The 207,027-nt window shown below is 36.8% G+C and overlaps 2 protein-coding genes across 8 annotated transcripts; both read left to right on the forward strand.

The window, feature by feature from the left end:
- The first annotated feature begins 47,295 nt into the window (after window positions 1–47,295).
- Window positions 47,296–138,912, forward strand: TUT7 (terminal uridylyl transferase 7). Of its 7 annotated transcripts, none has more exons than XM_056803884.1 (30): window positions 47,296–47,429; window positions 50,454–50,990; window positions 57,296–57,474; window positions 57,814–57,930; window positions 65,931–66,108; window positions 71,842–71,930; window positions 73,972–74,023; window positions 76,840–76,909; window positions 77,993–78,119; window positions 79,285–79,404; window positions 82,573–82,707; window positions 87,127–87,307; window positions 88,623–89,713; window positions 90,071–90,221; window positions 91,548–91,634; window positions 92,650–92,750; window positions 94,461–94,518; window positions 98,664–98,767; window positions 99,234–99,323; window positions 99,963–100,076; window positions 101,287–101,364; window positions 101,975–102,152; window positions 102,826–102,873; window positions 102,969–103,060; window positions 105,934–106,049; window positions 107,737–108,056; window positions 115,984–116,057; window positions 116,923–116,986; window positions 124,408–124,457; window positions 138,596–138,912. In XM_056803884.1, the coding sequence occupies exons 2-29, from the start codon at window positions 50,483–50,485 to the stop codon at window positions 124,413–124,415; spliced, it is 4,530 nt and encodes a 1,509-aa protein (XP_056659862.1). In that variant the 5' UTR covers window positions 47,296–47,429; window positions 50,454–50,482; the 3' UTR covers window positions 124,416–124,457; window positions 138,596–138,912. The 7 variants fall into 7 exon arrangements, with proteins under 7 accessions (XP_056659862.1, XP_007497972.1, XP_007497970.1 ...); XM_007497910.3 differs by lacking the exon at window positions 138,596–138,912 and adding an exon at window positions 137,882–138,019; XM_007497908.3 differs by lacking the exon at window positions 124,408–124,457 and having other exon boundaries at window positions 137,882–138,912.
- Window positions 138,913–157,795: 18,883 nt separating this feature from the next.
- ISCA1 (iron-sulfur cluster assembly 1) lies at window positions 157,796–168,931 on the forward strand. The gene is made up of 4 exons (XM_001362420.5): window positions 157,796–158,148; window positions 163,296–163,349; window positions 165,741–165,846; window positions 167,198–168,931. Exons 1-4 carry the CDS (start codon window positions 158,068–158,070, stop codon window positions 167,344–167,346), a joined length of 390 nt encoding a protein of 129 aa, XP_001362457.1. The 5' UTR covers window positions 157,796–158,067; the 3' UTR covers window positions 167,347–168,931.
- The last annotated feature ends 38,096 nt before the right edge of the window (window positions 168,932–207,027 follow it).

The raw sequence follows: 207,027 nt of genomic DNA on the forward strand, positions 1-207,027 counted from the left end.
AACCCAATCTCAATGGAAGAGAATTCAGGCAAAGCAAAACAGAGGGAAAAGTTTATTTCTAAGCCCCATTTGGAGGCAAATTTCCAAGGAATGCCTGTGATTCAACTCCATCCCTGGGGCTGTCCTTTGAAGCCTGGTTTTCTTAAAAATTCCTTCAGAAATGAGCTTGGGACTTTTAGTTATGCAACAGGAAGGGTCATAAAGAAGACCAATTCTCTCACACAATCCTCAGCAAATATTTGAAGACAACCCCAGAAATACCCATGATAAAGAAACAAACTCTTCTATCCAGTCAAAGAGCACAAAAAGCCTGCCAGAAGTCTACAAAGATATCCAGATATCACAATTGAAGACAGAATGAGTACATGGAAATGTAAAAGCTGGAAGAAGGGAGAGGCATCACTTGAAAGATGTCACCTGGAACTCAGTTAAAGCAGCCCCAAACCTACAGATCCAGGAAGAGAAGTCACATGTGAGAAGACAAATAAAGAAATCAAAGGGAGATAGAGATGGGACAGAGAACTACACAAGAGAAGACAGCCAACCAGTACTCTGAGCAGAGTGGGTTTAAAATCATCATGAAGTCTAGAAACGGGGAACTTGAAGCTAGATCTTGACCCTAATCTTTCAGAAAAGAAGCAAGGATAGAACTAGCCTCTATAAGTCATTGTGCAAGGAGACATGGCTATGTATTCCTCTGATCACTAGAAGCCCTGGAAATAGTCAGGGTCACTTTAAAGTCTGGCTGTCAGCAAATAAGGGGTTCTGAATAGTACATTCTACTTAATATTACCTACAACATTTCACAGAAGTTCATTAATACCACAACATAGGATGAAGCCAAATGATGACACGAAGCAAAGTGGGGAGCTAGGAGGTTCAACAGATAGAATACCAGGCCTAGGATCAGGAAGACTAATCTTCCTGAGTAAAAATCTGACCTCAGACACTTACTAGCTGTGTGACCCTAAGCAAGTCAGTTAACCTTGTTTGCCTCAGTTTCCTCATCTGTAAAATGAGCTAGAGGAAGAAAAAAATATCTTTACCAAGAATACCCCAAATGAGATCATAAAAAGTTGGACATGACTATAAACAACTGAACAACAGCAAACAAATAGAAGACAAAATTGACTCAAGAAAAGAAATAGAATTGATGACCTAGATAGAAATGGAGGACTGAGACAGAGAATGAGGACTAATACTAACCACATCATAGTGATGAGCAACAGTAGCATCATCCAGACTATATAAAGACAAAAGGAAATAAGTTTTACTCAAGCTATTCAAGGGGACCAGATGGAAATGGTCCAAGCACAAAATCCCAAATCAGTAACTAAGGCTGAAAATTTGAAGTAACTAAAGAAAACACTAAACACAATGAGAAAGTACAAGGGAACCCCATAAAAAGCAAAAAATTCCACAATTTCAAACAGAGCTTTAGACCATGAACAAAACAAAACAAAAAATTGGTCTGGCTGTATACAAAGACTACAAGAGAAGCTATAAGAAGCAAAGCAAGACATTAAATCAAATTATAAATAAAATGGAAGTTCAAGAAGAGAATTTTTTAAAAGAATAAATAGGGGGCAGATGGGTGGCTCAGTGGATTGAGAGTCAGGCCCAGAGATGGGAGGTTCTGAGTTCAAATCTGGCCCCAGACACTTCCTAGCTGTGTGACCCTGGGCAAGTCACTTAACCCCCATTGGCTAGCCCTTACCACTCTTCTGCCTTAGAACCAATACCGAGTATTGATTCTAAGACAGAAGGTAAGGGTTTAAAAAAAGAGAGAGAATAAATAGCTTAGAACAAAAGTTTTAAAATCTTACATAAGTAGTAGACCCTTTCAAAAATAGAATAGAGGAAATGGCAGAATAAGGCAGGATATTATCTGACTCTCTCACTCCTCCCTCCCAAATGACTTAAAATAATGCTTCACAGTGAACTTTAGAGTGGCAAAAATAATTAAAAGTCAAGTAAAGCAGTCATCCAACTTAAGTAAAATTGGAAGGATGTTAAGAAAGACCTACCACAACACTTCCAAGTAATCATGGCTGCAATCTAGATGCTACACGCTTCCTCTTCCTGGCACCGAATGAAATAGACTACATCAAAGGAGCATAAAAATCACCTTTGGAGGAACAGAAGGACTCCCCAGTACTCCCCAGTACCCCACAGAGGCAAAGGTACGTGGGGTTTGAACATTTCCACACTATAATAAGAAGGAGGAAAAGCTTGCACAGAAACGTGAACTGAGCCTCCCTTCCCCCTCCCCACCTCCCCAACCAAACCAGAGTGAGCTACCGGAACGCTCACTGGGACAGCGAATGAGTGGGGAACTTCTCTGTCTGGGGGGGTGGGGGGGGACACTCCAGGGTCCTTGGGATCTGGGGAATGCCAGGAAAAAACATCTCAGGGCGGTTTCACGAGAGAATCCTGCGCTGAGCACAGGGGGCCCAGGGAGCCATACTCAGGATGGTTGCGCAGAGCATCTGGGCAGAGCTAAACACCAGGGGTGGACCACGCGCTGATTATCTGGGCGGAGCTAAACACCTGGGCAGTTTGGCTGTGATCAGGGGCCCAGCGCTCTAAGAAACCTCGGAGGCTGGGAAGAACTAGTCTGAGGCAACCTAAATTCACAGAAAACCTGCCCATATCACCCAGACCCCAGACCAAAAAGGAAAGGGGAATAAAACCACCAAAGGGATGGCTCACATGGCCCAAAATCAAGCCTCCAGGAAGAAAGGGAAAAAGGTGACTATTGAAAACTTTTATGGTGGACGTACCCAAGGAAAAGAAGAGAATGAGGATGAAATCCAAAAAATATCAGAACATGCCTTCCAAAATGGAAACTATCAACAAGCTCTGGAAGATCTCAAACTGGAACTTACCCAAAAGATGAAAACCTGGAAAGAAAAATGGGAGAAAGAGATCAGCAGTCTGACAGATAAGACTGCTCAATTGGAAAAAGAGCTGGAAGCATCCAGTAGAAGAGCAGACAAAGCTGAAAAGCAAAACCAGTCCCTAACGACCAGAATTAAGCAACTCGAAGAAAGTGAGATCATAAAACAGCAAGAATCAATAAAGCAAAGCCAAAAAATTAATGAATTAGAAGAAAACATAAAATATCTCACTGAAAAGGTCACAGACTTGGAAAACAGAGGAAGAAGAGACAACCTCCGAATTATTGGTCTCCCAGAAAAACCAGAGATAAACAATAAACTCGATGTTATTCTACAGGAGATTATAAAAGAAAATTGCCCACACATTCTGGAGCAAGGGGGCAAAATAGAAATAGAAAGGGTTCATAGAACACCCTCTATACTAAATCCCCAAAAGACAACCCCTAGGAATGTAATTGCCAAATTCAAGAGCTTCCAAGAAAAGGAGAAAATACTACAAGAAGCCAAGAAGAGGAGCTTCAGATATAGGAGGGCTCCCATAAGGATCACACATGACTTAGCGGCTAACACACTAAGAGACCACAAAGCATGGAACACGATATTTAGAAAGGCAAGAGAGCTGGGTCTCCAACTAAGAATCAACTACCCAACAAAACTGACTATATACTTCCAGGGGAAAGTATGGGCATTCAACAAAATAGAAGATTTCCAAACATTTGCTAAGAAAAGACCAGAACTTAGCGGAAATTTTGATATCCAAGCACAGAAAGCAAGAGAAACATGAAAAGGTAAATATGAAAGAAAGGGAAAAGGAGATAAATCTTATCTTTTTCTTTAAGTCAAACTCTCTTCTATAAGGACTACATTTATATCAAATTATATATATATATATATATATTAATATGTGGGGGAAATGTTTTGTGTAACTCTCAAAAATTGTATGTATCATAAGAGTAGTTAGAAGAAACATGCATAGGGAAAGATTGGGGCATTAAGAAGATTTGGGGAAAGTGGGGGCAAAGAAAGGAAAAGGGAGGGGGGGAACCATTGATAACACTAAGATTTACTTCAAGAAATAGGGGGGACTTAATAGAATAATCTTTCCCATATAAAGATACACATGGGAAAGGAAGGGGAAGAACTCTCATATGAGAAGGAGAGGAAGAGAGAGTGAAGTGGAATTACTTAAACCTTACTCTCAGTGAAATCAAATCTGAGAGGGAAGAACATCTAGATACAGTGGGATCCTGAATTCTATCTTATCCAACAGGGCAAGAAAGAAAGGAAAATTAAGGAGGGGGAGTAGGGAGGGAGTATAAAAAGGGAGGAAAGAAGAGAGGGGAGGGGAAGGGAACATAAAAAGGAAGGGGCTAAAAAGGGAAGCATCTCAAGGGAGGGGACTAGGGGGACTGACCTAAAGTAAATCACTGGTTCAAAAGGAGATAGCCAAAGAAGAAAGGTCAGAACTAGGGGAAGATATCAAAATGCCAGCGAATCCACAAATGACAATCATAACTTTGAACATGAATGGGATGAACTCACCCATAAAACGTAGACAAATAGCAGATTGGATTAGAACCCAAAACCCTACCATTTGTTGTCTTCAAGAAACACATATGAGGCGAGTGGACACTCACAAGGTTAGAATTAAAGGTTGGAGTAAGACCTTTTGGGCCTCAACTGATAGAAAGAAGGCAGGAGTTGCAATCATGATATCTGACAAAGCCAAAGCAAAAATAGACCTGATCAAAAGGGATAGGGAAGGTAAATATATTCTGTTAAAAGGGAGTATAGACAATGAGGAAATATCGCTAATCAACATGTATGCATCAAATGGTATAGTATCCAAATTTTTAATAGAGACACTAGGAGAATGGAAGGAGGAAATAGACAGTAAAACCATATTAGTGGGAGACTTGAACCAACCACTATCAAATTTAGATAAATCAAACCAAAAAATAAACAAGAAAGAGGTAAAAGAGGTGAATGAAATCTTAGAAAAATTAAGAGTTAATATACATATGGAGAAAAATAAATAGGGATAAAAAGGAATACACCTTCTTTTCAGCACCACACATTCACAAAAATAGATCATACACTAGGTCACAGAAACATGGAGCTCAAATGCAGAAAAGCAGAAATAATAAATGCAGCCTTTTCAGATCACAAGGCAATAAAAATATTGATCTGTAAGGGTACATGGAGAGCCAAATCAAAAATTAATTGGAAATTAAATAATATGATACTCCAAAATCTGTTAGTTATAGAAGAAATCATAGAAACAATTAATAATTTCATTGAGGAAAATGACAACAGCAAGACATCCTTTCAAACCTTATGGGATGCACCCAAGGCAGTACTTAGAGGAAAATTCATATCCATGAGTGCATATATTAACAAATTAGGGAGGACAGAGATCAAGGAATTGGAAATGCAAATAAAAAAACTCGAAAGCGATCAAATTAAAACCCCCCAGCAGAAAACCAAACTAGAAATCCTAAAAATTAAGGGAGAAATTAATAAAATAGAAAGTGATAGAACTATTGATTTAATAAATAAGACTAGAAGCTGGTACTTTGAAAAAACAAACAAAATAGACAAAGTACTGGTCAATCTAATTTAAAAAAGGAAAGAAGAAAGGCAAATTAACAGCATCAAGGATGAAAAGGGGGATCTCACCTCCAATGAAGAGGAAATTAAGGCAATCATTAAAAACTACTTTGCCCAACTATATGGCAATAAATATACCAACCTAGGTGATATGGATGAATATATACAAAAATGCAAAGTGCCTAGACTAACAGAAGAAGAAATAGATTTCTTAAATAATCCCATATCAGAAAAAGAAATCCAACAGGCCATCAAAGAACTTCCTAAGAAAAAATCCCCAGGGCCTGATGGATTCACCAGTGAATTATATCAAACATTCAAAGAACAGCTAACTCCAATACTATACAAACTATTTGACATAATAAGCAAAGAGGGAGTTCTACCAAACTCCTTTTATGACACAAAAATGGTACTAATTCCAAAGCCAGGCAGGCCAAAAACAGAGAAAGAAAATTATAGACCAATCTCCCTAATGAATATAGATGCAAAAATCTTAAATAGGATACTAGCAAAAAGACTCCAGCAAGTGATCAGAAGGGTCATCCACCATGATCAAGTAGGATTTATACCAGGGATGCAGGGCTGGTTCAATATTAGGAAAACTATTCACATAATTGACCACATCAACAAGCAAACCAACAAGAACCACATGATTATCTCAATAGATGCAGAAAAAGCCTTTGATAAAATACAACACCCATTCCTACTAAAAACACTAGAAAGCATAGGAATAGAAGGGCCGTTCCTAAAAATAATAAACAGTATATATCTAAAACCATCAACTAATATCATCTGCAAAGGGGGTAAACTAAATCCATTCCCATTAAGATCAGGAGTGAAACAAGGATGCCCATTATCACCTCTATTATTTGACATTGTACTAGAAACACTAGCAGTAGCAATTAGAGAAGAAAAAGAAATTGAAGGCATTAAAATAGGCAAGGAGGAGACCAAATTATCGCTCTTTGCAGATGACATGATGGTCTACTTAAAGAATCCTAGAGATTCAACCAAAAAGCTAATTGAAAAAATCAACAACTTTAGCAAAGTTGCAGGATACAAAATAAACCCACATAAGTCATCAGCATTTCTATATAATTCCGACACAGCTCAGCAGCAAGAAATACAAAGAGAAATCCCATTCAAAATTACCTTAGACAAAATAAAATACTTAGGAATCTATCTCCTGAAACAAACACAGGAACTCTATGAACACAACTACAAAACACTTTCCACACAACTAAACCTAGACTTGAACAATTGGAAGAATATTAACTGCTGATGGGTAGGATGAGCCAATATAATAAAAATGACCATACTACCCAAACTCATCTATCTATTTAGTGCCATACCCATGGAACTTCCAAAAAAAATTTTTACTGATTTAGAAAAAACCATAACAAAGTTCATTTGGAAGAACAAAAGATCAAGGATATCCAGGGAAATAATGAAAAAAAAAAATACAAAGGAAGGGGGCCTTGCAGTCCCAGATCTCAGACTATATTATAAAGCAGCAGTCACCAAAACAATCTGGTATTGGCTAAGAGACAGAAAGGAGGATCAATGGAATAGACTGGGGGCAAGCAACCTCAGCAAGACAATATATGACAAACGCAAAGAACCCAGCTTTTGGGACAAAAATCCACTATTTCATAAAAACTGCTGGGAAAATTGGAGGACAGTGTGGGAAAGATTAGGTTTAGATCAACACCTCACACCCTACACCAAGATAAATTCAGAATGGGTGAATGACTTGAACATAAAGAAGGAAACTATAAGAAAATTAGGCGAACACAGAATAGCATACATGTCAGACCTTTGGGAAGGGAAAGACTTCAAAACCAAGCAAGACTTAGAAAGAGTTACAAAATGCAAAATAAATAATCTGGAATACATCAAATTAAAAAGTTTTTGTACAAACAAAACCAATGTAACCAAAATCAGAAGGGTAGCAACAAATTGGGAAACAATCTTCATAAAAACCTCTGACAAAGGTTTAATTACTCAAATTTACAAAGAGCTAAATCAATTGTACAAAAAATCAAGCCATTCTCCAATTGATAAATGGGCAAGGGACATGAACAGGCAGTTCTCAGCCAAAGAAATCAAAACTATTAATAAGCACATGAAAAAGTGCTCTACATCCCTTGTAATCAGAGAGATGCCAATCAAAACACCTCTGAGGTATCACCTCACACCTAGCAGACTGGCTAACATGACAGCTATGGAAAGTAATGAATGTTGGAGGGGATGTGGCAAAGTGGGGACACTAATTCATTGCTGGTGGAGTTGTGAATTGATCCAGCCATTCTGGCGGGCAATTTGGAACTATGCCCAAAGGGTGATAAAAGACTGTCTGCCCTTTGATCCAGCCATATAGCACTGCTGGGCTTGTACCCCAAAGAGATAATAAGGAAAAAGACTTGTATAAGAGTATTCATAGCTGCACTTTTTGTGGTGGCCAAAAATTGGAAAACGAGGGGATGCCCATCAATTGGGGAATGGCTGAACAAATTGTGGTATATGTTGGTGATGGAATACTATTGTGCTAAAAGGAATAATAAAGTAGAGGAATTCCATGGAGACTGGAACAACCTCCAAGAAGTGATGCAGAGCGAAAGGAGCAGAACCAGGAGAACATTGTACACAGAGACTGATACACTGTGGTACAATCGAAGGTAATGGACTTCTCCATTAGTGTCAATGCAATGTCCCTGAACAATCTGCAGGGATCTAAAAAATACTATCTACAAGCAGAGGATAAACTGTGGAAGTAAAAACACCGATGAAAAGCAACTGCTTGACTACAGGGGTTGAGGGGATATGACTGAGGAGAGACTCTAAATGAACACTCTAATGCAAATACCAACAACAGGAAAATGGGTTTGAGTCAAGAACACATGTGATAACCAGTGGAATCGTGCGTCGGCTATGGGAGAGGGAAAGGTGGTGGGAGGGGGAGCGGGGAGGAAAAGAAAATGATCTTTGTTTCAAATGAATAATGTTTGGAAATGACCAAATAAAATAATGTTTAAAATTAAAAAAAAAAAAAGACCTACCAAAGTGGTGGTCTGGCCTGAGCCTAAACAAAGTACAAATATCTCCTAGCAGAGAGGAAAGTACCTGGTTTTTGTTTCAAGGCAAAGGGATGGGATGACACTTTCAGCCAATGGAGGGGACCACAGGGAGCAAGAGTTTGTGGTGGCATGGATGCTGGGGTACATAAAGTCATTCATAGGCCAAGATATGAGTTCAAGGATCAATAACCACACCTTACCTTGGATTATAGAACATGGGAAGAACCAAAAAATAAAAGAAGCCTAAATAGAGGTCAGAAAGCAAAAGCACAAAAAACCTAAAACATGAGGCATTATCCCTCACACCCTGGCAGTAAAGCCCAGCCCCCCAATACAAAGTTAAATGTCAATAAAAAGGCCATTAAAATGAATAAACAACAAAGAACTTGTCCATGGATGGCTACTATGATGATAGAAAAGATCAGGGTTCAAACTCTAAATAATGAAGTCAAAACATCAATTTGTAAAGCTTCACAGACAAATGTAGAATGCTTACAAGCCTCAAAAAATATCTTGGAAGAGTTTAAAAAGAACTTTAAAAATCAATTAAGAGATATTGAGAAAAAATTAGAAGAAATAAAAGTAGTGCAAGAAAAGTAAGAAAATTATGAAAAAAAAAAGTCAACCAGTTGGAAAGAAAGAGTCAAAAACTTACTGAAGAAAATAACCTCTCCAAAATTAGAATTGATTATGGGGAAGCTAAAGACTTCATAATATATCAAGAAATAACAAAACATAATCAAAAACAAGAAAATGTGAAACATCTTATTAGAAAAGCAACTGACCTGGGAAATAGGTTGAGGAGAGATAATATAAAAATTGTTTAAGTAGCTGAAAATTATTATTTTTAAAAGGATACCTAAACATCATAATGTTCAAGAAATTAAGGGAAACTGCCCTGAAATCACAGAATGAAAGGGTAAAACAGAAATTGAAAAAAATCTGCTGATCACTACCTAAAAGAGGTCCCAAAATGAAAATTCACAGGAACACTATACCTACATTTTAAAGCTCACAGATCAAAGAGAAAATATTAAAAGCAACTGGAAAGAAAGAAAATAATATATTGTGGAGCTTTGGCCAAGTTAACACAAGATTTATCAGTTTCTACATTAAAAAACTGAAGGAAATGGAATATGAAATTCCAAAGTATAGCAAAATTTTCTTAATAGTCAGTTTAGATAAATAAGATCAAATTCTCCAAGCCAGGTAATTATTTAGGTTTATTGGAAGAGGGCCAAATTCTCCATTAAAGCTGGAATCCTGATTAATATCAGAAAACTCAGCACACTGGAAGAGACTATCTTTTATAACCTTATAGTAACAGTCAAGTTTTCCATACAAGTACAAAGAAAAATATAAGAATAATCATACCCTTCAAGGGATGAAGACATTTAGCAATGTTGTTGATTGGTTAGTTCAACTAGGAAGCAACCCTTATTTGTCCATAGGTTAGGTCATTTAGGAAGTACCCCTTATTTGATGAGAGAGATCTTCTGACCATGACCTAAGAGTCACTTGATGGTTATCAAAGGGAGAAGGATGTTCTCTGACCCTACTCCAGATTAGGATGGGTGGTGATGGATAATAACCTATCTGGTTATGAAACTAAGGTCAAAGCCAATGATGCATATCCAGTCACAAGTTAGGTGCATGATACATCAACTTGGAAAAATGGGGCTGACTCTAAGGCCTAAGTTAAAGCAGTTTTAAAACTTTACTAAAATATAAATGAAAAAGCCTTCTAAAATCATGACTTAATACTAATTATCTTAGAACTATAATTATGATTATCTGAAAACTATTGCTAACATTAAAATACAATCATGTATAAGGGGGTAGGATTATTTTCTCACTCACAAAAGAGCAAAAGAACTTTGTTTGCAACAAAGAATAACCTACTCAGAAAAGCTAAGTGTAATCCTTCAAGGGGCAAAAAGGATGTTTAATGAACTAAAGGGCTTTCCAGTATTTTTGAGGAAAAGACCAGAACTGAACAGAAATTTTGGCTGTCAAAAATCAGGAGAAGCATAAGAAGGTAAACAAAAAAGATGAATCATAAAATATTTAATAAGATTAAATAGTTTACTTTTTATATGGGAAAATTCTATTCATAATTCTTTTTTTTTAACCCTTACCTTCCATCTTGGAGTCAATACTGTGTATTGGCTCCAAGGCAGAAGAGTGGTAAGGGCTTGGCAATGGGGCTCAAGTGACTTGCCCAGGGTCACACAGCTGGGAACTATTCATAATTCTAAAGAGGGGTGTATGGGGTGCTCAGGGAGGAGTAATATCTTTGGTATGGAGGGCTTGTCATGCCCTCCTAGGGCAGCTCTCCAGCCTCTGACCCTCACCTGACATCCAGCTCTCACTTGTGGCTCCTAGTAGCTGCTAGCATGCGACAGCAGCCACACCCCGGGCAACGGCTTCGACAGGCCGGCTAAACCTTGTGAGGGTAGCCATCGGGTTGTCGTGGACCCCTGGTGAACTAGGGCTTTGCTCACCCAGCATGTGAAGACTGTTTCGGCGGAACAGGCGGAAGAAACCAACAAGAAGGATCAACAGCTGAGATGGCGATGCAGCAAGGCACTGTGGAGTGCTTAGGGCGTGTTGGAGCACAAAGGACAACAAGGCCATCCAATGCAGCTGAGGAAGTCTCCAGATGTAATGACTTTTCGTGCCACTGGACCCAGGCTTCCAATGCCGAGAGAGTGGGACTGTCTCTGTGCATGGACTTTTCCACTTAAATCTTCATGCACAAGTGTCTTTGTGCACAAAAACACACAAAGACAATCGTCATCCTCAGTTACCGAGAGACTACCACCAATTCTAAAGAAATGTAATTATGATTTCAGGATCAAACTGATTATGATGAGATGATCCTAAAAAAACAAAACTGGGTATGAAGAGGTAAAATGGAACATATTATCTCATACAAAATTGGTATGAATGAAAGAACTGTTATAATAGATGGCTCATCATGTGGGAACCTTATCTTCATTGGAGCTGGGTTAAAGAGAGAATCATATATATCTGGCAAAGTATAAAAGTCTTCTTAACTTACAAAGAAATAAAAGTAGACTGGTAAAAATTAAAAGCTTTGAGGTAAATTAAATAAGGAATTGAAATAATATATAAAACCAAGAGTCATTTCCTAGTGGTCAAAGAGTATGCACAGGTAATAGTTGAAAGGGGAAAAAAAAGAAGCTATACACAAGCATATAGAAAAATTCCAATCAATTATTTTTTAAATAATACACAAAAGAGGGACATCTAAGTGCTGTCATTGAAAGCCAGGCCTGGATATGGGATATCCTGGGTTCAAATGTGACCTCAGATACATCCCAGCTGTATGGCGCTGGGCAAGTCTTTTAATTCTAATTGCTTCACCTTATCACTCTTCTGCCTTCAAACTGATACTTGGTATCAATTTTAAGACAGAAACTAAGGGGGTTTTTTTTTTAATAAATAAGTAGAAGAAAGTTTGGGAGAAAAAGACAAAGAAGGCATTGTTGGATCTACAACATTAAATTTTCATTACAGTCCCAAAATTCCAAAATGTACAAAATATACAAGTGTAAAAAAATAAACTACATAAAAGAAATTCAATTTTATATAGATCCCTTTCTTGTTTTTCTTTCTATATTGAAATGTTCAGGTTCAGTGGTATTTAAGTTTGCAAAAATATACAGATGTAGAAATATAAAGGGAGAAAGAAAGAACCCCAGATGGGTGCATGAGCATGTGGCTAGGGTGTACTTGGAAGGCCCTCTGTGCATTTTGTGATACTTTCCTCTGGTATAGAAATTCTAGTTGGAAAAGAGACTTAATTGTCACCTCTACAGAGACGCAGACACAACTACATAGAGACATAGAGACACACTCAAATACCAGATACATAAATGCCCCAACAATATTGAATTGTAACAATTTTTATCTGAAACTCTTCTTAAACCTCAAGTTTGGAAGGTCAGTCAGCTTCTAATTTAAAATAATTTATCCTAGATCAGTGATGGTGAACCTTTTAGAGAAGGAGAGTGCTGAGCCCTGCTCCCACTCCATCCCCAAGACCAAATGCCATGCCCACTCCCCAAGAGATTACAGGCTGTGCCCTTCCCCCACACTGAGTGCCAGGCATTCCCTGCCCCTACCTTACTCCACAAAGGGGAGAGAGAAAGTGCTCTAATTGGGCTACTAAGGGGAGGGACAGGTAAAGTGAGGAATATCCTCAGCAAGTATAGAGGAGACAAGGGAGCAGCCCTGCCCAAATTCCTCTGCCTTTCTAGTAATGAATGGGGTGGGGGGGGAGCCCAGATAGATTCACCATCACTGTCCTAGATATTAGGGTATTTCACTGGACTGACTTTTGTTACAGGCAGGGTAGAGACCTGCTCCTTACTAATCTGTAAACAAAAACTCTGTTGGGTCATGAGGTCAGCAAGCTCTAGCCACCATTCTGGACTGCAACAACCCAGCCATGTGACAGGGGGGAAGAGGCTTCTTGGTGTCCTTAAGACCCAATTCTTCCTGTGATGTCCCTCTTCCAACCAGGATGAGGGAAAAGTTGGTGTCTCTAGGTCCACTTTCTCTCTATCAATCAGAACTGTCTTGGAGAGGGACTGAATGGTGCCATCACAAGGAGTATGTATTTGGCTGCAACCACAGGAACTTGCTCACTCTTGCCCTGCTGCTCTCATTGGTCCATCTCTTTTGCCCTACTGACAGTTCCATTTGGATTATAGAGAGAGTCTATTGGCTAATTTAGATTTGATTGAGCTGTCAATTAATAAACTAACTTAAAAATTAAGAAATATTGTCACAAGGGGACAGATGGCTAGTTCAGTGGATTGTGAGCCAGGATCAAATCTGGCCTCAGACACTTCCCAGCTGTGTGACCCTGGACAATTCACTTAACTCCTAATTGCTTAGCCCTTACCACTTTTCTGCCTTGGAACCAATACACAGTGTTGATTCGAAGATGGAAGGTAAGAGTTTCAGAAAAATACTGCCACAAAAGAATGTTAATCTATAAAAGACACAAGCATCTCAAAACAGAAACAAGGGAGCATAAACTCAGAAAGGTATACAGAAACCAATGTCTACATAGACATCAGATACCTATAGAGACATATGCATGAGCACAAAATCAGAATACACAGCGAAAGTTACATACACACCAAGACCAAAAGAAATATTCTCAAGGAGACAAAGAGACAGAGACAGAGATGGACAGAAAGAGAGACAGAAAGAGAAAGAAAGGCACTCATTAACATATCTTCACATATCCTGGCAAACCTACAAAAAGATACTAATACACACATTCAAAGACATACATATGCAAAAAATAGACCCTCACTTTCTCCATCTCTCCCTCTCTCTCTCTCTCTCTCTCTCTCTCTCTCTCTCTCTCTCTCTCTCTCTCTCTCTCTCTCTCTCTCTCTCTTTCTCTCTCTCCCCCCCCCCCCTCTCTCTCTCTCTCTCTCTCTCTCTCTTTCTCTCTCTCTCTCTCTTTCTCTCTCTCTCCCTCTCTCGCTCTCTCTCTCCCTCTCTCTCTTTTTCTCTCTCTCTCTCTTTCTCTGTCTCTCTCTGTCTCTCTGCTTGTCTGTCTCTCTCTCCCTCTCTCTCTCTCTCCCTCCCTCTCTCTGTCTCTGTCTCTCTCTGTCTGTCTCTCTCTCTGTCTCTGTCTCTCTCTCCCTCTCTCTCTCCCTCCCTCTCTCTCTCTCCTTCTCTCTTCCTCTTATCTCTCTCTCTCTTTCTCTCTCTCTACCTGTTTCTCTCTCTGTCTCTCTCTGTCTCTGTCTCTCTGTCTCTGTCTCTGTCTCTCTGTCTCTCTGTCGCTCTCTCTCCCCCCATCTCATACACACCCAGGTACTTACATTTTTCCTCAGCAAGACAGACATTCACACATACAAATCTCGACCCTCAAACCCACTGGCACTCATAGCAGGTAGAACATAATGACTGAGATTTTTAAAAATGAACTCATCACACACCCCAGAAACTTACATACACGGGCATTCAGACACAGAGATATATACAGAGATCCAAACATCAATTCATATAGGCTCTCCAACTCTTCATGACCCCATTTGACATTTTCATGGAACGGCTTGCCATTTCCTTATCCAGCTCATTTTATAGAAACTGAGGTAAACAGGAGGATGTGACTTGCCGCGGGTCACACAGCTAAGTGTCTGAGACCAGATTTGAACTCAGGTAGATGAGTCTTCCTGACTCCAACCCAGTAATCTATCCACTGAGACACCTTCCTGCCTACTACAAACCCAGAGAAACTTGTACACACAGACTTTTGGCTACAAGTAGAAAAACACATATAAACACACACTTGAAAAATAGGCACACAAGCATTCACACAAACTAAGACATGTCTACAGATGACACATGTTCATATGTAGCATGGTAACAAACACATATGTATAGCAAGACATAAGCATTAACATACATTAACATGGTAAATATACAAACACTTAATCACAGACACACAGAGACAGTTGCGTACACAGGCAGACCTCTATGCACATAGATAGAGGCACAGATGCACAAGGAGGTGGACGTATAGAGATATACAAAGACATGCACACACAAAGGCACCCACACAAGGCCATTCAAGGATCCTGACGCACACACACAGAAAAGAAGCTAACTGATAGGCAGACAGATATTGAAAACACATGGACACACCCAGAGATAAATGTTCAAATGCTCAGACACAGACACTCTTACCTTCATTCACACACACACACACACACAAATTCACAAAGAAACACACGCATTCAATGGAGACGAATATGTACACATGGACACACACATGTCTATGACTGTGGTTGAAGCAGACATAACATTATGGCTCAGACAAAATGAAAGATGAGCTTACACAAAGCCACAATTTCCAGACTACTGGAACACAGATCTCTCCTTCATGACATGAGTCTCCTTTAACCATACTCCTAACTGATGGGAGTGGGGAGAATTAAAAAACCAGAATTAGCCCCAAATCTTCCACAACTACACGAGGAGATTCCAACATATGACTCACATCCCACAGAAAATGAAATGTTTACAAAAAGATTCCCGGGGGGGTGGGGGGGGAGGTATGCTCTTTTCCAAAATCTACTCAGTCAAAACTTTAAAGCCTCAACCATCCCTTTCAAATATGGTTTTCCATAACCACCTTGTTTTAAAATCTAAAATAATATTATCCCTATACCGCCACATTCTGTGGGTTTTCATTTCTGTGACAGATTTGTGTGGTCCTGCCCAGATAGTGATGGATTAAATGAACTCTCCTGACTCCTGCCAGACTTACAATTGTGTGTGTTGTTTGGTTGTTGGTTTGGTTTTAAATACAGAGAAAATAATACAAGCTTACACTATCCAACTCTATGTGGGATATACAAAGTAAAGACTTCTAGATTCTAACTTACTTTTACAGAACGCTAAGGATAGGCTGTCCAAAGTATCAGGTTTCAACCTGAAATATACTGAGCTAAACTTACTGTAGAAGTTTTCATAAATTTCTCATGCACCACCTGTAACCAGGTTAGAGGGAGTTAGTTTTTATCTAAGGGCCCTAAAATGTAAAGGGTTCAGAAAGCGTTTACATTCCTTCACGAATGTTAAGAAAAACTGAAGTGAAAGGAGCAGAAGCAGGAGAACATTACACACAGAGACGGATACATTATGGCACGATCGAATGTAATGGACTTCTCTACTAGCAGCAATGCAATGATCCAGGACAATTCTGAGGGACTTAGGAGAAAGAAGCTATCCACATCTAGAGGAAGAACGGTGGGAGTAGAAATGCAGAAGAAAAATAACTGCCTGAACAGATGGGTTGATGGGAATACGATTGGGGATAAAGACTAAACGATCACCTTGGTGCAATTATCAACAATAGGGAAATAGATCTTGATCAATGATACTTGTAAAACCCAGTGGAATTGTGGGCCACCTATGGGAGGGGGGTGGGGGAGAGAAGGGAAAGAACATGAATCTTGTAACCATGGAAAAATATTCCAAATTAATTAATTAAATTAAAATTTCCAAATTAAAAAAAAAACTGATTTCAGCACACAAGAAGAATGCCTGGTTGAAATCAAAAGCTACTTGATGGGACATTTCATCCTCTGTAAGCTCTACCTACTCTCATCCCACTCTCCTCCAGGTTGGAATAATCAAGCCCTTCTCCAGCCAAATATTTTTATAAAGTTTATTTCAAGGTGTACTTCATTCTACAGGCCCCAGCTATTAAAAAAATATCACTATGGATATAGGGTTTTATTTACAGGTTTTTTACCTGTTTTTACAGGTCAGTAGTTTCTCCACAGTTTATGGTCTTGAATGGCTAAAGTATTAGAATGTTAAATGACTTGTCTAGGGTCATATAGTAAATATGTCAGAGGCAGGATGTGAACTCAAGATGTATAAGGCTCTGAAGGTGGCTTTATACCCACTATGCTACAATTAAGAGTACAGAGAAAATGGAAACCCTTGAACATACCACAGGAAATGGAATAATGGAAAGGAGATTAACCTGTGGTTATGAGGGAAGCAACTGCAGCTCTTTATGGAGCTCCTTTCACTACACAGTCTTAGCTCTGAAAACCATGACTATCAGAATTTACGTGACATAATATTTTGTCTGTTTTATGAGAATTATTGGTAAAAAAAAATCTTTCAATTCATTTTGAGACCCCAACAGAGGAAATATCCTGGTTACTTAGAAAGAGAGCCACCTTTTTGTTCTCTGTGTAGCTCGCCAAAACTTCCCTTCAATTGTCCTTAAGCAAGTGAAATATATATACACATACATATATATATATATATATATGTATATATAAATAATGACTTAGGTTAGCCACAATCTTATTTTAGTTCCAGTTTATAGAGATTAAATGAATAGAAATCTAAAATATAAATGTAGTATTCCATCTGGGCTCACTCTCCAAACTCCCAGGACTATTACGTTAGGTTTGCAGAGTAATGACTACTTTTCTTTTCCAGGCTCCAGAGGTAACCCTGAGGGGTTCCTGGTTCTATGACTGGTTCTCTTCCAAAAAAACTTCCATATGGTACGTTCCCTGTACCAATGAACCAGCTGAACTCAATTAACTTCTCCAAAGGAATATTTACTAATAACAGAAGTTACAAAATAATCTAACATATTCTCCCCTTACACACCCAGGAAAATGGGCTCTAAGTTAAAATATAATGGGAATGAGGTAAGCATATGGATAACTCACATATCCAAAGGCTGTTTCCCAATTACTGGCCCTGCAAGTCCTTTTCATAATCTTTTATCTTTCCATTTTTCACTTTGCCTCAATCCTTCTAAATCTACTCTTTGTTCTCACTGTGCCCTTCAATCCCTCCACCACAATAATATCCTAGGGACCTAGGCCATCACCCTTGTGTTGGCTATACTCTTCTGCCTTCTTAATTGAGAAGATTTATTTTTAATGTATTAAATTATTTCTATTTCTGAGTTTTGAATTGAAGTTCAGGTTTGTTCTTAATCTCTTCATTCATTCTTTTATTCTTGGCAAATACAAGTAATATTCCTACCCTAGAGTATCTTCTACTATAGGGTGATAGAAGAGTGAGATTATGGGTTCTACCTTGCCTGGTAAATAAAAATCAGCATAGGCCAAGTGTATTTGCAAGTAGCAGAACAGAATTCTTGACTCTTGGGGGCAGCTGGGTAGCACAGTGGATTGAGAACCAGTCCTAGAGACGGGAGGTCCTAGGTTCAAATCTGGCTTCAGCCACTTCCCAGCTATGTGACCCTGGGCAAGTCACTTGACCCCCATTGCCTAGCCCTTACCACTCTTCTGCCTTGGAGCCAATACACAGTATTGACTCCAAGACGGAAGGTAAGGGTTTAAAAAAAAAAAAAGAATTCTTGACTCTCCACTGTAGTGAGTAGAGAATATCACACGGAACAGGATGAGACGTGATCATCAGGAGAGGACATGTGATTTTGCCATCATCCACCAAGGTATCAAGGAGAGACTGAAAGGACGATTGACCATCTCTTCATTGACTCTTTATTAATTAGGGATGTCTTGGGAATAATAAGCTTCCAAAACTATATTTAGATACAAAAGACTTTCTTTTGGGGTCTTTGATCACTGATAGAGCATAAAACATTTACTTTATTGATTATTACTAGCCTAATCAATAAATTGCTTTTCTTACCAAAAAGCTAGACTTTTAAAATTTTTAACCATCACAACTGGTGAACCATGAAGGGATTCTACCCCCAGATTTTTCCTAGATAATATCAGAAATCTCACTCCAAAATTTTCAGCCCAAGTGAAAGATTTTATCCACCAGGGGGGATTTTTCTGATGTATAATCTGTGAATTTTGTGGGGCTCTCTGATCCTAACAATCAGATCTTCTCTGGGTAAGATCTTATGGGGGAAGGAGGTTTCTTTGTGTGTTTTACATCTTTTAAAGACTGGTTAGTGTCAGTTAGATAGCAGAGTTTTATGCCCCAAAAAGCAGTAAGGCATGTGTGGGCAAGAAGGTATTCCCTGCCCAGCTACTTGTCAGGCTAGTTTTGATTAACTTAATCAAGGCAGAATCCTAAAAGACATCCCACCAATTACTAAAAAAAAATTTTCCCCTCAGGCCAAAACCCCAAACAAGCCATACTAATTAGGATTTTGTCAAAAAGAGAAGACTCTTAAAAATTACTATTGCAAATTTTGGTGGTTCATCTTTTGGGACACCCCCCCCCCTTAAAATTATTTTTTAAGGGAAAATTTTTCTCAGCAGGATTGGGGAGAAAATCCTTCTGATGAAACTTAACCTCCAGATAAGGTGTCACAAGAAAATTTCAGGGTATGAACAAAGAACATGACATAGTGTGTATTTTTTTTCTGGAGTGACTGAAGAATTGAGAGGGATCCTGCCCTTCCACCTAGGGAAGAGTTCTGCTGAGATATCTGTCCCTTTCAAGGATTTCAAGGGACTTAAATACTTCTGAAAAGGACATTGACTTCAAGAAAGACCCCAAAAGAAAAATATTTGGGGGTAATACTATACCTCTAAGTTTTTCTTAGAGAAGAATCTTCCCAGAGTGGGAAGACTTACTTCCAAAAGCACGTTGGATTTAGACCTCACAAAAATTAAAGGCTGTACAAAGTATTGTTTCTAAGACTTAAGAGAGGTAAGGGCTAGACAATTAGGATTAGATGACTTGCCCCCATGTCACACAGCTTGGAAGTGTTTGAGGCTAGATTTGACTCAGGATCTCTCCAGGCCTGGCTCTGAACTATCCATGAAGTTACCTAACAACCCAATATTTTTAAGGGAAATATCACACAGTCTTAATTTGCGTTAATATATGGTCTCCCATTCAGCTGAACTTCCTGGCCTTATCAGTATCAGGGAGGAAGGTGAGTGAGGACTATAAAGCTCAGAGATTTTTTTCCCTTTTTCTCCAACTTCTCTCCAAGTCCTTCCCTTACACACATTCCCTTTTAGTTGAGGGTGAGGGGGAGAGTAAATATTTTTTGTTTTAATTAGAGAAAACAAGGGCTTTCCTTCCTACTTTTAAGGCTAGAACTTTAATTTAAAATTTATTTTATATTCTAAAAGTTTGTAAATTAAGGTTTAGTTGGTTTACAGATTAAGCTAGCATTCTTTTCTCCTTATACCTAACTCGTGGCTCTGATCAATAGGGGATAACATTTCTTGGGCAGATTGGGCACAGTCTGATGGTATCTGATATCAGGGCCACTAGCTCTGTTCTTGAAAGTCTCTAAATGTATTCAATTTAGATAATTAGCTCACTCCAGAATCTGAAAGGTGAACAGAAAAAAATGTTTCTTCTGTTATATATAAAAATTGGAAATTGAGCAGCTGAAAGGAAGCAAAATTTTCTCTGTCCTTCCTATCACTCACCATTAGAGCAAGCATGAAAGTGGGGCTGTGGTCACATTCTTTGGATGAATAATAATAATAATAATTTATAAGCAGGTAAATTAGTGGAAAAGAGTTCCCTGAGTGGATATTTGACTATATAACTGGGGAAGAAAGGGGCATTCTGGGTAGCTCAGTGGATTGAGAGCCAGGCCTAGAGATGGGAAGTCCTAGGTTCAAATCTGGCCTCAGACACTTCCCAGCTGTGTGACCCTGGGCAAGTCACTTGACCCCCATTGCCTAGCCCTTACCACTCTTCTGCCTTGGAGCCAATACACAGTAATGACTCCAAGATGGAAGGTAAGGGTTTAAAAAAAAATAACTGGGGAAGAAAGAGATTGAGTTACCTGAGTGGATATTTGATTATATAACTGGGGAAGAAAGAGATTTTGGCAAATAATCAAAATTTATTTATCATTTATATGCTAAAACTATAAAAGCAATTTTCAGTAAAATTCATGAAACAGGCTCACTTGAATGATTCCAAGGTAAATAGAGGAAGATATAGGATATTATCAGTTATAACACTCAGATTTGATTTGTTTTAAATATGACCTGAATTTTTTAAATTCCCCTTTATTAGGAAAATTATAGTAAAGAACAAACCATTAACTAGCCATTAACAATTTTTGCTTTAGATTAGCTGAAATTTATGGGCTGTGTTGTAAGGATGATGTTAGAAAATAAGTATTCTTTTACTAGTTTAGAGATAAAAAGTAAAGTGGCTGACTTGAGGAAAAAACTGGAGTTTGAAGCAAAGCTGAAAGAGCATGTTGATTTCAGATGTTGATGGTTATAACCATTTTTCTGTGTCAATTACTCTCTCTGGCAGTTGGCAGAGATACACACTTGGAGACTCTCTCTCAGAGCTGGAGGAAGTAACACCTTTGCCTCTCTCTCTGTCTGAGGGAAAGACATGAAAGAGTTTAGTGTTTTCCTTTCCCAACTTGGGAAACACTATTGAATATCTATTGTGGTTTTTATAGATTGGTTTAACTCTGAGAAGACCAAAGAAAAACCTGGTCTTTAGTTTTGACTCTGAGTCTCAGAGTCCTAACTTGATTCTTGTTGAGACTCAACCAGTTAGCCTTTGCTATATTATAATTTGAAGGTAAAGTTAAGAATTATAAGGATAATAGTGATAGTTTTTATTTAGATAGTATAAATTTGGGTTAGTCAGATCAGGGAGGAGTAATGTAGCCTGTGAAACACAGGAGAAGCAGTTCCTTCCAGAACCAGGAGTTTATTTGGGTGGATTTAGAATCCCTTAGAATTAGAAATCCTTCTTTATCCTGATATATTTCAATAAATATTTTATTTTTATAATAAGAGTCTCTTTAGTGTCCTTGTGCCTAGCCCTGAAGGGAAGTTCACATTTGAGCTTCACTTCATCACTGAGGTTACTTTTGATTACATCCAAACAGTTTTGAACCTATATTGAACACTTTCCCATCTAAATATTTATGTAGCTTTCCATTATAATCTATTTTTATAGTATAGAGGGCTTGAAATGATTAGGGCCTTGTAAAACAATAATTATAAATTCTTGAAATTATTACTTACTCATACTTCTTTCTCCTTTTTTGTGTGTGGTTTTTGTTTTTTGCGTTTTTTTTTTATATTGAGTGTTCTGTATAATATCATTTGGGAATATAGATCCAGGTATAATTGGAGGGATTTTAGTGAGGCAATTATAATAAGTCAAATCTGCTATTTAGAATTAAAATAAGATGTTAGGTCAAATTACCTCAGTTAACAACTTGTTAACATAAATGTGATCATTTATGGTATTAGGCAATGTTGTTAGAGATTGGGTTAAATCCAGTTTTGATCCCCAACTAATGCACTATACCTGAGTGTAGTTGAGTTCAGGTGAAGTCAGATAAGCATCTGGTTGTCAGCATGTCCTATAAAGTCATTTATAGGGAATTTTTGCTTAACTTCAGGCATTGGATGTCAGTCACTAATGAGTATTTGTTATTGTGATCTTACTCCTCTATGTCTTCCTCTGTTCCTTACTTGTTATTACTGTTGAGGACATCAGCATTCACATGGGCTCACAACCTAGGTGTCATTCTCAACTCCTCACTGTTACTCTTCTATATCTAATCAGTTGTGAAGTCCTATTGGTTCTATCTCTTACCCATACTCCTTTCTCTCCTCTGACTCTATCATCTCCCTGGTGTAGACGCTCATCACTTCATCTCTGAATTGTTGCATTAGCCTTACAATTGATCTTTCTGCCCCTCCAGCTCATTCCCCATATAGTTATCAAACTGATCTCCCTATTAACTTCAGGGATCAAATATAACATTCTCTTTTTGATGTTTAAAGTCCTAACTTTCCATTTCCTATCTTTCCAATCTTCTTCCACTTTACTCCCTTCTATGTACTCTATGATCCAGTGATACTGGCTTCATGCAAGATACTGCATCTCCTGACTCACTTCATTTTCACTGGCTGTCCTCCATGCTTTGAACTCTCTCCCTGCTCTTCTTTTCCTCCTGGCTTTTCTGACTTCTTTCAAGTCATATCTAAAATCCCATCTTGCAAAAGAAGCATTTCTCAATCCTCCTTTCTGCTAGAGCCTTCACTCCAAAGAATCCCAGCAGTTTTCTCCAATTTACTCTGTATTTATCTTGTTTATACATAGTTTTCATATTGTTTGTCTCATTAGAATATGCTCTTCTTGAAGAAAGGGACTATTTTTCTTCTTTTTTATTTTTCTATTCTTAGTGCTTAGAAGGGCCTGGCACAAAGTAAGTACTTTTAAAAAGATGATGGGTTGACTAAATGACTGACTGCTTGACTATGTGTGGTGCCTGATAGCATCTGCCTCTGATAAAGAGCTATTAGTCTTTATTAGAGAAAGTAACTTAACCCTTTTTGCCTCAGTTTCTTCATCTGAGCTAGGGAAGAAAATGGCAAATCCACTAAACTTTGCCCAAAAAACAAAAAAAAATATGTCACAAAGAGTTGGACATACCTGAAAATGACTGAACAACATTAAAGAGAGTTTTTCCAGCTACTGTACCTAACAGCTGGGAACTTGAATGACTCTCAAATAGTCATGTAGAGACAAAGCCCAGATGCTGGTATCAAGAAGAAGTTCTGCAACCACAAGCCCAGAAGCAATTAGTAAAGTCATTTCAAATAAAGACAACACACCCTAAAAAAGATGGCAAGCCAACAAACAATCACAAAGCTAGAGAACAGGCACAACCAGCAACAAGTAGCAGAAAGCAATATGATGACATCAGCAGAAGATAGGAACAACTCTGCAATATCAAAGAGTCAAGAGTTGCCACTCTATACATAAGCTCCAGCCACACCTATAACCCATCTGTCTTTGGCTCCCTGTCTACACTTTGGCAATATATCTTCCCTATGTGTTCCTCTTGCATAATTCCTATATGCATCCCTTCTTCCTACTGATAGTGTGTGATGGCCACTATGTTTCAGGTTTGTGGGAGTAATTCTATTTTTGCTATTCTATTTCATTAAATTCCTTTCTTTTGAATGAATAATGACCTCTAGCTGAGTGACATGAGAAGGTTGGTGGCTCAGTGGATTGACATCCAGCCCCAGAGAGAGGATATTCTGGGTTCACATCTAGCCTCACACACTTCCTAGCTGTGTGACTCTGGACAAGTCATTTAACCCCAATTGCCTAACCTTTACCACTCTTCTGACTTGGAATCAATATTTAGCATCAATTCTAAGACAGAAGGTAAGGTTGTTTTGTTTTTTTTAAGTAAACATACTGGTATGGGAGTTATAATAAGCTAAAGTTTGAATGAATGTGATCTCATAGAATATGTTGGGTGTGGAAAGGAAAACTGAATCAAGCTTTGGGCCTTTCTGCCACTCAAGTGGAACAGACAGCAGTTGGAATGTTAGAGAGAAGATATTGACAATGATGACAGTTGGTGGGGGGAGGGGCAACTTGGAAAGTGACAGTTGCTCTTGAAGACTCTCTTTCCTGGCCCTCAGACTGGAAGGAGCACTCTCTCCCTGTCTCTGGATAGAAGTACTCTGGATAGAGTGTCCATGTTGACACTCTCTTCCTGGATTTTTCCCAACTGTGTACTCTACCTGGATTCCTGTGATCATGTCATTGAACAAAGGGATTGTTGACTTAGAAAAACACAAAACTCTTAAATAGTCAAAAAAACAACTTTTTAATCAAGGGAAAAGGGTTCAATGAGAGTAGGTCTCTACACAGAGCTGCGCACCACACACCAACACAGAGTCCAAGTATTGAACTCTGGTGGCTCTGGACACTGACCCCCCTGGGAAAGCCAACCAGGCTAGATTGGACAATTCCAAGGAGCCATTAAAGTTGGGGAGCTTAAATACCTTTCTAGGTGAAATGTGGAGGCTGAGGATGAGAGGGACAGTTGATTAACTTTACAATGGTAATAACGGAAAATGAGGAGTTCCAGACAGGAATAACAGTGAAGGGCTGAAGCTTTACAATGGACACAAAAGGGAAGGACCCAGCCAAGGGCTGGGCCATCTTGGTAAAGTACTTTGGCCTAAGGGGAGAAACCATTGGGACAAAAGAGATACTTAATGTTATGGGGTTCAGATGTGTACCCCTGGGGTTTGGGAAGGATACCTTTTGCAAGAATGCAAGACTCCAAAACTTAGCTTAAAAACAAAAAAGAGAAATTTATTAATTTAGGAAGTAAGGTTGAGAATGGTCAGGAGAATAGCAAGGTGGAACAGCAAGATGGGGAGGAGTTCCTGGGAGGACAGCATGAATGGAAAGGCTGTTCCCCATGAGGACAGCATGGATGGAAAAACTGTCCTCCAGAAGACATCAGTTCTGGGGATTTTATACTCTTTACAAACAGATGGTATGTCCTGGTGTGGACATGACTTAGAGTGGTAAGCCCTCAGGCATTTGGTGGGCTGGGGTGGTCTTCTGACTGGGATCTGCCTGGAGGCATAAAGATTCATCTCTTTGTTCATCTTAAATCTAGAGGACAATCAAAGAGGATAGTCATCTCAGGGCCCTAGGGGGGTCATTGGATGTTTCTAGGTTCAGAGTCACAAGGATGCAAGGGAGCAAGGAAGTTTCCCTGATAATAGTTTGCCTGAGTTTCTGGGGGTACAGTGCCCATGTCACTTAACATCTGATGGGATTAGCTATTGCCACTCAAACTACCTTAAGGTCTATTGTTAGTCTGAGATTGATGAAGTAGGACTTTCCCCTCAGGGAGGAACTCTCATGCAACAAGGTGAAAGCCTCAGGTTTAAATCTTTCTAGGCTACAAATTTGGGGGCTTCTTTCCACATTGACAGGATTTAAGGGGAGGGGTTTGAACTGTAAGGCACATCTTTAGGGTCCTAGCCGTAAGAGACAGGCCCAACCAGCTCTGCAAGTCAGAACCTTTTCTTCCTCTTGCTGTCTACTGCTAAAGATTTTGAATTTAAGAAAGCTAGTATAGATTAGCATAGACAGGTATAAAAGAAACCCTCCACCAGCCTGGGAGGCCTCAGCTCAAAAGCTGAGAGAGACTCAAAAACAATCTAGGGAAATCTCGATTCCCTCTTCCCTGATATCTTCCTAATCCAAACTTGTTACTAAATTCATCTTGAGTTAAAAAACCTGCAGTCAGATAAGAGGCCTGTCATTTTAGGGGGACATAGAGGGAGCAGAACCTAAGGACATGGGTTTCTCTTGAAGAATAGCCCTTCACACTGTCAACATGGAATCTAGGAATCCCAAACTTGTGACCTAGTGGGATATGATGAACCCCAAGTTTCAGGACTAGCTTATAGATTGGAGACCACAAATTTTGTACTTATTCCTTGTTCTCATGGGAATCTACCCTGAAGAGAATCCCAGGCTGGCAGTTTCAGACTGAATGGGGGACCCTCTGGGGAATGACAATCCTAGTTGAGCGGGACTAAGCATATGCTAAGGATCCTTTAGTATCCATTGTAAGTAGCCCCTTCTCTTAAACCCTAGCCTCTAGCTATGATTCCTTTCCCAAGCTTGATTGTATCCTGTCAGTGTAGTTTGAACACTCCCATTTTCTTTGTAGCTATAGCAATGCCAATCCTCTTTCCCTGCCCCTGAACTCCCCAAATGGTATATAGGTTCCCCAAATTCTTTTATTCCTTGGAGTTGTCATCTAGCATTGTGGCACTCCCAGGGATAACATCCCCAGAGTCCAGGGTTTATTTATACCCTGAAAAGTTGTGGTGCCTGACTCTGAGTAAAGAATTAAATCCTGGACTTATCCCTATCCTGATTAAAGACTTGATTTTTCTGACTAGGATTTAGGAAGGGCTGCAGCAAAGGATCAAGATTTAATTATTTGAGAATATGACCTTCAACAGACATGTGCAAAGCCACAGACCTCTGGGCAGTCCTGGGTTAAGCTAGAGCCACCATTGGCACAGGGAAGACATAAACAGTGATTGGTAGATGTGAGAACTGAGGGGAGGGAACTTGGATGGTTTCCTTAAAGATAGCAGGGTCTGAGGACTGAGAGGTGGTTGGAGAGATTTTGCTCTGAGAGGTTGTGCTCTGAGAAGCTTGCTCTGAATGAAGCTGGAGGTGGAGGCCCCTGAGACTGTTTCTCCATTTTGGTCACATGAGTGATAGGGACTGATCTCTTTTCTTTGCCTCAGCTATCTAAGGGCTTGGGCCTTTTGGCCCAGCCTAAACAGAGGGGGTATTTAAGCCCTATTCCCTTCTCTCTCTCTCTCTGTCTCTCTCTGTCTCTGTCTATCTCTCTCTCTGTCTCTGTCTCTCTGTCTCTCTCTCTCTCTCTCTCTCTCTCTCTCTCTCTCTCTCTCTCTCTAATACCTTTCTTCCTCCTGTTTGTAATTAAACTCCATAAAAGGTTGACTGCTGACTTGAGTTTTCATTTAGGAATTACATAGCTGAATTCCTTGGCGACCTTAAATTAATATATATCAGTCTTTTAAAGTGATTTCCTTGCCACACTCCTCTTTTGCTCCTTCTCATCCTTCTCCTCCTCCTTGTCTTCTCTACTCAGTCTCCACCCAGACTTTAGACTCAATAATGGAAAATGACATCTCCCCTAAGTCTGTGGTGTTGAACTTATGGCATGTGTGCCAGAGGGGGCACAGGGAGCCCTCTCTGTGGGTATGCCCATCATTGCCTGCCAGAGTTCATCACTATAAAGGTAGAGGAACTTGGGCTGAGCTGCTCCCTTCTCCCTCTCCACCTCACCTAAGGAAATTCCTCAGGTGGAGGGCTCACAATCAACAGAGCCAGAGGAAGTAGAGGTTCATTCCCTTCCCATTCTCCACATATGCCTGAGGACATTCCTCACTTCACTTGCCCCTCTGCCTAGCATCCCAGTGGGAGCATTTAATACCTCCCATGTCTGGAGTGGTAAGAGGGGGAGGGAATGAGGGGAACACTGCACATGGTCTCTAAAAAGTTCACCATCACTGCCCTAAGGACATATTTCCTCTAAGGGAAGTTACCAGACAAGATCATAGAGGAAACTTGGTAACATAAAGAATAATATCCCATTTACTGCAATTGATTTAAATATGTGGATGAAAGAGGCCCCAAGGTTTAAAATGAACCCCTGCTTATAATCAAGAGGTTCAAGAGCATTTTTCAGAGTTTTAATCCAAACTGGGTTGATGTAATTTACTTCATGCATACCTTACTCACTGAGCAACAAAGACAGGTCATTTGTTAAGTCACTAATAATTCTCAAAATGAAGAAGTGAAACATTGGCCATTATAGGACCCACAATGGGACCCCAATAAACCTGAGGATTATGTGAGTTACATGAGGCCAGGGAAGGTACTGTTGAAAGGTACCTGCTCTATACACCAAAAAAAAAGGCAAAAAATTTGAATATGTTAATCAAGAAGAGAATAAGCATCCAAATCAATTTTATGATGGGGTCATAGATACAGGAATGAGATACATAGTGTAAAAAATGGAGACTTGAATCCAGGACTTCAATTCCCAGAAGTCCTTGCTCCACTTCCCCAGAATGCTTTGTAATCTCACTGAATTCTCACCTGGGCTGAGAGAAAATTATGATTAAAAGGGTCTTCACCGTAGGCGGAGTCTCTTCTTTTCCTGTCTCCTCTGGCAAGCAGATGTCTCTCATGATGTGAGTGAAGCTGAATTGGGCCTTTTGGCCCACCTAGCACATGCCTTTCTTACTTGTATTTTCTTTAAATTCTCAACCTTTAATAAACCTCTAAAAATATAATACTCCTTGCAGAGAGAAACTAATTTCTACCTGCCTTAGTTTCCCTAAATTTTAATCATTACAGTTGGCGACCACGAAGGGACAAAATACTCTCAATCTTCTGATTCTTTTCTTTACTGATCTTTAGTTCAGCCTTTAATAGCTACTGCCTAGAAATTTTTTAAGCCACGTTTCTCCAAGATGCTTTTTTAGAAAACCATATTGATCAGCTCCTGCCGGCAGCCATCAGCTTCGGACCTTCTTGATTTGATATCATTCACCTGGTCCCGGTCCTGCCCACCCCAGCTGCCTGCTCCTGGCCTCTCTGTTCTCATCTGGTGCCCACTCTCCCAGCCCTGCTTGTCTGTGTTCCTGTCCCGGCCCTGCTACCCTGGTGTTCTCTCTTGATCACCCAGTCCCTGTTTAACCCAGATCTCGACCACCTGGTGACCTGCCTGCCCAACAAACTCTAGCCTTGGAGCAGATCACTCACCACTCAGGACTCATTTCTACTAGCTGGTAACAAACGGGGGTATTGGCCATGTGGGCGGATCAGGCTCCATGTGGGCAGATCGGAACATAGAAGAGGAAGAGACTAGAGGGAAAAAAGAAAGTCTTTTCCAAGCAGGAACTTAAAAGCATGGCTATTTTACAAGAATATCTTTTAATTGCATTGATCCGTTTATGGACTTCACTTGCGTGTTCAGGGAAAAAATTTGGCTCCCTACAACTTCTTAGCTAACTTTAGGGAGGCAGCTGGGTGTCTCAGTGGACTGAGAGCCAGGCCTAGAGATGGAGTTGAAATCTGGCCTGACACACTTCATGGCAGTGTGGCCCTGAGCAGATTGCTTGGACCCCATTGCTTAGCCCTTACCACTCTGCCTTCTGATAATAGATATCTAAATGGATAATAACCCAAGGAACTTTAAAAAGACTAGAGGTTATAATTTTAAGGCATTTCAGACTCCAATGGTTTATAAAAATCTCTGTATTCTATTGCATTTTGCTGATTGCTTTGGTTTAAGGTTTAACTTTGTGATTTTAAATTCATATATTATTGCATTCAATATTATTCTGTTACCCTGAATCATTTTAATGTACTGAGTTTTAAATACTGTTAAATTCTGTTGCTTTTCCCCTATAACCATATTGAACAAATATCATTATAATTAAGCCCATATATGAAAAAACAGCTTTACTATTTTTGACTTTGTAGATGGACTTCATCAGACCTGGTTACAATTGCTATAACAACCTTTGGAAATTTACTGTGCTAAATATCTCAAATGATTTTAAGGGTTTTTTTAAACATGATTTTTGGAATTTTTTTTTAACAATCTCTGGTTATTTTGCCTGCCCCTACCATGAGGTGAAAAGGCCCATTCTAGTAGCTGAAATAAAATACATTTTATAACCCCCAACCTTCCCACATTTCTAAATATGTGAATGGAAGTTGAGGCAGTTAATCTCAGGGCATTTGTACCCCTAAAAAACCTCCAAAAAGGGAGCACCTCTCATTTATACTCTTCAGCTTACTACTTTACTTCCACCAGAATGATATTTCTTGATGATGTTCTAAACCCAAAATGAGTTTTACTTTGTTTAAAAATATGTTTATTCACCAAGGTTGAAAGATTGCAACGTTTATAAAAATTGTGACAAATATCCATCAATTCATAGGTCTTTTAAAATGCCATACAGCAATTTATGTGAAATATGATAGTGTGTTTGTATGCTGTTGTAATTAATTGGGCTATTGAGAATTTTGGGGATTTTGCTAACTACATATTTGTACTACTGTTCTTTAAAAATGAAAAATGTTACCTTGCTCAATTCATTTGCTCATACTTACAGTGGATCATGGCCAGATATGAAGAGGAAATGGATCTCATTTTTGGTGAGAAAGCCTTGTATTCTATATTTTCTTAGCTGGCACAGTGTGTCAATGATTATAAGCTACATTTTTGAATTCTTTAAAACTCTTTTATTATATTTTTCTTGCATGTGCAATATACTTTTTCAGTTTTTTTATTTTTCTCTCCTTTTTATATTTGTAGCACATGTCACCAGCATTACGATTTTCTTTAACTTTTTGATTTTGCAGTAATATAAGTTTAAGATACATTTGCTAATGCATGCCCCAAAAGCTTGTGACTATTAAAATGATGCCACTAATTGTTTAAAGAAATTATGGGACTTTACTTAATGATTCTGTCTAATTCCAGAACAAGGTACACACAAAAGAGCCATTGCACAGTGCCAAAGAAGCACAAAGCTAAACTGCATAGTGCCAATCGAGTACAAGGTCAAAGAGACCAACCAATCCTGGTGGGATTGATGTAATTTTGAGCCTAGACAAAGAGGACTTGAACGTGTTTGGGGTTCGAGGTTGTGGCTGTTTAACATGTGTTAAAGGCAGGTCTTCCTTGTTCCACACTCTACCAAGTATCTCAAATTTGTCTCCTACTTGGCTCCTATAATCTAGTCCCTTTTTTCTGCCTTTCATAGTGTGGTACCTTTTTGTAGTCCTGGCTATTGACTTGGTAAATGCATCATTGCTTAGATCATTTTAATTGGGCCCTGATTCAAGGACCTGTTATAGACTTATTTTTCTTTTACTTAGAAATTTTACACATAAGACTTTGATAGTCTATATTTTCATCCAGTATTTTCTTTTTTATTTGGATTTTTCTGATGTCTTTTTAATTTCTCTTACCAATTGATTCATATACCTCATACCTCAGCCATGCATCCATAAGTGATCCTGTATTTTTCATCACCCTCTTAATGGGGAAATGTAAAAAATAGTATTATTTAAATTGCAAAGTTTAAATTCCTTTTTAGAAGAATTTTAGGTAAAGAAAGATGATACTTCCCTGAATCCAGAAACTGAACTGTTGGAGAAGATACCATGAAGAAGCCTCTAGACCACAAGCTGCACAAAAATGAACTTTGGGTGTAGTTGATTGAACATTTATTTGTATGTATACTTTCATGCCAAAGGGGACTGCCCCCTAACTGGCTTTTTGTCAATGCATCCAGCAGTTATTGGTTTTGTTCTTTTTTTCTCTTATCCTCAAATTATTGTAATCTTTAAATTGATTATGTTTTTACGATCCTTTGGGGAAGTCCTTCTTCCCAGAGGATCAAACAGGGGTATGTAAAAAATGGAGACTTGAATCCAGGACTTCAATTCCCAGAAGTCCTTGCTCCACTTCCCCAGAATGCTTTGTAATCTCACTGAATTCTCACCTGGGCCAAGAGAAAATTATGATTAAAAGGGTCTTCGCCATAGGCGGGGTCTCTTCTTTTCCTATCTCCTCTGGCAAGCAGATGTCTCTCATGATGTGAGTGAAATTGAATTGGGCCTTTTGGCCCACCTAGCACATGCCTTTCTTACTTGTATTTTCTTTAAATTCTCAACCTTTAATAAACCTCTAAAAATATAATACTCCTTGCAGAGAGAAACTAATTTCTACCTGCCTCAGTTTCCCTAAATTTTAATCTTTACAATAGGACTCAACTCTATTAAACCCACTGATGCCTATATCATAAGATACCATTTTGTGAACCACTCCTCCTCAAAAATAAAAGAATTTTCCTAAGCATTGTCCAAACTGACCTGGTATGAACATAGAACAGATGAAGAAGATAGCTGTGTAAGTTTTTGAAGTGTGTGAAAGAGAGGAAAAGAAAAAAGCTGAAAAGAAGAAATTGGACAGAATTAAACATGGCAGGGAAAGAGTGTTATTTTGGCTCCATTTTAACAACTACAATTGAAGAAATCACAGCTCCTTTGAAGGAAGTTGCAAAGACTCTAACAGATAGAGGTTTGATATACTCTTATTTCTATAGCAAGCAGTTCATATAGCACTAAATTATAGAATTAAAAATCAGGAATTCATAAGCAAAAGTTGGATAAAGAATAGAATCTTCAAAATTGCTTGTAATTCTCATGAAGCAAATCATAATGCCCCTTAAAGGAACAGTAGTCAGTGTAGGAGACATCAGAGAAGTAGCCAGATAAATCATGATTTGTGATGGTGTGAGGGAGGGATCAGGACCTGAGAAGCTGGAAGTGAAGTCTACTCCTTTCTAGACCCTTATGTTTTGATGCCAATTGTTCCAGTCTACTTCCCTCCCCCTAGTAAAAAGTCTTATGTAACCCTTAAGGTTGGAAGCATTTATTATTATTGTCTCTCAGACACCAGGGCTTCCAGATTGGTCTTAGAGAGCAAATCTGATACTGATAATTCTATCAGTTTTTTAAATATGGTAAGAATGTCAAGGAAGTCTCAAAATGTTAGTAAGCTTTCTCCTCACATGGTGTTCATGGGGTCTCTATCAATAGAACATTCATTTCTCTTACTGCCTGATTCCCCTAAAAATTTGTTTAGGGAGAGATCCTTTATGTAAAATAAGAAGGCTCATTATATCATGCTCTGCAGATAACTTTTTGCCTTTACAATTGCCTGAGAACTCTCTAACTTCATTCCAAGACTTTATTGCTGATAAACAGGAGAAAATAGCCCCTTCCTTTGAAATCCCAGTAGATATACCTGAATCTCTGTGACTGTCATACTCTTCTGATGCAGGACTACTTAAGACAGCTGTTCCGGTTCACACTGAGACAAAAGGTGCCCCACCCACCTTCCATTCCTCAATATCCTTTGTCCAAGGAAGCTGTTGAAGGGATTTCCCCAAAACCGATTCATTAGTTGAGCAATGGGTAATAATTTCATGCAAATATGAATATAATTCCCGAATTCTCCTAGTAAAAAAAGCCTAAACCAGGCCCAGATGGGAAACCTGTTTATTAGTTTATACAAGATCTGCATGTAGTTAATTCATATGTTATTCCTAAGCATCCAGTAGTTCCAAATCCTGCAACCATCATCTCTTCAATGCCTAGTGAAGTTACATATTTTACAGATGTGGATCTCTGTTCTTCATTTTTCTCCATTCCTAACCATAAAAATTCTAGAACAAAATTTGCTTTCACCTGAAAAATTTCCAATGGACAAGGACAAGATTACCTCAGGCATTTGTAGAGTCCAACTTTGTTTTTGCACATTTTACATGATTTAGCTAGTATCATGTTTTGGAGTAGTTTTCTGATACAATTTGTGAATGATTTACTTTCAGCAGCACCAGATGTACAGACATGCCAGGATAACAGTAGGCATTTCCTCTCAGAGCTTCACAAGAGAGGTCACAAAGCATCTAAATCAAAAGTTCAGTGGTGCCTTCCAAAGGTGGAATATTTAGGCTTTATTTAAGTGTAAAGGGTGAATCCCAAATAATAAAATACCCAAGTCAGCTGCCAAATTTTATGGTGATTTAATTGATAGAGTAGAGAAGATTTTAAGAAGGAGGAGGAAAGAAGGGGCTAATACTGGGCAGGAAGATAGGAGATCTAGAAAGTAAGGGTTTGATTGTGAAGGAGGAAAGAATCAGCTTGACCTCCAAAGAGGCTTAGCTAAAATGCCCAAACCTGAAATCAGCTCCAGGGAAAACTCACCATCCAATACTCCAAGATGTCGGAACGCTTAGCATGCTGCCACTCAGAGTCATCTCTCCAGGGAAAGAGAAAGAGGCAGAAACTGACGTGCCTTATATGGATGTTTTTACATCACTTTTCTGCATCTCATCTGTACCAATGAGGACTTAGCTTGACTTAAGACAGCCCAGAGGTCTGTCCTTTTTTTTTGCACATGTCTATTGAAGGCCATCTCCTCAGATAATTAAATCTTGAGTTTGATGCAGACCTTTCAAAATCTTATTAAACTGAGTAGGGTGGAGAATGTGGGTTTTCCAAGACCTGATTCTGTTATTCCAAGTATCTCCATTGTTATTGATCAGGAAATAACTAAATCAGATCTTCTAAAGATCTGATTAGGGTGGAATAGTTTTAAGATTCACACAAGCTCAAGCTCATTGAAGCTATTCAGCAACTTGCTGCCCCTATACTAAGAGAACAGCTGAAGGCAGTCTTAGAAGTAACAGGATTCTGTAGACAATGGATTCCTTAATATGGAGAAATCACTAAACCCCTTGTAGCTCTGACTAAAAATTCAGTCCCTGAACCACATTAATTAGACTCACAATAGCTTTTAGCTCTCAGGCAATAAAAACAAACTATTCTGTCTGACCATGCACTAGGAATTCTAGACTATATAAAGCCATCTACTTTGTATGTACATGAACAGAAGGGGCTAGCTTCTAGTGTCAGCTTGCTGCCAAACCACTAGTGGTGAACAAATCAGCAGACATCATCCATGGTTCCCCTTTGACTGTTCTTTGCTCCCATAAGGTCTAAGCATAAATTACTGCTCCAACATAGAATACAGAGATTTCTGGATCAAAGTCTTACTAGAGATAACTTTGTTATGGAATGAAAATGTCACCCTTAAATGCTGTATAGTCCTTAATCCTGCAACATTGCCTCTTGGCTTGCCATTCTCTGGGGAACCATAATATAATCATAAATGGGTAGTGGATATGGCTGAAAAACTCTGTAATTACATCTCCAACAGGGTTTAGAAAACCTTGATTTAAATCTATTTCAATTACTCTGACTGCCATCAAAATTGAAGAAAAAGACTCTTAGAATTCATTGCTCTCATGTAAAACAGGCTCCATCAACTAACACTGATTAACTGTAACCTGTCACTTTTATCCGTACATCATTGCTTACTTGTTTTGGGATTTGGTTTTGCTTTCATTTTTATTCTTATCTTTTTGTAATTAGGGAATTCTAGGTCAATCTGTTTTAGTTTACTCTGTTAAAAAAATGCTACCCTCATTGATACTGTTTTGTTTTTAGCATTAAGCCATGTTACATTTTCATCTTTTGTTCCCTCTTCTTATATCCTTATGGACTAAGGATAATGTTATTATTAACTTCCATCACCAAATAGGACATACCCTACACCAAAGCAAGGTCATTAGACCTTATGGATTCTGGATCTGTCGCCATCTCCATCAGAGCTCTGTTTTGTCATGGGCAACAATTTCAATCTATAAGAATGAAACTTTGCTACAGCTTGCACTTCACAAGTGGAGTCCATCTACCTGGTCACAACCTCAATTATTGGTCTTTGAGACATTCATGGATTTGCATATCTTGGTAGATTTTAATATGTCTTCTAAGGTAATTTTTAGATATTTGGGCCCCCATTACCACTGACTGATCATATGCCCACCTTTGGCTTGTGTGTTAAAAGGAGGTAAGGGACCATTGAATAACAGTTATGGGTGACAACGTGAAATACAACCTCACTCTTCCATTCCCTACCACAACATTTATTTGTGCTAAGACAAAGCTCAATAGCATAAAGAATGGATCATGCAAATACATATCTTTTGCAACTGTTACTGCCTCATCTCAGCTGAAGATAGATCTCGCGTGGGATTTGGTGACTCCTGGGCAATTTTTTGTTTGAACCTCCAGCTTACTCTTCCCTTCCCCAAGGGTAATATGTGACCTGCGGTTTCACCTATGTTATCCCACTAGTGTCTGTGCATAATCATTTTATTGACCAGGCAGACAAGTCCTCAGCTAGGAATCTAAGCACTTTGTGGCATACAGGGAGCAAGATCTAGGCCTAATTCAGTAGCTACTTCGTCTACAGCACAGAGGTTTTTCTGACCTGCTATGCCGACTTTCAGATAATGGCAATAAAAGATTCTATCAGGAATATCTTTGTTGAGATTTGAGAAATTGGCTCAGGATACAGTTCAAGCCATCTCCCAAACTTCTAAGGCTATCTCCTTCCTCCACAAGGAGATTGATTCCTTGGCAGTCATACAAAACTAGGTAGCCCTTGATATGCTTACAACCACCTCAGGGGGTGTCTGTGCTTTTATTAATCAATCTTGTTCTTACATAAAGAGATCTGATAAAAGTGTTACAAAAGTCCACCAGCTTCAAAGAATTTTGATTGACACTATGATGTTGGTAGGACAGGCATTATTAAACTACATTGTAAATTAAAGGTTGAGTGAATTGCCCAAGATCACAGAGTAAGTAAGTGGTAGGCAGATCCAGAAGGTACTTATTTATAAGCTATTTATGTGACAATGAGCAAGTCATATAAGCCCTCTGAGCTTCAGTCTCTTCATCTATAAAATTAAAAGAATTGAGCCATATTATCTCTAAGGTTGTTTATAACTCTAAATCCAGTGATTCTAAAGTCTCCACCATCTCCACCCTCCATTCCAATACTTTTTCTTTGTTTTCCCTTTTAAACATTATTTTATTTGGTCATTTCCAAACATTAGTCATTGGAAACAAAGATCATTGTCTCCCCCACCTCCCAAAACCCCTCCCATAGCCAACGCACAATTCCACTGGATATCACATGTGTCCTTGATTCGAACCCATTTCCATGTTGCAATCCAATACTTTTTAAAGTATACCATACTTCCCTTCTAGGAGTACTTGGGAAGCATCCAACAAATCTGACCAATAGAAAAAACACTGGATCTGACAGTGATTGCTGACTGCACAACTCTAGAGAAAAGAGGTCATTGTGTTGTTTCATGTTTTACCTGTTTTAGATTTATCATTACAGCTGAAGTATATGCAATAGTTGTGTATCTGCCTCTAGATGTTGGAGCTAACCTGGTATTTTAAAAAAACCTACATTAAATGTTCATTCATTTATTAAATTGCCATTTACTGCATTCCTATGTTACTCTTAAAATATGCCCAGGAAATTCAGCTAAACCCATGAATTCTCCTCTTAGGTCACAGATGCAAATAAAATCAAGATAGAATCCTATGACCTCTTGGAATTCATAATCAAAAAGGGAGGCTGAGAAGCAAGACATCCATAAACACTATAACTATGTAATAATTATAATAATTATTATATATTCATAATGTCAAACTGAAAATAAAATGCCTAAATAAAGGGGGGAAGTACATACGGTCCATACAAGAAAATATTTGATCGAAGATTTTTAAAAAATCTTTCCTTCTACAATATATACAAAGAAAACAAATATAACATTGTGGCTAAACTTTAAAGTATCCTATGACCACATTAACTTCTTTGTTAAATGTTTTATTGATAGCTTTTGTATTTTCTATCAGCAACATTTTTCCCCAGTATCTCTTCTCTTAACACTTCCCAAAGATCTAATCCATATAACAAATAATATTTTGGAAGAAAAAAACTGATCAATACCACAAAAAACATTTGAAATATGTGCAATGTATCATATCGGTAGACCTCCATTGCAGATAATAGTTGCTGATGGTTTTAGATATATACTGTTTATTACTTTTAGGAAAGTCCCATCTATTCCTATACTTTTTAGTGTTTTCAATTGGAATGGGTGTTGTATTTTGTCAAAGGTTTTTTCTGCGTCTATTGAGATAATCATGTGATTTTTGTCAGTTTGCTTGTTAATATGGTCAAATATGTGGATGGTTTTCCTAATATTGAACTATCCTTGTATTCCTGGTATGAATCCTGCCTGGTCATAGTGAATTACCCTCATGATCACTTGCTGGAGTCTTTTTGCTAGTATCCTATTTAAGATTTTTGCATCTATGTTCATTAAGGAGATCAGTCTGTAGTTTTCTTTCTCTGTTTTTGACCTGCCTGGCTTTGGGATCAGTACCATTTTTGTGTCATAAAAGGAGTTTGGTAGAACTCCCTCTCTGCTTATTATGTCAAATAGTTTGTATAGTATTGGGATTAGCTGTTCTTTGAATGTCTGATAGAATTCACTTGTGAATCAATTTGGTCCTGGGGATTTTTTCTTAGGGAGTTCTTTGATGGCTTGTTCAATTTCTTCTTCTGATATTGGGTTGTTTAGGTAGTCTATTTCTTCTTCTGTTAGTCTAGGCAATTTATATTTTGTAAATATTCATCCATATCAACTAGATTGCCATATGTATTGCCATATAATTGGGAATAATACTTTTTAATGAGTGTCTTAATTTCCTCTTCATTAGAGGTGAGGTCTCCCTGTTCATCTTGGATACTGTTAATTTAGTTTTCTTCTCTCCTTTTTTTAATTAAATTGACCAGTACTTTGTCTATTTTATTTGTTTATTCAAAGTACCAGATTCTAGTCTTATTTATTAAATCAATAGTTCTTTGACTTTCAATTTTATTAATTTTCCCTTTGATTTTTAGGACCTCTATTTTAGTCTTCATCTGAAGATTTTTAATTTGCTCACTTTCTAGTTTTTTTAATTTGCATGCCCAATTCATTGACTTCTGCCCTCCCTAATTTGTTACTATATGAACTCAAGGATATAAATTTCCCCCTGAGTACTGCTTTGGCTACATCCCATAGATTTTGAAAGGATGTCTCATCATTGTCATTTTCTTCAATGAAATTATTAATTGTTTCTATGATTTGTTCCTTAGTCAATTTTGGAGAATTGTATTATTTAATTTCCAATTAATTTTTTATTTGCCTCTCCATGTACCCTTACTAATTATTATTTTCATTTCATTGTGATCTGAGAAGGTTGCATTTATTCTTTTGCACTTGTTTGCAATGTTTCTATGCCCTAATACATGGTCAATCTTTGTGAATGTACCATGTGCTGATGAAAAGAAGGTGTATTCCTTTTTGTCCCTATTTATTTTTCTCCACATATCTACTAACTAATTTTTTCTAAGATTTCATTCACTTCTCTTACCTCTTTTTTATTTTTTTTTGTTTGATTTATCTAGTTCTGATAGAGGAAGGTTCAGATCTCCCACTAGTATAGTTTTGCTATCTATTTCATTCTTGAGCTCCACTAGTTTCTCCTTTAGAAATCTGGATGCAATGCCATTTGGTGCACACATGCTGAGTACTGATATTTCCTCATTGTCTATACTGACTTTTATCAGGATGTAATTACCTTCCTTATCTGTTTTGACTAGATCTATTTTTACTTTGGCTTTGTCAGATATTACTGCAACTCTTGCTTTCTTTTAATCACTTGATGCCCAATAGATTTGGCTCCATCTGCTTACTTTTACCCTATGTGTGTCTACCTTCCTCGTGTGTTTCTTGTAGACAGCATATGGTAGGATTTTGGTTTCTAATCCACTCTGCTATTTGCTTGTGTCTTGTGGGTGAGTTCATTCCTTTCACATTCAGGGTTATGATTACCAGTTGTGTATTTCCCAGCATTTTGATTTCCACTCCTTGTCCTGCCCTTTCTTCTTTCTCTATTTCCTTCTACATCAGGGTTTTATTTTTAATCAGTCCCCCTAATTCCCACCCTTATTTTATTTCCCTTTCTATCCCCCCTTCTTATTCCCATCTTGGTTTTTTTATAGTCTTTTTAAACTATCCCCCATCCTCTCCCTCCCTTGTATTGCTTCCCTCTGCACCAGTCCTTTTGTTTCCCCTCTTCTCTATAGGGTGCAAATCAGTTCTCTGCTCCAATGAATTTGATTGTTTTTCCCTCTTTCAGTCAATTTCAATGCACATAAGAATTGAGTATTTCCTGTCTCAAACCTCTTTACCCTTCCAGTGTATTGGTGTTCTCCCCCCCACTCCTGCCATGAGCTTCTTTATGACATATAAATTTACCCCCATTTGTTTCTTTTCCCATTTCTTTTAGTATTAACCTCTTTTTTAGCTCTAGTTATATATATATATAAATATATGTGTGTATCTATATCTATATATATATATAGTATCTATATATCTATATCTATATCTAGATATAGCTAGATATAGATATAAGTTGATTCTTGGTTGTAGACCTAGTTCCCTTGCTTTCCAGAATATCATATTCCATGCCTTTCAGTCCTTCAGTGTAGATCCAGCCAGATCCTGTGTTATCCTAACTATAGTTCCATGGTATCTGAATGACATCTTCTTAGCAGCTTATAATATTTTTTCCTCAGTCTGGTAGTTCTTGAATTTGGCTATAAAATTACTGGGTGTTGTCAGTTGGGGATGAAGTACAGGAGATGATCTGTGGATTCTTTCAATCTCTACTTTTCCTGCTTGCTCTAGAATGTTGGGGCAGTTTTCTTGGATAATTTCCTGTAGAGTGATGTCCAGGCTTTTTCTTTTGTGATGGTCTTCTGGTAGACCAATGATTCTTAAGTTGTCCTTCCTGAACATGTTTTCTAAATCTTCTGTTTTTTGGATGAGGTGTTTCATATTTTCCTCAATTTTTTCATTCTTTTGATTTTGTTTTATAGTTTCCTGCTGCCTTGTGAAGTCATTTGCTTCTAATTGTTGTATTCTAATTTTTAAAGACTGAATTTCATCCCTGGCTTTTTGGTCATCCTCCTTCTGGTCTGATTTTCTTTGGAGTTCATCTTTCATTTTCTTTGCTTCACCTTTCATCTCCTTTGCCTCATTTTCAACCTGATTAATTTTGGTCCTCAAGACACTATTTTCTCATATTAGTTCAAGTGCCTCTGTTTCCAGATGACTTATCTTGCTTTTTAAGTTATTTTCCCACTTGTCTTCAGCCTCTCTTAATTGTGTTTTGAAGTGTATTTTGAGTTCTTCCAGAGCCTGTGTCCATTTCGCTGGAGTTTCTGTGTTTTTGCTTGGTGTTCTTTGATCCTCCTCTGTTTTATTTGCTCTTTGTTCATTGCCTGGATAGAAGCTGTCAATTGTAATTTCTTTTTTCTTTTTCTGTTGTTTGCTCATATTTGCCCCTTCCTTCTGCCCTGTAGTTGTCTGTATTCTTGCTCCTCTAATTATGTGCTAGATCTGTGGGTTTGGGCTTTTCTGTCCTGAAGGGACTTCTTCTCTGCTCTACTGATTGGTCAGGTTGAGTCCTGATGTCAGATCTTCCCCAGCTGTCAGTAGAAACTGAAAAGGAGCTGGGCTTCCCACATTATTATTAAGATGTTCTGTAGCAGTTGCAACCTTCACTCTTGGAGTTTGATCAGCAAGACTCTCAGAGCAGTCTGTGGGAGAGGGATATTGGAGCTTCAGCTTCCAGGCCCTCAGAAGGCTTGATAAGATTAAGCCAGGGTGGAGTTGTTCTTACAGAGCTGGATGTGCCCTGAGGCCAAAACTTCAGGAAGTGGGGAGCAGCATGGAGTGTCTTGGCTGCAATTGGACTGCCTTCTCTGAGCTTTGTCTCCAGATTCCTCCCTGCCACCTATGTTCAAAGCCCTAAGCCTGGCATAGCTTTGCCCGAAAGGTATTCCCTCCAGACTAGCTCTCTTGCCTGCCCAGAGACTCCAGCCACTGCTGGAGGCTCAGTACTGTATGTTGGGGAGAGATCCTGGGACCTTCCTTTTTCTTTCCCCTTAAACCTGAGTATTCTCAAGTTCAGGCTTTTGAGGAGCATACCTTTTAAGTTGAGTCCAGCAGGAGGGTTCCTTAGCTCTGTCCTGTTGTTAGATTTGTTTTTCAGTCCCCTAGAAGCATTTTGTTTTTAATTGGTGAGGAAGAGTTTTCAGAGGCCTGAACTTTCACTGCCTCTATGCTGCCATTTTGACTCTGCCTCTCTGTGCCCAGGACTTTTAAAGATTATAGTCACACTGATCAGCTACTGAACCAGCAAGATGTCCAAACAGGAAAACTGGGTAAGAAGTGAACAGGAAATAAGAGGGCATAATATCCAGGCAGTAGAAGGAATTAAAGACTCTGTCTACATATCGGCACTAAATGTTCCGGGGAAGACGTACTTAGGTTCTTTCATTAGAATATCTGGTTGAGTTTTGCCTGACTAATTTCATCAAGACTGACTTGAGTTCTGAATTGAAATTCACAGTGATCTCTTTAGCTGAACTTAACAGGGATTTCTGACAATTATATTGTACATTATTATGATTTTAAATGTCATAGTTATTCCATATATTTTAAATAACTGGACAGAAGGAACAAAAGGAAAATAAGTAAAGGATTCTTTTAAAATATGCAGATCAATAATATGGAAATAGGTCTTGATCAATGATACATAGAAAACAGTGGAATTGTGAGTTGGATATGGGAGGGGGCTGAGAGGAAGAGAGGGAAAGAACATGAATCATGGAACCATGGAAAAATTCTCTTAATTAAATAAACTTTTAAAGTATATATAATGTATATATACATGTAATATATATATATATATAGGAGGACAGAAGCAAATAAAATGGCTTTGAAAATTACATTATAAATATATCATATATTTTTAAACAACTGTACATAATAGTTTTGAACTTTCATATACAGTTCTCATCTGCTTTACTTTATATAATGATAGTTTTATTTACTTAAGTGTAGAATATTTTACAAATTTCCACCAAATGCAAAAAGGCTCCTATAAAACCTTTTTCTTTTTAAAAATTTGTGATATTGCAAAACTTTTCTTTAACATTATTGCATTTTTTTTTAACCCTTACCTTCTGTCTTAGAATCAATACTAGATTGGTTCCAAGGCAGTAGTAGTAGTAGTCTTTCGGTAACCGAGGATGATAATTGTCTTTGTGCGTTTTCATCTATGATAGATGAGTGTGCACAAAGACACTTGTGCGTGAAGGAGATTTAAGTGGAAAAGTCGATGCACAGAGACAGTCCCACTCTCTCCGCGTTGGAAGCCTGGGTCCAGTGGCACGAAGTCGTTACACCTGGATTGGATGGCTGTGTTGTCCTTTGTGCTCCAACACGCCCTGAGCACTCCACAGTGCTTTGTTGCATCGCCATCTCAGCCGTTGAACCTTCCAAGGCAGAAGGGTGGTAAAGGCTAGGCAATGGGGGTTGTCATCTGGGTTTTGGGGAACCCCCAAGTTTGTCCATATCCCTTGAAAACTTGTCTTGGGGGGAAGTCCCAGACCACCTTGTCTCAGAATTAACAATAAACCTTAAAGTACTTAATGATCCAAGTTTACTTGGGATTAGTGGATAATTAAATCTTAAGTATCCTTTTTGTTTTAAAAGTCCTCTCCCAGGTAGCCCAGCCCCTACCTGGGATCTTCCTTTTTGCATCCATTTTTAAAGTATCATCCTCTCCCTTGTAATCCAGTCCTGGACTCCTCATTTCCCTGTAACCATTGTAAAGCTAATAAATCATACTTCCCCTTCCTTAATTCCCCACAAGATATAAAAGACCCCAATGTTCTAGTATTCTTTGGAAAATCCCAGAATCCCAGAGCTTTAGCTCTTGATGTTATAAGTGCTGGACTTTGTCCAAATATTGAGGACTGTTTCTTGTCTTGATTAAAGATTTGGTTTTGCAGACTACTTTAGTGGTTCTGTGTTTTTCTAAGTTGACAGAATTAAGTGACTTGCCCAACATCACATAGCTAGGAAGTACCTGAGGTCACATTTGAACCCAGAACTTCTGTCTCTAGTTTTGACTTTCCATCTACTAAGCCACCTAGCTGCCATGCTATTGCATTTTTTTTAAACCCTTACCTTCCATCTTGGAATCAATACTTAGTATTGGTTCCAAGGCAGAAGAGTGGTAAGGGCTAGGCAATGGGGGTTAAGTGACTTGCCCAAGGTCACACAGCTGGGAAGTGTCTGAGTTCAGATTTGAACCCAGGACCTCCCATCTCTGGGCCTGACTCTCAATCCACTGAGCTACCCAGCTGCCCCCGATATTGCAATTTTAAATGGGATCTCATTTATCTTGAACCAGACTTTTAAAAAATAGTCTTTTGCCTATTAGAAATAAGATTTTGGGGGTGGGGGCATCTGGGTAGGTCAGTGGATTGAGAACCAGGCTTAGAGACAGGAGGTCCTAGGTTCAAATATGGCCTCAGACACTTCCTAGCTCTGTGACTCTGGGCAATTCACAACCCCCATTAGCCTTGTCCTTACCACCCTTCTGCCTTAGAACAAATACATAGTATTGATTCTAAGGTGGAAGATAAGGGTTTAAAAAATTATAAACTAGGTTTTAAGAAAATATTAAATACAATTTATTTAGAAAGTGCAAAAGATCAAAATTTTTAATCCTAAAGTTGATTTCTACACCCCCCCCCCAAATTCTGAGCTTTCTAACCAGATTTAATATAAGCCAGTCTTTTTATTATAACATTACTAAGTTGGGTGTGGTAACTACTGCAACAATAATTTTAGTGATGGAACGTAACCAAAGTATATTCTACCACACCCTGATGAATCTTTTTTTAAAAGGCATTGTCAGTGTCAGTTAAAACATTATTAGCTTGATTATTTTTTTAAGACCTTATGAATTTAAACTCCTAGGAAAATTTGAGGGCAAAAGCATAACCTAGTTTCTTACCCTTTGTCCCAGCCCCCCACCCCTACCCCGCCCCCACCTCTTCCCCTCTAGGGAAAACAACACATACAGTGACAAACACACACACACAATATATGTACAAAAAATACAAAGTAATTGAAGGCTGCAACACTAACAATGATAAAGAAAGTCTTCTAGAAGACTTAGGCACTTGAGCTGAGCCTTAAAAATAGCCTGGAAAAAAGGAAGTATTCCAGGCAGTGGATAGTTTTTATACTAGTGAAGGAAAAAGATGCACTTGAAATATTATTTATGGGAAATAGTAGATAGGCCACCTTGTGTCCCAACCTACCTTTAACACAGTGCCTGACACTAGTAAAAACATGCTTGACTTTTTAATCCATTTCTGCTCAACTCTCCAGTCAAACTTGTTTTCTTTCTTTTCTTCACACACTATACTATTTCCCCACTCTCAGCTTTTTCAAATGTTATCTCTCACTACCTACAATGCAGGCACTCACTCCTCACATCTAACTCCTAGAGTCTGTAGCTTCATTTAAGATTCTATCATCTCCCACTTAAAGATCACCTGGTAATAAAACCTCTCTCATGCTCCCTAAAGTAAATTGGCTTACTTTGTATATATTTTTGAATTTGCTCATCTATGTAAGTGTCAACTTTTTTTTTTTGGTCAATTTCAAACATTATTCCTTGGTTACAAAAATCATATTCTATTCCTCCTTCCCCTCCCTCCCTTCCCATAGCAGAGGCCCAATTACTCTGGGTATTATATGTGACCTTGATCAGAACCTATTTCCATGCTCTTGATGATGGCACTAAGATGTTCATTTAGTGTCTAATGTCTATATCCCAAATCGTATCCCCCTCGACCCATGTAATCAAGCAGTTGTTTTCCTTTGGAGTTTGTACTCCCACAGTTTTTCCTCTGAATGTGGATAGTGTTCTTTCTCATAGATCCCTCCAGATTGTTCAGGATTACTGCATTGACACTAATGGAGAAGTCCATTACATTCAATTTTACCACAGTGTATCAGTCTCTGTGTACAATGTTCTCCTGGTTCTGTTCCTCTCACTCTGCATCACTTCCTGGAGGTTGTTCCAGTTCCCATGCAATTTCTCCACTTTATTATTCCTTTGAGCACAATAGTATTCCATCACCAACATTTACCACAATTTGTTCAGCCATTCCCCAATTTAAGAGCATCCCCTCATTTTCCAATATTTTGCCACCACAAAGAGCACAGCTATGAATATTCTTGTACATGTATTTTTCCTTATTATCTCTGTGGGGGTACAAACATAGCAGTGCTATGGCTTGATCAAAGGGCAGACAGTCTTTTATTGCCCTTTGGGCATAGTTCCAAATTGCTCTCCAGAATGGTTGGATTAATTCACAACTCCACCAGCAATGCATTAATGTTCCCACTTTGCCACATGCCCTCCAACTCTCTTCTAGAACCATAAATTAGATATTATGGCCAGTAACAAACTATGCAATTAATGTGCAGTCAACAAACATTTATTAAGCACCTACTATGAGCCAGGGACCATACAAAGTGCTGGAAAAGGAAAGAAGGAAGGAAGGAAGGAAGAAAGGAAAGAAGGAAGGAAAAAAGGAAGGATCCTTCCCCCATTTAGAGTAATACTTTGGGAGAGAGATTTTCCACTAGAAAGAGTTCTTTATATGGTTAAAATAACAAGAAAAATGGGAAAAACAAGGACAGGCACAGAGAGGAAGAGAAGGGAAAGGAAGGAAAAAAGGAAGAGAGAGTGAGAGGTGCAAGGCACTGTGGTAGGCACAAGAAAAAGTATAAATTATTTCTGTATCTAATATGTTTAAAGACAAAAGAATGTAAAATTAAATTAGTGGATGCGACTGAAATTTTGAGGGTGTTGCTGAGATTATTTCTAATGGAAATTACCCATCCACTCCACTTTTCAAAAGTGCAAGACCTTCAAGAAGGGGTTGTAGAGGGGTAAGTCTAGCATTCCAGGAAGCCCTACTATCAGTCGGGGATTACACTGAATTGAGTCGGAGATCCAGAGACTAAAGCAAGAGAATGGGTAGATTATGACGATGGCTTTTAATGCTTCAACCACGCAGCTCCGCGCCCCAGGATGAAGTAATAGAAGACCAGACCTAGCCTCAGGGTCAGACCCTACTTTGGGAAGGGGGGGAGGAGTTGGGTCTCAAACACCTTTCCACTTAGCCCGAGGCCGGAAGAAAACATCTGCCACGCAAGTAGCCCGGGCGAACCCCAGCGGGGGGCGGGTTGGTGGGGTGGGGAGACGAAGGGAAAGGGGACCAAGATTCCGAAGGAGCCCGACCAAAGCTTAGGAAAGCCACTGGGGCCTCTGTTTGTGGAGTACGTGTTTCCCGCGAGTGCGGCGGACGTCTGGAGCTGTTACACCCGTAACTTCCAATCGCGCACAATGAAACGGGGCTGAGCGCCGGAAGTGGGGCCGAAGGAAAACAAGACCGAGCTGGGCCGGAGGCCGGAAGAGGTGGGGGTTCGCGACGGAGGCGGTGAGTGTGTACCTGAGGGGGTGGGGGTGGCGGGGCAAGGGGTCAGTGTTGGTTCTCTTCTTCCTCATCTGCTCTGCCCTCCTGCCCTGTGTTTTTGGCTTTGCCTCATGAGATCTGTCCACGCTGCTGCAGCTTCCGCGGAGTCGGAGGCCGCTGGCGGGGCAGGGTAGGGCCGAATCGAGTGCTCCGGGCCGGACCAGGTGTACGGTTGGCCCCTGTTCTTCCACCCCCCACCCCCCACCCCACCCGGGGAAGTGTCCCGGGCCAGAGGCGCTCCCCCAGGGCGGCCCCGGGCTGCGCTTGGGTGACTGAGGCGGAATCTGTTTTGTTTCGCTTTGTTCGTGGAGGACTGGACAGGACAGGGCGGAGAATCCTGGGCCAGCCCCTGGCCTGACCTTTTCCCAGTATTTGGGGGGACAGTGTCCCGGGTCATTCCACGGCCCACCTTGTGGCGTGGAGTAAGGAGTGAAGGCAGCACAGGCATCAGATTTATTCCTCTCCCACGCTCTCTTCTTCCAGCTGATGTGGAGATGAAGTTAGACTAGGAATTAAGGGAGGTTATTGGTGTTTTTAGTGCAAGGGACTCAGCATTTCAAATCAAGGAGACTTGGGTTCGAATATAGACTCTGATACCTAGGACGAGTTCTTTAAACTTTCCTGAGCTTTGTCTTCCTCCTCTGTAAAATGAGAGGTTTGTTAAAAAGTTAGCAAACTAGCTAAGACAGCTACGCTCCAAAAGGATCCAAAACTGCGAAAGGATCTGTATGTTTGGAAATCAAATAGCACTTTTTGTTGTTGCAAAAGAATTGGACACTAAGTGAGGATACCCATCAGGAAATGGATGAGCTATTATATGTGAATGTAAAGCATATTATTGTGCCATAAGAAATGGTGAAGGGGACTAATTCAGAGAATCCTGGAAAGACTTCTGTGAACTCTGGGTGATGTGAGTAGAGCCAAATCTACATATACAATGGCTACAATATTGTAAATGAAAACAGCTTTGAAAAACTTAACCCTGGGGGCAGCTGGGTGGTTCAGTGGATTGAGAGCCAGGCCTAGAGATGGGAGGTCCTGGGTTCAAATTTCACCTCAGACACTTCCCAGCTGTGTGACCTTGGGCAAGTCACTTAACCCCCATTGCCTAACCCTTACCACTCTTCTGCCTTGGAACCAATACTAAGTATTGATTCCAAGATGGAAGGTAAGGGTTAAAAAAAAAAAAGAACTTAACTCTGAAAAATGAAATGATCAATCTTGACTCCAGAAGACTGTAGGTCTTACCATGAGGGAGGTGGGGGCATTTTAGGAAAACCTAATTAACCCATTCTGAGAAATGTTTTTAAATGCATAATATACAGTAGGATAACAAAGGAAACTGTGCTGAACTACAGTCACACAAATAATTTTGGAAAACCAATTTTTAGACCCCAGAATATAAGACACTGCTATAGATGAGATATGCTTCCTTCTTATTGAGGTGCTGTTCAGTAGATGCAGGATGATACTTATTTTTTCAGACATGGCCAGTACAACACAAGTTAGTTTTGCTTCATTACAAAGGAAGATTTTTATTTGGTGATGATTCAAAAAAAAAAAAAGAAAAGAAAGGGCATCAATGAAGCCTTTAAAAATATATTCAAGAAGGGGCATGCCGCCAGGTGACTGAAGTGGATAGAGAACCAGGTCCTGGAAACACTTCTTACCTGTGCTACTCTGGGGGAGTCCTTGGTTGCCTAGCCCTGAATCTCTTCTACCTGAAAACCTGTGGAGTCTAAAACAGAAGCAAAGGGTTTAAATATATATATATATATATGTGTATATATATATATATGTGTGTGTGTGTGTGTGTGTGTAAGGGGAAGTTCAGAAGGGGTCAGAAATAAGCAGTGCAATGTATCACCAGGTTAAATTTTAATAAATATTTTAAAGAGCTATAAGTAATAGATTGTAAGTAATAGATTGTGTCTTATATACAGTCCAGTTTTCTGGCCTTTTATATATGATAATGTTCTTATTTGTTGACTATTTTTATAATCTTACAAAGTGCAGAATTTGAATTAAATCACATCTTAAGTCCCTTCCACATCCAAATCCTGGGGAATAGTGGAATATCTGAATGGAGTCCCTCCTCTCACTACCCCAGTTTAACCATCAGCTGAGTTAGGAATTAAACATTTATAATCATTGAAATATACACAACACTTTTTAAATTGCTAAGAATTAAGTGAAGGGAGGGAAGGAACTTAGATCATCCAAATACTAAGTCTAGCTCTACCTATACTACTTTGCCTCTTACTAAACTAACTTCAGAGGAGAGAGGGAACAGATTAACCTGGAAGGATGTATCCCAAACAGTCTGCACAACCCTTAAGAAAATAGGAAAAATGAATACAAATCATTGTCATGATTTTTTTTCTACTGTATTAAAAGGAATGTGGGGAGGAAGAGGCAGGAAAGTCCTTCACTATTTATATATTAATATGGAATGACAGTAATTTAAACTTAATTTCAAACAGACTTTAAAAGAGAATATTTAAGTTTTTTAAATGTGATTGATACCACCTTGTAATGAATTTCTCAGCAGGTATAGTGCAGGATTATGGTAAGAATAATATTCTCTGGTGAAAGTTGTATATTTACAACATAATTCAAATACTGGTTAAAAATACAGGTTGCTCTGAACCAAATTTTATAAAGTAGCAGCTTATTTTACTAAAAGCTTTATTTCCTCACAATCTTGAAAAACCATTATCCTTCAGACATTTATTTAGAAAGATTCATTTCTGAAGCACTAAAATCTCATGATTCTAAATATTCTATCCATTTTCACAAACAGTATAATAAAAGTGGTAAATAGCACCCAAACCTTAATTTCATTAATAGCTAATTAATGAAATGTTTCTGATTTTATTAAAAAAGGAATTTATTGGTAAAGCTTTCTGAAACTTGTGTAATAAATTTGTCCATTTTTATATAAGTAGTATAATATTTGTTGAAATAAAGTATAAAAAAATTTTTCAGGTGTCTGCAAAGAAAGAAGAACACAGACAATGGGAGATGCGGCAAAACCTTGTTTTTTCAAGCGAAATAAAGAACGTGGAATTATAGATGATGATTTCAGGAGGGCTTCTGCACAACCAGACTATTTAATAATGGATGATTCTGGTAATGGACATAGCAGTAAAACAGAAAAAGGCCTTCCCTCTAAAAAGGGGACACCAGGGAATTATGGGAACAGCCCCAGAAGAGGACCAATTTCAAGCAGTCCAAATGTATCTAAAAACATGGGTCACAGTCAAGGAGCAAGAATAAATGACAGCCACAAAGATACTCCTAAGAGATGGCTATCTGATGAATTGAATGAAACAGACAATTGGTTAGATTTCAAAACTGGCTCTAGGATTCCTGTTATAAACCGACCACGAAAAGACGCATTTCAGGAAGGTGAAGATGGCCATAAGTGGCAAGATGGAAGAGGATGCAGAAGTGTAAGACGGCAACTTCAGAAGGACCTAACAAACATAGAAATTTCAGAAATGCAAACAGCAGGAGGCTCTGGTAATATACCCCAACTTCTGCAGTTAAAACCCCAAATACAAGAATGTCTTTTCACTAGCATTTTCCCATCTAAATGAATTTATATTGCTCTCAGCAATGCAGTTTAATTTTTTTTTTCCATTTCAGTTCTGCTTTCCAAAAAGTAGTCATTTGTTTAAAGTGTTATTTTAAAAAATATAATCATGACATTTGGACAGCTAAAGAATAGTTCATATTTTGGTCCTATAAAAATGCAATATGTCATGATCATTTTGTTTCTGTAATTTAATCCATTTAAAAAATCAAAAGTACAGTTAAAAGTTTTGATGTTTAGTTTCTGGAAATACTGAAACATTTTAAAGACTCCTCATGTGATTGATATGTTATTCAGAAAGAATCATTAATCATAAATTTTTCCGAAGAGTAAAATGCAGGTAATTTCTTTGCGTGATTTTTACCAGATGTATGGTAGTTATAGATGTCTTTATCAATGAATCAATAATATATGAAAAATTCTAAAATAGATTAAAAAGTTTAATCATATAGTGCTTATTTTATTTTTTTAAAAGACTACTAATTACTTAAATTAGTTGAGGAATTGTCAGAAAATATTAATGGAATATAAAATAAATACATAAGATAAAAGCCATGATTATTTTATCAGAATGTCTTTTGAGTCAGGAAATTGTATTAAGTTGCTGAGGAAATGTTTTTTTATTTTTTTAAACAGGAACATCCAAAAAATACCTAGTATGCTACAACATTGTTGAATAAGCTATTAACAGAAAAAATAGAGTAAATAATATAGTTGATTAAAAACAAATCATTGGAGTAAATCATATTAAACAAGTGTAAAAGAATAATAAAAAACATATATCCGAAAGTTTCAAGGAATCTTCACCTGATTAGGGGACTAAACCTTTACCTTGAGGCACATAAAACATATCTATGTAACTAAAACATGCTATTTACATAGTAACTACGTAAGTGTTTGTGTGAATACTTATTTTACAGATGAAGAGACCAGGTCAGAGTTAGTAATTGGTAGAACTGGAATGTCAGTCAAAGTTCAGTAATTTAGCATATACATAACAAAGGCCTGTTAAGAAAAAGCAGAAATTTGTGCTGTTGTTTTTTAAAGTTGGGAACTTTTCATTTTGTATATTAAAAAAGTTTCTTTTAATATTTCCATTACTTCCATCTTGTGGCAAGAGGTATAGATGACATTTTCTGCAGAAAAGGGAGGACTATCAAAGTTTGTTAGAATTCTGTACTTGGGGCTCTTAAGAAAGAAACAAGATAACAAAGAATAATTCTTAACAGTTATAGTTGAGTAGCACATATTACCATTCATATTTGCAGAATCTCTGACCTTAACTTAAAAATTCAAGACAATAATGATATTTAAAGACATTGCTAGAGAACAGTATTCAGACTAGCTTCTCTATTATAGTCTTTATCTGTTCTTGAAAGAAGTTTCTTATTTTGGAACAGAATTTGCTCTGGACCTCTGAATTCATCCACGTTGGAATGGGAGCTCCCCTGCAAAAAATTTGCTTCTACCAATGCAGAAAGACTTCTGCCTTAGAAAGTTACTTAAGACATCATGCAGAAATACACAGCCACTATAGTATACCTCAGAGGTGATACCTAAGACTCTTGTGTCTACTACTTAGTGCTAGCTTCACAAATATCCTGGGGCTGAGGAATGTAATATATTGTATATTTGTATATAGTAATACAGAAACTAAAGGAAGGATTGATTGCCATAATAGCTTGAAAGACTGGACAAAACTTCATTGTACTATTGATTACAGGAAGCACTGAATATAAGTTAATTACTGAACTACCAAAATATTGTCAAAAGGTAGGAAAAGGTCTATGAGATGGTTCTGTATCATAGACTTTCGAGCAGTTTTATAGCTAGGCTGAAATTGCATAGTAATCATGTATTCAAATAAATATCAATCTATGAAAATGTAGAATTTGCTATATTTCTCCTAATTTTCCATTTTTTCAATCTTTTCTCCCAAAAAGTCTGCCATATATTCAGTTTTGTGTAAGATTTTAAAGGCAACTCTATCTGGAATTAACTTAAAACAAATTCAGTGAAATGTATTCTCTCAAGCCAAGAGGACTGGTGTTTGAGTCCCACCTCTGATGTCCTGGCTACATAATTCTGGGCAACTCACCAAACTTCTCAGTGCTCAGTAATTTTTGAAAGAAATGCTGTCCTGCCTTAGCAGTTAACAGTAGGAACTTTGTACACCAGTAAAATCACAGGGCCAATCTCTGTGCCAAATTGATTCGTGTTTTAGGGATAAAATAATGTACTTGTAAAAAAAAGAAAGAATGCTTACTGTTTAAGGTGGGGAAAGATTTTTGCATATAGAAAGCATATTCTTGGATGAAATCTGTCATTCAGTTGAGCAAACTACATGTGCAGAAAAAAGCACACATAGTAAAAATTCTCTAACGTGTCTATTACCAGTAGCTTTTCCTATCTTGTGCCCTTGGTTCTTGCACACTCTAGCATTGGGCAAGGCAATTTATACTTTGATTATAAGACTATCAGTAGGAATAATGTGACTTCCCATCTGGAAATTTGTGACACCTACATGCTGGGTACATCCATTCTAGGCCTGTCCTATTTGAGTTCTGATCCAGGCAAAGATTTTCTGATTAGTTTTTATCATTGTGCTTCAATGTCCCCCATAGTAACCAAATTCTGGCCAAATATCAATAGTCAGCAAGTCTATTGCAATGTAGAATATGTGGTACTGATGTCAATTCAGTGTCTGTAGAAAAAAACTATTACTGTCCAGTCATAAGGATAATTATTTGGATGTGTTAGATAAGCCACAGAACATGATAGTTATAATATGCTGCTAATCCAAGTGACCCTGAAGAAGATAAGGACAAAATAGTTTATAAAAAAACTAGGTTCTACATAGAAATTAAATGGCTCTCAGATATTTCCTACCACTCCACAAAAGCTCTAAGAATAGAGCCCAAAGCCACTAAGCTAGTGGATAAACCTCATTATTATACTGTTATGTCTTTCCTTCCCAACCAGTTCTCCTGTATTGGGTTTTACGGGTAATAGAAACTGCATTAATGTATTTCTTTATTAGTACCTAGATTCAAGTTAGAAAAATCTCTCTGTAATGAAATATAATCTAGATATAGTCATTGAGAGATGATTACATTATTGAAGGATAGGGCAGATTACTGTGGAGCCACACCTGAATTAAAATCATTCTTGATGAAGTTTTTGAGAGAATTTTGTCAGTATTTTAGGTGCAATATGATCTTGCATTGCCACTTTCAGAAAAATAAACTTTGATATAATTTTAAAACATTTGACCATGCTCTAATATGAGTACCTTTGGGATATTTGCAAGAAAATTTCAGTATTTTCTTATGCCCTGACCGTATCATTCTTTAATTTTTAGGGGAAATGAAAAGTATAATTCAATTCACTGTAGAGTTAATAATTATTGGATTGTATTAGATTAATACTGTTAAAGTAGCGTATCTACTTGTTACTCAAAAATATAAAAAGATTACTTTTTAAAAACTACTTAATAATGCTCTTTATAGCTTCAACTTAGTTTGCCTCTTTGCATTCTGTTGATATAATTTAGGTTGATTTTATGAAGTTGGAAACCAGTTGAAATTGCACAGCATGGGGGCAGCTGGGTCACTCGGTGGATTGAGAGCTAGGCCTAGAGACAGGATGTCCTAGGTTCAAATCTGGCCTTAGATACTTCCCAGCTGTGTGACCCTGGGCAAGTCACTTAATTCCCATTGCCTAGACCTTACTTACCACTCTTCTGCCTTGGAACCAATACACTATTGATTCTAAGGTAAGGGTTTAAAGAAAGAAAGAAAAAAATGCACAACAGCAACTTCTTATCTAGAAATATATCCTTGCTAATCTCATTAAAGGAGGCTTCTTATGATAACTTCTACTTAAAAAAAAAAGGGAAGGAGCACTTACTAAACACCTACTATGTGTCATGCACCTTGCTAACTGCTTTAATGTTATTATCTCTTATAATCCTCACAGCAGTCACCCTGGGACTTAGGTACTATTAGTATCTCCATTTTACAGTTGAGGAAATACTTTTATTTCTAAAATATATGCTTTTCTTCTGAATTCTCTCCCTAAAACTATTCTTTTTCTCTATAACATCCTTTAGCTATTTTTTGAGATTCTCACCACTTCTCAATTGTACTTTTTCCAGCTGTTACTTTTTGACTTCTCTTCCAACAGCCAGAGAGTGTTTTTAGAAGCTTCTCAGAAAACATAATTTATGTTTGTCATATAATGACATGAACAGTGTTTAGTACTTACTGCTCTTGTCAACAATTTCCTATTTAGTTTGAAATGAAGATAGATGACTTCCCCCGCCACATAATTTTGTTTTTAAATGACTGTTCCATTGCTGGTCCTACATATATGCTAGGACTCTGTGTATTGAGTTATGCCTCAAACTTGACGTAGAAATATTGTATGTCTTTCTATTGGTAATAGTTTCATAGAATAATTTTTAAAACTATTCTTTGAACCATTAGAATCAGAACTTGAACTTGAGATTCTAATACCTTTCAAGGAACTTCATTTTCAGAACTATGCAGGGATCCATCCAAAGATGCATACAGCCAATAGTTTTTAAAACTCAATCCCATAATCTTTACTTCAATCCCATTAACAGATGCTTACATTTAGTAAGAGGACCAGATTTGTTTGACCTGAGGGAAATGAGAGCTTAGCAGAGTTTATGGAGAAATAAATTTATTATTGGAATGACATTTTATTTAAGTAATGTTAACTCTACCCCTTCATATTACTTAAAATATATAAACTAACTAGGTAATGATGGATGGATGGAAAGGAAGAGTTTAAAGAAAATAAGGATTAGTTTAATACTGGTAACCATTAGTAAGAATTCATATAGTCCAATTATTTTTTTTTTGCTTTCAGGACTTTGTGGTGTTTTGTTTTTTTTTTTATCCATATCTGTCTTAAAATGTATACAAGTATCCATTGCAAGGCAGGAGAGTGGGTATGGGCTAGGCAGTTGGAGGGAAGTGGATTGCCCTAGGTCACATAGCTAAAAAGTGTCTGTGGTCAAATTTGAATGCAGGACCTCCCATCTCTAGGCCTGGCTATCCAGTTCATAACCTACTTGCCCACTGGGATATTTTTAAAATTGTTCTTTGCTGAAAGATTCAATAGTTAAATATTGGATTTCCTTTATAGTATGTTTTATTCATATGTCTCTGGTGGGGAGCTTTTTTGTTTGATTCTTGTTGTTTTTCACTCGAGCTAAAAATGAAAGCTTGTCTGAATTTAACAAGATTTACTAAGTTATGTGAAGGACACTGAGGTGCTAATGATATAAATATTTTAAATTATATAGTTCCTGTCCTCCAGAAGTGCTTATAATCAAGTAGAAGTTGGTTTTTAATCTTATTTGAATAGTGGGGGCTAGGGGTGAGGCAGCTGGGTAACTCAGTGGATTGAGAGGCAGGCCTAGAGATGGGAAGTCTTAGGTTCAGATCTGGCCTCAGACACTTCCTAGCTGTGTGATCCTGAGTCTCTTAACCCTCAATGCCTAGCCCTTACTGCTCTTCTTCCTTGGAATCAGTACACCATATCGATTCTAAGGTGGAAGGTAAGGGCTTAAAACAAACAAACAAACAAACAAACAAAACAACCCTTACAGGGGTTTTCCCATTAAATCACAAAGAAAGAATAAAAATGACTAAAATAGATTTTTTTTACTTAGGACTTTCCATTTTCCAAGCATGCCATAAAAAATTCATGATGAACAAGAAACTAAAACATTCGATTGGTGTGATTATAATAATCAAGAAACTTGGCCCTGCAGATACGTTCAGAAAATGCGTCTCCTTATCTTTTCAGATTTGAAAGACTCTGGATGTGTGAAGTATTGAATATACCCTCAGATTTAATTGTGTTCATTAGTGTGGCTGAACTTTTTTTTCCCTCTAATTATTCTTGTTATAAGAAATGGCTTCCTCAGAAAGGGATGGATAAGTTTAAAGATTAATGTGATGTAAGAATAAAAGATATTAAATTAAAATTTCAAGAAAGAATCCTTTATACACCTTATGAAGGATTGAAATATCCCACATGAAGTATTTAAATGTTCAAATAAAGTAACTACAGGAAAGCCACAGTCATTTCTGTTGTTCAGTCTAACAGTCAAGTCAGTTCAGTCTTTTCAGCTAAAATGGATAATTAGTCACAACTAAGTATGGAATACTGCTAATGAAATTTATCTTAACTTAAGAAAACAAGAAGCCGAAGAAACCCAAAAAATCAAGAAAAGCTAGAAAAGAAGAGCATGATCAAGAAGAAGACTTGGATGGCCCTGTTATAGATGAGTCAGTGCTATCAGTGAAAGAACTACTGGGTTTACGACAGGCTGAGGAACGATTAAAGAGAGATTGCATTGACAGGCTAAGAAAGGTAATGTTTTTTCACTTTCATTAGCAATAGCAGCATTTTTGACACTGGAACTATTAAAAAAATGTTTTTATTATTAAGGATCAAACACTACATGTTAGACCCATTCAGAAGATTTAAATGACATATAATACCAATATTCCACTTAAATGTAACTTTTTACAAAAGTTCAGGGATTATGTTTGATGACTTAAAGTTAATGATGTATAAAGGTATTGATAGAGAGATACAATTTACTATGCTGTGTACTTCAGGAAATAGACAGGAACCAACTTTTGGACTAACGTGAGTTTTTTATATTTATATGTATATTTCTTATATTTGTATGTTTCTAAATTTCAGCGCTCACGAAACTACCCCACAGCAAAATATATATGCAAACTCTGTGATGTTTTAGTTGAATCCATTGCATCTGCTCATAAGCACATCAAAGAGAAGAGGCACAAGAAAAATATAAAGGTAAGTTAATATGTACATAGTTTAATGTGCATAGAGAGTTTGTTGTCATGTGTCATTTTGATATTCATATCTTTTCTCTGCATTAGTACCCCAATTTTGAAACCTTTGCTAGAGTCATGGTAGGAGACTATGCCTGCTACCTAATAACCAGCCTAGCAAAGCATGAAGAAGTTTATCACCAGAACACTGGCCACTTGTTGATGAACTATTCACCTATGGTAATTACTCATACTCATAAGCTAGTGACAGAGAAGGAACCTGTGATTTCAGTGATGTAGGGAACTGTCCCAGATGATGAAACTCCCTTTAACAATGCAGATGGGTACCTTCTCTGCGACTTGGAGTCTTAGAGAGCTGCTTGCAGTACTAAAAGGGTAAGGGACTTGCCCAGAGGCACACAGCCAGTATGTGTCAAAGGCAGGACTTGAATCCAGGTCTTATTGGCTTCAAGGCCAGTTCTCTATCCACTATTCCATGCCTGACATGAAATAGGTAAAAATTGGCCCACAGACCTGTGCAACTCCCTTCTGCTTATATTTAGTGGTAGAAAAGTAGCAGGAAAGGAAGCATCCATATAGGCTATTGATAGACTCTAACTATTGCTACTCATAAGTCTAAGATCTTTATCCAATAACCCAGGTAGTTGATATAGTTTTGGAGAAACTGAACCACATCCATACTGAAACCAGAAGACAGAACCAGGTTCTCTTTGTAGAGGTGAATAAAAAGAGTTGGCAGGGCTGGTTTCATTCAGAGGGCAACAAAAATGTCATTTCATGAAATACCTGATCATCACATCTTGGCCAAATCTCCTGATAAACATAGACAAAGGGGACTGCCATGACAATAATTGTAGCATATGTGCTAACATTTCTTGCAGAGGAGAAAGTACGAAGAACTTGACAAGTTCCTCAAAACCAAGTGAACATATACCTTGATACTCAGTGACTTCAGTGTGAAGGTGGGCACAGGGGAAAACAACCAAAAAAATGTGTTGGAAAATATGGTTCAGGATTAAGAAATTAAAGAGACCAGAGGCATATAAATTACTCAGAAGCCTCACGTATGTATCATCAATACTTATTTCAGAAAGAGTCAGAAGGCTTTGGGCAGGGCAAGCACTGAACAATATCCAATTTTTAAAATGAAATTTACTATATTTTAATAGAAAAATGTCTGGTTACTAAAGTGGAACTCGTTTCATCATTATCTGTCAGTGTAAAGTTCAATCATTGACTTCATGAAGGTAGTGTGGTATAGAGTGTTGGACTTGAATGAGGAAACCTGCATTCAAATCCTGCCTCAGGTACTTGCTAGCTGTGTTCATGGGCAAGTAACTCATTCTCTCAGATTTTTAGTATCCATAACTACAAAATGAGGATAACTATCACCCTCACTCACAGGGTTGTTGTGAGAAAAGTGTTTTATTAACTTCAAAGTGCTTTATAAATGCAGTTATTGTTATTAGAGAGATGGTAAAAATGAATAAATAAATTAGGTGAAAAAAGACAAAGATACTACTACATGAAATTATAGTAGCTCCTACCCTAGCATTTGAACAAGCCATGGGAAATGGGTATTAACTCTGATTATCTAATAAAAGAAGAGTTTAACTAGTATTTAGATCACCACAACTAGGAAGCCAAAAGAGTATATATAAGCATCTCAAGCCAGGAAACACTTAAAATCTTTGTTCAGTGGAGAGATATGATAGCCAAAGCACATTATCAGTTTAGAATATATGCTCATTTCTAAATATTGTGGAGATGAATATTGAAAGATTATGAGTTTTGCCTCACAAAACAGCAAAAAGTCATTGAAGAAACAGTTCAGTAGAAAATTAGTGTGACTCAACTAAATGGGATTATCCTAAGAGCATTTATAGACAAGAACAACAAATCGATGTGAGAGAAAAATCTGCCAACACATTTTACCTCTTAATAGCTGATGAAAAAAGTAGAAATGACACCCAAAACATTGAAGTCAAGAAGAATTGTTGAATAGACCAAATAAATACAAATAGAACAGTTTTAAAATCACTTAGATCCATTTCCAAGGAATCTCCAAAAATGTTATTCTAAAAAGTTAGAGCTATTACCAATAAAAGGCAACCAAGAAGTCAACCTACATACTTATCCTCATCTCTAAATCTTGATAAGAAAAGGCTATACACATATAGAGATTACTGTATTATATAGATTATGAAAAAAGAATAAGCATAATTTCACAGAGTAGACTCTAGAACAAAACACATTCTCACAATCACAATATAGAGACAGAAAAGATTCTGCTCTTTATTGATTACAAAAAAGTTTGAATCCATACATATGGCAAACAGTATAGTTTATGACTGCCTTCTAACAAACTGGCTCCCAGGCATAAGTGTTGCACAGAGTTCTTTGATATTTACCATAGAGATGACTCTGCTAAATGTTCCTCTGATGGGCCATTTCACAAGCATGTGCTTATCAAAAGTAGTCACCATTATAAGACTGCTTTGTATAAAGTTCAAATAGGAATTCTGTATAGAATCTTGTGAGTTGGAAAGGACTTCAGAGCCTCTAATCCAGCACAAACTTGAAATCAAGGGATCAAAAGAAGATCCCTGGTTAAAGACGCCCCTCTGTCCCAAGGAAGCTCATTCACTTTCAGATAGCTCCAGTTGTTTCCTTTACATCAAGCCTAAATTTGTATCTTAGCAGCTTACATTCATTGCTCCTAAATCTGACCTTTGGAGCCAAATGGGCATTATGTATAATCCTCCTTTCATATGACAGCTTTTCAGAAATATGAAGGCTGCCAGGTCACTCCTGAGTCTTCTAAATATCCCCATGTCCTTCAGTCAATCTTCATATAGCATGATCTTAAGGTTCCCCAGCTGGTGTGGTCAGCAGGGTGCTGGATTTAGAGCCAGAGGACCTTGATTTGAATCTTACCATGTCCTTGCTTAAGTCATTTCCCCTTTCTAGTCCTGTTTCCTCTTGTGTAAAATGTTGAATTAAATAATCACCAAAGTGCCTTCTAATTGCAAAGTAATGATCGATTGCTTGATCTCTGAAAGGGCTCTGGTTTGTCAGTTACTACAATTTATAATCTGACCAAGGCAAAGTATAGTGGTTCTATTCTATTACCTCCCAATCGTGTGCCTTTTGTCTCACTTGATGTAGTTATGATTCTCTTAGCTAAAATCCACAAATCTTTTTCAGGTGAATTCTTTTCTAAATACAGACAGTTCTTGCTTTATATGAGTGGAAAGTTCTATAATCCTCTGCTTCAAGTGATTTTTAGTAATGCTCATTTCTCTGTAGATGTGGGGAAGGGAGGCAGGAGGCCAGTGGAGAGAGGGGGCCAGCACAGAATTTTGAAGATACATGGTGAGCAAGGATAGAGAAGCAAGAGCAAGAGGAGAAATATGCAAGGGAGAAGGGAGGCTAGGTGACAAAAAGCCTCCATCCAGCAGTCTCCAAGTGTCTATTCTGCTTTCTCTTGAAGGTGATTTTTTTTAGGGTTGTTTTGTTTTGTTTTGTTTTGTTTTGGTGGGATGGAAACTGGACATCCAGGCCAGGAGGCAGGAGCAGAGAGAGAGAACACAGTACTCTATGGTAAAGTAAACAGATTTTTTGGAATTGAAAATTAAAAATTGAAAATCTAAAGATTTCTTTCAATTCTTTAAGTAGAATTTGCATAAGAGTTTATATAAAGCAAGAATTATCTCTATACCTCATCTAGCTTTTAGTTGTGAACATAAATAGATATACATATAGACATACAAATATTAACTCTAGTATATGTCCTCATTGAATTTTGTCTTATTAGATTTGACACTACATTCTAGCCTGTCAAGAGACTTCAAGTTTGACTAATCCATCAGGTTAGCAGTCCCTTTATAAGTCCCTCAGACACTCCAAAAAGCTTTTCCATGTTTATATCAAATTATGATTACACTTTGAGTCTTACTATTCAAGCATCTTTGAATCCACCTAATTTTACTATCTAGCCCACATCTTTTCCTCTAGAATAGCAAGAGAAATATTCTTTTTGTTTTTATTTCCAGCAATTGAAGTGAAAATCACTAATTCCATTGCAAATTCTATTCTTTTTCATTTTCAGAAATCAGAATATTTGCCCTTCACTTTTGCAGTGACTCTCCTGTTGGCTATAATCTTGTACAAATTACAGTCTGTAGCTTAGTCATCATGGGCCTGGTAACTTGAATTCATTAAGGGGTGCCTCGGTATTTTTTCTCCCTACTATATTACTATTTATCTGGGTATCAATTCCTGCACCATTTTTTTTCTACCCTTCCTAGTCTAAAGGCCATTCTCCGGGGCAAAGAAAACAGAAGTAAAATAGTTGAGCAGTTCTGCCTTTTCTGGGTTCCATTATTATCTTTCCCTCAGTATAGCTAAAAATCCCTTTTATTATCTTCAGTCTCAGCTTCTTCTAAGTTTTAGCACTGCTGATACTATTCATATGATTGTCCCATACATTTTATTCATCTTCTATTAACTGCTCTCACTTCTACTTTTTAATACTTTAAAAACTACTGAGTTGTTTCTTACCTGTGCATCTACACTTATCTTTCTCAATAGTCTTCATTTTTATCTGTCCTTTGAAATCTCTTCAGTAATCTAGAATGCATATCAGACAATGCTCAACTTTCCTTCCACCTCTATCACAGGTTCTAATGTGGAATAGTCACTTCATAAATTTTCCATCATTTCCACCCTCAGCAACCAGTTATTTGTTTGTGAGAAAGTTATACTGTATTCAGGGGATAAAATTCTCGTTAAAATTATTTGAAAAATTAATAGCTGCTCTACTTCTGGCAGAGATATGCATGTTATTGAAGTCGTCCATCATATTATGCTGCCAAGCTAGGCTTATGGTCTTTATTCCTACATTCACTTATTTCCTTCTTCTGCCTAATGAGAATGTGGTATTTCCTGATATTATTGCTTCTTTTTTTTATCTTAATTGATTTTCATCCAGATATTCTTTACCATACTTCCATATTCTGGTTCAATATCATATCTTCATAATACACAATTCTAATATGTCTCTTCATCCAAGCCAGATTCCAGTTCCAGGTCTCTACCAAGTCCCAGTGATACCTGTGGAGTCTAACATGCTTTCTTGCATTTGGATCTCTCTTACACCAAGACACAGACACAGACACTATGCATCTGTGCATAGACCAGTGGGACTGTGGGTCATATTGAGGTCTCTCTTCTTGGATTTCGTCTTGTGAATTTCTGAATACCTTTACTACTATCCTTATAATGTTGTAGCTATAATATATAGTTTCTAAGTTGGTGGATGTATATAAGCAGATTTCTCCCCTTTTATTCCACTTAAAGCCTTTTCAAATAGATTTGTAAAATTCCAGGAATATAAATTTGCCTCTCTCAAGGAGGATGTCATTTTGTATTTTAATCTGTTACAGAAGTTCTTGCCTGCAGTCCCTAGAGGTGATGAAAACACCATCTTGGCCCATAAGAAGTTTAGTTTCTTGCTCAAGGCTGAATAATTTTTAGCATTGCTTTCTAGATTCATTTTGGCAGTATCATTTGTTACTATGTAATTTCCTAGAAGTTGTTAATAGTCAACTAGTTTGACAAGTCTTCAGAGTCTCTTATTTTCTAGATACATGCCTTAGGAAGACAGCTAACATCTCCGTTGTTGTTAGGTTGACAGATAATTGTCTCAATACCTCTCACAGGTGATTACCCAACCCTCTCCTCATCTCTTTTTCTTTGGATCTCTATTGGATAACCTCTCAACTGACCTGTAATTATACCTGTACCTGTAGTTATACTATACATCGTCATCATCATCTTTCCTAGAACTATTAAATAGCTGTTTCCTCATTATCCAGTTCAGCTTAGCTCTAAGTGTTCAAGTGGCCTTCGTTCCAGGTGCTTTTTAGATCACATTTTTTCTTTTCAGTTTTCCTGATTAATGTCAAGATTTTCCTCTGCATCTTCCTCTTTTTCTTTGTTTTTACATTGAAACTATTCAACTTGGGAGAGAGGAGTTAAGAGCAGCTAAATTTTCTTAATAGCTGAGCCTGGAAAAGTGTTCCTTATTTTCCTAGGACAGAGCCTAGCTTATATTTTAAATGTAGATAGTAGTCATTTGGTCATAGCAGTACTAGAAATGTCACAGAATATTCAGGTGACTGAAAAACTTACTCTACTTTTCTTGTCTTGTTAGAACTATATCACCTAGATTATCTCTTGTCATTTACACCTAACTTTTTTTCTGTCTTATCAGTTTGTTACTCTTGCTAATTATCTTAACTACTTTGCCTTTTTTACCAACTTCCTGGTCATTCTTACTTGTCATCATTCTATTTGGTCATAGCAGTACTAGAAATGTCACAGAATATTCAGGTGACTGAAAAACTTACTCTACTTTTCTTGTCTTGTTAGAACTATATCACCTAGATTATCTCTTGTCATTTACACCTAACTTTTTTTCTGTCTTATCAGTTTGTTACTCTTGCTAATTATCTTAACTACTTTGCCTTTTTTACCAACTTCCTGGTCATTCTTACTTGTCATCATTCTACCCCTTGGGTCTTCTTTGTATTCCTCTCTGTAGGTCTTTCTAATCCTTCAACTCATTTCTTCCTTCTTGGATAAAAGATCTTCCCAAAATTTCTCTCCCCCAATTAAAATTCACAATATTAAAATTTTCCATTGCTTTCTTAATTCCTTTTCATTCTTTAGCTGAAGTTTGCCTTCTGCTCATTTTCCTACTGAAGTTAGCAGTAAAGTAAGATACGGTTCTCTAAACATTCCTATTTGGGGATTGCTAGTGTTAGCGAGTAAATTCTGCAAGCCCTAAAACAATATAGGAACTCACTCCTCAATAAAATTAGAGCATGATAGGCAATTAGATGGGCAGTCTACTGAGCTAGTCTGTCAGTCCATATGCTTTGGGTATATATCATAGATAGGCAGTGAGCAAAGTTTAGAATCAGATAGAAAAACTGATCGAATTTCATTTGGAAAATTATAAAGTACTTTTGTATATGTAAATACATATATTTTTATTGCTATATCTTGTTTTCATATCACTTATCTTTGCTGTTGAATCCTAATTTCCCTTCCCTGTTAGATATCCCTTATAATAAAGAATTTTAAAAGGAGAAAAGAAAGGAAAAAAAGATGCAAAACTTACCAACAATACAATACTTTCAGTGATTTCAGACTTCTCTCTGACACAAAAGTCTTATCTTTGCACCATAATCTCTGGACTTCCATAATCTCAGAAGAACCATAATTGCAGGTGACTCAAATGTAGTGAAAATACATATAATGTGGCTAAGTAAGGAGCAACATATTACCACTGATGATTGATTTATGTGCAAAATCTAGTGTAAAAAGTATAAACTAGAAAATCAGGTTGACTAACCAGTCTTATAGCTAAAGCTAGAGTAAAGATCACCAGCAATAATATTGTAATGCTGCAGAATACTAGATGAACTAGAAAAAAACCTCCATCTTGCATATTAGATAGATTTTCTATGGAAGATTTTATGCACAGATATGTATAAGAATCTCAGAATGGGCGGGCATATATACCTTGATATTCTCATCAATTGAGAGATGAACCCGTGTCACACCATTAACCTACTGGACTCATCAGAGTAAGTATGATATCTTGATGTTTGAAATGGTCAGGTATTAAGTATAGATACCTAAATAGTTGCATATTTTTACACAGACCATATCAGTAGTGAAAGATACCACTTTATAATTACCATTTTTAATGTTTTCCCGTGATATTTCTCTTTATTTTTTCCTACTATCACTTATCCAGCACATGCTAATGCATATAATGACTGAAACAAACAGCTGGGGAAAGGGAAAGGGAATATAAAAGAGAACTCCAGAAACCTCCTTTGGGCTTGACTTCAGTGAAGTATTAGAATGAATTAGTGTGTGTTTAATTTTTCTTTCTAAGTGCTTAATCTAACAATTTATCTTAAGGAAAAACATGAAGAACAGCTGCTTACTACCTTGCCTCCACCAACACCCTCCCAGATAAAAGCTATTGGTGTTGCCATTGACAAAGTGGTAGAGGAGTTTGGCTTAAATAATGAAGACTTAGAACAAAGACTTGAAATAAAACAAACCATGGAAAAACTGTTCCATCAGAAGTTACCAGGTATTCTCTAGACTTGCCTTTTGATTTATATAGTAAAAATAGCTCTCTTGCTTTACTCACTGGTGGTGATTTTTAACCATTAAGGGAACTGGACATGCTCTGTCCTGAAGCTCTTTATATATATTGTCCACATCCAAGGTAACTACTTATGCAAGCTATAGTTAAAGGTTCGTCTTTCTAATTTTTTTCTTAATCACACATGCTATAGTTGTCCATGTTTAGGAATCCACAGAGTTCTCACATTTTATATCTCTATTTTATACTAGTTATAATACAGAGATAGAAAAACATTCCTTTTCACATATTAAAAATCATTTAAGCCTTTAGCTTTGTCATTGGACAAAAGTGCCACTCTAATACCTCTTTATTACATAGAGGTGACCCTGGGTTCTTAAAGACTGTATCCCAGTGGGGTACAAGCTCTTAAAGCTTCTACCATGCTAGAAAGATTTTAACTATACTCCTGGGGATAACTTGCTTTTTGAAGACCAACCTAGCTAAGAATTGAGAGTCTCGTCAGCAACAGACTGGCCACTAGGTGCTGAATTCTCTGGCCATGGCAATCCATGAAAATAAAACACAAAATGACCCTTAATTCTGTGTAGTCCCCTTCTCCTATGATAATAGTACAGTTGTTAGAAGCACAGTTTTAGACCATGTGTGAATATTGTCTCAGTTGTTGGTATCTAAAATATGAAATATTTATCCGGGGAAGATTGAGTAGATACTAGAGGAACTGAATCATCACTATTGTTAATCTCCACAACAAGGGATAACTGAAGATAAAATGAAGTTAAAGCTAAATGGAAGCATTGCTCCCAAGTTCTTCTTGCAAAGACAAGTAGAAGAATCAACAGAATTGGTTTTATCTTATCTTCTATCTCTTTTAACAAAAGCATGGGAGCACTTGGCCATCTTGTTTTGTTGTATTCATGAGCATAAACAAAAAGACTACCCTGAAGATAATTCTAGTTTATGCATTGTTGAAATTTTTTGAAGACCCACCAAATTAAGTCAACAGAAACATTTTCAGTTATTTCAGTGCAAAAATGGTATAGCTAATAGTGAAACATATTAGAAAATATAGTTCAAGATTTTTTAAGAGTGACACAATGGCTTACAGACTGTATAGAAATCTTACTTCTACATATCATGAATACTTTCTTTGGGAAGAAAGTCGGGACACGCTGAGCATAAGTACCAAATCACATAATAAAAAATAAAATTTGTTAAAAAGCAGGGAACAACTAATTATCCATGTTGGAACTGTTTCCAAAGAGGCTATATCTTTCCATTCAGATCATTTAGTTATTAGAACAAAGATCAAAAATAATATCTCATCAAAAAAATTAAGAATTATGTATAATTAAAACAGCTCCAACTTGACCTATTTAATAAATTAAAATTGAAATGAGTTATTGATACAAAAAAATAGGAAATGGATAAGGAAACAGATGTTGACACACAGACTATTTTTATAAGAAGTTTAATTATTGTAAATCAGTTGACCACAATGAGAAGATCCAAAGAACCTAGCAATTCTTAGCCAACAATCTCCTTTCCAAGCAGAAAGATCTGACAAAACTGCTTTAGAATATGAATACATTTTTAAAATGTTATGTAAGAGCATGGCAGGTGATAATGAGTAAAATTACTTCATAAAACAGGATGATGCAATGAAGGGGGAAACAAAATAACAGAACATTTGACAAGAAATTCACTTAACCAAGAGCATTTAATGATGAAATTAGGACAGAGCATGTGATGAGGAGAGGATTCTAGAAAATGAATAAGATTTGTCAAGATTTCTGTGACAATTTTTTTTCACCTTTAATGACAAGTACAACCACCATATTTGGACTCTTAAAATGATAGTTACTGATGTATTATCTTAGAAAGTAAGAAATGACACTGAAAAAAATAAAGATGAGAAGAACAGGTGGACTAGATCAAGTATATACAAAAGAAATCTATGTCAGAAGTGACAAAAATTTGAGTCCTTCAAAAAGGGGAAGGATATTAAATGATTTTTTGAAGTTAGTGAATAAAATGATAAATAAAAGGCTTGTGGAAATATAGGCACATTCATGCACTATTGATGGAGCTATTGTTATGACAGATACTTTTTTATGATCGAGTGTAATTGCTACTAGGCTTATTCTCCAAGAAGATGAAAATAAAAAATATTTGTAGCATCACTTTTTGTACTAGCAAAGAACTAGAAGAAAAGTAAGTGCTCTTTGAGAAGTGGCTGAAAAGTTGTAGTATGTGAGTATAATTGCATATTACTGTGCTAGAAGAAATGACAAATAATGAAGAAATCAGAGAAAATTAAGACCTTCATGAAATGATGGAGAGTAAAATAAGCAGAACCAGGAGAATATATGATGAGCATAATAATATAAAACAAAAAAATACCTTGAAACATTTCAGAATGCTCAGTGAATACTGGTGGTTTCAGAAGACTGAAGATGATGATGTAGACCACCTATTTTTTTGGCAGAGACAGATGATGAATTATTAAAATAAGGGATATATTTTTGGTTAGTCAGGGCCAATGTGTTGATTTGCATGGCACAGGGGAGGACTTATTTGGGGGTAGGGAGGTATTGAAAAATGGCAATAATGTAACAAAAAGGAAGAGCATCAATAAAATATTAGGGAATGAAAATCATGGCCATTATTACTTTTTTTAAAAGGCAGGAGAGAAAATAGTAACTCCTGCTCCATATGCCTATTTTCCCATCACTACAAAATACGAAAATAAGCCACAAAAAAAGTTAAGAACATCTTGATGAAGTATGAGAGAGAATGTACAGGATTTTGCAAATGATATTCTATGGCATATCATGTCTTCAAGATTAAAAAAAATTCACTGGGCATTTTTTTTACTTTAAAAGAAGACAAATATTTAAGTAAAGCACAATAACCCTGTAGAGGGACTCCCCACAAGATGTCTCCTATATGTTAAAATTGATTCTTAGGAGTATTTATTACATTTAACAACAGAAAACTTATTATTAATACCAAACAAGGTCTAAAACAGATGTATACTAACTAAAGGTACTTGCTTCTGTCATGGAGGATGTCCATTGTAAAGTCCAAATTGAAGAGACCTATCTATAATTTTCCTTATAGATAGTGAGGACCTCCAGATGTTTCTCTTTGTGGATGACATTGTGTTGACTGCATCATGCCTCAAAGATTGCAGCCTCCCAAATAAAATCCAAAATCTTTCAAAAGAGTGAACTACACAGGAAGAATTTAGGACTTGTCAAAAATGCGATGTGCAGTTGCATGGTCAGTACATAGAACTAATCCATCAATTGTTATATGAAACATGTACTGCAGATGGACAGTTACTTGGGCCCAGAATTAAAAAGTTGGATTGCATTTGGGAAACTTTATGTTCATGAATGACCCCTAAACTTCTCCCTGAAATAAAAAGCTGTGTTTTTCTTGCTGGTATGACTGTAAATCTTAGAATACCATATTCCTCCAAGGCATAAAGTTGTGAGTTAACAAAAAGGCAATGGAGACATACATTGGATATGAATAGCTGCAGCACATTACCAATCTATTATATAAAAGAAGTAATGTTAAAGATTATATTAAGTCAGTGTACAACTGGAAAAAGAAGTACATTAGTTAATAGGAAGAGAACATAGCTGATAAGACAATCTGTATACTTTATTGATATCAACATAATTATTATTATGTTATATTATAATAATAATTATTATTATAATCTTTTATAATAATATTATATATAGTTATTATGATAATTATTATTATAATATAAATATTAGCCTACCAAAGCCTAAAAGATAGGTCCTCTAAGCAAGTGGCATGAACTCACTGGAGGAGGGCATGGATAGGAGGCACACAATGTTAGAAGGCATGGATGGGTTGTGTTCTGCACTGCTGGAAAGAGCACTCCTAATCAGTGAGATCAAAGATTTATCTATCAAGTAAAGGTAAATCTTTGGTCACTGGCCATTTCCACATGTAAAAATAAGTTTAGCTAAGCCACAGAGGTAGTATGGTGAAATGGAAAGATCCCTGGTCTTGGAGTCTCAAGTTCTGGGTTCAAATCCTGGTTCTACTACTTATTTTTCCTCTCTGGGCCTCATTTTGTAAATTGGGACCACATTTGTAAAATTGGTTGAATTAGATGATCTTTAAGTCTTTTCAATTTTTTTAATGGAATTGGAAATGAGTTTAGAAAAAATGTTTTATGAATTCTTTGTAAAACATTAATTTCTCAAATGGTCGGCAGCATTACCAAGCTTCTCTTATTATAAATTTTCCTTTTTTCCCCCCTACTGTTTTTTATTTTTTCTGTGATAAATTAAGGCAAATGATTTATGGCTATAGCTGTCAGCATTATCAAAAGAATCATCAATTATGTCTGAAAGAGTAAGCAATACTGTAAGGCTTATGTGTACTTTCATAGAAATGAGGGAAATTTTTTTTCTTGATATACCATATGCCTTACTATATACAATAAGTGCCTTTCTGAAAAGTTGGCTATAAAGTAAATCATTTTCCAGTGATTAAATTGGATAGGCTTATAATGAAAAAAATGTAATCCCAAGAAATAATTAGTGACATAAAAACAACAAAAAACTTTAAAATTACATGAAGGAAAAAACAATAGTTTTCTGACAAAAAAATAGTGATACTCAAAATTAAGTTGCACAGTACAAATAAAGAATATAAACTTAAAATATTTTGCCAGAAACTGCATTTCCTTGAGGCTCGATCCACTGGAAAGGGGGATGTGTCCTGTCTTGTATAGTCTTTTAAATTCAATCTATGCCATTGTAAGTATTCTTAAAGAGTTGTTGTTTCTAAAATGATTATCTTGTGTAAATATTTTTGTGACATGTTTGTATGCTTTATGAGGTACTTATTACAAGAATGGTTCAGGTACAAAAGGACCATATCCGTGATTTATTTCCCAAAATAGTAATAGTTCACATTTTAACAAGAATTGAAAATTTACAAACCACCTTCCTCGCAACAACCCTCTGAGGTAGTAGTATAGGTTTTCGCCTTTGAAGTAACCTTAAAGGTCATCTAGATTAACCTCCTCACCTTACAGATGAGGAAACCGAAGCCCAGAGAAGTTGTGACTTGCCCAGATTCACATAGCTAGTTAGTAGGAGAGCCAGGATTCAGACCCAGGTCCTCTGACTCCAAGGCTGGTGCTCTTTCCACTTCACCACAGTGCCTCTATGCAGTTAATATTGACAGGATCTTTTTAAAAGGAAAGAAAGAAAGAAGAAAATGTGGGGTTAAAATGAAAAGTAATGTTTGTATATTTGTTTCCCGGCCCTTTTAGCAAGATTTTAAATGTTAAACCATAATTAGATTTTTGTCTTCCATGCCTTTAAAAATAATGTTGTTTTTTCAGAATACTATATTTGAATCTCTAGTCATTTTCTGGAAATTATGCCAATCAATGAAACTCATTTTCTGCATAAAATATAAAATTAAGTAAAAAAGCAATTTCTTGGCTTATTGAAACTATAACACCTTAGTGATAAAATTAAAATAGATTTAACTTGTCCTAAAATTTTATCTTTATCCTAAAATTTAATATATATTTGTTTTTATATATGAATATATAAATTCATTCCCTCATTTGGGAAGGAAAAATAAAAGGTGTCCTTTTATAGTAAGTTTTTATAAATTAAACTTTGCTGATGAGAGTATTTTTATTTTTAGATTGTTCTTTAAGATTGTATGGGTCATCTTATAGCAGATTTGGTTTCAAAAATTCGGACTTAAACATTGATGTTCAGTTCCCAGTCACTGTAAGTATGAAATTTTTTTTTCTAAGACCATAGAAAATTGTGGCAAAATCTTTATTAATATGACTTCTATAAGAATATGATCAATTTTATTTGAGCTCTTTCTTTGGAATGATTTCAAATAACAGTTTTAATTGAACAGGCTCTACAAATAGCTATAGTTCTGCTATTCTGTTAGATCTAAAAGATTGCTAGGTTCCCTTCTCTTTAAAAAACAAAAACTTCCTGGTCGTGGAGTTTTGCTTTAGTTTTCAAAACACAAAGTGGATTTACTTCCACACATTCCATCCTCAATAAAACATTTAAGTATAAAGCATTATTCTAGGGTACCATTATGGACAAAAAGATCAGAAAGTTTTCATCACAAAGAATTTTTTAATATCAAGCAGTCCAGAGGACTTTCACTTTTCTAGTCTAATGGTTATCAAGCTTTTTGGTCTCTAGACCCCTTTATACTCTGAAAAAAAAAATCTTTTGTTATGAGAAGCTATAATCTATTGATTTTTATAGTATTAGAAATACAAACCAATAAATTTTAGATTGTATTCATTTTTTAAAAGAACAATAATAAACCTATCACATATTAACATAATATTTTATGAACAATAACTTTCCCAAAACAAAAAAAATTAGTGAGAAGAGTGATATTATTTTACATATTTTTGCAAATCACTTTAATATTTGGCTTAATAAAAGATAGCTACATTCTAATCTCTTCTGCATTCAACCTGTGGCTACATATTATTTTGTTTGAAGTATATGAAGAAAATCCAGCCTTACACAGATATGTATTTGGAAAAAGGGGAAGTATTTTGATAGACAAAATAGTTTTAATCTAGGGGACCCCTAGAGGGCCCATGGATCATTCTTCAAAAATTGCCATTCTAGTCCAATTGTTCTTTTTAATTATGTACCATTTGATAATGGAGGTTGTGGATCACATATCTAGTAAGCTTTTAAGGACTTGTATATACCACGTATTTATATGGCCTATAAAGATTCTGGTGACAGAATTTTAGAACCGGAAGTTACCTTAGAGATCACTTAGTCTACTTCCTCCCTGTCTCCTTATTTATAGATGAGGAAACTAAGACCCAAAGGGATTAATTTACTCAACCCGGCCTAGAGGTAACAGGAGAGCTGTGCCTGATACCCAGGATTTCTGGTTTATGTAGATTTTATACATCATAGTCATGATTAAAAGCTAAAACGGGTTTCCTTTGTGCTTCCTTGGTCTTAGTAGCCTCTTCTTTTTATTGGTCATGAACAGAAAAAATGTCCTAAACTTGCAGAATGTTAAATATTTAGTTGTAGCTGATAATCTCTTTTTTTATAGTTTAAAATAAGCAAATATAATCAGGAACTTTGCTAAGTTTTTCTTTGTATTTTTGTACCTCTTTGAGTAAAAATTTTAAAGCCTCTTTTAAAATTATATTATCTTTGTCTACCTGGCATAGTTGAGAAACTGATTGTTCTAGAAAACAGAAATGGAGATGTAGATTGTATTGTAGCCCTCCCCTTGCCTGCTCTCTTTCACTAATTTCCCTCCTCTCCCCCTGTCCTGTTAATGCTCTATTCACTTCAGCTTCCCTAGTTTTCTGCATACCCATGGGGATTGGTTTTTATGGCTACTTGGGCAACTCACCAGCCAATCATAAATTGAAAATTGGAAGCCTTTAACCTTCGATATTCTGATCAGTTATCCACCCAATCGTAATACTTCTTAGTTGATCCTTGTGTCTTTGTGTCAGCTGTCCCCAAAGTCTTCCACAGGTGAGGTACTATTAGTTATTTAATATTCCAGTTGCCTCAATGCCCGCATTCCAAAGTGTAACTGTGTAATGGTTATTCTTCTGACTATCTTCATCATAGTTTAAAAGGGAAAGTTTTGTGTCCTTAATGACTAATGCATATGTACCTTTATTAGACTTTTGTCATTTTAATATCAGAATGTACATTTCTGTTTTGAACTGTATTTCTTCACAATTGAGATTAAAACACTTGTGAACTGTCATTTTTTTGATGTATTTGGATTATTTCATAGATGACTCAACCAGATGTGCTCTTACTTATTCAAGAAAATTTAAAGAACAGTGGTAAGATGTATCATATATTTTCATTTGAACTCCTAAATCATTCCTTTGTGTTGAAATTATCCATTAATGGGACATTAGATATATTGATTGAATATGTGTGTGTTAAAGAGAAAGATATTTCTGATTTCTAGGAAATTATAGGATATAGAACTGGAAGGGAATCTACCTCTGGATCATTCAGATCACATAGTCTAACCTTCATTTTACACATAAGAAAATTGAGGCCTAAAGACATGGAGTTATTCTCCAAAGTCATATAAAGTGTTAAATAGTTAGGATTTGAACCAAAGTCCTCTAATTCCAAATGTAGGGTTCCTTCTATTACACCAGGCTATTGATCCTACTAGTAGTTCTATTATCAGTAGTTTGTTAGGTTAAATGATAATGTCTATGAATGAAAGTTGTTCCTATGTTGTAAAGAATTAGATTAAATTAAATTGGATTGAATTAGATTAAAACCAGATATATCAGACCTAATATCTTAGGTTGAAACCTAATATAGATGACTTGTGTAAATCACATTTTTATGAAATTAGAATAGAATGAAAGATCTTAGAATTTTATGAACCTTATAAATAATCATTTAAATATTCTACTCTCCACCCTACTTATTTTCCACAAGAAAAAACTAAGACCCGTGGAGGTTAACTGAACTGCTTAAGATCACACACTCAGTCCAGGATTCTTAAATCCCAAACCAGTTTTCTTTCCATTGTATCCTTTGTACAATGTACATTGTACCTTGAAGTGCCCAACTCTTATAGTAATGAATAAAATTAATTAAGGAAATTTCTATTGAAATAAATAATTGACAGACTGCAGTTGAAAAAATGTGTGTTATAGTCTGTTCCCTTTTATGATTGTTCTTTAATATGCATGCACATGGGACATAACCACATCTTACCTTTAAACCTGAAGTGAGTTTTGGAGAAGTATTCTAGGACCAAGCTAAACTTTATCAGTCCATCAGAACTTTTATCTATATTTCTTGTATTCTCAATGGAATACTATGTTTTTTATTCTATTCTTCAGTGTTTCAGGTGCAGATAACCATTGTCTAAAAATTATTTTTCTGACTGCCCATAGCACATCAAAAGGGTATTTTTAATAAAGCTTTCATCATTGAGCCTGGGAAATGAAGGTAGACAAGAGCAGTTTTTCCTACTTTGAGCACAAAAAGTCTCTAAAGAGAAGATGGCAGCCAAAAATTAAATAAGCAGAAGTGTCAAGCCAGGCATCATCTGTTAATTTACCAGTTGCTGATGGATACTTGCAAAACATTTTTCTTTTTATTATGATCAGAGTACAAAAGGTAGTATTCCCTGTTGTGATAAATGTGAAAGTTTATTTTGATGATGGGGTATGGGTTTATATTTCAAGAGACATATTTGAGCTATCTTGGTATCGTGTAAAGAGCACTAGCTTTGGAGTCAGAAGACCTGGATTCAGATCCCAGCACTATTTTCTGTCCTTGTAGGAGTCACGAAAAATGTGAAAATATCACTACTGTTTGAATTGTTTTCCATTTCTCATTTTGGTTTTGCCAAAGATCCATCAATCACTAAGTATTAGGTACCCATTTTGGTCAGCCCATTGTATTAAAACCTGGGAATGTAAAGACAAAAAATGAATAATCACTATTTTAAAATTTTTTATTTATTTAGAATATTTTTCCATTGTTACATAATTCATGATTTTTCCCACCCCTCTTCCCTCCCCTCCTCCCAGAGCTGACAAGCAATTCTACTGGGTTATACATGTATCATTGTTCAAAAGCTATTTCCATGAGTAATCACTGCTCTTAAGGAATATACAATCTGTCAAGGAAGACAACAAATACATATATCCCTTGGAAGTACCAGGATGGGGATGACAACTATGACTCATTTACAAGAGGGAATGCCTAAATGAGAAGACACCCTCTACCTACACAGCTTAGAGCCTTAGACGAGTACAAGGCTAAGCAACCTATTCAGCATTACATAGTATGACAGAATGGGACAGATGCTGGACCTGATGCCAGATCTTCTGGCTCCTGGACAGGCTCTCTTCTACTCCAAGCTTGCTGCCTCTCATATATAAATATATAAAAATCAATATAAGGTCTTCTGGAAGGGAGCTATTAACATAAATGTACAAAAACTTCTTTTTAAGGTTGGTAAGAAGGTTGGTTTCTGTATAAGTGGTAAAATAAATTTTAGTAATGTTTATGGTATTTCTACATTCAACATTTTTTAGTTTGCAACCCCCTTTAAATATGTGATCTGTTACATACAATATATATTTTCCTAACCGTCAGCTTTTCAACGTCATTTAGAAAGAAAATATAGTAAACACTGCTACTGGGTCGTCTGAGGCTTGTTGGGACCCTTGGCTCAAGAGTAACAAGTTAAAATAGGACCGAAGATGATTGGGTATCTGCACTAAGCCCACCACCAATATGGGGGGTGGGGAGGCCCTCCAGGAACAGGATCATTTGACTGTCTATGAAGCCAGGAGCCTGCCTAAATCAGAAACAGCAGATCAAAGCTTCCATGCTATTCAGCAGTTGAGTTGGGCTCCACAGGTTGTCATTGCACTTATACTTGGACTGAAATGGCAAGACTCAATCCCCCCAAAAAAAGTTGTACAATTCCCTGCGGACCCCCCAGTATGTGTATCTTTCATTTTTATTCATAGCTTCAAAGTACTCCTTTTATTGATAGTTCTCTTTTAAAAGACCATATCAAAAAAACCTGTCATATTGCTTATATTTTATCAAGTTCTGTTTTTGCAAGGCTTTTATTAACACACATACTATTGTTTTCTTTCCCCAGAATCTTTCATTGATGTTGATGCAGATTTCCATGCTAGGGTACCAGTGGTGGTGTGCCGAGAAAAACAAAGGTCTCAGTTTGTATCTACTGTTTATAGGCATTAAGGTCACATAGAACAATAGTCAAATGTATGAAATTGTCTTAAGTAATTCAATTACTAGAATAAGTTGATACATATATTAGTCTTACACAAATTTACTGTTGAAATTTGCTAGATTGGGGAAGTTCAGGTACATTTTTTTAAAGTCCATTCCATGTCAAAGAAACAATGTTGGGAGAACATTTCTCACCCATTTCAAAATTACCTGACTAAAACTGATCTTCCCCTAAATTTTCCATGCTCCATTTTGGATGCATTGTGTAGTAAAAGATGTAGTAACATGAATATGTCCATGCCTCTCCATCTTTAATCACATAAACAGCAATTCTGACTTCTTATATGTATGAATGTCTCCTTTTCCCTAAACACATCCTCCTATGCTTTAAAAGGCACAGTTCTACTCTACCTATTTTTAATAGAATTAGCTTTTTCATTCTTCCTGTTTCTTAGAAACACAAGTAGTTTCAGCTAAGTAAATTTTTTTAATTAATTGTTTAGAATATTTTTCCATGGTTACATGATTTGTGTTCTTTCCCTCCCCCCCACCTGAACTGACAAGCAGTTCCACTGGGTTATACATGTATCATTGTTCAAAACCTATTTCCATATTATTAATATTTGCAGTAGGGTGATCATTTAAAGTCAAAATCCCTAATCATATCCCCATCGAACCATGTGATCGACCATGTTTTTCTTCTGCATTTCTGCTCCCACAGTTCTTTCTCTGGATGTGGAGAGTGTTCTTTCTCATAGCTCCCTCAGGATTGTCCTGGGTCATTGCATTGCTGCTAGTAGAGAGGTCCATTACTTATATTCGATTGTGCCACAGAGTATCAGTCTCTGCACAATGTTCTCCTGGTTCACTCTGCATCAATTCCTTGGAGATCTTTCCAGTTCACATAGAAATGCTCCAGTTTACAGCTCAGTAAATTTTGAACTAAATTTAGACACCAAATGAAGTTTTCAAACTTTTAGAATTGTCTTAAATCTTAATTTGAGGGAAGAAAAAACAGTTCTCTATCTTGAGGAGGGTTTGTTTTTTCATTGTTTCAGTGGCCTCATTTGTAAAGTGAGTGCAGGAAATGAAAATGCTTGTCTGACCACAAATCATTTGGCTGCTCTGGGAAAATTAGAACCTAAATTGGTCCCGTTGGTAATTGCGTTCAGATACTGGGCAAAGGTAAGTATAGACCCTCTAAATACACTCATATATCCTCATATGTAAGGATAAATTTACACATGCACTACACTTTAAGTCTTAAACTGTTATTTTTATTATTTTAATTTTCAATACGTATCAGAAGCTCTATGAGACATTGATACTTTCTGGGCAATGGAAGAAATTTTGAAATCCAAGAAATGTTGATATTTTCGTTCCTTAAGGGCTTTTAGTACTCATTAAGCATTAAATTAAATGACCCTTTTATTAAAAATCAAAGTAAATGTCACTTTTTAATTATAATTTTTATTAGGTCCCAGACAGAGACAGGATATATTCAGAGTATCTTGAAATTTTAAAGTTAACATGATTGAAATTCTTAGTGATAGAAGAGTGCTGCAGAATTTCAAAAATCAAATTGAAGTGCTAATACAATTTCTCTTGAACATTTAGAAGTACAGGTGATCATATAAGCATATACATTTTCAATAGCCAAATAGCAGGCACATGAAAGCTGTTTATCCTGTATAATAGGCAGAATTAATAATATTCTGTCCGGCCTTTGTACCCAACCATCAGATAACAGTAAGTGGTTCATGAATTGGAATTGTTTTCATGTGGTGGTAACAGATGTGCCTGAATCCACCAATGTTCTATTTGTTTCTTTTTTAAACAAAGTCATGCATATGTTAAAACAAGTGGCCAGGTTAGGTATGCAGCTGAGGGCAGTTAGTAGCACAGAGGATAGAGCGTTAGACCTAGAGTGAAGAAGTTCAAATCTGGTCTCAGACATTTCTATAGCCTGGTGACCTTTGGCAAGTCAAATGACATCTTTATGCCTCAGTTTCTTCATCTAAAAATGTAGATAATTAATAGCATATTATTAATAATGAGACAAAGCCAAACTTACCTTCATAACAATATAAGTCCGTAACTTTTGTTATTATAACTAAGTGAGCCTTGAACTTTAAAACAGATCAAATCAATAAGTTTACTGAGCAGTCATTATGTGTTGACCTATTTGATTAGAAGCCAGTTTGCTAAGTCATTTACACTTTACTCACATGATTTTCTTAACAGGTGGTTCAAATTGATGAAGAGTTTTTTTAATATGTAAACAGTCTTAGAGAATAAAAAGTTTAGTGGAAATAGACTTCTTGTATACTTTTCCCTCCTTTTATTATAGCTTTGCTGTACAGATCATCCTGATGAAGGGGGCTTACCACCCTATGTATTTGCCCTAATGGCCATTTTCTTTCTTCAACAAAGAAAAGAACCAGTTCTGCCTGTATATCTAGGATCATGGGTAAGTTTCACTTTGTTTAAAATTATGAAATTGTTTCTTTTGCAATAAATAACATTTACTTTTGGAGCATAATTTTCATAGTTGTGACATTGAATTCATATTTCTTTTCTAGGCAGGCTAATTCAATTCAGTTAAATATATTTAGACACTAGAGAACATTCAGATTTAGACAAGACAGCTTTTCAAAAAATGAGAGCTAAGTAAGTACCCTAGAGATTGAGTGTTCAGGAAGAGGAAAGAAGGAAGGCCACTAGAATTTGATCTTTAAAGGATGGACAGGAATTGGCCAGCAAGGAAAGAAGATATTCTAAGCATAGAAAATAACATAAACAAAAGCACAGAAATGGGCAAACTCATGGTCTGTTTGAGAAATCAAGTTAGTCTAATTTTGCTGAAGAAAAGCATACATGTTAAAGAGAAATATGAATTGCAGTTTAAAAGTTTGAGTGGTGCCAAATTGTGAAAGGCCCTTGAATGTCATGAAAAGACTCTTCAACTTGACATCAGCAGGAAAAGGGAGCCATCAAATATTTTTGAGCAGAGTAATGACATGACTAGATCAATGTATAAGGATGGATTAGGTGCGTAGGCAGAGAATAAAGGCAGGAAGAATTGTTAGGAGACTAAGCATTTGATGATTAGCAGGTTACTTTCTGTGTAGTATATCTCTGAGGTACCTGACTTTTCTGTTTTTTCCCAAAAAGAAATGTAAGCATTTAAAAGTGTTAACTTTATGAGAAGTGGAAGGCAGGTGCAAAGCACAGTGTGTAGAGAGCTGGCCTATGGATCCAGACCTGCTTTAAGTCCTGCATCAGATAACATTCTGGCCATGTGAGCCTGGTCAGTCATTTGGCCTCTGTCCCAGGTAACTCTTTAAGACTATAGGTTATAGAACAGTTACCTCTATGAATTGGGAGGAGTTTCTCCTCACCAGGAGTTCTCTACACCAGTAAAATTACAGGGGTGTGTAGGTGTTTGCGGGCATGTATATATATTCTTGAAAAAAGAATAAAGTATACTGTATTCTAAATACACATTTACACACAATCTAGAGAAAATACACACATAAATAAACAAAATATACAAGTAAGCATATATTTAATGTAGGATTCTTTCTACTTAAATTTATTTAGAAGTTCTTAAATCCTGCCATTTGATCAATCATGGCAATATAAATAGAGACAGTAATATTTTTGTAATCCCTATGAATTCTTTCCTTTTTTTTAAATGCTTTGCCTTCCGTCTTAGAATCAATATTAAGTATTGGTTCCAAGGCAGAAAAGTGGGAAAGGACTAAGCATTTGAGTTAAGTGACTTGCACAGGGTCACACATCTAGGAAATGTCTGGTGCCAGATTTGAACCAGGACTTCCTATCTCAAGGCCTGGCTCTCTATCCACTGAGCCCACCTAGCTGTCTCATGAATCCTTTATTTTTAATTCCCAAAATATTCATCTTAATCTAATCTTAAGATTATGTGATTTTAGAGCTGAGAGGTACCTTAATCATAATGATCTAATTTCTTGTTTGTGTCCTCTGAGCTTGGCACAATGATTTATTTATGATAAACACTTAATAAATGCTTTTTCATTCATGAGGAAATAAAGCCAGAAAGCCTTAGTGTCTTTCCTGATATTACATTCATATTGTTATATACTTCTGCACAAAATAACATTTTGATACATCTACCTTCATCTTGTGCCTTCACATTTTATACACATACAGAATTACTTTAAGGATGGTAGAACTTTATTGTTCTGCACATAAAAGCAGAGGAGGACATATAATCACCTATACTCCAGCGTTCTCTTCCTTTTTGGTCTCCACCTTCTTTTTCCACTGGGGAGTTGTGGAAAGAAGGGAAAAGGTGAACTGAACTAGAGATGTTAGGTTGCAACAGACGGGATTGGCTTTCATTGGGAAAGGTCCTGAAATTTGCAACCTTCCAAGATTAATCTTACTTTTATTAATTCAGTTTGGATAAATGTAAACAACACTAGATTTTATTAAGAGGCATTACTATCTTCTTGTTTCAGTTCCAAATGCCATGTTAACCTGATAATTATTTATTACTGGACTTATATCATTTGAGCGTTCATTTGGAAGTCCTCTCAGGTCGTTTCCATCTTTATGACTAATGCAGGCTAGTTTGCTAATGTCTGTGGTAACATAATTTCAGTGATACATATTCGTTCCAATCAGTTTTACATAAATTGCAAAGTAGAGAAGCATTTCTTAGAAGAATCCTTTCACTTTCCTCTTCTCTTAGTACCCTAATTTCCAGTGCCCTTTTGTTGTTTTCTGGCAATCCCAAGTTCCCTACTCTTCTTCAGCTTTTCTTTCCTATTCACAATTCCTATTTTCTTGTGCTGTTTTCAGCTAGATTTTTATTTCTTGATTAAAGCAAATTACAATGACTTTTGAATAACTCAAACATTCTATTATTTATTTGCATTAAAGGGAAAAAATAACTTATTAACTTCTAATGGATTCCTAATTAGTTCTTCCATTTTCTACCTCTGAGGAATAAAAAAAATAGCCAAAAATAAAAATTTAGTATCATGACATTTTTTTAAATATATATATATATTTCTCCAATTACATGTAAACATTATTTTAAACATTTTTTTTTCAATTTTGAGTCCCAAATTCTCTCCCTCCCTTCCCACTCTCCCCTTGCTGTGGTAATCAATAAGCAATATGATATGGCTTTTACATGGCCATTTATATTCATATCCCTATTAGTCCTTTATGAAAAAAGAAAAGGAAAGGAAAAGGAAAATATAATATGTTTTGGTCTGGATTCAAACTCCCATCAGTATTTTCCTCTGGAAGCAGATGGCATTTTTCATCAAGACTTTTGAGATTGTCTAGGATCGTTGCATTGCTAAGAATAGCCTAGTCATTCACAATTGCTTTGAGTAAGAAAGCAGTAAACTGAGAGCCACCATTTCTTCATATATATGCTAAACAAAAGTTTTTAACGGGCTGGTTTAACATTGTAGATGGTTCATCAAGATTCCATAAGATACTCCTTAATATAAATAAATTTTGTAATGGAATTTTTTAAAGTTCATTGAGTATATTATTTATATAAGATTGATAAGCATTGCATAACATTAAATACTATTTTTAACTTACTAAGATTGTATTTGTCCTATTTTCTTAGATTGAAGGATTCTCGTTGAATAAACTAGTGAACTTTAACCTTAAAGAAGTTGAAAATGATTTGGTGGTTTGGGAACAGACTACTGCTACAAGAGATGACGAATCATCTAAGGAAACATCTTTTAAAAGAGGAAAGGTCTGAACTCATTCCTATCCTTTTTCATTATTAAACTAAAAATATCAGTCAATTTTTAACTAGCCAAATGATGATTATTCATGTTCTAGATTATTCACATTTCTTCCACATTACTTTTGTTGCTCATTTTTTTTGTTCATCTCATTGCTTGGCATTTCTGATGCAGGATGAGAAAAGTAGGTAAAATTCAAGTAATAAACATTTTTTCCCTTTTTTTTAGAATATTTTTTCATGGTTATGATTCATGATCTCCCCACCCACCCACCCCCCTTTCCTCCCCACTCCCAAAATTGACAAGCAGTTCCACTGGGCTATACATTATTCAAAACCTATTTCCATGTTATTCATATTTGCAGTAGAGTGATCTTTTAACATCAAAACCCTAATCATATATCCCTGTCGAACTATGTGATCAATCATACGTTTTTCTTCTGAATTTCTGTTTCCACAGTTCTTTCTCTGGATGTGGATAGCATTCTTTCTCATAAATTCCCCTGGATTGTCCTGGGTCATTGCATTGCTGCTATAAACTAACATATTCAAGACAGTAGTGAAAGAAATGTCATCAGGCAATTCAAGAATTATTTTCTTATATATCCCCCACAATGTTATGGCTAACATGTCAACTATCATTTAGAATCAAGACTAAGATGATCTTCAAATCACTAGATCACAGGGAAAATCCAGGCTATGGGCCCAGCTTCATTACTAACTTTAAGTTAAATTTCCTTGGTTTTCTGAGGGTGGAATGAGATTACCTATAGGCAAAACTCTTAACTTCTAAGTGAAAATAATAAAATCTATAAGTAATAACAATGAAATATATAAATATATTTTGAAGAAGCCTTCTGAGAGGAAGCATGGTGACTCTGGAGCTCCAGCGTCAAAATTAGGAAGGCCTCTATTCAGATCTTGCCTCTTATACTAGGTGTTTTACCCTGGGCAAATCACTCAAACCTCTTAGTGATCCAGAAGACTAAATTGCAGAGCAGGTACTATCAGTCTTCATTTGTAGAGAGAATCCTTCAAACCAATTGAAAAGGTTTTCCTTCAAGTGAACACTATCACTCCTTTCAACCTTAGTGTTTAACGTTAATATGAAAAGTTCGTCCTCAAAATTCCCTGTCTGTATGATCCCTAAGTCACTTAAACCATTGCTTAGCCTTTACTTCTCCTACCTTGAACTAATACTGAACGAATATTGATTCTAAGACATAAGGTAAGGGTTTAAAAAGAAAAAAGGACTTGTGCAAAAGGAGATGAAAAATAAGAGGCAAAATGTTACGTATTAATTCAGATCCTTTACTAATTGTATGTTTGTGGCTTACATAGTTTTCTGTCTTCTACTTTTGCCACCCATTAAAATTTTTTCCAAATTTTGAAGCACCAGTCTTCCGTAGTATTTTTTGAATATCAAAGTATAGTTTTTCTTGGAATGTTTAAAGTTACAATGTTAAACAAAATGAAATCGAGTAGGGAGAAACAGAGAAACAGAGAGAGAATGTTATAAATTATAACTACTGTGAACTTGGAATTAGGAAAAACTTGGGCTCAACTCCGACACTCGATAATACATATGTACTACCTTTGTCACCATAGACAACCTGTCAGTGCTAAAGGCAACTCTCTGAGCCACAGATAGGCTACTGATTTGTATAGTTAGAATTTCTGCATTAAGTATGACCCAAAACACTCAAAACTGTCATGAAGAGTCCTAGAGGTTTCTTTTTTTTTTAATTTACTTATTTTAATTTTATTTGGTCAATTCCAAACATTATTCCTTGGTTACAAAAATCATATTCTATTCCTCCCTCCCTTCGCCCCCCCAGCCATTGCCAATGCGCAATTCCACTGGGTATTACATGTGTCCTTGATCAGAACCTATTTCCATGCTGTTGATGTTTGCTCTAGGATGTTCATTTAGAGTCTCCATCCCCAGTCATATCCCCTTGACCCATGTAATCAAGAATTTTTTTTCTGTGTTTCTACTCCCAGTTTTTCCTCTGAATGTGGATAGTGTTTTTTCTCATAGATCCCTCTGTGTTGTTCAGAATCACTGCACTGCCACTAATGGAAAAGTCCATTACATTCGTTTGTACCACAGTGTATCAGTCTCTGTGTACAATGTTCTCCTGGTTCTGCTCCTTTCACTCTGCATCACTTCCTGGAGGTTGTTCCAGTCTCCATGGAATTCCTCCACTTTATTATTCCTTTGAGCACAATAGTATTCCATCACCAACAGATACCACAATTTGTTCAGCCATTCCCCAATTGAAGGGCATCCCCTCATTTTCCAATTTTTGGCCACCACAAAGAACACAGCTATAGATGTTCTTGTATAAGTCTTTTTCCTTATTGTCTCTTTGGGGTACAAACCCAGCAGTGCTATGGCTGGATCAAAGGGCATACAGTCTTTTAGCGCCCTTTGGGTATAGCCTAGAATTTCTAAAGGCAAAGGATCCCAGAAGTCATCTAAATCTAAAGCATGCTAGAAGTATTTATTCCCTCGTATAGGATTCTGGAATGTAGTCAGTCTGCTTGGAACTCACTACATAAGGCACTCTGTTCCAATTCTAAGCAGTTCTAATTTTTAGGAAATTTTTCCTTATATTGAAGCAAAATTTGCCTATCTATAACTTCTACCCATGAGTCATAGTTCTTCCGAATGGGACTCATCCTTAAAATATTTGAAAAAAAAAAAACAAAAACAAAAACCCAGTAGTAATGAATCAAGAATCAAGAGACATGCTTCTTGTTCTTTAAACAAGTCGTTTTATATCTTTGTACCTAGTTTTTTTCTCCCTAAAGCTGGAATAATCTACCTATCTGTATCTGTAAAACTCTTTCTGTATCTGTTCCAAAGCAAAAGAGCAATAAGGGAAAAGCAATTGCTGTTAACTGAGTTGCCCAAGGTCACACAGCTAGGAAATGTCTGAGGCCAAATTTAAATCAGTATCTCCTATTTCCAGGCCTGTCTCTCTATCCACTGTAGGAAGCAGAACTGAGAACGTTAATACCTCGTATACTATTCTTGCTATCTTCTCTACATTTCAGATTTATTAAAATTGGTAGTAGCTTATCTAGCCATACCCTTGTTCCAAACATGCCAGATATATCAGTGACTTAATTTTTAGCAAATACAGCCAGTAAGGGCTCAGGAGGAAGTGATGTTGAGAGACTGCCCATATAATAGCTGATATAATTATAAGATAATTTTAGCATTTTGACTTAAAATCTAAATTAATTTGGTCGCCAGGGAAAATCCCAAATAATAAAATACCCAAGTTAGCTGGAAATTATTGTGATTTTAATTAATATAGAGAGAAAAAATTAAGGAGAAGAGGAGAGAGGAAAGAGTTAATTTAAACTGCTCTGGCTCAGGCTGAGCCAGGCAGGAGTTAAAGGCCTTGGCCAAGGGCCTCCCTTGAGAGTCAAAGGAAAGGGAAGTCAATCTTATCCCTCACCACGAGACTGCCTCAAGGAAGCTGTCTGAGGGAGATCCTCCAGGCTCAGTTCCTCCTCTGAACTGACCAAACTGCCCTCAATTGCCTTTTCTAGACCTTTTTTTAAAGAAATTTTCTCTTATGTCACGTCCCCCAAATGTTTACATCTACCAGTCAAAACAGACACTTTTCTCCAGGACTGCCCATTCTTTAGTTCTCACCTTCTTTGATTAGATTTTCTCCAGGATTGTCCACTCTTTAGTTCTCACCTTCTCTGGTTAGATTATATCTTTTGAGTACTTCACAGTTCTTTGTTAAGTTCACCTTTTGTTAGTTACTTGACCTTTTTGTGATTAATTTAACCTTTTATAGTTATTTAACACCTTTTTGTATTAGATCTAAAAACAGACTTAGCTTAAAGTTCTAGCTTCACTATAAGGTATGAGTTAAGTACCTTCATTGTTCAATTAGGAGTTTACAACTTTATCTTCCCCTAAAGTATTATCTGAGTAGGGTGGAATAATTTTTAAAGTTTCACATAATAGCAAGTTAATGTTTACCAAGAACTTTACACACACTTCACATTTCTCATTGAATCATTACAACATCCCTGTGAGTTGAGTACTGTCATTAGTGTTATTCTCTTTTTATAAATTAGGAAATTGACTCAGAGATTTTGCCCAGGTTCACAAGAGTAGTAAATCAAAGGCAAAATTATCAACCTAGATCTCTCCTAACTCTTTAATTCCACTTCCCTTCCCCTATACCATGCTATGTCTGTCAGATCCTAATTCTATCCAAAAGTATAATAAAAACCAATTACTGATGCATAGCTTGTAATCAGGTTAACCTTCATATGAAAGGATTTTCATTTTCAGACCTCCCCTTAGATTTCATTTTGCTAAAACAGAATCTGGTTTTTTTTCTGATTGTTTAGAAAAATGTAATGATGAAGTTTATGTTTCTATATTAATAGGTTCCATTGGCATTTGGCCTAGAAAACCAATGTTCTGCACCAGTTGGGCAGCTCTGGGTGGAATTGCTTCGTTTCTATGCTTTAGAATTTAATTTGAGTGATTTCGTCATCAGCATACGTGCCAAAGAAGCTATATCTCGTGAAGCAAAGGATTGGCCCAAAAGGCGTATTGCTGTGGAAGGTATCCCAAATTTTTCACTTAAAAAAAAAAACTATAGCAGATCTAACAGCATGTGTTTTATTTCAGTCTTCTTTCAGCACTTTCATACCTATTAGTGTACCAGAACCCAGGAGTGAAGTAACCAGTCAGGATCCTCCTTGTACTGTAATGCTACATGTCATTTAGTTCAGTACAGTCTCATGCTTAAGATACCAGTTTTTTAAAACTACAGCAATAGGCAGTATCCAAATCTCACATTAATTAAATTTAAATGATTCTATAAAGTTTTAAAGAAGATAAAACCTGACTATAAGTCTTGAGTTCTTGTTCAGTCTTCCCCATTTTATATTAATTCATTAGCTTCATGGACTCCAGCAATATCCAGACATGTCATGATATTGTTTTTGAAGCCTCTAGTAATATTTTAAATATTTGCATATGTTCTTTTGCATAGGGCTTGTTAAACCAAATCTACATTTCAGTGAAACACTGATATATTCAATAGGCATAGGAAAGTGGGCTGGCCTCTTAAGCCATTTTCAACTTTTAAAAGTTAGCCTATTCCATAGTTGAAGCTCATATAGAAATCTAAATTTTGCCCCTATAAAAACATTTTTTTAGAACTTCTTCATAATTGTAGCTGAAGGAATCTTCAGTATGGGATTCCCTTATTTTTGCTTGATTTTTTTTTTCAAGCTTTATGTTGCATAAGAGGGTTTTTTGCATTTTGCATAAAATTCTGTGTGCAGTCATGGGGATCTCACATTTTTAAACCCTCCCCTGCAGTTTCTCTGGCTCAGCTCTTCTGGCCAATTGCCTACCCTGCTGGAGTTTTAGGGGAGGAGAGCAGATTGTGAGAAGTGGTGTCTCCTCCTCGTGCCTCCCTCTCACCCCTGGAATTCAGTCCAGCCAGTTCAGTGATGGGGCTTCACAGGGCGGAAGAGTGGAGGTAAGCTCTACAAAGTGACTGGCTGAGTGGGGGAGACAGAGCACTCAGCAGAGCCGTTCAGTATAGGATGTAGTCCCTAAAGGCTTAAGAGCCAGATTGATAATTTCTTTTCCTCTGCCACTATCACATAACTAGATAAGAAAGGGATACTGGAATTGTTCAAGGTGGGTTGGTTATAAGAGAGAATTAACATTTGGAGTTGCTTCATGTGAGAGATTTCTTCATATAAGAAAAAAATTTTTCCCCTTCATCTTGACTACAAAATTAAAATAACCACACTTGAGAAATAGTATTAATTTTGCCTGGTTTATTGTTATTTTTTAATCTATAATACATTGATTGCTTTTAAGGCAAAATATAAAGGTGTTATATTTTTTGTTGTTACAGATCCATACTCCGTTAAGAGGAACGTGGCAAGAACCTTGAACAGTCAACTAGTTTATGAATATATACTTCATTGTTTACGAGCAACATATAAATATTTTGCTATCCCACACAAAAAAACAACAAAGACAACCCCCAAAAAACCTCTGAATACAAATATAGACGCCTCTGAAACTTCCAAACACCTAGAAGATGATGTAAAGCCTGACCCTGAAGTACAAGTAATAAATGACAAAATCATGATTATTGGTGACTGTGTTGATTCTACCAATACTGAAGAAACCTTCAAGACACATCAGAGAAATGCTATAAAAATGTTTGATGGTTTTGAAAGCCCAACAGAAGAGGTAGGAGATGTGCAAGTTGTAATCAACCAGGGAGACTTCGATTGTATTATTGAAGAAGTAATTTTTGATGATTCTGAGGATTTCAAACCACGTTGTGAAGAACCAGAAAGTGGAAATGAGGAGGAGGAGGAGGAAGAAGAAGAAGAACCTGACATAAGACAAGACTGGCAGAAAAATTTGACAACTATGAATCAAGAATTAGATGATGACAGTGAAAATGGGGAACTGCTTGCCCATACCAATGACCATGATATGGAGAATGACAGCATTTCAGATTTAGAGAGTTTCCAAAACATTACAATAACTGAAAGGGATGACTTTGTTACTGTAGATGACAAAGCAGACATGGATGAGGAAAGCACAGATGAATTAGAAGACTCAAACAAGTTTGCATATTCAGTACAGGGCCAGACATCAGAAATCGTTAATTCAGATGATGAGGAAGAGGAAGAAGAAGAAGAAGCCAGGCCTGCCATTAATGAAAGGAATACTGTTACTGTACAAGATGAGTTGGACAACACATATAGATATAGGGATGAGGATGTCCTCTCTGAAGAGGATGGATTGGCTCTTCCTGTTAAATATGAAGATTTGAAAGAACTTAGTAAAAATGTAGATGAACCCTTGCTAATGGAATTAAATGAAAAGCAACCTCTTAAGGAAGAAAATGCATTTGAGGAAGATTCAACTGTAGATCATTTGGACCTATTTTATGAATTTAGTAAACCTGTCTTCACCAAAGGCAAGGTAAAAAATTTAACCTCCAAAGAAACAGCTCAGATGTAGTTAAAAACTTTATATATGCAAATTTAGTTTTTATTTATTTGAATGGGCTTACTGAACTGATTGTTGTAATTAATTATCCATTTGATCTTTAAGCCTAATTTGGTTAACCAGGCTCCTTCCTAGATTTTAGCAGTCCTCCAGTTACCTGCTCAAAATGATTAAAAGTTGCTGAATATTCCAACTATACTATACCAAATCCCACCTCTGATGATAGTTTCACTTTGAGAAGTGACAAGTGTAAAATATTTACTAGAGAAGATTAGGAATTACCCCATATTAGAAAGTGCGTTTAAGTCTTTGCTTTTCCCATTCTTGTAGCCTCCTACTGTAGTATGCAGTTTGTGCAAGCGAGAAGGTCACCTAAAGAAGGATTGCCCAGAAGACTTCAAAAAAATTGAACTGGATCCTTTACCACAATTAACAACCAGATTTTCAAACATCTTAGATCAAGTTTGCATCCAGTGTTACAGTAAGTTGTCGACATTTCTTACTAGTTTCTAAGAACATTAAAAGTAAGTTTTCCAAAAATTGCCAAATTGGCTGATAGCTTGAGATATTGAGAAATCATATTTTATTATTTATCTTTATTTCATTTCTAACTGTCCTTCTATTCAGTGTTCATTATAAAAATTCCCTTAATATATTTTTTAACCTTTACCTTCTGTCTTAGAATCAATCTTGTCTGTTGGTTTCAAGGCAGAAGAGCAGTAAGGACTAGGCCAGTGATGGCAAACCTTTTAGAGACCAAGTGCTCAAACTGCAACCTCACACCACATGTGAGCCACCCATTTACCTTTCTAAGGGGAGGGAGGAAGCACTTCCATTAGACGGCTGGACAGAGGGACAGATGATATGAGAAATGTCCTCAGGCAGGGTGGAGAGGGAAAAGGGAGCCATCCCCTCTGGCACACGTGCCATAGGTTTACCAACACAAGGCTAGGCAGTTGGAGTTAAGTGACTTGCCTTGGGTCACACAGCTAAGTCTTATGACTAGATTTGAGCCCAGAACTTCTCCTCTAGGCCTAGCTCTCTATCCACTGAGCCATCTAGCTGCCCTAATTTTTCTCATTGTTAGGGTTACAAATTTGAACTGAGATGAGTAAAATACTATAGTATCAGCAAAACTGATACTCTTTTCATTTTAGGCATTATAAATAAAAATGAGTATCCAACTAGTCAAAGCCATCTCTTTGTTTAACCAGTGTTATTTAATTAACAAAAATCTATTTCCTCTTCTCATCCCACCACACACTTGCCCTCTTTCCTACCCATGAAACAAAACAAAACCCCCTTGCAACAAATATACTTAGTCAAACCAAACAAATTCCCATCTTGGATATGTCCAAAAAATATATGTATCATTCTATACTCTTCAGTCCAGTCATCTCACGGAAAGGAGATAGATAGTCTTCTTCATCATCATTTCCCAAAAATCATAGAAGATTGATCAGAGTTCTTAAGTCTTTCAAAGTTGTTAAAAACAAACCATATTAAACAAAATAATGTTTCAAAAGTATCAAATTGATCAGTCAGCACCACTTATTTTTAATAATACCAAAGTGTAGTTTCTTTAGATGAAATAATTTCAATAACTCTTGGTAATTTATTGTTACTTTCTTTAGATAGGGCTGTGTTTTTATTTTGTGACTATATTGCTTCAACAGTAGTGTTACCCACTCAGAAGATGCTTAGAATTTGGGAGTGGGGGTTGAGTTTTTTAACAAAAGCTTGATTCTTCTAGCTCTTGAGCAAAATTTTGAAAGCCTTAAAAAGTGTTTCTACTGATTTTAAACAGAGGATTTTTCTGCAACCAATTTAGAAGATCAGGCTCGTGAACATATACGGCAAAACCTGGAAAATTTCATAAGACAAGAGTTTCCAGGTAATATAATTAATATTTTTTTCTTAACTTAATATTTCTAGAAGATCAGTAATTTTGTTCCACACTTACTTGGGGAAAAATAAATTATGTATCTAGTTGTAGTTGATACAGAAAATCCTAGTATATCAACAGGATAAATATTGAAATACTATTTTCATTAACAAATGTCATGCATATATTGTTTCCATTTGAAGTTTTAACCAAATTTTTAGATCACATCTCAAAAATAATTTTTCCAAGTAGGAAATGTAATAACTATATGCTATAGATGTTATCTTGAAACATATACATCTTAAGACTTTTGACAGTGACACATTTTTCTTGCTTTATATAGTTTACCTTTAATAAAAACAGACTTTGAGATAAATAAGAGATGGGATTCTAAAACAAAGCAGAAATTAAGAAAGAACAATGTTTGTCTTCAGTGAAATCATAAGCGAGTTGGGACCTTAATTTGTGTATTTTTTACATTTGAAAGTTTTAATTCTAAATTTTTTTACACACAAAAAAAGGTATTTTCTGTTATCAGAAGTATCTAATTCATCAACTGATAGTTAGCTACTCTCAGCAATACTACAAGGATCCTGATCAGAGAGACTTATGACAATTCTGAGAGACTTATGACAAAGATTGTTATTCCAGAGGAAAAAATTATTCAAGTAGGAATGCAGAAGTATGATTTTTCACTTGTTTTGGTTTGGGAGTTTTGGTTGTATATGATTGTTCTCTTACAAAATTGAACAATATTGGAAATAATGTTTTATAGGAAAATACATCATGTATAAACCAGATAGAATTGCTTGCCAGTTCTAGGAGGAAGGGGAGAGTGTTTAGATCATATAACTTCAGAAAATTTATGTGTAAATTTGTTATTACATGTAATTGGTAAAAAAAAAAATAAAGTACCTTTATTTTTAAAATTATCTAATTCAATTGGCCTTTCTTGAAAATGCCTATTTGAAAATAAAATATGTCCTCAAAAAATTAGTTACCATTTATTATGTATTTCTAACAGGCACCAAATTGAGCTTATTTGGTTCTTCCAAAAATGGATTTGGGTTCAAACAGAGTGACCTGGACATCTGTATGACAATTGACGGACTTGAAACTGCTGAGGTATGGTGATGATGATGATGATGGAAATGTAATTATATTTTGACTTTACAAACCATTTCCCTTATGATAATCCTATGAGGTAGGCAAGAAAAAGACTGTCATCCTCAATTTATAAGTGAGAAAACCAAACTTTAGAGGCAAAATTTGCCCACATTTACACACCTAGATGATTAAAACCAAGTTCCAAACCTAATTTCTCTGCTGGGTACTGACCCAATGTTTTTTCTTTTATACTACACAGTCCTGGATAATTATATATAATTACATTTGCTATGATAATAAGAGTCAATAAATTTTTTTAAACTATCAGATACTGTACTTCATTGTGGTTATTTTCCCAGATTTTGGATGATGCTTAAATCGTCTTGAATTATTCACATCCATAAAATTGCTAAAGGTGCGACCAAATAATTTGTTTGACTCTGGATACAGTGGCCAACCAGCAACCACTGCATAAAAGGGAAATCTAAGGGATGTAACTTGAGGAGGAGAACAGAAGTCGGGAGAAAGGGTTAACAAATTGAGAAAGACACACAGATCAATTGAATGATAAGTTCCTTTAATATCTTCCTTTGTAAGGCCTTCAGTGAAGGAAGATATGAATAACCAAGAATACGTGGAATGGAGAATTCCTAGATGGGAATAGAGGTGGACAAGAATGGCTGTAGGAAAGATGGGGAGCCTAAGCTCCTGTTGAGTGGGAAACAAAAGAACAAAGGAAGAAGATCTTTAGAGACCATAGTAGAGCTCCAGAGAAGGAGCGATCCATATGGCCAGCAGCCAGGTTGGGGGGTGGGGGGGCAGCGCCATTCTTTTATTATGGCAATGACTGTGAGGTACGTACTACTTATGTAACAACACATAGTGGATTCGCATTGGTTTGCAATGTTGATGACGTACAAGATAGAGGCGTGAGTAAATTCAGCCCGCTCTTTCAAAACTCTTAGAACAAAGACCGCATGGCCAGGTCATAAATCATGCATTGGAATGCTGTCTGACCAGGCCAGAGCTGAGCCCTCTGTGGCTCAGGCCCAGAGATTCTTCTGGCCTCTGAGCTGTCTCATTAACTGCTCTGACCAAGTATAATATAACATCAATACATCAACCACATTTTCCAGATGTATATGCCTGGAATCCTACACTGGATAGCAGAAAATTCTCATTTTTCATAGAATTTTAGAGTTGAGAAGATCCCTGCTAGTCTAATTTTTCACCTGGTATAGAAATTCCCTCTCTAACATCCCTACTATATGAACTTTTCCCCCTCATATGTATCATGGACTGGATAATAGCATAATACTGGAATTCTGGAAAGCAGTAACATTTCTAAAGTCCATTTTAATTAGTTGGGCCAGAAAAAACTATATTCTTAAAATAGCTACAATGTTAGAGGATTATAAGGTATTCAGACTTATTTTTTAAATCCTAATTTCTGTTGATCTTACTGAATCATTTATTAAGTACCTTTTATGTATTGGGCATACAAAGAAAAAAATTAAAACAGTTTCTGCCCTCAAGGTACTTATATTTTATCACGGTTCTACCATTCAAACAATGGTCTTCTAATTCCAAACCCATCTCTACAAAACCACTCTGCTTCTGAATTGAAATGAATTTGGAAGTTTTAAAGGTAAAGAAAATTTTCATCATGCTAGTATTTTAAGAAAATATCTTTAATATTGATGTAATGATTTGTTACTTTTATTCCAGGGATTAGATTGTATAAGAATGATTGAAGATCTATCAAGAGTCCTCAAAAAACATTCAGGTACTTTATAAACTAATCAGATTTTGCCTTCTTTTTAGTAAGCCTTGAAATTACCTAAAATTTTAACAGTATAGCATCGTGATTAAGGCTAAATATTTTTGTTACCTTAAATTTTCCATCTTGAAGCTTTTTTTGGTAAAAATTTTCCTTGTAATTAAGCAAAAATGTTTTTGGCCTACTTTAAAAGAGGACAGAAAAACTTCATGTAACCGTGTGGTATTGTATGCGTTTTGAACTGACTTGGGTTTTAGTTCATTACAAAACAGGTACCAGAGGGGCACAGCATGTTATTTTGGAAAAGCTTATTCTTTTACCTACATGGGGATAGACATAATATAAAGTTTGTACGTCTTAAGTTTAAAGTGCCATCTACTTCTCCTTAAGTCTTCATCAGCAGTTTATAGCTACCACTAATGCTATAAAGGACAGTGGTAAACTTATTTTTCCCTTCATAAAAAGTACATCGAACTGTTTTTCATACTTTCAAAGAGAGGCATGGTTGTAGTGCTTAAATTCATAATGCACACACCTGCTATAAGAGTTGAAGGCTTCTTTTCCTTTGTACTCTTTATTTCTAGGAGTTTGAATAAAGACTTTACCTGTTATTGAAAAAATCTTAAATCTTTTCCTCCCCATGTTTCTAGTAGAATTGAAAGTTAGTGTGTGTGTTAGTTGGTTTTATATATAAGAATGGCATTTGTAAAATTAGACTAGGCAACTGGCTGGAAGTATCAAATTTCAACATTTTGTGTTGAATAATTTAATGCGAACTATGGCCTACAAACAACATTTCTTTACCCAAGAATGTCTTAGAGAAATATTTAAGATTAAAAATTAAGGATGAGGAGAGCTAGGTATCTTAATGAATTGATAGCTAGACCTAGAGATAGGAAGTCCTATATTCAAATGTGGTCTCAGACACTTCCTGGCTATATGACTCTAGGCAAGTCACTTAACTTCCATTGCCTACCCTTACCACTCTTCTGACTTGGAACCAAATATTAATTCTAAGATGAAAGGTAAAGGGTTTTGACGTTGTTGTTTTTAAGTTAAGGATATATACAAAATATTAGGTGAATCAGGAATATGATGATGGCTACAGAATTCTGGTAAAAATAAATTTACTCTTAAATTTATGGCAGATTCATTCTACAAATAATTATAATGCATTTGCTATGCAAAAACCATTTTAATAAGTTCCTAGGGATACACACACACACACACACACACACACACACACACATACACATATACACAATTATAGGAAAAAGTTAGGAAGAAATTTAAAGTTTGCTTATTTTATAGCTGAGGAAACTAAGGCACAGAGACTTGTCCAGCAAGTAAGTTTCTGAATTAGAAAGAATTATTTTCCTTAAGGAACTTATGTTCTAATAGTGAAGATATGACATATATACAGTTGAGTGTATTACAAAGTGGTATGTGATAAAGAGCCAAGATAAGTTAAAGACATATTGTGGAGTATTTGACTCTTCCTTTGATGCTTAAAACTATAGGCAGTAGAGAACCACTGAAAGTTTTTGATCAGAAATGTGACATGGTTAGACTCCTGCATTAGGAAAAAGAAAATGATTTGGTGAATGAGACTGGAAAAAGGCAGACAAATAGGAACAGAATTAGGAGCAAGAACTGTAACAGAAATCAGTAAGGAGGGAATAGTTACCAATATCAATTGCTATTAAAAAATCAAGAATGAAGATTGAAAATGTTGTTGGATGTGGAAATTAAGAAGTCATTGATACCCTCAAAAAAAAAATAGTCATAGTCGAGTAGTGAAAATAGAAGCCAGATTGCAGGAGTTTGAGGAGTGATTTGAATATGAAGAAATAGAGATGGTAAATTTAGACTCTTCTTTCTAGAAATTAAATAGTAAAGAAGGTTTTTGTGGAGGAATGAGCAGAAATAGAATTTGGAGGTGGGGGTAACATGATCAAGCAGAGGTGGGTGGAGTATTTGTTTTCTTCAAAGAAACTTGACCTTACAGACAAAGATAGAGGAATCAGGAGAAAGGGAGAAATCAAAGATGAAGTTACTCAAACAAGATTTTGTAGGTTGTAGGAAGGGATGAGCTTAAAGGAATTAAATAGATTTGAAACTGTTTATTTTCATTAAAACCAATAATATTTATTAAACACTTTTTATGTGTGCGTCCCTAAAAGAACCATTAGACGTGGGTGAAGGGAACTGTCTATTAGGATCACGCATGGGGTCTTACCTGCATCCCTGCACTCCTAGTTATGTCATCTACTGCAGGTTACGTGACTAAGTTTGAACTGGACATAATTGAAGTTGACCCAGAAGGAGAGGGAGGAAAAAAGGTAAAGGTTCAAGAGAAGGAAGAAGTAAGGTCTCTTTCTGGAGAACCCGGCCAAGGGAGGAAGGTGGCTGAGGGAGCCATGTAGAGAGCACCCACATAACTAAATAGAATAGGTTTTTCTCTAATTCTCTGCTTCTACCTATCCAAGTAAATACTAATAAACTTTATCGAAATTAAGGACCAGAGTCCTAAATTTTATTCCTTACAGAAGGAGAGGGGAATACAAAAGAAATATCAACATAGTCTCTTCCTTCTACTTGATAATCTTAACAGTCTCATTAAGGCAGTAAGGCACATTAAAAAAAAAAAAAGTGTCCATTGGTGTGCAGTTGTACCAGTAGGAGTTCAGATAAAAGAGGAATTCCATTATCTTTTTATTTTTAATATTTTTCCATGGTCACATGATTCATGTTCTCTCCCTTCCCTCTTTGCCCCCCTCTCAACTGACAAGCAATTCCACTGATTTACATATGTCTTATTACTCAAAACCTAGTTCCATATTATTCATATTTGTAATAAAGTAATCTTTTATAAACCACAACCCGAAATCATATACCTATATAACCAAGTAATAAATCGTGTGTCTTTCTTTTACTTTTCTATTCCCATAGTTCTGTCTCTAGGTAAGGATAGAATTCTTTTTTATAAGTTCCACAGGATTGTTCTTGAGCATTGCATTGCTGTTAGTAGCAAAGTCTATTGCATTTGATTGTCCCATAATGTTCCAGTTACTGTGTACAATGTTCTCCTGGTTCTACTCATTTCACTCCACATCAGTTCATATAGAAACCAAACAGTTCATCATTCCTTATAACACAATAATAAGGAATTCCATTATCAAATGGAACCAAATGGTCTGGGAATAGTCATGGAAGTGATAGAACTTGAAATGGAAATGATTTAGAGAGGTAGAGGTCAAAGGAGAGCATTCCAGGACAAGTAGAACAAGAATGACAATCTGAGGAGTTACTTGGCAGTTACTAGGTAACTACTAAGACTTAATAGTTATTTAACAAGCACTGATTGAATATTATGTACCAGACCTTGCTCTCAAGGATCTTATATTGTAACAGGACAGACATGTAAATAAATAGGTATGTATGATATATACAGAGCAGATGAAAAATAACCTTAGTGGAAAAGGTTCTAACAGCTGGGTAGACCAAGAATGATCCTCCTATATAAGGTAACATTTAAACTGAGTTTTGAAGGAAATCAGGAATCCAAAGAGGCAGAGTATTCTAGGCATGAAAACAATAATTGCAGGAAGAGGAGGGTCATGTTTGAGAAACAGCAAGTAGGGTAGTATAGCTGGATCATAGGGTCTGTAGGAGAGGGATAAAGTGTTATGTAAGAAGACTGGAAAGTTGGAAGGAACTAAGTCATAAAGAGTTCTAAATATTAAGCAAAGGATATTTGATCCTGGAGGCAATATACTTTCTCCATTGTGTTTGCTTTTCTAGATGGGGGAAAACCACGTACTGCCTTTCAAATGGCTTTCTTTTTCTTTTATTTCCTGTCTTAACTCCTTTTTTTAAGCAAAGCAAATAAAACTTATGTCTGGGTTCAAAATAGACATGTCTAACATGATAGAGTTTTGAGATAACACAAAATAGTTTTCCTAGTCATTCTGCTCCACATTTCTGTAAATACAATGGTATAGGATGAATGAAGTCAGGTTTAATTACAGAATAAGACTAAGTCATAAAAATAAATGTTTATCTATGGACTATTTAGAGAATGTTGTTATTGTATTAAATAATCCTAAATGATAATATATAAAGTGATAGTGTTAAATTTTCCATCCTAGGACTCAGAAATGTCTTGCCCATTACTACAGCAAAAGTACCAATTGTCAAATTCTTTCATGTGAGAAGTGGTCTGGAAGTGGATATCAGTTTGTATAATACATTGGTAAGAGTCTTCCCAAATATTTTCTTAGTTTGTAGACAAATAAGAATTCATTTCCTTTGGTCTTTAGAATTTATTGTTATTAGTATTAGCATTAACTTAAATACTAACATTTCTTGAAGGATTTGAGTTACTTAGGTGGAAAAGTGTACTGATTCAGCCAGCCTATATCTTAAATGATATGTTTAAAATAAGAATAAATTAACAAAATTTATGTTATCTTGTTAACGAAGGATGCTAAGTCATCTATATTCAATAGCATTTTCTTGATCCTTGACCATAGTTCTTTTACATTTCATCTTGTATCTTGAGCAAGTCTTTCACCAATAGCATCTAGTTTTATTCATATTTATTTTTAATTCTGAAAAGAACTGAATAAGTTAGTTTGTTATTCATTGAATTGTGTTTTGGGAACTTTTTCTTCAAGTATATGATTGCCCTACAGTGTAATTTCTGGTTCTTTTAACAGGCCCTTCATAATACCAAGCTTTTAGCTGCTTATTCAGCTATTGATCCCAGAGTAAAATATTTGTGTTATACTATGAAAGTATTTACAAAGGTGAGTAATACAAAAGAATGTCCATTGTGACTTATTAGGAAATAAAATTATCTTATTCCTTTAAATGGCTGTGACCATTATAAATTGTTTTAAAATATCAATAGAAGATAGAACCTGTGTTATTTCCTTCAATTGAAGAGTTACAATTTATTATAGAGGGATTACTGGGGGGAAATAGTGAACTAGATTAAAACCAACCTGGTCTTGAGTACTTACTTGCAAACTATATAAAACCTAAGGCAAATCACTTGACTGTATCCTCATTTGTAAAATGAAGATGATATTATACTCCTTGCTGTTTACCTCATAGAACTTTGAAAAACTCACATGAGATAATAATATATGTGAAACTGTAAATTGCTATGCAGAGAGTAAGATATTTGAGGATATCTAAAATCCATCATCCATACAAACCATTATGATTTTTAAATTTTTTCATATGATATGATAACTATGATAATGTATTCTTGTTCTACTTTTCTTTATTTTAGTGCTTTGGGGATAATTTATGATTTTCATGTCATCCCATAACTAAAAGTTGTATCTCATGCAAATAGAAGTCAATAAAATACATGTCAACTTAATTACAAAAAAAAATAAGGCTTTTGATACCATTTTTCTTTCTTCCATTCCTTATAGATGTGTGATATTGGTGATGCATCAAGAGGCAGCTTGTCATCATATGCATACACTCTTATGGTGCTCTACTTCCTACAACAGAGGGATCCACCAGTAATTCCTGTTCTTCAAGAGGTGGGCCAGGGGGTACTACTGGGACATATAATCCCTTTTCACTCTAAAATTTTATAGTTGTAATAGATGATATCTTGGTGTGTATATTGGATGGATGCATGCATTGTCTCTTCCACATAGTTCTGCAATTAGCCTATATGCAGTAAATATAGTTTTACTGAAAGACATTGTTCGAATGTTGAACTTAAATCTATGGAGGTTACTCTAATGGTGATAAAATCCATCCTCAACACCACTGCCCAAGTCACCATCCGAATGTCTCTCACATAGAATGCTGTCTCTTCCCTTTACTCAAGACCTTCAGTGGCTCCCCCGTTGCTTAAAAGATTCTCCAGTCTGCCTTCATTCTACTTGTAGGCAAGGAGTAGAAAGGGCATTGTTATGTACTTCACACTGCACGATAGGAGTGAGAAGAAGCCCAAATTCAAATCCTACCCAAGGCTCTTAGTAGATATATGACCATGAGCAAGACTCACTGAAATTCTTTGAATCTCGGTTTCCTCCTCTGCAAAATGAGGATAACAGTGTCTGCTTTTCATGAAAGTCAGATGAGATCTTACATGTCTGGCACTGTGAAAGCCTCAAAGTACTCCGTAAATGTCACTGTTTATTGACTTCTGTGTTTCACTGTCCTGTAATATTGGAGGATACCGAGATTCTCTCTAAGATTCCTTCTACACGTTCTTATGTTTCAGGCTTATTTGAATAATCGCAATTCTGTGGTTGCTTCCTGCTCGCCCCTTGTGTGTACTGTTCCTCCATAAAGGGAATGGAACACACACATACATGCATGCAGACTTTCCCTTCCTTTAAGGCCCAGTTCAAGTCATATCTCCTCTATAGAAGCTTCCTTAATCACCTACTATGTCCTTCCCCTAATCAAAGGTGATTTTACCTTCTTCCAATCTTTCATGATGCTCCATTTGAACTTCTCATATGAATATCATATTCCTTCCCAATGTCGCACATCTAATGCTGTCTCCCTTATTCAAGACCTTCAGTGGCTCCCTGTTGCCTAAAAGATAAAAGACTTAACCTGGTATATATATAATAAGACCCTCCACTATCTGCCTTCATTCATTATATTAGATTAATGTGCATGTGTTATTCTTCCCTTCCCAAAGTTAAATTACAAGCTCCTAGTATTATGCCTTAGTATTTAATAAATGTTTCAATTGAATTAAATAACCATTTCCAACATCAATTTTAGATATATGAAGAAGAAAAAAGACCTGAAATAATTGTTGATGGTTGGAACACTTATTTTTTTGACCGAATATGTGACTTGGTAGGTATTTTCAGGATATTTTTTCCTTGTATTTTGCAAATATAAGAAAAATCAATGTAAATATTTTAAAATATGAACTCTAACCATTTGAAGTAAGTAGCCTAAAATTGGATACATAGATTAACTATACAATTAAAAACTACCAGAATATGTTAGAAAAAATTATTTCACTTTGACTGTGAGAGAGAGAGAGAGAGAGAGAATCTGTTTTAAAATCTATATATAGCCAAGCCAATCTGTGGATTAAAGATTACATGAACATATTGTCTCATCATTTTTATCAAATTTAAAAACAACCAAATTGAGGCACATAGATCAATTTTGCAGAATAAAAATCAAATTCTCAGAATGTGTTTCTACTTTTTTTCACTGAGAAGCTGTGTGTTCTGGGAATATAGTCTTAGAAGTGAGAGTTTTCTTTGACACCTCAAGGGGACATTATGAAAATTAGTAAATTATTGAAGACTATCTTCTAAAACATGAAACTACATTTAATTAAATTTTTTAATTTTGTCATTTAGTCTTCTGATTTGAACTAATTAAATATGAATAAAGTTGAAGTATTTAACACCTTAAAAGAACATGAGATATTTCTCTTGTTGACTTCTAGCCGGCCTTTTGGCCAGAATATGGAAGAAATACAGAATCTGTTGGGGAACTGTGGTTGGGACTTCTTCGATTCTATACAGAGGAATTTGATTTTAAAGAACATGTTGTTTGTATCAGAAGAAAAGGTCTGCTTACAACTTTCAAGAAGCAGTGGACCTCAAAATACATTGTTATTGAAGGTACACATCAAAACCTGTATAAAAATAATTGCAGAAATCTACATATATAATGGAAATTTGGGACATTATTATTAAAATCAGTTAAATAATAACTCTTAACACATTTTTCATAAATAGATGTCTGTTTTAATATGTTCAGTGAATAGAATTCAAACTTAAGGACTACATGTATCAAATTCACTTTAAAAATTTTCATACCTCAAACTTATCAAATTTGACGGTTCATTGTTACCAGATTGGATATGGTATCACATCTCTAAAATTAAGGAATTGGATTAGATGATATTTAAGACTGTATTCTAACATACCATTAATTGTATGGAAATAGCTCAATAACCAGGCATTGTTAAAAATGTAACATTTAAGGGGGCAGCTGGGTTTGCTCAGTGGTTTGAGAGCCAGGCCCAGAGACAGGAGGTCCTGGGTTCAAATGTGGCCTCAGACACTTCCTAGCTGTGTGACCCTGGGCAAGTCACTTGACCCCCATTACCTAGCCCTTACCATTCTGCCTTAGAACCAATACCCAGTGTTGATTCTAAGGTGGAAGGTAAGGGTTTTTAAAAATAACTTTTATAGCTTTTTAATTCTGTTCTTTACCATATACCATTTTAAATTATATAATGAATAATTGTACTATCTGAAGTAACTTTTATCCAAAACTTTCTTCACTTAGATCCCTTTGATTTGAATCACAATCTTGGTGCTGGATTGTCAAGAAAAAGTAAGTTCCTTTGTTTGGAAACATATCAAATTCTGTTCTTCTTTTAATATGTCTAACTGACTTTTGTTTCTTATTTCCCCATTCCCTCTTCTTAGTGACAAATTTTATAATGAAGGCTTTTATCAATGGTAGAAGAGTATTTGGTATCCCCGTAAAAGTATTCCCCAAAGAATATCCTTCAAAAATGGTAAGTTTTGGAAATAGTGGAAATAATTATCAATAGAAGATTTTTTAAAGCATGTTCTTTAAATTATTGTTAATTTATAATGTTATTGTTATAGTGTTAATATTGTTATATTGTTAAGAAATAGTTGAATACTATGAAAGCCAAATTAATATATTTGTGTGTAATGTATTAATAAAACTGGGGTACAAAAAATAAGTCCCAGTATCAAAATGCTGACAGTGAGAAATCAATAAAATACTAAGCCTTGCTATTTTATTACCTGTCTTCCCTCTTATGCTTACTACTACTGGCAATTTAGCTAAAATTTTGGTCAGACAAAAATGGTTTTTTAATGCATCTAACAGTAATATAGTAATTACAAAAAAAAACAGTAATTTTTTTTGCTGGAGTATTTCTGTCTCCATTCAGAAATCTGTCTCAATCAGATTCTTAGATTTTCTGAAGAATAATATAATTCTTACACATTAGCACACTCAGCTAAGGACGTGGCATCTTAAACTTTAATTGACTGAAAAAAAATTGAAGCCATTCACAGTCTTCCTTCTTTCCTCCACTTCATTTCAAATCCTTTGACATCAATGCTTATTTTTACCCAGTCTCTGATACCAAAGCCAACATATACCCTTGATCCCATTCTTTCCCTCTCTAATCTTCATCCTGTCTCTGTCTACTAGTCTGTTCCCTTCTTCCTTCAAACATACCAGAGTCATCCTTTAAAAAATTTCACTGGAAGGCTTTGTTGTGCCCTTAAGCTATCATTCTGTATTACTTCTTCCTTTCTCAGCCAGACCTCTAGAAGGAGTTGTCTGTACTCATTATTCATTGTTCTGCCTCTTTTCTTAGTTTTTCTCTTTGGAATCTGGCTTCCCAACTTCATCACTCCACTGAAATTGCACTTTCTAAAATTACTAGTTACCATTACTTGGCAAACTTATTGGCCCCTTCATATCTTCATCCTTCTTGCCTTCTGCATTTTATAGTACATTTTATACTTTACTCTCATCTTGGATATTCTCTCCTCTTGTTTTTTGTGACACTACTCTCTTTGGGTTTTCATCCTGCCTGACAGTTTCTTCTCCTATCTCCTTTGTTGGCTCCAGATATGCCTTCCCAAGGTTCTGTCCTGGACCCTTTTCACTTCTGCATTCCTACTTGGTGACCTCACTAATTCCCACAAGTTTTGATTATCATCTTTAATCAAATGACTCACAAATCTTTTTTTCAGTCTCCATCTCTTCCCTAATTATTGGTTCCATGTGACTAACTGCCTATTGTACATTTCAAACTGGATATCCCAGAGACATGTCAGATTTAACATGTTTAAAAGAGAACTTACCTTTCCATACAAACCTACGCATCTTCCAAGTTCCTCTCTTTTAGTCACTGCCATTCTTTTAATCTCCCTGGTTCAAAATCTTGGATTCATCCGACTCCTTATCTCTTTCTTGCCCTGTATAATCATTCAGTTGCCACTTGTTGCCATTTCTACCTCTATAACATCTCTCCTGTCCTACTTCACACAGTCCTAATCTCAGTTCATATCCTCATCTCTTCTCACTTAGACTGTTGCAACAGATCACTTCTTCATTAGTACCCCAGCCTTGTCTCTCTGCAAAAGTGATTTTCCTTAAGCAGAGATTTGGCCATGTCATTCCTCTGCTCAATAAACTCCAATGGATTCCTATTTCCTCTTGGTTAGTGATGGTGAACCTTTTAGAGACCAAGTGCCCAAACTACAACCCTCACACCATATGTGAGCTGCCCTCTTACCCCAGATGGGAGGGAGGAAGTGTTCCCATTGGACTGCTAGATAGAGGGGCAGGTGATGAGAGAATTATCCTCAGGTGCACATGGAGAGGGAGAAAGGGAGCAGCCACAGGTTCACCAACACAGGGTTAGGATAATAATAAACTCTTCTCTTTGCCTTTTAAAGTTCTTTCCAAGGAACAGCTAGGTAGCACAGTAGATAGAATGCCAGGCCTAGAGTCCAAAGAACCAGGATTCAAATTTTGTCTCAGATACTTCCTAGTGGTGTGACCCTGGCCAAGTCACTTAACCCCATTTGCCTAGGCCTTGTCTTTCTATCTTAGAGTTATTACTAAGACAATAAGGGTTTAAAAAATAAATAAGTAATAAAAATCCTTTATAATGTAATCTCAACCCATTTTATCTCTTGCATTATACATTGCTCCCCTTTCCCTCCTATTCTGCTCTTTTCCTTACATGGCTCTCCCTCTCCTGTTTCCATGCCTTTGCACTGATTATCCCCCATGCCTGTAATATACTTCCTTCTCACCTCTATCACCTGGATTCCCTCCCTGCCTTCTAGACTTAGTTTAGCCTCAACTGCTAGTACATTTCTTTCCAAAGACCTAAGTGGCACAGTGGATAGAACACAGAGCCTGGAGCCAGGAAGACCTGTATTCAATTCTGGCCTCAGACACATATTAACTGTGAGACCCTGGGCAAGTCACTTCACTTGCTTCAGTTCCCTCAAATGCAAATGGAATAATAACAGCACCCACCTCCCATGAATGTTGTAAGGCTCAAATAGGGTAATATCTATAAAGAACTTCATAAACTGCCTGGCACCTAGTAGGTGCTATATAAATGCTCATTCCTTTCCCTTCTTTGCAGGCACTTTTCTTCCTCAATATACTATAAGATTCCAGAGTAGAAATTGTTTTCTTCTTTGTATGTATTTGTGTATGTATATATACATACACATAGTACATAAGAGCACTTGAAAGTAGATACTTAAGGAATGCTTATTGCTACTGAAAATAGAAATTAATGCTACTTAGTTATACCCTAAACCCTTGAGTTTCCAAATTGATTCTAATTTAAAATCTCACTAAGTTATATTCTTCTAGGAATATTTTTTCGATCCAGAAGTATTAACAGAAGGAGAATTGGCACCAAATGACAGATGTTGCAGAATTTGTGGTAAAATTGGACACTTTATGAAAGACTGCCCCATGCGAAAAAAGTACGTAATTGCTTTATTCAAATAATTCTAACTGATTGCATAGAGCAAATAGTAGTTCTGATTTTCTACCAATGTTAGAGCTTCTTCCTATCTGTAGCTAACAATACTTTACAATTCAGATTATTCAGGTCTGATGAAGACCCTCCAGGTTCTCATCACATCTTGTAGTCACAGTTCTAAAAATGACTTAGCTGTTTTCTCAGACCAGAATAAAATAGAATAAGAAAATGAAAATAAATGTTGTCCCTTCCTATGAAGGATTATAAGAAAATAAAAATCAGACATAGAAATTCAAAAGCCTAGGGTTTGTAGAACCCTATATACCCTATTTACCTGTCTCTCTCAGTTGATATATATCAGGAATCATCCCTGAGATAGCAAGAGAAAGAGAAAATTATCTTCTGCTCACTGTATTCTGTTTGAAAGGCAATATGGTATAGTAGATTGTATATAAGACTTATAAGGTAACTGGGGTTGAAATGCCCATTCTCATATGTACTGGCATTGTTGACCTAGGCAAGTAACTTCTGTTTCCCAGGTATTTTTGATAAGACTATAAATTGTAGAACAGTTGCATTAATAGAGGGAGTTTCCTTACCCGGATTTACCTAACCTGATCAAATTATGGGTTCAGACCCTTTTCTTCCTTCCCCCTCAATCGGTTTAGAAAGACAAGGATATATACATATATATAAAAGATTTCAGATAATTGTAATATAAGTTCATGTCGTACTTCTTTGTTTCCTTTAGAACAAAATAAGTGCTATTTGACCACTTTTATATGAAATTCCTAGATCAGCTATATAAAGAGGCTAGAGAAAGAAGTACTATCTAATTATGTTTTGATTAGGTTGGTTGTATAAGTTTAATATAGATTGCCTATTAGGTCCTAAATTGAAGAATTTGTTAATTACTTAGCATCCTATTTGGATTAAGGACTATACTTTCCCTTTTTTGACGTTTTCCTTTTTTTTAATTCTTCTGTGAGGCTAACCAAAACACAGAGTCTATTCTTTCTGAGGCTAATGACAAAGGAGCTCAGTCGAGAAAATATCTATTTCCTGTCCCTTGGAACATAATAAAGCCCCCAGTAGCTGATCATTTGTGAACTCAGTATGACTATGTGTTACCTGTAATAAATGGCTTATTAAGAAGACCATTTGCCCTGTGTTTTTTATATTTGGGCAGATAAGTAGTTCAGTGGATAGAGTCTTGGGCCTGGAGTCAAGACATCCTGAGTTCAAATCTAGTCACAGTTATTGTGTGTCCCTGGACAAATCATTTAACCTCTGGCTACCTCAGTTCCCTCAGCTGTAAAATGGGGATAGTAATAACAGCTACTTCCAAGATTGTTAAGATCAAATAAGATAATATTTGTGAAGTACTTAGCACAGTGTCTGGCACATATTACCATGGATAATTCACATAAACTGTGGGTAGCAGCTTGGTCATTACTTTGATCAGAGTTCTTTAAAGTCTTTTAAGGTTGTTTTTCTTTTCAGTATTGTAGTTATTATATATTGTTAAATATAATATATTCTCCTAGTGCTGTTCTCTCTACCCCATTCATTTAAGAGACCCCTAGTTTCTCTGAATCCATCTTTTTATCTAAAGAACTTGTGTCTTTTTAGGTAAACACCAGAATTTTTCCCATCACAATTTATGCTATTATAATACTTTTATACAGAGCGAGACGCCGACATGATCATGAAGATAATAAAAACCAAAGACATCCTGAAAACAATGAAAAAAGAAACAAAGAGGATAAAGAAATCCAAAATAAGAACACAGAAAGAGAGATGTTGGCAAAAGAGGGAAAGTTACAGTGTACACCTCAGAAAAGCAAACAAGGAAGAGGGATAGAAATGGGAAGAGACAAAGTTTCCAAGCAGTCATTAGAAAAATGGAAGCGACAAGAGGACAAAGACTTAAGAGAAAAACGCTGTTTTATTTGTGGAAGAGAAGGACATATTAAAAAAGACTGCCCACAGTATAAAGGAGCTACAGGTATGGTGATGATGACAGCAACTTAATATTTGTAGAATACATTTCAGAAATTCTAGACAAACATGTTTGTTCTAGGAACTAGAACTGATCCTTCTCATCAAGACCAACCCCTCTATATGTACTTTTTACCCCATTCCATCTTATCTCCTCTACTTGAAGGCCTTCCATATTCATCACATGTCTCTCTAACTAATTTATTCTTTGTTACCTACAAATGTGCCCATGCCTCTCCCATCCTGAAAAAAACCCTCACTTGATCCTTATATCTCCTCAAGCAACCATAGCTCTCCCATTTTAAACAAAACTTCTAAACAAAACTACCTTCTCTTTACTTACTTTCAGTCCTTTGTAATGTGACTTCTGAGTTCATCTCACAACTAAAACTGTTCTCTCCAAAATTATCAGTGGCACTTTTTTTTTAAACCTTTACCTTCCAGCTTAGAATCAATACTAAGTATTGGTTCCAAGGTGGAAGAGTGGTAAAGGTTAGACAATTGGGGTAAAGTGACTTACCCAGGGTCATATAGCTAGGAAGTATCTCAGGCCAGATTTTAACCCAGGATTCTTTAGACCTGGCTCTATCCACTGAGCTCCCTAACTGCTTTTTTTCTTAAGTTCCTGCTAAGTACTAAGCACCATGTGCCCACTGGGAATACAATAAAAACTAAAAACTCCTGCCTTTAGTGAGCTCCCATTCTAGTAAAAGAAACATCATACAAACACCCGAACAAAAACAAACAAATAAATAAATAAATAGGAGGGAGAGGGGGAGGGAGATGAGAGACTGACTTAAAGGAAGGAGATGTTGAAGGAGATAGTTTCAGACATGAGGGACAGTCAGTAGAATTGGCAAAGTAAGGAGATTGCATATCTCATAGAAGAAATAGCAGGGAGAGCAATATCCTTCAATAGGGAGTGAAATTATAAAAAGATTGGAGAGTTAGGACAGATGGACACATAAAGGATTTTATATTTGATCCTAGAAAAAATAAGGAGCTATTGGAATTTATCGAATAGAGACATAATATGGCCAGACCTGTGCTTTAGGAAAATCACTTCCTAAAAGCAACTGCAAAATAGAGAATGGATTTGTTTGGAGAAAGACTTGAGACAAAAGGATATCAATCAAAAGTCAAAGAGTACTCCCTATTGACCACACTCTCATCCTGTTTACTCTGTCCTCTGAATTTTACAACTGTGCTTTCTCGGTTCTTCTATCCTTCTCATTTATCTCAGTCTTCTTTGCTGATTCATCATCTATATGCTTCTCTTTAACTATGAGTAGAAACCAAACTCTCCTCTGGACCTTCTCACTCTGTGCTTTCAGGGGCCTTATCAGCTCCCATGAATTGAATTATTATCTTTATGTAGATGACCTTCAAATCTATATATATTCAACCCTAGCCCCACTTCCAGGGCTCCAGAGCCACATCTCCAAAATAAAACTCATTATCTTTCTGCCTCAGATCTACTTTTCTCTTCTTACCTTCCCTGTATTTGTTGAGGACACCACCACTATTTTTTCAGTGACCTAGGTTATGACCTTTAGGTTATCCTTAACTCCTCATCCCTCTTCACCCCTTATAGCTATTCATTTGCCCATCTCTTCACTCCCATGACTACCACCTAGCCTCTGGCTGTGGCTTCTTCATTTATCTCCTTTGCTCAGGTCTCTTTTCCTTTCCAGTTCATCTACCACACAACTGCCAAAGTAATATTTCTAAAGCATGAGTCTGACCAGATCATTTCCCTCTATTAGCTCCCTATTACTTCAAGCACAAAATATAAATTTCCCCATTTGGCATTTTATATGCTTTCTAACTTGGCCCCAGTTAGATCTTTTCAAACTGAGTTCATTATACCCCTTCATGCATTCTGTGGTCCAACCAGACTGAATGGTTGATGTTCTCAACACATAGCACTTCATCTCCCTGTTCCACTACTTAGCATAGACCTTTATCCATGCCTGGAATGTACTCCATCCTCATCTCTGCCTCATAGAGCCCTTAGTTTCCTTCAGAACTCAGCTGCCATGCCACTTTCATATATGAGACCTTCCTTTCATTTTTGTCTTTTCAGTATCAGCACAAGATATATAGAAGGCAACTAATAAATGTTTGTTGATTGATGGTTTAAAAAGTCAAATGAATCTTCTCTTAATTCCAAATCTTAGTTCTCTCAGTTTTTTTACAGGGCAAATTTTGTGAAGGTCAGTTTAATGCTGTGTGGGTAGATAACAAGTTTCCCAAGCATTCAAATGGCCTATAAGCAGCTACTCTTGGGGATAATTAAATAGCCTAAATTCATTCCTAATTGATTTACTTGAAGTGAGTTGATTATCTGCATTAAAGATCAAGTTTCTATATTTAGTATATTTCTTTTCAATTTTATTGGCTCCAAGACAGAAGATAAGGATGAGAGAGAAAGATAGGAAGAGGATAGATTGTGAAGGGCTGAGAGAGAGAGAGAGAGAGAGAGAGAGAGAGAGAGAGAGAGGTTCTGTGGGAACAGTAACAGAGTATATGAAAAGGAATCAAATTTAGTGAGACTAGAAAGATAGGAAGAGGCTAGATTGTGAAGGGCTTTAAATGCAAAACAAAAGATTGTAAAGTTTAGCCTTCAAATTACAGGGGACCACTGGAGATTATTGCATAGAAACAAGACCTAGTCAGACCTGTGTTTCATCAAGATCCCTTGAAGGTTGAGTAGAGAACTATTGAAGTGGGGAAAGACTTTAGGCAGAGAGATAAATTAAAAGACAATTGCAAAAGACAAGATGAGATATGCCAAATACCTGTATGAGACTGATGGTTGTGTAAGTGCAGAGCGGAGGATACGTGAGGTAAAGCCTGTGATAGAGGCAAGCCAGAAAGAGAGAACTTCAGGCTTGCAAATCAAGCAGGGGACATGATCTGCAAAATCAAGGAGAAGGTTCCAAACGGAATGTTCCCAGGAGGAGGCAGTTGAAGCGGACCAGGGGGAGAGAAACTGGGACCTTGATTCTCTTTTTCTCTCGGGGGGGTTGACTGACCAAGAAAGGAGGCAAGCCTGGCTGAAGGGGGAAGAACCTGAGAACTAATATTATTAACTTTTGTCCCAGGCTGAAGGACCCTTGAGGGGGGCTTCTGAAATTAGGCTGAGAGACCTTGGTGGCTTTTGTGAATTGAAGGAAGAAAAGAAGATTTTAAACAGTTGTCTTCCATCTCTCTAACTGTCCCTCTGTCACAATTGTGACTGGACTGATTTCTAAAACCCTCAAGTTCTTATAGTTTAGGGAAACCCTCATCCCTTTTTCCTCAGTTCTTTATGCTGTTGTTTCCCAATAAATCCCTTACCTGAGAAAGAAAACAAGAGAATCTTCATAGTCCACTCAGGGGGGAGGGGCAAAGCCACAAGCTTCAAGAAGAAACTGGGAGGGAAAAGCTGGAAGAAGGGAGATGGGGTGAGGGAGTGTCTGGGATCTGGGAGTGAAGGAAGGAAGAAATTAGGAAATATATTGATAGACTAGTCATCAATAATGATCAGTAGGCAGACCCCAGAGCATTCCCTTATAGCAGTATCTCTCAGTGTCACTCAAAGTACACCTATCCCCATTTTAACTAGGCAGCCCTCAGGTGTTTCCCCTAGTAGTAGCTCTATAGTCCCAAGCCAGAGTACATTCCAGTTACCACTACCAGAAATAGTTTACACAGATCACCATTTCTATTACATTTGGCACCTCAAGTTTGACCGAACCCCACAATCTTTCAGGCAGGGTAGTTAAGGATCAAAGACAAAAATGTTCAAACAAATTGGAGTTGTGATTGTGGCAGCCATTGCCTGTTTTGGGGTATAACACTTACTAGATAGCAAACTTACCCATATAGTAGTGGAAACTTTGGATTATGTGGGCAACGTTACAATGTCTGTTTTACAGTTGCCATTTCAATATGAACTGGTCCTCTGGCAAGTCCTGCACAAGTGTATGTACTTTTTATGGCTGTGTTGCAGACTCTAACCCAAGTGAAGAAAGTATTTAGATTTGTGGTTCCCCTTAAGGCAGAGAAGATTATGGCTGTTGATACCAACTTAGGAGGCATGATTTGAGCAATTGATTAAGGATAAAGGACAATGGGCAAACTGAGAATGTATCTCAGGACAATGAAAACAAGGCTGTTTGTGATCCTGAGAAAAATCTGTCCATTGAAGGAGGTCACTAAGCTAACTACTAATGCTGGTGTGATACACTCCAAAGCCCATAGACAATTCAGTCCTCAGGAACTTGAATCCTTAAAGCACTGTTTCCCAAAATGTGTGGACAATCCTTTCAAATCCCAGAAGGAGCTTAAAGGGACTTTCTCTCTCTCAGTTGAAACTGAAAGGGACTTTGGATCTCTCTCTCTGGGGTTGACTGACCAGGAGACTTGGGCTCTCTGGGATTTTCTGATCAAAGGAGGCAAGCCTGGCTGAAGGAGAGAAGCCCTGAATTGATCTTGTTAGCTTTTGTCTCAGGCTGAAGGACCCTTGAGGGGGGCTTCTAAAATTAGGCTGAGAGACCTTGGTGGACTTGTGGAGAAGAAAAGAAGAATAACAGTAGTCCTCCATCTCTCTGGCTATCTTGGAGTCTGTACTGATTTCCCAAATTTCCCCTATCCCTCATTATAGTTTAGGGAAACCCTCATCCCTCTTACTTCAGTTTCCCATCCTGTTGTTTCCCAATAAACCCCTTACCTGAGAAAGAAAAAAAGTTTATAGTTCACTGGGGGGGAGGGGCGAAGCCACAAGCTTCAAGAAGAAACTGGGAGGGAGAGGCTGGAAGAAGGGGAGAGGGATTAAGGGAGTGTGTGGAATCTGGGAGTGAAGGGAGGAAGAGATTGGGGAATAGATTGATCTACTAGTCATCAATTGATCAGTAGGCAGATCCCCAAGCAATCCCTTGTAGCAGCATCCCTCTATCTCTCAGTGTCTGTCAAAGTACATCCATCCCCATTGTAACTAAGCAGCCCTCGGGGGTGTCCCTCTACTAGCAGCTCATACTAGCAGCAGTTCTCTAGTCTGCCAGAGTACATCAGTCATTGCAACAAGAAATAGTCACATAGATTTTTATTTTTTTAATTACATTTTTTTATTATTTATTTATTACATTTTTATTACAAGTCTCAGCCTTGATAGTATTTTTATTTCTGAATGAAGACCCTGGATTGATGTAAAAAGCTCTCTGTGGCTGTAATAATGCCACTTTTTAAGTACTAAAACAAAAAAATGTTGGTGCTGACAGTTTTCCTAAGCACTAATATAAAGAAATTACTATAAAAATAACTGCTATAAAATGAATGGGAAAAAATACTAAAGTAACTATGATAGAAGAGTAACTATGATACCTATTAGTTCTGTCATGTTCCAACATGGTCATCCTTTTCTAGGGAGATTCTCTGATCTGTTTTGTAAGATCATTAAGAAAATAATCACATAAATAGATTCTGAGGAAAGAGAAAGAATGCATTATTTCTTTCCTTTTTCTCTGTTGCAACTTTCTGTACACTCCTTAGAACCATTAGAGAAATCAGGGATGTATGTCTGTCTATATAAGTATTCATAGATATATATATATCCTATTTCTTTTTTTCTTTTTTCCATTACTCAAAGATATTTTATTTTCCTAATTACATGTAATAACAATTTCCAACCTACATTTTCCAAAATTATAAGATCCAAATTGTGTCCTCTCAGAGATGGTAAACAGTTTGATCTGGATCATACCTGTATTATCAAGTAAAATATACATCCATATCGATCATTGTTGTAAGAGAAACTCCTATAAAACCAAATTCCCAAAATAAAACTCTAAATAGACTAATGTGAAAGATAGGCTAATTTGATTTACATCTGACTTCAACAGTTCTTTCTTCAGAGATGAATAGCATTCTTTGTCATAAGTCCTTCAGAATTGTCCCAGATTATTGTCAAATATCCTATTTCTTAATGTGATTTTCTTACGAAAGAAAATAAGTTATTTTCACATATATGAAAATTTTGACTTACATTTTCTGTATTTTAGCACAGTGTCTGGCATATAAGTGCTTAATCAATGTTCCTTTACTTGTAGACTACATTAGCCTCATATATATGAAACAGAATTAATCGCCTTTACCCTCCTTTTTGAAGTAACAAAACAGATGAGGACCTTAGAGTTGTTTCCATTTCAATTTGCATTTTTCTAATATTTAGAGCATTTTTTCATATGGCTATTGATAACTTAGACTCCTTCCTCTGAAAACAGCCCATACATATCTTGACCATTTATCAATTGGGAGGTGGTTTTTGTTTTCATAAATTTGACTCTGTTCCTTTTGTATGAGACCACTATCAGAGAGTCTTACTACAAATATTAGTTCCCCAATTTCCTGCTTCTCACATTTTAGATGTGAGAAGGGAGAGATGTAGCATAAAATGTTTTGGGAAAAAATTATTACTACATGAGAGTAGGATTTTTTGTTGATTTCTAAGTAATGATGGAGCCTGGAGCATGTTTGTAGGCAACAGGAAAGAAGCATTACTTGGTGGGGAAGGTGGGGCAATAATTGCAAAGGCAGTCTGCTGAAAGACACAGGATTAGGATCAGGATGATGACTCTCAAGCCTGTGATCCCTACTCTAGGAGGGTGAGGCTGGTATATCTTTTGAGCTTTAGGGTTCTGAGCTACTCTAAGCTGGCCATTAATACAATGAATCTCCAGGACCTCTAGGGGATGGCATAGGGGAGGTGAGTCAGCCCAGGTCAAAAACAAAAAAACAAAGTATATCAAAGCTCCTATAATAGTCAGTAGTCGTGTCAAGCCCATGAGTGTCCACCCCTAATGATGAGGCCAAACCTTTAAAAAAATATATCAGTAGATGCCACATTTGGGAAATACTTCATAGTTTAGTGTTTTATGTTATGCAAAACAAATTAGTTGCCCAGATCATTGGTACCATATGTACCAATTCTACTTACAGAATTTTCTTAGAATTAGGTATATAGGGAAACAATGAGTCAAGATTAGGAACCATCAATCTCAGTACATCCTCCTATTTTTACTAGATTAGAAGTGGAAGGGCAGTATTTTTCACCCATTTGATGCTTTTTTATTCTCATCTTTCTCATCCTTGCTCTTGGCTAAGGGCATGCAAACTCATCTAGAGGCTCACATTAGAATATTTGTTTTCAAAAGCTGTTATCTTATTATTGTATATACTACCTTAACCAGTTCAGATTATATCCTTTCAGAATCTTCTAATTCCGCATGTTTTGTTTTGGTTTGTTTTGGGGGTTTTTTTGTTTATTTGTTTTGTTTTTCATAAATCTGCCATCCAGTGTTAATAGAGATGGTCTGATTTGTTTCATGAATGACAATGAGAAACACGGGTAGTCCAGATGAATTGCTTAATTTTAAATTAAGTCAAATAATCATCTAAAATCAAATTACCAATTAAGCAGTGGAGGGAAAATGAAAAAGAAGGATGAATTCATTTGAATTCATGAGATTCTTTAAAAATCAGTTTTAAATGGAATGAACAATGACAACCTTGAAAATAATTATAATGACCAAATCCAAGAAATTAAGAAACATCTCCCTTCCTTCCTTGCAGATATAAGGATTATGGACAGTACTGCATATGATAGGTAGATATGGTTGACCAATGATTGGTTTTGCTGATCTGTTTCATTTTTTCTTTTAAATTTTTGTTAGCAGGTATGGCTTACTGAATGGAGGAGGGAGAAAGGATATATTCAGAAACTAATGTGATAAAGTAACAAAACACATCAATAAAATGTTTTAATTTAATTAGCTTTTCTATGCACTGAAGACAAGTTATTTTTGCTTTTACAGAAAATTTTATGCAGAATTTTTAACACAGAAATGCTTTTTTTAATTTAAAATAGAATCATTAAATGCTCTATTTTAAAGGTGTATCAAAATCGGATGTTCTGTTTGGGTCTCCTTCTCCTGGCCCCTTGAAACAAACTGGAAAACTCAATCAGGTAAGCTCAGCTCGTAATTCACAAGAAGCTACTCTTTACTTAGTAATCGGGGTTTTTATTTCATTCCTGTGGATGCTACTTGCACTAATGCAAGTCACAACCCCATTATAACTCAAGAAGTTATCTAAGAGTTATTGTGGCCAGAAAAGCAGACTCTGTTAAGAGGGTTGATTGAGAGAGTGGCTTTAGTAGAAGAAAATATGATGTTTTAATGTAGCAATTATCATGTTTTAGTCTCAGGTTCCTATTACATGCTTTAAAATTGAGGACCCCAAAAAGCTTTTGTTTATGTGGCCCATACGTATCAATATTTGCCATATTTGACATTTAAAATGATAAATCTTTAACATGTTTTTCGATTCATTTAAAAATAACAATAATAAATTCATTAATCATGTTAAAATAAATAACATTTTTACAAAAGGACTGAACTTTCAAAAATTCATAAGAAGGGTAGCATTGTTTTACATATTTTTATAATTTTCTTTAATGCTTGGCTTAATAGAAGAACACTGGATTTTTATATATGTTTCTACATTTAATTGAAATGCTATCTAACTTTGTCAAAGGCCTGTAAAAGGCACAGAATACACTTTGAAAGCCATTGCTTTAATATGTTATTTCACATATGTATGTTTTGCCAACTAAGTATAAATTGTAATTTATATTTATTTACTCTGGCACTGTGCAATAGCAGGTGGAGAAGATGAGGGAAATTTAAAGTTAATACTTGTATGAATCAAAATTAGAGAACTGTCTCACTAATAAATCTTCCATTTGAATCATTTTTTATATAGTTTAAATGTTGGGTATTTTTCAGCAAGTTTTCATTGAATGTGATTGATACATCTTGCTCATTTTTTAGGCAATTCATTTACATGAAGACAAAAAGAAACAAAAAGCAAAAATATTTTTGAGTCCCCAGTCAGGTATGTGTATTTTTACAGTAATTTATTTCATTTTCACTTATACTGACACACCGTGACATTTTTTTTCTTTGAGTGAACCTTCAGTTCCCCCATTTTTTCTATTTTTTCTACTATTTCTCCATTTTATCTCCTTCTTCTTAAAGAACAGTTGTTATTGTCAGCACAAACATACTTGCCAGGACAAATATTTTAACCTAAAGGAAGAAATAGTTGCTTGCTCTTTTAGATTCGTCTTCCAAAAAAGAAATGATTAGTAAACTCGGTTCCATATTATCTTAATACTAAACCTCTTGGAATGAGTTTTAAGGATGTTGCAATGTTCTTTCAAACTCTCTGAGGAGAAGCCAGCCATAAGCTGTAACTTCTGCAGTGGGAGTCCTTTGAGTCCTTTGACTAGACTGAAAGGTATTTAAACCTTTATTCTAATATTAATATTGAATTTAAATGCTAGTCTTGAAAAGAAATGAAGGAATTCTCACAAGATTGATTCAATTAATTTTTGTCCTTTCTAAGTAAGTGTCTGAGACTCAAAGATTAAGAACAAGCTACCAATAGAAGCAGCCTGGGTTGGATAAGAAGTAGAAGTAATCAGAAATCAAATGCTTATAGAATCTCCTTCCTCACTGCCTTCATACGATGAAAAGGAAGAGGAAAATTTTGCAAGCAAATATATGATCTCTGCCTTTACAATATCTGATTTAAAATGTAGAGCCTAGCTTTTGATCTTCTTAAATATAAATGCATACTTCTAAAGAAATTCTTAAAATTTGTAAACTTTCTTGAAGCAGTGTGACTTTGGTATTTATATTAAAGCAAATAATGGGTCCAAAAGAACGGAGCTATATGGTAGTTTATCTGAAAACATCTGGACATTTTAGTAGATGACATGCCAAAAACGTGTCAGTAAACTATTAGCCAAAAAAACCTCGTTGCAATCTTGGGCTGCATTACTCAAAGTAGCAGAGTAGCACGTATTGGAGAGTCAAGTAGTGAGGATAGTGCTGTGCCCGGCCCTCGTTGGACCACATTTGGCCACTTTGAAACATTGTGTTTAATTTTGCAGCTCATGTTTTAAGGAGCTGGCAGGTGACCAAAGAAAACAAGCAAGATGGCTAAGGAAGGCTCTCAGGAACTGAGAATGTGTTAGGTTGAAGAAGAGAGTACTTAAGAGTCACACAATAAGCATCTCTTTTTTGAAGGGCCCTCATTGGAGAAGGCAGTGATAGAGAACCTTTTAGAGACTGAGTGCTATGCCTGCCCCCATGCTGGGGAGGGAGGAAGTGCTCCCATTTGGCTGCTAGGCAGAAGGGTGGGGGATGGGGAAAATGTCATCAGGCACAGTGGAGGGGTCGGGGTGGAGAGCAGCTCTGCCTGAGTCTCTCTGCCTATGACCAAGTGCCCACAGAGGTTCACCATCACTGCCCTGGAGGAAAGAACTAAAAGCAATGAGTAGAAGAAAGGGCACCTAGATGGTTCAGTGGTTCAGCCTTGGAGACTGGAGGTCCTGAATTAAAATATGGCTTCACACACTTCCTAGCTGTGTGACCTTGGGCAAATCACGTAACCCCAGTTGCCCAACCTTATCACTCTTCTGCCTGGGAACCAATACTTTGTGTCAGTTCTAAGAAGGTCAAGGTTTGGTTTGGTTTTTTAAAAGTTAATTTAGTCTTAAAGAAAACCTTTATTAGAGTTAAGCAAAAATAGAATGTGCTGCTTTGGGGGGATACGAGGTTTCCAATTGTTTGAAGTCTTCATGCTAGATAGTCATTTGGGGGAAGTGTATTATGGGTTTAACTAGATGGATTCTGAGGGGCTTTGCTGCTCTGATATTCTGTTGTTAAATCTCAAGAGCTGTGCATGGCTGCCTAGTCAATGTTTGTTATTGGGTTGAAAATACAAAGAGTTTACTTCATAAATTTTATATATATATATGCATATATATATATATATATATATATATATATATATATATATATATATACACACACACAATATAAACCCCTTCAGGCAAGGTTGCCTAATTAAAATTCCATATCACAGTTTTTAAAATGTTTGTCACAGACCAAATCCATTATTATTGAATGTTTTGTGAAATGCAGTTTTTTTTCATTTGTATTCCAAAAGGAAAATTCTCCTAATTCTGTAATGTTTAGACTCTCAGCTATTAAATTTTGGGACTAAGTTCACTTTAGGCAAAGGCATCCATGGGTAACAGTATGTCTAGATACCAATAGAAGCAGACTAGGTTGGATAAGAAGAAGAAGTAAAATAATTTGTATAGGAAATCCAGAATGCTTTAAAAGGGAGAACTTGAAAAGTCAATGTATAAAACCTGTTTAATAGTAGTAGAGATAACATAAGAAGTCTTCCTGAATAAATAAATACTACCCCCTCAGTATTTCACTTTATTTTAAAACTTCATTGTTTCTAAGTGGATTTTTAGGCTTAAAAGTAGTTATTATCTTTTCTATTTGGGAATTTCCTTTGTTTTTAGGTTTTAATCAGTAAAATTGAAAGAAAATAATTCTAATTATGTACTTAATCAAATACTAGTGAAAGTATTGAAAAATTAATTATTAAACACTGAATAATACAAAGAGTTATAAAATATAAATTATTTACATCTGAATTAGAACAATGTGATAAAATTGTAATAACTAATTCTAGCTTCTTAAAGTTTGCAAGATGCTTTCTTCACAACTCCACAAAATAGATAATGCAGAATTTATCCACATTTTACAGAGTAAGAAATTGAGACTCTGGGGGCATCTGGGTAGCTCAGTGAACTGAGAGCCAGGCCTAGAGATGGGAAGTCCTTAAGTTCAAGTCTGGCCTCAGACACTTCCCAGCTGTGTGACTGGGCAAGTCACTTGACCCCCATTGCCTAGCCCTTACCACTCTTCTGCCTTGGAGCCAATACACAGTATTGATTCCAAGATGGAAGGTGAAGGTTTAAAAAAAAAAGAAAAGAAAAGAAAAATTGAGACTCTGAGAGCTCACATTAGTTACCCTATTTTCTCACAGCAATGAAGTATGCAAATCAAGAACTCTCCCTTCATCGCTCTTTCCAGTATACCTGCATCCTCTCTATGAAAGTAACAAAATTCTTCTCCTTTGCCACTTTCCAAATCCATCTTTGAGCTCTACTTCGTAATCACTAACTTTGGATTTGTTAAAATATGCTTGTAGTCTTGATATGTGGCATTCTTATTCTTCTGGTCTTGTTTCACGTTGGACTTTTAGCATATATTTTTGCCACAAATAATTTTTTTCAGTGTTTCTTTAAGTTGTTATTGTTAATTTTTGTTTTTTTAAATATCACCATAATTTTGTCCACTATCCTCTTCCCCTCCTGTAGAGCCATCCCATGTTATAAATATTTTTAAAACAAAAATAAAAAGCAAGGAAAGAGAAAACAATCAGCATAACTTGCTGTAGGTCAAAAAAGTCTGAAAATATGTAAAATATGTCACATTCAGGGACCTCCCACCTCTGCAGATGAGTAGATGGTGCTGCCTTCTCATATCTTTTCTTTGAAACTAGGTTTGTCCTTTGTAATTTTATAACTTTCACTTTTGAACTTCGTTATTCTTCCCATTTACTCCATTATAATCACCATGTATATTATTTGCTTCACTTGACTTCACACTGCATCAATTCATGTCTATCATGCTTCTCTGTATTTATTGTTCATTATCTCTTGCCACACAGTATATTCTATTCCATTAACATGCTTGTTTAGTCATTCCTCAATTGATAGACATAAACTTTGTTTCCATTTCTTTTCAATCCCACAAAACACTGCTATCAATATTTCGGTGTGTACAACAGGGACTTTCTTCTTACTAATAGCCTCTTTGGAGTATAGTCCCCAAATGGAATCTCTGGGCCAAAAAGTATGGATATTTTAGTCACTTGACATACATACATATAATTAAATTTAGTTGATAAACGACGATGTAAGACATTACCAACATTAAATAGAGTAATAATAAGTAGATTATCAAGTATTTATTACACAGGACTTTCCATCATATCTGCAAGGGTACCATTCCAGCAAACCACCTTCCCACTCCTTCAGTAAGGCCTGAGACCACAGACAGTTTTCATTTTAACTTTTAACACCTAAATTAACTTTACTGTATCATACTGTTTTTCTCTCCCTGCACCTCTCTCTTAGTTCAACACGGTGCAGCCTCACACACACCCCTACCACCTCCACCACCAAAAAGCTAAGCTTTAAAAAAAAAATGTTACCCTTTAAGTGAAAGCAGAAGAACTAACAGGAGAAAATTGCCTGGTGGGCAGACCAGTGCTGCCCCTGTGGATAACTAAAATCACAGAGAATAAAACTGCCATTAAGGTGTCAGGATTATTGTACCAGGTCACAGCTCCACCACTAATGGATTTGTGTGCCTGTCATTTTGCCAATGGGTAGGGGGTGAGGTAAAATTTCAGGCTTGTTTTGATTTTCATTTCTCCTGTTAGTGATTTTTGAAGCATTCTTTCATACTATTAATAATTGCACTTTTGAGAAATTTGTTCATACTCTTTAACCACTTATCTATTGAGGAATGGTTTTTGGTCCTATACATATGTGTTCTAATTGTACATTTACATATAGTTGTGTGTGTATTTATGAAGCCCTTACAGAAATGCAATAAAAAGATTTTCCCCCCATTCTACCACTTCCTTATTAAGTTAAGAATACATCTCCTGATAGCTGTGAAAAATGTTACTTCTTTTTCTAATATTCTAATATTTTTAATATTAAGGTCATGTGTTTATGTTATGTAATTTTTTAAAGTGTTGATCTAATCCTAATTTCTGCCAGATTGAATTCCACTTTTCCTAGGAGCTTTCATCAAATAGGGAGTTGTTTCCTAAATTTCTCTTTTCCAGCTTGTATTTTCCAAATACTAGATTATGGAGTTCCATTGTTTCTGATTCTCCCTTGTTTGGTATGTTCTATTTTATACTTTTTTTTCCAACTAGTACCAGATGGTTTTTCAGCTGATTTTTAGTGCTATACATCATACCTACCTCTTTTCATTATTCCCCTATCTTTAGTTTTTACAAATAATTTTTTATTACCAGTTTATTGTTCTGTAAAGTGTATTCCTTTGGTAATTTGATTGGTATAGCCCAAAAAAGAGGAAGAGGAAATTGGTTTTAGTAGTATTGTCAATATTGGCATGGCCCAACCATGAGAGCTGAATTATTCCTCCAGCTATTCTCAAGTTGTTGTTTATTTCTTTACCAATTTGTAACTGAAGATAAACAAGTATTTTGTGTGCTTTGATAACATACTTTATGTATCTTGTCACTATTTAGAATAGCATTTCCCCTCTAATATTGCCTTTTAGATTCTATTATTATAGAGAAATACTGTTAATTTTGGAAGGTTTTTTTGGTAGACTGCAACTTTACTGAAGCTATTATTTTAGTATCTTTACTGATTATTTTGGGTTTTCTAAGGAAACCATCTGGTTTTGGTCTTTATTTCCTCACCAATCTTTACACCTTAAATTTCTTTCTTTTATCCTATTGTTATTTCTGAGATTTCTAGAACTGTGTCAGATAGTGGAGAGAGTAGACATCCTTACTTTTACATCTGTGTTTATTAGGAAAGTTTATAGTATATCTCAGTCATTGCTTTTGGTTTTAAGTAGATACCTTTTATAATATTAAACAAGGTCTCTCTGTTACCTAGATGTTGTAAGATTTTTAGCATAAATGTGTGTGGTGCTTTTGTTAAAGCATTTTCCTATCGAGAATAATTTGGTTTGAGGGTTTTTATTTTTAGTATAATTAATTTTATTGCTGACAGAATTTTATCAAAAATGTTTAAATATTCATTAATAATATTAGTCTGTAGTTCTCCTTTGCTTTAGCCCTTCTTGGTTTACATATTAGGATTCTGTTTATCTCAAAGGAATTAGGTAGTTTCTCAGTTTTTGAAAACAATTTGTGTGATATTGGTATTAATTCTTTAAATGTAAAGAATTCTGTGAATCTATCAAGACTGAAAATATTTTCCTTTGAGTAGTTCCTTTATAGCTAGTTCTATTTCCTTTTTTTTTTTTGAGATTTAAAATTCTATTTTATCTTCTATTTGAGTATTTTATGTTTTTTAAGGTATTCCTCTGGTTTTATTTTGTGTTCTCAATTTTTTAGCATGTTGCTATACATGTTAAGTTCCAATAATTCTCTTTATTTCTTCTACTTCTTTTTTTCTCCTTGATCATTTTCGGTTTGGTTGTTTTGATTTTTCTGCCTTCTTTAATCAGATTACCTATGGGTTAATCAATTTTGTTAGCTTTTTCAAAGAACTGACTTTCAATTTTAGTTATCATTTCTTTGGAGGGCATTTGGTTTCCATTTTATCACTTTCTCTAATTTTAATAACTCTTTTTGTGCCTTTTTTAATAACATTTTCCTTCCATTACATGGGAAAAAAGCATTTTTTTAACTTTCATTTATTTTAAGATTAAGCCAGATTCTCACCTTGCCTTTTCCCCTTCCTAAGATGGCACTCAATCTGATATAGATTTTATATTTATAATGGTGTACTATTCCAATAAGAATCTATATTAGCCATTTTGTGAAACAGAAATCAAACAAGAATCAACATGAAATAAGTGAAGAATTAAAGTGAAATAGTTTGTCTCAGTCTTCATTCAGACTCCCATCAGTTATTTCTCTGGAGGCAGATGGTGTTTTTCATCATGAGTCCTTGAGGATTTTCTTGGATCGCTGTATTGCTAAGAATAGCCAACTCATTTATAAATGTTCATCATCCAATATTACTGTTACTCTACAATGTTCTCTTGGCTCTACTCACTTCACTTTGCATCAGTTCATGTAGGTCTTTACAGATTTTTCTGAAATCATCCTTTCTCATAGCATAGTAGTATTCCATCAGATACCACAACTTGTTCAACCATTCTTTAACTGATGGACATCACCTTGAGTTCCAATTCTTTGCAACCACACACACACACACACACACACACACACACACACACACACACACACACACACAAAGCTGTTATAAATATTTTTGTACAAACAGGTCCTTTCCCCTTATTTTTTTTAATAAACCTTTACATTCCATCTTAGAATTAATACTGTCTATTGGTTCCAAAGCAAAAGAATAGTAGGTAGGTAGGGGGGAAAAAAGGCTAGGTAATGGGGGGGGGGGGGGGGGGTTAAGTGACTTGCACAGGGTCACACAGCTAGGAAGTGTCTGAGGCTAGATTTGAGCCCAGGACCCTCCTGTCTGTAGGGCTAACTCCAGCCACCTAACCTGCCCCCTTTTGTGCTTATGTTTGTTTATTTGTTGGCTTTCTAATTTTTTTAGAATGCATATTCAGTTCATTAATCCATTCCTTTTCTATTCTGTTAATGTATATTTGTAGGGATATGATTTTCCCCTGAGGACTGCTTTAGCTGCATTCCAGAAATTTTGGTATGTTGTTTCATCATTATCATTTTCTTTCATATAGCTATTGTTTTTATGATTTGTTCTTGGACCAATTTTCTTTAAGATTTCATTGTGAAGGCTGCATCTTGGACTTCTGTTCTCCCCAAACTCATTACTATTTTTATTATTATGGTTTGTAAAGAATATATATAATATATTTCTAATTTTACTTTTATTTGAAATATCTCCATGCCATAATACATGGCCAGTTTTGTTTTTTGTTTTTTTTTTTTTTGTAAAAATTCCAGGTGGTGCTGAGAAATATATTTATCATTTAATCTGTCCTGCTGAGAAAACACCATAAGTGTTTTTATCTCTAGTTTCTCCAGCAATTTTTTTAGTTCTCTATTTTTTCCTTTGTTTATCATTCTGTTAGATTTGTCCAAAACTGAAGGTGGGGCATTGTCTGTCTCTTGTAATTCAGTTAAATTTTACTTTATTGGTTTAAATTCTAAGTTACTTGGAGCATATAAATTTAATACTGATATTGGTCTTTGGATCATTTAAGTAAAATGTAATTTCCTTGTTTATCTCTTTTTATATTTTGAATGCTTATTTTTGCTTTGGCTGTAGCATGACAAGGGCAACTAGTTGATGCAATGCTAGGCCTGGAGTCAGAAAGAATACTCTTCCATGAGTTGAAATCCAGCCTCAACCACTTAATAGCTATGTGACACTGAACACATGACTTTTAACATTCTTTGCCTTAGTTTTCTCATCTGTAAAATGAGTTGGAGAAGGAAATAGCAAATCACTCCAGTATCTCTGCCAAGAAAACCCCAAATAGGGTCATGAAGAGTCAAACAACTAAAAAATGACTAAATAACAAACAAAAAAACCAAAAAGACAACTAAAAAATGATTAAACAACAAAAAAAAACAAAAAAATAACTGCCACTCCTGCTTTTTTGGAGTCATTTGATGCTACAAAGTAAAAATTTTTTCTGGCCTTTCTTTTTTATTCTGTGTATGTCTTTGCTTTCTAGTTGTATTTCTCGTAAGCAAAAGACTATTAATTTGGGGGGGTGGGTTAATCCAGTTCTGTCACTTTTTCATTATAATGGATTGTTAATTCTTTCACATTTAAAATTGAGACTTAAGCTTATATTTTCCTTCATTTGTTTCTAATATAGATTTTTCCCCTTTAAATAAGCTAGTGTCCCCTTACTATACAAAGACAGTACTTTGTTTCTTCCATAATTTTAGCTTAAGCTTCCTTAAGGCAACCCTATTCCCACCAGCTTTTTCTCCTCAGACTCACACATGTACACACACTCATACATACATACCCTTCAGCCAGTTGTTAACCCTTTTCCTAGTTTTGGAGTTTGGAGCTAAAAAGGAGCTAATGCTAATAAACTTATTTTTCTTTCTTCTGTCTGTCTTATCAAATTCTCTCCCTTTTTTCTCTCCTAATTGAGTAGTTAATTAAAATTCTCCCCTTTTCTTTTTCTTCAACATTTTGATATTTCGTTTTTAAATTTAATTTTCTGCATCTTTTTCTAAAAAAGAATTTCTTTTTTGTCTTTTGATTATTTATCTTGCCTTTCTATTCTAGATTTCTATTCTTTTATTCTTGGATTTATACTTATTTAGTACTTCTTTAGTTTCCATTCTGCATGAAATTAGAGCTTCTAATATACCTATTTTGGGTTCCTTCTTCTAAATTGTATCTGTACTATTGCTTTGTAGAGCTTGCCCCCCACACCCTCTTTTTCTGTCGTATCTCATTCTTAACAATACCAATTCTCACAAGTGAAAGAGTTTATAATTCTCCTCCATGATAGGAATTTCCTTATGTCCGCAATTATACAATTCACTAACACCCTTTGCCCTCTCTATAATCATGTTGTTTTTCTGATTTACTAGGAAATCTCCTCTCTGGGTCCATGTCCTCTCACTCTAATATGTGTCAGTTGCCCCCCAAGATGAGAAAAGCACCTAAGCACCAATCCCCAACAGTTATATCCATTTTAAAGTCTACATCTATAGAATCCCTTTTCTCCCATAAGGATGTTCTTCAATGGATCCCATCCTACCACAGAAACAATATTGCCCTCTTTTCCCTGTTTTAGTCTTTCCCTTCCTCTTCACAATTCTACTGGTACTTTTAACCTCCTGAGAAATTAAAGAATATATTTTCCCTTTGTTGTTAACTTTCCACTTGATTAGGATACATAACATTCCTTTTTCCTTCTTCCTTCCTTTCTTTTGTTCCATTTTTCATTTTAGTCCAACAAAAAATATATTTTTTTGGTTCACATGTAGGCCCAGTGTTGTGGGGTTTAGTCCATGATGTTTTAGATCTGTTTCTCTGCCATCTTATCTTCTATATGGCTTCTGCTTTCACCATTTTCTCCTTTCCATACTTTTAGAATGAAATTTAATAATAATATCTCATATTCTTTTGTTGTTCTCATCCTTAGTTGCATTTGTTTATCTTTCTTGTATTTCTATTATTGAGGGTGTTTGAAAAGCAAATTTGGTCATGTCTGCTTTTCTTTGGAATGTCCATCTCTTTGTGTTAATGGTTAGGCTCAGATTTACAGATTATGCTATCTTGGCTTGTTCTCAGCCCCATTGTTCTTTGGATTGCACTACAGTATTCCATTTCATCCTATGGTTTGTGATATATTCAAGAGTCTTATGTTATTTAGATTTCCTTTATTTAAAGGAAATTTATATTTTTCTTGGTTTCTTGTAAATTTTGTATTTTTGTCAATGGAATTGTTACATTTTACCGTATGTCTTAGAGTTTGCAGCATCGGGTTTTGTTATTCTCTGGGGGTGATCTGGGTTGTTTCATTTGGCATTTGGTTTTCTGTGTTCAGAAATTCTGGATGGTTTTCTTTTACTGTTTCTTATATTGCCATGTTCAGGTTTTACAGTGTTTTCTTCTGGGAGAACCTATAATCTTTAAGTTATCTCTATATATATCCTATCTTTGAGATCATTATACTTTGCTTGCAAAGAGATCGTATTTTTTTCCTTAATTGTCTTTTCAGTTATTCTCTCCATTCCCTACCTTACCTATTGAGAAGACAAGAAATACATCCCCATTACAGAGAAAAATCAGATATATTTTTTAATGTTACTTTTTCTTGCTTCTCTTATTCCAGATTGTCCTTCATTTCTGTGTTTGCATTCCCAATCGATTATCTCTTTTATTCCTTTCATGAAATTTGTCACTGTGGTTTCAAGATTTTTCTATTCTGCTGCTTTCACAGTTCTTATTTCTCTTTTTAAACTTGGAGTTGTGATTCCATGATCTCTTGTGATCTACTTCATGATTAGGTATTGATTCATATTCCTTTATCTTGCAGTATTTATTCAGAGATGTTTGTTTTTGCTTAGCTGATCTGCAGGTCATATTACTTTCTGTTATTAATATCTTTCCTGTTGATTCATCTGCTTATACTCAAATTTAAAGTTAAGACGGAAAAATCATCTCATTCCGCAAGATATTCAGATATGTCCTCAAAGCAATGAATGATGTGCTGATAATAATTTAATCAATAATTAACCATTAGCAAGAAAATCATGCCAGGAAATAAAAGAAACCTACAGAATTAAAAATATCTCTGGAGGAACTAGAGGTAGGATGGGATGGTGCTAAAAATAATAAGGAAAGAGAGGACCAATATAAAAACTATGATAGGTTCTGGAAAATAGAGAAAAAGAGCATCTTTAACTGAGTTTTCAGAACTAGAGTAATTTTACTCTTTTTTTCCCTCATATTTTCTTACTGCTTATTTTCAGACTCTTTTCCCTTTTTTATAGTTTCCTTTGGAGCTCTTCTCGCACACTGGATAATTCAGCCTTACTGACCTCATGTGACTTCTCAGGGCTAGAAAAAGCCCACTAGATGTCAGTGTACTTTTTCTCAAGTTAATGGAGCACTATACATGTAGCAGAGAACCCTGGCATCCCACAATCCCAGCCAGAGCAAGCTTTACTGCTTTTTCATTTTCTGGGTGTTCAAGGAGGGCAAAAGATGTTGCAAGTCTTTGGGTCGGCTTAAGCAGTCTTGCCCAGATCATGGTGGTTGGCAGAAAAAGGAGGTATATTGAGTGTGTGTGCGTGTTTAGGTTAGGGATAGTTAGAAATATTGGTTGGAAAGAGAGAGGGCTATAGTGTGTATCTGGCTAATTTAAGTGCTCATCCACTGCTGTTTCATGCTTCCAAGACAGGATGGTGATCTGTTTCCCAAACTCATTGTGTCCTTCCAGCAGTGTCACCCTCATTTAGAAATGAGTTATTAAACCATATAAGAACCTCTATGGGCCACGTATTGGTTTAGTTTTGAAACATAATATTATCTTTGTTTTATTGTATCTTTTATTTTTTTAAATATTTCCCAGTTACATTTTACGCTGGTTCAGCCTGCATTTAGGAATATTATGAGCCCCTACTTTGAAATGTTTGGGCTAGTGGACAGAATGCTGTATGTATAGTCCAGATGAATTGGGCTCAGATCTCACTTGTCCACTCACTAGCCATGTGACCTTGAGCATGTCACCTGACTTCAGTTTCCAGATCCATAAAATGAAGTACTTACACTCACTGACCTGAAAGGTCCCTTCCAGCATTTCGTCTGTAATTATGCTCATCCTGCTCTGATGTTTTCCAGATCTTATATATTGATACTGGTCCCTCGTCTCTGTCTCTGCCCCCAATCCCTTGACCACATCTTCCTCTTCCATCTTTCAGAAGTCTAATTCGCTAAAATAAAACCAGATTAATTCTTAAACAATTAGTAAATCATTTGTAATGTTACTGTGCTTGTTTTACTGAAGTAGCAGTACAGTTTCTGAGCCTCTTGTTCATAATCTCACTGAGCCAAGAATTCTGAACGATAGGGCAAGGCGAATGGAGCCAGGAAAGAGCACGGTAATTCGTCTAGTTGGCGAACAGAACTTGAATAAAGCGGCCCTGCATAGTGTCAGCAGGAACGTGATATTTCTGACTCTGCTTCATGATGGTCAGATGACACTGACTTGCATTTTTAGGTCAAGGAAATGCAGATCTAGCCCCAAAAAAGAGAAGTCAGGTAATAGTGGGGGAGAAAGGACACACTTATTGCCTGGAAATACAGAGATAGAGAGAAACTGTACATTTGACACAAGTATGAACAAAAAAACCCACAACATTTCAGTATTCGGGGGTTTTTTTCTTTTTCTTTTTTTTAAATAATATTTTATTTGATCATTTCCAAGCATTATTCATTAAAGACAAAGATCATTTTCTTTTCCTCCCCCCGTAGCCAACGCGTGATTCCACTGGGTGTCACATGTGTTCTTTTTTTTTTTTTTTAAATATATTTTATTTGATCATTTCCAAGCATTATTCGTTAAAGACATAGATCATTTTCTTTTCCTCCCCCCCACCCCCCATAGCCGACACGTAAGTCCACTGGGCATTAGATGTTTTCTTGATTTGAACCCATTGCTTTGTTGATAGTATTTGCATTAGAGTGTTCATTTAAAGTCTATCCTCTGTCATGTCCCCTCAACCTCTGTATTCAGGCAGTTGCTTTTTCTCGGTGTTTCCACTCCCATAGTTTATCCTTTGCTTATGAATGGTGTTTTTTTTTTCTCCTGGATCCCTGAAAGTTGTTCAGGGACATTACACCGCCCCTAATGGAGAAGTCCATTACGTTCGATGATACCACAGTGTATTAGTCTCTGTGTACAATGTTCTCCTGGTTCTGCTCCTCTCGCTCTGCATCACTTCCTGGAGGTTGTTCCAGTCTCCATGGAACTTCTCCACTTTATTATTCCTTTGAGCACAATAGTATTCCATCACCAACATATACCACAGTTTGTTCAGCCATTCCCCAATTGATGGGCATCCCCTCGTTTTCCAGTTTTGGGCCACCACAAAGAGCGCAGCTAGTCACATGTGTTCTTGATTCGAATCCATTTCTATGTTGTCAATATTTGCATTAGAGTTTCGTTTAGAGTCTCTCCTCTGTCATGTCCCCTCAACCTCTGTAGTCAGGCAGTTGCTTTTCCTCAGTGTTTCCACTCCCATAGTTTATCCTTTGCTTATGAATGGTGTTTTTTCTCCTAGATCCCTGCAAATTGTTCAGGGACATTACAATGGAGAAGTCCATTACGTTCGATTATACTACAGTGTATCAGTCTCTGTGTACAATGTTCTGGTTCTGCTCCTCTCACTCTGCATCACTTCTTGGAGGTCGTTCCAGTCTCCATGGAACTCCTCCACTTTATTATTCCTTTTAGCACAATAGTATTCCATCACCAACATATACCACAGTTTGTTCAGCCATTCCCCAATTGATGGGCATCCCCTCGTTTTCCAATTTTTGGCCACCACAAAGAGCGCAGCTATGAATATTTTTGTACATGTCTTTGTGTCCATTATCTCTTTGGGGTACAGACCCAGCAGTGCTATGGCTGGGTCAAAGGGTAGATATTCTTTTATCGCCCTTTGGGCATAGTTCCAAATTGCCCTCCAGAATGGTTGGATCAGTTCACACCTCCACCAGCAATGAATTAATGTCCCAACTTTGCCACATCCCCTCCAGCATTCATTACTTTCCTTTGCTGTTATGTTAGCCAATCTGCTAGGTGTGAGACGATACCTCAGAGTTGTTTTAATTTGCATCTCTCTGATTATAAGAGATTTAGAACACTTCTTCATGTGCTTGTTAATAGTTTTGATTTCTTTATCTGAGAACTGCCTATCCATGTCCCTTGCCCATTTATCAATTGGAGAATGGCTTGATTTTTTGTACAATTGATTTAGCTCTTTATAAATATGAGTAATTAAACCTTTGTCAGAGGTTTCTATGAAGATTTTTTCCCAATTTGTTGTTTCCCTTCTGATTTTAGTTACATTGGTTTTGTTTGTACAAAAACTTTTTAGTTTGATGTAGTCAAAATTATTTATTTTACATTTTGTGATTCTTTCTATGTCTTGCTTGGTTTTAAAGCCTTTCCCCTCCCAAAGGTCTGACATGTATACTATTCTGTGTTTACCCAATTTACTTATGGTTTCCTTCTTTATGTTTAAGTCGTTCACCCATTTTGAATTTATCTTGGTGTAGGGTGTGAGGTGTTGATCTATTCCTAATCTCTCCCATACTGTCTTCCAATTTTCCCAGCAGTTTTTATCAAATTGTGGATTTTTGTCCCAAAAGCTGGGATCTTTGGGTTTATTGTATACTGTCTTCCTGAGGTCGCTTTCCCCCAGTCTATTCCACTGATCTTCCTTTCTGTTTGTTAGCCAGTACCAAATTGTTTTGATGACTGCTGCTTTGTAATATAGTTTAAGGTCAGGGACTGCAAGGCCCCCTTCATATGTGTTTTTTTTTTCATTATTTCCCTGGATATCCTTGATCTTTTGTTATTCCAAATGAATTTTGTTATGGTTTTTTCTAAATCAGTAAAGAAATATTTTGAGAGTTCAATGGGTATGGCACTAAATAGATAAATAAGTTTGGGTAGGATGGTCATTTTTATTATATTGGATCATCCTATCCATGAGCAGTTAATGTTTTTCCAATTGCTCAAGTCTAGTTTTAGTTGTGTGGCGAGTGTTTTGTAGTTGTGTTCATATAGTTCCTGTGTTTGTCTTGGGAGGTAGATTCCTAGGTATTTTATTTTGTCTAAGGTGATTTTGAATGGGATTTCTCTTTCTAGTTCTTACTGCTGAGCTGTGTTGGAGATATATAGAAAAGCTGATGACTTATGTGGGTTTATTTTGTATCCTGCAACTTTGCTAAAGTTGTTGATTATTTCAATTAGCTTTTTGGTTGAATCTCTAGGATTCTTTAAGTAGACCATCATGTCATCTGCAAAGAGTGATAACTTGGTCTCCTCCTTGCCTATTTTGATGCCTTCGATTTCTTTTTCTTCTCTAATTGCTATTGCTAGTGTTTCTAGTATAATATCAAATAGTAGAGGTGATAATGGGCATCCTTGTTTCACTCCAGATCTTATTGGAAATGCATTTAGTTTATCCCCATTGCAAATGATATTAGCTGATGGTTTTAGATATATACTGTTTATTATTTTTAGGAACGACCCTTCTATTCCTATGCTTTCTAGTGTTTTTAATAGGAATGGGTGTTGTATTTTATCAAAGGCTTTTTCTGCGTCTATTGAGATAATCATGTGATTCTTGTTGGTTTGCTTGTTGATGTGGTCAATTATGTGGATGGTTTTCCTAATATTGAACCAGCCCTGCATCCCTGGTATAAATCCTACTTGATCATGGTGGATGACCCTTCTGATCACTTGCTGGAGTCTTTTTGCTAGTATCCTATTTTAAGATTTTTGCATCTATATTCATTAGGGAGATTGGTCTATAGTTTTCTTTCTCTGTTTTTGACCTGCCTGGTTTTGGAATCAGTACCATGTTTGTGTCATAAAAGGAGTTTGGTAGAGCTCCCTCTTTGCTTATCATGTCAAATAGTTTGTATAGTATTGGGATTAACTGTTCTCTGAATGTTTGATAGAATTCACTGGTGAATCCATCAGGCCCTGGGGATTTTTTCTTAGGAAGTTCTTTGATAGCTTGTTGGATTTCATTTTCTGATATGGGATTATTTAAGAATTCTATTTCCTCTTCTGTTAGTCTAGGCAGTTTGTATTTTTGTATATATTCATCCATATCACCTAAATTGGTGTATTTATTGCCATATAATTGGGCAAAGTAATTTCTAATGATTGCCTTAATTTCCTCTTCATCGGAGGTGATGTCCCCCTTTTCATCTTTGATGCTATTAATTTGCTTTTCTTCTTTCCTTTTTTAAATTAGATTGACCAGTACTTTGTCTATTTTGTTTGTTTTTTCAAAGTACCAGCTTCTTGTCTTATTTATTAAATCAATAGTTCTATCACTTTCGATTTTATTAATTTCTCCCTTAATTTTTAGGATTTCTAGTTTGGTTTTCTGCTGGGGGGTTTTAATTTGATCGCTTTCGAGTTTTTTTATTTGCATTTCCAATTGATTGATCTCTGCTCTCCCTAGTTTGTTGATATATGCACTCAGGGATATGAATTTACCTCTGATTACCTCTTTGGCTGCATCCCAAAAGGTTTGAAAGGATGTCTCGCCATTGTCATTTTCCTCGATAAAATTATTAATTGTTTCTATGATTTCTTCTCTAACTAAATGATTTTGGAGTATCATATTGTTTAATTCCAATTAGTTTTTTATTTGGTTTTCCATGTACCTTTATTGATTATTATTTTTATTGCCTTGTGATCTGAGAAGGCTGCATTTATTATTTCTGCCTTTCTGCATTTGTGTGCTATGTTTCTGTGACCTAATGTATGGTCAATTTTTGTGAATGTGCCATGTGGTGCTGAGAAGAAGGTGTATTCCTTTTTATCCCTATTTATTTTTCTCCATATGTCTATTAATTCTAATTTTTCTAAGATTTCATTCACTTCTTTCACCTCTTTCTTATTTGTTTTTTGGTTTGATTTATCTAAATTTGATAATGGTTGGTGTAAGTCTCCCACTAATATGGTTTTACTGTCTATTTCTTCCTTCAATTCTCCTAATTTCTCCATTAGAAATTTGGGTGCTATATTATTTGGTGCATACATGTTGATTAATGATGTTTCCTCATTGTCTAAAGTCCCTTTTAACAAAATATAATTACCTTCCCTCTCCCTTTTGATCAGGTCTATTTTTGCTTTGGCTTTATCAGATATCATGATTACCACTCCTGCCTTCTTTCTGTCAATTGAGGCCCAGAAGGTCTTACTCCATCCTTTAATTCTGACCTTGTGGGTGTCTACCCGCCTCATGTGTGTTTCTTGAAGACAACATATGGTAGGGTTTTGGATTCTAATCCATTCTGCTGTTCGTCTACGTTTTATGGGTGAGTTCATCCCATTCACGTTCAAGGTTATGACTGTCATTTGTGGACTCCCTGGCATTTTGATAACCTTCCCTAATTCTAACCTTTTTTCCTTCGTCTCTACCTTTTAGTCCAGTGATTTACTTTGAATCAGTCCCCCTTATCTCCTCCCTTGATATGTTTCCCTTTTTAGTCCCTCCCCTTTTGTTCCCTCTCCCTCCGCCCTCTCTTTGCCTCCCCTTTTGTTTTCCCTCTCCCCTTCCCCCCCCTTGGTTTTCCCTTCTCCCTACCCTTGTTGGGTAGGATAGAATTCAAGATCCCAATGGATCTGGATGTTTTTCCCTCTCAGAGTTGATTTCCCTGAGAGTAAGGTTTAAGTAAAAACTCTCTTCCTCTCCTGCTTATAGGAGTTTTCTTCCCCTCCCCTTCCCATGTGAATCTTTGTGTGAGAATGATTATTCTATTTGGTCTTTCTTTTCCCCCTATTTACACATTACATTTTCCCCACCTGTTAGTATACATAGATTGATATAAATGTAGTCCTTATAGAAGAGAGTTTGAGTAAAAGAAGAAGATATTTTCTCCTTTTCCCTTTCCTTCATATTTACCTTTTCAGGTATTCCATGCTCTTTGATTTTCGATATCGAACTTTCCACAGAGCTCTGGTCTTTTCATTGCAAAAAGTTGGAAATCTTCTATTTTGTTGAATGCCCATACTTTCCCTTGGAAGTATATACTCAGTTTTGCTGGATAGCTGATTCTTGGTTGAAGACCCAGCTCTCTTGCCTTTCTGAAAATCATGTTCCATGCCTTACGATCATTCAGAGTGGAACTTGCAAGGTCTTGTGTGACCCTGATTGGCATTCCTTTATATCTAAATTGTCTTTTTCTGGCTTCTTGCAGGATTTTTTCTTTTGTTTGGGAGTTTTGGAATTTGGCAATTACATTCCTGGGAGTTGTCTTTTGGGGGTTTAGTGTAGAGGGTGTTCTGTGAGCTCTGTCAGTGGCTGTATTGCCCCCTTGTTCTAGAATCTCTGGGCAATTTTCTTTGATTATCTCTTGTATCACCATGTCGAGTTTGGTGTTTATTTCTGGCTTTTCTGGAAGTCCAATTATTCTTAAATTATCTCTTCTCCCTCTATTTTCCAAATCTGTCATTTTGTCAATGAGATATTTTATGTTCTCTTCTAATTTCTTGATCTTTTGGCTTTGTTTTATTAGTTCTTGCTTTAAAGCCTGGTTTTCCTTTTCCCTTTGGTCAAACTGGTTTTGTAGATGCGTAAATTTCTTTTGCATTATTTCCCACTTTTCGTCCCAGAAGGCTTCCATCTTTTTGATCATTTCAGATTCAAATTCTTCATGGGTTTGTGGAGAGTTTCCATTTCCTTTGGAAGGTTTCGGAGCATTTCCTTGTGTTTCCTCTTCTATCTCCTCTGTGTCTTGTATGTTTGCTCCATAAAATGTGTCCAAAGTCGCCCCCTTCTTCTTCTTGTTTTTTTTTTTTTGAATTTTGGGACTTTTGTGCTTCTGTGGAGTTTGCCATCTCTATCTGAGTGTGTGTGTGTGGGGGGGGGGGGATTAGCTTTTCTTATCTCTGTTTGGTGTTCAGAGGTTTTAGCCCTAGGCAGATTGTCCGTTCTATGCAGTTGTTGTTCTGTGTTCCCGGGAAGCCAGGAGTTGCTGGTGTGTCCCTGTTATTGCCCTCCTCTCCTCGGCACCCTCCTGATGCTTCTCCGTTGCCTTACTTCCACACTCTAAGCCTAGCTTGACCCTTGTTCCTGTGCCTTAGCTGGCCAGCGCTTGCACTCTGTGGGGGAAAGGCTCGCAGCTTCCCGGAGCTCTGAGGGCTCCTAATGAGATTAGCTTTCCCTGGGTTGAATTTAGTATGCCTTGAGGCAGGGACTTTTTTCGTGAGATTCCGATGGAAGGATCCAGCCAGGGGGTTACAAGCTCCCTCCTCTCTCTGTTTCCCTGCTGTCTTTGTCTGGGTGCCCCCTCGACTGGGTCAGGTTGTTTTCAGTATGTGGCCTTCAGAATAGCCGGCTCCCGAGGCCCTTTTGCCAGTCCTGAGGGTTGCTATTGTTTCAGAAGCCCCTGCTCTCTGAGGGGGAGGGGTTACGAGCTCCCCTGTCCCTGTCTTTTTCCTTGCTGTCTGAGTGCCCCCTCCACTGGGTTAGGAAGCGGCCTTCAGAATAGCAGGCCGTGGGGCTCTGAGGTTGCCTCTGCTGCCTCGGACTTGGACTCGGCGCTCTGGGTTGGGGGGGATGGGTCCTAGGACCTTCCTTCTGCCTATCCCTTAGGTCCGAGTGGTCTCGGGTTCTGGCTTTGGGGGCGGGTGTACCTTTTGGTCCAGGTCCAGGAGGAGGACTCCCGGGGTCTATGCTGTTGATCGTTTTGAGTTTCGGTGCCCTAGGAGCATTCGGTTTGAGATCGGTAAGGAAGGGTTTCAGGAGATCTGGACTTTGGCTTTCTCTAAGCCGCCATCTTGACCGGAAGTCCGGGGTTTTTTTTTTTTTTAACCTTTTCTGCCTTAGTAACAACTCTTAAGACAAAAGGGCAAACAGTGACTTGCCCAGGGTGACGCAGCTAGGAAGTGTCTGAGGCTACCTTTAAACCCATGTCCTCCTGCCTCCAGGCCTGGCATGATATTCAGTGTGCTACCAGCTGCCTAATTAATGAGATCGTTTAGAATTCCTAAAGAGAGCAATGTTAATAAGCCAGGACCCCCGAGGAAGATAATGACGTCCCTTTTAAAGGCTGGTTAATGGTCAATGTAAAGGATACTTCTGACAAAGAAAATTCCCACTCTTTTAGACTGACCACCATAAAATGATCCATTATCAATCAGAAGGCATATATTGGGCCTTTATTACCTGCACACATAGTCCAACCCTTTGTTCTACTCTGAGAAATTAGGTACTATTTTGAGTTAGTGTTTTATTTTAAGAAAACTTAACTAGGTCTTCAAGAGTCAGAGGACTTCTTGCAGACGTATATTCTAGATCTTTATATCACATCTGATGCACCTAATGCTTTATGTTTCCGTTTCCTTTTCAGTGGTGTTATAAGGATGAGAGTAGGAGCAACAAAGGCGTTCCTTTCCTTCCCATTCATTCCTAGAGTTATTGTCAGAGCTCTGTTCTTTTATCCTTTTTCTGGAAAGTATTGGTGCAGGATATTGATTTCAAGCAAGGCAAACATTTGCCATTTCTTTTCTCTCTCCCCAGATGCCAGTCTGTACATTTGTTTGTGCTTACTCTTTAGCGCTCACCTATGTCCCTCCACAACAACGTAATATCTAATTGTGAACTTAATAAAATTGTGCTAATGTTGTGACAGATCCTAATTCCATTCTGAAAAAGAGCATTTTCATTATACTTAACCTTTCGTGTTTGAAGCATTTATATTCTAGTCATGTGAAGATGTGAAATGAAGATCAGATTCCTAAACAGAAAAGCTGTTGCAAATGACTAAAAGTAAAAAAGTAATTTTTCTGATTACAAAGTGAATAATTCAAGGTTTATTTTTTTGTGTTTTGTGTGTGTGTGTGTGTGTTTTCTCCACTGTAGGCAGCCTTTCCAATAAATACATGACTCAGGGAAAAGCCTCACAGAAGAGGACCCAACAAGACACCCGTGAGGGAACAGAGCACCATTAATGGCAGTCACATACACTCTGAAAATGAGTCTTCTTTTAGCTAAAACAGCTTGGGTGTACAGGATATGGCAGCACATATCAGGCTTCAACTTAACATTCAAGGGAAATAGCAGTTGGTTGTTCTTGTTTTTTATTTAATGAAATTGCTAATTTTTAAAAAAATTTTAATATTTGTCCACCTGCCACAGGCGCCTGCTCTCACTAGAATCGAGCATTTTAATCAAAGTCCATGATGTTTGTCTTTGATAACTAGATTTAAAAAAAAAGTATAATTAGGGCCTAGTACTTAATAAATATTCCCGTGGATTTTAATACTTTCAAAACAAACTAAAAAAATATGGTGTGAAAATTAGCCCTTCTCCCTCCCTCCAAGTAAATTTAGCTTTTTTGCTTCCCTCCACTGTACTTTTTATTTCGAAAAGGAAAAATGGTATTTATTGTTGTTTACTTGTGTAAAAGTATTTCAGATGTGGACTACCTCCACTGTATCCACAAAAATAAATTAAAAACATCTGTAGAAGATTTGACAACATGGACATTAGTAAACTTTTATGTAAAATTTCTATGAACAAGGAGTACCATTGAGTTTTTTTCTGTTTTGTTTTCCCTGTCTCTTTAAATATGAGTTGACACACTTGCTGCGCTTATGTAAAAATGGAGATGTGAAACAAGTTGTCCTGTTTGATGCTGCTAAGAATATATTTCTACTCTCTATAAAATGTGTCAGAGAAATATAAAATTCTTTCACTATGGATTTCTAATGCTCTGCAAACTGAAGAGGCCATACCTGCCAATCAAGATCTCAGTATCATCTTGGGCTGTTCAGAGACCTTCAGAGATATAATCTTTACAATTCACTGAAAAATAATATGTCTAGTAAATGGTCCGAACTATGCTTCCACTATTTATGATTTTCAAATAAAAAACAAATTTTCAATCTTTAGTTTTCTAACATTTTTTCTGATGTTTCTAAATTTCTTGACAGTGTGGTATTAAAAAGTGAGCCATAATTTTTTTAGTTCCTTTTTTAAAGGGAATCTATAATATATAACCTACATATAACTATTCTTAAGCCTTATTGTTCTTCAGCACACAATGGCCAGTTTTTACAACACAGAAGGAAGAGATTTATCAAAGTGACTAGGAAATACTAAGGAAATGGGAATGAACCTGGGTTTGAGCTAGATGACTTCTACGATTCATTCTGGCTCAATATCTTGTGAGCCTTTCAATGTTCACTCTAATTTGTCTTTTACATTTCTGAATTTTATACTTTGTCAGATCCTAGTGTTTTGAATCTTTTACTTACTAGTAACGTGAACTGCATCATGACACTAGGAGGACGCTTAGTTCACAGCATCAAGTCCAGTTTCTGTAATACATATATGATGAATTCCTGGATCATGACCACCAGTGAAATCAAGAAAATGGTTCTTTCCATTTCTGTACTGCTGGCAGCGGAGTGATGAAAGCAGAAAGTGCTAAGAATCAAAGTGTTTAGATGTTCTAAACATTGACTTGTCAATGAGGTTCACTCTGAAGATTTTATTCCAGTTACCATGTCAGTATACTAATAGAACAGCGATGTCATTCTCACTAGAAATGAAACCGGAAATAAATAAGTTGTAACTAAGTGCAAGAATACTCGAGAACCCTTCAGAGAGGCAAGTAAGAGTTGGCAGAGTTGTTTCGTTTTCTTCATGCACTCAGACAAAGTGTACATGTCATTTCATGAGCCCATCTTGCTTTGCATTTCTCATGATGAATATAAGATCACACTGAAGATAACTGCAAGTTATGCATTAATATATGTTGCTGAGAATAAAGAGACGTTCTACTAAGAAAAAGGGAGGTGCGGTGTGAGGAGTTAGGGGGCACAGTGGAGAGTGTGCCTGGTCTGGAGTCAGCAGGACCTCAGTTCAAATCTGGCCTTAGACACTTTATAACTGTAAGACCCTGAGCAAGTCACTTAACCCTGATTTCCTTGCCCTTGCCACTCTTCTGTCTCAGACTGATGCTAAGGCAGAAGGTAAGGGTCTAAAAAAACTCGAGATCTTCCAAGGTGATGTGTACATACATACAGTGACTTGAAAAAGTGGGCATGGAGGACAATAGAAAAAATGTTAGAAAATAAAATCAATGAACAGATACTTGCTAAATTCCTATTATGTACCTAAGGAAATGAGCATTTATTACCCGTTTTACAAATATTATTTGGTCTTCGTAACAATCCTGAGATGTAGGCGCTGTTAGTTATTTTAAAGAAAGAGATAAACAGAGGTTAAGTGACATGCCCAGAGTCATTCCACTTGCAAAATGCCTGAGTCTAGATTGGAACTCAGATCTTCCTAGCCCAGCACTATCCACTGAGTTATTCTGTCACTTTTAGGGGATTTAACTGAAAAAACTGGGTAAATCCCAGTGTCAGATACTCTACCCCACAGTCCTTACATATCATCAAAATATCCTATCAGTTCTAAAATGTCCTCAAAAAGTAATTGAATGAATCAAAACATAATAAAATATGCAAGTATAGTTGAGGGGGCATTTTAAAAAATATTAGAGATGGATGGGTAGAAACAATAGGACTTCGCAACAGTGAAGAGAATAGCACCCACATTGTGAGCTCAGGTGACTGCAAAATGCCTTTGACAGTAATAGGGAAGTTGAGAGGAGAGCTGTTGGGGAAAGATAATGAGTTCAGTTAGAAACATGCTGAGTTTATGATGTCTAATAGTTGGAGATGTGAAACTGGAAGTCAGAAAAGATATTAATGCTGAATAAATATTGATCCATAATTGCCAAGTGGAAAAAATATAGAGGGAGAAGAAAAGTGGGTCCAGAAAAGACTGGGAAGCAGCATTCATGAAGACAATACAAAAAAGAATATCATGAAAACCTAGAGAGTGTCAATAGGACACTCTCTAGGGGAATCAATAGTATCTTCTTAATAGAAGGTCACCAGATTAGGCAATTAAGAGACAAATTTGTAACTTTGGAGAGAACAATTTCGTTTGAAAGATAAGGTCAGAAGACATTGCATAATTAAGTAGGAAAGAAAATGGCCTCCAGTAGTTTAGCTAGGAAAGGAAAGAAAGGGATGAGATCATAGCAAGGATGACCAGATCAAGTGGGAGTTTTTATGTGTGTTTGTAGGAATAGAAACCACAATTACAGTGTGAGACTAAAGGGAAGAGTGAGGATGCTGAAGAGTTGGGGATAGAATGGGATTTAGGGTACATGTGCAGAAATTTGCACTGGCAAGGAAAAGGACCACCTCCATTGTGAAAAGGTGAAGGAGGAGATAATGAATGAAGGGATCTGAGTGTTGTGAGATGAGGGAGAGGGGAAAAGTCAACTAAAAAGTATACAAAAACAAAAATCATTAGCCTTTGCAAATCACTAACATACAAAAATTAATTCCATTAAAAAACAACTGCAATGTCTGAATGTTACAAACTCTAAATGCCAAACTGTAAAGGTTTTGGCCAAACTAGTAAAGATAATGTTTAGTGTTTTGACTTAAAATCTAAATAAGTGGTTGCCATGGGAAATTCCCAAATATGAAAAATACCCAAGTCAGCTGGGATTTATGGAGATTTTAATTAATATAAATGAAGGAATTAAGGGAAGGAGAGAGAGAGAATAGCCAAGCAGTAGAAAAGGGCCTAAGGGAGAGCGAGACAGTCTTTTATCACTCACCACAAGATCGTCTCCAAGCAAGCTCCAGTCCTCCACTGAATCTCCTGAACTGAGTTCAGAGTCTAACTCCACACCGAATTCAATTACGAACTCCATTCAAAATGTCCTCACTTCAACTCCAAACTCCAACTAACTTCCCAATTACCTTTTTACCCCTTCCTTTCAAAGAAATTTTCTCTTATGTCACCTCCCCTAAATTTTCACGTCTACCAATCATAGTAGACGCTTTTTCCCAGGACTGCCCATTCTTAGTTCTCATCTTCTTTGGTTCTCACCTTCTCTGGTTAGATTAAATCCTCTGAGTACTTCACGCCTCTTTTGTTAAACTTGCCTTTTGTAAGTTGCTTGACCTTTTAGGTACTAATTTAACCTTCATAAGTACTTAGTACCCTTTTTGTATTCGATCTAAAAATAGACCTAGCTTAAGGTTCTAGCTTTACTGTAAGTATAAGTTAGGGACTTTTCATTGTTCAATCAGGAGTTTGCAACTTTATCTTCCCCTAAGGCACTGTCTGAGTAGGGTGGAGTAATTTTAAAAGTTCTCAATACATTCCTGATCAAGTACCTCCATTGTTAAAAATGGGGAATAGCTTAATCAAATCTTCTAAAGTAGAATCTGAATAGTTTTAAGATTCACAAATGTGTATAAAATGTATCTACTTGCCAAGACACTCATCATACAAATATAATTACAAAACTAAAACTAACATAAAAATGAATAATTGGAGAAAGAGTTGGTCTGTCTCGTTAATAAAAGTTAATTTGTAGAGGCAGTGCTATACCAATCACACCAATCAACAAGAAATTACATAACTAGACAGTTCATCTGAAATAACAAAAAGTTGAATCTCAAGGAAAATAGTGAAAAAAAGAGAACTAGAAATACCAGGATCTCTAGCTATGGTACAAAGTTTTTCTGGTAATTAGTAAACAGAAAAGTTGATTAATGGAAGAGATTATGTAATAAAACACATTTGCAATCAAACAGTGGTATAGTGTTTAATAAATCCAGTGACATCAACATTTTAAAGAAACTGCTGGGGAAGCTGGAAAGAAGTCTGGCAGAAGTCAGGTTTAAATTGGTATCTCACAACATACAACACAAGCCCTAAATACATACATGATACAAAAAGTTGCATCAAACAAATTGGAGGAGGGAAGGAAATAGGAGTGAGTATTTAACAAAAAGTGATGACCACAAAAGTTTAATGGACAACTTTACATTAAATTGAAAAAGGTTTTACAAAAACAATCATTTGAAAAACGAGTAAATGGGGGAAAGTCTTTGCATCGATTTCTCTGATAAAATTCTAAAATCCATACATATATGACAATTTTATATATAAAAATGAGAGCCATTCCCAATAGACAAATGAAAATCAAATCATGATAGGTCACTTTTCAAAGGAAATTAGGCAAACTATCAACAGTCTTGTGAAAAATATTCCAAAGCACTAATAAAAAGAGTAATACAAATTAAAGTCACCTTCCTTGAGCTTCTATCTCCCAGGCGGCAAATATGACAAGAAAATGACAAGTTTGTGGGGGAAGTCGGTTGTGATATCTTAAAGAAATTTGTTCAAAGATTTACAAAATGTCCAAGCTATGTACAAAAAATGTAAAGGAAAACATCTTTGAAAGACTTAAGTACTGTGATCAATGCCATGACCAGTTCCAACTCCAGAAGACTAATGATGAAGTGTGCTTTCCAAATAATGACAGAGGTACAGAATAAGACGTAAATTTTCAAACACAACATATGAGTTTGTTTTGTTTGACTATATACTTATTATAAGAAAGGACTTTTATTTAGAAGGAAGATGTTATGGAGTGTGGATGTATAGCAATAGTGACTTTTTAAAAAGACCAATTTAATTTTAAGACAAAAAAATTCAGAGGGGTCCATAAACTGAGTAATATTACTATATTTAATAGAAATAATATATACTCCCTTTTTTAAAACAAGATATACATAACATTCACATTCTCTTCCATTTATGAGACAATACAATCCTTTTTTTCTGCTTAGGAAAATCTTAAGTTCAGAATAAAAAAGAAAAAGGTAGCGATCAAATGAAATGGTAGCAAAAAGCTTCATGGAGAAGATGGGAGTTGAATGGGGCTCTGAAATTTGAGTAAGATTAAGATAAAGAGAGCAGTGTAGTATGGCATTCCAAATGGCACAAATATCATGGAAGCTGAAATGATCATGGCATATGTGTATATGATGTGAGGATAAGAGATTTCCACATTATATGGTAGGATTTAACTGACAGATCAAGAAGACTTTATTGTATTTCTTGGGTGTTAGCAACTCACTGATGTTTGTTAGGGACATTGTTAGGGAAATTTATGGTGATTTAATTAATATAGTGGAAAGAAATTAAGAAGAAGGGAGAAGGAAAGGGTGTAGGATTTCTTCCACCTGGCTTGTGCCAGGGGGAAGATTAGAGGCTTTAAAAAGGTAAGGTTTTGGAGAGTAAAGGAGGAAGGAATCAGCCTGAACCCCAAGAGAGCTCAGCCAAGATGCCTGAACCTGAATTAGCTCAAGGGCAAACTCACTGTTAAAACCCAGACAAATAGCTGCCACTACGCTAAGATGTCAGAACCCTTAGCACGCTGCCAGCCAAAGCTGCCTTAAAGTCACCACATCCCTGTTCCTTCCTATTTCAGGTATTTCTCTTAGAGGAAACAGGCCTCTAATTGAATTTAGTACCTGTGGGTCAGTTTAACTAAGATGAGTTTCTTTAGAAGGATGAGATTTCAGGGTGGCTGGGTAGCTCAGTGGATTGAGAGTCAGGCCTAGAGATGGGAGGTCCTAGGTTCAAATCTGGCCTCAGACATTTCCCAGCTGTGTGACCCTGGGAAAGTCACTTGACCCCCATTCACTATTCTTCCTTGGAGCCAATACACAGTATTGACTCCAAGACAGAAGGTAAGATTTTATTTTTAAAAAAGAAGAAGGACAAGGTTTCCTTTGGGCTGGAATCTAGTTTTGTGTAAGAGAAAGAACATGAGAAACTGGGATTTCAGGAGAAGGGTCTTGGGGATTAATTTCAGCCAAGATTTGCAGACCATGAGAGAACCAGTATGTTAGCTGAGCTATAGGGAAGGTGTTTTCCATCTCTATTTCGGGGAAGGAAATTTCCTCATTTAGAGGTTCAGAAACAGGTCTTTCAGGTTCAGACCTGTTTTTGGTGAGGTGGATGTTTGCCAATTGATCCTGTAGGAAACATTTTAAATTGTCCAATTGGGCTTGCATGTTCTCCTGCATTTTAGCCTCAAATTTTTAAATATTTTCCTGTGGTTTATATTGCATGTTTTTTTGTTTTCCTGTGTTTTATCTTCAGATTTATGCATAATTTTCTGTATTTTAGCTTCAGATTCTTGCATAATTTCTTGTATTTTAGCTTCGTAATTTTGCATGTTTTTTCTGAATTTCAGCTTCAAATATTTTTTTTTATGTTAGCATCTCTAAACACAGTACTGTGGAGTACAAAAATGACATTACCTAATAATATAAAAAATTGGAGGTATGCTGAATTCCTCAATGTCCCTAATTCTTCAACCACCATATAAATGTCAAAGAATGTAGTATTCATTTACACACACACACACACACACACACACACACACACACACACACACATATATATTGTAATTATTTTCCTAGCAGGCTTCACAAAATATGTGGGGAGCAGGACAAGGCCAAAACTCCCTTTAGGTTCCCTTCCCTCCTAATTAAGAGTAATCTAGGCAGTTGTTCCCTGAGGGAAAGAGGATTTGTAGCTAAACAGCTTTCCCAGTCCTGCTGCTTTGGATTTAAAAAAGGAAAAACAGCTGTATTCTACCTATTTTAAGGAGAGGGAAAAAAATCCAAATTTACTTACCTCTACAGCTGATCAAAATAAGCTATTAAAAGCTGAACTTAGATAAAAGGTTTAGGAAAGTTAAGAAGATTGAGGGTATTTCATCACAACTGATGTGGTCAGCCAAAACTGTAAAGGATAATTTTAGCGTTGTGACCTAAACTATATTAATTATTGGTCACCATGGATATCCCAAATAAAAAAAATACCCAAGTCAGCTGGAAATTTATTGTGATTTAATTAATATAGTTGAAAGAAATTAAGAAGATGGGAGAAGGAAAGGGTGTAGGATTTCTTCCACCTGGCTTGTGCCAGGGGGAAGATTAGAGGCTTTAAGAAGGTAAGGTTTTGGAGAGTAAGAGAGGAAGGAATCAGCCTGAACCCCAAGAGGGCTCAGCCAAGATGCCTGAACCTGAATTAGCTCAAGGGCAAACTCACCGCCAAAACCCAGACAAATAACTGCCACCACACTAAGGTGTCAGAACGCTTAGCACGCTGCCAGCCAAAGCCGCCTCTCCGGGGAAAAGGCCAAAGAGAGGAAGTGACGTGCCCTATATAGGCAGTTTTATGTCACTTTCCTGCATCTCATCTGTACCAATGTTAGCTTAGCTTGACTTGGGACAGCCCAGGGGTCTGTCAGCTGTTTCTGCACATGTCTGTTGAAGGCCATCTTCTTAGATACTTGAGTATGGGTGCAGACATTCCTGACCTTGTTAAACTAAGTAGGGTGGAGCAATGTAGAGTTCCCAAGACCTGATTCTGTTAGACCAAGTATCTCCATTGTTACAAATCAGGAAATAGCTAAATCAAATCTTCTAAAGTATGAGTAGGTCTGAGTAGGATGGAATAGCTTTAAAATTCACAATAGACAGATAGTTAGATAGACAGAGATGATAGATGAATAGAGAGATAGAGAGATGGCAATGTGATATAGTAAACAGAAGTTGGCCTAGGAGCCAGAAAGACCTGAGTTTTAGTTCTGCCTCTGAGACATACTGCCTGTAGAACTCTAGGCAATTCATTAAGATTCCAAGTGGCAAAGGTGCTTACTTGCATTGGCACAGGGAGCTTTCTCATCCAGGAGTTCTCTAAACCAATAAAGTCAAAAGTCCAGCTCCTTTCCCTGTCCCTATACTTTACACACACACACACACACACACACACACACACACACACGCAAGCAAGCACACAAGCATTCCAGTAGGATGCAAGCTCCCTGAGGAAGACTGTTTCCTTTTTGTCTATCCATAGACCTTTACACAGTGCCTAATACATGGTAGATACTTCATAAATGGTGTGGGGGTTATTCCAGGAAGCCTGGTACCAGGGTGGTAGGGCTTGCTGAGCCCTTGCCAGGACTGCCCATCCACCTTTAGTCTAGACCATTTCATCTAACTCTCATGTGTGGCTCTAAGAAGCCATAGTATATGCAATGCCCACACTCTGGTAAACCATCTCAGCAAGCAGGTTAGATCAGAGTGACAGTAACTGGTAGGTCTCAAACTCATTGATGAAGTGGGGGAATGTCTGCCTCAAGCATGAAACGAATAAGAACCCTTTATTCCAATGACCATGAAAGCGGCTAGAACAGGCCCTGTGGAGCGCTTGGAGCGTTGTCAGAAATCTAAGACACCGAAGTCATTCCTGCATCCAGAGCCACTGACGATTATCCTGACTTTCTTGTCAATAGACTTCAAAGACTAGAAGAGGCTGATGGCTTTGTGCAATTCTACCTCACTTAAATCCAATTTACTCAAGTCAAGACATCACTCTGTGATGTCATTGGTTCTCTTCAAAAATGAAAGATGAACCCAACAACTTGATAAACAATTGATTGATTAATTGGAATACAGAATGAGCGGGCCTGGAAGATTGGAACTGGGTGATGAAAAGCTTGGTTAAACTTGTACATGAAATTTTATAATTGGTATCGATGTCCTTTCTTCCAATTTCTTTTTGTGTGTGACATGTCATTAGGTACTCCTCATCAGTTGAATACCAACCACCAAACTAAGGTCTGTAAACAGCCTAAAAACTGTGTGTTTCTTAGTTTCTTCTGCCATTCTGCCACCATTCCTGAGATATACACAGGAGCTTCCCAAGATTAAGGAAATTTTTGTATTTTAATTCGTATAATGTGGTAAGTCAGGAGACACTCCCTGCCTCAAGTTTACCTGACTGAAACATTTCCCATGTTACCAAGCAAGTGCTCTGGCCCCTTCTACAGAACCCTATGTATTTATTCCTTTGGGGACCACAACAGCAACTCCTGATTGATAATCAGATGTCCCCATGCTGGAGATTGTAACAAAGATGGTTAGTGACCAAACAAAGAAGAGTCACCTCCCGGACAGGCTGGAAGAGCTGTAGACTAGCTCTACCTCCCTCTCTTCTGGGGTCCTGCCAAGTTTGGGGCATATCTCTGACATTCAGACAGGGGTGTAGGAGAAGTTTCTCTTCCTGTTCCCAGCAAATATGACAGATAAGAGAGGATGGCAACCATAACAAGTGCTTACTTAGGTGAGCCTAAGGTTGGACCTCAGGTCCCTGGCTACCTCTTGTTTTAAATTTCTTACCCTGGTCCTAGGTCATCAAACAGCAATCCTGAAAAATATATCCATCCCTGTTGATGCCATGTTCATGAGTTCAAAATGCTGGAAGTTACTGAGTTGGGTGCGAGCTGCTCACATGTCCACAGCTTGTCAGAGAAGACAGCTACCACTAGAGCACAGCTCAAAAAACCCAAAGCCATGCCCTGCGTAATCAGAAGACGTTAACTTGTGAGCTGCTCAGACCCTAAAGATCCAGGATGAATCCTCAGTTTGACAGGCAAATGACAGCTATAACAGAGGAAAAAGGGAAGGAAAAGGACAGCTGTACAGAGTTTTGGGTTTTTTTTTTTAAACTTTTAAACTTTTTTTAAAGTATCAATTCTAAGACAGAAGGGTAGCAGGGACAAGGCAATTGGAATTAAGTGACTTGCCCAAGAACCCACAGCTAGGAAGTATTTGAAGCCAGATTTGATCCCACATCCTCTGGACTCTAAGCCTAGCTCTCTATCCTCTATGCTGCCCTTACAATTAGAGCTGAAAAGCAAAATTGAGGCTCTTCTTTAAAAGGAGAGTGGTAGATACTCTGAAGAGGAAGAATCCATTTGTCCTCCAAAGAATGCCATGGGAAAAAGAAGCTCTCAAGAAAGAAATCATGCAATCAGGGTCACCAGAAGAGTAGAAGTTGGATACTCCCTCCCCTGGGGTAATGGGGTAGCCATTTGTTCACTTGATCACAATGATCTGCTGACTTATAAGGGCATGTATTAAAGACATGTAACAGAAAACGTCCCAAAACTTATAAAATTGTATGACAACGGGGCAACTAGGTGGCTCAGTGGGAAAAGCATGAGGCCTGGAGTCAGGAGGTCTTGGATTCAGTCTGGCCACAGACACTTCCTATATGTGTGACCCTGGGCAAGTCACTTAACCCCCATTGCTTATTCCTTTCCCTTATTTCTTAGAGTTGTTACTGAAACATAAAGGGATTTTTAAAAAAGGATGATAACTACCCACTTCTGGTGATTCCTATAAATATAAATGACATTTCCACAAGGAAGTATTGCCAGCAATTGTGAAATCTTGAGTAGGAAACTGAAAACCATTGGGGGTACAGATTCTGTTTTCCTCATTGTTGTCTACTGCAGGCAAGGGGCACAGAAAAGAAAAACTAATTTGGGAAATGAACAGTTGGCTATGAAGGTGGTATCTGAGAATGGGATATGGATTTCTGGACCATGGCTTATAATTTAGAAATGACATATCCCTAGCCAAAGATAGAATACACCTAACAAAGACTGATAGGAATGTATTTTGTCAAGTATCTTGCAAAAATCTATTCAAAATTGATTTAAACAAAAAAAGAATGAAGAGAATGGCCTACATATATCAACCTGGTGGAGTGTTGCAACAAAGAAAGAACAGCAGCTGACATCCAGAAGTTCACAGGAGACAGAAATCCAAGGACAGAGATAGTAATAAAGTCCATATCCTCCTCTGTCTATATACAAAGCTTAGGCAACAAGAGAAACCAGAGATTCTTGGTGGGATGAAACACATAACTGGGCTATGGCTCTGGATTGGAACCCCAGATTCAAAAGAAACAGGGAGGTAAAAGGGGCTAGAGTGAGGACATCAAGAAGTGCTTTTCTCATTGGTGTAAAATACAGACCACCTATACAGAAAGAGAAACTAGTTGAGATTGAGAGATATAATATCTGTAGTAATCAAATCTATAATCATTCTTCAATTATCTCTGAACAGCAAATAACTTCTTGGTGCCTTAGTAAGGATTTTATCTTGCAAAAAATGGAAGAACCAATAAGGGGAAATTCTCTTTGTGAAAAGGTAATTCTTTGTCTCTTTGTCTATTCTGAGTTTATACTTGTGAAAAGGAATCCTTTATTCCCTTTTGTCTATTTTGAGTTAACACTTAGTTAACAATAACTTAAGTACCCCTACCTAGTACTTCACTGAATTGTGAAGACAGGATTAACTCTCCTTTGTCTACTTTTGAATTGAATCAACAAAAGCTTGATCGCCCTACTTAGCACTAGGTGGAGGAGCTCTCCACCCTTTCAACTCAATCAGCCAGGAAATTAGAATTCACACCTCAATCAGCCAGGAATCTGTGAACTCTTTTGTTGAGTATTCACCTCTCCAGAAGGTGAGAAGTGGTTCCCACAAACACTTCTCCTGGGCAGTGCTGGGCAATTTGGAAGCTGTGATTGACCCTTATAAAGAGGGGAAGGGACAGGAAGCTACTATAAAAGGTCCTGAATTTCTGAGGCTAGGGAAGTTGACTCCAAGAAGGGAGTTGGCTTCAAGAAGGAGTTGGACTTCAAGAAGGAAGGTCGGGCTCAAGGAAGAAAGTTGGCCTTAGGAGTCACCTTTATCTTGAGTCATCGTCTTAGCCTGCTTCTTGGAAGGAACTTGGGTGAGTGGATAGCTGGCTTTCCCTTCCTGTCTTCAGGAGAGAGTTTAATTCCAGTTGAAAGTTAACAAGTCTTGGCTGAGTCAAGCACGAGAGCAATATTTAGTTAGATAGGCTAATGTCTTCTCTACCCTTTTGTATTTCTCTGCTTTCATTCTTTCCACTTCTTTTGTAAATAAAAGTTATTAAAGTCATTTCAACGTTGAACAATAATACTTTGAATTGTCAATCACAATTATTTCTAATTTTTATATATTTTAGTCAAACCATTAAAATGTAATTCTTACATCTTCCAGAGAGTCTCACTAGCAAGAAAGAACTAGATTTCTGGTATGGAAATAATGGAATCCCTAGGGAGAAGTGACCACTCCATGACTTATGGCTTTTGTAACTAACACTAGATAGTAGTACCTATTTACCTAAAATGAGAGTTTATACAAAAAAATATAGTTCACTGAATATTAAATGCATCTGTAATGTGTGTGTTATGTTGTAAATTTACATGTGTTCATGGGTAGCTCACAAGGAATCATGAAAAGATGTCTCTGGAAGCTCACTTACCTAAATATTGTCAGTCTAAGGGAAAATTATTTTGAGGTTCAAGGTGCTTCCAGTGTTGCTGTCCCTTAAGAGGAAAGAGCAACCCAAGCTTATATCCTAAGGATTCACTCCCCTACAAAATGCTAGTTATATAGATCACCACAAAAATACTGAATAAAAAATAAAATCATTCATCCAAGATAGCTAACAAAAATTAGGGAAGTTATACAGATAGACCCATGTAACAGTTAAAAATTCTGAGAGACTGGCTTCAATTTATTGATTAGGCTAGCATTAACCAATTGGTCAGTGATCTCTCTTAGAGAGATCCCAAAAGTTCCCTCCCTCAGGACCATAAATACAATTTGGGAGCCCCTCCTTTGGACATCCCAAGATAGCTCTAATTGTTGAATAGTCAATGAGGAAGTGGTCCATCACAACTCTTAACCCCTCCTTGCCCCATAAGTGATGATAGGCAGTCATGTAGCAATCAAGTCTAGTCTAAACCAGTTCTTATTTACTGAGCAAGAAGAGCTTCATTATCTTCCTTTCCTATTTACCAGGCTTTGGTGGGGAGAGGACTATGATACATTTGTTGGAGTTCCCAAGAATAAAGGAATGTGTATTGATTGGAGCCTCTAATTCAAAACCCGGATATAGAAATAATTCAGTATATATTAAAAATAAAGCCAACTAATAACAGAGAATGAATGAGTTTTCCCCCTGTAAGCAAGGGGTGTTTATGTGTGGCAGGGCGGCAGGGAATATATAAGCTACATATCAGCAAGATATCCACAGAGAGACAGAAAGAAGAAAGTCCTCAATTTTACTTTAGGGAAGAAATTCCCTAAAGTCTTTAAAAAGGCAAGTTGTAAATAAGGAATAGGTTGAGGTCACAACTTCTCTATATGTCTCCTTCCCAGGTAAGCTCCTTTTCTCTCAGGGATTTTCCCTGAAGAAAAAAGGAATCAAGAAAATCTCTCTTTCCACACTACTCACCCAGACAAGCAACTTAGAGAATCACTTTCTGTACCAATGAGAAGTCTTATGCAGGTGGACCAATCCTGAATCCTTGTTTACACACCAAGTATAGATAAAAATATGGATGAAAGGATAGATAGATAAACTGATTGAGTTACTATAATTTATCATATGCATGCTTCTGATAGAATTAGGGAGTACTTTAAATTTAAATAAAAAGTAAAATTAAATTAAAATAAATTATATACTTTTATTTAACTGTTGGAAGAAAAAATGGTACATGAGATCATTTTAGACAGTTATTATCCTAATGACTATTTCTTTTATGTGCAAGGCAGTAAGACAGGTAATGTGGATTAAAAGGAAAGAAACTTCATTTAATTGTCTAGATGCTTTGACATAGGTCACACAGTGTTTGTTGAGGGAGTCAATTACAATTACAAATATAATTTTCTTAGTATTTAGGCAGAATGGCAATTATTTTTATTAACCTTCTTTCTAATGTGATCCTAGGAAAGAGGAGAAGATTTATACTTTTAAGAAATATTTCAGGAAGCAGCTGGGTGGCTCAGTGGATTGAGAGCCAGACCCAAAGATGGGTGTCCTAGGTTCAAATCTGGCCTCAGATACTTCCTGGCTGTGTGACCCTGGGCGAGTCACTTCACCCCCATTGCCTATCCCTTACTGCTCTTCTGCCTTGGAACCAATACTGTGAACTTTAAAATTACTCCACCCTACTTAGACATACTTTAGGGGAAGATAAAATCCTAATATCCTAATTGAACAATGAAGGTACTTAACTCATACCTTATAGTGAAGCTAGAAATTTAAGCTAAGTCTATTTTTAGTATCTTAATACAAAAAGATGTTAAGTAACTATAAAGGTTAAATTAATCACAAAAAGGTCAAGTAACTAACAAAAGGTGAATTTAACAAAGAAGTATGAAGTAGCTCAAAAGACATAATCTAACCAGAGAAGGTGAGAACTAAAGAGTGGACAATCCTGGAGAAAAGCGTCTGCTGTGATTGGTAGATGTGAAAATTTAGAGGAGGAGACACAAGAGTGAAAAGTCTATAAAAGAGGATGAAAAGTTCAGTTTGGGACATTCAGACATTCAGAGATTCAGAGATATGGGCAGTTCGATCCTGGAACTCAGCCTGAAGGAGCTCACTCAGACAGATTCCTTGAGACTCTCTCGTGGTGAGTGATAAAACTGATTCCTTTCTTTGACTCTCAAGGGAGGCCACTTTGGCCAAGACCTTTAACTCCTGCCTAGCTCAGCCTGAGCCAGAGCAGTTTAAATTAACTCTTTCCTCTCTCTCTCTCTTCTCCTTAATTCCTTCTCTCTACATTAATTAAAATCACCATAATTTCCAGCTAACTTGGGTATTTTATTATTTGGGATTTTCCCTGGTGACCAATTAATTTAGATTTTTAAGTCACAACGCTAAAATTATCATTTACAATACCCAGTATTGATTCTAAGATGTAAGGTAAGGGTTTAAAAAAATTTCAGCACCCTGATTCTTGTGTAAGCCTTTATGAAACTTGCTCCCTTTGTAATTACTCCTAGCTATTAAACACTTCTAGTAAGGTATTAACAGAATGACTTATTTCACTTCTTAACACCATTTCCTCTAGTTCTCTCCATTTCCACTTCTCCATTTCTATGTGTATTTACCCTGATACAATGAGAAGCATTTTTCAAGCATTCAAAACACCATATAAATGTAGCCCTTCACACCTGGTATTTGCAGAATTGCTATCCCAGGTTCCTTCCTATGTGGTAACAGAATTGCTAAAAATAACAATGGCTGATCCTCATAGCCCAATGTCCAGTTTACAAAATACTGAAGTGGGGAGGCTAAATAGCACAGTGGAGAGAGCACCAGCTTGGAGTCAGGAGGACCTGGTCTCAAATCTGGCCTCAGACACTTACTTCCTAGCTATATGATCCTGGGCAAGTCACTTAATCCCAACTGCCTAGTTCTTATCACTTTTCTGTCTGAGAATCGATATTAAGACCAAAGGATAAGGATTTCAGAAAACAAACTCAAAGTACTTAAGTTCCACTTTCTCTTTTGATTCCTACAACATCCCTGTAAAGCAAATGGTGCAAATATTTTCCCCACTTAAAATGATTAAACAGAGGCACAGAAAGTCTGTGATTTGCCCAGGGTCACACAGCTAGTAATCAGCAAAAGCCAGACTCGAACCTAGGGCCTCTGACTGCAAATCCAGCACTTTTTCATTCCATTTGTCTATTTCATTCATGTGCAGCTGAGAAGTCCAGGCCTTGAGTTAGGAAGACTGGAGTTCAAATTTGGCCTCAGACACTTACTAACTGTATGATTCAGGGCAAGACATATTGTCATTATTATATTATTTCATTTTCCTACTTTGCTGCTCTAGCTTTCATTCATTTCTCCCTAAGTGTCATCTTCATCTTAATATCCCTCTGATTGTTTTTTGGGTTTTTTTTTCTTTTGACAGGTATCTTCCTTTTCCCTTTTCTGGAACTTAATTTAATTCAACAAGTATTTATTATGGCCCTACTTTTTTTCCAGGCATTATTAGGTCCCTACTATTTTTCTGTTCTCAGTTCTGGAGCTACAAAGACAAAAATAGAAATGGGCACCACTCTAGGAGTTTACATTCTACTGAGGGATATTTAATATATATATATATAAGGATTGATAAATATAAGATATAGACAAAAAAAAATAAAAGCAAAGTAGGGCTTTTTTGGAGAGATCAACAATTAACTAAGCTGAAAGGAGTCGCATATAATTTTATAATCCAACCCCTTTTGAAAGAGACACAGGTCACCCTCTATGAGCAGGCTTAATGCAAACTGAATATGATGAATCAGTTAATCATTCTGAAACTCAGCTTCATCACCTGTAAAATGATAACAATAAAAATGCACAACCTAACAGGCTGTTATGAAGATCAAAAGATATTTGGGTTCAAATCTGATCTCTGACACTTCCTAGCTGTGTGACTGGTGGGCAAGTCATTTAACCTTAAACCTAGCCTTACAGATCTGCTTTGGAATGGATAGTACTGATTCTAAGACAGAAGGTAAGAGTTGTTTTTTTTCTTTTTTTTTTAATTAAAAAAGAAAGAAATGATGTGTATAAAGCATTCTGCAAACCTTAAAAAAACCACATAAATGTGATAGCTGTGACACCCCTCCCCCTTTCTCCCATGGTACCTGTAGGAGATCTCCGGTTCAACGTCCTCCAGCGGTCAATGTCCACTCTAAACAACAGCTCACAAGCCCTCTCTACTGTGTTTCCTTTTCTCCGAGTAACCACAGAAACAATACTAAAAGTATGATATTTTTAGAGGTTTATTAAAGATGATTAGAATTAAGAATTAAAGAAAATACAAAATAAGAAAGCACGTGTCTAGGAGGGCTGAAGAGCCCATTCAATTTCATCTTGAGAGAGGCATGTGTTTCGAAGGGGAAGCAGAGAGCGCAAGCAGGCGGTACAGTCAGTTTAAATACCCATTTTGTTCTCGGCCCAGGTGAGTATCTCAGGTGGGATTACAGAGAATTCTGGGAACTACCGAGGACTTCTGGGAATTGAAGTCTGGGGTTCAAATCTCCATTTTTACAGGTGTCTCTGGCAAAGGCTGCCATTTCTTTCTCCAGCTCATTTTACAGATGAGTAAACTGAAGCAGAATTAAGGGACTTACCCAATGCCCAATGCTGGTAAATGTCTGAAGTTGAATTTGAACTAGGATCTTCCTAACTCCAGGTTCGATCTATCCACTGAACCACCCAGCCACTCTTGGACAGTTCTAATTATTGAGAAGTTTTTCTTGACATCAAGTCTTCTTTTTTTTTCAAATTCCAAAGAGATTTATTTTAACAATTTATTTATAAAATATAGAAAGAATGACAGTAAGAAAATCAGAGAGAGGATAGGGTGAGATATCTAGCCTAAGCACTAAATATTTTCCTTGGACCCCTGGCTCAACCCAGGCAGGACTAATTAGCCCTTGGCTGGAGGGTCCTCAGCTTTGAGCCAAGGACCTGGGGCTTGACATCAAGTCTTAAGTGGCCTCTCTGCAACTTCCAGCTCCTCATTCTGTTCTTTGAAGCCAAATAGAAAAAGGAGAATCACTTCTCCACATAACCTGCTTGGGAAAAAACCATCATATTCCCTTTCCTCTGCCCCACCTAGTCTTTTCTTCTCTAGTTCCTCCAAGGAATCTTTACATAACTTGGATAAACCAATTTGGTTGCTATCCTCTGGATATGCTCCAGTTTATCACTTAGGTTTTGCTGCTGAATTAATGAATAAAATGTTTATTAGGCACTTACTATGGGCAAAGCAATACACAAACAGAAAAGTGAGACTCCCTGCTTTCAAAGAGTTCACATTTTTATTTTTTTATTTTCCCCAATTTTTACCCCAAATAGGTATCAAGCCCTATAGAAATATGAACTATTGTGATTATATAATTAATTCAGGCAGCACTATTGTGCAACAGCAGAGTGGTAGAAATGGCTCTAGATTAGGAATGGCAACTTTTGAAAAAATCAACTACCATAAAGGGTCTCTTTAATCACAGTCAGAAATCTGGGTTCTGTCGGCTGCGGGAAGGGTGGGTGGAGGGGAGGGAGGGAAATAATGTGATTATTGTAACCAAGGAATAATGTTCGAAATTGACTAAATTAATTAATTTTTTAAAAAAAGAAAAAAAAAGAAATCTGATTTCCCTCACAGCATCATGCACCATGGTACTTGGGTTCCTCAACGAACTACAGAGAAGGGGGCTTAAATAAGTCTTTTGGTAGTGAGGAGGGACAACAGCAACCTCGGTTTGATAACTTCAGTCCTGGGAAAGAGGCAAGACCCATTCATAGTCGGTTCATAGATAGTTATCAGTCTTTCGTGCTTTGTTCTAAGAGTTATTCTGGAGGGCAAGTAGGTAGTTCAGGGGATTAAGAGACAGGCTCTTAACTGGAGGTCCTGGGTTCAAACGAGGTGTCATACACTTCCTAGTTGTGGGATCCCGGGCGAATCATTCCCCAGCCCTTCCCCAACTCTTCTGCCTTGAAACCAATACACAGTATTGATTCTAAGTCAGAAGGCAAAAGTATAAAAAAAAAAATTTTAATCAGTTTGGAGATTTCCTAAAAATGATGTCATCAGGTTAAAAATGTCCATTCATTGCAGTGCCCTACCACTTACCAACGTGACCACGGGCAAGTAAACCCACTTTCTCCCTCTCATCAACTTTAATAATAATTGTACAATCTACAGGGGACTGTGGTGAATAAAGAAAGCGTTTTATAGCCCATAAGGACCCAGAGTGGTGCTATAATTGGGAGCCTGCTGAAGCGAGCTAAACCCGCTAGATTGTTAAGTTTTCAGCACAAGCATTTCTTATTTAAGCCACTGGAAATATAATAATTGTGTTAATTGTCCAGACTTAGGAAAGTGTGGGAGAGAAGTTGTAAATAAGGCAAATTAAGTTGCAGACACTTTTTTTCTTCAGAAAGTTAGTTGTTAAACATTTACTAGCATACCTCGCATAATCATTGCTAAATTCGGATGGCCAATTGGTGGACAATACGGCCTGATTCTGTCTGCCTGATCCAAAGAAGTGGGAAATGGAAAATTCCCTAAAGAAGTTTCACGAAACCATTGAACTCAGCGATAGAAACCGGGTCTACAAAATCCCCGCGCTTCGCCCTGACGCCTCTCCTTCTAGCGTCATAACGCAGGAGTTTACGTTAACTTAGAAACAAGGTCACACCCTGAGCCGCACATAGAAAAGACTAAGTGCTATCCTGGGTCCCTCGCGCCCCTACAGGTCCTCCTTTGACTGTCAGTCACTGACTTTTGTCCAATAGGAGCGAGGAGGCGGGGAGGGGCGGGGGACACGTCGTGCCGCGTGCAGGAGCTTGTGGCGTCAGCGCGCCCACTGGCCGTGTCCATGGAGAGCAGCTGAGCTGCTGGAGCAGCACCTCCCTGGGAAGGGAAGGGGAGGTGGGGGAAAATGTCTGCTTCGTTGGTGAGAGCTACAGTCCGGGCGGTGAGCAAGAGGAAGCTGCAGCCCACCCGGGCAGCCCTGACCCTGGTGAGTTGCGTGTGTTATGTGCGCGGCGGCCAAGTCCCATCCGGGTTCCTTCTGGCTCTTGACATTGATTTCACCTCCATTCCTCTGAGTCATAGGAAAGGTCATAGTGATGAGGAAAGCAGCTCGGGTACCTTAGGCTGGGGATCGGGAAGCTTCCCACCGGGAACAATTGGGATTTCTTGGATTTCGGAACGAGATAAACAAGTGTCGGGTCCTGAATCTGAAGGGTTAATGAGTCTCTAAGGGCGAACTACATTTCCCAGCAACCCGTGCAGTCGCTGAACCCTGAGCCCAGGAGGACAGGGGGCGGGGCCTCGAGGCTGTTTTTGTGGAGAGAGCTTGAGAACCCTGTGGGGGAGTGCTTGGTAGTAGGGTGGTTGCTGTTTTAAAACTTTTTATTGATGCCTGTTTAAGTATACATATATATGTATATATATAAAACTTATATGTACATATATACACACTAATTGTCACCCACTTCCACGGAACCCTTGTTTGTAACAAGTATAGCCAATTAAAACAAATTACTTCGGCCTTGTCTGAAAAATGTATTAAACAGGGATAGAAATGGGCAATCCCTAACCCTCTCTCCATTGGGCTCCTGAAGGGCCCACCTCTTGCAGATTACGCGGAAGTAACTGCAAGGGATTGTAGAAATCATCTTTTATAATCCAACTCCTGATCCTTACCGAAGAAAAAAGTGAGGCCTAGGAGGTGAAGGCATCATGCAACTAGCAGGTAGAAAGAACTAGGATTCATTCAATCCAGACTTCTGACTTCAAGTCCATTAGATTAATTTTTTTCGAAAGTATTGAAAAAGGCGTTAAAAATGAATAAGAATATACACAACAGAAAATAGTAAACATCAAATATTCCCAAGTACAGATGTCTCAAACATCCAATATTTGTGACTTTGGAAGAGTTATTATTTTTATGCATTCTTTTCTGATATTTTTCCATTAAGAATAGAGCTTTCTTTAAACCCTGCCCTTTTGATACAGACACTAACTCTGGAAATAAATGCCTCTAAAGAAGAATAAAGAACTGAATTTGTAAAACTATTGGAATTTTAAATTACTTTAAAGATCAAATAAGGTAATTGTAAAAAGCCAGGCATGTAATATGTGCTACATAGATACTAATTTTCTCTCTCACTCCCTTTATAGTTAAATAAATTTAGAGCTAGAAAGGACCACAGAGATCATCATAGACAATAACTGTCTGACCCAGGACAAAAACTTTTATCTCCCATTGATTCTTTGCTTTTTCTTGTTTTTACATTATTAATACTGCCCAGAATTTCTTTTCCCTTGTATGAATAAATATATTCTAGCACAAGTCAATATAGTGGCCTATCCAAAAATCTATGCCTCATTCCCTCTTTACTCCACCCCTCTACTGAGGTTTTGCCTGCTTTTAATTTTATTTTTTCTTGTATATGAACAAAAATATTTTGATAATGCCATGAATTCCAACTTGAGTTTTTTTGCCTGTATTTCAGATTTAATGCCTTTCTGAACTTCTTTATGCTTTCTTCTATTGCTTTTTAAGAATGATTCACTATTTCCTTTTTTTTTTTAACTCTTACCTCCCCTCTTGGAGTCAATACTGTGTATTGGCTCCAAGGCAGAAGAGTGGTCAGGGCGAGGCAATGGGGGTCAAGTGACTTGCCCAGGGTCACACAGCTGGGAAGTGTCTGAGGCCAGATTTGAACCTAGGACCTCCCGTCTCTAGGTCTGGCTCTCAATCCACTGAGCCCCCCAGTTGTCCACCATTTCCTTTTTTAATATCATTATTACCACTTTCTGCTCCTTCCCACACACCCTTCCTGCCCAAATAAAAACTTGGCTTTTTAACAAAGTATGCCCATGCGAAACAGATTCACATATGTCTGAAAACATTTCTCATTCTACATCTCTATTCCATCATTTCTCTGCTAAGAGGTAGAATTCATGAGTCTTCATCAGTCTTCCGGAGATGTGATTGGCCATTCCATAGGTCATAAACCTTAAAAGTCATAGGGGCAGCTGGATGGAATAGTTGGTAGAGAAGGGTGGCTTGTAGTCAGGAAGGTCTGAGTTCAAATCCTTTCTTGGATACTTACTTGCTGTGTTACCCTCGACAAATTATTTAACCTCTTTCAAGCTTACGTTCCTCATCTGTAAAAGGGAAATAAATAATAATAGCACCTATTTCACAGGGTTGTTATGAGAATCAAATGAAATTACATTTAAAACACTTTACAAGCCTTAATGTACTATATAAATGTTAGCTATCCGTAAGTCTTTCACAGTTGTTTTCTTGTATGTCTGGCCATGTCACTCTTCATCAGTTTCCGGTCCCTCTAGGATCAAGTATAAAACCCCTTTGTCTTTAAAGCCTTTTAAAGTTTACAGTCTATAAGGGGATGTGATACATAGATTAACTAGCTTGCAAGGCTTTTATTTCTTTTCTTTTTTTTTTAAACCCTTACCTTCCATCTTGGAATCAATTCCAAGGCAGAAGAGTGGTCAGGGCTAGGCAATGGGGGTCAAGTGACTTGCCCAGGGTCACACAGCTAGAAGTGTCTGAGGCCAAATTTGAACCCAGGACCTCCCGTCCCTAGGCCTGGCTCTCAATCCACTGAGCTACCCAGCTGCCCCCATTTTTTTTTTAACCCTTACCTTCTGTCTTGGAGTCAATACTGTGTATTGGCTAAATGTTAAGATCAGGTTGGGCAAAGAAATGAGTTTTATAATTAATAGAAATTTTGATAACTAAGAAAAGTGATGCATATCATATACTGTTTTCTAGTTCTGCTTTTGTGACCTTGGTTAAGTCATTTAATCTCTGCGGGATTTTGTTTTCTCATCAACTGGATTAAGGGGTTAGATTAACCTTCCAACTACAAATCTCTGATTTAATAATAATTGTTGGCATCCTGGCTTCTCTCTTGAATACCAAGTACGTGAGCCAATAGTTTAGCCTCTGTCTGCAAACCCTAAAAAAGTGGCATGGCAGAGTAGAAGGTCATTGGCCTGGAAGTCAAGTGACAGACATTTGTTGTCTGTGCCTCTAATCATGGATAGATTATTTCACCTCTAGTGAATACAGCATTGTAACATTAAAGAGTTTAACTGGTCGTCGCAATAACCATCCATAACTATCTCCTGATAGAGATCGAGACTTTTTTTTTAAATGTGATCAGTACTTGGACAATTTGTTTTGTTTTACAATACATGATTATAACAGGGATTTTGTTTATTTGCTTGATGGGGGGAGGAGATTTTGGAGGGAAGGAAGGGAGAGCTTCATTTTTAAAAAATTTAAATAGATTAAAGAATTAGACTAGTCAAATGAAGTTCATTCTAAAATGTAAAATTCTATCAGTAGGATATATGAAAAAGACGGGATTTAGGAGATGGACAAAGAGTGTTGAAAAGAACTACCTGGATTTCATTTCTATTTCTTATGCAGTATTTCTCATCCTTTAGTCTTATTTCCAATTTTCAAAGTCTCTAGCAAAGTCAGGATGTTGTTGGAGTGGAGAATTCCATAGATCAGATAACATGAGAACCTGGAAGAGTGGGGAAGATATCATCTGGTTGTTTTTGTTTGATCTCCTTTATACTTGCTGTATCTAATCTGTCACTAACTTAACTTTTCTCATTTCAGAATATCTGAAGTTATCCCCTTTTCTCCTTTATCCAGTCCCTCATTCATCACCTCACACCTGCATTCTTGCATAAATCTAAAAACTTGCATTTCTTGATATACTTTCATTCTATATAGCTGATAACTTAGGTTATCTAAAATACTGATTTCATAATCATTTCCCTCCACAAACAGCCATATATGGTTGTTGATTGCTCGGTTTAGCTCTACCTGACTTCTAGTTTTGAAAAATAATTCCTTTTCTCTCAATTCTATACAATTTATCACCTTCCTGTTTTCCCACAAATTCTTAAAATAGAAATCCCCTTACTCTAGTGAGACTGTCTATTTATTGTTCCATAATCCCATTTGTTAATTCCTGTCTCCCTACTTTCGTTTCTTAAAAAATCATAGGATCATAGATCTAAAGTCAGTAAGAACAAATGCCTTATTGACACTATATTTTTAAAATAAAAATCATTTCCTAATAAATTCATTGAATCTTTCCTTGTAACAAAGAGAAATAGTTAAGCAAAAACAGCTGGCAAAATTTCTGACAGTTTAATTTTACCTAAGAACCTTCTCCATTTGGGGGATTTTTTGAACCCAAATATAGGACTTTATGTTGATCCCCATTGTATTTCAGATTAGTTCTGTTGTTCTAGCCTGTTGACAACTTTTAAAATTCCATAGTTACTCCTTTCAACTTTGTATCATCTACATATTTGACAAATAGGCCTATTATGCCATTGTTCAAGTAGTTTTAAAAATACTGAATAACATTTACAAAAATGAAAAATATAGGAATATGTTTTGTGTGATAATACGGGTATAACCCAGATTGAACTACTTGCCAACTCCAGGAGGGGGAAGGGAAGGAGAGAGAGATAATTTGGATCATATAACTTTGGAAAACTTATGGAAATTTGTTAAAACATTTAATTGGCAAAAATAGACAAATAAAATTAAAAATAAATAAAAATACTGAATAATACTCTTCCAAAGAATAACAAATGAAGATCTAATAATGGAGGAAGGCTTTTTTTACCCCTCTGGATCTGTGATCTCATTGGTGTCGGTATTGCACTGAGGCTAACTCAGTTATACCTGTTCGTGTCCTCCCCTCATTTAACCATAGGAAGAAGGGGAAAGATTCCCAATGTTCTGGTGAGGCTTTCTTCCTACTCCAAAAAATAAAATAGACTTGAGTATTGGGCTTAATACTTTAAAATTTTAAAGCACAAAACTTGAAGGGTATTTTAACTAGAATGTAGCCAAGTCTTTTATGTGGTGCCAAACAAAGTAGGAAGACCTGGATGAGTCACTGTTCTTGTTCTGTTTGCCCAAGTTTAGGCAAGTTGTTTTACTTCTGTAATGAACATTATTTTATAAAAACTCCTTTGTAAATATTAATATGAGCAATTGTTATGATTCTTTTTAAGAAAAACACTAACATCTGTGGAGAAGATACAGTAGACATCTAAAACAAAATTTAATTTTCTTTTGTTTTTCAGACACCCTCAGCTGTGAATAAAATAAAGCATCTTCTTAAAGATAAACCTGAAAATGTAAGTAGCCATGAAATATAGATCACGTTGAGAAATTATGTTACGGTTAAGTCCGTTATAACAACATATAGTGAAAAGAAAGCCAGATTTTATGGTAGAGGACCCTCTCTGGTCCCTATTTTCTTCATGTATAAAAATGAAGGCATTAAACTACGCAAAGTTCCCTTCATAATCGGAATCTACAATTTATCTAGAACAAGTGATATAAATCCAGGTTTGTTTCTTACCTACATACACCCTCGATTATACATGTTTGCACGCTGATTACTACTTTAGAATATAAGTTTCTTGAGAATGGGGCTAGCTTTTGTTTGTTTGTTTGTAAGCCTTTACCTTCTGTCTTAGAACCGATAATAAGTGTTGGTTCCAAAGCAGAAGAGCTGTAAGGGCTAGGCAATGGGGGTTAAGTGACTTGTTCAGAGTCACACAGCGTGGAAGTGTCTGAGGACAGATTTGAGCCCAGGACCTCCCATCTTCAGTTCTGGCAATCTGTCCGTCCACTGAGCCACCCAGCTGCCCCATGATCAAGTTGTCTTGAAGCAGAGAAGCGGAATAGAGCAGGCTGTGCTTGGGAAGCCGCTAGGGCTCTAGTCTAGTTGGAAAGTTGGGCTTATTGGGGGCAGCTGGGTGGCTCAGTGGACGGACAGATTGCCAGAACTGAAGATGGGAGGTCCTGGGCTCAAATCTAGCCTCAGACACGTCCCAGCTGTGTGACCCTGGGCAAGTCACTTGACCCCCATGGCCTAGCCCTTATTTCTCTTCTGCCTTGGAACCAATACACAGTATCGATTCCAAGATGGAAGGTAAGGGGTCTTAAAAAGGGGGGGGGGGGGGGGGGGAGTTGGGTTTATTAAAAGAAACGGTAGACTAGGAGACTGAAGAAATAAGTGGAGACCAAATTTTGGTTGCCAAAAAAAATGTATCCTGCCTAAAAAGAAGATATAAATAAGGCTTTTAAGTAGTAGTAGGGATGATTGGAGGTGTGGGAGTATGGGATAGATTGGAAGATGGAAAGAATATATGGACCAAACAGTTTGTAAAGCTGTTGAAGTAATACCAAGTAAGAAATAACAAGGCCTTAAACAAATTTGGCAATGAAGAAAGGGGGAATGGTGGCAGGAGATGTGGAGATAAGACTTGTCTGCTTGGTTGTTAAGGGAAAGGGAAGAGCATTCAGAGACAGAGGTCTTAATTCTGGGAAGGATTGTGATGCCATTAGTAGAAATAGAGAATTAGGAAGAATTTCAGATTTTGAAAAAAAAATAACTGAAGCAAAACCAGAAGAACAATATTCATCCGCACTGGGACTATACAAAAATAAAGTCACAAATATAGAGATGAATGAACAGAGGAAGATACAGAGAAAGCAACTGATAAATCTGTGAGTGCATTAAAATTAAAAATTCACTTTTAATTGTACATCTTTATAAACTCATTCTTTAGTTCTATTTAAAGTCAAATATGTTTTGTTTTTAAATAAAAAAGGGATGGATGTAGAGCAAACTAATTTAGGAGGACACAGACCACCAGGTTCTGGGATTGCTGTGTTTTTCCTAAAGGCTCTGATTTTAAAAACAGAACTCTATTCTGTCAAGGTAGAGTGATAGAAAGAGACCAAGTAGGCCTCCTGGGGAAAGACACCATGACAGTCACAGAGCACCTAGAGGATCTTGTGGAATTCTAACTTCCAGGTTTTTAGGAAACTATTTTGGTGCAGAGATTAGGAGAGCCCAGCCTAGACTCTGTCACTCGTTTCCTGTGTGATTTTGGACAGATTATCACTGCTCTGATCCTCGGGGTTTTGTTTTTGTGGTTCGCTTTTTAAATGGAAGCTTAGACTAGCGACTACTCTAGTGATGTGGGGGCTGAGCCCACTCCTCTGTACAACCTGCTACTTGGCTCATTAACGTTCATCTTCATGGCCCTGAGGTCCGAAATAATCCGAGCCGTTGTTGTTGTTCTCTTGCTCAAGCCGTCTCGTGGCCAGGCTCTCAGCTCCTTGTATCTTAAAGACACAAGTAACGATCCCTCAGCCTCACAGAGGTGTTAGACTCACCTCAAATTAAGAGAAGAAAAGGTGTTGTTTTAACGAGGTGGGGAAAATGTCAAAACTGGGGCTTGTGCATTGTTTGGTTTTGTTTTCATTGTCATATTCTATCATCAGTGTTTTCCTTAGAGGGGAGAAAATGATGACTAGATTGTAATGAAAAGCAGTTTAACCCGCTTAGTCATTCCACGGGACCACGTTAACCTGAGAAATAGCACTTGGTGACCTCTCCTAGTACAGGTGGATGCATGAATATTGGTGACTGAGTGAGCTTGTTGTCGTCTGTCTTAATACACAAAAGCAGCGTCTGCATCTGAGGAAATGCACCTTGAATTCTTTTTCAGGTAGGTCTGAGAGTCGGGGTCCGAACCAGAGGTTGCAATGGCCTTTCTTACACTTTAGAATACACCAAGACAAAAGGAGATTCTGATGAAGAAGTTGTTCAGGATGGTAAGTCTTTCCTTAAAAACGCCCCTAAATCCTGCATGAAGCACGCGATATTTCGTCTAACGAGCCAGCATTGTTACGCTTCTTAAATAATAAAAAGTCATTTCACCCATCTGCATTCGTCTGCTTTTCTTAGTTTACAGACTGCTGATGCTTTGCTTTGAACCCCCGAACAGCAGCCCCACAGCCACTCCAGCCGTGAGGCTAGCCTGTGCTTTGGGGAATTCTTGCCTGCTTTCCTGGCCTCACCTCTAGACTTTTGGTACTAGGAAACAGTGGTTTGCCTGTAATGTTGATCTCCCAGCTAGCTGGCCAACAACTCGTAGAAGTTCCTTTGAAAGACAAATGAACAATTCTTCACTTTCTGGAAATCTTCCTTCTTCGAGATAGGGGCCATGTGGTGTAAAGCACCCCGGATTTAACATGGTTACCATCTTGGGGGCTGGAACTCGCCTCATGTCATTGTTTCCTGTATCTCAGGGATGCTAATCATTTGCCACATGCCTTTCCTCCTGGGGGGTTTTTCCGTTAAGGCAATAGTAAGCAATAGAACATTCTGGGCCTACCTTTAATGAAACCATTTTTTCTTAAAAACTAATTTCCAAAATCAATTTTCCTGCATAAAAGAGTTTTCTTCTTGAAACAAAAGTAAAATTTCAGAAATAAGATTTGTGCTTTAAATGATAGGGAATCTTTTATAAAGAGAAAAACAACTATACTTTGGTAGTTTTTTTTTTTATCTAAATTTTCTACCAAATATTGGTGACATCAGGTTAGGCCAGACTGTATTTTCTCTGTGTGTTTGACTCGTGTGTTTCCGTGACATGGTCCTATCCTACAAGTATTATTAAAATATTAAGAAACAAAAAAGATAAATATTATAAAGTGTGATTAAAATGTTAGTATTAATTAGTAGTCATTGTTAGCTCAAAATCAGACAGTAGAATAGCCAAGACTGTTTAAAAAAAAAAAAAGACATGACATTTATTTTCCTGGGCATAATTGTGGTGGATTTGGTAAAATCTTCAATCTTTAGGACATTTTTACTGAGATTCTATGCATTTTTAAAGTCAGTTGAATGCAATGAAAAGTAAATCAGTGTTTTACATGGAAACATTATTGACTTGCTCACATGCAGAATTTATTCCTGTATGTAATTGCTTTCACATGAGAGTTGTAATATTGGTACAAAAAGAAAACATAAAACAAACCACTTCGACAGAGTTACTGTAACATATACAAAAGCTTCCTGTTTAGCTTTGTGGCTTCTGTTTGAACTTCATTTGTGCTTTGCTTTGGCAAATTCTACAAGGCTGTTCAGGCACTATGTAACATGTGTTTTGTTTTCCTTAAGGAATTAGAGTGTTCATCGAAAAGAAAGCACAGCTAACACTTTTAGGAACAGAAATGGACTATGTAGAAGACAAATTGTCCAGTGAATTTGTTTTCAATAACCCAAACATCAAAGGAACATGTGGCTGTGGAGAAAGCTTTAACATTTGAAAACTCAGGACTCCTTTGGCATTAATACCAAGAATGCTCACGGTCAACCATGTGGCTTTCTAAAGAAATCATGTTTCTTTCAGGTTCTGGGCCTTGCAATGTATGGCTGCCTTATGAGGAAAATAAAGTTAATGCATTTGAAAATAAAACTATTGTGTTAAATTCTGGAAAAAATGGTCTTTGCACCATCTCTTATGTGACAGATTGTGTCCTAGAAGATTTCTAAGGAGCACCACTGTTACGATTTGATAAAGGAAAAAACTAACCAACCCTTATTCTGAGTTTGTATCTCCATCTGTTATTTCTCGTAAAAGAAATTTTCCTTGTCCTTGTCTTATTGATTAGATTTCAGTCTTGCATTTCACATAGTTGTACGTGCAGTGGATAAGTGTGGAGTATTTTCCTAGTTTTTACTTTTTTTCCTTGATTTGGGGTTTTCAAAATTCAGAAGCGGAAAATCTGACTTCTGGTGGCAAAAAACTTTAGAGATCTCTCACCTCACCTCAATAAAATATTGATCAAAGCTGTAACAGCCTGGGTCAGTGTATTGGAGGTAGATAAGAGTTTTTAGGAACACTGCAAAGACCATGCTTTCTGAGAATAGATATCCCACTTCTCCCAAATGTTTATTTCTCCCTAAAGCATGAGGCCTAAAGCTGATTTAGAATTTTAAAGCTGGTTGGAATCTTCTAAATCATCTAGTTCAACCCCACCCCCTTCCCCCCCCCCCAATTTAACCAAGAATCTAATAAGGTGGGGTGACCTCCCTGGGGTCACATCCTTGAAGTCACTTAACTAGTTAAAGGAAAACCCAAACTGGGCTTTCCCTTGTGCCACCATAGCCCTTTAAAGATCTGGGTCTCTTATTTCATTGTCAGCTGTGCATAATGCCCCTGGGCTTAGGTAGTAGAGGAAGTTAAGGATCTATATTTGAAAAGAGTAGAGTGGCCTTTTATCTAGTCTACTTGTTAACTGAATTCCTTAATCTTTCAGTAGGGTACTGTGTTTTCCTTAACTGATAATTTGGAGAGAAAGTTGTTTTAATGGCATTCTTTCTTTATAATTGTGTAACCACAATTCAAAAAATCAAGCATGATGGGTAATGGAGCATCCTGATAATTCCTTTTTTTAAAAATTCATTTCACTACTATAGCTAGTATGCTCCCCTTCGGTGAACGACTTTTCTAAAGTTTCAGATTGCATATTTTCTGAATCCCAACTTCTGTTGCTGGAAGATTCATTCCTTTTTTAAATGAGTGAAACTCTTCCCCTCAATTTTCTCTTGACAGTGTTCATTGCCTATCCTAGTTTTTTATTCTGCAGGGTTTGACACGTGGAATGCTTTGATTTTGTGTTTAAAATTTCAGTTCCTTTAAATATGATTGTCCTGTTCATATCCTGCTCATTTGCAGCCTGCCCATAGGAACCTGATGCACAACACGCACAAAACCTACAAAAGTAATATTATATAAAGTGCTAGTAACAATTTGTATAGTTAATATTATTTTGTTGATCCATTTATAATTTGTGCAATATTGTATGTAGAAGTCTTTGTTGCCAATAAAAATGTGTCCTCTCTATTTAAGTATGAGGTTTCCTTTCATTTTTTTGTTTTTTATTTAAACCCTTGCCTTTCATCTCAGAATCAGTACTATGTATTGGTTCCAAGGCAGAAGAGTGGTCAGGGCTAGGCAATGGGGGTTAAGGGACTTGCCCAGGGTCACACAGCTGGGAAGTGTCTGAGGCCAGATTTGAACCCAGAACCTCCCGTCTACACTGAGCTACCCAGCTGCCCAGAGATTTTCTTTTTTGAAGGAGAACATAAAAAAGGCATCACTCCTAGAAGGACAGTCTTCCTAGTGTTAGATTTAAAATAGTTTGGGAGCATTAAATAGTTGTAGATAAGAGAGTGGGAGCCATAAACTGATAATTAAAATGTTTGGGAGCAAGGGAAGTATATATAACAATTATGATCGCTGAAATATGTTTTCTACTGTGTCTTGGGTTTATATAAATATAAGATGATTGCCAGGGAATATATTCCCAATTTATGAATATGCCCAAGCCAACTGGGTTTTATAGAGAAATTTAATTTATAATACACTGATTAGTCAATAGAAAAAGAGAGAAAGTAAGAAAGGAATCAGAATGAAGGGCCTCAAGCCAATAAGGCCTAGACCTCAGTCCTAAGAGATAAATCAGTCAGTTGGTTTTATCACTCACCCAAGATCTCTCTAGGTAAGGCTTCTCATGCCAACCTCAGGCTCCACCTTCAAGAGAGCCTCCTTTCAAGAAATGTTTCCAGAGAATTCTCTTCCTAACTCTTCCTGAGTTCACCTTCCACAGCCTCCTTCAAACCTCCAGGAACTCTCCCTCCAGGACCTCTCCTCTCAGACCTCCTTCAGAGCAACCCCCTCAGAGCAAAACCTCCTCCCCTCAGTTCTCACATCTACCAATCACTGTCAATGTCTCCCCTGTGCCAATGGTGGCTCTAGCTTAACCCAGGACCGCCCAGAGGTCTCTCCCCTTTGCACATGTTTGTTGAAGGTCATATTCTCAAATAATTAAATCTTGATCTTTGCTGCAGCCCTTCCTAAATCCTGTTACTCTGAGTAGGGTGGAGATTGTAGTTTCCAAGACCTGGTTCTGTCATTCCAAGTATCTCTATTGTATCAATTCTAAAATCAATCATGACTCAAAGAACTTCCTGTTCTATGCTTAAACATAGGTCAAAGCCCTTTCCATTGTTTAGCAAAAGGTTTCTGTCCTAAAGTAGTCTTAAGTAGGGAGGAGAAGGATCCTCCCATGCCAAGGAGTTTCATATTCCAATAGAGTTCTTACAATCAGTAGGAAATATTTTCAAGTATGAAATTTCCCAATGGGGAAATTTCCAACATTCATAAGTCTAAGAAATTTTAAGGTTTACACTAGTTTTCCTCCCCCATGTCTGAGCTACTGCTGTAGTTTCCTAATTGGACTCCAGGATTTCTTCTTCCTCCCTCTCCTTCCATCGTAGAAATAGCTGCTGATGGAACATCCCTTAAACATGGTTTCCATGGCGTCACTCCCTCCCTTGCTGAAGAATCACAAGGAAGCCCCGCATCTCCCACTGGTCCTCTTCAGCACCCACTTCAGGCCGTCCACTCAGGCAGGCTCATCCAAAGTCTCCCTCATTTCGGGAGGACCTTTCTTCCTGCCCAGGAATAACAATCATTTGTGAGAGCTGACATTAAGGAGCATTGAAGGTGCGCAGAATGCTTTCTCATCTCTTCGGCAAGTGCCTGTATGGCAGCTGGAGCTCAAGAACAAGGAAGGGACTTCCCCAGAGTCAAGCCTCCGAGGCAGGATTTGAACCTGCGCTCTGTCTTGTTGGGGATCACCACCGGGCCTGAGCCTGGCTTGCTACCTTGACTGAAGCTTCAGCAGCAGCTGATCCAATTCCGAGATTTCTGGATTCCTGGATGGGAAATCTGCGATTCCAAACGCCTCTCCAGGACGACGTTCGAAACCCTACGACCAAGAAGCCTCCTTTTGACTTTCTACTTAAACACACGTTCTCTGGGCTCCGTATTACAGTTAATGCATTGCTCTGAACTTGGCTTCCTGCTGCTGCCAGAACATTTTTATTTCTTGGCTCTGCCTCCTAGTACGAAACGTGTCCTAGACGGCTGGAAGCTTGGACTGACTCCTCTTCCTTCTGGGTGACAGGATCCCTGATGTCATAAAAATGTTGGGGAGCGACCCCAAGCCAGGCAAATCCCATCCATTCACTCACCTCCACATCCCACTCCCAGCTGAGGACGGACCCCTGAGCGTTTGCTACCCTGATTCTTTGACGTTTCCTATATAAATGTTCTCATTGCCCTGTAAGGGGATGCTTAGAAACTTGCTAGTCATCCCAAGCACTAACCTAATTAGTTCAACTTAGCCTGTAATAAATAAGACTTATTCAATTTAACTATCTTAGAACCAATATTATGTACTGGTTCTAAGGCAAAAGAACAGTAAGGGCTAGGCAATGGGGGTCAAGTGACTTGCCCAGGGTCACATAGCTAGGAAATGTCTGAGCCCAGATTTGAACCCAGGACCTCCCATCTCTAGACTGACTCTCCATCCACTGAGCCACCCTGCTGCCCCCTTAACAACTATTTTTTTTTCCTTTTCTGTGCCACTCAGATTGTCTTCTTTTTTTTTAAACATTTTATTTGGTCATTTTCATACATTATTCATTGGAAACAGATCATTTTCTTTTCCTCCTCTTCCCCCCCCCCCCCATCCCCTTAACAACTATTTTTGAAGATGCTTGGATGTCGAGTTTCAGAAGACACAAGCCTTCTGTGCTTAATTTTTGACCTGTTATCTCCGCAATTCCATCATAGCAGATGGGAAAAGGTTTTTTTTAAGAGATTCATATTGATTCTGAAAGTTCTCCAGGACTTCCTGTCCAGGAAATAGCCTTTCTTCTGGGCTGATAACTGAGAAACCAGGAAATACAGAAACCTGTGAAAACATTAAGCTGCTGCCTAAAGACCTGGCGTTGATTTTTAGTCAGAAGTCTCGCCGTTCTTCCTGGTACCAAACCATTTGTTCAATTTCTAATTTGGTTCAAAATGATGACTTTTCTATCACCTAACAAAAGGAATAAAACGCTCTCTGGGACATTCTGTAAACGAACTATGCTCTCACCTGACTAAAGCAACTTATACGTTTCGATAGAAAAATTGCACGATCCATACAGATGTGTGTCAGAACCTCTGTGGGCCCCAGAAATTGATAGGATGAAGATACAGAAAATGAGGCATTTGGATGTTTCAACTGCTACTTCTTTCTGTAAAGACAAGCTAGATGATAAGAGGAATGAATTCCAAAGTATATTTCTAGAGCACCCACAGGCTACAGAAGCCCCGAAACATTCAGAGATAAGGACACAGGCTGCTTGCTTTGTGTTGCCATTTTCCATGAGGCTTACGTAATAATCGCAACTAATATTTGTACAATGTTTAAGATTTCAAAGCAATTATCTTGTTTCATCCTTACAACGCTAGAAAAGAGTCTCCTTTGATAGGTGAAGAAACTGAGCCTTGAGAGGGACTGTAAACTCAAGTGTATCCAAATTATTCACAATTTGAAATGATGGCACATTTTTAAATTTGGAACATAATCATCCAAAAAAGACCATTTCCAGAAATCTTATTGTGATGAGGGCAAGGGAAAGAACTAGAGAATGGAAACTCGTCACATAAAAATAAATTATGAAACTTTTACAGTTTACAGAGCATTTTCATGCATTGTTCCATTGATTCTCACAGAAACCCAGTGAGGCATATTGTCTATATTTTAAGGTCTAAAAATCTTGAGGCTAGAAGAGGCTATGCCTAAAGTCACATAGCTAGTAAATTCCAGAGGTAAGATTCAAATTCTAGACCTAACTCCATGGTCAATATCTGAAACAGCTATTTTTTTTTTTAATTCAATTGTCTAGAATTTCTTAAACACTTACTCTGTGCAAAGCCCTGGGAATACAAAAACAAAACATGAAAACCCTTCCCTCCTCTTCCCTCAGACACTTCTAGTAGCTTGAATTGTACCAGGGAGGGGCAACACACAGAGCAGTTAATTCAAAATAATTTCAGAAGGAAAACCCTCAAACTTCTAAAAGGCAGATACTTTTATCTCTTTAGGAAGGAGCACATTCCAGGTGTAGCTGGAAAGACAGCACTAGCGAGGGCTGGACCTATGTTCAGTCTGGCCTCCAAACATTAGCTTTGTAACCCTGGACAACTCACTTAACCCTGTTTGCCTCAGTCTCCTCATCTGTAAAATAAACTGGAGAAGGAAATGACAAACCACTCCTGTATCCTTGCCAAGAAAGCCCCAAATGAGGTCATAAAGTTTTGGGCATGACTAAACAACAACAACATTCCAGGTATGGGGAATGGAAAGCTGTGGCCAGCAGAGAGATGTCCAACAGGTTTGGCTGCCCACAATATACCAGATTAAAATTGGGAAATTCTCAACAAATTGGGAAATAAATAAAAATCACAAAACACAAATACCATTACATTTTAAAACTAAGACAATATGTAGGCTAGCAGGGATCCTTAAGTACAGATCAGTGGCCCTCTTTTTATTTGAGTCTGTTACTACTGTTGTAGAAGAGAAGGGGGAAAAAATATACACCACCAACTTTGTAACAGCCACTGTGCTAAGAAAGCACTTAGCACACATCTCATTAGAGCTCCACAACAACTTTGCATGGTAGGTGCTGTTCTTAGTCCCATTCTATATTGTGAAACTGAGACACACAGGTTAAGGGATTTGCCCGAGGTCCCCCAGTGTCTGGGGCTGGATTTGAACTTAGGGCTTCCTGACTCCAGGCCCAACACAATATCTACTGCATCATTGAGGTGCCTTAGGAACAGCAAGTAAGCAATGTCCCACCTCCATGTTCACAATCTCTGAAATTCCCTTTTCTGATCACTGTCTTATTCGGTCAGTAAAAATCTAGTATGTACCAGGCACTGTGCTAAATGCTAGCGATACAAAAAGAGGTAAAAGACAGTCCCTGCCCTCAAGGACTTCAAAACTTATTAGGGAGAGATAATAAGGAAATAATAAATATATACATACATATATATTTAAAAATAAGTATAAAAATGAGTCATACATAGACTACATAGTAAATCATTAACAGAGAGAAGGCACTAGAATTAAGAGAGAATGGGAAAGGCTTCCTGTAATTGGGAGTTTGAAGAAGCCATGAAGCGAGAATGAGGAGAATGTTCCAAATCCCTGGAGCAAAGAAATGGAGTCTCTTGTTCATGGAACAGCAAGGAGGATAGCAAGGAAGGTCGGTGTCCCTGGATGAAAGAATTCACCTGGTGGAGAATAAGGTATTAGAAGATAGAAAGGAGCAGGGGAAGGATGGGGCTGGGTTGGGGTAGGGGTGGGGGATATGTCAAACAAGATTTTGTATTTGATCTTGGGACAGGGAGCCACTAGAGTTTGGAGGGAGGGGGCCATCACGGTCAGTTCTACATTTTAGAAAAATGAATGGACAGGGAGAGACTAGAGGCAGAGAAATTAATTAGAAGGTAAAAGGTGATGAAAGCCTGAACTAGGCTAATACCTGTATGGACAGAGGGAAAAGGAGGTTGGGTAGAAATGACAAGATTTTTCAAAGGATCGGATATGTGGGGTGAATGAATGAGGAGTTGAAGATGACACTAAGGTTCTAGACCTGTATAGTAGAGAAGATAGTAGTACCCTCAGCAGTGACAGGGAAGTTAAGAAATGGGGAGATTTCTTTTAGGGAGGGGTGAGTTTGCTTTTAGACATGCCAAACTTGAGATGCCTGCAAGACATCCAGCTCAAGAAGTCCCAAGAGACATTTGGAGATGCACAACTATAGCACAGCAGAGAGATTAGGTCTGGATATAAGCAACTGGGTGACTACCTGCATAGAGATAATAACTCACTGGAGCTAGTGAGATCAAGTAAAACGGCATAAAAAAAGGAGAGTCTAGGACAAAGTACTTAGGGACAGACATTCAGTTATACGTAACCCATTTAAGAAGAGGCAAAGGAGACTGAAAAAAGGAGAGAGCAGTGACACAAAACAGAGAGGAGTGAATATGCAGACAGTGGTTGACAATGCCAAAAGCTACCGAGAAGTCCAGAAGGATCAGAAAAGTGGTAAGGGCTAGGCAAGGGGGATTAAATGATTTCTACAGGGTCACACAGCTAGAAAGGGTCTGACTCCAGGTTTGAACCAAGGACCTCCATTCTCTAGCCCTGACTTTCTATCCACTGAGATACCTACCTGCCCCCCAAATGTTTTTTGTTCAGGCATTTGTCATGTACAACTCATCGTGACCACATTTGTGGTTTTCTTGACAAAAATACACCAAAGGAATGATACTTCTCCAGTTCATTTTACAGATGAGGAAAGTGAGGCAAACAGGGTTAAGTGACTTACTCAGGGTCACACAACTAGAAAATTTCCAAGGCTAAATTTGAAATCAGGAAGATGTGTCTTCCTGACTCCAGGTCCAGCGCTCTATCTACTGCACCACCTAACTGCCCTTATTTAATTTTAAAATTAAAAATATCACTGGTAATTTTGAAGGAGATAGTTGAATGATGAGATTGGAAGCCAGTATACAGGGTGTTTAGGAAAAGGAGGCACTTTCTCAAAAGAGTTGGTTCTGAAAAGAGGGGAGAAATATAAGAATATCTGTGATAAATAGTTGAACTAAATGAAGGTGTTGTTTGTTTGTTTGTTTTTTAAGGATGGAAGAGATAAAGGCATATTGGTACATAGAAGGAAGTTAGTAAAAAAACAAATAGAATTGGGAAGGAGTATCATGGGAGGCTTGAGAAGAGATAAGAAGGTTTAGAACAGCCATTATGAGTAGTGAGATAACTAATCAATTAAGAAGGAATAGAACAATTGACTAGCTTAATGAAGAGCCCATTAGAGATTAGATAATATGCATTTGCTGTGTGCCCAGTCAGTATGGTTTTGTGTTTTCCTAGAGCAGTGATGGCAAACCTTTTAGAGATGGAGTGCTGCCCCCCCCCCCACTTAGTGCCAGACACACCCTGCTGCCCTTCTTACCCTCACACAAGAGAGGGAGAAAGCACCCCCTTAGGCTGCTGGGAGGAGGGGCAGGTGAAGTGAGGAATGTCCTCTGTGAGTGTAGGGAGGGGAAGGGGAGTGACCTGAGCTCTCTGCTCCCCTACAACTCTGCCTCCTATGAGTTACCCACCTTACCTGCTGTGTGCTCCCTTTGGGCTACTGGGCAGAGGGGTGGGGGATGTGAAAAAATGTCAACAGGCACAGTGGAGAGGGGGAGGGGAGCAGCTCTGCCGGAGTCCCTCTGCCTTTCTAGTAACAAACTCTACTCTGGAGAGGGAGGACAGCCACATGCCCACAGAGAGCTTGCTGCATGCCATATTTGGCATCCATGCCATAGGTTCATCATCACTGTCCTAGAGCTCAATTAAAAAAAAAAAACTCTTATCTTCTACCTAAGAATCAACACTGTGTATTGGTTCCAAGGCAGAAGAGTGATAAGGGCTGGGCAAAGAGACTTATGTGACTTGCCCAGGGTCACACAGCTAGTAAGTATGTGAGGCCAGATTTGAACCTGCGACCTCCTGTCTTTAGATCTGCCTCTCAATGAGCAACCTAGCTTCCCCCCATAGAGCTCAATTTTGCAATACATGAATGTAAATGGAGTAGGTAGATGGTGGGTATAACTCAGGGTTGGGACTTGGCAAAGCATGATCAATAATTTGAATCAAGGGTGGATGATAATGAAAAATTGAATTGGTTTACCAAAAGAATGAGATAGAAAAGAGAGAAAGATAGCCAATTCAGGAATGATGGTGTGGGAAAGAACTTAAAAATGGGGAGAATAGAGGTTATATAATAAGGACAAAGGTCAGTGTTGGTGTTAATAAGGCATAGGGGAAAATGAGACAAAAAAATTTGATTAGATAAAGGAATTTTGAAATTCACGAATATAAAAATGGAACCTAGATTTGACCAGCTTTGTGAGTAGCTAAAATAGAATGGAAGAATAAGTTTTGAGAATTTAGTAGATTGGGGAAATTGGAAGTTAGGATATTGAAAGGATATCAATATGCTCATGGAAGTTCCCTAGTATGAGGATCAGGAGACAGAAGAGAAAGACTATGAGTCAAGCACTTAACTCTTGAGGAAAGAAGGAAAATGTCAAGGGAGGGTGATATAGATAACAATTGCCTGGATTTGGATTGGGTGATAATTTGGCTATCCTGAACCTCAAAGGAAAAGAAGTTATTTAGTGAAAGTGGTTGAATGGGCAATGGGGAACAAAAAAGGTATTCTAATTCTCCCACTATGACCAGGTGAGTCATGGGTTTTGAGAAAATGTCTGTCCAGTAATGGAAAGGGTGGTGAGGGAATCAGTATCATGGGAAAAGAGTAATATCTCAGCATAGACTAGAAGATGGAAGGAATGAGAAAGGTATAAAATGAAAGGAAGTGCTATCCTAAATAAAAGACCAATAATTTACTTTATAGAAGTAGATAAAATAATAATAAAATTTCATCTGTAAGAATAAAAAGGGAAAAATCTCAAGGGCAATAATGAAAAACATAGAAATAAAAGTCTTAGCATTTATAATTGAAAAATCTGTTACTCTAAAAAAAAAAGAACTACATTTCCCAGGACTCCACTGACTTCCTGTCATTATGTACGGAATGTAGATAGAGGATATAATGAGGGGCCTGGAAGAGTCCTGCCTCCCTTTTTGGCATGATGCAACAATGATGGTGGCAGCAGTAAGGTGGGGATTTTGAAATGGATAATCAGGCATGAGCACGTGGTCTTTATTTTGTATCCTCTTTATTCCTTGATTTCTAATGATCATTTAATAAATCTCATAAAATATAATATTTTTACTATTAAGATTTAATTTTAAATTTTACAGTTGGCAACCATGAGGGGATGAGAAAAACTCTCAATATTTTAAAAAGATAACCTAGATAAATCTTAAGCCATGTTTCTACTGTCAAGGCTTTTCACCCACCCCAGCCACCTACCCTCTCTTTGAAGCTGCTGCCTTTTTCTTTCCCTACTTTTTGCCTAGTCTCCCTCCCTACAGGCCTGGCTATTTTAAGTTTGAGGACTCTTGCCCATATGCTTGAACCCATGTTTGTGTTCCTCATTCCTCGCTGCTGATTGCTGATGGCTGCTGGCATTGCTGATACTGCTTTCTCCAGCCCCCAACCCCAATCACTCATCCAGCCTGGCCCCAGCATCTGACCCCCAGCAATCCTTCTCCTGATCTCTGGCTCTGCTCCTAAATCAGCCTCGGCTGTTGCTGATCCTGCTGCTGTTGCTGAGAAGCTAGGAGTCCTTGGAGCTGTTCCTCAGGGCAGATGGTAAAAAACAAAACAAAACCAGAATGTCTTTTTCATTAGGCAACAATTTAGCCTCCCAACTCCCTCTGGGGAAACTATCATTTTACCTCAGGGAGGACAGGGAGAAGTTTTTACTCTTCTAAACAGGAAGTTGATTATAAGCATGGCATACTCTATGAAAAAGCAGTACTTTGCCTATTTCAAACAGTTTTTATTATGTATGAGTGCACTGATCCTTTTACTTCTCTTGCCTGAGATTCAGGGGAGAAATTCATCTCCCTGCAACTCTTTGCCATTTGGGCCTGCCCAGTTTGAGATTCCTAAAACCCATGATCTCCCTCACATTGGGAGATACAAGAGCACTGACAATAGAAATCTGAACAGATAGAAGAAGGAACTTTAAAGAGTCTGAGGGTGAAATTTTGGAGCCTCTTCAGACTCCAATGTTTTATAAAAGCCTCTGTATTTTATTGTATTTTGCTGATTGTTTTATTCAAAATTTAATTTTGCTGTTTTAAGTTCATGTATTAATGTATTCAATACTATTCTGTTACACTGAATCAGTTTAATTTACTGTGCTTTAACTACTGATATATTCTGTTACCTTTTCCCTGTAACTATACTGAACAAAGATTATTGAATAAGACCATACAAAAACAACTTTTCTTCCATTTTGGCTTTGTAAATTGTCACATAGAGGATAGATGGACTTCAAAAACTGTTTACACTTGCATACCAACCTTTGCAAAATGTAATGAGCTAAATATCTCAAATTGATTTTAAGGGGTCTTTTTACATGATTTTTAGATTTTTTTCCCAACTCTGACTGATCATTTTGCCTGCCTCTGACTTATTTGTAACAAGAGGAAAGAGTCCATTTTAGTAGCTGAAGTGAAATACAATTATAATCCCCACTTCCCTCATTTGTAAAAATGTGAATGGATGGGACATTACAGTCTCATACCAAAGGAGCTGGGAAGTTGATCCCAGGACATGGTAGACTACCAAAAGGGAGCATATCTCATTTATAACTCCTTAGCTTACTATACCCTTCCACCAGAATGATCTCTAGATCCTTGGTGACAATTTAGACTCAATAGCAACAGTACAGAGGTTTGGTTTTTCTAAACAACTCTGACACATTTTTGTAATGATGGCAGTAATAGTTTTTAAAAAATATCTCAGCCAAGGTTGAAGCATTGTTACTCCTGAAAAATTGTGACAAGTGTCCATTAGTTTTAAATGTCATACAGCATATTCATATAAAATGTGATAGTAGGTTTGTTTGCTATTTAAATGGGCTATTATAATTTGGGGATATTGATACTTTTAGAATGTGCATTATAGGTTGTATTACTGTTCTTTATGAAAAACTGTTAATTTGTGAAAATCATTTGTTTTTACTCACAGTAGATCATGACCAGGTTTGAAATGGTTCTCATTTTTGGGTGAGAAATTGTTGTACTCTCTCTACCTTTTCTTAGCTGACACAGTGTGTTAATGATTATAAACTATATATTTTTGATTTTAAAAACTTTTTTATTACTGGTTTTGCTTGCATGTGCAATATACTATTTCAGTTTTATTTTTTCTCTCCTTTTTGTATTTGAAGCACATGTCAGAGAAGATTTTCTTTAACCTTTTTGATTATGCAGTAATATAAGTTTAAGATACATTTGCTCTAATGTCAAAACATACTCAAAAAGCTTTAGACTATAAAAATGATGCCATTGATCATTTAAAAAAATTTATAGGACTTTGCTTAATGATTCTGTCTGATTCCAGGAGAAGGGAATACAAAAAGAACCATTGCACAGTGCCAAAGAAGAACAAAGTTACTTGCATAGTGCCAATTGAGCACAAGGTCAAAAAAGACCAAACCAACCCAGGTAGGATTGATGTAAAGATTAAAATTTAGGGGAGACTGAGGCAGGTAGAAATTAGTTTCTCTCTGCAAGGAGTATTATATTTTTAGAGGTTTATTGAAGATTAAGGATTAAAGAAAATACAGAATAAGAAAAAACACGTGCCTAGGCCAGAGGCCTAGACAAGATAACCTCACATCATGGAAGAGACGCCTCTGCTCCAAAACAGAAGTCCAAAAGAGCAACAGAGACCCACCTACGGAGAAGACTCTTTAAATAAAATTTTGTTCTTGTCCCAGGTGAGAATTCAGTGAGATTAGAGGGCATTCTGGGAGCTAGCAAGGACTCCTGGGGAATGGAGTCCAGAGTTCAAATCTCAATTTTACATTCATGAACCTCTAAGCCAATACAAAAGGACTTAATCATGAGTGAGACTCAAGGTTGTGGCTGTTTAACATGTGTTAAATGCAGGTCTTCCTTGTACCACACACTCTATATAAAATATACGACATTGATTATTCTAGCTCCATTCCGGCTCCCATTTACTCCTATAATCTAGTCCCTTTTCTCTCTAATATAATATGGCAACTTCCTGTAGTCTTGGCTGCAAATGCGTAAGTGAAATATTACTGTATTTTGTCCTACAGACTTGTGGGACACATATATATCACTTTAATTGGGTCCTGATTCAAGGACCTGTTATAAATTTATTTTCCTTTACTTAGAATTTTTACACATAAGACTTTGATAGTCTAGATTTCATCCAGAAGTTATCTTTTCTGTTTTTTTTTTTTGGGGGGGGGGGGAGTTGGATGTTTTTTATTTCTCTTGTCAATTGATTCAGATACCTCTTAACTCAGTCATGCATTCCCTAGTGATCCCTGTGTTTTTCAACACCCTTTTCATTCTAAAATGAAAAGTTTAAAAATTTTTGAGAGTAATTTTAGGTTAAGAAACATGATACCTCTCCAAATCCAGAAAGTGAACTGTTTGGAGAAGGCACCATGAAGATGCCTCCACAGACCACACACTGCACCGGAAGATCCAGAGTGAACTTTGGGATGGGATGATTTGAACTGTGTGGGGTTGAATGCATTTGTTTTTGTATGTATATTCTTATATGCTGAAGGAAACTGCACCCTAACTGGCTTTTTGCCAATGCGCCTAGCAATCATTGGTTTTGTTCTCTTTTCCTTTTATCCTCAAATTATTGAAATTTCAAAGTTAGTTATGTTTACAAGACCCATTGGAGAGACTTGTCTTTCATGGGTCTCTCAGGGGGGGGAATGTATAATTGAAAAATCTGTTACCCGAAAAAAAATTACATTTCCCAGGACCTCACTGACTTCCTGTTGTTACATACTTCTTGTAGATAGAGGATGTAATGAGAGGACCCGGAGAGTCCTGCCTCTCTCTTTGGCATGATACAGCAATCATGGTGGTAGCAGTAAGGTGAGGATTTTGAAATGGCTAATCAGCCATGGGCATGTGGTCTTTATTTTGTATCCTCTTTATTCCTTAATTTCTAATGATCATTTAATAAATCTCCTAAAATATAATATTTTTACTATTAAGATTTAATTTTAAATTTTACAAGCATTGCCAGATCTCAAAATATATATTAAAAAGGAATAACCATTAAAACTTTTTGGGACTGGTGAAAAAAAAATAGATGTTGATTAGTGAAACACTATGGGAGAAAAACCCAGAAGCAATTGAACATGGCAGCCTAGTGTTCCATAAACCAACTAATGTAAATACAGCAAAGGCTCCTTATTCAGTAAGAACTGAGGGGAAATCTGAAAATCAGTTTAGCAGGAATTCACTTTAGACCAAAATCTTATATTTGCCACAATATCTTCCTAATGGATGCTCAACTTAAATATAAAAGGTCATATAATTTTTAAAAAACCCTGCTACTTTTCATTTTAGAATCAGTACTGTATATTGGTTCCAAGGCAGTAACGGCTAGACAATGGGGGTTAAATGACTTATACAGAGTCACACAGCTAACAGGTATCTGACACCAAATTTGAACCTAGGAGATCTCCCATCTCTAGGCATGGCTCTTAGTCCATTGAGCCACCTAGCTGCTTCCAAGATCATATAATTTTTAAAAAGAGGGAAATGAAAGGAGGTACCTTTTAAAAATACAGTGGGGGAGAATTTCTAAATGAGCAAGGGATGGAGGTTATTTTTAAAATAAAATAGTTTTGATTACATAAAATGTTAAAGCCTTTGCATAAACAAAATCAAGCAAACAAGAATTAGAAGAGAAGTTGTTGATTGGGAGAAATCATCTCAGCAAATATTTTTGTGGAATTGATGAACATATAAGTCATTCCCCAATATATAAATGACCAAAAGGATGTTCTCAGGTGGTTGTCAAAAGAAGAAATGCAAACTGTCAAATATATGAAAGAATTCTTGAAATTGTTCATAATAAGATAAATGCAAATTAAAGAGAGTTCTGAGGTATCACTTTACACCTGTCAGATTGGCAAAAATGTCAAAAGACACATGGTAAATGATAATCTGCGGGAAGACAGATATACTAATACACTGTTAGTAGGACTAGGAAGTAATCGACCATACTGGAAAATAATTTGAAAGTATGTAAAAAATAACAATAAAGCCACTAATCCATATACTTTGACCCAATAGTATCAGAGGAAAGGTCCCTTCTAAAAATTTTTTTTCTAGCAGCATTATTTTTTTTTTGTAAAATAAAATGGAAACATTTAGATAATTATTTGGAGAAAATGGAATTAATTGTGGTGTAAGATATGAACAATTTAATGAAAATGAGGTTTTTGTTCAAACTGATGCCAAGCAAAATAAAAGAACCAAGAAAATAATTTTAAATGGCCATAGTAATATAAAGAAAAACAGCCTGAAAGACATTAGAACTCTGATTAATGCAATGCCCTATCTTGATTTCAAAAGGTTGATGGTATAACAAAATGCCTCTTGCTTCTTTCAGAGGCAATGAGGCAATGAACTAGGGGTATAGAATGACAAGTATTCGTCAGAGATAATCAAAGTATAGGTTGTTTTGCTTAACTATTCTTTTTCTTACCCCAAAAAGTTTCCATTGGAAGGGAGAAGAATCATTGGGACATGACAAGGAGCTTTTTAGAGCAACAAAACATTTTTTAAAAATACTTGGGTTTTTTAGATAAGAAGTTAAAGGTTAATAGCATGCTGACAGAAGAATTGTGAAAAGCTATGTGACGTTCACCCTATTCTCTTTATTTTTCCCTCCTTCCCTTCAGTGGAAACATTACAGAATCACATGCTGCATTTTTGTAATGAAGACTGATTGGTACCTAAGCTAAGGCCATACTTAGCCAAATAAAGGCTTATTTGCAATAGGTAATGTCTTGTTACAAAATGCACGGTATTTTTATGGGCTTTACAAACAGGAACTGAAGATGACTTTGTTATCCAGAGCTCTTTATGATGATATTCATTACAGAGGAATTTTAAGTGTCTTGTATTCCGTCAGTGAATTGTACTGATTATCTACTAGGTGTAAATCAGTCATTGCATTAGATGCTAAGCACTGTATCATTATTGTTTAGTGGGTCAATTCTATGCTGCTCTTGAACAGCATGGGGAAAATAAACAATCCTACACGCAGTGAGTGACTCGTCCCAGTCAAAGCAATGAAGTCAATAAGAGAATTGTGATTCAAACCCAGAGCCTTGTGTATGTCACTAGGTGTGCTAATGTCATTAGCAAACTCCAGTTTATTAATATCACTTGGGCTGAGACAGAATCTCATCTTTCTCCCAGTAACACCCATCTCACCTAATGGATACATGGGGTGTTCAGGGAGAACGAGCATCCCTAATGTGAGGTCTTGTCCAGCCCTTTTGAGGACTGCTTATCCACCTTTGGTGTCCACCTCTCACCCAATGGCCACACTCCAGGAAAATCATCTTGTAAATGGGTGTTAAACCACAAGCTTAAAACCTGACAGTAAGTTAGGGATATGGCTACCCCAAGCATCGAAGACTTCCCTTGGCAGAATGCGCAGATAAGGATAATTCATTGCAATGATTATGAAGGTGATTGAAGCAGGTGAAGTGGGATGCTTAGAGCTTAGTCACACATTAAAGATGCCAAGGTCATCCCCTGCAATCTGGACCATCTCCAGTCATCTTGACTTTGTCTTGCCTTTGGATTTTGATAGCTCTGGAAGAGAGAGCGAGTCTGACAACTTTGTGCAATAGCCTTACTTAAATCCATCATCACTCATGTGCACCACTGGTCATCTTTGAAAACCAAGAAGGACCAACCCTAACACCTCGCCTTAGTTAAGGCAAAATCGAGTCAAGATTTGGAAGGGACCTTAGAGGTCATCTAAGGCATGTCAGCATGTGCCAGCCTCGTCAATCTACTACCACCATGTTGACAACCCTTTCCCCCCAGATCCAGGACACTTTTTTACTTGACTCTTGATTCTATTTGAAAGTCCTCTAATATTTCTCAAGTAGAGATAATGCTACATTTTTGTTTTAGATAATTAATATTTACCATATTAAGAAGTACATTTGTTCTTGTGATTGTTAATGTTTTTAGCATAAAGAAGAGTTATGTTGAAATAACCAAGTGTTTTTTGTTGTTTTTGCTATTAGTCCAACCTACTGTATTTATAGATTTCTTAATATTAATTCAACTCTGTGTCAATGGTTTATAATCAGGTAAGTAAAAATGTATACTCTTTTTAATATGTTGTGACATTTTTATAGATATTCTATTAAATGTTTTTATAAAAGTAATCATTAACAATATTTATTGATCTATAGTTTTCTGTCTCTCCCTTAGTTCTTCTTGTTTGAATAATTAGAACCAAGTTTATCTCATAGAAACAGTTTTATAGGCTCACTTCTTTGCCTATTTTGGTAAGTAAATTATGTAATATTATCATTAGTTGGTTTTTGAATGTTTAATAGAATCCACTTGTAGATCCATGTGGTCTTGGAATTTTTTCTTTGGGAGTTCCATTATGGATCGCGTAATGTTCTTTCTGAAAATGGGCTACAAACATTTTCCATTTCTTGTTCTGGTAATCTGAGAGTTTTATATTTTTATAAATATTTTTCAGTTTTATTGATGAAATTTCTTTTAATTTTATTTCTTTTTCATTTATTTTAAAATTTCCTTATATATTTTTAATGTTGGCAGTTTGTGTTTCTATTTACCTATTCTATTTACCTTTTGTATTTTTAAAATTTTATTTTTTAAAATTTTATTTAATTAGATGATTTAGAATAATTTTCTATGGTTACAAGACTCATGTTCCTTCCTTCTCCCCCCCTAATTCCTTCCCATATATGACAAACATTTCCACTGGGTTTAACATGTGCCATCGATCAAGACCCATTGACTTATTATTAATATTTGCACAAGAGTGATCTTTTAGAGTCCACTTTCCCAGTCATAGCCCCACCGACCCATGTGATCAAGTGGTGGTTTTTCTTCTGTGTTTCTTTTCCCACAGTTCTTCCTCTGGATGTAGATAGTGTTCTTTCTCATATGTCCCTCCAAATAGTTCTGAATCATTGCATTGCTACTAGTAGAGAAGTCCATTACATTTGAATTTACCACAGTGCATCAGTCTCTGTGTACAATGTTCTCCTGGTTCTGCTCCTTTTACTCTGCATCAATTCCTGGAAGTCATTCCAGTTCATATGGAATTCCTCCAGTTTATTATTCCTTTGAGCACAATAGTATTCCATGTAGCATCCCAAGCATATTCACATCTATGAAATATAAATGACTGTATGATTACTGTGTCTCCAAGCATAAGGTTATACCAGTGAGGCTTGTGAATGTAACCTTGAACTGGCCATGCGGCCCTTGGCTAAGACAAACTCATTAACATGCTCTGACTCAATTCCCCGGGAAAGCACGGTTTGCAATCTACACGCCCAAAGGTGTTCCCTCTACCTTGCCACCCAATCTTAATTGTCTATACTTTGTGATGTGGGTACTGCGTGCTTGGGAGTACTGCCCAAGCAGGACAGGAATAAATTCAGAGGCAAACCCATGAACTTCCTCTTGGCTTTCTCTCCCCTTTCATGGAGCTCCACTCAGCTCCTTAATGACTATGTCTCTCTCTCCTCTTGACCTTCTCCTTCCCCGAGGCTGTAACCATCTCGGCCTGCATTCCCTATCTTAATCTCCTCATCCACCTCGTGTTCCTTTGTACTCATACTTTCCTATCAAAGGGAGTATCATAGGGATTGCTTACCCTATTCAAACACTGACTTGTCCATGTCTTTCATTTCCACCCTGGTTCTCCTATCTCTCCTCGGGTCCCATCACAAAGGTGAACCCCTTCCCTTGTGGGACCCTGCTGGTCAGGGAAGTCCATTAAGGAAAACCCCACATTCCATCACTAGCATATACCATAATTTGTTCAGCTATTCCCCCATTGAAGGGCATCCCCTCATTTTCCAATTTTTTGCCGCCACAAACTGTGAGGCTATGAATATTCTTGTACAAGTCTTTTCCCCTTATTATCTCTTTGGGGTACAAGCCTAGCAGTGCTATGACTGGATCAAAGGGCAGACAGTCTTTTATCGCCCTTTGGGCATAGTTCCAAATTGCCCTCCAGAATGGTTGGATCAATTCACAACTCCATCAGCAATGCATTAATGTCCCAATTTTGCCACATCCCCTCCAATATTCATTACTTTCCTTTGCTGTCATGTTGGCCAATCTGCTAGGTGTAAGGTGATACCTCAGAGTTGTTTTGATTTGCATTTCTCTGATTATAAGAGATTTAGAACAGTTTTATGTGCTTATTTTTTATTTCTTTTTTATTTCTTTATCTGAAAATTGCCTATTCATGTCCCTTGCCCATTTATCAACTAGGGAAGAGCTTGATTTTTTTGTGCAATTGATTTAGTTCCTTACAAATTTGAGTGATTAGACCTTTGTCAGAGGTTTTTGTTATAAAGATTTTTTCCCAATTTGTTGCTTCCCTTCTAATTTTGACTGCATTGGTTTTGTTTGTACAAAACATTTTTAATTTAATGTAATCAAAATTATCTATTTTACATTTTGTAATTTTTTCTAACTCTTGCTTGGTCTTAAAATCTTTCCTTTCCCAAAGATCTGACAAGTATACTATTCTGTGTTCACCTAATTTACTCATTGTTTCCTTCTTTATGTTCAAGTCATTCACCCATTCTGAGTTTATCTTGGTATAGGGTGTGAGACGTTGATCTAAACCTAATCTCTTCCATACTGTTTTCCAATTTTCCCAGCAATTTTTGTTAAATAGTGGATTTTGTCCCCAAAGCTGGGATCTTTGGGTTTATCATAGACTGTCTTACTGAGGTCACTTACCCCAAGTCTATTCCACTGACCCTTCCTTCTGTCTCTTAGCCAGTACCATATTGTTTTGATGATCACTGCTTTATAGTACAGTTTAACATCTGGTAATGCTAGGCCACTTTTCTTTGTTTTTTTTTTCACTTTTTCCCTTGATATTCTTGATCTTTTGTTCTTCCAAATAAACTTTGTTATTCTTTTTTTTTTGGATTTTTTTTTTTGGAATTTTTATGGAATTTTTCTAATTCCATAAAAAAGTTTTTTGGTAGTTTGATGGGTATGGCCCCAAATAAGTAAATTAGTTTAGGTAAGATTGTCATTTTTATTATGTTAACTCATCCTACCCATGAGCAATTAATGTTTTTCCAGTGATTTAGATCTAGTTTTAATTGTGTGGAAAGTGTTTTGTAGTTGTGTTCATAGAGTTCCTGCATTTGTCTCAGCAGATAGATTCCTAAGTATTTTATACTGTCTGTGGTGATTTTAAAGGGAATTTCTTTTTCTAACTCTTGCTGCTGGGATGAGTTGGAAGTATATAGAAATGCTGATGATTTATGTGGGTTTATTTTGTATCCTGCAATTTTGCTAAAGTTGTTGAATATTTCCACTAGCTTTTTAGTTGATTCTCTAGGATTCCTTAAGTAGACCATCATATCATCTGCAAAGAATGATAGCTTGATCTCTTCATTGCCTATTTTAATACATTCAATTTCTTTTTCTTCTGTAATTGCTACTGCTAGTGTTTTTAGTACACTGTTAAAGAATGAAGATGATAATGGGCATCCTTGTTTCACTCCTGATCTTATTGGGAATACTTCTAATTTATCCCCATTGCAGATGATATTTGCTGATGGTTTTAAATATATACTTTCTCCTTGCATGGTATGATGGGAACCCTAACTGTTGAACATTATTTTCTTTTAATGTCTGGAGGCCCCACAAACTTGCTGGGGAGGGATTTACTATGCAAATTACAGGCCACAACAATTTGTGCTCCAGATAGCTCTTTATCATTGGAAGTACCTGAGGAATCTTTAAAAGTACTCCCTCTACTTCTTTCAGAGATCCAGGAGGAAAAAGAACCTTTCCAATACCTACAGATATACCAGAGTCTCTTTGGGCTACATCTTCTTCTGATGTAGGCTTACTTAAATCAGTTATCCCTATCCATATTAAAACTAAATCTAGCGCACCTCCTTCCATTCCTCAGTACCCCCTCTCAAAAGAGGCCATTGAGAATATTACCCTGGTAATAAATACATTAATTGACCAGGGAATCATAATTCCCTGGAAATCTGAATACAATACACCTATCCTGCCTGTACAAAAAATGTGGGCCCGATGGCAAGCACCTCTATAGATTTGTACAAGACCTGAGAGCAGTGAACAATCATGTTATGAAGACACACCCTGTAGTTTCTAATATAAATACTATTATTTCTTCCATTCCTAGCACAGCTACATGCTTTATGGTAGCAGACTTGTGCCCTGCCTTCTTTTCCATATCTGTACACAAAAATTCCAGGCACATTTTTGCCTTCACATGGAAGGGCTCTTTGGACTTGGACTCATCTGCCTCAAGGTTACATGGAAAATCCAGGACTTTTTGCAAAAATTTTAAGTCAAGACTAACAATATAAGATTTAAAAATAGCAAATTAATAAAATATGTAGATGGCCTACTCTTGGCTTCAACAGATGCAGAAGCATGCCAAGAGGATAGTAAGCACCTCCTCCTAGAACTACATAAAAGAGGACACAAGATTTCGAAGGAAAAAGTTCAGTGGTGTCTCCCAAAAGTAGAATACTTGGGATTTATTCTAACTTCTGGTACCCACACAATTTCTCCTAAGCACATAGAAAACATCCAAAAATTAAGTGCTCCTACCACTAAAAAGCAATTAAGGGTTATTCTTGGAGCAACAGGATTTTGTCAGCAGTGGATCCCTTCTTATAGGGAAATCACTAAGCCCCTTGTATCACTTACAAAAAACTTGGTCCCCAAACCACTTAAATTAGAAAAGGAACACCTAACAGCTCTTTCAATTTTAAAACAGACTATCTTGTCTGCCTCTGCTCTAGGTATCCTAAATTATGATAAACCATTTACTCTTTATATATACGTGAACAAATAGGGGTAGTTTCAGGTGTTCTAACTCAACTTTTGGGACCTGCTTAACATCCAGTAGTCTATTATTCAGCCAAGCTAGATCCAGTAGCTGCTGGAGCACCACCATGCCTTAGAGGAGTAGCCACTGAGATCTTAATAGCAACTAAATCAGCCTATCTGGTATTGGGATACCCTCTGACCATAATGTGTCCACACAAGGTTGAGGCATTGTTATTAAGATATAAGACACAGGTGTTTGCTGACCAAAGGATTACTAGGTATAAAATAATACTACTAAACAATGGACACATCACACTAAAATGATGTGGAGCACTTAATCCTTCAACTTACTTCCTGATTTGCCAACTTCTGGAGAACTGTTACACGATTGTACATCTTTTTAGTGTCCATTGTTGATAAAACTCATAATGATTTACTGGATACCCCATTGGATAATTCAGATTTAATATTATTTACAGATGGTTCTTCATTTATGAGAGATGGCATGAGCTATACAGGAGCTGCAGTAGTTAATGAATTTGAAACTCTGTGGTCAGTTTCCTTACCCTCAAATGTAAGCACACAAGGTGCAGAACTCACAGTATTGAAACATGCCTATATCATTGCAAAGGATAAAAGACTCACAATTTATACAGACTCCCACTATTCCTTTGGCATATATCATGGTGTTGGAATGTTATGGCTCCAAAGATGATTTTTAACCTCAGCTGGAAAGTCTATAGCTAATGCAGAAATTATTAATGAAATTCTTTCTGCTCTCCAGCTTCCTGATGCCATATCTGTAGTTCATTGCTCTGCCCATACAGGTGACAATGACCCTGTCTCTAGAGGAAATAACCAGGCAGATGCCACTGCAAAGCTAGAGGCCATAGAAGGGCCTGAATTAATTTTAACATTAACAACCACTGATGACTTAAATTTATCACTTTCCTATAATGAAAAGAAAGTGGAAAAATGGAAATAAAAATTTAAAGCAAAACAGATTAATGGAGTATGGGTATCATCTGAAAGAAAACCCTTGTTCCTTAGGAGTTTTTATCAACAAATTTGCCAATCTATTCTTAATAATGGTCATTTTGGCACCCATGGCATCATGGACTCTGTTAAAAGAGTATGGATAGCCCCTGGTATAACTACTATAGCCTCTAAAGTATGTACAGCCTGCCCTACCTATCAGGCCTTTAATCAACATGCCTTTTGTGGTAAAGCTTTTGGTGGACATCCTCTCGCCTACACACCATTTGAATATTTACAAATCAATTATATCTCTATGCCGAAAACTGGACAGTATAAATTTTGTCTGGTCATAGTTGATCAGCTGACCAGGTGGACTGAAGCATTCCTTATTGCTTGGGCCACATCTGCTTTTGTTGCCAAAGTCCTTTTAAAAGAAATTATTCCACACTTTGGCCTACCAGCATAGAGGAACTCATTTTACCAATACAGTCTTATCACAAATTTATTCATGTTTGGGGATAACTCCTAAATTTCATATACTATATCATCCCAAGATCTCTAGCCAACTTGAATGAATGAATAAAGAATTTAAAACCATGATTGGAAAATTGTGCATGGAGATGCATTTGAAAAGGCCTGAAATTCTACCTGTGGCCCCATTTTATCTCAGAAGCAGACCCAGAGGTGATTTACACATCTCACCATTTGAGATGCTATTTGGACACCCACCTATTCAGGCACAACCATTTACCCCTGCCTATACCTCATTGTTAGGAGGGGATACAACCATTGCTACATATAGCAGACAATTACAAACAAAATTGTGAGAACTCCATGACTCTGGAGCTGCTATTCAAGCAGGCCCCATAGACTTCTCATTTCATGATTTAAACCCAGGTGATAGTGTGTATATAAAGAATTTCAATCATACAGGGTCGACTGAACCTGCTTATGATGGACCATTCCAAGCCCTATTAACTACACTGATAGCTATTAAAATTGGTGAGAAGGACTCATGGTTTCATTGTAGCCATGTAAAACAAGTACTCTCTGTTGATAATGAATAGTTCACTATGTTGATAGTATTTAACTATTGATTATGATAAGACCTCCCTATTGATGGATTTGTATTATTTTGTTACACTTTATTTTTGCCATACGGTATTTTTTCTTTCTCTCATATTTTTTGCATTTGAAGCACATGTTATTGTATTGAAAAGATTTTCTTTTAACTATTTTTGATTTTTTCAATAAGCTAAGATATCCATTTTCTTAACATAAAATTGCATATCCAAAAAGCTTTAGACTATGGAAACCTGCCATTTATTGGTAAATATATGGGACTGTGATTTATGATTGTATCTGATTCTAGAAAATTGGATCAAAAAGGAGCAGAGATTTTATCTACATAGTGCCATACAAGCACAGATTTAACCTGAAAATTGCCAAAAGAGCACACAGGTCAAAAGGAAACCAATCCATGTGGGATTGATGAATTTCTATGCCAATATGAAATGATTTGAACCTAGTGTGAGACTCGAGGTTGCGGCGCTTGACATACGTTAAGAAGCAGGATTCCTTGAACCACACTCCTTATAAAATACTTTCTATGAAAGTACTTAACAATTGGCTAGTCTGGCTTCCCTATCCCTGAGAAATGATGAAATGTCAGACCAGTAAATGACACTTTCCTTTTTACACAAAAATCTAGTTTGTCTTTTTGACTCTTAAGATATGGCAACTTTCTGTAGTCTTGGCTGCAAATGGATAAGTGAAATATTACTGCATCCCCCCCCCCCATAGGCTTGTAGGAGATAAAAATTACTTTAATTGGACCCTAATAATGAGGACCTGTTATGAATTCTTTTAATTCAGAAATTTTATATGCATAGTTTTTTATATTTAATTCTAAATTTTGAATTATTTTTCTCTCAAAGTTTAATTTTTTCTTCCTTTATTTTTCTTTATATTTTTTCTTTTTTCTTTTGATGATTGACTCATTCACCCATAACTCAACCACTCTGAGTTGATCAAGGTATTGATAAACACCCTCTTCAGGGAGGATTGTATTGTATTTTTTTTTAAATCCAATATTTAAAATTTTGTTTGAGAAGAATTTCAGGAAAAGAAGTTTGCTAATTCTTTGAATCCAGAGAATGAACTCCTCGAAGAAAGATACTTGCAGAAACGTATACTGCATCAAGAAGATCAAGAATGAACTTTGGGGTGCAATTGATTGAACAAAAGTGGATTGAACATTTATTGTAAATGTCCATTTTTATGCCAAAGGGGACTGACCCCTAATTTAGTTTTGTCAATGCACCTAGCAAAAAATGTTTTGCTTTCTCTCTTATCTATTTCTCTCTAACTATTGTGATTTCTTCTTAGAAAATGAAATATTGTATACATTTGTATTTAGAAGGTTTTGGACTAAAAGATGATTATGTTAAATGATCAATGGGGAGACTAGTCTCCCAATGATCATCAGGGGGGATTGTGAAGATTGGATTTAGCTATCTCCTGATTATAACAATGAAGATACTTAGCTCTTTCTTTATTGTAAAGATAAAATTGTAATCTTCTGATTGTAACAATGAAGGTACTTAACTCTTCATTTATAGTGAAGCTAGAATTGTAAGCTACAATCTATTTTTAGATTTTAACTACAAAAAGGTATTAACTACAAAAAGGTGAACTTACCAAAAGAGGTGTTAAGTAACCCAAAAAGATATAATCCAACCAGAGAAGGTGAGAACTAAAAAGTGGGCAGTCTCGGAGAAAAGTGTCTGCTGTGATTGGTAGACATGAAATTTAGAGGAGGTCACACAAGAGAAAAAGATCTTTAAAAAGAGGACCAAAAGGCAGAAGGAGAGCATTCATTCAGGCACTGACTTGGAGGAGAGAGTGGAAGACAGACCCTTGAGGAGTGACCAGACTACTTTTAGACTGTCACTGTTGGTGAGTGAAAAGCTGACTTAATGACCCCACCTTTCTAGAGGCATGAAGCCTCCAAGAAAGGCCCATCATCTTGAGTCTCTCTTCCCTTGGCTGGGGCTTAGAAATTCTAACTAGTATCAAAAGAAACCAGAGTTTTTTCTCTCTCATTCCTTAATATCTTCACTCTATTGTAAATATTGTAAATAAACTATCATAAATTCAATTTACTTCAGTAATTCAATTTTGGGATTTAGAAATTAAATCCCTGGCAACCACCTAGTAATATATTCAGAGTCCAACCACAATTTAATTCTAACAGTATATTAATATATTATCTATATTTGTGTAAGCAACTACTTTGAGCATCAGTTAACCTAACTATTTTATTTCCTTTTAGCTTTTAAGCTTTTTATTAAAGCAAGGAGGCAGTTGTTTTTAAAATATCAAAATGCCGTCAATGAACCAGAGGCTTCAACCATGCTGATGTAGCTTCCCATACCAACTGGTTTCAACTTCTGGAGGAAGGAAGAGCTCTCTGTGTCACATAAGGAAGAGGATGGGAGAGGAATTGCTGTTGCTTTTACCCTGATTTGCTGAAAAATGATAATGGCACCATTCTTTTTCTCCCCTCTTCCCTTCTAGGAGAACCTGTCTATTTTGTATTTCTGACTATGTAGTGTCTAAAAGTGTATATTAAGATAAAACTGGTTATACTGTTCTGTATGTATTTGATTTCAGAGACTCATAGATTTAGAGCTGGAAGGGATCTTATTGATAATAAAGTCCAACTTCCTCATTTTACAGATGAAAAAATTGATACATAGAGAGGGACTTACTCAGGCTTCACAACTAGCCAGTACCTGAGGCAGGATTTTAGCCCAGGTCTTTCTGATTCTAAGGGGAAGAGAATAAATGAAGGGTAAAGATGAAAATATAGAAAGGGGGGGGAAAACAGAGAGAGATAGAGAGAGGAGAGAAGAGGGTAGGTTTTATAATTTGCTAAAAATTTTCATTATCTGGGGGCTTAAGGCAAACCAGAAAAATACTAGATGAATCTGGGCAATTCTACACACGAATGAATCAGCAGTATTCTAGGAGGAGGAGGCTTGATAAATACAGAGCTGATTCACTTCCCTTAGAAGCAATGGTCTCAGACAACATCCCATCCCATTGTTCTCTTCAAAAGTAGGTTAAAAGGACCAATTTTCCCTCTCTGAGAGGCACAGAATATGGAATTTACTAAGGAAAGACTCATAGGTTGACAGGAGGATGAGTTAAGAAAAAAGACTTTACCCCCATAAAGGAGAGAGATCAGAGAGAAGGAGAAGCCTCAGGACTGCAGTAAAATTACCAGTAAGTACTATGGTTCATGGACTTATGAATATGTTACTATTCCATAAGGAGTAATGAGTTGGGTGTGGTGGCACATGTTTGTAATGCCTACTATTAGGGAAGTTGATGGTGGTAAATATATAGAGGCAGGAAGGAAGGAATTGACTGTAAGAAATGCTATGGGTCATCAATATAAAGATGATTCTTTTTATCATTAGGAGTGGATGCAATCACTAAGTTAAAGTGTACAGAGGGAGAAGAGGGTCCACAATAGAGACTTGGGTAATGGTGGTAAAAAGTAGTCCTTCCTGACCCAAGATATGGATTGGTAACTATACAGGAAGAGTTATTTTCTTTGCTATAGCCTTGATGTTCCTGGAACTGCTCTTAACACCAAGAGATCTATGGTGAACTGTATACCCACCACATGGACATAATGCTTTGAATCTAGGATTTGTCCCTTGTGTGCATGTGTGTTTGTGTGTGTGTGTTGGGGGGAGGGACAAAAGCATAGGATTTATGATTTTAGTTTTCTAATGTTGAGTTACTCCTTCAGGGGGTTGTTATATTGTTTTGTTTTTTACTGTGTTTTAGTTTTGGGGGGTTTTTTCCTTGGTTCTTGAAGCTCCCCAAGCTCAGAACAAATAACAGATCATTTAAAGTCATTAAATTGTGGAAGATCTTCTAGAATACCTTAAGGGCCTTTCCATCAAAATCAGAGTATGTTAGTAGCAATATCCTAACTCCTACCCCCATAAAAGTTAGAATAGTTTTTCTTAAAAGATATTGAAATCCTCCTGAAGACTTGATTGCTCAAGAGATTCAAGGCCCAGGCTGCTTGATTACTGGAGGAAAGCAGGACCCCAAAGATCTGAGATCAGAATTGAAGTTAGTTTTTTTTTTCTTTTTTAAGCTTTTACCTTCTGTCTTGAACATGACTTTCAGGTAGTCCAATAATTCTTAGATTATCTCTCCTGGATCTATTTTTGAGGTCAGTTGTTTTTTTTTCAGTGAGACCTATTTCATATTTTCTTCTATTTTAAAAAATTCTTTTGATTTTTATTGTTTCTTGATGTGTCACGAAGTCATCAGCTTCCATTTTCCCAATTCTAGTTTTTAAAAACTGATTTTCTTCCAACACCTTTTGATTTTCATTTTTCCATTTTAATTCTACTTTTCATGGAATTCTTTTCTTCATGGGATTTTTGTGCCTCTTTTTCCACTTTACCAATTTTGCTTTTTAAGTTATTTTCTTTTTGTTCTATTTTCATTTCTTTTTCCCATTTTTCTTTCACTTCTATTATTTGATTTTTTAATACATTTTTTAGTTTTTCCAGTGCCTAAGACCAATTTCCATTTTTCTTTGAAATTTTGCATGTGGCTGCATTGCTCTTACTCTCTCCTACTGAATCCGTGCCTTCTTTGTCTCCACAAAACCTCCTATGATTAGTTGTTCCTTTTACTGTTTGTTCATTTTCCCAGGCTTTTCTTTCTTTCTTTCTTTTCTTTTTTTTTTTTTTTTTTGTCTCTCGCCTGGGAGTTCTGAAAACTGCTGATTCTGTTTCCTGGCTTTTAGGTCACCAATAGAGTACTGTAAGCTATTTTGCCCTTGGACTAGGGGCTTCACCACAATGCAGGTTTGAAAGTGCCAAATCCTACCAACTTTGCCAGGGCTTGGGACTTCAAGGGGTGGATGTTGGCATGCTTTGTTATTGGCTTAGACAGGGTCCTGGGATCCTAAAGTTGACCCATGCCCAAGCTCAGAATCTAACACAGTAGGTAGGGCAAGGGGGTCAGTGAATTGCACACTCCTCTGTGTGCAATTTTGCTTCCAGTTCCCCCTTATCCTGTGAAAATCAACTCTCTCTGCCTACCTTTCAAGTTGTTTTCTGAAGGAGAGCCCCCTCACTCCATCTCCTTTTTGTCTCTGTGACTTGTTTCGAATTGCTATTTTAAGCTTGGTTTGGAAAGATTCTCTGAGACATTCAGGCTTTCTGCTGCTACTAAACTGCTATCTTGGCTCTGCTCCCAAAACCCTTACCTTCTGTCTTAGAATCTATACTAAGTATTGGTTCCAAGGCAGAAAAGCAGTAAGGGCAAGGCAAATAGCTTGTCCAAAGTCACAGAACTAGGAAGTGACCAAGACCATATTTGAATCCAGGATCTCCCATTTCTAGGCCTGGCTCTTTATCCACTGAGCTACCTAGCTGCTCCTTGAACTCAGGTTTTCTTTACTCCAGGCCTAGCACTATGTCCAGTGCACTAATCCACCCCAGTTTAAGTGATATCTATAAGGTCAAATTTACTTATTTGTGTTAGGACTTCTAGTTCTTCCTGTTTGTTGCCTTAAATTTCAGGCATTTGTTAATGAACATCTGAGGATATAGATGCTGCTGAGTCTTTTCTTAGATTTTGTTACCTGTGAACTTATGGGTATCTCAACTTCTTTTCTTTATGCATTGTAATTACTCTCTATGATGTCTAGTTTGGGGCTTGTAAGGGGTAAATTTAGGAGTTTTTGACTGAAATATAAATTTAGTTGGTTGCCAGGGATTAATTCAAATCCCAATAAAAATACTCAAGTCACTTTGGGAATTTTATGGTGATTTAATTAATATAGAGAGAAAGAATTAAGAAAAAGAGAGAGGGAAAAGGGTATAAGATTTCTCCAGCCTAGCCTGAGCCAGTGGGAGTTCAGAGACCTTCCAGCCACGAGGCCTCCTCTGAGATGAGGGGGCTCCTAGGAGGATGACATTTTTAGGAAAGGTAAAGGAAAAAAAAAGGAATCAGCCTAAACTCCAAGAGAGCTCAAGGAAGACACCTCACCTGAACTACACTACTAAGCTTCTCCCAGTATTGTATCAAGGATGCTCACCACCAAACTCAGACAATAGATGCAGCCACACCAAGATGCCAAGACGCCAAGCATGCTGCCACCAGCCACCTCTCCACCACAGAGCCAGAGCCACCTCTCTGAGAAAAGAGCCCCGAGAGAGGAAGTGATGCAAAATATATAGACTGTTTTTTACATCACTTCCTGTGTCTCACATGTACCAATGGTAGCTTAAGCTTGACTTAGGACAGCCCAGGGGGACTGTCAGTTGTTTCTGATTTGTCATTTGCTAGCACATGTCTGTCATAGGCCATCTTTCTCAACACAATCCTTATGTAAGGGTGTAGACATTCCTATTTTGTTAGACTAAGCAGGGTGGAGTAAATCTAAAATTCACAGGTTATAGGCAGTCACATTTTTTACTCCACCTTCATTTTTAATTAAAATTCCTTTTGTTTAGATTGGTAAGATCCCCAGCAAATATACTCTTACCAGATATTGTTATGTATATTCTATCCCTGGCCAAGAGTCTCTCCTCCCTTTATTTTAATCTATAATCCAGAAATTCCCATTCTCACATATTGCCTTCTTATCCAGTTGCTCTTTTCCCAAATCAGATTTTCTCTTTTGTATTCCCTGCCTGCTTTCATTGTACAGTGAGGAAAACACAGCCTATCCCTCTAAAGACATCAGTTGTTTGCCTAAGCCTTCATAATCTTTGGCAATGCTTTTGACATTCCTTCTGGTAGTATCATTTATGCCCATGTGAATCACCAGAAGTGGGTAGTAGTCCATTTTGATAAAGTCTTGGTATATTACTGGGCACATTTGGATATATTCTGTGTAAAGATAACAGACCTTTCTATTGTAATAAGGTCAACCAATAGACACTCTAGTACCTCTGAGCAGAAAATCAGAAATCATCAGTACTCTTTGCTTCCTTTGACCCCTACTGAATGAGCTCCCATCTGCCAACAGTTTCTGTGGCTCTACTAAATCATTCCTTAGAGGACAAGCAGCTGTTGCCCCTCAGAGCATCCAGCTCTCTCCTGTTCAGGAAGAGCTTCAGATTTGTCTTTGGGCTTTTTTTAGCTACAAGCGTACACTTGTTCTTTCCCTTTTCTGCTTCTGTGTGACATGTTTCCATGCTCTAGTCCATTAATGAGGATCAAATTTCCTCTCCTGCATTTTAGATCCTCAAAAAAACACAACAACAAAAACAACAAAAAACCAACCATAGTGAAACCCTACATCCTTGGGTTAAGACCTCTGAGTTCCTCCTGTTCCTGCCTTAAATTTCAGACATTTATGGATGGATATTAGAAGCTGTCGATGCTGCTGGGTCCTTTCTTGGATTTGTTTCCCATGCATTTATTTAAAACAAACACTTCTTTGTCCCGCATTAACAGGATTATGAAGTCAAATTTCTCCATTCCTTTCACCTTCCCACTTACAAGTGAAACCAGCCTTCAGCAGGAATATAGTGAATAGTCACCTGACTGCGATAGAGGTAAAAACAATGCATACTCAATATACTTTACTACAAAATTCCTCTTGTAATTCCTCAGAAAAATTGAGATTTTCAGCTTTGCTTGGAACATCCTGGGTATGTTGATGCTTCATTTTTCAAAACTCATTTAAGATTTTTAATATTATATTATTAACTTCTTAATAATTTGACAACTCAACTTCCTTACTTTTTGATTTCTTTGTTTATTATGTAATTGCAAACATCAACAAATAAGAGAAAAAAGGATTTTATATGAAAATGAATCTTATTTTCTATAGCTTGGTTTTAAAATGTGCATTTACATGCATACAACTGTATGGATATGTGTATGCATATATGTGAACATTTATGCATGTGCTTTTTTAAAGGATGACTCAATTGTCATCTTTTTCCCCCTTTTTTGCTGCCCTATTACTATCCTCTCTCTCCTTTCCACCTCCACCATTAGAAAAAGAAAAATCCTGGAAGAAATACGCATGGCCAAGTAAATGTTGCAAATTGACTGTATCTGTATCTGAATCAGTATATTTTGTTCTTTTCTTGAGTCCATCACCTTTTTGTCAACAATCTTTTATCAACCATCCTGTAGAATTATGGCTAGTCATTGCATTGATAAAATTTCTGAAGTCTTTCTAAATCAATGATTATTTTCATTGTGCTATAGTCTGTAAAATTTCCTATTCTTACTTACCATTTATTTTTTTAATTACTATTTTTACCTTTCTAACATTTGTTTGTGGTGTTTCCATGCCCTCATTACATGATCAACTTTTGTAAAAGTTGCATGTGATGCTGAGAAAATAATATATTCTTCACAATACATATATACATGTATTTGTAGATCATTTTGGTTGGTTCAGCCTTGTGATGGGTGCCAGGTGGGAGAGTTCCGTTGAGTTCAGGGTCAGTGTTAGCACCTCAATATGTCCCTGATTTGAGCTTGCTTCCCTAGAAATACAGATGAATTTCCCTCTGGGCAAAAACTGGGTCTTGGTTGATCATGATCTCATCTAATTCACATCTAACGAGCTTGTTCCTCTTGTATAATGTCTACTATATTCTCATCTGTAGAAAGCTAATTTCTGTTTGATGTTCCTTTGGATAAATGGATTTACTCCTTATTCATAATTTCATCACCAGCATTTAGGGAGTAGTCAAACTTGCAGGTGTTCCCTTTCCTTTCAAGGAATAGCTTCCTGGGAAAACGAGTGTCTTTTTGAACCTAAAAATCAGGAGGGCAGATAAATATTAATTCTAGTTTGGTATTCTCTCTCTCAAATTAGAAAAGAGCAGCCAGTCTCAGGTCCATTTATACTACTTCCCTTCAGACAGGTATCAGGCACCCTTGGAGAAGAGTGAGCAGGATTCTAGAGATAACTGTCAATACCTCCCCTTGTGCCACCTAATAAATAAATAAATAAATAAATAAACAAACAAACAAACAAATAAATAAATAAATATATTTATTTATTATGATAGATATTATATTATATATATTATATATATATTTATATAATGTATATATATAAATATATATATTATATATATATATATATTTAAACTGCTTATATGGATCTGTCTAACCTACCAGAACAGAAAGATACATCCTTATACTATTATTCTTTATAGACCTTATGCTACTGTTTACCGTCCAAGTTCATGGATTCACTTTGAATTGTTTCTTGCAGTTCTGTGCAGATTTCTCTAAAATTATCCCTTTTATCATCAGAGTAAAATTCTATTGTATTTTTATACCATAATTTTGTTTTGTCACTTCCCAATTGGTGGGACCTCTTTAGTTTCCAATTGTTTTTTTCCATTGTGACAGGAGCTGCTATAAATATTTTTGCAGATGTGGGTCCTTTTCATCTTTGTTTGATCTCTTTGGAGTATAAGCCTTGTAGTGGTATCACTGAATCAAAGAGTAAACACAGTTTAGTTACTTCAGGAAAGAGTTCTAAATTGCCCCTCCTTTCTTCATCTGACCCAGACTCTGATTACTAGTTCTTGTACTCCCCCCCCACCCCCCAGTTAATCCCCTGATTATGATTTAAACTTTTAAGATGGAACTGTGTCTTTTTAATTATTTTTTAAAACTTTTACCTTCTGCCTTGGAATCAATACTATGTATTAGCTCCAAGGCAGAAGAGCAGTAAGGGCTAAGTTAAGTGACTTGCCCAAGGTCTCCCAGCTAGGAAGTGTCTGAGGCCATCTTTGAATCCAGGACCTCCTATCTCTGGCTCTCAATCCATTGAGCCACCTACCTGCCCCCTAAGATGAAGTTTGATTTGCTTGTGAGTATTCCTTCCCATTTAAACCTTCCTTTTTCCTCTTCATGCTGTTTTCTTTGTTGAATTTAATGTATAGTTTGTCAATTTTTTTGGTATGTTTTAAGTCAGCCCATCTTTGTGTGATTCAGACAAGAATAAGTATCATGAAATGCCAGCTCTCCCCATTTCTTCTTCCAGATTTTTATGTTCTTCTTCCCTCATACCACATGTATATAAAATGCTATATTTCTCTCTTTATTTCCTCCCTTGTATATTCTTTTTCCTCTCCCTTTCCTTTTCTTGTTTAATACCATCCAAACAGAAGAAAACTACCCCTCTTCAGGTGCTGTGTTTGCCTTTCTAAACCCTGTTATACTTGAAAACGTTGCGATTCTAAAGAGACATTTATCTCTTTTCCCACTATTAGAATATAAACAGATCATCTTTTTGAGCAATTTTCAACTGATCAAATATATTTACCATCCAACATTTCTCTTTACTACTATGTTTACATGACAAAGTTTGGATGAATTACAAAGTTTCTACTCCGTTTTAATCTTTTCTATTCTATTAATGAGCAATTTTTTCCTCCTTATTGAACTAAATTCTCTTGGTTGAAAGAATTTATCTTTTTCCTTTTGGAATATTACATCCCAAGATTTTATCTCTTTTATAATAATTGCAAAGTCTTATGGGATCCTAAGTGGAGTTCCTTGGTATGTGAACACTTTTTTTGTTTGTTTATTTTTGGCATAGAAGTTTTGGATTTTGGCTATGATATCTGGACATTTTCTATCTGAGGTTTTATTCAAGAGATAAAATACCAAATGATTTTTTTTAATTTTCATTTTTCCTTCTTGTTTTAAAATAGATATAGACTGCTTTCTTTTATGCATTCTTGAAATATAGTATCCAGGATTTGATCATGGTTTTCAGGGAATTTAATGATTCGTAAATTACCTTTCAACCCATTTTCTAGATCACTTTCACACATACACACACACACACACACACACTATATATATATATATATATATATATATATATATATATATATATATACATATAAATTTAAATCCTTACCTTCTGTCTCAAAATCAATACCAAGTATTAGTGAAGGAAATTGGGGTTAAGTGACTTGTCCAGAGTCACACAGGTAGGAAGTGTCTGAGGACATATCTGAACCCAGGTCCTCCCCTCTGGCATTCTACCCAGTCACCCACTTACCTGTCCACTATACATATTTGTAATGGCTGTGGAATTTCTTCTCTTTTCAAAAGATGGGAAAGGGGAATCAGAGGGAGAAAAATCAAAAGCTCATTATGATGTCTTTGAATGGTTTAAAAGAGGAATAAGAATTGTGAAAGCAGAATTTGTGGCCCACATAGAAGAAATAATGAGCAATGTAAAGAAACTCAAATCTGTTGTGGCAAATCTCACTGAAGAAACTGAAGAGATAATAATTGATTGGGAAGGCAGATACACAGATGTGAAGGATAATATGGAAGAAGGGAATAAAAAGCATGAATATTAAAAGATAGCATGATCTTTGTGCAAACAAAACATAATGATTTGGAAAATGAGATGTGTAGAGACTACTTAAACATTATAGGTCTCTATAGAGAACAAAACAAATGAAAAAGTAAGACCACCATAATGTGAGAGAAAAAACTGCTGAGAACTTCTGATTACAGAAAAAACAAAGTACTGATCTAAAGAATCCACAGATCACTTCTAGGGGGGGGAAAACCCAAAGCTGCAAATTCCAAGACATGTAGTGGTTAACTTTTAAAATTATATTGGGAAAAAAATGAATTCAGCAAGTTACCAAGAGATAGACTTTCAGACAAAAGGAAAAGAAATTCAATTAATACAAGACTATTCTACTGCAACCAGAAAATACAAAAAGGAATGGCATTGTGTATTTCATAGTGCAACCCTAAGCTGACCAACCCTAAATATCCGAGTTTAACCATAAATGTAAAAAAGACAAATATTCACTAAAAAGAGGTATTTGAAATATCCCCAGAAAAAAAAACAGACCTGAAAAGATGATTTGCTTCTCAAATACTCTAGACAAAAATTGACCATGTACAGATATTGAAAACATAGGAAAAAAGCAAAAACAATAAATGCAACCTTTATATAACATAATTTTCAAAAGTAATTTTTTCAAAATCAGTAATTAAGGACGATAAGAAACAAAGATGCAAATGAAAACAACAATTAAATCCTAAATAATTAGTGAGTCAAAGAACAAATCATGGAATAATTTTGGAAAACAATATACAAAAATTTCTTGAATGTAGCTAACAGTCCCTTGGGGATCATATCTCTACAAACAATATTTTTTTAAAAAATAGAAAAAGGAAAAAATCATAAAATCAACAATTAAGCAACCCTAAACTAAGAACTAAGAGGGGATATTGAAATGCAGAGGAGAAAATTTAATTTGCAAACCACAAAAATCCTATAGAAATGATGAATAAAACTGAAAGTTCATCTTTGAAAAGACTAACAAAATTGATTAAACTTTTAGCCAATCTGATTAAAAACAAGAGGGCAAAAATTCTATCAATAGAATGGCAAATGAACAAAGTGAGATCCAAACAAAAACAGAAGAAAGACAAATGATCACCATAATTTATTAGGCACAGTTATATACTAACACAACTGAGAACACAAAGGGAATGGAGTAATACTGAGCTGAGAGAAAACTGAAATAGAGAACTTCAGTAATCTAGTCTTGTAAAGGAACTGAGTAGGGGAAATCCTGGTCCTAATTCACAGAAGAATTCTATCAAAGTTTTAAGTAACAATTAGTACCCATAATACATAAATTACTTTCAGAAATTGATACCGTCCCAATTAGAATCCTTTTATAAGATAAATTTAGTCATAGTATTTAAGCCAAGAAAAGATAAAACACAGAAGGAAAACCATAGATCAATATCATTAATAAATATCCATTAAAATTTTTTTAAAATCCTATCAAAGTCATACTAGATCTCAAACTATATTACCAAGTAATACTCATCAAAATAATCTGATATTGGCTAAGAGAGTGGTGGGTCAGTCAAATAAATTAAGAGCATAACATACCATAGTAAATCTAATGTTCGATAAAGCTGAAGATCCAAACTTTTGGGACAAGAACACATTATTTGACAAAAATTGCTGAGAAAACCAGAAAGCAATTTGGCAGAAACTATATATAGACCAACATCTGATACTGTATACCAAGATAATGGGTACATGATTTGAATATAGGAACACAGAATTGTTTACTTGTCAGGTCTATGGATAAGGGAAGAATTTATGACCAAACATGAAATGAAGAGGATTACAAGATATAAAATGGATATTTTTGATAACATTAAATTAAAACCATTTTCCACAAACAAAACCAATGCATCTAAGTCTAGAAGATAAAAATAAAATGGGGGGTGGTAGAGTTTTATAGCAAGTATCTCTGATAAAGACTTCATTTCTCAAATATATAGAAAACCGATTTAAATTTATAAGAATACAAATCATTCCCCAATTGATAAATGTTCAAAGACTATGAACAGGAAGTTTTCAGGCAAAGAAATGAAAGCATATAAAAAAATATATGAAAAAACTCACTATTGACCAGAGAGATGCAAATTAAAAGCAACTCTGGGCAGACAGTTTTTTATCGCCCTTTGGGCATAGTTCCAAATTGCCCTCCAGAATGGTTGGATCAGTTCACAACTCCACCAGCAATGCATTAATGTCCCTACTTTGCCACATCCCCTCCAGCATTCATGACTTTCCTTTGCTGTCATGTTGAACAATTTGCTAGGTGTGAGGTGATACCTCAGAGTTGTTTTGATTTGCATCTCTCTGATTATAAGAGATTTAGAACACTTTTTCATGTGCTTATTAATAGTCTTGATTTCTTTAACTGAAAATTGCCTATTCATGTCCCTTGCCCATTTTTCAATTGGAGAATGGCTTGATTTTTTGTACAACTGGTTTAGCTCTTTATAGATTTGAGTAATTAGACCTTTGTCAGAGGTTTTTGTTATGAAGATTGTTTCCCAATTTGTTGCTTTCCTTCTAATTTTAGTTACATTGGTTTTGTTTGTACAAAACCTTTTTAATTTGATGTAGTCAAAATTATTTATTTTGCATTTTGTGACTCTTTCTAAGTCTTGCTTGGTTTTAAAATCTTTCCCTTCCCAAAGTTCTGACATGTATACTATTCTGTGTTCACCTAATTTACTTTATTTATTTACTAGTTTCCTTCTTTATATTCAAGTCATTCATCCATTCTGAGTTTATCTTGGTGTAGGGTGTGAGGTGTTGATCCAAACCTAATTTCTCCCACACTGTCTTCCAATTTTCCCAGCAGTTTTTATCAAATACTGAATTTTTGTCCCAAAAGCTGGGGTCTTTGGGTTTGTCAAAGACTGTCTTACTGAGGTCATTTACCCCAAGTCTATTCCACTGATCCTCCTTTCTGTCTCTTAGCCAGTACCAAATTGTTTTGATGACCACTGCTTTGATCCAGCCATAGCACTGCTGGGTTTGTACCCCAAAGAGATAAAAAGATAAAAAGACATATACAAAAACATTCATAGCTGTGCTCTTTGTGGTGGCCAAAAATTGGAAAATGAGGGGCTGCCCTTCGATTGGGGAATGGCTGAACAAATTGTGGTATATGTTGGTGATGGAATACTACTGTGCAAAAAGGAATAATAAAGTGGAGGAATTCCTTGGAGACTGGAAGGACCTCCAGGAAGTGATGCAGAGCGAAGGAGCAGAACCAGGAGAACATTGTACACAGAGACTGATACATTGTGGTACAAGAGAATGTAATGGACTCCTCCAGTAATGGCTTTACAATGTCCCTGAACAACCTGCAGAGATCTAGGAGGAAAAAAAAAACTGCTCTCAAGCAGAGGACAAACTGAGGGAGTAAAAACACCGAGGAAAAGCAACTGCTTGACTACAGAGGTTGAGGGGACATGATCTAGGAGAGACGCTAAATGAGCACCCTAACGCAAATACCAACAACAAGGAAATGGGTTCAGAGCAAGGACACATGTGATATCCAGACGAATCAGCTAGGGAAGGGGTGGAGGGGTGGGGGGGAGGAAAAGAAAATGATCTCTGTTTCCAATGAACAATGTATGAAAATGACCAAATAAAATAATGTTAAAAAAAAAAGCAACTCTGATATACCACCTCACATCTGTCAGATTGGCTAATGTAACAGAAAAAGATGTCACATGTTCCAGGAACTGTGGGAAAATCAGAACACTAATCCTCTGTTGGTGAGGTTGTAAGCTGATCCAACCACTCTCAAGAGCAATTTGGAACTATGCCCAAAAGACTGTAAAACTGTGTAGCACTAATAGGATTATACACTAAAGAGATTTTTTTTAAAGGAAAAGGACCTGTATGTACAAAAATACTTCTGGCAACTCTTTATGTATTGGCAAAAAAATTATAAATTGAGGGAATGCCATCAAATGGGAAATGGCTGAATAATGTAAACCTCAAAATTTCTTAGACTTATAAATGTTGGTCACCAATAGGAAATTTTTCAAGTA

The sequence above is a fragment of the Monodelphis domestica genome, chromosome 7, assembly GCF_027887165.1.
Source record: "Monodelphis domestica isolate mMonDom1 chromosome 7, mMonDom1.pri, whole genome shotgun sequence".
Taxonomy (NCBI): domain Eukaryota; kingdom Metazoa; phylum Chordata; class Mammalia; order Didelphimorphia; family Didelphidae; genus Monodelphis; species Monodelphis domestica.

Excerpts from the sequence above, each read along its gene's own strand:
- ISCA1 (XM_001362420.5), top strand. The coding sequence starts at position 158,068 with ATGTCTGCTTCGTTGGTGAGAGCTACAGTCCGGGCGGTGAGCAAGAGG. Across the intron at positions 163,350-165,740 it reads TTAAAGATAAACCTGAAAAT|GTAGGTCTGAGAGTCGGGGT; the intron begins GTAAGTAGCCAT and ends ATTCTTTTTCAG. Across the intron at positions 165,847-167,197 it reads TGAAGAAGTTGTTCAGGATG|GAATTAGAGTGTTCATCGAA; the intron begins GTAAGTCTTTCC and ends GTTTTCCTTAAG.
- TUT7 (XM_007497908.3), top strand. The coding sequence starts at position 50,483 with ATGGGAGATGCGGCAAAACCTTGTTTTTTCAAGCGAAATAAAGAACGT. Across the intron at positions 76,910-77,992 it reads GTGTGCCGAGAAAAACAAAG|TGGCCTCATTTGTAAAGTGA; the intron begins GTCTCAGTTTGT and ends TCATTGTTTCAG. Across the intron at positions 89,714-90,070 it reads CTGTCTTCACCAAAGGCAAG|CCTCCTACTGTAGTATGCAG; the intron begins GTAAAAAATTTA and ends CCATTCTTGTAG.